The sequence below is a fragment of the Pseudophryne corroboree genome, chromosome 5 (genome assembly GCF_028390025.1).
Source record: "Pseudophryne corroboree isolate aPseCor3 chromosome 5, aPseCor3.hap2, whole genome shotgun sequence".
Taxonomy (NCBI): Eukaryota; Metazoa; Chordata; class Amphibia; order Anura; family Myobatrachidae; genus Pseudophryne; species Pseudophryne corroboree.
Window position 1 is genome coordinate 719209252 of NC_086448.1, and position 288358 is coordinate 719497609.

The 288358-nt window shown below is 47.0% G+C and overlaps 1 protein-coding gene across 1 annotated transcript; it reads left to right on the plus strand.

Annotated features, from left to right (window-relative positions):
* The first annotated feature begins 3173 nt into the window (after nt 1–3173).
* On the plus strand, nt 3174–238687 carry JPH1 (junctophilin 1). The gene is made up of 6 exons (XM_063923975.1): nt 3174–3877; nt 58295–59048; nt 171749–171867; nt 223747–224387; nt 233223–233323; nt 235527–238687. The coding sequence occupies exons 1-5, from the start codon at nt 3499–3501 to the stop codon at nt 233301–233303; spliced, it is 1974 nt and encodes a 657-aa protein (XP_063780045.1). The 5' UTR covers nt 3174–3498; the 3' UTR covers nt 233304–233323; nt 235527–238687.
* Nucleotides 238688–288358: the final 49671 nt, after the last annotated feature.

Here is a 288358-nt window from a genome sequence, read left to right on the forward strand (position 1 = left end):
GCGAGGCGAGGTTGTTTACAACGGCGTTTATTATGGCGTTTAGTGGGGCATTCAGGGTTAGTGAGTTGGTAGCGCAGTCCAAAACAGCAAAGGAAACGGGGCTGCAGCGCAGTAGCGTTACCATAGCGGAGGACACAGTATTGTGTAAAATACGGAGATCAAAGACAGACCAGAACGGAAAGGGAAAATGGGTGCAGCTACGCAGGCACGCCGACGCTACGGTCTGCCCGGTAAGGGCGGTCGAAGCCTTTAGGGTAACAAGGCCGGCGGGAGGGGAGAATTTTCTGGTGCACAAGGACGGGGCCGCGCTCACTAGGTACCAGTTCGCAGCAGTGTTGAAGAGATGCGTAGGATCACTTGGCTGGCAGGCGGAGAGGTTCGGGACACACTCGTTTAGAATAGGGGCGGCCACGTCAGCCGCTAACGAAGGGTGCGCGATGGAAGAGATCAAAGCATTAGGCAGGTGGGGGTCCAACAGCTACAGGCGCTACATTAGACCCCTCAACGACGAAACAGAAAAGATCTAACTATCATATTCCCCCCCCCTCTCCCACACAGCCCCATCCGCAAGAAAAAAGGAGGCGAGGCAGATATGGATCGTCGGTCACTCATACGTCCACTGGGCGGCAGCAAGGGCCGCCGGGAGGTCTTATGGAAGGCAGTTGGGGCTAGCGGAGAAGGAGGGGAATGTACGCTGGTTCGGGGAGAGAGGGATGAGGTGGCACGGCTTGAGGGGCACCTTGTTATCCGGGGAAGATGCGGCAAGCAGCCCCGACACCATAGTATTACACCTGGGGGGTAACGATTTGGGCGACATGAAATCCCTAGACTTGATCAGGACAATACGGGCCGATCTAGAATGGGTAAAAGAGCGATGGCCGGGAGTAGAGCTAATATGGTCTAACATCATTCCCAGGCTAGCTTGGCGCGGAGCACGGAAAGGGGCAGGAGTGGAGAGGGCCAGGAAAAGGGTCAACGCGGCCGTGGGCAAGTGCGTGGCAGCGCTAGGGGGACGGGTCATACGGCATAAGGACATCAGCCAAAAGATCGGGGGCATGTATAGGAGTGACGGGGTCCATTTGTCGGACATTGGGATTGACCTGTTCAATAATGCGCTTCAGGAAGCACTGGAGGCCGGGGGTCAGTAGCTGGTTGCAGGGTGGGGGCTTCGGGTCTCGGGGGGGCAGCCGAGATCCTCGTGTGGCGGGAAGAAGCGGTGCGCAAGGCATGGCGAACGGGGGGAGCCAGCTGAGGTTGGCAGATTCACCCTCGGTGAACGGGCGCACGCTCGGCTCCAGCTTTGGACGGTTGGGCCAGTGAGCTGCGTGCCAGGCGAGCGTGATATGCGCCAGGAGGGCTGGTTCCCCAGGGGCGTTGCCGCGGTGCCTACAGGGTAGGCAGGGCACGCCCCCAGGTAATCAGGAGGGGTCAGGGACCCATTGGCGCCTTGCCCACCACTTCTGTCCGTGCCCTGCAACCTTGTAAGGTAACATGGAATAAGGTAATGGAAATAAACTGTGGCCAGTAATTCGATCCAAAAGAAATGTGTCAGACTCTTATTTAAAGGGGAGCTTATTAGCTTAGGCGAGCGGTAACAAAGGGGGACGCCGTGGGTCGACCTCTCCCCCTTATGGGAACAAAGGCGCCGGATGGCGCCGGAGAGGGGTAAGGGGGAGGGGCGGCAGGTGGCCCGCGGGCCAGCGGCACGAAGGAAAGGGGGGGCGGGCAAGTGTGCCCGTCCCCTCTTTCACACCTGAAGTCACTGGTAGCCAGTAGGAGGTGGGGGGGCCGGCCGGACAGCAGGCGGCTTAAATAGGAAGGCGGGGGGAGGAGGCGGCCACTGAGGGAGAGCAGAGATCAGAGTGGGACCCACCCACCCACCCATTAAAGCGAGCCGCTAGCGGGCAGCACGCTCCCCTCTCTTTTGGGTTTGCAGTAGGTACCCCCTTTTCTGATTGTGTCACTGTAGGTAAAGATACGGGGGCAGGTATACAAATTTTAAAAAAGCGTATATATGTACTTATGCTTACAGTTCAGAGTTTTATTGTATAAATCGTTGCAAGTTATAATATGGTTGTATGTTTAATGTGTTAAGGAATTAAATGCAGGAAATATGTATGTCACAGTCAGCGGGCGGCGGGAAGAAGCGGTGCGCAAGGCATGGCGAACGGGGGGAGCCAGCTGAGGTTGGCAGATTCACCCTCGGTGAACGGGCGCACGCTCGGCTCCAGCTTTGGACGGTTGGGCCAGTGAGCTGCGTGCCAGGCGAGCGTGATATGCGCCAGGAGGGCTGGTTCCCCAGGGGCGTTGCCGCGGTGCCTACAGGGTAGGCAGGGCACGCCCCCAGGTAATCAGGAGGGGTCAGGGACCCATTGGCGCCTTGCCCACCACTTCTGTCGGTGCCCTGCAACCTTGTAAGGTAACATGGAATAAGGTAATGGAAATAAACTGTGGCCAGTAATTCGATCCAAAAGAAATGTGTCAGACTCTTATTTAAAGGGGAGCTTATTAGCTTAGGCGAGCGGTAACAAAGGGGGACGCCGTGGGTCGACCTCTCCCCCTTACAGATATAACATGTGCAGAAAGAGTTAGATTTGGGTGAGGTGTGTTCAAACTTCAAACTGAAATCTAAATTGCAGTGTAAAAATGAAGCAGCCAGTATTTACCCTGCACACAAAAAATATAGCCCACCCAATTCGAACTCTCTCTGCACATGTTATATCTGCCACACCTGCAGTGCACATGGGTTTGGCCAACTGCTAACAAATTTGCTGCTGCGATCAACTCTGAATTGCCCCCTATATTCACAGAAACAGCCAGTCTCTGTCTGAGTCTGCCCAACACTGAACAGATGATGAGATATGGTGGTCACTGCCTGGGTGTGCTGGTAATACTGAATGTTGTATCTCACATTCACAACTGTCTGTAGTAGTGTGTACTACTTCTTATTGCTCGCTTGAGCTGCTGGTATAATGTTCAGTGACGTCACTGTCTCCTCCTTTGAATCCTCCAGAGCGCCTTCTGTCTTTGGCATTTGCTGTGTGAGTGACTGCTGCTGCAGGGTGAGGTCTGTGCTCTGATTGGCTCCCTGAGTCAGTGACAGCCAATCAGAGCTAGCAGTGTGCCCTGTTGCCTAGCAGCAACCTAGAGAGGGGAGGGAGTGAGGGGGACTGAGAAGGCTCATGCTGAAGCAATGAGAGAGAGTGTCAGACAGCCTCCAACGAACCTAGGAAGTTTCCTTGATACAGGCACATCAGCCAGGGAAGGCATAGCTATTGGGAATTAGAAAAAAACAAGCCACCATCAAATGATTACCATTCAATGTTGACAAACATCGGAAGGGCTACCATTGAATGCTAAAAACACTACCATTGAAATAGAAACATCGATGGTTCAGAAACATCGGCCATCGATGTCCATCCCTAGCACACAGGAGCTGCTGTCCCGCTCGGAGAGTCACCTGTGCCGGGAGTGCCAGCCCTGACCCAGCTCCCCTGAATGACGGGCGGACGCTTTGACTTCGACGATGGCGGCACCTACTGCGGCGGTTGGGAGGACGGCAAGGCTCACGGGCACGGCATCTGCACGGGACCCAAGGGGCAGGGAGAGTACTCGGGATCCTGGTCGCATGGCTTCGAGGTAGTCGGGGTATACACCTGGCCCAGCGGCAACACCTACCTGGGCTACTGGGCACAGGGCAAGAGGCATGGGCTGGGCGTGGAGACTAAGGGCAGGTGGATGTACCGGGGAGAGTGGTCCCATGGCTTCAAGGGGCGATATGGGGTCCGCCAGAGTCTGTGTACCCCAGCCAGGTACGAGGGAACGTGGAGTAACGGGCTCCAGGACGGGTATGGCATCGAGACCTATGGAGACGGAGGTGAGTAGCTTGGCAGCACTGTGTGTGACCATGTGGCAGTCACCCAGGCAGTACTGTGTATTATTACCCTGTGCCAGTCACCCAGGCAGTGCTATATATTATTATCCTGTGCCAGTCACCCAGACAGTGCTGTGTATTATTACCCGGTGCCAGTCACCAGGCAGTGCTATATATTATTATCCTGTGCCAGTCACCCAGACAAGTGCTATATATTATTATCCTGTGCCAGTCAGCCAGACAGTGCTATATATTATTATCCTGTGCCAGTCACCCAGACAGTGCTATATATTATTATCCTGTGCCAGTCACCCAGACAGTGCTGTGTATTATTACCCTGTGCCAGTCACCAGTCAGTGCTATATATTACAGGTTGAGTCTCCCTTATCCAAAATGCTTGGGACCAGAGATATTTTGGATATGGGATTTTTCCGTATTTTGGAATAATTGCATACCATAATGAGATATCATGGTGATGGGACCTAAATCTAAGCACAGAATGCATTTATGTTACATATACACCTTATACACACAGCCGGAAGGTAATTTTAGCCAATATTTTTTATAACTTTGTACATTAAACAAAGTGTGTCTACATTCACACAATTCATTTGTTTCATATACACCTTATACACACAGCCTGAAGGTCATTTAATACAATATTTTTAATAACTTTGTGTATTAAACAAAGTTTGTGTACATTGAGCCATCAAAAAGCAAAGGTTTCACTATCTCACTCTCACTCAAAAAAGTCTGTATTTCGGAATATTCCGTATTTCGGAATATCTGGATATGGGATACTCAACCTGTATTACCCTGTGCCAGTCACCAGGCAGTGCTATATATTATTATCCTGTGCCAGTCACCCAGACAGTGCTGTGTATTATTACCCTGTGCCAGTCACCTGGCAGTGCTATATATTATTATCCTGTGCCAGTCACCAGGCAGTGCTATATATTATTACCCTGTGCCAGTCACCAGGCAGTGCTATATATTATTACCCTGTGCCAGTCACCAGGCAGTGCTATATATTATTATCCTGTGCCAGTCACCCAGACAGTGCTGTGTATTATTACCCTGTGCCAGTCACCTGGCAGTGCTATATATTATTATCCTGTGCCAGTCACCAGGCAGTGCTATATATTATTACCCTGTGCCAGTCACCAGGCAGTGCTATATATTATTATCCTGTGCCAGTCACCCAGACAGTGCTGTGTATTATTACCCTGTGCCAGTCACCTGGCAGTGCTATATATTATTATCCTGTGCCAGTCACCCAGACAGTGCTGTGTATTATTACCCTGTGCCAGTCACCTGGCAGTGCTATATATTATTATCCTGTGCCAGTCACACAGATCCAGTCACCCAGACAGTGCTATATATTATTATCCTGTGCCAGTCACCCAGGCAGTACTATGTGTTATTACCCTGTGCCAGTCACCAGGCAGTGCTATATATTATTATCCTGTGCCAGTCACCCAGGCAGTGCTATATATTATTATCCTGTGCCAGTCACCCAGACAGTGCGGTGTATTATTACCCTGTGCCAGTCACCAGGCAGTGCTATATATTATTATCCTGTGCCAGTCACCCAGACAGTGCTGTGTATTATTACCCTGTGCCAGTCACCCAGGCAGTGCTATGTATTATTACCCTGTGCCAGTCACCCAGACAGTGCTGTGTATTATTACCCTGTGCCAGTCACCCAGACAGTGCTAAGTATTTTTACCCTGTGCCAGTCACCCAGACAGTACTATGTGTTATTACCCTGTGCCAGTCACCCAGGCAGTACTATGTGTTATTACCCTGTACCAGTCACCCAGGCAGCGCTATGTGTTATTACCCTGTGCCAGTCACCCAGGCACTGCTATGTGTTATTACCCTGTGCCAGTTACCCAGGCACTGCTATGTGTTATTACCCTGTGCCAGTCACCCAGGCAGTACTGTGTATTATTACCCTGTGCCAGTCACCCAGGCAGCGCTATGTGTTATTACCCTGTGCCAGTCACCCAGGCAGTACTATGTGTTATTACCCTGTGCCAGTCACCCAGGCACTGCTATGTGTTATTACCCTGTGCCAGTCACCCAGGCAGCGCTATGTGTTATTACCCTGTGCCAGTCACCCAGGCAGTGCTATGTATTATTACCCTGTGCCAGTCACCCAGGCAGTACTATGTGTTATTACCCTGTGCCAGTCACCCAGGCACTGCTATGTGTTATTACCCTGTGCCAGTCACCCAGGCAGCGCTATGTGTTATTACCCTGTGCCAGTCACCCAGGCAGTGCTATGTGTTATTACCCTGTGCCAGTCACCCAGGCAGTACTATGTGTTATTACCCTGTGCCAGTCACCCAGGCAGTACTATGTGTTATTACCCTGTGCCAGTCACCCAGGCAGTGCTATGTGTTATTACCCTGTGCCAGTCACCCAGGCACTGCTATGTGTTATTACCCTGTGCCAGTCACCCAGGCAGTACTGTGTATTATTACCCTGTGCCAGTCACCCAGGCAGCACTATGTGTTATTACCCTGTGCCAGTCATCCAGGCAGCGCTATGTATTATTACCATGCGCTAGTCTCCCAGTCAGCACTACAGTGTATGACTCTGTTCCGGACACCCAGGAAGAACTTCTTTGTATGACCCTCTGCCAGGCAAGTCACCCTCGCACTACTTAGTATGACCCTCTGCCAGTCACCCAGGCAGTACTATGTCTGAACCTGTGCCAGCGTCTGCCAGTTTCCCCCCCCTGCCTGGAGTCACTGTAGAACTCAGGGAGTATCAAACACATTGGGGCAGATGTATTAAGCCTGGAGAAGTGATAAAGCAGTGTAAACGCAAGGTAATAACGAACCAGCCAATCAGCTCCTAACTGTCATTTTTTAAATCCGTAATGATTGGCTGGTGCACCTTGATAGGCTGGTCACCTTGCGCTTATCACTGCTTTATCACTTCTTTATCCCTTCTCCTGGCTTAATACATCTGCCCCATTGTATCATCTCCGACTCTTCCCCCGAAGTTTTAGTTAGGGGGTCACAACAATCTGTCTGAGTACTGTACTTGGTAGGGGACAATGTAGCTGTAACACTGAAAAAGCAGCAGAGCAGCCCCTCGTCCATTTGAACTCCCGATATTGTGCATGGCATACACAGATAGCAAACTGCAGGAGACCAGCCTCCCAAGTACAGCTGACACCTGTCACTGTGTTATTTCTTCCCACTCACAGATAAGCAACCTATAGCCTTCCAACTATTTTTAACATTACAAGTGCCAGCATGCTGTTAGCCACTTTCTGGCAGGTCATGCTGAGATAAACAGTGCACAGTGTACAGGAAGGGTTACCTTATTAGAATTTATTACATTAAGTTTATATTTATCCAGTTACTGCAATGTATATGACATTATTATACTGTATATCACTTCTGCCGAGAAACCTCTCTGTGCCTATGATTTTGCTTGTATCAGTCTTTTTCAGGTTATTGTTTCTGTATGAGTCATGTGATAAAAAATGATATATTTATTATATTGTCCTGAATAACTCTATGAAGTCTGTTGAAGTTGGTGGGTTTAGTACATCTGCAGAACTGATCAAACAAGGATTGCATATGAGCACATCTCCCTTATGAAAACTCCCTTCCCTACCGAACCAATACTCCGCTGGTACTTTTACACTATAGCCGAAAAACTGCGCCCTTTTCCCTCAATTTACTGCTGTGGATTTGTGTGTTCTCTACTGGACACTTTTGCCGCCTGGCAGCAAAGTGGTTAATTTCCATAAAAAACTTGAATTCTTTCTGGACATTTTTTTTGGCTAGCAGGTGGCAAGTGATCAGGTTTCTGGAAATCTGACACAGCTGAATGCTTAATCGCACATTTTACGCATTTTCTAACCGTAAATAACCTATTCCTTCTTTACTACGTAAACTATCATTTGTGTAAGTGCAAATAAATATGTTTGACTGCCGGACGGGATTCCAGCGGTCAAAATACCGTCCGCGGAATTCCGACCGTCAGAGTAATGCTGGCATCATAATCCCAACGGTTTTCAGGATCCCGGCGTCAAAATACAGACGCCTGGAATCCTGAACGTTCTATTAGCGGGATTGTGTCCTGCCACAGTGGGTGAGAGGTTAGGTTTAGCCATTAGAAGGGGGGTTATGGTGCAGGAAGGGGATGGTTGGGTACAGGGGAGTGGGGGTGAGGGTTAGGCACTTACAAGGGGAGGTTAGGTTTAGGCAGCAGGGAAGGGAAGGTTAGGGCTAGGCACCACCGTGGAGGGTTAGAGTTAGGCACCCACAAGGGAGGGTTAGGGTAGGGGGCAGGGGAGGGGTAGGGTACTTTCTGGGGTGCTGTCGGGATTTTGATGGTCAGCACGCCGCTGTCTGTATTATGACCGCCGGCAGCCCGACCGCCGGTATATCATATACTGTAGAATCCGTTTGACAGGATCACTGGGAAAATATCACAACGGTGAACTGTGTACTTGTAACTGATTTTATTGTGTGAATTTTTTTTTCTTTATCTGCTGAGAGTCTACATAAGTGTTTATTAAGTGCAGTCGCTGCGCCGGTACTTTATGAGATCATTCTATAAGTGTTAGTTCAGGTGGTTGTTTTTGTATTATTTGTTCGAATGCACATTTATTGAGAGAGTTAATGTTATGCGTGTAAGTCGAGGTGCTTGTCGAATTACTGCTCACTTATTTCATTTTCACTGACCTTCTTCTTCCCCTCAGCAACTGTACTCTAGAGCAGGCATTCCCAACCACGGTCCTCAAGGCACACCAACAGTGCAGGTTTTAGTGATATCCAGACTCCAGCACAGGTGACTTAATTAGTAGCTCAGTTATTTTGATTTAACCATCTGTGCTGCAGCCTGGATATCACTAAAACCTGCATTGTTGGTGTGCCTTGAGGACCGTGGTTGAAAATGCCTGCTCTAGAGGGACATCTATCAAAGCTTGAAGAGAGAGAAAGTACTAGCCAATCAGCTTGTGTCATTTTACAGGCTGTGTATGAAAAATGGCACTTAGGAGCTGATTGGTTGATAATATAACACTCTCCACTTGATCTCGCGCCAAACTTTGATAAATCTCCCCCATAGATTTTCTGGGGTTCCGTCTTTTCTGTCGTACAGTCTATGGGGTGTGACCACGCAAACTAATGAGATTATTGATTGTTCCTATCTCATCAGACACTACAGAATGGGAAATCTTTTCTGTTTCTATGCTATACTAGAAATTCAGAGGTCCCCTGGGACGTACTGTTTCGACCTTTAGTTCAAGGGTCTCCTTAACGAGACCCAGCAGGTCAATGAAAACTGAACGAGTTACTTGGAATACTGCTTTATGAAGGTGGCTGTTGAAATGCACACCCTAGAGTAGTGAGATGTGTGTGTGTGTATGTATGTGTGTATGTATGTGTGTGTGTGTATATATATATATATATATATATATATATATATATATGTCCAGAACGGACGGCACTGGAGGCAATAGTAATGATGAAACATGGAACTTGTATTAACGGGCCCGTTAATACAAGTTCCATGTTTCATCATCCCTATTGCCTCCAGTGCTGTTCCTACTGGACTCTGCATACAAAACCCATACCCAACCCCAATATTCATATGGGGCGATACAATTAATGGCTTGGCCATGATGTGCCATTTTGGAATGACACTTCATTGCCATTTTGCCATTGCCATTTTTTTTTCCTTGCACCCCATAAACTTCATTTCTACAGGAGAAGTAGCGTTGTTGTGCCTACCGCAATAGGTGGATATTTGTGGAACCCAACATTCCACTGTACAACGCTGCTAATTGAATTGGCTGCATAGATGGCCTGATTAAGATGTGGTTGGAGTTGCTATTGCTGCTGCTTACATGGAAGCAGCAGTGATAGCACTATTATGGTACTGCAGCAGGAAGCGTCACACCTCCTGCTGCTTATTGATCCGAGCAGCGTCCTAGTCCTAGCATGATCCTAGTATTGGATCATCTGCTACACCATCCTCGGAAGGAGATTCTGGCCTTCTCCTTCCCCCGCAATGGTGGTGATAGTGATACACCTTCATTTTGAGAAACTGCGGCCGTCGCTGCCCCCAAACGGCATCAGACTGTCAATCACTGACTGCTGTTGTGCAACCGATGTTGCAGACCCGAACTGCACATGCACAATACAGGTTCAGCGCATTCTCACAGTACGAACATTGCTGCTACAACAACTGAACCTGAATCAGGCCCAGAAACTTCCTAAAACTTCCCCTCAGGTGCCTGAGAGGAAAATAAGCTCTGTGCGGGATAATGTAAATAGTGTGTGCTCACGTCTAAAGTGTGCGAGAGCTAAGTCAGTTGTTTGGGGTAAACAGTACCAAGACTGCAGTTATCGTGGATTTCTGCTCACACCCTACAGAGGTGCGAGCAGATAGCCGCAATAAGTAGGGCTTTAGGGCTGGACATGCCTTAACTGCTGCACACCCTGCACTAACCACGGAAGAAGCCGCTCAACGCTGCTACTCCCGCGCATGTGGGAGCGAGAAAGCACCCATTGCAACTAGTACAGGGCTGGTCGATGAAACAATTGAATAGCTCCCAGCCACTTTAGATGGGAACAACAAACAATTGAATTGACCCTGAGTTAATGAATGTCAGTAAAAAGAAATGTGACTAAGTATAACCTAGGATACACGTTAGCTATCGTTTCATATCTTTAACACCACATTAAGATGATTATACCCATTAAAGTTACTTCTCTTAAATTAAATTATTATTAATGTTTTTTTTTCATGTGTTAATGAATGAAAAAGAAGTTAAAGACTGTAATAAGATGATGAGCGCTAAAGGCAGTGATCTGATGTTCTTTGTAACATGCAATGCTGAGAGTTTATTATTGTGTATACACTCTACCAACACGAGGGCAGTTCACATACAGCACATACCCCAGCAATGCGTTGTGTCTGATTTTGGGGTGAGGGGGGGTCTTAGGGTTAGGCACTAGGGAGAGGGCTTAGCCCTAGACGAACTCCCCCCCCCCCCCCCCCCCGAGGGTTAGGGGGGAGAAATACCTACCCCCTCCGAGGTAGGAATCTTCAATGTCGGGATGCCGCGGTCAGTCATGTGACCACCAGCATTCCAACTACCGGGGTGTAGTATGTTTTCCCTGTAGCCAAATGAAAGATTTATATATGTACTGTACATAGAAAGAGTCAGATCCTATACACGTTTAGAACTTTATCATTTTGAAGGGGCGGATTCAATTAGCCGCAGTTAATTACAGCGGACTAATTGATCTGCTGGGGCTATTCAGTTGTAGCCCGCAGCAGCCTGTGATCATTCTGCAGGCTGCTGTTAACACACATTTCTGTTTGAGTCTGAGAAAGCTTGTGCAGAAATCCGCTTTTAATGCCCTGATTGCGGGTGTAGCAAAGCCGTTAACCCATAGCTCCAGAAACTAATCCTGGGATCTGTGGGTTAAGGTGCGGTAGCGAGTACTTTACCGCGCAGGGAAAAGGGGCTGTAATTGAGGCTACCACCCTTTTCCCGGTTCTATAAATTACCGCATCTAATTGAATTCAGCCCAAAGTGTTCTAATAAACCACTGCATAGTAGTATAGGCAAAATACACTTTTATTTAATGAGGATCATTTGTAAGCATTTTTTTTTAAATATTTTTTTTTTTTGTTTGTTTAATTTATTTTAGAAAAGGAAGGAATTCCAAACAGAATTGTAAAATGTAAGCAATTTTTTACTTTGTTAGAATTGTAAATCTCCTGGAATTGTCAGGCACTGCAGTGAGAGATGCAGCTGAGTGTGCAAAGGATGAATGTGGTGTACTTGGTAAATAATTGCAGGGAAATGTTATGCAAGTGTCCAGGTGTAAACACATTGCAACTGGAGATCACCTCCTGAGGTGTGAGCAGAAGTCAGATTGCCTTGGTGCTAGACCCAATGTTACTGCATGTATGTTGTGCCCGACACTATAGTCGGAAAATGCAGTTTGCCATGACTTAGCTCCGGCCATTAGTTGCAGTAAGCTTAATTTCCCAACTTAAGTGATGCGATTGAATACTGTAGCTCCAGGTAGTGTTCATTCTAGTACGCTGCACCTGTCACAGCCAGTGCAATTCCTCTTTACTGCCTTGGGTGTCGCTCTCTACTCTGGTGCTTCTAGCACACTCTGGTTTGTATTCCAGTATCTCAGTGCTGCGATACAGACCAGAGTGTGCTAGAAGCACCAGAGGGCGACACTCCAGGCAGGAAAGAGGAACTGCATGGGTTGTGACAGATGCATGGTTCTAGAATGCATACTAGTTCTGTGCACAATTTAATTAAATTACGACCATGGTGACTTTTTAAATATGATTTTGGGCCTAATTCAGTAAGGATAGCAAATTCTGCTAATTAGCAGAATTTGCTATCCTTTGGAACGCATGCTAGGGGACTGCCCATTGCTGGGCAAGGCCGCCCAGCATGCTGACTGGAGCCTCCCTCCCCTTCAACAAGCAGAAATTGCGATCACATCGCAATTTCTGCTTGTTAGCAGAAATAGAGGACGCCTCTTGCTCGATCGTGGCGGCTGCGTGTGACGTAACGCAGCGGCCGTGATCACGCCCCGTTCGTGCCGCCTCTCCGTTCGTCCGGCTCTGCCCCTGCAATGCTCCGTCTCCTCCTGGGAAATGGGGCGATGCCCGCTCCTCGCCCCGCAACCGCTTCTGCCTGATTGACAGGCAGAGGTGATTGCATTTTCTGCCGCCGGAATTTTGAGAAAAAGATGCGGGCGCATGCGCAGCTCCCATCCTCCACATGCGCCCACATCTTTTTCTCAAAATTCCGGTTGGATCGCACACTGCGATCCAACCTGAATTAGGCCCTTTATGCGTTAAATAATGTGAGATTAATTGGCCAATTGATTCAACAACCTTTCTGTCTCTTTTTTTTTTTTTTTTTTTTTTTAATATATTTTTTATTACCTGCCCAGGATCACCTAATATCTCCTAAATGAGCAAGTAACTTCTACAATTAAAATACAGGTTGAGTATCCCATATCCAAATATTCCGAAATACGGAATTTTTTGAGCTAGTGTGAGATAGTGAAACCTTTGTTTTCTGATGTTTCAATGTACACAAACTTTGTTTAATACACAAAGTTATTAAAAATATTGTATTAAATGACCTTCAGGCTGTGTGTATAAGGTGTATAGGAAACAAATAAATTGTGTGAATGTACACACACATTGTTTAATGTACAAAGTTATTAAAAATATTGGCTAAAATGACCTTCAGGCTGTGTGTATAAGGTGTATATGAAACATAAATGCATTCTGTGCATAGACTTAGGTCCCAAAGCCATGATATCTCATTATGGGATGCAATTATTCCAAAATACGGAAAAATCCGATATCCAAAATATCTCTGGTCCCAAGCATTTTGGATAAGGGAGACTCAACCTGTATAAAAAACTGCTCATTTGCAGAAATCTGTGTTATTGGTTTATACTATTCATTTGAGCTGCTCTGATTATTTTTTTTTCAAGATTGCTTCCTGTACTACTGGAATTCTACTTTGTTAACCATATAAGAATACTTCAGCTGAAGGTATAAAGGTAAATGGTCTCCAGGGAATCTGCATATTTGATAAAAGGAAATTGAACTTATTTTTAGGAACAGATTCTCTAATTTGAATATATATGAAGTCTTTAAATATTGAGTGCCTTAGGTGAAATGTAAGCCTTTTTCATGAAATCTACATTTCGATCTTCTGTCCTAATGATGTCAGTGGCTGAATGTTTAATTTAAGTAAATTTAAGCTGAAATATAAAATGATAATATGGAGTGAGCACCATACCAGTTGGCACAGAGTGGCATGGAGTACCTGTGCGCCATGCACGCTCGGAACACATGTAAATCTGCAAATTCAGAGTGTGGCGCTTTATGGACGCAACAAGTACAGGGAGTTAAAAAAGTCCCTCCACAGTGACTGTGTGCTAAGCAAGTCTCCCCGCAGAGAATGTGTGATAACTGATAAGTAATACAGTGGGGCAAAAAAGTATTTGGACAGCCACCGATTGTGTAAGTTGACCCACTTAAAAAGATGAGAAAGGTCTGTAATTTCCATCCTAGGTACACTTCAACTGTGAGAGACAGAATCTGAAAAAAAAAAACCCAGGAAATCACATTGTATGATTATTAAACAATTTACTTGTATATTCTTGTGGAAAATAAATATTTGGACACCTACCAGCTCCGCATCTGGCCCTATATGTAAAATACCTATATACCAGGGACGTGCAGTGAGCTAAATGGCTCAGGAGACACTGGCTAGCACCAGAGCCAGATTTACATGCAATATATGAGTCAAAGCGTACATGTGGGCATTATACACAAGTGTGGCAGTATAAACTCCTGGAAATTTGGTGAGTTTTGATCAAAGATGTGCAGAAAAGCTAGCCAGGTGAGGCACTGCCTCACCTGCCATAGACTTTTTACTCCAGAGTTTTGGCTATAAAAATGATAAAAATAATGCAAATAGGTTATTTCAAACAAATTCTTTGTATTTTTCATATACTTTATACAGTCAAAACTCCGGCACAAATGTTAGTACGACAGGAAAGGCTCTGCCTCACCTAACTCACCCCACCGCACGTCACCTGCTATATACTACATAGTATTGTAAGTGGGTTCCTCTTATTTTTTCACACTACTGCCTAGAACTTGTTGTTCATTGAACACCTTTGCAATGAGCGCACAGTTCACTTAATTCTTGGATAAGATTGATGTGTGTGGGTTGGTTGTTGCATCGGAATCTTTGTGATCATGTGGAAGGGTTACTATGGTAATGGCTCTTTCCATATTTGGTAAAAATCCAAACACATGAAGAGTCTTGAAGTGTCATTCATTAATGTAACATTTTAGAATTTACTAGCATCTGTTGTATAATGAATCCACGGAATGCATCTGCCCATAAGCAAATGTGATACTAATATTAAACTAAATGATAACGATCTGAAAGGCATTTTCATGCCTTTTTTCCTTTTTAGTGGCGTCATAGTGCTTTAAACACAAGTGTTTTTCCAACATACGGCCTGATTCAGTGTTGTACGGTTATGCATTCACAGCTACGATCCTGTACGCACCGGAAGTGCGAAAATATGTTCATGCCATAGCCGCATGTAAAAGTATTGAGACCCACTCAAGGTGGCATCGCAAATCCAAGCAATTACGTACAAATATACGCAGCGGCATTTGTGGTTCCTTCAATTATTGACTCCCCGAGAAACCCAAAGGTCGTGCAGAATGTCCACGGTGATTGAGACGCTGACGCTATGTCTTGTGCGTACAGGATTGCAGCTGTAGGCTGAGAAATGTCCCGAAAACGGTTGCGACACCCCTGTGTTTTTATTACCGCTTGCTGTTACCACCCCCAAATGGTCCCTTAATGTCAAAACCTTTGCAAATAAATCCTCACTGCGAACGACATCGCTAAGATACTTTGACGTGTGCTTAGGGCAATCCTGATGCATGCTCAGTTATAGTCGCTGACACCGTAAATTTTGGCAGTGCAGATTTCTCTGCATAGATAACAGATAAGAACCACGTGGCCCATCTAGTCTGCCCCTTTTTTTTACCCTTTTTTTACCGTATTTTTATCTCAAACCTTATTTGATCCTTATTTCTTTGTAAGGATATTCTTATGTCTATCCCGTGCATGTTTAAATTGCTCTACTGTCTTAGCCTCTACCACCTCTGATGGGAGGCTATTCCACTTTTCCACTACTCTTTCTGTGTAAGTAATTTTTCCTCAAATTTCCCCTGAACCAGTTTCAGGGCCTAATTCAGACCTGATAGCTAGCAAGCGATTTTTGCACTGCTGCGATCAGATAGTCGCCTACAAGGGGAGTGTATTTTAGCTGCGCAAGTGTGCGATCGCATGTGTAGCAGAGCTGTACAAACTGATTTTGTGCAGTCTCTGTGCAGCCCAGGACTAACTCAGCCTGTCCGGGACCAGAAATTGATGTCAGGAACCCTCTCTGCTAACTTTTGGACTTGCGTTCTCCCATGCGAATGGATCCTTCGCACGAACCAATCGCTGAGCGGCGAACCACTTTGTGGCAGTGCCACACACCTGCGCATTACAGTGCATACGCATGCATAGTTTAGACCTGATTGCCCACTGTGCAAAAGTGCAGCCTAGTGATCAGGTCTGAATTACCCCCTCAGTGCAAGACCTCGTGTCCTATTGCTTCTCTTCATTTGGAGAATGTTTCCCTCTGGACTTTGTTAAAACCCTTGATATATTTGGAAGTTTCAGGCCCTTAATTTATATTTACACTGGAGAATTGAAGCCCTTTCTTGATCTCACAGCTGATAAGTAAACCAGGAGCGGCAGGGCCTGCTGAAATATAATATTTTAATGGATTTTTATTGAGTGCTCTGGATACTTCTCGCATTCTTCTAAAGGGTTTATGCAATTAAAATGCAGCATCTTCTGTGAAATATTGCAGATTACAGTGATTAGACACTGCACTTTGATTGCGGTTTGAAAAAGCCGCTGTGTGTATGAGGCCATAATTTTGACATTTACTTTCTTGACATTCATAATATCGACACCAAAATGTAGACGGCTATGGTGTCAACATGGACAAAGTGTTGACATATCGAAATGTAGTGACTATGGGGTGTATTTACGAAGCCTTGGAGAGAGAGAGAGTGGATGGAGATAAAGTATCAACCAATCAGCTCCTAACTGCCATGTTACAGGCTGTGTTTGAAAAATAACAGTTAGGAGCTGATTGGCTGGTACTTTATCTTTCCCCACTTTATCTCTCTCCAAGGCTTAGTACACAGACCAACATGTCAACAAGGAGAATGGCTGTCTACACCGCTAAGCAGAGCCCCCTACCACTGCATTCCCTTCATGCCCCAGTCCGACACTGCATGTAAGTACAATACATTAGTGAGATTCCATCTATTTGTGGATCTGAGTAATTGGCTTGTGTGGTTAGAACTCCTTTATCTCTGCACATGTCTTCTGATCTAAGTGGTTGACTAATGAGTAGCTTAAAGTAAAAATTCTCTTTTTTTTTAATGGCCGGTAGGCTCCTGAAAATCGTGTGGCGCTCCCGGCCCAACGGAAAAGTGGGCAAGTCTCCCAGCTTGCCGCCACTCACACCCTCCCGCAGCCAAGGGGGGCCAATGACGTGATTCGTGTCATTGTGGCCCCACCCCCTTGGCTCTGAATGCCTGTAATCTCAGCATTGGGTAGTGGGGGCGGGTCTGCGATGACATGAATTTGCGGACATGCCCTACCCAGCAGCACCACCCATGGCCACGCCCTCAGTGTGCTGCACCATACCCCTCGCCTTGCCGAAATGGCTGCCTCCTCCCGGAACGGGCAGCCACAATATTGGCAAGCATGACCTTGTCTTAGTTTTCTACATACATTACCAGATTTTCATGACTTGTCGGAGGGTTTAACTCAATTCTTTCTCGCGCCAACAGCTCCCGTTTAAAGTGACGAACAATGTTCAGTTGTATTGCTGACCTGAGTGCCACGGATGCCCACTACTTATCACGCATGTCACATCCAAATGCACCAGGATTTGCTACGCAAAGCTACTAAATCTGTGCAAACTACTGGGCACGCTGCCCAAAAGTCTGACTTTGGGCTCAGGAGGTTGTGAGCCACCACATGAGGGTGTGAACAAAAATAATGGGTGCCCACAGCACTCGCACCCAGAGGCACAAATAATGAAAAAAATCCAGGTCACTTTAGAGCTGCGGCAGCATGAAACAATTGAAACCCCCCCCCCCCCCCCCCCCCCCCCTTCATACTGCAGGGAATTTGAAACCCACAACATCATATTAGCGACCTTGCAGAGCAATGCAGGTCATTGCAGGCTTTTGATCATCCTTTTATTTCTTTTTTTAAGGATTTATTTTTTACAAAATTAGATCAATATACAGGAGTCAGAGGTGATCAGCAATAGATCACTTTTTCAAATATATGGTTATAGACATCTGCAGAAAGCCAATATTATATACTACAATGTTGACATCAGTATAAGTTATTGGAAAGTCCGAATGCTAGTTTTAATCTTCTCCTGTTCCTCTTTTGCCTACAATTCTTCCCTAACACTAATGCATACTTCCCAACCGGCCCTACTTCAGTGCTCTGTCCAAACACTGATGTGTACCCTGCGGTGGGAAAGCTGAGTGGTAAGTATGCCCCATGCGGCGCACCTTTTGAATGGGTGAGGTGAGAGGATGAGCCATGCTTTCTGTTATCTATACTTCTAATAAAGTTGTAATGGTTTTGTCTGTACATAGAAATGTATGAGCTATGGAGACCAAAAAAAAAAAATGTTGGAATTTCTCTTTGTCTGTCTGTTCCGGCATCACACACAAATTACTGGATGAATTTGTATTGCGCTTTCATTATTGGATTGTCACCTAGAAAGAGACCTGAGGTATGTATTATCTCGATGTGACATCAGGGAGAGGAGCAATAAAGAAAAAAACAGATGTTTGACTGTAGTGTGCAGTGTGCAGGCTCCTCAAGTCCAAAAAGGACTATATGCATATAAATAGAATTTTTTGTGAGAAATATACTTCTAGGGACTGTTTATGAACTATGGAGACAAAGATTGTTTTTAGCATAATTTGCACAGGCTCTTCAAGTCCAAAATGACTGTGTATATAAATATATATACATATATTACACACACTGAACGCGAACAGTTATTTATATATGCACTAGCTGAGTACCCGGCGTTGCCCGAGATTTTAAAAATGTCTGTTTACTAAAATAAATGGAAATATTAAACACACAGCATAAATAACATTGTAGATAGCTGAATACATGTGCTTTGCTACGGGATGAGGATGGTAAACTAGAATGCTAGTTGTTCGTTAATTTACGTTGGTTGGAGATCTAGTATATAGGCATATCTTGCTTCCCTGACGCACTTTGTGTAGTGGCCGGACCCCTTTTAGGTCCCCCAAGGGACCCTGCTCTTCCCACTATACAACTCTCAGTCTGTAGCTTCCTGCTGCCTCCATTCCCCTCCTCACATTATGTCAGTGTCCCTGTGAAATTATGTTTTTTACAATTTCTTATATAGCGCAGCACATTATGTATGTCCTGATATACTCTGTGCTGCTGTCAGTGTGTGGATTTGTGCTACCTGCATTTCCCTCCTTACATCATGTCACTGGCCCTTTCATCACTGACATATAATGCATGTCCTGATATAGTGTGTGCTACTGGCCCACCCCTAGGGGTGCTAGTGGTGTGTTACCCCCACAGTGTTTGTTCCCAGAGTGTAAGTCATATGTGTAGCAAGTTTGGTGTCAATTGCTCCAGGCATTCCAGAGTTATGTTCTCTGCTGAAAAACTCTGTGCTGCTGCCTCGCCCCCAGGGGTGCTAGGGGTGTCTTAACCCCACAGTGTTTGTTCCCAGCTTGTAAATCATATGTGTACCAAGTTTGTTAGAAATAGATCCAGGCATTCGGGAGTTATGCTGTCTCTTGAAATACTCTGTGCTGCTGTCCCTCCCCTAGGGGTGCTAGGTGTGTTACCCCCACAGTGTTTGTTCCCAGAGTGTAAGTCATATGTGTAGCAAGTTTGGTGTAAATTGCTCCAGGCATTTCACAGTTATGCTGTCTGCTGAAAAACTCTGTGCTTCTGCCTCACCCCTAGGGGTGCTAGGAGTGTCTTACCCCCACAGTGTTTGTTCCCAGCTTGTAAGTAGTGATGTGCACCGGACATTTTTCGGGTTTTGTGTTTTGGTTTTGGATTCTGTTCCGCGGCCGTGTTTTGGATTCGGACGCGTTTTGGCAAAACCTCCCTGAAAATTTTTTGTCGGATTCGGGTGTGTTTTGGATTCGTTTTTTTTTTACAAAAAACCCTAAAAAACAGCTTAAATCATAGAATTTGGGGGTAATTTTGATCCCATAGTATTATTAACCTCAATAACCATAATTTACACTCATTTTCAGTCTATTCTGAACACCTCACAATATTATTTTTAGTCCTAAAATTTGCACCGAGGTCGCTGGATGGCTAAGCTAAGCGACACAAGTGGCCGACACAAACACCTGGCCCATCTAGGAGTGGCACTGCAGTGTCAGGCAGGATGGCAGATTAAAAAAATTGTCCCCAAACAGCACATGATGCAAAGAAAAAAAGAGGCGCACCAAGGTCGCTGTGTGACTAAGCTAAGCAACACAAGTGGCCGACACAAACACCTGGCCCATCTAGGAGTGGCACTGCAGTGTCAGACATGATGGCAGATTAAAAAAATTGTCCCCAAACAGCACATGATGCAAAGAAAAAAAGAGGCGCACCAAGGTCGCTGTGTGACTAAGCTAAGCGACACAAGTGGCCGACACAAACACCTGGCCCATCTAGGAGTGGCACTGCAGTGTCAGGCAGGATGGCACTTCAAAAAAATTGTCCCCAAACAGCACATGATGCAAAGAAAAATGAAAGAAAAAAGAGGTGCAAGATGGATTTGTCCTTGGGCCCTCCCACCCACCCTTATGTTGTATAAACAGGACATGCACACTTTAACGAACCCATCATTTCAGCGACAGGGTCTGCCACACGACTGTGACTGAAATGACTGGTTGGTTTGGGACCCCACCAAAAAAAGAAGCAATCAATCTCTCCTTGCACAAACTGGCTCTACAGAGGCAAGATGTCCACCTCATCATCATCCTCCGATTCCTCACCCCTTTCACTGTGTACATCCCCCTCCTCACAGATTATTAATTCGTCCCCACTGGAATCCACCATCTCAGGTCCCTGTGTACTTTCTGGAGGCAATTGCTGCTGGTGAATGTCTCCACGGAGGAATTGATTATAATTCATTTTGATGAACATCATCTTCTCCACATTTTCTGGAAGTAACCTCGTACGCCGATTGCTGACAAGGTGAGCGGCTACACTAAACACTCTTTCGGAGTACACACTGGAGGGAGGGCAACTTAGGTAGAATAAAGCCAGTTTGTGCAAGGGCCTCCAAATTGCCTCTTTTTCCTGCCAGTATACGTACCTACTTGGATGCGGTCATTCATATAATCCTCCACCATTCTTTCAATGGTGAGAGAATCATATGCAGTGACAGTAGACGACATGTCAGTAATCGTTGACAGGTCCTTCAGTCCGGACCAGATGTCAGCACTCGCTCCAGACTGCACTGCATCACCGCCAGCGGGTGGGCTCGGAATTCTTAGCCTTTTCCTCGCACCCCCAGTTGCGGGAGAATGTGAAGGAGGAGATGTTGACGGGTCACGTTCCGCTTGACTTGACAATTTTCTCACCAGCAGGTTTTTGAACCTCTGCAGACTTGTGTCTGCCGGAAAGAGAGATACAACGTAGGTTTTAAATCTAGGATCGAGCACGGTGGCCAAAATGTAGTGCTCTGATTTCAACAGATTGACCACCCGTGAATCCTGGTTAAGCGAATTAAGGGCTCCATCCACAAGTCCCACATGCCTAGCGGAATCGCTCTGTTTTAGCTCCTCCTTCAATGTCTCCAGCTTCTTCTGCAAAAGCCTGATGAGGGGAATGACCTGACTCAGGCTGGCAGTGTCTGAACTGACTTCACGTGTGGCAAGTTCAAAGGGTTGCAGAACCTTGCACAACGTTGAAATCATTCTCCACTGCGCTTGAGTCAGGTGCATTCCCCCTCCTTTGCCTATATCGTGGGCAGATGTATAGGCTTGAATGGCCTTTTGCTGCTCCTCCATCCTCTGAAGCATATAGAGGGTTGAATTCCACCTCGTTACCACCTCTTGCTTCAGATGATGGCAGGGCAGGTTCAGAAATGTTTGGTGGTGCTCCAGTCTTCGGCACGCGGTGGCTGAATGCCGAAAGTGGCCCGCAATTCTTCGGGCCACCGACAGCATCTCTTGCACGCCCCTGTCGTTTTTTAAAGAATTCTGCACCACCAAATTCAATGTATGTGCAAAACATGGGACGTGCTGGAATTTGCCCAGATGTAATGCACGCACAATATTGCTGGCGTTGTCCGATGTCACAAATCCCCAGGAGAGTCCAATTGGGGTAAGTCATTCTGCGATGATCTTCCTCAGTTTCCGTAAGAGGTTGTTAGCTGTGTGCCTCTTCTGGAAAGCGGTGATACAAAGCGTAGCCTGCCTAGGAACGAGTTGGCGTTTGCGAGATGCTGCTACTGGCGCCGCCGCTGTTGTTCTTGCTGCGGGAGGCAATACATCTACCCAGTGGGCTGTCACAGTCATATAGTCCTGAGTCTGCCCTGCTCCACTTGTCCACATGTCCGTGGTTAAGTGGACATTGGGTACAACTGCATTTTTTAGGACACTGGTGACTCTTTTTCTGAGGTCTGTGTACATTTTCGGTATCGCCTGCCTAGAGAAATGGAACCTAGATGGTATTTGGTACCGGGGACACAGTACCTCAATCAAATCTCTAGTTGCCTCTGAATAAACGGTGGATACCGGAACCACGTTTCTCACCGCTCAGGCTGCCAAGGCCTGAGTTATCTGCTTTGCAGCAGGATGACTGCTGTGATATTTCATCTTCCTCGCAAAGGACTGTTGGACAGTCAATTGCTTACTGGAAGTAGTACAAGTGGTCTTCCGACTTCCCCTCTTGGATGACGATTGACTCCCAGCAGCAACAACAGCAGCGCCAGCAGCAGTAGGTGTTACACTCAAGGATGCATCGGAGGAATCCCAGGCAGGAGAGGACTCGTCAGACTTGCCAGTGACATGGCCTGCAGGACTATTGGCTTTCCTGGGTAAGGAGGAAATTGACACTGAGGGAGTTGGTGGTGTGGTTTGCAGGAGCTTGGTTACAAGAGGAAGGGATTTAGTGGTCAGTGGACTGCTTCCGCTGTCATCCAAAGTTTTTGAACTTGTCACTGACTTATGATGAATGCGCTGCAGGTGACGTATAAGGGAGGATGTTCCGAGGTGGTTAACGTCCTTACCCCTACTTATTACAGCTTGACAAAGGCAACACACGGCTTGACACCTGTTGTCCGCATTTGTGTTGAAATAATTCCACACCGAAGAGCTGATTTTTTTTGTATTTTGACCAGGCATGTCAATGGCCATATTCGTCCCACGGACAACAGGTGTCTCCCCGGGTGCCTGACTTAAGCAAACCACCTCACCATCAGAATCCTCCTTGTCAATTTCCTCCCCAGCGCCAGCAACACCCATATCCTCATCCTGGTGTACTTCAACAGGGACATCTTCAATTTGACTATCAGGAACTGGACTGCGGGTGCTCCTTCCAGCACTTGCAGGGGGCGTGCAAATGGTGGAAGGCGTAAGCTCTTCCCGTCCAGTGATGGGAAGGTCAGGCATCGCAACCGACACAATTGGACTCTCCTTGGGGATTTGTGATTTAGAAGAACGCACAGTTCTTTGCTGTGCTTTTGCCAGCTTAAGTCTTTTCATTTTTCTAGCGAGAGGATGAGTGCTTCCATCCTCATGTGAATCTGAACCACTAGCCATGAACATAGGCCAGGGCCTCAGCCGTTCCTTGCCACTCCGTGCCGTAAATGGCATATTGGCAAGTTTACGCTTCTCATCAGACGCTTTCAATTTTGATTTTTGGGTAATTTTACTGAACTTTTGTTTTTTGGATTTTACATGCTCTCTACTATGACATTGGGCATCGGCCTTGGCAGACGACGTTGATGGCATTTCATCGTCTCGGCCATGACTAGTGGCAGCAGCTTCAGCACGAGGTGGAAGTGGATCTTGATCTTTCCCTTTTTTAACCTCCACATTTTTGTTCTCCATTTTTTAATGTGTGGAATTATATGCCAGTATCAATGCAATGGCCTACTACTATATATACTTCGCACAATTGAAATGCACCACAGGTATAGAATGTAGATGGATAGTATACTTGATGACACAGAGGTAGGTACAGCAGTGGCCTACCGTACCGTACTGCTATATATACTGGTGGTCACTGTCAGCAAACTGCAAAACTAAAATGCACCACAGGTATAGAATCTAGATGGATAGTACACTTGACGACACAGAGGTAGGTACAGCAGTGGCCTTCCGTACCGTACTGCTATATATACTGGTGGTCACTGTGTCAGCAAACTGCACAACTGAAATGCACCACAGGTATAGAATCTAGATGGATAGTATACTTGACGACACAGAGGTAGGTACAGCAGTGGCCTACCGTACTGCTATATATACTGGTGGTCACTGTCAGCAAACTGCAAAACTAAAATGCACCACAGGTATAGAATGTAGATGGATAGTATACTTGACGACACAGAGGTAGGTACAGCAGTGGCCTTCCGTACCGTACTGCTATATATACTGGTGGTCACTGTGTCAGCAAACTGCAAAACTAAAATGCACCACAGGTATAGAATCTAGATGGATAGTATACTTGACGACACAGAGGTAGGTACAGCAGTGGCCTACTGTACCGTAATGCTATATATTATATACTGGTGGTCAGCAAACTGTGCAAAACTGAAATGCACCACAGGTATGGATGGATAGTATACTTGACGACACAGAGGTAGGTACAGCAGTGGCCTACTGTACCGTAATGCTATATATTATATACTGGTGGTCAGCAAACTGTGCAAAACTGAAATGCACCACAGGTATGGATGGATAGTATACTTGACGACACAGAGGTAGGTACAGCAGTGGCCTTCTGTACCGTACTCCTATATATTATATACTGGTGGTCAGCAAAATTATGCACTGTACTCCTACTATATACTGTCTACAATGCAGCACAGATATGGAGTGTTTTTCAGGCAGACAACGTTTACTGGTGGTCACTGGTCAGCAAAACTCTGCACTGTACTCCTCCTATATAATATTATACTGGTGGTCCCCAGTCTCCACAATAAAGCAGCACACTGAGCACAGATATGGAGTGTTTTTCAGGCAGACAACGTATACTGGTGGTCACTGTCAGCAAAACTCTGCACTGTACTCCTGCTATATAATACAGCTGCTCCCCAGTCCCCACAATTAAGCAGTGTGAGCACAGATATATGCAGCACACTGAGCACAGATAAGGAGCGTTTTTTTCATGCAGAGAACGGATAAAACTGGTGGTCACTGATCAGCAAAACTCTGCACTGTACTCCTCCCATGTTAATATACAGCTGCTCCCCAGTCCCCACAATTAAGCAATAAGTAAAGAAAGCACAAATATTTGCATCAACAATACACGGAGAGGACGCCAGCCACGTCCTCTCCCTAACATTTCCAATGCACGAGTGAAAATGGCGGCGACGCGCGGCTGCTTATATAGAATCCGAATCTCGCGAGAATCCGACTGCGGGATGATGACGTTCGGGCGCGCTTGGGTTAACCGAGCCATACGGGAGAATCCGAGTATGCCTCGGACCCGTGTAAAAAGGGTGGAGTTCGGGGGGGTTCGGTTTCCGAGAAACCGAACCCGCTCATCACTACTTGCAAGTCAGATGTGCACCAAGTTTGGTGTAATTTGCTCCAGGCCTTCCACAGTTATGCTGTCTGCTGACATACTCTGTGTTGCTGTCCCACCCCTAGGGGTGCTAGGGGTATCTGACCCGCACAGTGTTTGCTTCCAGAGTGTACTGTAAGTCATATGTGTACCAAGTTTGTTGTAAATTGCTGCAGGCATTCCAGAGTTATACTGTCTGCTGACATACTCTGTGCTGCTGTCCCACCCCTAGCGGTGCTAGGGGTGTCTGACCCCCACAGTGTTTGTTCCCAGATTGTAAGGCATATGTGTACCAATTTCAGAGTACACTGCTCCAGCAATTCCGGAGCTATGCTGTCTCCTGATATACTCTGTGCTGCTGTCTCTCCCACTAGGGGTGCTAGGGATTTCTAATTTCTCTGACGTCCTAAGTGGATGCTGGGACTCCGTAAGGACCATGGGGAATAGCGGCTCCGCAGGAGACTGGGCACAACTAAAGAAAGCTTTAGGACTACCTGGTGTGCACTGGCTCCTCCCACTATGACCCTCCTCCAGACCTCAGTTAGAATCTTGTGCCCGGCTGAGCTGGATGCACACTAGGGGCTCTCCTGAGCTCCTAGAAAGAAAGTATATTTTAGGTTTTTTATTTTACAGTGAGATCTGCTGGCAACAGACTCACTGCAGCGAGGGATTAAGGGGAGAAGAAGCGAACCTACCTGACTGGAGATAGTTTGGGCTTCTTAGGCTACTGGACACCATTAGCTCCAGAGGGATCGAACACAGGACCCGACCTCGATCGTTCGGTCCCGGAGCCGCGCCGCCGTCCCCCTTACAGAGCCAGAAGCAAGAAGTGGTCCGGAAAATCGGCGGCAGAAGACCTCGGTCTTCAACAAGGTAGCGCACAGCACTGCAGCTGTGCGCCATTGCTCCTCATGCACACCTCACACTCCGGTCACTGATGGGTGCAGGGCGCTGGGGGGGGGCGGGGCACCCTGAGCAGCAATATAAACACCTTGGCTGGCAAATCATCACAATATATAGTCCCAGGGCTATATATGTGATAAATTACCCCTGCCAGAATCCATGAAAAAAGCGGGAGAAAAGTCCGCCGAAAAAGGGGCGGGGCTATCTCCCTCAGCACACTGGCGCCATTTTTTCTTCACAGTGCAGCTGGAAGACAGCTCCCCAGGCTCTCCCCTGTAGTTTTCAGGCTCAAAGGGTTAAAAAGAGAGGGGGGGCACTAAATTTAGGCGCAATATGTGTATACAAGCAGCTATTGGGGGAAAAATCACTCAGTTATAGTGTTAATCCCTGCATTATATAGCGCTCTGGTGTGTGCTGGCATACTCTCTCTCTGTCTCCCCAAAGGACTTTGTGGGGTCCTGTCCTCAGTCAGAGCATTCCCTGTGTGTGTGCGGTGTGTCGGTACGGCTGTGTCGACATGTTGGATGAGGAAGGTTACGTGGAGGCGGAGCAGAGGCCGATAAATGGGATGTCGCCCCCTGTGGGGCCGACACCAGAGTGGATGGATAGGTGGAAGGTATTAACCGACAATGTCAACTCCTTACATAAAAGGCTGGATGACGTAACAGCTGTGGGACAGCCGGCTTCTCAGCCCGCGCCTGCCCAGGCGTCTCAAAGGCCATCAGGGGCTCAAAAAACGCCCGTTACCTCAGATGGCAGACACAGATGTCGACACGGAGTCTGACTCCAGTGTCGACGAGGTTGAGACATATATACACAATCCACTAGGAACATCCGTTGCATGATCTCGGCAATGAAAAATGTGTTACACATTTCTGACATTAACCCAAGTACCACATAAAAGGGGTTTTATGTTTGGGGAGAAAAAGCAGCCAGTGTTTTGTTCCCCCATCAGATGAGTGAATGAAGTGTGTAAAGAAGCGTGGGTTTCCCCGATAAGAAACTGGTAATTTCTAAAAAGTTACTGCTGGCGTACCCTTTCCCGCCAGAGGATAGGTCACGTTGGGAGATATCCCCTAGGGTGGATAAGGCGCTCACACGTTTGTCAAAAAAGGTGGCACTGCCGTCTTAGGATACGGCCACTTTGAAGGAGCCTGCTGATAAAAAGCAGGAGGCTATCCTGAAGTCTGTATATACACACTCAGGTACTATACTGAGACCTGCAATTGCCTCAGCATGAATAGTGCTGCTGCAGCGTGGTCTGATACCCTGTCAGATAATATTAATACCCTAGACAGGGATAATATTTTGCTAACATAGAGCATATTAAAGACGTCGTCTTATATATGAGGGATGCACAGAGGGATATTTGCCGGCTGGCATCCAGAATTAATGCAATGTCCATTCTGCCAGGAGGGTATTAGAGACCCGGCAGTGGACAGGTGATGCTGACTTTAAAAGGCACATGGAGATTCTGCCTTATAAGGGTGAGGAATTGTTTGGGGATGGTCTCTGGGACCTCGTATCCACAGCAACAGCTGGGAAGAAAATTTTTTACCTCAGGTTTCCTCACAGCCTAAGAAAGCACCGTATTTTCAGGTACAGTCCTTTCGGCTTCAGAAAAGCAAGCGGGTCAAAGGCGCTTCCTTTCTGCACAGAGACAAGGGAAGAAGGAAAAAGCTGCACCAGACAGCCAGTTCCCAGGATCAAAAATCTTCCCCCGCTTCCTCTGAGTCCACCGCATGACGCTGGGGCTCCACAGGTGGAGACAGGTGCGGTGGGGGCGCGTCTCGGGAACTTCAGGGACCAGTGGGCTTGCCCACAGGTGGATCCCTAGGTTCTGCAAGTAGTATCACAGGGATACAAGCTGGAGTTCGAGGCGACTCCCCCTCGCCGTTACCTCACATCAGCCTTGCCTGCTGCCCTCGGAGAAAGGGAGGTAGTACTGGCGGCAATTCACAAGCTGTACTTCCAGCAGGTGAAATCAAGGTACCCCTCCTTCAACAAGGCCGGGGTTACTATTCCAAAATGTTTGTGGTACCGAAACCAGACGGTTCGGTGAGACCCATTCTAAAATTGAAATCCTTGAACACTTATATACGAAGGTTCAAGTTCAAAATGGAATCGCTCAGGGCGATTATTGCAAGCCTGGAGAATTTCATGGTATCACTGGACATCAAGGATGCTTACCTGCATGTCCCTATTTACCCTCCTCACCAGGAGTACCTCAAAATTGTGGTACAGGATTGTCATTACCAATTCCAGACGTTGCCGTTGGTCTGTCCCCGGCACCGAGGGTATTTACCAAGGTAATGGCCGAAATAATTATCCCGTACTTGGACGATCTCCTTATAAAGGCGAGGTCCAGGGAGCAGTTGTTCGTCGGAGTCAGGGCCGGATTAACAATGGGGCGGATGGAGCTGCAGCTCCAGGCCCCCCATCAAAATAGGCCCAAAAGCATCTGCTGTGCTGCTGTAGAGAGGAAAATATCTTTTCCTGCTACAGCTGCTTTTACAAATGCCATCCGAGGAGCCTCATCCCCCGGCCACGACCTCCCCCCTTTACCTCCTCCCGAATCACTGTGTGCACTCGAAGCAGCGCAATGGAAGCGCTCAGTAGCCCTGGCCTCCCTGCAGTGCACCGCGGCGCATACACAGCGATGTCAGGACATTTGACATCACAAAGGCGCCACCCCGGCATCACCACGCGGCGCGCACCCTGAGGAAAACCTTAAATTGTAGGGGAAGCAGCGCTGTGTTATGTCCGGAGCAGGCTGCTCCATGAAGGTGGCCTGGACCCTGGCAGGGTGACTGATCCCCTCCTGTGGTGAGGAGAGTCCTGCTGGCTGCCAGCCTGGCTGATGCACTGATGGTAGCAGGGACTTGCTAGTATGATTTAGGCAGCAACTTTTCCATATGGAGATATATGTATACTGTACACTGTACATATATACAGTACCCAAACACATAGATATATAAAAACATGCCTAGGTGTGTGTGTGTGTGTGTGTGTGTGTGTGTGTGTGTGTGTGTATGTATATATGTGTGTGTGTGTATATATATATATATATATATATATATATATATATATATATATATATATATATATATATACACTGTTTAATGAAAGAAATCAGTGGTCAGCACTCCACTACTGCCCAGATAAATGCTTGCCCATGTGCCTCCAAAAATAAGACAAGGACCATGAATATAGTAAATGGTGACAAGGCAGCAATCTCAGGACTTCACACAAAATGAATCATCAGGCAACCATGTCTTTTGTGTTATAAACAAAAGACATGGGACCTAGGACCTAATTCAGACCTGATCGCTGTTGAGCGAATTTGCACAGTGGCCGAATGACTGCGCATGCGTACAGATCGTAATGCGTAGGCGCAATGCCAAACAGCAAAAAAACCCTGCTTTTTTTCTTATCGCTAGGCGAACGCAGGCTGATTTACAGGAAACCAGCTTTTGGGGTTGGTAACTGGCTGTTTCTTGGAGTGTCAGCGTACCCAAGGGTTTTCAGGGCGGGTGTGTGATGTCAGCTCCGGCCCCAATCAGCCTGTTTGTGTAGCAATGGAAGCGTAATAGCCCCTACACATTTAATGATTTGCCATCGAGGTGCCCAACAGCCGATACAGACAACCGGGGGGTGGGGGGCTGTTGGGGGGAGTGAAGTTTCTTCACTCCCTGACGTCACCCGACCCCATAGCCCTGCATGCAAATATGGACAATATTCTCTATATTAGCTTGCAGGCATAAACGACCCAGGACCAACGATGAACTACCACGGGGCCGCGCATTGTTCATCGTTGTGCCTATACACTGAAAGATATGAACAATTTCTTGTTCATTACTGAACGAGATTGTTCATATCGGCCGCACACATCGGCAAGTGTGTAGGGCCCTTAAGTCCTGGGCTACACACAGACTGCACAGACTGGAAAAATCATTCAATGGTGAGTTGCGATTTGCAGATGTCCACTGTCTGGTGAAGTTTTCGCATGGCGTAAGCTTGCATTCGCACACTTGCATGGGGCAAGTTTTCACTCTCTACCGGCTGCGGCCTTCTGATTGCAAACCTCTGCAAAAACGCAGAGTAGTGATCAGGTCTGAATTAGACCCTTGGTTGTCTGATGATTAGTTTTGTGTGAAGTCCCAAGAGTGTCGCCTTGTCATCATTTTATATATATATATATATATATATATATATATATATATATACATACTTTTAGGTATATGTATATATACATCTATGCGTGTATGTATATATATATATATATATATATATATATATATATATGTGTGTGTGTGTGTGTGTGTTTGTAATTCTAACATGCTCACATTACATTGATTGCTAGTATTGTATGCCTATGTATGTTTTCCCGTTGGAGTAATGCTGACTTGTGATAAAGGGATGTTCAAAAATTTTCCTGTCATTTAGCTAGTCCTTCAAAACTTTGGATAAGTTCAATGGTATGGGGGGTAATTCCAAGTTGATCGCAGCAGGAATTTTGATAGCAGTTGGGCAAAACCATGTGCACTGCAGGGGAGGCAGATGTAACATGTGCAGAGAGAGTTAGATTTGGGTGGGGTGAGTTCAATCTGCAATCTAAATTGCAGTGTAAAAATAAAGCAGCCAGTATTTACCCTGTACAGAAACAAAATAACCCACCCAAATCTAACTCTCTCTGCACATGTTATATCTGCCTCCCCTGCAGTGCACATGGTTTTGCCCAACTGCTAACAAAATTCCTGCTGCGATCAACTCAGAATTACCCCCCTGGTTTTTCCCAACTGCTAACAAAATTCCTGCTGCGATCAACTTGGAATTACCCCCATGGTCCCTACTGGTCCGTGCATGTGCACAGATGTTACTTAGGAGTAAATGTATTATAGCGACACGGATCGTGCCATTATAACACTTCCTGCTTCACCTCATTACTGAGGCAAAGCAGGAAGGGACATCAACAAGATGTATGAACATCTTGTCTGCCGAAGTTGGAGAACGAAAATTCCCCTTTCCAGCAATGTCCCCATGAGCACACAGTGCGTCAGCTTAGTGCTGATTTTCTGGGGGGTATTCAAATTGTTTGAAAAGTTAGTTGAGTTTCTGTTTTTCCTATCTAATAGACAGGAAAAAACAGACACCCAACCGACTTTTCAAACAATTGAATATCCCTCTGTGTCTCCCTGCCTGGCTGACTCCGCTGTGCATGTGCACAGTGGAGTCGCTACTGACGCGATATCTTATGTGTATCTCGCTACTGACGCGATATCTTATGTGTATCCTGGAGCCGCCACCCACCACAGCAAGGAACTGCTTTGTCCCTGTTGTGGAGATAAGACATCGCCACCTGCAGCTGTCGAAATCGATTGTTGCAGGTGTCGAAACAGTCAGTGCTGCTGATCATTCATACATTGCCCTGGATATCAAAGTGTAGTGTTCTTTCTAGGCTGTTTCAGCATGGTGCTGCACCCTGCCCATTTTTCAAATGTGATAAAGCACCTTGCCCTTTTTCAGTGCACCCTGCAGGATCAGAAATCACCCCCTTGTATACAGAATGCAACAGTCAGAGTGCATGTTACAATGCAGTGGTCTACTCCTTGCCCATCTCTAAAATTGGAACACAATTTCTGTCCTCTGCGAATGGGATAGCAGAGGAAGAAATTACATCACTGCTGTGGCTCCTGTATGTTGGGTGTTACAAGGGTCTCCTATATGTATGTATCGGTATATGATACACTAAGAGGAAAATATATGTATAACAACTACAGACATATGCGCTATGCTTTGTACGCAAAGCATCACGCCAAAAATGTGCCCTTCAAAATTAAAATGTGCCCTCCTCAGTGATCAGCACCCTGCCCTAAAAAAATCCTAAAGTGAACACTAAAAGTGCTATCTATTAGACAGCAGCGCCGATAAGGAAAGGGGCGCATAACGCCCCTGTCACTGAGCCGGCTTCACTGCTGTCATACAGTACATGGGGGAGGAGCGGTAGGAGCGGTATCAGTGCACACAATGTGCGCTGATACAACTTCTCCCCCATAATGAAGGATCACATTTACCCCTTAGTAACAGGCAGCTGCATTAGAATTTGTTAGTGTTCCATGGGAGGAGCTAGCTGTGGACATCCAGTTTTGTGTTCCAGTGTGAGACGCACAGTTCGGGCACATCAGCACCACATGATGTTCATGTGGTACCCTGAGGTTACAGGCAGAGCAGTACAACTCTGCCTGACCAATTACATGATTTATGTGTTCGGCGGTGTAAAGGTATGTTTTTTATTGTGCTTGGACCTTTGAGACCTTATGTTAATATTGTTGCTACAGTGTAGGAAGTGATATCACTTCTGGGGAGTCCAGGTGTTCCAAGTTGGACTACATGTAGTTTGGCACCTTTTTATACATTGTTCTGGTATACATTGTTCTGATAGTTTAAATAGAAAGGCCAGTGAGACAGTGCTGTAATCTCTGCCTGATTGCTGAACTTGTGCTTTGCTGCTGCCCTATTTGCAAATGTTCTGATGAATCAAAATGCAGACTCTGACTTTTTGGTTTGAGTTTTGGTCAATAAACATTTGACAGTTGATAAAGTCTGGTGAGTGCCCTCTCCTCCATCTAATGGAATATGGTGGAAATCACTAAAAACTGGTACAGCGAATGTCTTACACTGTGTACACTCATAGGCGCTGATATAGTTGAGATGAATGGCATCAGAAATGTCTTGGAAAAGTGCTGAGCGTTTCTGGGTAGTGATTGGGAGATTGCTATTAATGTGCACAAAAATGGTCTGCCTGACGTGCTTGTTATGGGAGTGTCATAGGTGTGATGCTAAAGTGCTTTCCTACGCAGATACTTCCTCATTCACATAGGAGGCAATACTCAGGTGGGAAATCTGCAACTGCCATAGGGCTGGTGCAAGTTTTCATGGTGTGACTGATGGTGGTTTCTAAAGTCGGGCATACACACTATGATTATCTGGCCAATCAACCTGATATCAGTGGATCGCCTAGATAATTGTAGCATGTACAGTATGCGACTGACGTATCCAAAAATATAGATCAGTCGGGCATGCCGGATTTTCCAGCATGCCCGTCTGATGCAATATTTTCAAAATGTCTAGTTGGCCGCATCGGGCAATGTATGGCTTACCGCAGCTGACCGATGGACATTTTCCCTGTTCCTTCACATGGGAAGAAATAGGGCAATGTCTCCTTTTTGGGGGTGGAGTGCCGATATCATGTGACATACACTGTGAGAGATCTCACAGTGTATGTCCCTGATATCTGCACTTTCCAAGCCTGCCTGATAAAAAGCCTGTCGTATCTGATAGACATTTTGTCTGTATGTGTATGCCCAGCATAAAGACTTTGTGTATAGATGCTGAAAGTAGGAATCTCAGTCCTTCCACATCTGGACGTATACTTGAACACAAGGGAAGGGCATTGTAGCGCCATTTGCATAAAAGGCGCAGATGTGCGACTGTCAAAATACACAGCTGTAACTACTGCTGAATCCGCTTCTAAGTGTGCTCTCCTGTTTTGTTTGTTGTATCATGGAAATATATTTTTTGCATGTGATTTTGTTTGTTTCAATAATTGACTTGTTGGAGATAACTGGGCATTTAAGTGCTGAGAGTTTTCTACTCATACACACACACACACACACACACACACACACACACACACACACACACACACACACACACACTGTATACACAGCACTGATCACACCCCCATATCTGTAGCCACACACCTGCTGTACTGATCTCAGCCCACGCCGTGGCACACAGTAGGCCCTTCAGAAATTTCAGCTCCAGGCCCACGAGGACCTTAATCTGGCACTGGTCGGAGTAGCACTATCTCGGGAAGTGCTACAACAGCACGGCTGGATTCTGAATATTCCAAAGTCGCAGCTGGTTCCTACGACGCGTCTACTGTTCCTGGGTATGGTTCTGGACACAGAACAAGAAAAAAGGGTTTCTCCCGGAGGAGAAGTCCAAGGAGTTGTCGTCTCTAGACAGAGACCTCCTAATACAAATACAGGTGTCGGTGCATCAATGCACGCGAGCCCTGGGAAAGATGGTAGCTTCTTACGAAGAAATTCCATTCGCCAGGTCCCATGCAAGGATCTTCCAGTGGGATCTGTTGGACAAGTGGTCCGGGTCGCATCTTCAGATGCATCGGCGGATAACCCTGTCTCCAAGGGCCAGGGTGTCGCTGTTGTGGTTGCTGCAGAGTGCTCATCTTCTAGAGGGCCGCAGATTCGGCATACAGGACTGGGTCCTGGTGACCACGGATGCCAGCCTTCGAGGCTGGGGGGCAGTCACACAGGGAAGAAACTTCCAAGGACTATGGACAAGTCAGGAGACTTCCCTACACAAAGATATTCTGGAACTAAGGGCCATTTACAATGCCCTAAGTCAGGCTAGACCCCTGCTTCAACACCGGCCGTGCTGATCCAGTCAGACAACATCACGGCAGTCGCTCATGTAAACCGACAGGGTGGCACAAGAAGCAGGATGGCGATGGCAGAAGCCACAAGGATTCTCCGATGGGCGGAAAATCATGTGTTAGCACTGTCAGCAGTGTTCATTCCCGGAGTGGACAACTGGGAAGCAGACTTTCTCAGCAGACACGACCTCCACCCGGGAGAGTGGGGACTTCATCCAGAAGTCTTCCAAATGATTGTACACCGTTGGGAAAGGCCACAGGTGGACATGATGGCGTCCCGCTTCAACAAATAGCTAAAAAGATATTGCGCCAGGTCAAGGGACCCTCAGGCGATAGCTGTGGACGCTCTGGTAACACCGTGGGTGTACCAGTCGGTGTATGTGTTCCCTTCTCTGCCTCTCATACCCAGGGTAATGAGAATAATAAGTAGGAGAGGAGTAAGAACTATACTCATTGTTCCGGATTGGCCAAGAAGAGCTTGGTACCCAGAACTCCAAGAAATGATCTAAGAGGACCCATGGCCTCTGCCGCTCAGACAGGACCTGCTGCAGCAGGGGGCCTGTCTGTTCCAAGACGTACCGCGGCTGCGTTTGACGGCATGGCGGTTGAACGCCGGATCCTGAAGGAAAAGGGCATTCCGGAGGAAGTTATCCCTACGCTAATTAAAGCTAGGAAAGAAGTGAATGCAAACCATTATCACCGCATATGGCGGAAATATGTTGCGTGCTGTGAGGCCAGGAAGGCCCCAGCGGAGGAATTTCAGCTAGGTCGATTTCTGCACTTCCTACAGTCAGGGGTGACTATGGGCCTAAAATTGGGTTCCATTAAGGTCCAGATTTCGGCTCTATCGATTTTCTTCCAAAATAGAACTGACTTCACTGTCTGAAGTTCAGACTTTTGTTAAGGGAGTGCTGCATAGTCAGCCCCCGTTTGTGCCTCCAGTGGCACCGTGGGATCTCAACGTGGTGTTGGATTTCCTGAAGTCGCATTGGGTTGAGTCACTTAAATCCGTGGAGCTAAAATACCTCACGTGGAAAGTGGTCATGCTGTTGGCCTTGGCGTCGGCCAGGCGTGTATCAGAATTAGCGGCTTTATCATGCAAAAGCCCTTATCTAATTTTTTTATATGGATAGGGCGGAATTGAGGACTCGTTCCCAATTCCTTCCTAAGGTGGTATCAGTTTTTCATGTGAACCAACCTATTGTGGTGCCTGCGGCTACTTGGGACTTGGAGGATTCCAAGTTACTGGACGTAGTCAGGGCCCTGAAAAATATATGTTTCCAGGACGGCTGGAGTCAGGAAAACTGACTCGCTATTTATCCTGTATGCACCCAACAAGCTGGGTGCTCCTGCTTCTAAGCAGACTATTGCTCGCTGGATCTGTAGCACGATTCAACTTGCACATTCTGCGGCTGGACTGCCGCACCCTAAATCTGTAAAAGCCCATTCCACGAGGAAAGTGGGCTCTTCTTGGGCGGCTGCCCGAGGGGTCTCGGCTTTACAAATTTGCCGAGCTGTTACTTGGTCGGGTTTAAACACTTTTGCAAGAGTCTACAAGTTTGATACCCTGGCTGAGGAGGACCTAGAGTTTGCTCATTCGGTGCTGCAGAGTCATCCGCACTCTCCCGCCCGTTTGGGAGCTTTGGTATAATCCCCATGGTCCTTACGGAGTCCCAGCATCCACTTAGGACGTCAGAGAAAATAAGATTTTACTCACCGGTAAATCTATTTCTCGTAGTCCGTAGTGGATGCTGGGCGCCCATCCCAAGTGCGGATTGTCTGCAATACTTGTATATAGTTATTGCCTAACTAAAGGGTTATTGTTGAGCCATCTGTTGAGAGGCTCAGTTATATTTCATACTGTTAACTGGGTATAGTATCACGAGTTATACGGTGTGATTGGTGTGGCTGGTATGAGTCTTACCCGGGATTCAAAATCCTTCCTTATTGTGTCAGCTCTTCCGGGCACAGTATCCTAACTGAGGTCTGGAGGAGGGTCATAGTGGGAGGAGCCAGTGCACACCAGGTAGTCCTAAAGCTTTCTTTAGTTGTGCCCAGTCTCCTGCGGAGCCGCTATTCCCCATGGTCCTTACGGAGTCCCAGCATCCACTACGGACTACAAGAAATAGATTTAACGGTGAGTAAAATCTTATTTTTTTTAGTTGCTTCCGCCGTGTTTTAATACGCTTGTATGTCAAATTTCACGATCTTCGCTTGTAAACTGTGGATTTGTATAGAAATACAGACAGAAGGACAAATTTTCACTTTTATATAGTAGATCTACAGCTGTATGGATGAGCTTTATTGTGGATGTTTGTACAAATAGACTCCGTTATCCTCTGCGGTATTCAGGTTTAATAAACAATTGAGTTCTACACTTCCTGTTGCAACTTTACTATGATTTTTTTGATACAGCTCACTGACACCTTAAAAACTACACTGGAAAAGTAAATTTCTCTAACGTCCTAGTGGATGCTGGGAACTCCGTAAGGACCATGGGGAATAGCGGGCTCCGAAGGAGGCTGGGCACTCTAGAAAGATCTTAGACTACCTGGTGTGCACTGGCTCCTCCCACTATGACCCTCCTCCAAGCCTCTGTTAGATTTCGTGCCCGGCCGAGGTTGGATGCACACTAGGGGCTCTCCTGAGCTCTTAGAAAGTTATAGTCTTAGAATTTTTTTTTTTCAGTGAGACCTGCTGGCAACAGGCTCACTGCAGCGAGGGACTAAGGGGAGAAGAAGCGAACTCGCCTGCTTGCAGCCGGATTGGGCTTCTTAGGCTACTGGACACCATTAGCTCCAGAGGGATCGACCGCAGGCCCAGCCTTGATGTTCGGTCCCGGAGCCGCGCCGCCGTCCCCCTTACAGAGCCAGAAGCAGGAAGATGGTCCGGAAAATCGGCGGCATGAAGACATCCTGTCTTCACCAAGGTAGCGCACAGCACTGCAGCTGTGCGCCATTGCTCCTCATACACACTTCACACTCCGGTCACTGAGGGTGCAGAGCGCTGGGGGGGGGCGCTCTGAGGCAGCAATAAAAACACCTTGGCTGGCTAAAATACCTCAATATATAGCCCCTGGGGCTATATATGAGGTAAATACCCCTGCCAGAATCCCAAAATAAGCGGGAGAATAGGCCGCGAAAAAGGGGCGGAGCCTATCTCCTCAGCACACTGGCGCCATTTTTCCCTCACAGCTCGGCTGGAAGGAAGCTCCCTGGCTCTTCCCTGCATTTCTACAATACAGTAAGAGGGAAAAAGAGAGGGGGGGCACTAAATTGGCACTGTATACAGTATAAGCAGCTATTAGGGACATAACTCAGTTAGTCCCTGTATATATATAGCGCTCTGGTGTGTGCTGGCATACTCTTACTCTGTCCCCCCAAAGGGCTTTTGTGGGTCCTGTCCTCTATTTGAGCATTCCCTGTGTGTGTGGAGTGTGTCGGTACGGCTGTGTCGACATGTTTGAGGAGGATAATGATGTGGAGGGGGAGCAGATGCCTTTAGCAGAGATGTCACCCCCTGCGGGGCAGACACCGGAGTGGATGGTATTATGGCAAGAAATGAGTGCACGTATAGACTCCTTACATAAAAAATTTGACGACATGCCGACTGTGGGACAGCCGAGTCTTCAGCTCGTGCCGGTCCAAGGGTCTCAAAAGTCATCAGGGGCTCTAAAACGCCCGTTATCTCAGGTGGCACAAGTAGATGTCGACACGGATACTGACGCCAGTGTCGACGACGATGAGTCAAATTTAATGCCCGTTAAGGCCATTCGCTGCATGATTGAGGCAATGAAAGAGGTGTTAAATATTTCTGATTTACATCCAGGTACCACAAAAAAGGGTATTATGTTTGGGGAGAAAAAACTACCTGTAGTTTTTCCCCCGTCAGATGAATTAAATGAAGTGTGTGAAGAAGCGTGGGCTTCCCCTGATAAGAAATTGGTGATTCCTAAGAAATTACTAATGGCGTTCCCTTTCCCGCCAGAGGATAGGTTACGTTGGGAAACACCCCCGAGGGTGGATAAAGCGCTCACACGTTTGTCAAAAAAGGTGGCACTACCGTCCCAGGATACGGCCGCCCTTAAGGAACCTGCTGATAGAAGGCAGGAGGCGATCCTGAAGTCTGTATATACACACTCAGGCATTATACTCAGACCAGCAATTGCGTCAGCTTGGATGTGCAGTGCTGCCGCTGCATGGTCAGATAACCTGTCAGAAAATATTGACACACTAGACAGAGACACGATCCTGTTAACAATTGACCATATCAAAGACTCAGTCTTATACATGAGAGATGCACAGAGGGAAATCTGCCGGCTGGCATCTAAAGTAAGTGCACTATCTATCTCTGCTAGGAGATGCTTATGGACTCGCCAGTGGACTGGAGATGCAGATTCCAAAAGGCACATGGAAGTTTTGCCTTATAAAGGGGAGGAATTATTTGGGGATGGTCTCTCCGACCTAGTTTCCACAGCAACGTCTGGGAAGTCAGCATTTTTACCCCATGTCCCCTCACAGCCTAAGAAGGCGCCATTTTATCAGGTTCAGTCCTTTCGATCCCAGAAAAATAAGCGGGGAAAAGGAGGGTCTTTTCTGTCTAGAGGCAGAGGCAGGGGAAAAAGGCTGCAGCAAACAGCAGGTTCCCAGGAACAAAAGTCCTCCCCCGCTTCCTCTTCCAAGTCCGCCGCATGACGGTGGGGCTTCACAAGCGGAGCCAGGTACGGTGGGGGCCCGCCTCAGGAATTTCAGCGATCAGTGGGTTCGCTCACAGGTAGATCCCTGGATCCTTCAAATAGTATCTCAGGGATACAGGCTGGAATTCGAGGCGATTCCACCCCGCCGTTTCCTAAAATCCGCCTTGCCGATTGCTCCCTCAGACAGGGAGGCAGTGCTAGCGGCAATTCACAAGCTGTATTCCCAGCAGGTGATAATCAAGGTACCCCTACTTCAACAAGGCCGGGGTTACTATTCCACACTATTTGTGGTACCGAAACCGGACGGTTCGGTGAGACCCATTCTAAATTTGAAGTCCTTGAACACATACATAAAAAAATTCAAGTTCAAGATGGAATCGCTCAGGGCGGTTATTGCAAGCCTGGACGAGGGGGATTACATGGTATCCCTGGACATCAAGGATGCTTACCTGCATGTCCCCATTTACAATTCTCACCAGGAGTACCTCAGATTTGTGGTACAGGATTGCCATTACCAATTCCAGACGCTGCCGTTTGGACTCTCCACGGCACCGAGGGTATTTACCAAGGTTATGGCGGAAATGATGATACTCCTTCGAAAAAAGGGAGTTTTAATTATCCCATACTTGGACGATCTCCTAATAAAGGCACGATCCAAGGAACAGTTGTTAGTGGGAGTAGCACTATCTCAGGAAGTGCTGAGCCAGCACGGTTGGATTCTGAATATCCCAAAGTCACAGCTGGTCCCCACGACACGTCTAATGTTCCTGGGAATGATTCTGGACACGGCCCAGAAAAAAGTGTTTCTCCCGGAGGAGAAAGCCAGGGAGTTGTCTTCTCTAGTCAGAGACCTCCTAAAACCAAAACAGGTATCGGTGCATCACTGCACGCGGGTCCTGGGAAAGATGGTAGCTTCTTACGAAGCAATTCCATTCGGCAGGTTCCATGCCAGAATCTTTCAGTGGAACCTGTTGGACAAGTGGTCCGGATCGCATCTTCAGATGCATCGTTTAATAACCCTGTCTCCACGAACCAGGGTGTCTCTTCTGTGGTGGCTGAACAGTGCTCATCTTCTGGAGGGCCGCAGATTCGGCATACAGGACTGGGTCCTGGTGACCACGGATGCCAGCCTACGGGGCTGGGGGGCAGTCACAAAGGGAAGAAATTTCCAGGGACTATGGTCAAGTCAGGAGACTGCCCTTCACATAAATATTCTGGAACTAAGGGCCATTTACAATGCCCTAAGTCAAGCAAAATCCCTGCTTCTACACCAGCCGGTGCTGATCCAGTCAGACAACATCACAGCAGTCGCCCATGTGAATCGACAAGGCGGCACAAGAAGCAGGACAGCGATGGCAGAAGCCACAAAAATTCTCCGATGGGCGGAGAATCATGTACTAGCACTGTCAGCAGTGTTCATCCCGGGAGTGGACAACTGGGAAGCAGACTTTCTCAGCAGGCACGACCTCCACCCGGGAGAGTGGGGACTTCATCCAGAAGTCTTCAAAATGATTGTAAATCAATGGGGTCGTCCACAGGTGGACATGATGGCGTCCCGCATAAACAAAAAACTAGAGAAGTATTGCGCCAGGTCAAGAGACCCTCAGGCGATAGCGGTGGACGCCCTAGTGACACCGTGGGTGTACCGGTCAGTATATGTGTTCCCTCCTCTACCTCTCATACCAAAGGTACTGAGAATAATAAGAAAGCGAGGAGTAAACACAATTCTCGTGGTTCCGGATTGGCCAAGAAGAGCGTGGTACCCGGAACTTCAAGAGATGATCTCAGAGGACCCTTGGTCCCTGCCGCTCAGACAGGACCTGCTACAGCAGGGCCCCTGCCTGTTCCAAGACTTACCGCGGCTGCGTTTGACGGCATGGCGGTTGAACGCCGGATCCTGAAGGAAAAGGGCATTCCGGAGGAAGTCATTCCTACGCTTATTAAAGCCAGGAAAGATGTTACGGCAAAACATTATCACCGCATATGGCGGAAATATGTTGCATGGTGCGAGGCCAAAAAGGCCCCAACAGAGGAATTTCAACTGGGTCGATTTCTACATTTCCTGCAAGCAGGAGTGAATATGGGCCTAAAACTAGGCTCCATTAAAGTACAGATCTCGGCTCTGTCGATTTTCTTTCAAAAGGAACTAGCTTCAGTACCTGAAGTTCAGACATTTGTGAAAGGAGTGCTGCATATTCAGCCCCCATTTGTGCCTCCTGTGGCACCGTGGGATCTCAACGTGATGTTGAATTTCTTGAAATCACATTGGTTTGAGCCACTAAAAACCGTGGATCTGAAATATCTCACGTGGAAAGTGGTCATGTTATTGGCCTTGGCATCAGCCAGGCGAGTGTCAGAATTGGCGGCTTTATCATGTAAAAGCCCTTATCTGATTTTTCATATGGATAGGGCAGAATTGAGGACTCGTCCCCAGTTTCTCCCTAAGGTGGTGTCAGCGTTTCACCTGAACCAGCCTATTGTGGTGCCTGCGGCTACTAAGGATTTGGAGGACTCCAAGTTGCTAGACGTTGTCAGGGCCCTGCAAATATATGTTTCCAGGACGGCTGGAGTCAGAAAATCTGACTCGCTGTTTATCCTATATGCACCCAACAAGCTGGGTGCTCCTGCTTCTAAGCAGACTATTGCTCGTTGGATTTGTAGTACAATTCAGCTTGCACATACTGTGGCAGGCCTGCCACAGCCTAAATCTGTCAATGCCCATTCCACAAGGAAGGTGGGCTCATCTTGGGCGGCTGCCCGAGGGGTCTCGGCTTTACAACTTTGCCGAGCAGCTACTTGGTCAGGGGCAAACACGTTTGCAAAATTCTATAAATTTGATACCCTGGCTGAGGAGGACCTGGAGTTCTCTCATTCGGTGCTGCAGAGTCATCCGCACTCTCCCGCCCGTTTGGGAGCTTTGGTATAATCCCCATGGTCCTTACGGAGTTCCCAGCATCCACTAGGACGTTAGAGAAAATAAGAATTTACTCACCGGTAATTCTGTTTCTCGTAGTCCGTAGTGGATGCTGGGCGCCCATCCCAAGTGCGGTCTATCTGCAATACTTGTACATAGTTATTGTTAACTAAATCGGGTTATTGTTGAGCCGTCTGTTGAGAGGCTCTATCGTTTCATACTGTTAACTGGGTTTCATATCACGAGTTGTTCGGTGTGATTGGTGTGGCTGGTATGAGTCTTACCCGGGATTCAAAATCCTTCCTTATTGTGTACGCTCGTCCGGGCACAGTACCTAACTGAGGCTTGGAGGAGGGTCATAGTGGGAGGAGCCAGTGCACACCAGGTAGTCTAAGATCTTTCTAGAGTGCCCAGCCTCCTTCGGAGCCCGCTATTCCCCATGGTCCTTACGGAGTTCCCAGCATCCACTACGGACTACGAGAAACAGAATTACCGGTGAGTAAATTCTTATTATTTCAATACTTATGGCATTTTGCATAGCAAAACAATCCAGGCTGTATAGAAATATTTAATTTTCCTCTCTTGTCCCCACATGTTCCATACTGTGTGCCTCTAGTCAGGTAGATGGTTTCCAGCGTTGCTTTCTCAGCGTGAACTGCGACTGTCCTTTTAACTGTTGTCTACAATAAATAGTCATAATATGAATACTAGTAAGTTTTATTTTTTAATCCTATGTATAGCCATATTTTTGTGTTTAGTGCATGACCATTAGTTAGTGTGTTTTGTTTTTTGTTGTTTTGTTACAACCTTACTACTACTTACACTGCCATATCAGATACATATACATATTCACACTTCTCAGTGTGTGAATAACACTTATTTTACTGAATGAGCCTGACATATTTTTGTTTTATAAAAAATTTTTATTATGTACTAGGAATCTGTTTATCAAGCGTGGATCACAAGGGGTTGTTATATTTATTCCTTTGGCCAAATATTGATACAAACGTAACAGTGACTTTAGGCAGCTGGTTTGGAAATGACAAGAACTACAAAGGTGTATTTAAAAAACAAACAAAAATATGACTTGTGTGGCCTCTTATGAGTCTCTTGCTGTGATAAAGTAAAACTGGGATATTACCAATAGTGACATCTTTCTATTTGAAACGTTAGCTGCCCTTTTTCTGACTACAAGTACCATGGAGTTGTAGGTGTGACTGTCTGGGAATTTTCATGCATAAGTGTCAAGTAATGTTAGCTCCCACTTACTGAAATGTAACACAAAACGCTAAACTTTAATTGCCCTGTGCTGATTTTTTATTTTAGTTTTTTTGCTGTTCACTTACTGGAGCATTCATACAGTACTTACATGGATGTAAACATGTCCTGCAGGGAAATAAAATGTTCCTTTTTTTGGTTTATTGTGGATCACTGTGCTGACACCCTGTAGAAGAGTGTGGCCTTACATTTTCCAGTGTGATTGTAATGTGTCAGTGTAAGCCAGTTGGCCACACACAAGTATAAAACCTTGCAAATCCAATTGGATTCCATTTATTTGATAGAATGCAATTTATATTGGCCACGTATGCTTCCTTATCACTTTCAGATTAGTAAATATTATGTACTCTATTGAAAATGTATTTTGAGGGCTGCTAATGCTGCATTCACCGCACAGTGAACACCAGTGCCGTAACTAGACATTTTAGCGCTGTGTGCAAGAAACGGCATTGGTGCCCCCCCCCACCCCCTCATATAAAATAGAGGCAGTGAGCGACCCAGGCACGCGGAAAATATATTGTGGCGTGGCTTCATGGGGAAGGGGTGTGGCCACAAAATAATACCAACTCATATTACGGTGCACAGTAGTCTCCATTATTCAAATTAAACCGCACAGTAGCGCCACTACACCAGTTAGAGCCCCTTTTACACATTATGGCGGACAGATTCCCCTTTTTACACATTACGGCAGACAGCGTCCCCCTTTTTACACATTACGGCAGACAGCGTCCCCCTTTTCTCTGACGTCCTAAGTGGATGCTGGGACTCCGTAAGGACCATGGGGAATAGCGGCTCTGCAGGAGACTGGGCACAACTAAAGAAAGCTTTAGGACTACCTGGTGTGCACTTTCTCCTCCCACTATGACCCTCCTCCAGACCTCAGTTAGAATCTTGTGCCCGGCTGACCTGGATGCACACTAGGGGCTCTCCTGAGCTCCTAGAAAAGAAAGTATACTTTTAGGTTTTTTATTTTCAGTGAGATCTGCTGGCAACAGACTCACTGCTACGAGGGACTAAGGGGAGAAGAAGCGAACCTACCTGCTTGCAGCTAGCTTGGGCTTCTTAGGCTACTGGACACCATTAGCTCCAGAGGGATCGAACACAGGCCCAGCCTCGGTTGTCCGGTCCCGGAGCCGCGCCGCCGTCCCCATTACAGAGCCAGAAGCAAGAAGATGGTCCTGGAAATCGGCGGCAGAAGACTTCGGTCTTCAACAAGGTAGCGCACAGCACTGCAGCTGTGCGCCATTGCTCCTCATGCACACCTCACACTCCGGTCACTGATGGGTGCAGGGCGCTGGGGGGGGGCGCCCTGAGCAGCAATATTAAACACCTTGCTGGCATAAAACTCACATAATATAGTCTTAGAGGCTATATATGTGAAAAATACCCCTGCCAGATATCCATAAAAAAGCGGGAGAAGTCCGCCGAAAAAGGGGCGGAGCTATCTCCCTCAGCACACTGGCGCCATTTTTCCCTCACAGCTCCGTTGGAAGGATCGCTCCCAGGCTCTCCCCTGCAGTTTCAAGACTACAAAGGGTAAAATGTATCTCAGGGGTACAAGCTGGAATTCGAGACATCTCCCGCTCGCCGTTTCCTCAAATCTGCCTTGCCAACAACTCCCTCAGACAGGGAGGCTGTGCTAGAGGCAATTCACAAGCTGTATTCCCAGCAGGTGATAGTCAAGGTGCCCCTCCTTCAACAAGGACGGGGTTACTATTCCACAATTTTTGTGGTACCGAAACCGGACAGTTCGGTGAGACCCATTTTAAATTTGAAATCCTTGAACACTTATATAAAAAAAAAGTTCAAGATGGAATCGCTCAGGGCGGTTATTTCAAGCCTGGACGAGGGGGGTTACATGGTATCACTGGACATCAAGGATGCTTACCTGCATGTCCCCATTTACCATCCTCACCAGGAGTACCTCAGATTTGTGGTACAGGATTGTCATTACCAATTCCAGACGTTGCCGTTTGGTCTGTCCACGGCACCGAGGGTATTTACCAAGGTAATGGCCGAAATGACGATACTCCTTCGAAAAAAGGGAGTTTTAATTATCCCGTACTTGGACGATCTCCTGATAAAGGCGAGGTCCAGGGAGCAGTTGTTGGTTGGGGTAGCACTATCTCGGGAGGTGCTACAACAGCACGGTTGGATTCTAAATATTCCAAAGTCACAGCTGGTCCCTACGACACGTCTACTGTTCCTGGGGATGGTTCTGGACACAGAACAGAAAAAAGTGTTTCTCCCGGAGGAGAAAGCCAAGGAGCTGTCATCTCTAGTCAGAGGCCTCCTGAAACCAAAACAGGTGTCGGTGCATCACTGCACGCGAGTCCTGGGAAAAATAGTAGCTTCCTACGAAGCAATTCCATTCGGCAGGTTCCATGCAAGGACCTTTCAGTGGGACCTGTTGGACAAGTGGTCCGGATCGCATCTTCAGATGCATCGGCTGATAACCCTGTCTCCAAGGACCAGGGTGTCTCTGCTGTGGTGGCTGCAGAGTGCTCATCTTCAAGAGGGCCGCAGATTCGGCATACAGGACTGGGTCCTGGTGACCACGGATGCCAGCCTTCGAGGCTGGGGGGCAGTCACACAGGGAAGAAACTTCCAGTGACTATGGTCAAGTCAGGAGACTTCCCTACACATAAATATTCTGGAACTGAGGGCCATTTACAATGTCCTAAGTCAGGCAAGACCCCTGCTTCAAAACCAGCCGGTACTGATTCAGTCAGACAACATCACGGCAGTCGCCCATGTAAACCGACAGGGCGGCACAAGAAGCAGGATGGCGATGGCAGAAGCCACAAGGATTCTCCGATGGGCGGAAAATCACGTGTTAGCACTGTCAGCAGTGTTCATTCCGGGAGTGGACAACTGGGAAGCAGACTTCCTCAGCAGGCACGACCTCCACCCGGGAGAGTGGGGACTTCATCCAGAAGTCTTCCAGCTGATTGTAAACCGTTGGGAACGGCCACAGGTGGACATGATGGCGTCCCGCCTAAACAAAAAGCTAGAAAGATATTGCGCCAGGTCGAGAGACCCTCAGGCAATAGCTGTGGACGCTCTAGTGACACCGTGGGTGTACCAGTCAGTTTATGTGTTCCCTCCTCTTCCTCTCATACCCAAGGTACTGAGGATAATAAGAAAAAGAGGAGTAAGAACTATACTTATTGTTCCGGATTGGCCAAGAAGAGCTTGGTACCCGGAACTTCAAGAACTGATCTCAGAGGACCCATGGCCTCTGCCGCTCAGACAGGACCTGCTGCAGCAGGGGCCCTGTCTGTTCCAAGACTTACCGCGGCTGCGTTTGACAGCATGGCGGTTGAACGCCGGATCCTGAAGGAAAAGGGCATTCCTGAGGAAGTCATCCCTACGCTGATTAAAGCTAGGAAAGAAGTGACCGCAAACCATTATCACCGCATATGGCGAAAATATGTTGCATGGTGTGAGGCCAGGAAGGCCCCAACGGAGGAATTTCAGCTGGGCCGTTTTCTGCACTTCCTACAGTCAGGGGTGACTATGGGCCTAAAATTGGGTTCCATTAAGGTCCAGATTTTGGCTCTGTCGATTTTCTTCCAGAAAGAACTGGCTTCACTGCCTGAAGTTCAGACATTTGTTAAGGGAGTGCTGCATATTCAGCCCCCTTTTGTGCCTCCAGTGGCACCTTGGGATCTCAACGTGGTGTTGGATTTCCTAAAGTCGCATTGGTTTGAGCCACTTCAAACCGTGGATTTTAAATATCTCACGTGGAAAGTGGTCATGCTGTTGGCCTTGGCTTCGGCCAGGCGTGTGTCAGAATTGGCGGCTTTGTCATGTAAAAGCCCTTATCTGATTCTCCATATGGATAGGGCAGAATTGAGGACTCGTCCCCAGTTTCTCCCTAAGGTGGTTTCAGCTTTTCATTTGAACCAACCTATTGTAGTGCCTGCGGCTACTAAAGACTTGGAGGATTCCAAGTTGTTGGACGTAGTCAGGGCCCTGAAAATTTATGTTTCCAGGACAGCTAGTGTCAGGAAAACTGACTCGCTATTTATCCTGTATGCACCCAACAAGCTGGGTGCTCCTGCTTCAAAGCAGACTATTGCTCGCTGGATCTGTAGTACGATTCAGCTTGCACATTCTGCGGCTGGACTGCCGCATCCTAGATCAGTGAAAGCCCATTCCACGAGGAAGGTGGGCTCTTCTTGGGCGGCTGCCCGAGGGGTCTCGGCTTTACAACTTTGCCGAGCAGCTACTTGGTCGGGGTCAAACACATTTGCAAAATTCTACAAGTTTGATACCCTGGCTGAGGAGGACCTAGAGTTTGCTCATTCGGTGCTGCAGAGTCATCCGCACTCTCCCGCCCGTTTGGGAGCTTTGGTATAATCCCCATGGTCCTTACGGAGTCCCAGCATCCACTTAGGACGTCAGAGAAAATAAGATTTTACTCACCGGTAAATCTATTTCTCGTAGTCCGTAGTGGATGCTGGGCGCCCATCCCAAGTGCGGATTGTCTGCAATACTTGTATATAGTTATTGTTTAACTAAAGGGTTATTGTTGAGCCATCTGTTGAGAGGCTCAGTTATATTTCATACTGTTAACTGGGTATAGTATCACGAGTTATACGGTGTGATTGGTGTGGCTGGTATGAGTCTTACCCGGGATTCAAAATCCTTCCTTATTGTGTCAGCTCTTCCGGGCACAGTATCCTAACTGAGGTCTGGAGGAGGGTCATAGTGGGAGGAGCCAGTGCACACCAGGTAGTCCTAAAGCTTTCTTTAGTTGTGCCCAGTCTCCTGCAGAGCCGCTATTCCCCATGGTCCTTACGGAGTCCCAGCATCCACTACGGACTACGAGAAATAGATTTACCGGTGAGTAAAATCTTATTTTTACACATTATGGCAGACAGCGTCCCCCTTTTTACACATTATGGCAGACAGCGTCCCCCTTTTTACACATTACGGCAGACAGCGTCCCCCTTTTTACACATTACGGCAGACAGCGTCCCCTTTTTACACATTACGGCAGACAGCGTCCCCCTTTTTACACATTACGGCAGACAGCGTCCCCCTTTTTACACATTACGGCAGACAGCGTCCCCCTTTTTACACATTAGGTAGACAGGATAGACAGACAGATAGATAGATAGATAGATGATACTTACCATCTCTCCGCTGACTCAGGCAGTCAGGCGGAGGAGGGAGGGGGACTCGGGAGCTGCAGCAGCGCTATGTAATTGGTAGCGGCAACACATGCAGCTGTCCCTATCCTTCTGCAGTGGCTGGCCGCCGCCGCTGTGAATGCTGGGATGAGGAAAGCGCATCCCAGCATTCACAGTGGTGGTGGCCAGCCTATGTGGAAGGAGAGTGACAGCTGCAGCGGCGCCGCTACCAATTACATAGCGCTGCTGCGCCTCCCCCTCCCTCCTCTTCCTTCTCCGCTGCCTCCGTAGCTGCTCCTCTCCAGTGCACACAGGCGGCTTGGAATGAGTCAATTTGACTTATTACAAGCAGCTGACTTGGAATGTGGGCAGTTGCGCCCTCAGAGCGACTGCGCTTTGTCCCAGGCACACCTGGCGCACACGTAGTTATGGCTCTGGTGAACACATCAAGTCATGTTACTCTACAGACACCAATGAGTATGACACTTTGAGGGAATTCCCCGTTACAGACACTTCCGCGAAGGGGATGCATATGATATCCTGGCAGACGGGATGCCGGCTGTCACTATACCGAAAGCAACATCCCGTTTGCCGAAAACCCGGCGGCGAGGCAGTGAGTCCGCTCACTATGAATCGGGCCCGGCGACTTGCTGCGCTCACCACAGGTTTTATTTTCACTCAGTTGGTGGCGTTCAGTTGGTGGCGTGTACGCACCAACCGAGTGGGTATACTCAGTGGTGTTCGGGATTCTGGCTGTCGGTGTATCACCGGCTGTCTGAATTCCGGCGTCGTTCTCCTGAACACCGGGATCCCGACAGCCAGTAAATTGACTGCACCGCTCCCCCCCCATCCTCCTGAAGATACAGCCCAGCCACAGTAGCAGACAGGTCGGGTCCTTTCCATGCGGAACAGAATTAATCCTTACAAGGGAAACTGGTGATTTTGCATAATTTGTGAGAAGCAGGTATATAGCCTTTCTCCGGCATATTTCACAGAGATTTGACCTTACTCTGCTTGGTAAATAGATCCCTAGGTAACCTATTATTTCAACTCGGGGATGTTGTAGCTATTATACTATTCAAGGATAGTAATTATGAATGAGCTGAGGATAAGTGTAATATCCAAACAGATTGTTAGCTTTACCCTGATTGATAGTGTCCGCTGGTGATTAGCCCTGATGTGTTTCTGTGCACTTATTATTATTATTATTATTAGCCTTTATTTATATGGCGCCACAAGGGATCCGCAGCGCCCATTACACAGTACATAATCAAATGAGCAAACATAAAAACAGCATTTACAGTTCAAGACAATATAGGACAGGTATAGAAAACCCGGGGTTATGTGCCATTAAGGGGAGTTAGGAGTATGAGTGTGTAAGTAAGAAAAGGAAAGGCACATGAGGAAAGAAGCCCCTGCTCTTGCGAGTTTACAATCTAAAAGGTGAGGTGCTAACAGACCAGGGTGACACAGAAGAGGTAGACAGTGAGCATAGGCAAGAGGGTTAGGAGGAGAGTTGGCTGGGTTTGGTGAAGAGGTGGGTCTCGAGAGCCCGTTTGAAGTTTTGTAGAGAGGTGGAGAGTCTGAGGGGGAGAGGTAGAGCATTCCAGAGTAAGGGAGCAGCACGTGAAAAATCTTGTAAGTAGGAGTGGGAGGAAGTAATCAGTTGGCAGGAGAGGCGGCGTGCATTAGCAGAGCGAAGAGGATGGGTGGGAATGTAAAGAGAGATAAGATCAGAGATGTAAGAGGGAGAAGAGTGGATGAGGGCTTTGTAGGTGAGTGTGAGAAGCTTGAATTGGATTCTGAATGGGAAGGGTAGCCAGTGAAGGTCCTTGAGGATAGATTGGAGTGGAGAGAGGCATTTTTGAGTGAGGCCAGATAGGAGGAGATTGCAGTAGTCCAATCTGGAGATGACCAGTGAGTGGATGAGGGTCCTAGTAGCATCCTGGGTGAGAAAGGGTCTGATCTTGGGGATGTTTTTGAGATGGAAACGGCAGGTTTGAGAGGTGCTGAATGTGTGGTTTGAAGGAGAGGGAGGAGTCAAGGATTACTACAAGTCATCGCACTTGGGGGCTAGAGGAGATAGTTGTGCCATCAATGAATAATGAGATTGTGGGAGGTGAGGTTATGCGGGAGGGAGGGAGGGAAGATGATCAGTCTTAGACATGTTAAGTTTAATACAGCGCTGGGACACCAGGAGGAGATAGCAGAAACTTATGAAACGTATGCATTTCATCAGAAGCATTTCAGTTAATAAACATTTTTATGCTTATTTTTACTGCAGTAATAAATGTATTTTTAGGAAAAGTTCTGACTGATTTTATAAACTGTGCAGTCATAGGGGTAAATTTACTAAGGTGGGAGTTTTTTAGAACTGGTGATGTTGCTCATAGCAACCAATCAGATTCTACTTAACATTTGCCTAGCTACTTCTAGAAGATAATAGATAGAATCTGATTGGTTGCTATGGGCAACTTCACCAGTTCTAAAACAAACTTCTACCTTAGTAAATTTACCAACTATAGTCTTTGTTTATCAGTGTATTACTATTTATACACTATAGTGACAGTTTAATTATACTGCAGTTTACATATCGGAGAACATTATTCAGGCAAATCGGCTCCTGACAACCTGAACAGAAACTCATGCACATACAGGAAACATACAAATTCAGTTCACATAGCAGCCTATTAAGTTCCAGTTGTGATGAGTTAGCAATGCTGACCATTGTACCACTTTAGACTTTGGACCTTTGTAGACTTAACCCCTTCAGTGGTCAGTTTTTAATTTAAAAACACACCTTGGGGGGGTGGGGTGGGGGGGTTAAATTTGGCATGGGTGCAGGGAGGGGCGAGTGACGGGGCAGGCAAGGTTATTGCCTGGTGATCGCCGCGGGGATTGCTAGCCCCAGCGCTGATTCCCGGGTGCCTTGCAGCGCCTGGGAATCAGCATAAGCCATTTTACAGCTAAGCCCACCCCCTCGGCCAATAGCATACCTCCCAACTGTCCCGATTTTCGCTGGACAGTCCCGTTTTTTTGTGTGTCTGTCCCGCACAGCGTCTATTCAGTGTCTATTCGCACAGCGTCTATTCAGTGTCTATTCGTGTGACTGTCCCGCACAGCGTCTATTCAGTGTCTATTCGCTAGAGACAGAGAGAGAGGTGCATGCCAGCAGCTCATAGAGTGCTAGCCATGCCCCCTTAGTGACGAAAACACGGGGGCGTGGCTCGCGATCGCGGCACTCCCGTAAAGCTACACCCCTTTCCCGGTGCCCTGTCCCCTTTTTCCGGCGGGGCGCGGCTGCGCCACGCCGATGTCACTCTTTGGCAGGCCCCAAAGTGTGGAGGTATGCAATAGGAGTCCGGGGGCACACTGCACGGCTGTCCCCAGGGAATCAGGAGGTAGTATAAACTGCAGATCTGCACGTGGACAAAGGATGTGGTGATACAACTGATACCAGAAGCTAGGGTTTCCATGCAGGCAAACTACAGGCTATTAATACGGAATGCAGTTAGCTTCCCGACGGATGGGATCTCGGCAGTCAGTATACCGACGGTGGGATCCCGAAGAAGGACGCAATGCCGGCGTCCACATACCGACGCCGCTCGGGATGCCGGCGTCACGTTACCGACAGCAAGCAACCCGATCGTCCTCGCAGCAGGACCTGCTGGTGTCCTGCCGTGGGCGGGGGGAAGGTTAGGCTTAGCCAGGAGAAGGGGGGTTAGGGTTACGGAGCAGGGACGGGAAGGTTAGGGTTAGGTACCGGAGAGGGAGGGTTAGGGTAGGGCACTTAGAAGGGGAGATTAGGGTTAGGCATTAAGTGGGGAGGGTTAGGTTTAGGCAGCGGGGAAGGGCGGGTTAGGATTAGGCACCACTGGGAAGGGTTAGGCACTCAGAAGGGAGGGTTGGGATCCGGTCTCTAGGTCTACAGTAACTAGGTCGACAGTGTCTAGGTCAACCACTGTCGGTCGACAGGGTCTCTATGTCGACATGTTCTAGGTCAAAAGGTCGACATGAGGTTTTTTTTTGCCTTTTCATACTTAATGATCCACGTGGACTACGTTTGGAACGGTAATCTGTGCCGAGCGTAGCGGTAGTGGATCGAGGCACCGTGCCCGAAGCATGGCGAGCCATGCGAGGGGACACGGTGCACTAATTGGGGTTCCCGGTCACTCTACGAAGAAAACGACACCAAAAAAACATAAAAAACTTATGTCGACCATTTGACCTGTCGACCTAAAGACCCTGTCGACCTAGTTACTGTCGACCAATAGTGGTCGACCTAGTTACTATCTACCTTCCATACCACACCCAGGGGGTTAGGGTAGGGAAAAGGTGAGGGTTAGGGGGCTGTATGGGGGGCTGCCGGGATTATGAAAGAAGGGATGCCACTATCGGTATACTGACAGCCAGCATCCCGTCCATTGGCAAATCATACTGAAGCCATTAATGCACGTAACACACAAAGGGCCAGATGCATCATCGCTTGGAAAGTGATAAAATGGAGAGTGAAAATGTACCAGCCAATCAGCTTTTAACAGACAATTTTCAAACACAGCCTGTGAGATGGCAGTTAGGAGCTGATTGGCTGGCACTTTTTCACTCTCCATTTTATCACTTTCCAAGCGATGATGCATCTAGCCCATATACTGTGTAGCTGTACTTTAACTCTGTGATGTAGCATTGAGCTCAGATGCTTCCCATCCCAACTCGCATTTTAAATTCACCCTCCCTGGAGTGCATCATGGTTGTCTTTCTGTAACACTAACGCAAGTCTGTTCTTTCTCTCAACCAAATGGGATTGAACTGCGGCCATAACCATTTTTGCTCCCTGTGCACAATGCCAAGAACTGGCTCTGGGAACTGTCTTGCTTCTAAACCGACTAACTCTGTCACACTGGCCAGCTATCACTGCTGGTCCGGGGTCCCTCTCTCTGACACTCCTTCATTCCTTTTTACACCAATATTGTCAACCTGAGGTACGGAATGGAAACAATAAACAGACGTGGACAAATTTGTTGGAACCCTTCCATAAATAAAGAAGAACTTATGTTATTCACTGAAATAGCTTGAAAGTGACACACAAGTCATTAGCATCCAGCATTGTTTATTCCACTTTTAATAGAAATGGGACTTTGCATTAGATTTTTGATTCAACAGAATAGTTTAAATAATTTAACAAATAAAAATGACATGTACAGAAATGATGGGACTCATAACCTATTATTATTATTATTATTATTATTATTATTATTATTATTACTACTACACAATCCTTAGAGGCAATCACTGCAGTCAACTGATTTCTGTAACTTTGGATGAGACTGCTGTACCTGTCAGCAGATAGTTTGTCCCACTCTTCTTGTGCAAACTGCTCCAGCTGTCTCAGGTTTCAGCTCTTTCCAAACATATTTGTTAGTATTCAGATCAGGGTTCGTAGAAGATCACTACAGATCAGTTCAAAGGGCCTTATTCATGTTTGTTAGCAATTGTGCAAAACCGTGTTGCACTCCAGGTGGGGCAGATGTAACATGTGCAGAGAGAGTTAGATTTGGATGGGGTGTGTTCAAACTGAAATCTAAATCGCAGTGTAAAATTAAAGCAGAAAGTATTTACCACAGAAACAATGTAACTCACCCAAATCTAAATCTCTCTGCACATGTGACATCTGCCCCACCTGCAGTGCAATATGCCAAATTGCTTCCTTTTTTTATTTGCTTACAACCCTGAATAACCCTTAATGTTTTGTTCATAATCCATTCTTGGTTGCTTTTAGCAGTGTGTTTTGTGTCACTATTCTGTTAGAGGTCGCATGACCTGCAACTGTGGCAGAGCTTTCAGACACTGGGCAGTATGTTTTACTCCAAAATTCCTTGATAGTCTTGATAATTCATTGTGGCTGGCACAGATTTAAGATACCCAGTGCAGGTGCAGTAAAGCAGTCCCAAAACATAACTAAGCCTCCTACAATGTGGGTGTTCCTTTCTTTTACAGCTTAATTTTTTATCTTTGAACATGAGGAAATATGTTTTGCCAAAAGCTCTAGTTTTGACTCATCGGTACAAAGTACATTCTCCTAGAAGCATTCTGTCAATATAAATTTTACAAAATTCCAGTATGGATTTTCTATGTTGTTTTTTTTTTCAGAAGTTGAGTTTTTCTGGATCTTCTTCCATGGAACCCTCTGCCACTCAAAATGCATTGGATGGTGCAATCAGACACTGAAATACATTGACTTTGGATTTCAGCTTGTATCTGTCTCTCTTTCTGGTTCATGTTTAGTGTGGTGCACACAATGATACCAAACAGAAGAGTGACTACTTTTCTCCATTTAAATTGGCTAAATGACTGATTAGATTTATAATGCTTTCCAACCTGTGGCTCTCCCATCTGGTGTGAAATTACAAGTCCCAGCATAGCCTCCCACCTATCAGCTGTTAAAGCATGCTCTGACTTGTAGTTTCAGAACAGCTGTAGAGCCACAGGTTGGCCAGGCCTTGATTAGAAGATTGAAGATAAGTGCTAATTCAAGAGAGTAATTAGTTTGAAATATTACTACAGGTTGAGTATCCCATATCCAAATATTCCGAAATACGGAATATTCCAAAATACGGACTTTTTTGAGTGAGAGTGAGATAGTGAAACCTTTGCTTTTTGATGGCTCAATGTACACAAACTTTGTTTAATACACAAAGTTATTAAAAATATTGTATTAAATGACTTTCAGGCTGTGTGTATAAGGTGTATATGAAACATAAATTAATTGTGTGACTGTAGACACACTTTGTTTAATGCACAAAGTTATAAAAAATATTGGCTAAAATTACCTTCAGGCTGTGTGTATAAGGTGTATATGAAACATAAATGCATTCTGTGCTTAGATTTAGGTCCCATCACCATGATATCTCATTATGGTATGCAATTATTCCAAAATACGGAAAAATCCGATATCCAAAATACCTCTGGTCCCAAGCATTTTGGATATGGGAGACTCAACCTGTATAATCAATTGATTATTTCCTTTTCTAAGGGGTTTCAACAGATCTGTCCAGGCCATTTTAGGATATCTTTGGAGAATAAGCAATAATTTATCTGTTTTCAAATTTTCTTTGCTTTTTTTCTATGAAACATTAATGATAAGAAGGTATACGTAAGACAATGAATAGATCATACATTACAAATGGCAATCCAGACGCACTTTAGTAGTGAAATAGCGTGATTGTGGACTGTTCCTACTTGCTCTGTGAATTGTGATCACATTGCTCGCAGGAGATCCATGTATGTAGGGTGAGCCCGCCGAAAGAGGGGAGTCTCTTTGGCCTGTGGCCTGTCTGAGCTTAGTTTCAGAACCGAGAAATCGTACCTAAAGCATGAGTTTAGTAGCAGAGAGGCCGAGTACTTGGGGGTTCAAGATCCATCCTCAGATTTTTCTCTGTGCCTGCATATATTTGTATATGTATATATGTATATAATTTACATTCAGTATCCCAGTTTTATTGTATTATTAGCACACATTTCAACGTACATGACTAAAATTTAGTATAACATGTTTAAAAAAAATGGAGAGAGTATGATTTACAGCTAAAGTAGCTTGGAATCCATTAGTTGATATTATAGAATAGTTAACACTGCACTATTCTACTACAGGTACATCACCGATAATCCAGCACCCTCGGTTCCAGCACTGTGCCGGATTATTGGCTTTGGCTGATTATGGGTAGCATCATTGATAATGGTGTTGGCGGCATCCTAACTCCCACCCGTAGCCTAACTTCCCTAGAGTAATAGAGGTGCCGGACCATCAGGTGCCGGATAATTGGTGGTGTACCTGTAGTAATATTCTAATACTACTATTATACTATATACTGTACTTTTGACACTGTGGACTTCTGCAAATCCTTCACACCCCCTCCTTTTGCAAATCCTTCATTCCCTTGGACTGCATGATACTGCCCTCTCCTTGTTGCCCTCCTACCTCTCTGACCATTCTTTCTCATGACTCCACTCCTCCCCCACTTCCACTAACTGTAGGTGTCCCCCAGGGTTCTGCTGTTGGTCCTCTCCTTTTCTCTCCGTATGCAACCTCTGTAGGTGAGCTCATTAGCTCTTTTGACTTACAATATCATCTACATGCTGATGATACTCAAATCTACCTTTCCTCCCCTGACCTCTTCTCCTGCTCTCCTCACTCGCATCTCCAACTGTCTCTCCGCTATCTCTTCTTGGATGTCCCAGCTATCTCTTAAACTTAACATTCCTAATACTGAGCTGATCATCATCCCACCCTCCTGCACAACCTCACCTTCCACTATTTCCTTATCTATTGGTGGCACCACTATCTCCTCTAGCCCCCAATTGCGCTGTCTTGGAGTAAATCTTGACTCCTCTCTCTCCTTTAAACCACACATTTAGCACCTATCACAAACCTGCCGTTTTCATCTCAAATATATTTCCAGGATCAGGCCCTTTCTCACCCATTATGCTACTTATACCCTTATCCACTCACTGGTCATTTCCAGACTGGACTACTGTACTCTCCTCCTATGTGGCATCATTGACAAATGCCTCTTTCTTTACTTCAGTCTATCCTCAATGCTGCATCCCGACTCCTCTTCCTCGCCAAAACGACCTATGTCCACCTCCCCTCTCTTACAAGCCCTTCACTGGTTCCCTTCCCTTTCAGAATCCAATTCAAGCTTCTCACACTCACTTCAAAGCCCTCCCCCACTCCTCTCCATACATCTCTGACCTTATCTCACTGTACACTCCTACCTGTCCTCTTCGCTCCACCAATGCACGCAGCCTCTCCTGCCCATTGATTACTTCCTCCCACTCTTACCTCCAAGATTTTTCACGTGCTGCTCCCTTACTCTGGAATTCTCTACCTCTCCCCTTCAGACTATCCACCTCGCTGCAAAACTTTAGACGGGCTCTCAAGACCCTCTTCTTCACCAAACCCAGCCAACTCTCATCTTAACCCTCTGTTCCACGCCCACTGTCTACCCCATCTGTGTCTCTCAGTCATTCTGCCCCTCCCCTTTAGAATATAAGCTCTCACAAGCAGGGCCCTCTTCCCTTATGTGCCTTTCCTTATCTTACTTAAACCATCTTTTACTCCATACTCCCTTCGACAACACCAGATCCCACGGTTTTATGCCACCCTAATTCTTATTTCAGTGTCGTCTGCTGATGCAGCGATGTTTATATAAACTGTACTTGTCCTATATTGTCTTGAACTGTAGTCACTGTTTTGTCTTGTTTTGCTGACATGTTTTGAACGTACTTCGTATCTGGGTGCTGCAGATCCCTTGTGGCGCCATATAAATAAAGGATGATGATGATAATAATAATAATAATAATAATAATACTATTATAGCATACTGACAGTTCTTGCTTACCTATTGCACTATAGCTGCAACATAACAAAGCAATCTACAATGTTTTTCAGTTGTGTAAGACAAGAGAAAACCAGTTCAGCCCTTTGGGAATGGGAACTATTATCTGTACATAGTAATCATAGTGTTTATTTTGACAATGTCTCCTTTTATTTTGCAGGTACATACCAAGGCCAGTGGATGGGAGGAATGAGACATGGCTATGGTGTGCGGCAGAGTGTTCCCTACGGCATGGCTACAGTAATCCGTTCTCCTCTTAGAACCTCTCTCTCTTCACTACGCAGTGAGCAAAGCAATGGCACTGTACTGCATGACCTAGGAGCAGACAGTCCTGCCGGGACACGAGGAGGCTTTGTGTTGAATTTTCACAGTGACTCTGAGCTCATGACTGGCAAGAAGAAAGGCTTGTTCAGGAGAGGCTCTCTTTTGGGTAGCATTAAACTGCGGAAATCTGAGTCCAAAATCTCCATATCTAGCAAACGCAGCTCTGTCCGAAGCGATGCGGCTATGAGTAGAATAAGCTCCAGCGATGCCAACTCTACCATTAGCTTTGGGGACGTAGACTCTGATTATTGTCCTGTAGAAGATCACGTTGATGCCACCACCACAGAAACCTACATGGGGGAGTGGAAGAATGATAAGCGCACAGGGTTTGGGGTAAGCGAGCGGTCAAACGGAATGAAATATGAGGGTGAATGGCAGAACAACAGAAGACATGGATATGGATGTACCATTTTTCCGGAAGGCACAAAAGAAGAAGGGAAGTATAAAAACAACGTTTTAGTCCGTGGAATAAGAAAGCAGCTTATACCGATAAAGAACACCAAAACGAAAGAGAAGGTAGACCGTGCCATTGAGGGAGCCCAGAGAGCGGCAGCCGTGGCGAGGACTAAAGTTGAGATAGCTGCTTCCAGGTAAGTCGTTTTGTGATAGTTTATATTTGTGTACTTTGTCCTGTGTAGACATCAACATTCCAGTGTGTGATACCCCCAACTAAGGCCCTCATTCCGAGTTGTTCGCTCGCTAGCAGTTTTTTGCAGCCGTGCAAACGCTAAGCCGCCGCCCTCTGGGAGTGTATCTTAGCTTAGCAGAAGTGCGAACGAAAGGATCGCAGAGCGGCTACAAAATAATTTTGTGCAGCTTCAGAGTATCTCCAGACCTACTCCTAGCTTGCGATCACTACAGACTATTTAGTTCCTGTTTTGATGTCACGAATACGACCTGCGTTCGGCCAGCCATGCCTGCGTTACCCCTGGCACGCCTGCGTTTGTATCTGACACGCCTGCGTTTTTCCACACACTCCCCGAAAGCGGTCAGTTACCTCCCAGAAACACCCACTTCCTGTCAATCACTCTGCGGCCAGCAGTGCGACTGAAAAGCGTCGCTAGACCTTGTGTGAAACTGCATCGGCTGTTGTGAAAGTACGTCATGCGTGCGCATTGCGCCCCATACACATGCGCATAAGTGCCGCTTTATTGCCTGGTCGGTGCGCTGCGAATGAAAGCAGCTAGCGATCAACTCTGAATGACCACCTAAAACTGCAGGAACTGGAGTCCATTAAAAAGCTTTTAGTTATTGTAACAGGTATGATGTTCTCGTCTCCTTTATATAATGACAAGGTAATGGTTGATTAATGGATGCTGGGGTTGTACAGTAGTTCATTAATGCTTGCATTTAATGGAGCTAAAGTTGCTAGTCTCCCTGCTGCTATCTTTATAGTATTCCTCCAGCTTTACAGAAACTGAATATATTCCGCAACACATGGTAGTTGTAGGCATTTGGTATTGTATGGGGTATTATACAGCCGCACTGCAGTTCCAGGTTTAGGTCAGATTTGTGAATTCATAGTTTAGTGCTCAAGTACCATCCAACAATCATGGCATGCAGGCTTCAGAAGGATTCCTTGTGTGCTGGATGTTATTTATGTATTCAGCTGCTGCTACTGTGGCACATTGTATAAGGCCTGAAGGTAAATATGCTTTCACCTTCACCTAGATGTTTAGGAATAACATCCTGGAAACACCTTGAAAGACAGGAAATTTGTGAATGATTCTGTCAAAAATAATCCAGCTAGTCTGTAATATTATAATGCATGCGGTATTCGGTCTTTAGGTCGACAGCACTTAGGTCAACATGTATTAGGTCGACCACTATTGGTCGACACACATACTTTACGATCCATGTGGACTATGATTGGGAATGGTCATCTGTGCCGAGCGCAGCGGTAGCAGAGCGAGGCACCTTGCCCGAAGCATGGCGAGTGAAGCGAGCCTTGCGAGGGGACACGGGGCACTAATTGGGGTTCCCGGTAACTTTAGGAAGAAAATTACACCAAAAAAAACATTAAAAACCCATGCCGACCTATTTCAGTGTTGACCTTGTCCAGGTCGACCTAATGACAATGTTGACTTATTTCAGGTGTCGACCTAGTAACTGTTGACCAACAGTGGTCGACCTAGTGACTGTCAACTCTATGATCCAAACCCAATGCATGCATAGAGGGGCTGGTTTATGGAAGCGTAAATATCTTTGCAGAAAATGAGCCGCACTGTGTACTATGGGGATGCAGCCAATTTGCCGGCTGTTGGAATCTCGGCGGTCAGGATAACGATTCCGGAATCCCGGTGCAGCAGGGCTATTCCCACTTGTGGCTGTGCACAACACCCATAGAGTGGGAATACATCCTGTGGCGAGCGCAGCGACCCACCTAGCCTGCAGCATGGCGAGCGCTGCAAGTGGACTCTTTGTGCTCGCCCCGCTGCCCGCATTCTGGCGGGCGGGATGCCGTTGTCAGGATATGGACAGCCGCCATCCCGTTCACCGGTGAAGCGTACTAATTCCGTACTATGTATGTGATGATGTGCATACTATTCAGGAAGAATGTAGATCCAGCTCTAAAAATAGCTCTCTTACCATGGCCAAATTTAGCATGTATGATAATTGTCTGAGCCTGTGACTTGTATGTGCTCACTGGCCACTGTCGTGTGAGCACATGAAGTGTTCCGACCTCTCTGTATGTTTTATACTGGTCTGCATCAGGTGGATCTGTATCTCATCTGTAGGAACGTGTGTCATCTCTGCTGCTACTGACTGCTAATGAGATGGTAAATGTGCATTTAGGAGATTTGTTTGGTTTATTTGTTAATGTACCGTTCAAGTCCATATGTAGCCATTGTCTGATCTGTGACACATCACAATGAAACCCTTTCTATTGCTATACTTGGATAGCTTATAACACTTCCGTTTTTACCCCAGGCTATCTTAGGTGATAAGTCAGAGCAACAATAGATGCATACAGACTTCTCTCCAAATAAAGTGATATTCACTGTAATGTGATACAATGCATCTCAGAGGTAAATCCAGGCATTAGGAATTGATCCCGCTGTATGTGTCAGGCATTACAGTATGGAGAATTTTATAGACGGCAGTCTTCTGGATTTTCACTCTGAAACCAGTGTTTGTCCAGTCAGCTCCTTTCTAACATCTCCTGCACTGTGACATAGGGGGTAATTCCAAGTTGATCGCAGCAGGATTTTTTATAGCAACTGGGCAAAACCATGTGCACTGCAGGGGAGGCAGATATAACATGTGCAGAAAGAGTTAGATTTGGGTATGGTGTGTTCAATCTGCAATCTAATTTGCAGTGTAAAAATAAAGCAGCCAGTATTTACCCTGCACAGAAACAATATAACCCACCCAAATCTAACTCTTTCTGCACATGTTATATCTGCCTCCCCTGCAGTGCACATGGTTTTGCCCAGTTGCTATCAAAAATCCTGCTGCGATCAACTTGGAATTACCCCCATAGTCTGTAGCCTACGTTCTAGCGGCTGCAATGCCTCAGGAATTGTCTGTTACAGGTGACGGCTGCAAGCAGCTACTGCTGAACAGTGGGATTCCCGGGCAATTCTACTAGTTGGGGGAGAGGGTTTGCTAATTAACGGGAGGGGTGGAGGAGTGTTTTTGGCAGGGAATGGTTGTAAAATTGACGTGATGCTTAAATGCTCCATACAGGTGAAGTGTGATCAGTGCAATTTCTGCATTGTATATAACGTATGTTTGTCTGAGTTGTTGGATTGAATGTGTCACCCCTGCTCACCTGTGTGTTATGGGGTAGTGTGTCTTCCATGTCTCCTACTAGTACGGTCCTTAAATCGGCCACTTGGCTACAGCTCAGTCTCTTCTGTCTCCTGTGGGTTAGAATAGGCAGATACGTTCCTGCACAGGCAGGTGTGATACAGACAGCACATAGATGAGAGATGGTGATGCACAGATTGGTGACAGTACGGAAGCTGCAGAATCTCTGCAATAACTGGGAATGCAGTTGGTGTCCCCATGTCACTTCAGGTGGCTGATTATTGACTCAGTAATAATAGTACTTGTCCTGTATATTAGGGAACCCACACGCTGCCCACTCACACGGCGTCACATAAATGTGCATCCATGCTGTTCCATTCTGGCACTCTCATAGATCAGCCGCTGAATGGGTAGTCACAGCCTTTAGGTGTCGCATGCTCCTACACGCTCAAGGCTAGATTTACTAAAGCTTCCACTTGTGGTGGTGTTGCCCATAGCAACCAATTAGATCCTGTCATTTCTCTATTGTATTCTAGAAAATGATAGAATCTTATTGCTTGTTATGGGCAAACACCACTACTTTTCTGTTTTAGAATCTTTAGTAAATCTACCCCTCAGCATCCGGATCTCTCTCCTTGTCTCGTACTTGGGAACCTCATATGCTCTTATCTCTCCATCCCTCCTCTTCTCTCTGATCTGTCGAATGGGAACGCGGGCCCCTCTTCTCCCTAACTGTGCCCCTTCCTGGGTATCACACACTCATGCCACAAGGGGGATTACAAATCTGTTGGTTGCTTTAACACATATTGATGTAATCAAGTAATAACTAGACAACTTTGTTTGGTATTTTCTTTTCTGCTATGTACTGTACACTCTATAGATATTGGGCCTAATTCAAGGTTCATTACAAAAGCAAAATCTTTCTCTAATGTGCAAAACCATGTGCACTGCAGGGGGGGGCAGATAGACAATGCGCAGAGAGAGTTAGATTTGGGTGGGTTATATTGTTTCTGTGCAGAATAAATAATGTCTGCTATATTTGTACACTGCACTTTAGATTTCAGTTTGAACACACCCCACCCACATCTCAAGGGCCCTACACACTGTGCGATTTGGGCAATTTGAACGACGAACAATGAACGATTTTTCAGTAACGATTTTTTGCATACACACTGAACGATTTTTATGAACAATTTGACATTGCATACATCGATATCGTCCAAATTGGCCTGCAATGATAAACGACGATAGACCAACGATGAACGACTGCGGGGACGCACATCGTTCATCGTCAGTGCCTCCACACTAAACGATATGAACCATATATCGTTCATTTTTTTAACAATATCGTCCATATCATTCTTAAATATCTACCATTATGTAGGGCCTATAACTCTCTCTGTACGGGTTGTCTTCAGTTTGCCGGCTGTCGGGATCCCAGCACACAGTATACCGGCGCCGGCATACCAACACTTTTTCTCCCTCTTTTTGGGGTCCATGACCCCCCTGGAGGGAGAATAACCGTACCTGCAGCACGGTGAGCGCAGCGATCCCGCAAGGGGATAATTTGCGCTCGCCACGCTGTCGGTATGCCGGCTGTGTCGGGATTCCAGCGCCGGTATGCTGGTCGCCAGGAGCCCGGCCGCCGGCATACCATACTACACCCCTCTGTACATGTTATATCTGCCCCACCTGCAGTGCACATGGTTTTGCCCATTAGAGGAAGATTTTGCTTTTGCAATCAACCTTGCATTAGGCCCATAGAGCATAGCAGCAATGGATAGCCTATGCTCGTATTGTCATAGGAGAGCAGCTGCCAATCGAGTCAGTATACCATATAAAAGAGATGAATATTTGTTGTCTCCTCCGTCCTGCTCCACCGCAGACATTGCTCAGCTTACTTGCAGGTGTCCCGTAGACTACACAGCATACAGATTCTTACATGAAGTTTGCCTAGTGACTAATTCAGATTTTTCATTAAAGAAACTGTAGGAGATGTAATTGTGCATGGTGTGTGATCTGCTATTGCTCTGTGACCTGTTTCATGCAGACACACTGTGATTTTTCACTCTTTTGTACTAGGGTATTTAAACAATAAAGCAATTTCAGTAATTGTTTAAATTCGTAAAAAGAAAATTCCACAAGCTTCTGAGTGAGAAATGTTCTGTGATAAGGTAAAACCCTGTGCGCTTGTATTCCTTCAACAGCGTATAATGCATTTGTTAAATGGGTTCTGCAGTAACGTCTCTGTCATGCCTATATAAGGATTATCCTTTTGCAGTGAGTAAGATCTTGGAATGTTTATTCTCCTTTATGAGGAACTATGGAGATAGACCCTTAGGTGGGGGGCAGAATGAGTCACCGACGTATGGGATCCCGGCACTTGATATACTGACGCCGGGATCCCGGTTGTTACGAAGCCGACAGGAGTGAGTAAGAGGGGTTCTCCCCTCTCCCCAACACCCTAACCCTCCTCCCCCCTTGGTGCCTAACCCTAACCACCTGTCCCCGCTGCCTAAACCTAACCATCCCCCCTCGCAGCCTAACCCCCCAGGACGCAGCCTAACCCTAACCCCCCCCCCCCCCCCCCGCAACCTAAACCGGCGCCGGGTGGTGTACCCATTCTGGATGCTGGTGTCGGCATTTAGAATTGGGACGGTATTCCGGCGTCTGTATTCTGACTGCCGGGATACCGACGTCCGGGATCCTGTATGCTTCCCCTTAGGTGGCCATTCTGTATTCCAACTGCGTGTCATTATTTCGGGGGGAACTCCGTAGCAGACAAAGGGTGCAAATTGCCATTGCTGCGGTGTTTAAATGCCGACACTGGGACTGCATCTCGCACCCATCATCCTCCCAGATGAATCCCGAATTCACATAACAGTGCTCACTACCCAATGGGGGTGCAAGCAATTTTTAGGCGAGTTTGGGCTGCCGTAATTCAGCCGGGCAGATGTCTTCCCCACAATTAAATTGGGTGTGGTTCATTAGGTCGACATGCATTAGGTCTACATACATTGGGTCGACCACTGAAGGTCGACATGCATTAGGTCGACATGGTCATTAGGTCGACATGTACAATGCCGACATGGAAAAGGGTCGACATAAGTTTTTTTACTGTTTATGGTGTCGTTTTTTTCGTAAAGTGACGGGGAACCCCAATTGGTAGTGTATGATTGCTATCACCTGTGGTGAGCTAGTTAATTGATAAGAAAGGTGTTTCACCACAGGTGATGGCAATCATACATTACCAGGAAAGTCCAGGAACAGAGCATTTTCTCCCTCATGGAGAGGGTCAGGTAGGCAAGTATGGTTTACAGGGAAGATTCCAGGTGGGCCGGCACACCCCCGGGGCCTGTTTTGTTTGAGGACATGTGGTCCTTTTTATAGACATAATGAATAAGATGCAAAATAATTTGCATATATGAAAATTACTTTGCCACTTAGCCTGTGATTGCAGATGATCTAGTGTATGCTCTGTCTGCCTGCTTGGCTGACATATAAGATTGAGTGAATAGTGATTGGGATACGGTTGGTATAATAAGCAAGAAAATATATCTTTCTAAAGAATTATATAGTTTCCTAAATTCTAAAGGTGTATCATATAATGTGCTGATAACATTTAATTTTATTTTTAACTTCCCCCTTGATGCTGGACATCCCCACTATCTGGAAAGTCTTGGGGGGAGGGTGCTGCTACCATGGCCCATGGCTAGACCTTACACCTCTGGTGCTGCCCATGTGGGGCCACTAGTACAAATTTTTCCAGGGCCGCTTTTTGTTCCCAATCCGCCCCTCCCTGTGGTGAAACACCTTTCTTAATTAACTAGCTCACCACAGGTGATGGCAATCATACATTACCAGGAAAGTCCAGGAACAGAGCATTTTCTCCCTCATGCAGAAGGTCAGGTAGGCAAGTATGATATACCCCCTTGCTGACATGAGAGTATATACATATATTCCATGCACGCAGTTTTGGAGCAATGTAAGCCTGATATACTTCCAGTTGTATATCAGTTCCCCTTGTCTTTACAATTCATTCCTGACTCTGTAAACACAATAACACTCACTGTTCTACTTCCCACCATGTGAACGGCCTCACAGGTGACGTTTGATTGGCAGCCAAGGCAAAGTATGAGGTCAGCAACTGTGATTACTGCACATTTTGTAAATTGATTCTGTTTCCCAAGTGCAGGGAAAGCATTGGCCTGCAGATTGCTAATGTTTAGTGCAATACACTGATGGGAACTGGGAGTGCTGAGTTAGGCTGTGTATATGTAACAGCTGCAGTTTCAGTTGATTATCTGTAAGTTCTACACCAGTCTGTTAAGGGATCAATGACACTGTACTTTAGCAATATCTAATGTAAGCAATTTGACTTTGCAAGCTGTCTGAAATACAATTTCCATTCTGCTGGGTTGCCTAGCTCAAGCCATTCCCAATCATTCATTTTACAGTATATTTGCCTGGTAAGTAGTCTGTCAAAAGATTACATTGTGCTGCTTATTAAGACAACCAAACATAATATAGAAGTTGTTAAACAATCTAAGACGTCTAAGAACTTAAGAACGGTAGATATTTAGTAAAGAGTTGATTGTGCAAACTGTGTTTTTACCAAGCATGTTTTCTTACACAATTAGACCCTTGAATCTGAAATATAAAAATCAAGTTATTTGGGGTCTCCCTGGGATACTTGATGACTAGCAGTATGTTTGGGGTAATGCTGTGACATCAAAAACGCTTAACGCAAACTGAAATTAGTCACTTCATAACCATACCTCCCAACATGACGCTCTCCAGGAGGGACAGAACGCTCTGCTGCTGGACTTCTCTCTTAATTTATGATTGCTGGCACCTGTGCATAAACACCTTTCTTATACCCCTTTCACATCTCCAATGCCGGATCTCACCCGGGAATTGGAAACGGGTCCTTTCCGAGTGAGATCCGGCATTGGAGACTATCTGCTGGCTTTCCCACCTGGCAAATTGCTGGGTCTGTTGCCATAGCGATGGGGGGGGGGGGGGGGGGCAGAGCTGGCAGCGGGGGCGGAGGCGGCGCTGGAAGATGAGCTCACCTCCACGCCGCCTTTCTCTATCTAGTAAACGGGTCCGGATTGCCTTGACCCGGGAATCCGTTTACGCTGCCACTGACCCGGTATTCAACCCGGGAATAACACTGCTTTATTCCCGTTTGAATTACCGGGTCAGGTGACCCGGGAATTCAAACATGACGCTTTCACACCACACACTGACCCGTGTCGACCCGGCAATATGCTTGATAATACCCCTTTCACAGCGCACAAATAACCTGGTATTGCCGAGTGAAAGGGGCAAAGGCGTAACTAGCACGGGGCGAGCAGGGCACGTGCCCTGGGCACCGTGGCAGACCCAGCAGAGGGGGCGCCACCGGCACCTGCACGCCCCACTCGCCCCATGCGACAGGGTTTCCACCTGCGCTCTCCCTGTCTCCCCAGCCCTGGCTGCTGTGCCTGTCACACTGTACAGGCAACGGCAGCTAGGTGCCTCCACCTACTCCCCCCCCCCCCTGTAGTGTCTCTCCATATCGCGTGCACGGCCTAGGAGGTGCGCATGCGCGGCTCGGCGGTGCAGGTGAGCAGGCCGCAGTAGTCTACTGTCGGGGGGGGGGGGGGTGCGGGACAGTGTGAGGGCGTGTGTGTGTTGGGGACAGTGTGAGTGTGTGTCAATTTTTGCAGTCCAGTGTGTGTGGGGGAGGGGAAAGTATGAGGGTTTGTGTGGGGTTTGGGGGTGGCCAGTCTGTGTGTCTATAATCTACAGTCTGACTCTGTGTGTGTGTGTGTGTGTGTGTGTGTGTGTGTGTGTGTGTGTAAGTAAGTAAGTAAGGGGGTGGGGCAGTCTGTGTGTGTGTATTGAATATTGGCTTTACACCTATAGGGCAGGATATACTAATGCTTACCGCCACGGTAAGCATTAGTACCATTTACCACAGAGGCCATTTACTGAAGAGGGATATGTATTAAACCGCGGGCACTGAGATGCCCTTCTCACTCACCATCCAGCTGGGTGGCCGAGCCGGGTGGGTGGAAAGCCAGCAGCAGGGCAGCATGCCGGATATCAGCAGCCGAGGGTGTGGGCTGTAAGGCACGTGCGGAGCCCAAAGCCGGAGATCGGCAGCATGTTGACCGGCAACAAGTGGCTTCTGCTTCCGCGTTCAACATGCTGCTGATCTCCGGCTTTGGGCTACGCAGGGTTCGGGGGATGGGTGTCCTCTGCCGGTGTACTGCAGCTCCGGGGGTGTGGGCTCCAGAGGCTCTCAGCACTGTTGAATATCCAGCTGCCTCAAGTATGTACCCTCGGCTGCTGATATCCGGCATGCTGCTGCTGGCTGTCCCTCTGCCAGGCTCAGTCACACAACGGTACGGTGAGAAGGACCTTAGTAAATGGTCTCTGCAGTAAACGATACTAATACTTACCGTGGCAGTAACAGCGGGGAGGACGGCACACATCGGGATCCTGCAGCAGGAGAGAAGATCCCCCTCCGGAGCGCAGCAGACTACACTGAAAAGGGTGCATCTGCATCCCGGGTAGCGCTGAAGATGTGTCGGAGGTGGCAGAAGCGTCGCAGCTTGGGGTGAGAAACCGCTGCAACCCTTCCGCTGCTAAACTCTGCAATTAGTCAATTAAGGGGGTAGGCTCCCCTAACCACAGTGCCCCACAGGCCTTGTTAATTAAGGGGGTAGGATCCCCTCACTCTATAATGTGAATTTTGGCTCATACAATGTGCTATAATGTGAATTTCGGCTCATACCATGTGGGGTAATGTGAATTTCGGCTCATACCGTGTTCTATAATGTGAATTTTGGCTCATACCGTGTGGGGTAATGTGAATTTCGGCTCATACCATGTGCTTTAATGTGAAAGGGGCACCAGTACTAGATAGTATAAGGGGTCCTACTATACTGAAGGACCCGCCCCTTTTGAGTGACCACGCCCTCTTATTCGGAGCGCGCACATCTTCGGCGCGCATCCTATCTACACTTTTTTATTCCCCGTTCAAAAATTCCACTTCGACCACTGCACCTACATCTATACATACACACCCTGACATCTTTATATACAGTGACACCGATGGCGTGTGCACATACTTTCCTTTTGTATTTTTTTTTGGGGGGGGGCGCCGCCACCGCCGCCATTATTGATCTTGCCCTGGGCTCCAAAAACCCTAGTTACGCCTCTGGAAAGGGGTATTATCAAGTCCAGGAGCAGAGCATTTTGTCCCTCCTGGAGAGGATCATGTTGGGAGGTATGCATAACTGTGAATAGCAGCAGAAAGAGGGCAAGAACATGATGGAACACAGGCCAGCACCTGAAATAAGTGGCTCAATGACAAATAACCACTAAAACTCGTGTTTAAAGTGTAAAATGGGGTGAAAAAGTCTAAAAACACTGCACATAAAAAAAAAAACAAAGCACACAAAAGACGTTTTCCAGTTGTGTGGGTTTTTTTTTTTACATTTATGCCAGCATGTAAAGTGGCCACACCTCGTAAACCATGCATGAAATTCTATTAATAATAAATATGTTAAAATACAAAAAAATTTGACTTAAGTGGGAAAAAAGTAAAATTTTCCCTAATCTGAGCAAATTGTTATATATATATATATATATACTGTAAATGTTTTAGTTTCTTTATTATTATTATTAATTTATTTTTATTTTTTTTACTTTGCTAAAACATAAACTATCTAAAAAAAAAAAAAAGTCTTATTTCTGTTTTTATAGCAATAAAATGGCCAGGGAGAACGGTACTTATGTCTATTAAAAGCAATAAGGCATTTAGTTAAAAAATATTATTGTGCAGAATCTGCCTCTTCATGGGAAGTTATGTAAGCTTAAAAATTTCCTTATGGTGTGCATGTGTGAGTCGATTCACCGGATTTGGGCCTTCAGTTACGATAATGTAGACATTTAAAAGACAGAAAAAAAAGTTAAAATATATTGAAAACATATATGAAAAATATTTCTACATTTGAAGCTTTGTAGAAAGGATAAGGCATTCATTTAAAATGACATTGGTCTGCAATGCCACCTTGTGCTGTTACTTATCGTATACTGATGCTTTTGAACATATAAACGGGCTATGGCTTTTTAGCAGTTCCCAAAACATGTGTAATCTATTAACTGATTATAATATAACTGATTAGGCTACAGCCACACATAGTGGCCAAGCCCGCTTGGCCGGAAGGAGAGTGCACATGTGCCTGCATGGGCTATGTAGGTGCCCACACATGTGCGGCAGTCCCGCCGCCGGGTCCGACTGCAGCATTCTACGGTTGGGCTGGACGGCAGGACAACGGGATTTCAATGTGAATACATTCATTTCAATGTATGTGTTCACACAGTGCGGCTGTGTTACATTGAAATCCTGTATGTCACTGGCCGAATCCTGTTCTGTGGCATCCCGCAGAACAGGATCCGTGTGAACACAGAACCCCCCTCCCGACCAAGCGGGTCCACTTGTCCGCTATGTGTGGCCTTAGCCATATCAGCCTGTCAAAATGACAGAAAAATCTAACACTAATGTCAGCGCCGGCGGCTATGCGCCTCGAACAGAGTTGCTCCATTGCGCGCCATCTAGTGACCGCCGTCACTTTAATTCCCCCCCCATTGAGGTGAGGAGCAGCATTAGCCTTTTATTATATAAGATGTATTAGCAGTTGGAAGGACTGCAACTATAAACTCAAAGGATGAGGCAGGATTTGTGGTGCAGCAAATATATATAATGCTTTATAATGCTCATAGTAAGACCGGTGCGAAACATTGAACGACTAAACATTCTTCTGGTATCTTGATTTTGAAGACTTGTGAGTGCCGCCAATTATTTTGCATATATGACCTATCAAAGAAGAATGCTAAGTTTCTAGAATGAGGAAGCTTCCTGTCACAAGGCGAGGTAAGAATCCATTGTCAAGTGATGGAATGTCAGTGGTAGTAGAGATTAGGGCTTGCACCTCCTGCCCGCAGCATTTCTGCCCTCCCTAGTACCTCCACTATTGCATTCTGTATAGTTATAGCAGTATGGAGCACACAATGAAACTCAAACTAATCCTTGTGCATTTATTCCCTCCTGCATTGACTAGAGGCATGCCAGCAACTGATAAGTCATCACCATCCAGTGACTCTATGAGAAGCACACAGCAGAGGTCTAGCTTGTGGATCACAGATGGGGACAGAAGAGTGCAGCTCAGTCTACTGCAGACCAGGCTGGAATGGCCTAGCCGAGACAGAGAGAGGCAATTAATTTGCCGGCAGTTGGGATCTCGGCAGTTAGGATCCCGACAGTGGAATTCCGCCAGCCGACAAAAAAACGACAACCGGAATACCGGCTCAAAGGGGCAATTCCCGCTCGTGGGTGTCCACAGAGTGGGAATAGATCCTGTGGCGAGCACAGCGAGCCCGCAAAGGAACTTGTAGCACTCGCCCCACTGCCGGCATTCTGGCGGCCGGGATGCCACTGTCGGGATACTGTTAGCCGGTATCCCGCCTGCCAGGATTACATATGTATTCCCTGATGTTGACAAACCGTTTGTATTTAATTCGAAACAGCACAATCTAAATTGATTTGTAGCCACATTTCTTTGTCCTATAGATTGACATGTTTCCATCTTTATGTGTGTACCTTTGCATAAAACATGCAGTCCCCGCCCCACTCATAATGTAGGTTTTGTAGTGTTACTATTAGTGATGTGCACCGGACATTTTTCGGGTTTTGTGTTTTGGTTTTGGATTCGGTTCCGCGGCCGTGTTTTGGATTCGGACACCTTTTGGCAAAACCTCCCTGAAAATTTTATGTGGGATTCGGGTGTGTTTTGGATTCAGGTGTTTTTTTTCAAAACCCCCTCAAAAACAGCTTAAATCATAGAATTTGGGGGTAATTTTGATCCTATAGTATTATTAACCTCAATAACCACAATTTCCACTCATTTCCAGTCTATTCTGAACACCTCACACCTCACAATACTATTTTTAGTCCTAAAATTTGCACCAAGGTTGCTGGATGACTAAGCAAAGCGACCCAAGAGGGCGGCACAAACACCTGGCCCATCTAGGAGTAGCACTGCAGTGTCAGACAGGATGGCACTTAAAAAAATTGGCCCCAAACAGCACATGATGCAAAGAAAAGAGAAAAAGAGGTGCACTGTGGTCGCTGGACAGCTAAGCTAAGCGACACAAACACCTCAATATCACTGGAATTATTCGTTCTGTCTAATCAATGGTATTATTGGTCCAAATCACTGGAAGAAAATGACAAAATCACAGGAATTATTTGTTCTAATCAATGGTATTATTGGTCCAAATCACTGGAAGAAAATGACAAAATCACAGGAATTATTTGTTCTAATCAATGGTATTATTGGTCCAAATCACTGGAAGAAAATGACAAAATCACAGGAATTATTCGTTCTAATCAATGGTATTATTGGTCCAAATCACTGGAAGAAAATGACAAAATCACAGGAATTATTCGTTCTAATCAATGGTATTATTGGTCCAAATCACTAGAAGAAAATGACAAAATCACTGGAATTATTCGTTCTAATCAATGGTATTATTGGTCCAAATCACTGGAAGAAAATGACAAAATCACTGGAATTATTTGTTCTAATCAATGGTATTATTGGTCCAAATCACTGGAAGAAAATGACAAAATCACAGGAATTATTCGTTCTAATCAGTGGTATTATTGGTCCAAATCACTGGAAGAAAATGACAAAATCACTGGAATTATTTGTTCTAATCAATGGTATTATTGGTCCAAATCACTGGAAGAAAATGACAAAATCACAGGAATTATTCGTTCTAATCAGTGGTATTATTGGTCCAAATCACTGGAAGAAGACTGACGTTTTTGGGATTATGGAGACATAATGTTTTTCAATATAAATCCTAAAGCAGGTGATGTATTAGAGCAAAAGAGTGCAAGAGACCAGCCAAGCAGTTTCTGAAATATTATGACAAAATGTTACTGTATTTCATAAGCACTCATTCCTAACTCTGCTAAGTACTGTGGTAGAAGTTATCGATTCTTCCCCCCCTATTTTTAATTTTCTCCTGCATAGCCCAGTAAAATGTTCCAATGTTAAGTATTAACTTGTGCCTTCTGGGGGTCCACTTCTTCACCAAACCCAGCCAAATCTCATCCTGATTCCTAACCCTCTGTTCCACGTTCTCTATGTGAATCTGTGTCACCCATGTCTGTTTACACCTCCACTTTAGATTGTAAACTCTCACGAGCAGGGCCCTCTTCCCTCATGTGCTTATATACTGTTGGTCACCAAAATGCTGCACTGTAATACTATATATACTGCTCACAAAAATGCCGCACAGATATGGAATGGATACTTGCAGTGACACAGAGCTGCAAGATACAGCAATGGCCTACTGTACTGTACAACTATAATTATTATATACTGGTGGTCCCCAGTCCCCACAATGCAGCACACTGATCAGATATTTGCAGCACACTGAGCACAGATATTTGCAGCACACTGAGCACAGATATGGAGCGTTTTCAGGCAGAGAACGTAAATATTTTCAGCATACTGAGCACAGATATTTGCAGCACACTGAGCACAGATTATTTGCAGCACACTGAGCACAGATTACGGAGCTTTTCAGGGAGAGAACGCAGCCACGTCCTCTCCGTTCAATCTCCAATGCACGAGTGAAAATGGCGGCGACGCGCGGCTCCTTATATAGAATACGACAGCAGGATGATGACGTTCGGGCGCGTTCTGGTTAACCGAGCAAGGCGGGAAGATCCGAGGCTGCCTCGGAACAGTGTAAAATAGGTGAAGTTCGGGGGGGTTCGGATCCCGAGGAACTGAACCCGCTCATCTCTAGTTACTATATAGTACAAGTCTTGTTCTAAATGCTTCCTCAGTCATGAAATGATTTGCTCTGACCAGCTCAGAGCTCCATATCGCCTCATAAATAGAGGGGTAGGAGTGGTGCTCAGAAACCGAAGATCCTGTGACCCATTGGAGGAATACAGGTGGGGTTAAGGGGGTATGTGTGCTGTGCACAGCAAGAGGCTACACCTCCTATGTAAGCAGAGTGGTCACACTCTGAGGCAGATGTATTAACCTGGAGAAGGCATAAGGAAGTGATAAACCAGTGATAAATGCAAGGTGATAAACACACCAGCCAATCAGCTCCCATATGTAAATTAACAATTAGGAGCTGATTGGCTGGTGCATTATCACCTTGCACTTAACACTGCTTTATAACTGGTTTATCACTTCCTTATGCCTTCTACAGGTTAATACATCTACCCCTCTGTCAGTTAAAGTATAGGTGGAACAGTTGTGTAGATGAATGGGAGAGAGGCCCCTGGTGCTCCCAGCATTCTGTACACGAGCAGTCATGTTGTCGCACCATGCCTTGCGCCAGTGCCGGATGCCTGCTGCTAATTTGGTTTCTCTCTTACTGCCACCCACAAGGTCAGCACACTTGCTTTAAAATTTATTTTTTTCCCTGTAATTTTTGTAACTTTTTTGTCGATGTCGATGCACTCTGAGATAATCAAAAATTTCCGTTTGAATTTGGAAAGTTTTTCCTCACGTAACCTATTGTGTTGTATGTAATAGGAAAGGCTATAAAAACACAGTATAATGTCACCACTACCACCTCTCTAGCTTAGTTAGGAGAGCTGCGATGGCGGTTTGAAAATATGCTGGTTGTGCGTTTTTAACATATTTTTTAAAACTTTACATAGCCATATTTTGTAAACGGCATGAGATACTTAAATAATATTATCATTTTTCTTAGACTACATCTTTATACTCTCCATATACCAAATTTTATCAAAATCTGAGCTGGTGAGGTAAAATCAGTGTGTTGATTTGACATGGAATGACACTCCCGTCTAAATGGGACTGTTTAGATACCCAAACAAGTGTCAGCATTCAATTGTTTTTGGACGCCCATACTTATTGCGTCCAAACAGACAGGGTTTAGCTGTGTAAAACGGCTAAACCCATCTTAAGCCTTTCTGGGGGCATCCAAACTCCCGTTTGGACGCTCAAAGTGCCGACTTAGCGCACATTTCTTCTCGCTCTCAGGAGGCTGCGAGAAGAAATGTCACCCCACTGCTAACCAGCGTCTACATGGAGCAACAATTGAATTGCTTCATTTTACGCTCCCTAGTGGTAGCCACAGGGGGAAACAATTTAATCAGCCCAGAGACATGACTAGCTAAGATTTTACTGCTCTGTGGGGGAGAGGTGATGTGCAAGCTGGGAACAGTGTCCAACATTAAGAGATTCCTTCCAGGTAGCAGGTGTTGGCTCTGTTTCCTCACAGTGTGTCCCCCACACTATAGTAAGCAGCAGATTAAGCAAAGTTCTCAATACTGGTGGGTGGTATTGGCTGAAATAAGAGGTCTTGGATAGTGTGTCTGCTTTATGTATATTTCTGGCACGTTTCTTCACATTTGCTGTGATTTCATCAGAGGATAAGCAAATGAAGCCCATAGTGGAGGGTGGAGATGATAAATGATGTATGGTTGATCGTGGTTATTGTAGATGATTTTTTATTTATTTTTTAATCAGAAGCTGTCCAGCCTCTTGTTGAGGTCACCATGCAGAGCAGTGCTGGTGTAGGCCAGCATTGGAAATGTAAAGTATAAATGACCCCTAACATAGATAATAATTGAAATTGTTCACTTCAGCTTGGCTGACTAGATTGATTAATCAGGAGCGCTTGCAGTAGGACTGAAGGCAAATCAATGCAACTTTTAATTAATTTATGTAATGAACCTATGGTAGATGCACTTTAATTTTTCAAATGTACTTTATCTGGTCGCCCTTTGTTCTAGAGCATTGGCATATCCTAGGGAAGGCTTGTGTTACTAATTTTTTTTTAGGTGCCAAGATTGTGCATTATCTTAATGGAGTCCTTATTGACCTGTATATGACACAAGAATGTAATCATTGAAAACATACTGGGGTTGATCCTAAGGTGGGAATATGGCAAAAAAGAGCAAGGACAATCCATGTTACAACACAAGTGGTGCAAATACCTTTTTTCTTATATTATGTGCAGAATAAATATAGGGCCAAATGTAATAGAGTGAGAGTTTCAGAAAGTGAGAGATTTGGTAAGGTTTTTCAGTTTTTTTTAAAGTGTCAATCCTTTACACTGCAAAACCAGGTTGATCTTGCTGAGTAAATGACTGCCACTTTAAAAAAAACTGCAAAACCTTACCAAATGTCACACTTTTTGGAACTCTCACTCTATTACATTTGGCCCACTGGCTGTTTCTGCATGTAGCAGTATTATTACACTGCAGTTTAATTTCGGGTTTAGACATGCCCCTCCTAAATGTAAATCTATCTGCACATTTTACATCTGCCTCACGTGTCGTGCAGTGTGGTGTTGACAAGGTGCACAGTTATACCCCTATTACACAGCCACAATACCCCGGGTTATTGCCGGGTTAACCCAGGTCGTGGCTCGGTGTAAAAAGGTTAACCCCGGACCAGTGACCCAGGAATCCAACCCAGGTAGCCAGGGCCGGTTCAGGGGCTTTTTGCGGCTCGGGCGGCAATAGGGGGCGTGGCTTCATACAGGGGGCGTGGTCAGTTACGCCCCCTGTACAGTAGTAGCGCCGCTGAAATGATGTGCGGTGCGCGGTGATGTCATCGCGCACCGCACAGCAAAGGTCCTCTCCGCGAAGGGAAAATAGACGCGTAGCAGCGGGCAGCGGGACACAGCGGGCAGCGGGGGGCACAGCAGCAGCGGATCTTGCCCTGGCGCGGCGCCCTCCGGAAGGCAACGCCCCGGGCAAAAGTCCTGCTTGCCTGTGGCAAGATCCTCTACTGCAGGTAGCTACCCAAGTTTGTCCGGGAAGGACCTGGGTTACTTTCCAAAGTGCCAGCAGAGGTAAGTCTCGGCAATATCCCTGGTCCAGCCAGCGGTGTGAAATGGTTTCAAGCTGCTGTGACATGGCTTGAAACCCGTGTTCAGTGACCCGGGAAAGTGATGTTAGACGAGTATTACTTGCTCCTTTTGCTTCAAATTTGATAATCCTGCCATAAGTAGTGCTTTTTATTTTTTTTACTAGTAGCCTGATTTATTTTTTAATTTAATACAGTTTAAAAAGTATTTTTTTTTAAATATTTCAATATTATAATCATACACATCTGCAACTTGGATCTATTCGTCAAAAAATGGGGGACACAGTGGGGCGGCGCCGTCGCGTGTGATCCGATCATGCCATTTAAGTGGTTAAATAAGGACTCTGTTTAAGATTGTACGAACTTACTCTAAATAAGTTTCATTCTCTTGCTACTCGCTTTATACGTCAGTTACTACCTCCATGATTTCATAGCAAACAAAAGCTCATGCAGAAGTTTAAAAAGAAAACTTTCACTAGGCAATAGTTTAATGATTCCTGCAAGTTAATGGAATTTATGATTTCACTGTTCATATGAATAAACCCTTTAACATGTGGAGTATTGATGTAGAATAAGAACCTTTGGGCTCTGACGCCCTGCGCTGCTTTGGGTATTATGACTGCTGATGCAGAAATGTGTATAAATCTTATACATGTCCTGCAATGTTTTGTATTATAAGTCTCTCTTCTGCTTGTGTGCATTGGGGGGTCATTCCGAGTTCATCGCTCGCTAGCTACTTTAAGCAGCCATGTAAACGCATAGTCGCCACCCACGGGGGAGTGTATTTTCGCTTTGCAAGTGTGCGAACGCTTGTGCAGCCGAGCGGGACAAATTTTATTTTTTTGCAGTTTCTGAGTAGCTCTGGACTTACTCAGCCCTTGCGATCACTTCTGTCTTTTTTGTCCCGGAATTGACGTCAGACACCCGCCCTGCAAACGCTGGGACACGCCTGCGTTTTTCCAAACACTCCCTGAAAACGGTCAGTTGCTACCCACAAATGCCCTCTTCCTGTCAATCTCCTTGCGATCGGCTGTGGGAATGGATTCTTCGTTAAATCCATCGTCCATCAACGATCCGCTTTGTACTCGTACGACGCGCCTGTGCATTGCGGTGCATGCGCAGTAGTAACCTGTTTGCTGCGCTGCGAAAAACGGCAGTGAGCGATCAACTCGGAATGACCCCCATTGTGTCTCCATGTGTGCCATTTGTAAGGCGCTACGAACCCCTTATGGTGCCATATAAATAAAGGATGATAATAATGATTGATAAGCTACTGCACTTCTAAATAGATACGATTGTAAAAGTTTTCATTGATTTCTCTGTAAGTCTAAGTACCCACTGGTGGTGTTTTAGGGTGGGTATTAACTTGGAAAGAGATACAATTCTGAGAGATAAAGTACTAGCCAATCCGCTTCTGCCTTACATTTACAAAGTGTTTTTTAAAAATGACCGTTAGGAGCTAATTGGTCGGTACTTTACCTGTCACAATTTTAACGCTCTCCGCTTTTTGATATATACCTACAGTACTTAGTGCTGTGATACAACTAAAATGTGTCGGATTTAAAGTACCCTGGACTAGTCAAGTTAATTCAAGTGTAAAGCACGATTAATGGATTAAAATGGGAACAGGTGGTTTTATTACATATATAGTGAATCAGAAACACTGGAGATAATCAACCAATAAAATTGTATGTGCATATGGTTCTCATGGGCTAGTTACCAGGCAAGGTATCAGGATGTACTAAATATGTCGTAACAACAGGTTCTAATCAATTTAGTGTATACAGTGATGTTACTAATGGGTAACTGCAGTGTAACAGGTTCATAGCAGCCAAGGTCATGCAGTCCCATTGCTAGAAAGACAGTAGTAATTCTAATAATGGGTTCAAAGCAATAAAAGAAAACTGCAGCATAGAAGTTTCAAAGCCACACAGGTTATGATATTGCTAACCGATAACTGAGCAGTGGTAATAGGTACAAGATCCCGACAGACGGGTTGCCAGCGGTCACTATCCCGGCGGCGAGGCAGCGAGTCCCCTCACGGGCTCGCTCGCCACAGGTTCTATTCCCACTCGGTTGGTGACGTGGACCCACCAACCGAGTGGGAATACCCAGCGGTGGTCAGGATTCTGACTGGCGGGATTCCGGCGTCGGCCTCCTGAGCGCCGGTACCCCGACAGATGGTATATAGACTGCATTTTGATAGGAACTATTAACCAAGCAAGAGAGCTAGCCAGCAGATTTCTATTTAAAGTATAATAATTAGCACAATGAGCTACAGCTGGGAAGAGAACCCACAGCTAATGACGTGGCAAAGGATCGCCACGGCAGCGACAAGTGATGGAAATGCAGAATTCTGTGCAATGCAGAAACCAACATTATCAAATCTGGATCCTGAGAGGTCTGCCTTCCGTCCGCTGACATGTTGGTCCCATGGTGGTAAAATTGGGAGGTATCTCTCATTCACCTGCAGGGCAGCATAGAACTTGTAAAGAGCTAGATATGGGCCTGGGGGCGTATACAAGTCCCTATCTCAAATCATGGATCGGAAGTGTTGGGAGGTATGAGTTGTCATGTTTTTGCTTGGAGCTCTCTATAGGTTTTTTTTCACAGAGTTCTATAGTCCGTTTTTTTCACAGAGTTCTATAGTCCGGATAGGATAGGATAAGATGTGCTCTGCAAATGGAATACTAGCACAACTTTGGTAACAGAGGTAGTGGTCATGGTAACATGTAACATAGTATTTAATAACCTAGTAAATGCATGTAATGATCATCAATAGGTGTGAGCTTGTCAAGCGTTTGTTGCTCCTTCCATTGCTGTTGGAGCTGATACAATTCACTTTCTCCTCCTGGCTTTGAAGGAGTGAAACCATGGATAAATTATGTGTTTTACCTAATTAGTAGAGAAGTCATAACTATCTAGTCAGGTACCTATTTACTACATAACACATACACATTTGTATTTCATTAAGACCAAAATGACATCCTTATTGATTTTGTTTCAGGAGAACAATGTAGTTCTAAGTAGAAATGATGCTACAATGTTGTGGTCTGTTTATTGTAAGGAGCAACAAAGGAAGAGCAGATAATATACATGGTGCAAAAGGCACTCCTCTAAGTAGCAAACATGGAAGATGGAACTGCAGGAGGTAAGGGAAGCCAATCCATGCTGTCCAACTATGCTACTCAGTTAGGTATAGCATTACCAGACAGGTCTTAGATCCCAAAATGCCTGTCATTATAAACTCAAAATACAGGGTGAGTATCCCTTATCCAAAATGCTTGGGACCAGAAGTATTTTGGATATCGGATTTTTCCGTATTTTGGAATAATTGCATACCATAATGAGATATTATGGCAATGGGACCTAAGTCTAAGCACAGAATGCATTTATGTTTCATATACACCTTATACACATAGCAGGAAGGTAACATAGTATCTAAGGTTGAAAAAAGACAATTGTCCATCGGGTTCAACCTATTTGTGGTCTCCTATGCACGATTATTTTGTATAAAATTTTGACTTAAGTTCCTGACTGCCGTTCCGATTAACCCCTCTTTTTTATAATAACCATAGTGCGTGACTATGCCCCGTAACCCTGGATATCCTTATCCATTAGGAATTTATCTAACCCATTCTTAAAGGTGTTGACTGAGTTGGCCATTACAACTCCCTCAGGCAGGGAATTCCAAACACGTATCGTTCTTCCCGTAAAAAAGCCTTTACGCCGTATTGTGTGGAATCTCCTCTCCTCTAACCTGAGCGAGTGTCCACGAGTTCTCTGTGTTGATCTAACCAAAAACAGGACCTGCGCAAGATCTGTATATTGTCCCCTTATATATTTGTAAATGTTGATCATGTCCCCTCTTAATCTCCTCTTTTCCAGTGTAAACATGCCTAGTCTTGCAAGCCTTTCCTCGTATTCCAGCGTCTCCATACCCTTAATTAGTTTGGTCGCCCGCCTTTGAACCTTTTCTAGCTCCAGGATATCCTTTTTGTAGTAAGGTGCCCAGAATTGTACACAGTATTCAAGGTGTGGCCTCACAAGTGATTTATATAACGGGAGTATAATACTCTCGTCCCTAGCATCAATTCCCCGTTTTATGCATGCTAATATCTTATTAGCCTTCTTTGCTGCAGTCCTACTTTGGGTACTACTGCTTAGTTTGCTATCTATGAGGACACCCAAGTCCTTTTCCAGTACAGAATCCCCTAATTTTACCCCATTTAGTAGGTAGGTGTTATTTTTGTTCTTGTTACCACAGTGCATTACCTTACACTTGTCTGTATTGAAGCGCATTCTCCATTTCGCTGCCCAAGCTTCTAATTTAACTAAGTCATTCTGAAGCGACTCAGCATCCCCCTCCGCATTTGGTATCATCTGCAAAAATTGACACCATGCTTTCTAGACCTTCTGTTAGGTCGTTAATGAAAATATTGAACAATAGCGGTCCTAATACTGAGCCTTGCGGCACACCACTTAGCACTTCAGTCCAAGTTGAAAAAGATCCATTAACCACAACGCGCTGCTCCCTATTATCTAACCAGTTTTTGACCCAAGTGCATATTGTGCTTCCTAGCCCTGATTCTTGTAGCTTGTAGATAAAGTCTCATGTGTGGTACAGTATCGAACGCTTTGGCAAAATCTAAAAAGATTACATCCACCTCTTTACTCTGATCTAGGTTTGCGCTTACTGTTTCATAAAAGCCAAGTAAGTTGGTTTGACAGGATCTGTCCTTCATAAACCCATGTTGATTCCTTTTAATGACCTTATTGACTTCAAGGAACTTCTGAATACTATCTCTTAGAATACCTTCCAATACTTTCCCCACTATACATGTAAGACTAACTGGTCTATAATTACCTGGTTCAGCTTTACTTCCCTTTTTGAATATAGGCACTACTTCCGCTATACGCCAGTCTTTGGGAACCATACCTGATATTACTGAATCCTTAAAGATCAAAAATAGCGATTTTGCAAGTTCAGAATGAAGCTCCATTAGAACCCTTGAGTGAATACCATCGGGACCTGGTGACTTATTAATCTTTAAATGTTTTAATCGGTCACAGACTACTTCCTCGCTTAAATAAGTACCTATCAGTGGGATATTCTCATTATTGAGATTATATGTTAGTTCCTGAATTGGGTCCTCTCTAGTAAATACTGTTGAAAAAAACTCATTTAGTGTGTCCGCTATGTCATTATCATTTTTGCTTAAGACTCCCAACTTGTCTTTTAAAGGGCCTATACTCCCCTTCTTTAATCTCTTGCTATTAATGTATTAATTAAGGTAATTTAATACAATATTTTTAATAACTTTTTGAATTAAACAAAGTTTGTGTACATTGAGCCATCAGAAAACAAAGGATTCACTACCTCAGTCTCACTGAAAAAAATCCTGTATTTTGGAATATTCTGTATTTCTGAATATTTGGATATGGGATACTCAACCTGTACTGGGGGTATTATGGGATTCGTAACACGCTGGGTTCTGGGTAGGGCGGCAGTTGAGTGCTAATGTTCCTGTTGGCAGGTTGGTTGTCTGGTCCTCTTCTAGCCATCCACAGTAGAAGAGCAGAAGTCCCTTAGCAGTCAATGTGAGGAAATGGCTCTATCACTGATAGGATGGAAGCACGCCACAAGGTCTCCTCATCACTACACTGATTGCTGCATGCCGGTCAGAGTATGAGCACCACTGCATCATGTAATCCAGCTCTTCTACTGAAACTGGGCCTGGAAGAGGACTGGACAACACCCTCAATTATAAGAGAATCACCAGGAAGACCTCTGACCACTGCTCCTGCTGTGTGATGAAGGAGAGGGCATGGGGGGTGAAGGATAGATAGCGGGAAGAACAGAAACTGAATAGATGATTAATGAGGAGGACATAAGGGAAGGAAATGGATAGTGGAGAGTAGATATGTATCAAGGGGACAGAAGGGAAAGAGAGATAGCAGAGAGAGCAGGAGGGATGGATAGCAAGGAGGAGGAGTAGTATGTAACACCAGTAAAACAGAGTTATGCCTTGTTTTTCCTTAATCTCAATCCTGAGATTAATCTCGAGATTGGATCTGCAAAATTCCAGGTTTCAAAAATGATTCTGGGATTGGATTCCCTATACCCGGCATACCATATTGTTGAAACAAGAGGGAATTTAAAACACTGGTGAGCGGAGGCAATCCAATAACATGGATGTCAGTACTAGTTGGGGATTATAGTTCCACTGGAGTGTCCAGAAAGAGAGTACATCCTTTTGCAGAAGGCTGCTCATAAGAGTCTGACCCATACTTGCCTACCTGACCCTCTCCATGAGGGAGAAAATGCTCTGTTCCTGGACTTTCCTGTTAACGTATGATTGCCATCACCTGTGGCGAGCTAGTTAATTGATAAGAAAGGTGTTTCACCACAGGTGATGGCAATCATACGTTACCAGGAAAGTCCAGGAACAGAGCATTTTCTCCATCATGGAGAGGGTCAGGTAGGCAAGTATGGTCTGACCCTTTATACACAGAATGGAAGTTGTTCAAATCCATCTAAAAAGTGAAACGTGTGCTTGGCAGGGAGGTGTTTTCTAGACAGGAGAACAGAAAACAGTGGTGTAAATTTACTAAGATGGGAGTTCTATTTAAGATGGGATGTTGCCCTTTGCAACCAATCAGATTATATTTCTCATTTATCGAGCACCTTCTAGAAGATAATACCTGGAATCTGATTGGTTGCTAAATAGAACTCCCATCTTAGTAAATTTACCCCTGTATATCTAGCACACTGCCATCAACAAGTAAAACTTTCTATATTTATGTAAATATACGTCTTGATTATACACACTTACTTTAATATGATAAGACGCTCACTCGCCGTTCCACAGCACTCCGCTACTAGTGATTCGCAGCTCTAAATAATGAGAGTCCTTATATTGGGCAATACATTCATATGTTTTTACATTGAGAGTTAACTTACTAGAAAGTTTTTCAAGAGCCTCCAGTATGGTACAACAAGGACCAGCACTCCCTGCCAGCTACTGACCCATACACTCTCAGGCAGAGGTGCACAGAATGGAAGTTACTCAAAAGGGAGGTGTTACACAGACAAGAAAAAATACACACAAAAAAAAATCCCACTGCACACTGCCTTAAACCAGAAAAAAGAGGTAGCATTGTAATTGTATGTAAAAAGCAGAATTCTTTGTTACACATACTTGAAAAGAAATATAATCTCATATGTGATAAACTGCAATTTGTTCGTCTTGGTAATTAGTTTTCAGCAAAAATAATCACATTTTGCATAAGAACTAATTTTGGCTTTTAAATCTACTGGTCATCTCATGGAAATCACGCCGGAACCAGTAAATCATGTGCCTGCTGCAAGGGGAGCCCTATGTCACTGCCTAGCCAACTGCAGTACTACCCAATGCAGCAGGGCTAGATTAAGCCTTGGGGATGCCCAGGGCACTTGAGACAGGAGGGTCCTTATGGAAGGTGGGGGATGTATTTTAAATTGTGCATACCTCCCAACATGTCCCATACCAGGAGGGACAAAATGCTCTCTACCTGGACTTCCCACTTAATGTATGATTGGCGTCACCTGTGCTGAATTATTTAATTGATAAGAAAGGTGTTTCAACACAGGTGATTGCAATCATAACTTAAGAAGGAAGTCCAGGTAGAGAGCATGTTGTTCCTCCTGGAATGGGTCATACTGGGAGATATGGATTGTGTATATTAAATTTAAACCAATGGTGTATATTAGTTTTAACTAATAGTTTTTAATAATGGCTGGATACTGTTTTTATAGCTCCACCTAATTGAAAGACAACTATTTTATAAACTTTTCTTGTAATGGAACAAAGACAACGTAACCTTAAAATACACATAAGATAAATTATTTTTTTTTTCTGTCACATGCATGAATAGCAGCAGCCTCTGTACTACTTACACACTGAGACAGGACTCAGGGGGACTCTGTGTGTGTGTGTGTGTGTGTGTGTGTGTGTGTGTCTCTATCTCTAGTCCCAAATGGTTTAGTTGCATAACAGTTTACACAGGACTCAGACACACATGCGGGGAGGAGGAGAAGCTGGGATCTCTGTGTCACCTACAGCTCTCTCCACCCTCCTATCTCTCCTCTGGTCAGAATGCTCTGTCGATAGCTCACGAAACATGATATTCCTGTGTCTCTGCCTGCACTGCATACTGTCCTCCTCGCATTCTGGCTGCTGGTCCTACTGCTGCTTAAGAGGGAAAGCTAGTGATGTCAGTGTACTTTGGCCGGGGGAACCCCCTGACAAAGAGGGGCCCCGGGGTACTGTTTGCCCGGCATCCCCCCCTAAATCTGGCTATGCAATTCAGCCTATAAGGACACTATCTGAGCACTCCTCTACATTTGGCACGTCTATAGAGAAAGTATGTGCTACGGCAACCATATGTAGACTTGTTGGAAAAGGAAGGGGTTAGGCCGGTGTTTAGGCAATGTAAGGGGTCAGTCCAATTGCGTGCCGCACTTTACGCAAGCTCGGACACACACAATTTTGTTTGCAGCCCCATAGGGATGTATACACAATTGTGTGAATTTGGGGAGAGATCAGGCCGCAGGGGGTACGAGATGCCATTGCCAGTGTGTCCAGAACAGACTGTGGTGTCAAATATCTCTATATGAAAAGAAGTGCATTCATCCAACTTTTATTTATTAACAAGTCATTGCTTCTATGTACCAAACTGTGTTTCATTTTCTTTATATAAGTCAATTGTTATGTAGATTTCTGTTACAATAGGCCCCTATACATTCTGCATATATTTATGAATATTTCTGGAAGATATTTTCTGCTAAAAATATAAAAACATTTGATTTAGAGCTGATATTTGAGTTAAATAAACCACGTCATACTGTCTTGTAACACAGCACCTTGGTTATTTACAGACCGACTGGCACCTCAGATGAACTGTGGTCATAAGGGGGGGATCATTCAGATGTGGTTGGAGTTGCTGCGTCCGTTGCAAAGTACAGATTAATTATGCGCATTTGCAGGACCTGTTCTACGTTTGTGCGAACAGGTCCAGTGACAACGGATCGGTGATTGACTGTCTAAAGCCATTGAGGGGCAGTGTCGGCCGCTATGTCACCAAACGGAGGCGTGTTGCCAATGAGGTTAGGATCTCCGTCAGAGGACGGATATTTCCTGGCCTCTAGGTAGCAGCTGCAGTGGCCGGTTTATACAACCGATGGTGTTACAGGTGATCCGATACTGCATACTTGGACGCTATTTCATTACCATATTGGTGCTATCATTGCTGCTTCTATGTCCTCCAACCACATCTGAATGACCCCCAAGGTGTTATGTGGCTCACATTTAATAATAATGCCAGGTAATCCTCCTGCCAGTATAAAAACTGCTGTGTGGTTACTTGAAAGGCATTTAAGTTTGGCTACTTCAGGCAAAATCACAGGATCACATCTCATAATGAATCAATCACAAACATGTATCATCCCTGAGAAAATTCTGCAGAAGTAACAACCTGCAAACAGAGGTACTAGATGTGATGAGTTGAGCTGTCACCCGGCTACTCCGCACAGGGTGGTGGGAGGTTGGGAACTACTGTATGATGGAAAGAAACAGACAAGAATACTGGATGAATTGATTAAAATGAAAGAATTGTAAAAAGGACACAGGACCATAACTAGGTGTGTGCCAGTGGTGCCTGGCACACAGCGCAGATGCACTGTGGGAGCAGGACCGCTGTTAACACCCGCCTGATGGCGCCTCCGCTGCCACACTGTGGGGTTCACCCAGCCGTCATCACCGGTCAGCTGCAGTGCATTGCCCTGCTACCTCTTCTCACATAGGTAGCCAGGCACTGCTGCAGCTACCCCTCCTCGCCTCCAGGCTCGACTTACCCCCCCCCCTCCATCCCCATTTTCTGGGAGAAATTACGTCACTCTTAGCTCACCCCCAGCCCACCCACAGTGCCCTGAGCTGCGAATAGCACAGCGTAATGTGGGAAGGAAGACAGGAGAGGTCTGATGGCTAGTCACAGGTAAATATAATACTCTCACTGCCATAATGTGTAAAAGGGGACTCTGCCTGCCGTACTGTGTAAAAGGGGACTCTATCTGGCATAAAGTGTGACAGGGGCTCTACCTGGGGTAATGTGTAAAGGGGGCTCTACCTTGTGTAATGTGTGTAAGTTGCTCTACTGTACAGCGTAATATGAATTGGTATTATTGGGTGGCCACGCCCCTTCCCCATGAACAGGGCCGGATTAACAATGGGGCGGATGGAGCTGCAGCTCCAGGCCCCCTATTGAAAATAGGCCCACAGGATCCCCTTCAGCGCAGCCAGTGTTGACAGGGGAAAAAAAATTCCTGTCGCCACCAGCAGCTCACCGCACTCATCTCCCGGTCACTGTAAATAACAGCAGGGCAACAGAAGACCTTCCTGCGCCAGACAAAGGGCATGCAGAAGCAGCGCTCCTGCACCCCACCGAAGAACAACAACGTTAATGACCTGTCGGATGCTCCATCCTGTACTGCCAGAGAGGCTCCGCATCCTGGACCCATCCATAGCTCCGCCTCCCGGACCCGTCGGAAGCCCCGCCTCCCGGATCCATCAGAAGCCCCGCCTCCCAGACATGTTCGAAGCTCAGCCCGCAGGCTGTGAGTACTTTTGCACTGCTTCTTTCTAAGCAGCTTTATCAGCAGCATGGGCTTAGAGCTGGTGGCCAGTGGGAACGGGGGGAGGAATAATTTAGCAGCAGAAATTTTGCAGCAGTTACCACAGGGGTTGCAGATTTTCCCATGCACCCCCTGACCTCATTTCTGCTCCTCCCCGTCTTCTACTGCTTTTCTCCCCACCCGATGCTATCATACAGAGATGCACTGTGACTGGACCGGGTGGTGGGGATTATGTACCACCAGGTTAAGTGTTTCCCTAAATGGCCAGGGGCGTCAGATATGGCTGCAGCAGCCTACAGTATGCCCCTTCCCTGCCTGCATCTCTGGCCCCACCACACCTGTGTCTCTACCCCCTCCCCACCCGTGTCTTTGCCCCTTCCCTTCCTGTGTCTCTGCCCCCACCACACCTGCGTATCTGCCCCCTCTCCTCCTGCGTCTCTGCCCCCTCCTCACCTGTATCTCTGCCCGCTCCCCACCTGCCTCTCTACCCCCTCCCCACCAGTACTTTGCCCCTTCCTCTCTTGTGTCTCTACCCACACCACAGCTGCATCTCTGCCCCCTCTCCACCTGCGTCTTTTACCCCTCTCCACCTGCATCTCTGCCCCCTCCTCACCTGTATATCTGCCCCCGCCCCACCGGTGTCCCTGCCCCTTCCACGACGTGTGCTTCTCCCAGCCTCTCCACCTGTATCTCTACTAACTCCCCACTTGAGTCTCTGCCCCACCACACCTATGTCTCTGCCCTCTCTAAACCTACGTCTCTGCCCCCTCCCCACCTGTATCTTTGCCCCTTCCCCTCCTGTGTCTCTGCCCCACCACACCTGCGTTTCTGCCCGCTCTCCTCCTGTGTCTCTGCCCCCTCCTCACTTGTATCTCTGCCCCCTCCTCACCTGTTTCTCTGCCTACTCCCCACCTGCCTCTCTACCCCCTCCCCACCCTTAGCGTTGCCCCTTCCCCTCCTGTGTCTCTACCCACACCACACCTGCATCTCTGCCTCCTCTCCTCCTGCGTCTCTGCTCTCTCCTCAGCTGTATCTCTGCCCCCTCCTCACCGGCCTCTCTACCCCCTCCCCACCCGTATCTGCCCCTTCCCCTCCTGTGTCTCTGCCCCTTCCCCTCCTGTGTCTCTGCCCCTTCCCCTCCTGTGCCTCTGCCCCCACCACACCTGCATCTCTGTCCTCTCTCCACCTGTGTCTCTGCCCCCTCTCCACCTGCGTCTCTTACCCCTCTCCACCTGCATCTCTGCCCCCTCTCCACCTGCATCTCTGCCCCCGCCCCACCGGTGTGTCTGCCCCTTGCACGACGTGTGCTTCTACCAGCCTCTCCACCTGTATCTCTACTAACTCCCCACTTGAGTCTCTGCCCCCTCCACACCTTTATCTCTGCCCCCTCCCCACCTGCGTCTCTGCCCCCTCCCCACCTGCATCTCTGCCCTCTCCTCACCTGTATCTCTGCCCTCTCCTCACCTGCCTCGCTACCCCCTCCCCACCCGTATCTCTTACCCCTCTCCACCTGCATCTCTAACCCCTCTCCACCTGCGTCTCTGCCCCCTACTCACCTGTATATCTGCCCCCTCTCCACCTGCATCTCTTACCCTCTCCAACTGCGTCTGTGCCCCCTCTCCACCTGCATCTCTGCCCCCTCTCCACCTGCGTCTCTAACCCCTCTCCACCTGCGTCTCTGCCCCCTCCTCACCTGTATATCTGCCCCCAGTCCACCGGTGTCTCTGCCCCTTTCACAACGTGTGCTTCTCCCAGCCTCTCCACCTGTATCTCTAATAACTCCTCACTTGAGTCTCTGCCCCCTCTCCACCTGCGTCTCTGCCCCACCACACCTGTGTCTCTGCCCCCTCTAAACCTACGTCTCTGCCCCCTCCCCACCCGTATCTTTGCCCCTTCCCCTCCTGTGTCATTGCCCCCACACCTGCGTTTCTGCCCCCTCTCCTCCTGCGTCTCTGCCCCCTCCTCACCTGTATCTCTGCCCGCTCCCCACCTGCCTCTCTACCCCCTCCCCATCCGTATCTTTGCCCTTCCCCCTCCTGTGTCTCTACCCACACCACACCTGCATCTCTGTCCCTTCTCCTTCTACATCTCTGCCCCCTCCTCACCTGTATCTATGCCTGCTCCCCGCCTGCCTCTCTACCCCTTCCCCACCTGTATCGTTGCCCCTTCCCCTCCTGCATCTCTACCCACACCACACCTGCATCTCTGCCCCCTCTCCTCTTGTGTCTCTGCCCTCTCCCCAGCTGTATCTCTGCCCCCTCCTCACCTGCCTCTTTACCCCCTCCCCACCCGTACCTCTGCCTTTTCCCCTCCTGTGTCTCTGCCCCACCACACCTGCGTCTCTGCCCCCTCTCCATCTGCATCTCTTACCCCTCTCCACCTGCTTCTCTTACCCCTCCTCACCTGTATATCTGCCCCCACCCCACCGGTGTCTCTGCCCCTTTCACGATGTGTGCTTCTCCCAGCCTCTCCACCTGTATCTCTACTAACTCCCCACTTGAGTCTCTGCCCCCTCTCCACCTGTGTCTCTGCCCCACCACACCTGTTCCTCTGCCCCCTCCACACCTTTATCTCTGCCCCTTCTCCACCTGCATCTCTGCACCCTCTCCACCTGCATCTCTGCCCCCTCCTCACCTATATCTCTGCCCCTTCCCTCCTGTGTTTGTGCCCCCACCACAACTGCGTCTCTTACCCCTCTCCACCTGCATCTCTGACCCCTCTCCACCTGCGTCTCTGCCCTCTCCTCACCTGCATCTCTGCCCCTGCCCCACCGGTGTCTCTGCCCCTTTCACGACATGTGCTTCTCCCAGCCTCTACACCTGTATCTCTACGAACTCCCCACTTGAGTCTCTGCCCCCTCTCCACCTGCGTCTGCCCCACCACACCTGCGTCTCTGCCCCCTCCACACCTTTATCTCTGCCCCTTCTCCTCCTGTATCCCTGCCCCCTCCCCACCTGTATATCTGCCCCCGCCCCACCGGTGTCTCTGCCCCTTTCACGACGTGTGCTTCTCCCAGCCTCTACACCTGTATCTCTATGAACTCCCCACTTGAGACTCTGCCCCCTCTCCACCTGCGTCTGCCCCACCACACCTGCGTCTCTGCCCCCTCCACACCTTTATCTCTGCCCCTTCTCTACCTGTGTTTGTGCCCCCTCCCCACCTGCATTTCTGCCCCCTACCTACCCACATCTCTGTCCCTCCACTCCCGTATCTCTGCCCCCTCCACACCTGCGTCTCTGCCCCCTTCCTACCTGCGTCTCTGCCCCCTTCCTACCTGCATCTCTGCCCCCTCTCCACCAGCTTCTCTTCTCCCTCCCCACCCGGGTCTTTGCCCCTTCCCCTCCTGCATCTCTGCCCCCTCCCCACCTGTGTCTCTGCCCTCTCCTCACCCGTGTCTCTGCCCCCTCCCCACCCGTGTCTCTGCCCCCTCCCCACCCATGTCTCTGCCCCCTTCCCACCCGTGTCTCTGCCCCCTCCCCACTCGTGTCTCTGCCCCTTCCCCTCCTGCATCTCTGCCTCCTCCTCACCTGCGTCCCTGCCCCCTCTGCACCTGCATCTCTGCCCCCTTCCCAATGTGTGCTTCTCACAGCCCCTCCACCTGTATCTCTACCACCTCCCCACTTGAGTCTCTGCCCGTTCACCACCTGTGCTTCCTCCCCTCTCCAACCTGTGTCTCTGCCCCTTTCCAACCTATGTCTCTGCCCCCTCCCCACCTATGTCTCTGCCTTCTCTCTACTTGTGCTTCTGCCTCCCTCTTCACTTGTGTCACCTTCACTACCTGTGTGTCCACCCCTCTTACCACCTGTGTCTCGTTCCCCACTAGTGTCATTGCCCCTTTCACACCTGTGCCTATGCCTCTCTCTCCATGAGTATCCACCCCTCATCACTTGTGTCTCTGGTTATTTTTACGAAAAATACCCTGAGAATTGTGGTAATGATTCGCAGTGACAGAGCTTTCTCGCAAGCTCTGTCCCTGTTGATGGTAATTGATACATCCCTGTGATGTATTCAATTTTCACAATGTGATTTTGGTCACATGTATCACATCTGCATCTCAGATGTGGATTTTGCTAAATATGCCGTATTGTGTGGAGATGTAGTGTAGTAGTGATATAGGGGGTCATTCCGAGTTGATCGTAGCTGTGCTAAATTTAGCACAGCTACGATCAGGCACTCAGACATGCGGGGGGACGCCCCGCACAGGGCTAGTCTGCCCCGCATGTCAGTGCCGCCCCCTTCCCCCGCAGAAATGCAAAAGCATTGCACAGCGGCGATGCTTTTGCATTTGAGGAGTAACTCCTGGCCAGTACAGCTCCTGCGGCTGGCCGGGAGAACCTCTTCGCTGCACGGGTCGCAGCGGCTGCGTGTGATGTCACAAAGCTGCCGCGGCCCGCACCCCCAACAGTCCGGCCACTCCCCCTAAATGGCGGCTTAATGCTGCCGTCCAGCCCCCTCCTGGCCAGCGACCGCCTCTGCCTGTCAATCAGGCAGAGGCTATCGCTAGGCAATGACGGCCTTCGGACGTCTGGCATGTGCCGGCGCACTGCGGCGCCGGTGCACTATTGAGAATGACCCCCATAGTGAAGTGAAGTAGTGTGGGGAGGAAGTGCAGTGATGTAGCATGCCACCGCACCCCCATGCCCACACAGGGAGAAATTATCTGTGGCGCTAATCACACCCACTGCGCGGCAACAATAGGCCCTTCATAAATTTCAGCTCCAGGCCAATGTGGACCTTAATCTGGCACTGCCCATGAAGTCACGCCCCTATATTTTTGCTGCGCGCCTACGGTGCGCACTAGCCCTATTTTGTATATTGGGGGGAGCCGATGCTGTTTCTTGCACACAGCGCTAAAATGTCTAGTTACGGCACTGTAGAAAAGTGCATAAAATCAGTATAATACAATAAAAGCAGATTCAGAATCTACTACTCCTGCATGGATCATTTATTTTGAAACAAAATGTAATGATGCACAGACTTAAAATGGCAATAAAAAATGAATGACAAAAATACAATTATCAGCAGCGATAGATTATTATACACATCATAAAACAGTGCAGGCCTGTTCTGTACAGGTTATCCCTCCACTGTTTCATTTTGTATTCCTCTGTGGAACGGCATATATTTTTTCTTTCTGCCAGTAACTCCCACGTACCTTGAGAAGTGCCAAGATGCTGCAAACAGTTATAGATGCCAGTGCGTGCATTAATGTGATCTCTGGATGAGGAACAGTATATCAAGTTGCAGGCTGTTAATGTACATGTGTTAATTGTTGTAACCTACATAAAATGTCAACTTAATTACATCGAATGCATAATATGTTGACTGTCCCCGTGTCCATGACGCACACCTTACAGATAGTATGCATCTCTGTCCACACAGTACTAGCAGGTGTCTGTACTGATCTGACTTCTGCTGTCCTCCTGTAGCATTCCAGGACAGAGTCCTAGGCAAACGGTTTTTGTAGTTGGGAGACCGGCGACACCCAGCAAAGCCAGCAGTGTCCATGATTATGGCGTTACGGCATTAATGGCTTGGGGCAAAGCTGAGGCTGCCTTCTGCATAAATAAATGCAAATTGGGCCTGAAAAGTGATACAACCCAAAACCTTCAACTTTTTCTTAATTTTTACCGTATTTGTTTTATGCACCAATACAATTGTGATTTACTCTTGGCGTGCAAACAGGCTTCTGACTTTTATTCTCTGCTTTATTATAAACGTGAGAGACCAACTGCCACGTGATGTGGCTTCTGGTGGTATGTGCTCGCCTTCCTTCCTCTTTGTTCTCTGGTAGAACAGGGGAATCAGTTGGTGGGGGGTTTGAGTGGCACGTGGGGCAGTTTCGGTTTACACATGGAATTTGAGGCATTTTGGGACGTGGTATAAGTTTGAAGTAAGTAAGGGGCATATGGGATATTCTGGGATGAGTAATGTGTGACAAAATCGTTTTGGAGCTGTTGTTATGTTTTTTGATGGTCATTATTTTTCTAGGTTGGAGGTCCGCACATGCAGCCCTTGAAGTGTATCTGGTTGCCTATCACTATGACCGCTCCACACAACACATGCCCATTTTCCATCAGCGTGCATACCGTTTGTCATCTGAAAATGTGTGTTAATGGGAGGGATGCCAAGGGATCATACTGTCCTGTTTTTCATTTATTCTTCGTGCCAGCCAGAGTGTGCTAATTACACCAGTGTGTATGCAGCCTAAGGGTTTAATCACAGCGTGCATCAGCTTTCACTTTACAAGTGGTCTAGTGAGAACATACTGAACTCTGTTCTGTCACATACACATTTCATATTGACCCTCCTGGGGCCATGGGTCTGATTCTGACCAGGGCACTATGAGTGAGGTTAATATATTCTCTCCATGCTTGAATGGGTTTCTCTGTGTGTGTTTCGGATACCTTCCACAGTCCAAAAATTATCTTGATGGATAGATTGATTGGGATGTGGTCAGGATACCGGCAGTGGGATCCCGGTGGTCAGAATCCAGACAGATCCCAAAGGTGAGTATAGGGATTAGGGTTAGGCTATATGTGTGTCGGGTGTTAGGGTTAGGCTTCGGGAGGAATGGGGTAGGAGTAGGGTTAAAATACTTATGCGATCTGCCGGGATTTCGTCCCCAACCCATTTGATTGGCTGGGGTGGAGATATATAACACAACAATACTAGTAATACCTACAGATTATTATTACATTTTATTTATAAGGCGCCACAAGTGTTTCGTAGCACCGTACAAAGGACAGCACAGGGAGACAAAACTTAACATTACAGTAAATAAATAACAAAAATAGAGTACAGGTAACAAAGAGCACCACAATTCTCAAAACATAATACAGCTTAGATGTAAGTAGCGAGTGAGTGATCAGCGTACTGCTAGGAGCTGGTGGCCATCGATCAGACATGTCCAAACTGCGGCCCTCCAGCTGTTGAGAAACTACACATCCCAGCAAGCCCTGACACAGCTTTAGCATTCTCTGACAGCAAAACTGTGTCAGGGCATGCTGGGATATGTAGTTTCACAGCAGCTGGAGGGCCGCAGTTTGGACATGCCTGCCATAGATGGAGATGAGCCTTTACCAGCAGGAGAAAAAATGATATTGGTATGGGGTGTTACTCTGGCTGGGGGAAAGATAATGAGTTCAGTTTTGTCCATCTTGAGCTTTACAGAATGCTCAGCCATCCAGGAGGAGATGGCGGAGAGACAGCTGGAAACCTGAGAGAGGACAGAGGGGGCAGATCAGGAGAGGAGAGGTAGAGTTGTGTGTCATCAGCATAGAGGTGGTATTGAAGGCCAAAGGATTTAATGAGCGCACCCAGGGAAGAGATGTACATGGAGAACAGAAGGTGGCCGAGGACAGAACCCTGTGGGACACCAACAGGAAGGATGGAAGGGTGTGAGGGGGTACAGGACGCAGACACAGAGAAGGAGCGGTTAGTGAGGTAAGAGGTAAACCAGTCAAGGACAGTGCTAAAGCGGGCAATGTTTTGGAGTGTGTGGAGGAGGAGAGGGTGATCCACGGTGTCAAAGACAGCAGAGAGGTCCAGAAGGATAATCAGGGAGAAGTGGCCCCTGGATTTGGCCGAAAGCAGGTCATTGGTGACTTTCACCAGGGCAGTCTCAGTGGAGTAAAGTGGGCGAAAGCCAGATTGTAGTGTATCGAGGATGGAGTTGTTAGAGAGGTAACTTGTGAGATGGCTGTAGACCAGAAGTTCAAGTAGTTTGGAGGCGAATGGGAGAAGAGAAATTGGGCGGTAGCTAGAGGGTCCTCATACATCTAGCCTCATTACGCTATGCACCGCTAGATGCTTGGTGAGAGTGAGTTGCCAGTTCCTGGGCAGCTCTGTAACTCTGGATGTCTTTTTTTTTTTTTTTGCCGAAAATGCGTCTTATTCTAAACGCTATGCGAATAAGATGCAAAGGTCGACACATGCCAATACAGCAGGAAATGCACGTAGAATATAGGCATGCTGCATATCATTTTAATAGTCCGAGTCTCCTTGTACACCTTATTGGCAAAGAGATGCAAATATGACACCCAACATTAGAAAAAACGCGCTCACGACTAGGTGCAACTAGAAGGGCTGTTTAATGTGACTCTAGCAACAATGTAGGAGGACACATCATTAGATCACACTACTGCACGCACTGAGGGCCAATGTGCTGGGAACACGTCAAGAAGCTGCAGCTGTCTTAAGCATGGGCTGTAATGTGACAGAGGAGGCACAGTGTATATAGGAATCCATGATTGGTAGGTCAGAGTGTGCATTACAGAGGGCAGACTGCCAGTCGGCGCATCCTGTCAGCAATGCTTGTAAAATCAGATAATAAAACCTTGTGTGTAATAACAATCCTGTCCTGAAACTTGAGGCTAGGAATTGTGCATTTAATATTCAGAAATGCGGGCGAGCCGTGAGACTGGGGAGGGGGTTTCTGCACAAATGTTTATTTTTTATCACATGGACTCTGCTATTCTCACAGACACATGCACCAAATACCAATAAAATAAAATATGCCTATAGCTTGCATAAATAAACATTTGGATAGAAATATATTATCTCCCTTTTCCACTGTGACCCAGGAAATTGGCGGATCTCCGCTCCGTGACCTTGGACTTAGTCCCGGATAGTCTCCTTTTTCACTGACCAAAATCCCTGCTTTTGCGCGTTCACATGCAAAACCCCAGGATTTTTATTAGTTTCCGTATGGTGGAAACAAAATATGGGGCGGGATGCAATGCCACCCAAGTTCGGCGGTCGTGCGGGATGCCGGACAAACTCAGGTGTTTTTTTTAAAGGGGCAATCACTTACAAGGCATCGCGCATGGCCGCCGAACTCGGGCGGCATTACATCCTGCCTATGGTGTTACAATGATGGTAAGACTAAAACACTTTTTTTAAGTTGAGTTTTTCAATGTTTTTGAAACCCCTGAGTGGTCTTCACATTATGCAAACCTTATGTGATCATGATCATTATTACATATTAGCAGTAATGAGGAATGCTCAGCCAGAAACAGAGTAAGGGGGCGAGACGGAATGAGCGGTAATGGACATGCCGCTGTCACCACCACCACCTTAGGCCAGCCCATTTACCACCTTCTCAGGCCCCACATTGCCGAACCTAGATTTGACCGTTTTACTGCGGCAAGTGAAAGACACGTCTGCATGTTCATATACGCCGTCATTGCAGACGTACCGCTTAGGGGACGCAGTTAAATTCCTGAATGACGGGATCCCGGTGGTCGTAATACCAATGCCGGAATCCCGACAGTAGGTGAAATGCCGGCGGTCGGAATCCTGACCAAAGTCCGGTATTCCCACTTGGGAGGTGCTCCATGCCACCAATTGCTCGCCACTGAGTTCAAAGCGTGGCCTGCGCAGTGATCCCGCGAGGGGACTCGCTGTCGGGATTCCGGTGTCGGCCTCCTGAACGCCGGGATTACGTTCATCGGGATTTCATACCGCACCCCCGCTGAGCTGTGGTTTTATGTTTTAATACATTGAGCATGCGTCATGGGACAAGGGTATACTGGATGGCAGAAACTAATTGCGGTCTTAAGGTGGGTACACACTAGGCGGCGTGCTCTATGAGCGACGTCTCCTAGTGTTTCCCCCTCCCGGGCCGGGTGGTCGTAGGCAGCACATACACACTGAGTGATATGACGATCATATCGCTCAGTGACGTCACGCCGCGGCCGGGTCGTGCAGGCAGTTTTTGGATGATAGTCCAAATTGAGCTGCATGCACGGCTGACAGCTAGGGTCGTTAACGACCCGTGGGGCCGTGCATTGCTCGTCGTCACTGGCATACACACTTGCCGAGAAAGTACACAACGTCGCTCAGTAAGGGTGAAAATGAGCGACATCGCTCATTTTCTCGGCAAGTGTGTATGTACCTTTAGCTGAATAAACCCGTTAGAAACAACTTGGAAAAAGCATTCTAGATAACAAGATGGTATTATCCCTGGTAACATCTATCTATCTATAATGCTCAAAACATGTGAAAAGTATTTCTCAGTACCAGTTTACCATGATTCTCAGCATAGTTATTGTAATATACACAGGCTACAGTAACATGAGGGAGTGAAGGAGAAAATGGGAGGAGACAAAAGAGGAGGAGAGCGAATAAACAGGAGTCTAGAGATATGGGGAGGGAGGGGGGGATTAATATTAGTTATTTCATTAACGTATGTACAGGCATATATGATGCTTCATCCCCAATTTCCAAAGCACTACTCCAGATCAGTCTCCTGCGTCTCCATGAACACACGAGCCTGATCATTTTCTTTGCGAAGAAGCCAATAAAGTGTTGTTGCCCAAGACAAAAAATAAACCTCATAGATCAGCACAGCAGTGTTTGCTCTCTATTCTGAAAACAATAAAGTTTTATTCAAACAGGGGAAAAACAGCTGCTAATTTGTTATTACTAATCAATATACATTAATATACATTTGCCATTTCTGAAGTTGTCAGTTGGACAGTAGTAAGACAGAGATGTCTGAATAGATGGTTTGGCGTACCTACTCCACAGCCCTGTGCTTCAGTATACCACAACAGGACAACCGTATCATGAATGGTAGGTTGGAAAGAGACTTGGTTGACCTATAACCTGCATACAGTGCATGTGTCATATTTTTGTTAACCAGTATGTAGGTGGGTGTGGTATGATATATATCGACATTCATTGATGGAATGTCGATATATCATCTCCGGCGGGCCAGCGGTGGCTTACTTGCCCCAATGGTTGCAGCGGCTCCAGCGGTGTCTTCTGTGGCCCGACAGTCATGTGAGCGTGCGTTCTGGTGCGGACATCTGATGGAGCTGCAATTCTGACCTATCCCTAACCTATCCCTAACCCTCCACTAGTGCCTAACCCTCCCGCCCTGCAGCCGAACCCTAGAGTCAACATTCTTGTGTCGACATGCGGTCTGTCAATGTTTAAACAATGTCGACGTCTGTCAACATTGTGGTGTCAGCATCATTAATGTAGACCTAGTGACTACATCCCATACACTGTGAACCAGTAATATTCCTTAAACATTGCCTGACTTTTCTCTTCGAGGATACCTAGGTTAAGTTGTCTTTGCCACAAAATACATACCAGCACCGTGTAGGCGATCTGTGCCCTATAAACAGTTCATTGCTGTTTTACTAGAGTCAGACATGACTGCTGCTCAGGTGCGGTATAAGGACAAATAAATAATACATACAGGATACAATTTTTCTTGTAACACAAATATAATTACATCCATCACGTTATTAGTTATAATTTATCTGCCACAGTATATCCAAGTATAAGTGCATTTATTGTCAATGGGCTGCTAGGTGATTGTACATCATAATATTATTAACAAAGTTCTACTGATTTATTTTAGTAGGACAGATATACTCATTTCTTTTCTTATTTGTGTGTTAAATCCCACTGCGCACACAGCATAAACCTCAAGTGCTGGGAAAGGTTTGGATAATTACAGGCACGTCTACTGTAGAAGTAATCTCGTAAGGTTCTTTTATGTAAAATACTGGAGCTGTCTCAGTAGAGTCAGTCACATTTACGTTTGTTTGTCATGCAGCTTATTCCATGAGTAAATACAGCGTGTATTGTGCATTTCACAGACTGGCAACTGACCTCGTTCAACTATTATTTCAGTGTTGTCTTATGCTTTTCTGTTGCTGAATCATTAAGGTCCCCACTACCTCTAAAACACTTGTTGCATTTTAGAACAATCATAAATGTATTTAAGCCACTACAATTGTGTGACGGAATATGAATAAAGGACCTTAATCCCCCATTTTCTGAATGCGCAAAATCATTCCGAACATCACAATGCAGGTGGAAGAAATATCACACAGATGTGTTCACACACACCTCTCCTTCAGTCATGACAAATAGCCCCAGTAAGCGCCACGGACTTTGCGGCTTGTACGTTATAAGCAAACGAAGACTCAAAATTGAGAAAAACGTACACAATCCAGGGTAAAAAGGCAATAGACAGGTCCAATACAAGTGACGCGCTCCATGCATCGTTATGCTTAATCTGTGACTGTATACCAGTTCCTTTGCTACAAAAGTAGTAATCCTAAAACGTAGTACACTATAAGGAAAGTAAAACACAGAATTGAGGAAAAAGAGGGTAATCCGTGTTAACCACTAACTGACGATTTCCCCCCCCAAAAAAAACGCTCAGAAATTGTCAGGGAATTTTATGAGTGAATTAGGTGAAGAACATGAATTTAACCCTATCCAAAATGATTTTAGTTTAAAAACAACAACATCGGTACATCGATCGAGAACATCACGACCATAGGAACATCAGTAACATCGCGACCATTGCGACTAGCTTTTAGAGCCCGGACAGCTGCTAGGTACACAGTGGGGGTTTGGGGGCGATGATTTACACTTACCAGTGGCTGCTATTGTCTGTAGCCGCTGGGGGTGGGGGATCCTGCCGTGCTGACCAATCAGCAGTGATCGGCAGCACGGCAGACATGGGGAGAGTGCAGGGAGGCAGAGGGACCTTCCGGTCCCTCTGACAGCAGTAGCGGGGGGAAGTTTCTCTTCCCTGCCGCTGCTAACACAGTTTATCTGACTGGTCGCATCCCGTGCGACCGGGTCAGATAAAGCACCTGCAGGTATGGTTGCATCTAATGCGACCATGCCAGGAATGTGGTTAAAAGACAAAGACCGGTCTGATACGAGTTACCTGTGCCATGAATCATTATGCTTTATCTGTGACTTTATACTGATTCCTGTACAACAAAAAAATACCACTTTCACAACGCTAAAGCCGAGTCGCACCCGGAATTTGCACACTAGTCATTCCCAAGTGCGACTCGGCCAGACCCCTTTCAGACAGGCGGCCTGACCTGGCTTATTGCCGGGTTGGTGACATCACGTCATTAGGCGGCGCTTGGATATGAGATGGTCTCCAAGAGCTGCCTCTACCTGTGGTGTGAAGGAGTGCTGGGTCACATTGTCAAGGCTTACCTTACCGCACCGCGACTTGAAATACCGGATCGACCCGGATTCTTTCACCTTGCCCCTTTCAGACTGCGCCTCAACCCGGGTTATTGCTGGCAGTCTGAAAGGGATATTATTAATCCTAAGTACCTTGTACACTATAGGCCTGATTCTGATTTAGAAGTAATGCAAAAAGAAAAAGTAACTGTGCATCTGAGCAAAACGATGTTGCACTGGAGGAGGGCAGACATGAGTGGGTTGGGGTGTGTGTAAAAATAAAGCAAACATTTGTGGTCTACATGCAAAAGCAGCTAGTATTTGCACTGCACAGAATAACTATAAATGTATTTGCTCCCCTTGCATTGCAACATGGTTTGTTCCAAATACAGTTACTTGTTTGTTTGTTTTTGTTTTGTTTTTTGCTTTACTTCCAAATCAGAATCAGACCTTATATGTGCACTAAAGCTGGGTACACACTGCTGCCTTACAGCAGGGCCGACGTGGAATATCGCTAGCGATTTACATTTGCAGAATGCAGTATGTGACGTGTGACCCCCTCCCCCCCCCAGACCCTGCATTGGCAAGTGTGTATGCACTTGCCACATGCCGGGCTCCCGTCTGCAGCGATGTCAGGCTGGGTACACATCGCTAAGTGTGTACCCAGTTTACAACATTGAGGAAAAAGTGCATTGCATTGAAATCGCTTCAGGAGTCTTGCGCCATATGGCGCTGAAAGGATAGGTTTATGGGGACACATCTGTACTTGGTGCTCTGTTTATCAGAACTTTGTTTTCATGGGTAGAATTTGGCATGAACAATTTTTGAAGCTGGACTGGCTACCTCCAGCATTGTGTGTTGTGTTATCTAGCTTGGATTGTTTACTTTTACACTTTCATTTTTACATTCATTTTATGTTACTCTAACGTCCTAGTGGATGCTGGGGACTCCGTAAGGACCATGGGGAATAGACGGGCTCCGCAGGAGACATGGGCACTTTAAGAAAGAATTTAGATTCTGGTGTGCTCTGGCTCCTCCCTCTATGTCCCTCCTCCAGACCTCAGTTTGAGACTGTGCCCGGACGAGCTGGGTGCTGTTCAGTGAGCTCTCCTGAGCTTGCTGTGAGAAAGTATTTTGTTAGGTTTTTTATTTTCAGGGAGCTCTGCTGGCAACAGACTCCCTGCATCGTGGGACGGAGGGGAGAGAAGCAGCCCTACTCAATGAAGCTAGGTCCTGCTTCTTAGGCTACTGGACACCATTAGCTCCAGAGGGATCGTACGCAGGATCTCACCCTCGCCGTCCGATCCCAGAGCCGCGCCGCCGTCCCTCTCGCAGAGCCGGAAGACAGAAGCCGGGTGAGTATATGAAGCAAGAAGACTTCTAAATCGGCGGCAAAAGACTCCGTTCTTCACTGAGGTAACGCACAGCACTGCAGCTGTGCGCCATTGCTCCCACACACCTCACATACTCCGGTCACTGTAAGGGTGCAGGGGGGAGGGGGAGGGGGGGGACGCCCTGGGCAGCATATGGACCTCTTTTGGCAAAAGTACACATATATACAGTTGGGCACTGTATGTATGTATGAGCCCCCGCCAAGAAAATGCATATTTGAGTGGGACAGAAGCCCGCCGTCGAGGGGGCGGGGCTTCTCCCTCAGCACTCACCAGCGCCATGTTTTTTCTCCACAGCTCCGCTGAGAAGAAGCTCCCCAGGCTCTCCCCTGCAGATTCACGGTAGAAGAGGGTAAAAAGAGAGGGGGGGCACATAAATTAGGCGCAAAAAATATATATATATACAGCAGCTACTGGGTTAACATTAAGTTACTGTGTTATTCCTGGGTTATAGCGCTGGGGTGTGTGCTGGCATACTCTCTCTCTGTCTCTCCAAAGGGCCTTGTGGGGGAACTGTCTTCAAAAAGGGCATTCCCTGGGTGTGTGGTGTGTCGGTACGCTTGTGTCGACATGTCTGATGAGGAAGGCTATGTGGAAGCAGAGCGGGAGAAAATGAATGTGGTGTCTCCGCCGACGGCACCAACACCTGATTGGATGGATATGTGGAAGGATTTAAATGATAGTGTGAATTCCTTACATAAAAGGTTAGAAAAAGCTGAAGCCTTAGGACAGTCAGGGTCCCTACCCATGCCTGATCCTATGTCGCAGAGGCCGTCAGGGTCTCAGAAGCGCCCACTATCCCAAATTGTTGACACGGATACCGACATAGATTCTGACTCCAGTGTCGATTACGATGATGCAAAGTTACAGCCAAAATTGGCTAAATCCATCCGTTATATGATTATAGCAATTAAGGATGTGTTGCACATCACAGAGGAAACCCCAGTCCCTGACAGGAGGGTTCATATGTATGGGGAAAAGAAGCCACAGGTAACCTTTCCCCCCTCACATGAGCTAAATGAGTTATGTGAAAAGGCTTGGGAATCTCCAGATAAAAAACTGCAGATTTCCAAAAGGATTCTTATGGTGTATCCTTTCCCGCCAACGGGCAGGTTACGCTGGGAATCCTCCCCTAGAGTGGACAAGGCTTTAACACGCTTGTCCAAGAAGGTAGCCCTGCCGTCACAGGATACGGCTACCCTCAAAGATGCTGCGGATAGAAAACAGGAGGGTACCCTGAAGTCCATTTATACACATTCAGGTACCTTACTGAGGCCGGCAATCGCGTCGGCCTGGGTGTGTAGTGCTGTAGCAGCATGGACGGATACCTTATCTGAGGAACTTGATACCTTAGACAAGGATACTTTATTAATGACCCTGGGGCATATTAAGGACGCTGTCCTATATATGAGAGATGCTCAAAGAGACATTAGTCTGCTGGGTTCTAGAATCAATGCTATGTCGATTTCTGCCAGAAGGGTCCTGTGGACTCGGCAATGGACAGGTGATACCGACTCAAAAAGGCATATGGAGGTTTTACCTTACAAGGGTGAGGAATTGTTTGGGGAGGGTCTCTCGGACCTGGTCTCCACAGCTATTGCTGGAAAGTCAAATTTTTTGCCATATATTTCCTCACAGCTTAAGAAAGCACCGTATTATCAAATGCAGTCCTTTCGATCTCAGAAAAACAAGAAAGTCCGAGGTGCGTCCTTTCTTGCCAGAGGCAGGGGCAGAATAAAGAAGCTGCATAACACAGCTAGATCCCAAGAACAAAAGTCCTCCCCGGCCTCTACAAAATCCACCGCATGTCGCTGGGGCTCCACAGGTGGAGCTAGGCCCGGTGGGGGCGCGTCTTCGAAATTTCAGCCACAAGTGGGTTCACTCCCAGTTGGATCCCTGGGCAATAGAGATTGTGTCTCAGGGATACAAGCTGGAATTCGAAGAGATGCCCCCTCACCGATACCTCAAATCGGCCCTGCCAGCTTCCCCCCACGAGAGGGAATTAGTGTTAACTGCAATTCACAAATTGTATCTTCAACAGGTGGTGGTCAAGGTTCCCCTCCTTCAACAAGGAAGGGGTTATTATTCGACCATGTTTGTAGTCCCGAAACCGGACGGTTCGGTCAGACCCATATTGAATTTAAAATCCCTGAACATGTACCTGAAAAGGTTCCGGTTCAAGATGGAATCGCTGAGAGCGGTTATCGCAAGCCTGGAAGGGGGGGGGGGGGGGGGTTTATGGTGTCTCTGGACATAAAGGATGCATACCTTCATGTCCCCATTTATCCGCCTCATCAGGCGTACCTCAGATTTGTGGTACAGGATTGTCATTACCAATTTCAGACGTTGCCGTTAGGTCTCTCCACGTCACCGAGAATATTTACCAAGGTAATGGCGGAAATGATGGTACTCCTGCGGAAGCAAGGGGTCACCATTATCCCATACTTGGACGATCTCCTCATAAAAGCGAGATCAAGAGAGCAGTTGCTGATCAGCGTAGCACTTTCTCTGGAAGTGTTACGGCAACACTGCTGGATCCTAAATATTCCAAAGTCGCAGTTGGTCCCTACGACTCGTCTGCCTTTCCTGGGCATGATCCTAGACATAGACCAGAAAAGAGTTTATCTCCCGATAGAGAAAGCTCAGGAACTCATGACACTGGTCAGGAACCTATTAAAACCAAAACAGGTGTCTGTGCATCACTGCACGCGAGTCCTGGGAAAGATGGTGGCATCATACGAGGCCATTCCCTTCGGCAGGTTCCATGCGAGGACCTTTCAATGGGACTTACTGGACAAGTGGTCCGGATCACATCTTCAGATGCATCGGTTAATCACCCTATCCCCCAGGGCCAGGGTGTCGCTCCTGTGGTGGCTGCAGAGTGCTCACCTTCACGAGGTCCGCAGGTTCGGCATTCAGGACTGGGTCCTGGTGACCACGGATGCAAGCCTCCGAGGTTGGGGCGCAGTCACACAGGGAAGAAATTTCCAAGGTCTGTGGTCAAGTCAGGAGACTTGCCTTCACATCAACATCCTGGAACTAAGGGCCATATACAACGCCCTACGTCAAGCGGAGACCCTGCTTCGCGACCAACCGGTTCTGATTCAATCAGACAACATCACTGCAGTGGCTCATGTAAACCGACAAGGCGGCACAAGAAGCAGGGTGGCGATGGCGGAAGCCACCAGAATTCTTTGCTGGGCGGAGAATCACGTAAGCGCACTGTCAGCAGTGTTCATCCCAGGAGTGGACAACTGGGAAGCAGACTTTCTCAGCAGACACGACCTCCACCCGGGAGAGTGGAGACTTCATCAGGAAGTCTTCGCACAGATTACAACGCGGTGGGAACTGCCACAGGTGGACATGATGGCATCCCGCCTCAACAAAAAGCTACAGAGGTATTGCGCCAGGTCAAGAGACCCTCAGGCGGTAGCTGTGGACGCCCTGGTGACACCGTGGTTGTTCCAGTCGGTCTATGTGTTTCCTCCTCTTCCTCTCATTCCCAAGGTGCTGAGGATAATAAGAAAAAGAGGAGTGCGAACAATCCTCATTGTTCCAGATTGGCCACGAAGGACTTGGTATCCAGATCTGCAAGAAATGCTCACAGAGGACCCGTGGCCTCTTCCTCTAAGACAGGACCTGTTGCAGCAGGGGCCCTGTCTGTTCCAAGACTTACCGCGGCTGCGTTTGACGGCATGGCAGTTGAACGCCGGATCCTAGCGGAGAAAGGCACTCCGGAGGAGGTCATTCCTACGCTGATAAAGGCTAGGAAGGACGTGACAGCTCAACATTATCACCGTATATGGAGAAAATATGTTTCCTGGTGTGAGGCCAGAAATGCTCCTACGGAGGAATTCCAGCTGGTCCGTTTCCTCCACTTCCTACAGTCCGGAGTGAATTTGGGCCTAAAATTGGGTTCCATTAAGGTCCAGATGTCGTCCCTATCCATTTTCTTTCAAAAAGAGCTGGCTTCTCTACCTGAAGTTCAGACGTTTGTAAAGGGAGTGCTGCATATTCAGCCCCCTTTTGTGCCTCCAGTGGCACCTTGGGATCTTAACGTGGTGTTGAGTTTCCTGAAATCCCATTGGTTTGAACCACTCAAAACGGTGGAATTTAAATATCTCACGTGGAAGGTGGTCATGCTGCTAGCCTTGGCTTCGGCTAGGCGCGTGTCAGAGTTGGCGGCTTTGTCACATAAAAGCCCCTATCTGGTTTTCCATGCGGATAGAGCAGAATTGCGGACCCGTCCACAATTCTTGCCGAAAGTGGTTTCATCCTTTCATATAAACCAACCTATTGTGGTGCCTGTGGCTACTACTGACTTGGAGGATTCCGAGTTGCTTGATGTGGTCAGGGCTTTGAAGGTTTATGTAGCCAGAACGGCTAGGGTCAGGAAAACAGAGTCTTTGTTTATCCTGTATGCTTCCAACAAGCTTGGTGCTCCTGCTTCAAAGCAAACTATTGCTCGCTAGATCTGTAACACGATTCAGCAGGCTCATTCTGCGGCTGGATTGCCGCTGCCAAAATCAGTTAAGGCCCATTCCACTAGGAAGGTGGGTTCTTCTTGGGCGGCTGCCCGAGGGGTCTCGGCATTACGACTTTGCCGAGCGGCTGCTTGGTCAGGTTCAAACACTTTTGCAAAGTTCTACAAGTTTGATACCCTGGCTGAGGAGGACCTTGTGTTTGCTCAATCGGTGCTGCAGAGTCATCCGCACTCTCCCGCCCGTTTGGGAGCTTTGGTATAATCCCCATGGTCCTTACAGGGTCCCCAGCATCCACTAGGATGTTAGAGAAAATAAGATTTTACTTACCGGTAAATCTATTTCTCATAGTCCGTAGTGGATGCTGGGCGCCCGTCCCAAGTGCGGACTTCTTCTGCAATGCTTGTATATATTTATTGCTTAAATAAGGGTTATGTTATGGTTGCATCAGGGTTGACCTGTTGCTCTGTTGTTGTTCATACTGTTGACTGGGTATGTTTATCTCAAGTTATACGGTGTGATTGGTGTGGCTGGTATGAATCTTGCCCTGGATTACCAAAATCCTTTCCTTGTACTGTCAGCTCTTCCGGGCACAGTTTCTCTAACTGAGGTCTGGAGGAGGGACATAGAGGGAGGAGCCAGAGCACACCAGGATCTAAATTCTTTCTTAAAGTGCCCATGTCTCCTGCGGAACCCGTCTATTCCCCATGGTCCTTACGGAGTCCCCAGCATCCACTACGGACTACGAGAAATAGATTTACCGGTAAGTAAAATCTTATTTTTTGATGTGTGTAGTAAAACCTCAACTGGCACCATAATACCACATCTATAAACTGTTCTTATGTGTCAATGAAATGCTGACCTGTGTACATGTGCGTGCTGGCTGCAGGAGAGAACACATGGCTGGTCTATTATCTGTTGTATTCAGCTGCTGGCAAGAAGCTGTTATGCCGTCCTGTGGAGAAGAGGGAGTGTAGGGTGTGCAGTGCACTGTAGTCACCTTACTAAATCTAATACAGTGAAATAATCAAACGACGATGCCAAGAAAATCACGTTTTTCTCCTCATTTGAAAATATTTATCCACATTTTTTTTTCTTTCTATTTTTAACCTTGTTTTCTACATAGTAGAAGATTCCAGCAGGGCATTTAAGGCTGCGTGGCTACACTATAGGCTTGCCAAAGTACAAACATACGCATATAGTTGATTCGGGTTGGGTATGTAAGACTGGCGTTCGGATTCCCGGCAGAATGCTGACAGGGGGGGGGAAGCAAAGGAGACCCTTGAGGGCTCGTGGTTCACTGCGCTCGCCATGGGTGTAGTATGGTATGCCGGTGGTCGGGCTCCCGGCGACCAGCTTACCGGCGCCGGGAGCCCGACCGCCGGCTTACCGACAGTGTGGCGAGCGCAAATGCCCCTTGCGGGCACGGTGGCGCGCTACGCAACGCTATTTTATTCTCCCTCCAGGGGGGACCCCCACGAGGGAGAATAAGTGTCGGTATGCCGGCTGTCGGTATTCCGGCGCCGGTATACTGTGCGCCGGGATCCCGACAGCCGGCATACTGAAGACCACCCCTCGCCACAGGTTCTATTCCCAGTCCATGGGTATCATGGACACCCATGAGTGGGAATAGCCCTCGGGTCCCTGTCAGCATTCTGGTGGTCGGGATCCTGGCGTCGACATGCTGACCGCCGGGATCCCGACCGCTGGTCTCGTACTACATCCCGTTTGATTCTACCCCATCTACTTGAATGCTGGATATTCCATCCTACATGTATCCAGTGATTTTGAAAACCTATTCTAGGCTGACATCAAGCACTTTGTTCTGTAGCATAGCAGATTTAAGTTGTTTTAAGTTATATCCCCTAAACTATACATACAATATATTGGTGGTCATTCTGAGTTGATCGCTCGCTGCAGATTTTCGCAGCACGGCAATCAGGCTAAAATTGGCATTTCTGCGCATGTGCATGGGCCTCAGTGCGCACATGCGAAGTATTTTCACACAAAACTATGCAGTTTTACACAAGGCAGAGCGATGCTTTTCAGTCGCTCTGCTGATCGGTGAGTGATTGACAGGAAGTGGGTGTTTCTGGGTGTTAACTGCCCGTTTTCCGGGAGTGTGCTAAAAAACGCAGATGTGTCAGGTAAAAACACAGGCGTGCCGGGAGAAATGGGGGAGTGGCTGGCCGAACGCAGGGTGTGTTTGTGACGTCAAAGCAGGAACTAAACTGACTGCAGTGATCGCAAGGTAGGAGTAGGTCTGGAGCTACTCAGAAACTGCAGGAAAAAAATATTTAGTAGCAGTTCTGCTAATCTTTCATTCGCACTTCTGCTATGCTAAGATACACTCCCACAGGGCGGAGGCCTAGCGTGTGCATTGCTGCTAAAAGCAGCTAGCAAGTGATCAACTCGGAATGAGGGCCATTGTCTCTGATTAGTTAATTATCAAACTTCTTGGTCCTGTTAGTCATGCGGGAACAGCTGTATCTCAGTAAGTATCAGTAAATGTCTTATTTATCAAGACTATAAGATAGGAGATATTGCAGATGTATCCGGTCTCTAAGTCGACCACACTTAGGTCGACAATGTCTAGGTTGACAACTATTGGTCGACAGTAAATAGGTCGACATGGTTTCTGGGTTGACAGGGACTCTAGGTTGACATGTTGACATGAGTTTTTCACTTTTTTTTCCCATTTTTTGAACTTTTTCATACTTTACGATCCACGTGGACTACAATTGGGAATGGTAACCTGTGCCCAGCACATCGGTAGCGGATCGAGGCACCTTGCCTGAAGGTGCACTAATTGGGGTTCCCGGTCACTGTACGGAGCAAACGACACCAAAAAAAGTGAAAAAACTCATGTCTGCCTTCTGTCATGTAGACCTAGACATTGTCGACCTAAGTGTGGTCGACCTTGCATACCACACCCATTGGCACACTGCTGCCACATACAATGTATGGGGAATGTTGCCACTGTGCTATTTACTAAGCTCCAAAAACAAATAGTTTACTATGCAAAGAGCTTCCAGAGTATGAAGACGGATCAGGTTAGATCCCTCCACTTCTCACAGTTTCCATGCGGGAGACCTAAGGACAGAAGCTGGCAGAGTAACTTTTGTCGCTGCCAGAGTAAAGGTTTTGCTTTCAGTGCCCTCATGCCACAACCATCCAGGATGGATACGGCATGAGAGCACTGATAATTTACGAAAAATACCCCGATGATGCTGTGGAGTGTCATCGCAGGGACAGGTCTTGACCGCAAGCTCTGTTCCTGCATGCGATAATTGATACATTCCTGTGATGTAATCAATTATCGCAGTGCGAGTTTGGGCGATTTTATCACCTGTCATCCGCATCCTGGATGGGGATGGTGATAAATAGGCCCCTAGGGACATTTACTAAACTAGTGTTCATTCTAGCACCCTGCACCTTTCAAAATCCATGCAGTTCCTCTTTCCTGCCTGGGGTGTCGCCCTCTGCTCTGGTGCTTCTCAGCACACACTGGTCTGTATCACAGCACTGAGTTACAGATCAGAGTGTGCGGAGAAGCACCACAGCAGAGAGCGACACCCCAAGCAGGGAAGAGGAACTGCACAGGTTTTGAAAGGTGCAGGGTGCTAGAATGAACACTATAAGCAGTGATAAAAGTGGAGAAGTGAGCCAGTGGAGATGTTGCCCATGGCAACCAATCAGCATTGACGTAACATTTATAATTTGCATACTATAAAATTATACAGGGCAGCTGATTGGTGGCCATGGGCAACTTCTCCACTGGCTCACTTCTGCATTTTTATCACTGCTTAGTAAATGTCCCCCTTAGTCTCTTTGAAATCTGATTACACTGGTTAAATTAGCATTTCTTGCACAGCCTCGCCTAACGAAATAATTCGCATGAACGAGTCTGTAATTGCTAAGTCATTATAGTCAATGGACGTGATCAGTCGCTTGAGGTTCAGGTCGTACGATCAAAGAGCGTGGTAGCTCTATGCAGCGATCTAATAAGCTCCCATATAGGAAACAAGGTATCATAGAAATGGCCAATTGTTGCTAAGTGATTCATTGCCCATAATGCAGTCACTATTAACTATATTTTGGGATTTAGGTGGCAGAAATAATCATATAACAAATTAACCCATAACTTATGTTTAAAGCTACTATGTATTTTTCTGTTTTAAAGGTAAAGGATTTTCAATTCTCGTAATTAAATGTATATTTTGATATTGTAAAATCCATGTTTATCTCTTAATTATATTCTTTCCTACCTTTGTCAGAGCAGATGGGCACAGCATTGTCTGACCACAGTACACCTGTCCAGTCAAGCTTATTAATGCTGAGCATTTGGGACATCTGTACATACAGTATTGTACCTTTGATTTCAATGTCCTGAATACTGTTCTTCCCGCTACACTAGTTTATATCTTGTAATGCATTGTCAGTGGAGCTTTGCTCTTGATGCAGATAATGGCACACAGGGAAGTAGGACAAGAAAAATAAGATGATATTTCTATTCATGTCAATGTTAGATGTAGCTGTCAAAGAGATATTACCAGGACACTGCAGAGATAAGGCGTACAGATCAAAACAATCTTTTGGAACATTTGTTTGAAAATCTGTCTCTGGGGATACAACCCACAGAATAGATGGGAGGCAGCTTCTTCCACATTGAGGACAGAAAATCTGCAGAAATCTGTTCAGTTCCACTTAAAGAGATTTATCTTTTTTTCCCAGAGATTATTGCAATTTAGACACCAAAAGGAATGGCCAACTTTGATGTGAAAGTTTTGCATAATCTTTCCTACTCCCCCTACCGAATACCAATGATAGGTGTCCACTCACCAAAGACAAGTTTCCAAAATGTGCTGGTAGACTTTCCGTTATTCTCCGTTGTAAAACATTGACACCTACGACCTGGAGTTTGCGTGGGCCAAAACAGCTATTCATCTATACTTCATGTAATCCCAACTGATACGGTTTTCCATCAAAATCCTGATGTCACAACTGAGGGCCTGAGCTGACGGGAGGCAGCCTCAGTTGTAGGGGCTGAGATGTACCGGAACCTGGGAGGTTGTATCAGACCCCTGGACATGTAAGTAACATGAATAATAACTGCCCGGAGGCGTGACCACGACAACTTGGATAAAAGTCAATGATGTTTATTATGACAACTCCGCAACACAGCAGCAGTAAAAGAAAACGTAAAAGTCAGCAAATAATAAATACAGTTCCTGGGTACTACAGGATGGCAGGAGCCACAGGGCACTGGTAGTGTGAGATAGTTCTTATGATCTTCTAGATGGAAAGTCCTTACCAGGCCCGACTGTAGCAATGGAGATAACCCAGGATTGTGCCAGCTGGTGTTCCAGGAAAAGCTGGGTTGCTGAAGGTAAAACAGCTGCTGTGGATACTGGCTGGAACCAGACTGTTGTTAGCACGGAGTGGATACTGGCTGGAACCAGTTAAATAATAAATGAACTTGGGAGCGATGAAATATGAACTGAAATGTAGAACTTGAGAGTGGAGAAATAATAATACCGGTGGAGAGTGGTAAAGTGTAGAAAGGACACCGGCCCTTTAAGGGAAGCTGTACTCTGCTGGAAGCTGAGCTGGAAGCAGGTAATGTTGTAGCTGGAAACAGATGAATCCACAATGGATTGGAGAGTCAGGCTACACCGCAGGTGGAATGCTGGTGCGGGTCTCTATGGTGGAAGTCTTGAGACAGGAGCTGGAACCTGGAAGACAATCACAGGAGAGAGACAAACAGGAACTAGGTTTGACAACCAAAGCACTGACGCCTTCCTTGCTCAGGCACAGTGTATTTATACCTGCAGCAAGGAAGGGATTGGCTAGGCAATTATGCAGATTAACAATACTGACAACAGATTGGAGGAAATGATCAGCTGACAGAATCCAAGATGGCTGCGCCCATGCAGACACTTGGAGGGAAGTTTGGTTTGTAATCCATGTGGTAATGAAAACAGTAATGGCGGCGCCGGCCACTGGAGACAGGAGACGCCAGGCTGACAAGTGCACATCCAACCACGCGGACACAGCGGAGGCCGCGGCTGACGTAATCGCCACTCTGACACTCTGCATGCAGAAGCTCAGGGACGGCGGCGGAGGCCGCGGGAGACGCCATGCCAGATGTAATAAGGCGTTACTGTGACAGCGTCTCAGAGAGACAGGAGAGGATGCAGGAATGTGAACATTAGGATAACAGATGGGATCCGGTCCTGGAGCGCTGAGCCAGCCTTAGGAGGCATCTGATGGGTAAGAAATGGCGTCCAGATACCCGGATCGTGACAGCACCCCCCCCTTTAGGAGTGGCCCCAGGACACTTCTTTGGCTTTTGAGGAAACTTGGAATGGAATCTCCGGACCAAGGCAGGAGCATGGACATCAGAAGCATTGGTCCATGAACGTTCCTCAGGACCATAACCCTTCCAGTCAATAAGATATTGTAGTTGACCGTAACGGTGACGTGAGTCCAGGATCTTGGCCACTTCATACTCAACGCCTCGTTGAGTTTGGACTTTCGGAGTTGGAGGAAGTGAGGAATGAAACCGATTCAAGATCAGCGGTTTCAACAGGGAAACACGGAATGTCCTGGGTATTTTTAAGAAGGGAGGCAACTGGAGTCTGTAAGCAACAGGATTGATGACTTGTTCAATCTTGAAAGGACCGATATAGCGAGGTGCAAACTTCATACTGGGAACTCTTAACCTCAAATTCTTCGTGGATGACCATACCCGATCACCCACCTTGAGAGCAGGAACTGCTCGACGCTTCTTATCCGCAAACTTCTTGTACCTGAACGATGCCTTGAGCAGAGCTGATCGTACGCTCTTCCAGATATTGGCAAACTGATGCAAGGTGATATCCACTGCGGGAACAGAAGTTGCTGGAAGCGGTTGGAACTCAGGAACTTTAGGGTGGAATCCAAAGTTAGTGAAGAATGGTGTTGAAGCAGATGAAGAATGATACTGGTTGTTATGACAGAACTCGGCCCAGGGAAGTAATTGAACCCAGTCATCTTGAGAGGAGGACACATAGATGCGGAGGAAGGCCTCCAAGTCCTGATTCACCCTCTCGGTTTGACCATTGGTCTGAGGATGGTAAGCCGTGGAAAACTTTAGCTTGACTTGGAGGACTTGACATAAACTTCGCCAGAATTTGGCTGTGAATTGAACTCCTCGATCTGAGATAATTTCTTCAGGAAGACCGTGGAGTCGGAAGATCTCTTGTATGAATACTTGAGCCAACTTGGAAGCTGACGGAAGACCGGTGAGAGGAATGAAGTGTGCCATCTTGGTGAACCGGTCAACTACCACCCAGATGGTATTGAACTTGTTGCACATGGGTAAGTCTGTAATGAAATCCATCGACAAGTGGGTCCATGGTCGACGGGGAACGGATAGTGGAACCAGTTGCCCCGCAGGCGACTGGCGGGATACTTTATGTTGGGCACACTTTGGGCAAGATGCAATAAACTCCAAGACGTCCTTTTTCAGAGTTGGCCACCAATAGGACCTAGAGATAAACTCCAGGGTTTTTTGGATACCTGTATGTCCGGCAAAACGGGAAGCATGGGCCCAATGCATGAGCTTCTTCCTTAGCATCGGCTTCACAAAACTTTTCCCTGATGGGGGCGTAGAGTCCATCCCTACTGTGGAGAATGCCAACGGATTTATAATAGGATGCTTGTCTGAAGACTCTGACTCATTTTCTTGCTCCCATGAGCGGGAAAGGGCATCGGCCTTGCGATTCTGAGAGCCCGGACAGAACTGGAGTTTAAAGTCGAACCTGGAAAAGAAAAGTGCCCATCTGGCCTGACGAGGGTTGAGACATTGTGCGCCCTTCAGGTATAAAAGGTTCTTGTGGTCTGTAAGTATGGTGATTAAATGAGAAGCTCCCTCCAACAGATACCTCTACTCTTCTAGAGCGAGCTTGATGGCTAGCAACTCCTGGTCGCCAATGGCATAGTTGCGCTCAGCTGGGGAGAACTTCCGGGAGAAGAAACTGCAAGGATGTAAATGGCCATCTTTAGCCCTCTGAGATAACACCGCTCCTACTCCAACGGAGGAGGCATCCACCTCTAGGATGAAAGGAGAGTCGATGTCAGGCTGTTTCAGGACAGGCGCAGAGATGAACCTCTGTTTTAAAAGATGAATAGCTTGCATGGCTTCTTCAGACCACTTGGACGGGTTAGCACCCTTCTTGGTGAAAGCAGTAATAGGCGCCACAATGGTGGAAAAGTCTCGTATAAACTTTCGGTAATAATTGGCGAACCCTAAGAACCTCTGGACCCCTTTGAGGGTTAAGGGTACCGGCCAATTCTGAATTGCTTGTAGTTTCTCAGGATCCATCTCTAGTCCGGAACCGGACACAATGTACCCTAGAAACGGAATGGACTTGACTTCAAAGACGCATTTTTCTAATTTGCAATAGAGATGATTGACACGGAGACGGGACAGAACCTCTTTAACCCAAAAACGATGTTCCTCTAAATCGTTGGCAAAAATGAGGATATCGTCTAGATAGACCACGACATGACGGTATAGAATGTCTCTGAAAATCTCATTGACAAAATGCTGGAAGACAGCTGGAGCATTGCTCAATCCGAAGGGCATGACGAGGTACTCATAATGTCCGTCACGGGTGTTAAAGGCGGTCTTCCACTCGTCACCCTCACGGATCCGGATGAGATTGTATGCACCTCGCAAGTCCAGCTTTGTAAAGATGGTAGCTCCGCTAACTCTGTCAAAGAGCTCAGTAATCAGGGGTAAAGGATAACGGTTCTTGATGGTAATGTCGTTCAAACCTCTGTAGTCGATGCACGGCCGCAGACCACCATCTTTCTTTCTTACAAAAAAGAAGCCTGCGCCGGCTGGGGAAGAAGAAGGTCGAATGAACCCCTTTGCTAGGTTCTCTTTAATGTATTCCTCCATAGAATGCGTCTCAGGCAGAGACAACGGATAAGTTCGGCCTCGAGGTGGAACCTTCCCTGGAACGAGATCAATCGGGCAGTCCCATTCTCTATGAGGAGGAAGGATATCAGCAGAAGCTTTACAGAACACATCCGTGAAATCTTGATATGGAGGAGGTGGAACATCAGACGACCTGGGGGAGGAAGAACAGACAGGCAATACTTTAAACAAACATGTCTCTGCACAGGAGGAACCCCATGCCAGGATTTGCGTAGTCGTCCAATCAATTGTAGGATTGTGAAGACGGAGCCATGGAAGGCCCAGGACCACAGGATGTGTGGCTCTTGGAATCACTAAAAGTGAAATAAGTTCGGAATGAAGAACTCCCACTCTCAGACGAACTGGTAGAGTCCTTAGAGCAATAACAGTATCAAAAATTTTACTGCCATCCACGGCAGTTAAGGAAAAGGAGGAAGGAAGTCTCTCGGTGGGTAGGGACCACCGTTTAACATAGGCTTCAGTAATAAAGTTCCCAGCTGCTCCGGAATCAAGGAGAGCAATGACGTTCCGATAACGTTGAGCAACTTGAAGCGAGACTGGGAGATTACAATCATGAGGAGATGGAGAGGAGATCATTACTCCTAGCCGGCCCTCTCCTGGGCGAGCTAGGGTTTGGAGTTTTCCCGGACGTTCGGGACAGGCATTGATGGTGTGAGACGGAGCTGCACAGTAAAGACAAAGAGACTCAGAGAGACGTCTTCGGCGCTCAGCAGGAGTTAAACGGGAACGGCCAATTTGCATGGGCTCATCTTTAGATGGTGACAGTTGACGAGGAGGAGGAGCAGAAGATTTTGGAGCAGATGATCTTCCACGCTCAGTTGCTCTCTCTCTGAAACGTAAATCAACTTTCGTGCAGAGTGAGATTAGCTCATCTAACTTAGAAGGTAAGTCTCTGGTAGCTAACTCATCTTTAATAAGCTCAGATAAGCCATGCCAGAATGCAGCATACAGGGCCTCGTCGTTCCATGCCAGTTCGGATGCCAGGATCTGGAACTGTATCAGATATTGTCCTACAGTACGTGACCCCTGGCGTAAACGGAGAATCTCGGATGAAGCTGAGGTTACTCGGCCTGGCTCGTCGAAGATGCGCCTGAATGTTGACACGAATGCAGTGTAAGAAGATAGCAGGGTGTCGGACCTCTCCCATAACGGTGATGCCCAGTCAAGGGCGGAGCCACTGAGAAGAGAGATGATGTAGGCAATTTTTGTACGGTCACTGGGAAAATTGCCAGGTTGTAGCTCAAACTGAATCTCACACTGGTTGAGAAATCCCCTGCAGAATCTTGGAGATCCGTCAAATTTTGCTGGCGTTGGAAGATGAAGACGTGGAGCAGAAATGGGTAAGGTGGGTGGGGTTATAGCTGGAGTCACTGTGGTTGACGCACCAGATGCGCCTGATCCACGGAGAGTTGTCTGAATCCCATCCAGCCGAGTAGAGAGATCCTGGAGACAGCGGATGATGTGGCCCTGTGCAGCCTCCTGATGTTCTAGTCGGGCTGCCAGTTCTTGCATCGGCCTGGCCGCTTGATCCTGGTCTCCGGCTGGATTCATTAGGTCAGTGCTTACTGTCACAACTGAGGGCCTGAGCTGACGGGAGGCAGCCTCAGTTGTAGGGGCTGAGATGTACCGGAACCTGGGAGGTTGTATCAGACTCCTGGACATGTAAGTAACATGAATAATAACTGCCCGGAGGCGTGACCACGACAACTTGGATAAAAGTCAATGATGTTTATTATGACAACTCCGCAACACAGCAGCAGTAAAAGAAAACGTAAAAGTCAGCAAATAATAAATACAGTTCCTGGGTACTACAGGATGGCAGGAGCCACAGGGCACTGGTAGTGTGAGATAGTTCTTATGATCTTCTAGATGGAAAGTCCTTACCAGGCCCGACTGTAGCAATGGAGATAACCCAGGATTGTGCCAGCTGGTGTTCCAGGAAAAGCTGGGTTGCTGAAGGTAAAACAGCTGCTGTGGATACTGGCTGGAACCAGACTGTTGTTAGCACGGAGTGGATACTGGCTGGAACCAGTTAAATAATAAATGAACTTGGGAGCGATGAAATATGAACTGAAATGTAGAACTTGAGAGCGGAGAAATAATAATACCGGTGGAGAGTGGTAAAGTGTAGAAAGGACACCGGCCCTTTAAGGGAAGCTGTACTCTGCTGGAAGCTGAGCTGGAAGCAGGTAATGTTGTAGCTGGAAACAGATGAATCCACAATGGATTGGAGAGTCAGGCTACACCGCAGGTGGAATGCTGGTGCGGGTCTCTATGGTGGAAGTCTTGAGACAGGAGCTGGAACCTGGAAGACAATCACAGGAGAGAGACAAACAGGAACTAGGTTTGACAACCAAAGCACTGACGCCTTCCTTGCTCAGGCACAGTGTATTTATACCTGCAGCAAGGAAGGGATTGGCTAGGCAATTATGCAGATTAACAATACTGACAACAGATTGGAGGAAATGATCAGCTGACAGAATCCAAGATGGCTGCGCCCATGCAGACACTTGGAGGGAAGTTTGGTTTGTAATCCATGTGGTAATGAAAACAGTAATGGCGGCGCCGGCCACTGGAGACAGGAGACGCCAGGCTGACAAGTGCACATCCAACCACGCGGACACAGCGGAGGCCGCGGCTGACGTAATCGCCACTCTGACACTCTGCATGCAGAAGCTCAGGGACGGCGGCGGAGGCCGCGGGAGACGCCATGCCAGATGTAATAAGGCGTTACTGTGACAGCGTCTCAGAGAGACAGGAGAGGATGCAGGAATGTGAACATTAGGATAACAGATGGGATCCGGTCCTGGAGCGCTGAGCCAGCCTTAGGAGGCATCTGATGGGTAAGAAATGGCGTCCAGATACCCGGATCGTGACAGCACCCCCCCCTTTAGGAGTGGCCCCAGGACACTTCTTTGGCTTTTGAGGAAACTTGGAATGGAATCTCCGGACCAAGGCAGGAGCATGGACATCAGAAGCATTGGTCCATGAACGTTCCTCAGGACCATAACCCTTCCAGTCAATAAGATATTGTAGTTGACCGTAACGGTGACGTGAGTCCAGGATCTTGGCCACTTCATACTCAACGCCTCGTTGAGTTTGGACTTTCGGAGTTGGAGGAAGTGAGGAATGAAACCGATTCAAGATCAGCGGTTTCAACAGGGAAACACGGAATGTCCTGGGTATTTTTAAGAAGGGAGGCAACTGGAGTCTGTAAGCAACAGGATTGATGACTTGTTCAATCTTGAAAGGACCGATATAGCGAGGTGCAAACTTCATACTGGGAACTCTTAACCTCAAATTCTTCGTGGATGACCATACCCGATCACCCACCTTGAGAGCAGGAACTGCTCGACGCTTCTTATCCGCAAACTTCTTGTACCTGAACGATGCCTTGAGCAGAGCTGATCGTACGCTCTTCCAGATATTGGCAAACTGATGCAAGGTGATATCCACTGCGGGAACAGAAGTTGCTGGAAGCGGTTGGAACTCAGGAACTTTAGGGTGGAATCCAAAGTTAGTGAAGAATGGTGTTGAAGCAGATGAAGAATGATACTGGTTGTTATGACAGAACTCGGCCCAGGGAAGTAATTGAACCCAGTCATCTTGAGAGGAGGACACATAGATGCGGAGGAAGGCCTCCAAGTCCTGATTCACCCTCTCGGTTTGACCATTGGTCTGAGGATGGTAAGCCGTGGAAAACTTTAGCTTGACTTGGAGGACTTGACATAAACTTCGCCAGAATTTGGCTGTGAATTGAACTCCTCGATCTGAGATAATTTCTTCAGGAAGACCGTGGAGTCGGAAGATCTCTTGTATGAATACTTGAGCCAACTTGGAAGCTGACGGAAGACCGGTGAGAGGAATGAAGTGTGCCATCTTGGTGAACCGGTCAACTACCACCCAGATGGTATTGAACTTGTTGCACATGGGTAAGTCTGTAATGAAATCCATCGACAAGTGGGTCCATGGTCGACGGGGAACGGATAGTGGAACCAGTTGCCCCGCAGGCGACTGGCGGGATACTTTATGTTGGGCACACTTTGGGCAAGATGCAATAAACTCCAAGACGTCCTTTTTCAGAGTTGGCCACCAATAGGACCTAGAGATAAACTCCAGGGTTTTTTGGATACCTGTATGTCCGGCAAAACGGGAAGCATGGGCCCAATGCATGAGCTTCTTCCTTAGCATCGGCTTCACAAAACTTTTCCCTGATGGGGGCGTAGAGTCCATCCCTACTGTGGAGAATGCCAACGGATTTATAATAGGATGCTTGTCTGAAGACTCTGACTCATTTTCTTGCTCCCATGAGCGGGAAAGGGCATCGGCCTTGCGATTCTGAGAGCCCGGACAGAACTGGAGTTTAAAGTCGAACCTGGAAAAGAAAAGTGCCCATCTGGCCTGACGAGGGTTGAGACATTGTGCGCCCTTCAGGTATAAAAGGTTCTTGTGGTCTGTAAGTATGGTGATTAAATGAGAAGCTCCCTCCAACAGATACCTCTACTCTTCTAGAGCGAGCTTGATGGCTAGCAACTCCTGGTCGCCAATGGCATAGTTGCGCTCAGCTGGGGAGAACTTCCGGGAGAAGAAACTGCAAGGATGTAAATGGCCATCTTTAGCCCTCTGAGATAACACCGCTCCTACTCCAACGGAGGAGGCATCCACCTCTAGGATGAAAGGAGAGTCGATGTCAGGCTGTTTCAGGACAGGCGCAGAGATGAACCTCTGTTTTAAAAGATGAATAGCTTGCATGGCTTCTTCAGACCACTTGGACGGGTTAGCACCCTTCTTGGTGAAAGCAGTAATAGGCGCCACAATGGTGGAAAAGTCTCGTATAAACTTTCGGTAATAATTGGCGAACCCTAAGAACCTCTGGACCCCTTTGAGGGTTAAGGGTACCGGCCAATTCTGAATTGCTTGTAGTTTCTCAGGATCCATCTCTAGTCCGGAACCGGACACAATGTACCCTAGAAACGGAATGGACTTGACTTCAAAGACGCATTTTTCTAATTTGCAATAGAGATGATTGACACGGAGACGGGACAGAACCTCTTTAACCCAAAAACGATGTTCCTCTAAATCGTTGGCAAAAATGAGGATATCGTCTAGATAGACCACGACATGACGGTATAGAATGTCTCTGAAAATCTCATTGACAAAATGCTGGAAGACAGCTGGAGCATTGCTCAATCCGAAGGGCATGACGAGGTACTCATAATGTCCGTCACGGGTGTTAAAGGCGGTCTTCCACTCGTCACCCTCACGGATCCGGATGAGATTGTATGCACCTCGCAAGTCCAGCTTTGTAAAGATGGTAGCTCCGCTAACTCTGTCAAAGAGCTCAGTAATCAGGGGTAAAGGATAACGGTTCTTGATGGTAATGTCGTTCAAACCTCTGTAGTCGATGCACGGCCGCAGACCACCATCTTTCTTTCTTACAAAAAAGAAGCCTGCGCCGGCTGGGGAAGAAGAAGGTCGAATGAACCCCTTTGCTAGGTTCTCTTTAATGTATTCCTCCATAGAATGCGTCTCAGGCAGAGACAACGGATAAGTTCGGCCTCGAGGTGGAACCTTCCCTGGAACGAGATCAATCGGGCAGTCCCATTCTCTATGAGGAGGAAGGATATCAGCAGAAGCTTTACAGAACACATCCGTGAAATCTTGATATGGAGGAGGTGGAACATCAGACGACCTGGGGGAGGAAGAACAGACAGGCAATACTTTAAACAAACATGTCTCTGCACAGGAGGAACCCCATGCCAGGATTTGCGTAGTCGTCCAATCAATTGTAGGATTGTGAAGACGGAGCCATGGAAGGCCCAGGACCACAGGATGTGTGGCTCTTGGAATCACTAAAAGTGAAATAAGTTCGGAATGAAGAACTCCCACTCTCAGACGAACTGGTAGAGTCCTTAGAGCAATAACAGTATCAAAAATTTTACTGCCATCCACGGCAGTTAAGGAAAAGGAGGAAGGAAGTCTCTCGGTGGGTAGGGACCACCGTTTAACATAGGCTTCAGTAATAAAGTTCCCAGCTGCTCCGGAATCAAGGAGAGCAATGACGTTCCGATAACGTTGAGCAACTTGAAGCGAGACTGGGAGATTACAATCATGAGGAGATGGAGAGGAGATCATTACTCCTAGCCGGCCCTCTCCTGGGCGAGCTAGGGTTTGGAGTTTTCCCGGACGTTCGGGACAGGCATTGATGGTGTGAGACGGAGCTGCACAGTAAAGACAAAGAGACTCAGAGAGACGTCTTCGGCGCTCAGCAGGAGTTAAACGGGAACGGCCAATTTGCATGGGCTCATCTTTAGATGGTGACAGTTGACGAGGAGGAGGAGCAGAAGATTTTGGAGCAGATGATCTTCCACGCTCAGTTGCTCTCTCTCTGAAACGTAAATCAACTTTCGTGCAGAGTGAGATTAGCTCATCTAACTTAGAAGGTAAGTCTCTGGTAGCTAACTCATCTTTAATAAGCTCAGATAAGCCATGCCAGAATGCAGCATACAGGGCCTCGTCGTTCCATGCCAGTTCGGATGCCAGGATCTGGAACTGTATCAGATATTGTCCTACAGTACGTGACCCCTGGCGTAAACGGAGAATCTCGGATGAAGCTGAGGTTACTCGGCCTGGCTCGTCGAAGATGCGCCTGAATGTTGACACGAATGCAGTGTAAGAAGATAGCAGGGTGTCGGACCTCTCCCATAACGGTGATGCCCAGTCAAGGGCGGAGCCACTGAGAAGAGAGATGATGTAGGCAATTTTTGTACGGTCACTGGGAAAATTGCCAGGTTGTAGCTCAAACTGAATCTCACACTGGTTGAGAAATCCCCTGCAGAATCTTGGAGATCCGTCAAATTTTGCTGGCGTTGGAAGATGAAGACGTGGAGCAGAAATGGGTAAGGTGGGTGGGGTTATAGCTGGAGTCACTGTGGTTGACGCACCAGATGCGCCTGATCCACGGAGAGTTGTCTGAATCCCATCCAGCCGAGTAGAGAGATCCTGGAGACAGCGGATGATGTGGCCCTGTGCAGCCTCCTGATGTTCTAGTCGGGCTGCCAGTTCTTGCATCGGCCTGGCCGCTTGATCCTGGTCTCCGGCTGGATTCATTAGGTCAGTGCTTACTGTCACAACTGAGGGCCTGAGCTGACGGGAGGCAGCCTCAGTTGTAGGGGCTGAGATGTACCGGAACCTGGGAGGTTGTATCAGACTCCTGGACATGTAAGTAACATGAATAATAACTGCCCGGAGGCGTGACCACGACAACTTGGATAAAAGTCAATGATGTTTATTATGACAACTCCGCAACACAGCAGCAGTAAAAGAAAACGTAAAAGTCAGCAAATAATAAATACAGTTCCTGGGTACTACAGGATGGCAGGAGCCACAGGGCACTGGTAGTGTGAGATAGTTCTTATGATCTTCTAGATGGAAAGTCCTTACCAGGCCCGACTGTAGCAATGGAGATAACCCAGGATTGTGCCAGCTGGTGTTCCAGGAAAAGCTGGGTTGCTGAAGGTAAAACAGCTGCTGTGGATACTGGCTGGAACCAGACTGTTGTTAGCACGGAGTGGATACTGGCTGGAACCAGTTAAATAATAAATGAACTTGGGAGCGATGAAATATGAACTGAAATGTAGAACTTGAGAGCGGAGAAATAATAATACCGGTGGAGAGTGGTAAAGTGTAGAAAGGACACCGGCCCTTTAAGGGAAGCTGTACTCTGCTGGAAGCTGAGCTGGAAGCAGGTAATGTTGTAGCTGGAAACAGATGAATCCACAATGGATTGGAGAGTCAGGCTACACCGCAGGTGGAATGCTGGTGCGGGTCTCTATGGTGGAAGTCTTGAGACAGGAGCTGGAACCTGGAAGACAATCACAGGAGAGAGACAAACAGGAACTAGGTTTGACAACCAAAGCACTGACGCCTTCCTTGCTCAGGCACAGTGTATTTATACCTGCAGCAAGGAAGGGATTGGCTAGGCAATTATGCAGATTAACAATACTGACAACAGATTGGAGGAAATGATCAGCTGACAGAATCCAAGATGGCTGCGCCCATGCAGACACTTGGAGGGAAGTTTGGTTTGTAATCCATGTGGTAATGAAAACAGTAATGGCGGCGCCGGCCACTGGAGACAGGAGACGCCAGGCTGACAAGTGCACATCCAACCACGCGGACACAGCGGAGGCCGCGGCTGACGTAATCGCCATTCTGACACTCTGCATGCAGAAGCTCAGGGACGGCGGCAGAGGCCGCGGGAGACGCCATGCCAGATGTAATAAGGCGTTACTGTGACAGCGTCTCAGAGAGACAGGAGAGGATGCAGGAATGTGAACATTAGGATAACAGATGGGATCCGGTCCTGGAGCGCTGAGCCAGCCTTAGGAGGCATCTGATGGGTAAGAAATGGCGTCCAGATACCCGGATCGTGACACCTGAGTCTTACCTGGTATTTGGAACATGGTTCCAAACTGAGTCAGACCCAGGATTTAGGGGTACATTTACTAAGCAGTGATAAGAGCGGAGAAGTGAGCCAGTGGAGAAGTTGCCCATGGCAACCAATCAGCACTGAAGTAACATCTATAATTTGCATACTATAAAATTATACAGAGCTGCTGATTGGTTGATGGGGAAGTTTCTCCACTGGCTCACTTCTCCGCTCTTATCACTGCTTAGTAAATGTTCCCCTTAGCCCGTTACCACTGCACCCGGTATTTGGCAGCGCTTGGAGATGACGTGAAACAGTGGGCAATGGCCAGCGGAGGGCGGGCAGAGTCCGGCAGCAGGCGAATTGAGACCAGTGGCAGGAGGAGTGCCAGGATACCAGTGGCGGTGGGCAGGCAGCAGCGGGTGGTATCGAAGAGTTGCAAACAGGGGTTCACTACGATATGCCGGCGGTCGGGCTCCCGGCGACCAGCATACCGGCGCCGGGAGCCCGACCGCCGGCTTACCGACAGTGTGGCGAGCGCAAATGAGCCCCTTGCGGGCTCGCTGCGCTCGCCACGCTATTTTATTCTCCCTCCAGGGGGGTCGTGGACCTCCACGAGGGAAAATAAGTGTCGGTATGCCGGCTGTCGGGCTCCCAAACGCCGGTATGCTGGTCGCCAGGAGCCCGACCGCCGGCATACTGAAGACCACCCGCAAACAGCGGACCAGAGGCTGACGGTGGCCGGTGTGCAGCGGTGGGGTGGGTGCGGTGCGTCTGGAAGGGGTTTTAGATAATCACCAGGCTGTAAACAGGTTATCCGGGTCAGATGACCCGGGTAACCTGTTTCCACTGCAGCTCACCTGGGAATGACCCGCTAAAAACCCTGCTTGTTACCAGGGTAAAAGGACCCTTTACCCTGGATTTTTGCCTTGTAGCCGTTTCCACTCTCAAAAATTCTGGATTGATGCACAATCATATGCAGAATCCGGGATTTTCATGCCAGTGGAAAAGGGGTATGAGGTCAAATAATTGAAACAGGTTGATTGTATAAAAAATAAGCATCATCCATTCAAGAATTTTAATATGGGAAAGCTGAACTGTCCAGGTATATCAAGGAGCCCTAGATAAGTGCAGGAGCAGGGTCGGTTCTAGACCTTGTGGCGCCCAGGGTGAAAGTTTACTTTGGCGCCCCTCCCCCCCATAGTCAAAAAAGGGTTATTGTGCGCTGAAAGGGCGTGGTCACAGTTATGCCCCCTGTAGTTGTGCCCCCTGTAGCTGTGCCTGTACCCCCTGTAGAGCTGTGCCCCCAGTAGTTTTCCCCCCTGTAGCTGTGCCCCCAGTAGTTTTGCCCCAAGTAGCTGTGCCCCCTGTAGCTGTGCCCTCAGTACATGTGCCCCCAGTAGTTTTGCCCCTTGTAGATGTGCCACTAGTAGACGCTTACTTAAAAAAAAAATACTGACCAGCCCGGCTCCTGCTTTCCGACCGCTGCTGCTGCTGCTACTACTGTCCTCCGTCTCCGCCCGCCGCTCCTCGGATCTATGGGAGAAACGTCATGACGTCTCTCCCATAGCGCCGCACACTGCACAGACACTAGAGGTCAATTATGACCTCTATCGTCTGCGCCCACTCCCACAATGCCGTGCGGTGCACGATGACATCAGGCGCAACGCACGGCACCAGTAGCAGATCTTGCAGCGGCGGTGGCACCCTCAGGACAGCGGCGCAAAAAGCCTGCTTGCCCGTGGCAAGAGCTGCTACTGTGCAGGAGCATTCAACATGTGGCCGTCCAGCTGCTGTGGAACTACACATTCTAGCATACCCTGTCAAAGTTTTACTGTTTGGGCATGCTAAAACTGTGACCGGACGTGCTGGGATGTGTAGCTCCACGGCAGCTGTTGGGCCACATGTTGAATACCCCTGCCTTAGATACTCCAATACATCTAGAAGGTTTTTTGTACAGCTTTGAAAAGTCTCTACAAATTGCATCTGGATAATATAATATGTGTGTGTTACACTGTTACACACAGATATTACATTATTGTAGTAATGTCCTTTTCAGGGGATTCATAAACCATATTCTGTCCACTTTGTATTGCACTATGTGGCGTCTTTATAAATGAAAGATAATTATAATAAAATACTTCTATCTATTTTTTTTTAGATTTCTAACAAGGTTATAAGGTTAATCTGGTACAGATGTTTCTGCAAATAAAAGAAACTACTGATCGACTTCAAATACAGTAAACAAATACAGAAGGGCATTTGGCCAACATGGATTTATTAAGGCAATTCTGCACTAACAATAGTCCCTGTGAACCTACCAGGTACTGTGCAACTGGCTGCACATTTCCATTGCATTACCACCAAATTCAGGAAATATTTTACATTTTGCATTTTAAAACTGCTTCTGCAGGAAGCCAATCAGGCCATTCAGAAGCCACAGTCTTGAATCTCACCACTTAGATCACCCCTGCACAGTGTCACACAGCCCCTGGTAAAATCTCTAGTGGATGACGCCATTGGAGTCTTGCTTTAAGTAGAACTGGTAGACCATTGTATTTTTTGTTTGTGTATTTATTTTGAGGGGTAAAGGTGGGTACACAGTAGGCAATGTGCTCTGTGAGTGACGTCGCCTAGCGCTTCCCATCCAGGGCCGGGCACGCCGACGGCAGGCATACACACTGTGCGATATCACTTATGATATTGCACAGTGACGTCACGCCGCGGCCAGCCGGAGCATGCAGTTTTGGACGATGAGTCCAAATTGAGCTGCATGCGCGTCCAACACCGAGGGTCGTTAACGACCCGCGGGACTGCGCATCGCTCGGCGGCATACACACTTTGCGATAAACTAAACGACATCGCTCAGGAAGGGTCAAAATGAGTGACGCCGTTTACGTTATCGCTAAGTGTGTACCCACCATAAGTCTCTAAAGTTATACCCCTTTCACATCGCACAAATAACCCGGTATCGACACGGCATATTGCCGTGTCGAAACGGGTCAGTGTGCGATGTGAAAGCTCCTTTGCTGAATTAGCGGGTCGCCTGACCCAGTAATTCAACCCGGTAAAAAAAGAAGGGTTATTACCGGGTCAGGAGCAGTGTGAATGGGAGCCGTTCCGATGCGACACGGCTCCCATTCACAGCATAGGGAGAGGCGGCGCAGGAAATTAGCTCATCTCCCAGCACCGCCTCCACCCCCGCCCCTGCTGCTGCTGCGCCTCCGCTGCTATGGCAACCGACCCGGTATATTGCCGGGTCGGAAAGCCAGCAAAGGAGCGCAAATGCCGGATCCCACCCGGTAAGGACACGTTTCTCTTACCGGGTGGGATCCAGCATTTGCGATCTGAAAGCAGCATTATTCATATGCAGACAGTAATGTAGTCACATGAGAAAAACAATGTAGATTTTAAGTCACGTCATGATTGACTATAAGGTGCAGCTTCTACTAGAATTTGCGTATTTGTGTTTACTTCACGTTTTTATATAAATCACATGCCAATGTCTGTGTTGGGAACAATTACATTGGTTTAAGATCACAGATAATAGGATATTCAAATGTATTGGTCTGTTAGTACATGGTATAGCTGGCTATGCACACGGTGGTACTAGCCGACACATCTGTTAGTACATGGTATAGCTGGCTATGCACACGGTGGTACTGGCCGACACGTCTGTTATTACATGGTATAGCTGGCTATGCACACGGTGGTACTGGCCGACAGGTCTGTTAGAACATGGTATAGCTGGCCATGCACACGGTGGTACTGGCCAACACGTCTGTTAGTACATGGTATAGCTGGCTATGCACACAGTGGTACTGGCCGACAGGTCTGTTAGTACATGGTGTAGCTGGCTATGCACACGGTGGTACTGGCCGACACATCTGTTAGTACATGGTATAGCTGGCTATACACACGGTGGTACTGGCCGGCAGGTCTGTTAGTACATGGTATAGCTGGCCATGCACACGGTGGTACTAGCCGACAGGCAGGGCCGGATCTAGGGGGGAGCGAAGGGGGCGATCGCCCCCCCTAACACAGTCATAGCCATGCCCACTTTTGAGCAGAAGAGAGCTCTCTGGGGAGAGCCTGAGGCAGAACGATGTGCTGCAGCTTATACCACAGCAGCACAGAGGAGCAAGGAGAGCAAGGGTTACAGAGCATTTGCCCCTCACTTGCTGTTGTGTGGGTACTAGGGCTAATAAATACAATTACACCATAGCACAGTCACATGTACATAGAACAATCACAAAGCTCTATCTCAGTCTCACTCAAAAAGTTCAGTCAGAATTGAGAGGAGGAGGAGTTAGTATTGCAGATGGGAGGAGTTGGGACTGTAGAGGGAGGAGTCAAGATTAAACAGTAAACCGCCCCCCCTAAAGAAAAGTCTAGATCCGTCCCTGCCGACAGGTCTGTTAGTACATGGTATAGCTGGCCATGCACACGGTGGTACTGGCCGACAGGTCTGTTAGTACATGGTATAGCTGGCCATGCACACGGTGGTACTGGCCGACAGGTCTGTTAGTACATGGTATAGCTGGCTTGGCACCGGGTGGTACTGGCCGACACGTCTGTTAGTACATGGTATAGCTGGCTATGCACACGGTGGTACTGGCCGACAGGTTATTTCCCAGTATGACTCTTGCTGGTCACATCATTATTGATTGTGTTGTTATTGGACACCCTCCTTGTTTTATGGGGTCTCTGACATTCCAGGCTATGTGACTGATATTGCTGTAGGGGATCAGCTTTATATATACTGTAGATGATTTGATAAAAGAATGCACTTTTTGTCTCGTGCTTATATACTGTATCACAGTAATGTGTAACTGCCAAGTACTACAAAATAATCCATTATAATACAGTAGCAGTTTTCCAAGTGATCATTCACAGATCATGACGAGTACTAATAAACATCCTACTAGGCAATGCACAGGGTTGGTTTTGTTTTTATATTCTTTTGGCAGCAAACATTTGCATTTCAGAGCACTTGCACCAGTATACAGTACCATTGTGCACACACCTTGCAATATAATTGTGCAACCATTTTTAGTTCCGTCGTAATTGTTTTTCCCACATTGTCATTTTTATCAGGATGAAGAGACGTGTTCAATGCATGCACAAAGCATGAAAGCTGTGGGATCACTACAATACACACACCACAGACTGCGTCAGTAAGATCCTACAGATCTGGGTTGTTTACGATTGATTTTTAACAAAAAACATATAAATGATGGGATTGTTCTATCTTAATTCCTAAATCAGTCTGTTAAGGGGATTTCCACATTATTATGAATGTTGCTAAATCCAATCCCTTTCTTCTAGAGTAGAAATCCCCTTATCTCCGCCTGACGATTTTATCTTTATTGCCCAACTTTCTAGTCTTATCTATTTAGCATGTTCAATGCACGTCTGTGGTTACCCTGTAGTGATGGTATCGGGATCCCGGCGCTTAGGATGCCGGCAGTCACAATACCGATAGCGGCATCCCGACGTGCTATTTTTGTAGAAAAAAATAATTTTATGCCCCGCACACAATAATTCCCCTTACAAATTACGCCCCACAATAAGGCTTCTAATTAGTTTTAAATTACCAGCTCATTGGGGTTTTATGCTCATTGTCAGGGGCTTCATGCTTGTTGCCAAGGATTTTATGTAAGTTGCCAGTGGTTCCATGCTCTGAGTTCCATGCTCATTGCCAGGGGTCTCCTGCTCATTGCCAGGGGTCTCCTGCTCGTTGCCAGGGGTCTCCTGCTCGTTGACAGGGATCTCCTGCTCGTTGACAGGGATCTCCTGCTCGTTGCCGAGGGTTTAATGCTTTTTGCCAGGGGTCTCCTGCTCATTGCCAAGGGTTTAATGCTCGTTGCCAGGGGTCTCCTGCTCATTGCGAAGGGTTCATGCTCATTGCCAGGGGTCTCCTGCTCGTTGTGAAGGGTTTCATGCTCATTCTCAGGGGTTTCACAGGAGAAGATGCATTTCTCTACCTTCTATCGGGATTTTTGCGTCATTGATGTATGACCTCTACCATCTGTGTCATGTGTCGTGGCGGCCATTTTGGGAGGGCCTTTTACACAGTGGGCAGGTGGCCACCCCTGGCACTCCCAAGACACTGCGGGAAAAGTGGGAGCCTCCCCCCGCTGTGTTCCTCGAAAAAAAAATGCGCCGTCGGGAGGTTCCAGAAGGCCATTCTTGATATCAGCATTTTTCAAAGGAGCTTCAGGACCAGGGTTCTGGACTGTTCCATCACAAATATAGCCCTGCCGACACCTACTAGGTAAATAAGCTACCCTAACCTCCCTAACCCTCCTTTTCTGCTGCCTGACCCTAACCCTCTGCCCACTCCTCTAGAATACAATGTTGTCTGTATGCTTTGCATTGTAACCTGCAATTCTTCTGTGTCTGGGTCACTTGTCACCTGTTTTGTATGTTCCTTAGAAATCTACCATTTATGGGTATGTAGGATTTTATACATGTGCTGGCATAGCAATACCCTTGAGCATTATACATATCTGACTTAAAATTGTTTACTGGGGCCTTTAGTAAAAGATGAGCTGCCCATCCCCCGCTATTTTTAAGAGATGCATTGTTGCTATGGTGATCGCTCTTTCCAGCTCATCTGCTGTAACCGGGTTTTCCACTTCAACAGAAATGCTACAAGCATAGTGTGATCTCTATTCAAATTTCATATGTATAATAATGGATGGATATAGATATATATATATATATATATATATATATATATTGAAATAAAACCTTACAACCATTATTAAAGATGGATTATTGTAAGTCCCCCTTTCTATTACTGTATTAGTTTGCATATGTATCATGTACAAATTAAATGTTCATGTTCAGAATGATTTAAGGATCTGCAGAACTAGCAACAGGCAATACTTATTCTCTCTGGTAGTGTATACAGGGTTAAAGAGAATAAGTGTTTAGTGTATCATGCAGATTAACTTTGTGATGTCAGCCGTATACACTGAGGAACGTATATGAACAAAAGAAAGTGTCACAACAGTGTATAAATTAGCCCAAAAAAAAGACTTAAATAGAAGTGTAACAAAGCTATACATAAATAAATAAAAATTGGTGCAAATCTACTCTGTCTTCAAAAAGTGAACAGCTACACACATTGGAGGTCATTGGCTACAATCATTCACACTGACATGCGAGGGGACGCCCAGCACAGGGCTATCCCGCCCCGCATGTCAGTGCCGCCCCCCCCCCCCCCCCCCGCAGAAGTGCAAAGGCATCGCACAGCGGCGATGCCTTTGCACTTTAAGAGTAGCTCCCGACCAGCGCAGCTTTAGCGTGCTGGCCGGGAGCTACTCATTGCTCCCTGGCCCGCAGAGGCTGCGTGTGACGTCACGCAGCCACTGCGGCCCGCCCCCCGTTCAGTCCGGCCACGCCTGCATTGGCTGGACCGCGCCCACAAAACGGCGGCCAAACGCAGCCGTTCCGCCCTCCCCGCCCAGCGACCGCCTCTGTCGGTCAATCAGGCAGAGGCGATCGTAGCGGCCTTCGGCCGTCTGGCATGCGCAGTTCTGACCCGATCGCACCGCTGCGATAAACTGCAGCGTGCGATCGGGTCAGAATGACCCCCATTTTCTGTTTAAAACAAAATCATGAAGAAAACCTACAATAGTAACAGAAGTTGAAAGACAAAAATATATACAAAAAAATATATATATATATATATATATATACACATACTGTATTTACAATTCTGTGCAAAAGTGTTAGGCAGGTGTGGAAAAAATGCTGCAGAGTAAGAAAGCTTTGAAAAATATAAGTGTTGATAGTTTATTTTTTATCAATTAACAAAGTGCAAAGTGAATGAACAGAAGAGAACCCCGGCTTAAACCCAGTTCCCGGTATGGGAAGTTTAGGAATAAAGTTTCTATGGTGACCAACTCTGTAACGATTCCTCATCCAGTGCACACAAATTGTGCAGGTGTTTGTTTCATGAAATGTGTTTGTAATGACAGCAGAATCTGAAAATTGATAGCACTTGGGAGATACGTCTGATTTAGGGCCTAATTCTGACCTGATCGCTGTGCTGCAAATTTGCAGAGGTCTGCGATCAGATAGTCGCCGCCCAGACAGAGTGAAAACCCACCTTGTGCAAGTGGGCGAATGCACTTCACCAGACAGTGGACAGGGCGAATGCACTTCACCAGACAGTGGACAGGGCGAATGCACTTCACCAGACAGTGGACAGGGCGAATGCACTTCACCAGACAGTGGACAGGGCGAATGCACTTCACCAGACAGTGGACAGGGCGAATGCACTTCACCAGACAGTGGACAGGGCGAATGCACTTCAGACAGTGGACAGGGCGAATGCACTACAGTGGACAGGGCGAATGCACTTCACCAGACAGTGGACAGGGCGAATGCACTTCACCAGACAGTGGACAGGGCGAATGCACTTCACCAGACAGCGGACAGGGCGAATGCACTTCACCAGACAGTGGACAGGGCGAATGCACTTCACCAGACAGTGGACAGGGCGAATGCACTTCACCAGACAGTGGACAGGGCGAATGCACTTCACCAGACAGTGGACAGGGCGAATGCACTTCACCAGACAGTGGACAGCTGCAAATCCGTTGGCAACTCACTCACCAACTAATGATTTTTCCAGTCTGTGCAGCCTGTGCGCAGCCCAGGACTTACTCCTACAGTGCAATAGAATCAGGCTATTCCGGGCCGGAACTGACGTCACACACCCGCCCTGAAAACACTTGGGAACGCCTGCGTTTTTCTGATACTCCCAGAAAACGCTACCTGTTAATCACATTGTGTATGCCTAGCGATCTAAATTTTCGCACCATTCTGTCGCTGTTTGGCGCCGTGCCTGCGCATTGCGGTGCATACACGTGCAGTCATTCGATAACAGGCCGCTGTGCGAATTTGCACAGCAGCGATCAGCTCTGAATTAGAGACTTAGGCTGTTCTTAAATAAACAGGTTAAATAAATAATGTGGAAACTGACGTTTTCGGGGTAAATTTGCTCAATAAACAGGTCCCCTCAGTAACCTATAGTAAAGAGGGTTTGTCTGGGTGGCTACTTAATTACATGGGGTTGTGGTTTTTTGCTTTCATTCTTTGAAATCATGCTACAAAAATTGCTGTTATAAACTGGCAGCTACAAATGACATTACAGCTGTCCACATTGATTAAACCCATTAAAACATTTGAAGGTTTATTTAAAACACAACTCGCTTTGGACCTTGTTCATGTTTGTGCACAAATACAATTACGATTTGCTAAGCTACGGAACTGCTAATGTACAGACGCCGACCGGAGTCAGCACAAACTCATTCACAATTGCGTACACATTCACAGCCTATACGCAAGAATGAGGAACAACTAAGTTAAGCATACCTCCCAACTTTACAGTGGCAGCAAGATGGACACCAGGGAAAATGGGGTGTGGCTAAATAAAAAAGGGGTGTCATTTGAGAAGGGGGCGTGGCCTCATGGCAGGTTTCTTGACACTATGAGGTATGGCATGCCCCCAATTTCTCTGCCTCCGTGAATGTCTCCCAACTGCCCCCCTCCCCCCACCGTGGGACACTTCTGCCGGAGGGTGGGACAGCGGGACAGTCCCAAAAACAAGAAAATTGTGACAGTTGGCAGGTATGGTTAAGTGTAGGCCATTGGTTATGCAAGGCACAGCAGTAGCGACACAGGAGCCATGTATTTGTATCAGAGCCGGCCTTAGGCATAGGCAAACTAGGCAAGTGCCTAGGGCATTTGGTTGTCAGGAACCAGCATTCAGTGATGTCTTACTTACCGGTGTGCAGGCCTCCGGAGGTCACGGCCCCAGTCTGCTGCCGTATGAGCATCCTGTCTGCGGTGCGCAGTACCCTCTATTGTGTTGCACCCCTGAAGTCCATTCTGCTCACATGATCCAAGTATCCAATGACTGCCGACCAGGGGGTAGAAGTCCAGAGCACTGTCTCAGTCTCATCACCTTGGACAACGCGTCGCATTGCTGCATAGCATCTCCTGGTTCCCGTTCCAGTTTCCAGTCTACAAACTCCTGTTTCCAGTTTCCAGTCTACAAACTCCTGTTTCCAGTTTCCAGTCTACAAACTTCTGTTTCCAGTCATCTCCAAGTGATCTCCCGTTTCCAGCATTTCTGTGGAACTACAGGTCCCAGCATTACATCAGCTTCTGCTACAGTCAGCTTCCACCATTTGCAGTAGAGACTTCTCTCCAGGTGCTATCCATTGTTTTCACCTGTGAATGATTTACTTACATTGTGCTTTGATATCTGGCACTCAAATACCATCTCTTCATATGCATTTCATACCGTCTCCTGCTTAAACCTTGCTTGGTTATGGACTTGCATTATTATTGACTGTGTGGAGAACTATTGCTGGGTTGTTAATCCAACTGTGGGAGTGATCACCATCAGATTGCTAATTCAGTTTGCATTGCATGTGTTTCTGCACTGGTTCCCAGACCAGTTGAATATCAGTGACTGTTTATATTATTGTTGTCAGCATTCCTGTACCCATCATTTCAAATTCATCTGTTATAATTTGTGAGCATTTATTAAACATCATTGCGCACATGCGCAGGAATCATTTACAGCCTCCTAAGTTTCTCCATTGCACCACCACTGTCCCACTAGTGCCCCCTCTGGTGACAGACAAAACCACAGATCTGACATTGGTATGCTTAGGGGCACCAGCACACAGAATATAGGCATGCTGCATATCATTTTAATCAGCAGAAGCTGCTTATGCATCCTAGACACATAGTAATGCAAATAATATGATGCATTGTCATAAACAAAAGGCGCCCAACGTTAGCAGAGCTGCCAGCTGACTCATGCCAGCCATCTCCTGCAGAACTAGCGGCGGTGCTAGGGGGGACCAGCCAAAATCTTGCCTAGGGCATCATATTGGTTAGGGCCGGCTCTGATTTGTATGTACGACCTTGCAGCTTACAGCAAATACACGGCCATGAAACGCCTGCTTTTTGCCAACCACTCCCCATAAACTCCCTGCTAACACACCCAAACTGTCACTTCCTGTCAATCACTTTTCTATGAAATCCTCCTTGTGAGCAACATCGCAGCGGCACCTATGCACATTGCAATTGCAGCATATGTTCAGTCTTTGATAATCGCATGATTATTGCCCGTTGTGTACAAACATGAATAAGGCCCTTTATCAGTTATTGCTGTTCTTCGCAGCCATTGCAGATGTCTTTTCGAGGCATTGTAACAAAAGCCTCTCACAGTGACCGCTATCCTGGCCAAGAGCAAATAGTAAAGTGACCGTTTAGCGTCACTTTACAACCAGGGCCTTGCCTACCATCGGGCCGCACACATTATAAGCTGTTGGTGAGGTATTTGAAGGGATCCTACAGTAGCATTAATCAGGCTTTAGGATGCTAAGCTTTTTGCTAGCTTAGTAAATTAGACTACATCGCTGTTTCCATAGAGGTCTATAACAACGGCGTAACTCTGCAGGTCCTTCATTGGCTCATGAGATATCTTTTATATCTCCTCCACTACTGCTTTGGTAAATGCTCTTCATAATCATGGAGGAGTTTCTACATGGCTCTGGGAATAAAGAAGATTGATAAATAGTCCCTTTGAGGGTCTATTCATGAAGCAGTGAAAAGAGTGGAGAAGTGAGCCTGTGGAGAAGTTGCCCATGGCAACTAATCAGCTACTCCGTACAATTTTATAGTATGCAAATTATAATTGTTACTTCAATGCTGATCGGTTGCCATGGGCAACTTCTCCACTGGCTCACTTCTCCACACTTTTCACTGATTCATGTATAGACCCTGAGTCTTGTGTGTGAGGCAAGAGCGAGATTTATGTATTGATGAGTATAGACTTTGTGTCTCCTGACTTGTCTGCTATATATTATGTAGGATTAGCAGCAGTGTGGGCACAGTTTGCTTTGTGCTTGACTTAAGTCAATAATTCTCATTATTACTTCACGGTACAAATGGGTGTGTCCTCTCAATCAGAGGCCGGTATGTTTCGTGTCAGCTGCTGTTAAAGTATATAGATCTTTGGAAGCATTAAATCTTCCGCTTTCGTCAGTGTGACCATAGGCGTGCGCAGCACATTTTATTAGGGGGTGCACCGTCGGAGGGATGTGTCTAGCACCGCCTCTTGGGTGTGTCTTGCACCATCTATTGACATCAACGCAATATAAAATATCCACCCTTGTGCCAATCCTAACAAAGCAGATACATTGTCAGATGTTGGGGTGTGCACCAAACAAACACCCCTGATGGCACTCACTGCAATTACACTGCTCCTCCTCAGCCTGGTCTGGCTCCCCCGCTCTTCCCCCTGCAACTGCTGCAGCTTACTTACAAGTCAGTCATTCACTGACACTGACAGTCGCAGACTAGTACTGCTGCTGCTAGAAAAACGAGTGGCATGTCAATGCTGTTGCCGGCCGCCTGCCAGCTTTTAATTTGTTTCGTAAGAGGAACGCTGGCTGCTGATCCTCATCAGTGGCTGGCGGTGGCATAGCATAGAAGGAGAGAGGTGGGCATGTGGCGGGTGTAACGGGTGGGCGGTGGCATCCTTGATTAACCCAGGTGTCCGGTCAGTAATGCAGTCCTGACAGGGTGCAGCACAGAGGGGACAGTAATCAGCCTGCTCGGCGATCGGTGCATCAGGCATGTGAGGTCAGGGTGCCAGACATTAGGGGGTGCCTGTGCGCACCAGGCACCCCCTCTGCGCACACCTATGAGTGTGAGCCAGCTTTGTGCCTGCCAACCACAATCCTGCACCCACATGTTTCTGCTCCTTTTTAATGTGTTAGGTCTGATCTTTGTAAAATGGTGTTCGGAATCGAGCAGATTGCTTCCAGTCCAGGAATCGAGCAGACCTATTTCCCTCTAGAGCCTGCTGATTAGATTTTGGCTGTGTCCCTAGCGTTTCTCAGTCTCTCACAACCACTGCATCACTGTGCCTGGCCATCTGTTCTCTGTCCTTCTTGCTACATGTCCTACCCATTGCCATTTGTTGTAAGGATTTCATTCCGGGCTATTTTTATACTGGACAAGTTGTAGCCTCAGAGTATATACGTAAAATATTTCAGCAATGTTGGCGGTGATGTGTCTCACATTGTGCCTGCTGGAATACGCCTATAATGATCGTACTGAATGTAAGGCTGTTATATGCTGTCCCTAATCTACCGACTTTAAATTAAATGCATTGTTTCCATGTCTGTGACAATAAAGTTGGCACTAATTCTTTCTGTGGATATTTTTCAGGAACGCTTTTAACAAGGAAACAATCCGGCAGCTCCACTGTCTTTTTGTATATGCAAATGTATTGAGAAAGTATTTTCTATGTTCCAACCTGAAAGGAAAAACTAATAATTATACAGAGATGACTAGATAGTCACAATGAAGTTTCTCTCACATTGATTTTCATGATGGCAGTTTCACAAACTTGCAGCGTTCAGGCATTACCGCTGGAGTTATCGTCTGCAATGCGAGCAGCAGCACTCGCTGTATAAATTTGTTGGCTATCCTCAGATGGCGTTATCTCACGTTTGTCAGTGAAATAGCCAGGTCCATCTCTGGTAGGCTGGAACTGGTCACAATGAGCAGCCGTCACTGGACCCTGAGTTAAAGTGATAGGGTCATTTCCAATTAGCCCAGGGCTAATTATTGGCGCGGACCTATTCAGTCAGGTTCTGCATCCTCCACGTGTTGAGCCCCAAGGAAGAACCTTTCCTTGCAGCATCAGGAGCTACGAGGAAAGTCCACATAAAACACACGGGGAAAGCCATAGATTCTGCATTTTATATTTAGGCCCAAAAACGTCCAGGATTCAATCCCGGGATTGGAAGGTCCAATCCTGGGGATTGAGGGATCAGCATTGAGCGTCCTCAGAACGGTCAGACGATGCTCGGCTTCCTCCTTCCGGCTCCCCAGCGCAGCGTGACGTGCAGCGAGAGGTCAGGCTGCGCTGTCAGCCGCCACTGGGGAAGAGAATATGAACCTGACGTCCTGGGAAAGTTGTTTTGTCTACAGACCACTTCTTGGTAGTGGTGTTGTATTGGATAATAGTCACAGTGGAGTCCTGGATCACATCAAATCTATAAGTGGAATGGATAAGAGCTGCCATTTAACAGGAATTGCCCTGTTGGCATTATTAGGATGTTCTATCCACTGGTCACGGCTGGGTTTATACTAGAAGAGCCTGTAACCAAGGACCCTGCCTGTGAGAGCGTACACTCTACATCCAGCTTTCTAGCTTTCATATAACCCCAAACGACTCTTTAATACATTTAAATCACTTCTGAATCCTCCCTCACCTACCCCACCAGCCACTATCAAGGCACAGGATCTTGCTTCCTATTTCAAGGAGAAGATTGATAAGATCCGAGATGAAATGGTATGCTCTTCGGCAGCGGGTTACCTGCTCCGTTCTTTACCTGAACCCTCTGGCACTCTTTCTTCATTTGATCACACAAATGAAGATGAAGTATCATCACTCTTCTCATCCTGCTTCTCTACTACCTCTCCTCTTGATCCTTTACTCTCACAAATAAGTAAAGCTCTGTCTCTGGTGCTCAAACTTACCTTAACTAACATATGTAATCTCTCTCTCTCTCTACTGGTATTTTTCCTTCACTCTTCAAGCATGCAGTGATTACTCCCATTTTAAAAAACAAAATTCTGACTCTAATGCTCTCTCAAACTACCGCCCTATCTCTCAGCTCCCTTGTCTCTCTAAGCTACTTGAGAGACTTGCCTACACTCGACTCACACACTTTCTTAACGCATACACTTTGTTGGACCCACTTCAGTCAGGCTTCCGTTCCCAACATTCTACAGAGACAGCACTGACTAAAGTGGTTAATGATTTGGTCACTACGAAGTCTAAAGGCCATTACTCACTACTTATTCTTCTAGATCTATCTGCTGCATTTGACACTGTAGACCACTCTCTTCTCATACGGACATTACAATCCCTAGGTCTTAAAGACACAGCCCTTTCTTGGTTCCTATCCTATCTATCTAATCGCTCCTTTAGTGTTCGCTTCTCTGAATCTACCTCCTCTTCGCTACCTCTTTCAGTTGGAGTACCGCAAGGCTCAGTCTTGGGTCCTCTGCTTTTCTCTATCTATACCTCATCTCTTGGTAAACTAATCAGCTCTTTTGGTTTTCATTATCATCTGTATGCAGATGATACTCAAATCTACCTATCCTCCCCTGACTTGTCCCTATCTGTACTGGACCATATCACTGAATGCCTTTCTGCCATTTCATCCTGGATGACATCTCACCACCTCAAACTGAATATTTCAAAGACAGAGTTAATTATATTTCCACCGTCCAATAGTAGGTACCAACCTGATAATCTCTATCACTGTTGAAAACTCGACTATCTACCCTACCCCACAAGCTCGCTGCCTAGGTGTCATCCTTGACTCTGATCTGTCCTTTGTTCCCCACATTCAATCTGTCTCAAGATCATGTTACATGCATCTAAAAAACATATCCAAAATACGACCATACCTTACACAAGACACTGCTAAAACTCTAATCCACGCGCTCATTATCTCCCGCATTGATTATTGCAATAGTCTCCTAACTGGTCTTCCCAAAACGAGACTCTCACCACTACAATCCATTCTGAATGCAGCTGTGAGGCTAATCTTCCTTGCTAGATGTTCATCGTCTGCAGATCCACTCTGTTATTCCCTCCATTGGTTACCTGTACTCTACCGCATTCAATATAAAATACTTTTACTCACACACAAGGCCATTAACCAAACTACACCAACGTACATGACTTCGCTTATCACAAAATATCTCCCAACCCGACCTCTTCACTCTTCACAAGACCTGCGTCTCTCATCCACACTCATTACTCACTCCCACTCACGATTGCAGGACTTTCATCGGGCTGCACCCACTCTGTGGAATGCCCTACCACACACAATAAGACTCTCCTCTAGTCTCCAAACCTTCAAGCGTTCCCTGAAAACTCACCTCTTTATGCAAGCATATCAAATTCCAGAACCGCCCACATAACTTTTATAAAGCTTCCTATCAAATTGCATCCACTCTGTACAGTCCACACATATCCTCACATGTCTTCTCATTCTTCACTTTCCCTTCCTCTCAAACCCAGTTCATCATTGCTGTATGACCATATCATACAGCCCTCCAAGAACCTTTGCAATCTGGTGGACAACTATGCAATAGATAGCACCTTTCCTTGTGTACACATGCCTATTTCCCTATAGATTGTAAGCTTGCGAGCAGGGCCTTCCTACCTCTATGACTGTTTGTTATCACCCAGTTTGTTATTGTTATTTGAAATTGTAAAGAGCAACGGAATTTGCTGCGCTATATAAGAAACTGTAAATAAATAAATAAATAAATAAATGTGTCTATATAAAGATAAATAATGTTTTACTGAATTCTGACATACAAATATAAATTGTATGGCTTAGTGTGCTTTCTGTTTTATCACAGAGAACTAATTCTAAGTAATTGCCAATAGAATTTTTCACCAGAAGCACAATAGAAACTCTTTCCTACCTAACATCAGAACATCGCCACTGTGAATGGCATTAAATCATCACTACAAATCATTTTATAAGTGCACCTGTTATGCAGTTTGGAAACATCTAACAATGTTTATCTTTATGTGTTATAGTCAGTGTCCAAAAGACAGCCACATGCTGCAGACACCCCTGAGCGCAAGTGTGAGTGCTAGTAACATAATGCAGTGAGTAACTCGTACTTGGGTACAGTTATTAATATGCACACTATGCTTACTAACTGGTGTTAAGGGCCCCATACACTAGAACGATATAGGGGGTAATTCCAAGTTGATCGCAGCAGGAATTTTGTTAGTAGTTGGGCAAAACCATGTGCACTGCAGGGGAGGCAGATATAACATGTGCAGAGAGAGTTAGATTTGGGTGGGTTATTTTATTTCTGTGCAGGGTAAATACTGGCTGCTTTATTTTTACACTGCAAATTAGATTGCAGATTGAACACACCACACCCAAATCTAACTCTCTCTGCACATGTTATATCTGCCTCCCCTGCAGTGCACATGGTTTTGCCCAATTGCTAACAGAATTCCTGCTGCGATCAACTTGGAATTACCCCCAATGCCCGATTTCATTTCAATTAGGGCCGATATATTGGGTGAAATCGAGCATTTTCGTTGTGCTTTACACCCGATCCGATGCGCGTTCCCGTGAGCATCGGATCGGATCACCCTAGATCCGACATATCACGAGTGCTGCACTCGTGATATGTTGGATCCCGCAGGAATGGCTGGGATAGTAAAAGATACATTGTATCCAAAAGGACCGCATATGATGTATCTTTTACTATCCTGCCGCCCGGGAGGCTGCCGGGAGGTTGAAGGGAAATCCTAGACGACATGATAGACCGTCATGTCGTATAAGTGTATGGGGCCCTTTACACCCTTCTCCTTGTACTCCCTGCAGTAGGGGGAGATGGCTCAAACCTGCCAGTGAAGTGGAGAAGTTGCCCACCAGCTTCTTACTGTCATTTCATAGACTAGATCTGTGGTTCCCAAACTAGGTGCTGATCCAGGACCAAATCAAATTATATACTATATAATGGGCAATGGGTCAAAACCAGTGCTAATAGCTGCCATTTATAAAATATATCGTAAAATATATGGACAGACATGAATAGAAAAGGCTGATATTGTAGGTCCCGGTGATACAATAAAGTTTGGGGGTACACTGGACTAGATAAATGATAGCTAGAAGCTAATTGGCAGCACCCCAATTTTATAATGATGTCTTATCCAGCAGTTTGGAACATGGTATAAGCAGCCAGATCTCCTTCTTACTGTCCCAGCAGCCCCCAGTAATGCCGGCAGGGGTTATACACACAAACACACACTGGCTCACAACTAACACAACGATGTGCCGCCGAGGTGCCCGACGGCCGATACGGCCGACGGGCGACCCGGCGGCTGGGGGGCAGTGACGGGGGGAGTGAAGTTTCTTCACTCCCCCCATCACCCGGCTCCATAGACGTGCAGGCAAATATGGACGATCTCGTCCATATTGGCCTGCATGCACAGCCGTCATGTCACCAGCGATGAACGAGCGCGGGGCCGCGCATCGTTCATCGCTGGTGACTCCACACTGCACGATATGAACGTTATCTCGTTCATTAATGAACGAGATCGTTCATATCGTGCAGTGATATCGGCATGTGTGTAGGGCCTATAACAGCTCACACTACAGTGATGCAATTGATTTTCATCAGGCAGTTGTTTATGGGATCAGATGCTGCAATAGCACATAGGATATCAGTCAAATTTGACTGATATCCTATATGCTATTGCAGTAGTATGTTGTAACTTTAGGGCCTCATCCATAGCATCACGGTGCTGCAATATGCCCCACCACTGTTTTAGGGGTGGAGCAGGGGCATCAACAAGGGACCATTTTACAAACAGACACATGTTGCCCCCATTTTGTAGGCGTGACTCACTCAAACGGGCGATGACTGCGAGCATTACAATCGATTATCGCGATGGTGATCCAATGCTGCATCTTTGGACGCAGCACTCAGATCTACGATGCCAGCAGAAGGCGTTTAACTTTTATCTCTTCAGGCACCTCCTGTAGCATTAGTAAAATGAAGGCGCAGCAGCTGCCACAGCTACTACTGCTTACCGTGATGCTATGAATCAGGCCTGCAGTTTTATGTTAGTGAATCTGTAACATTGATGTCTGCATTCATTGGTATCAGCTTTCCAACAGTTTAGTGTCGCAGAAAGTTCCTCAAGAGCACAGTGAGCTTACTAACCGTAGGTAATTATGTTAAGAGGCCGAGGTCAAAGGGAGGAGGAAGTACATACCTTATAATCCCAGTGACAAATCCTATGTTCTGGACCATAAATAGAGTTTGGACAGGGTATTGCTTTGTTGTAAAACAGGTCAGGTGGGATTTGGCTTGTGTTAGAGTCTCTTTTGATGTTGTCGATTCCGATATCTCTTTGTCAAATGAGCCGATAGGTAACAGGTATTTCTCTTACGTCCTAGAGGATGCTGGGGACTCCGTAAGGACCATGGGGTATAGACGGGCTCGGCAGGAGACATGGGCACTATAAAGAACTTTTAGTATGGGTGTGCACTGGCTCCTCCCTCTATGCCCCTCCTCCAGACCTCAATTAGATTTTGTGCCCAGAGGAGATTGGGTGCATTACAGAGGAGCTCTCCAGAGTTTCTCTGAAAAAGAATTTTGCTAGGTTTTTTATTTTCAGGGAGCACTGCTGGCAACAGGCTCCCTGCATCGTGGGACTGAGGAGAGAGAAGCAGACCTACTTAAATGATAGGCTCTGCTTCTTAGGCTACTGGACACCATTAGCTCCAGAGGGAGTCGGAACGCAGGTCTCACCCCGCCGTTCGTCCCAGAGCCGCGCCGCCGTCCTCGCAGAGCCGGAAGATAGAAGCCGGGTGAGTATAAGAAGAAAAGAAGACTTCAAGGCGGCAGAAGACTTCAGATCTTCACTGAGGTAAGCGCGCAGCGATTGCTCCCACACGCTACACACACAGAACGGGCACTGATGGGTGTAGGGCGCAGGGGGGGGCCCTGGGCAGCAATAAACCTCTGGTCTGGCAAAAAAGGGTACATTAGGCTGCGGAGGCAGTAAATGAAGAGATCCCCCACCATTTTTTGAATATTGAAGCGGGACCGAAGCCCGCCGCTGGAGGGGGCGGAGCTTGATCCCTCAGCACTAACAGCGCAATTTTCTCCACAGAACGCTGCAGAGAAGCTGGCTCCCCGGACTCTCCCCTGCTGAACTCGGTGACAGAGGGCTGAAAAAAGGGGGGGGGGGGGGAGCGGCATGTGTAAGGCGCAGTGAGTGTATAACATTGATTATATATATAAAAAGCGCTATCTGGGTTATTCCAGTGTCCGTTTGGCGCTGGGTGTGTGCTGGCATACTCTCTCTCTGTCTCCCCAAAGGGCCTTGTTGGGGAATTGTCCCCTAATAGATATATCCCTGTGTGTGTGTGGGGGTGTCGGTACGTGCGTGTCGGCATGTCTGAAGCGGAAGGCTCGTCCAAGGAGGAGGTGGAGCAGATGTGTGGTGCGTCTCCGTCGGCAACGCCGACTCATGATTGGATGGACATGTGGCATATGTTAAATGCGAATGTGGCCTCATTAGATAAAATACTGGACAAAGCAGAGTCCAGGGAGAAAGCAGGGAGTCAATCCACGGATTGGACTGGGTCACAGGGCCCTTCTGGGTCTCAAAAACGTCCCCTATCCCAAATAGTGGACACTGGTACCCACACGGATTCTGACTCCAGTGTCGACTACGATGATGCAAAATTACACCCAAGGGTGGCAAAAAGTATTCAGTGTATGATTATTGCAATAAAAGATGTTTTGCATATCACTGATGACCCCTCTGTCCCTGATACGAGGGTGCACATGTGTAAGGAAAAGAAACCTGAGGTAACCTTTCCCCCATCTCATGAGCTTAACGAGTTATTTGAAAAAGCTTGGGAAACTCCAGATAAAAAACTGCAGATTCCCAAAAGGGTTCTTATGGCGTATCCTTTCCCTGCACAGGACAGGGTACGTTGGGAATCCTCTCCCAGGGTGGACAAGGCTTTAACGCGCCTGTCCAAGAAGGTGGCGCTGCCGTCTCCGGACACGGCAGCCCTCAAGGATCCTGCTGATCGCAGACAGGAGACTACTTTAAAGTCTATTTATGCGCATACGGGTGCTTTGCTCTGACCGGCAATAGCATCGGCATGGGTATGTAGCGCAGTTGCAGCATACACAGATACCTTGTCAGCTGACCTTGATACCCTAGACAGGGATACCATTTTATTAACCTTAGCCCACATTAAAGACACAGTCTTATATATGAGGGACGCACAAAGAGACGTTGGGCTGCTGGGTTCCAGAGCCAATGCCATGGCTATTTCTGCGAGACGAGCTCTATGGACCCGCCAATGGACGGGTGATGCAGACTCGAAGAAGCATATGGAGGTTTTACCTTACAAGGGTGAAGTGTTGTTTGGGGAGGGGCTCGCGGACCTGGTTGCCACAGCTACCGCGGGTAAATCTACCTTTTTACCTTTTGTTCCCCAACAGCAAAAGAAAACTCCACAGTATCAGATGCAGTCCTTTCGGTCGCATAAATCCAGAAGAGGTCGGGGCTCCTCTCTCCTTGCCAGAGGTAAGGGTAGAGGAAAGAGAACACCTGCTTCGGCTAGTTCCCAGGAGCAGAAGTCCTCCCCGGCTTCTACAAAATCCACCGCATGACGCTGGGGCTCCCCTAAGGAAGTACGCACCAGTGGGGACGCGCCTTCGACTTTTCAGCCAGATCTGTATTCTTTCAGACTTGGAACCTTGGGTGATGGAAATTGTTTCCCAAGGCTACAAGCTGGAATTCGAAGAGGTGCCCCCTCGCCGATTTTTCAAGTCGGCCTTGCCAGCTTCACCCCCGAAGAGGGAAGTAGTGTTAGCTGCAATTCAAAAGCTGTGTCAACAGCAAGTGGTGGTCAAGGTTCCCCTGGTCCAACAGGGAAAAGGGTATTATTCAACCCTGTTTGTGGTCCCGAAGCCGGATGGTTCGGTCAGACCCATTTTAAATCTAAAATCCCTAAACATGTACTTAAAAAAGTTTACATTCAAGAGGGAATCGCTCCGAGCTGTAATATCCAGCCTGGAAGGGGGGGATTTGATGGTGTCACTGGACATAAAGGATGCATACGTTCATGTCCCCATATACCCCCCTCATCAGGAGTACCTGAGATTCGCTGTACAGGACTGTCATTACCAGTTTCAGACGTTGCCGTTTGGGCTTTCCACGGCCCCGAGGATTTTCACCAAGGTATTGGCAGAGATGATGGTGCTCCTGCGCAGGCAGGGAGTCACAATTATCCCATACTTGGACAATCTCCTGATAAAGGCGAGATCGAGAGACCAGTTGCTGAAGAGCGTGTCGCTCTCCCTAAAAGTGCTGCAACAGCACGGTTGGATTCTGAATTTGCCAAAGTCACAACTGGTTCCAACGACTCGGCTATCATTCCTAGGCATGATTCTGGACACGGAACAAAAGAGGGTTTTTCTCCCATTGGAAAAAGCCCAGGATCTCCAGAACATGGTCAGAGACCTGCTAAAACCAAAAAGAGTGTCTGTTCATCAATGCACTCAAGTTCTGGGGAAAATGGTGGCAGCCTACGAGGCCATCCCCTTCGTCAGGTTTCATGCGAGGACTTTTCAGTGGGACCTTCTGGACAAGTGGTCCGGGTCCCATCTACAAATACATCAGAAAATAACCCTGTCCCCCAGGGCCAGGGTGTCTCTCCTGTGGTGGCTGCAGAGTGCTCGCCTTCTAGAGGGTCGCAGATTCGGCATTCAAGACTGGGTTCTGGTGACCACGGACGCGAGCCTCCGAGGATGGGGAGCAGTCACACAAGGAAGAAATTTTTAGGGACTATGGTCAAGCCAGGAGGCTTGTCTACACATCAACATACTGGAATTGAGGGCCATATACAACGGCCTACGACTAGCGGTGAATCTTCTTCGCAACCTACCGGTTCTGATTCAATCAGACAACGTCACAGCCGTGGCTCATGTAAACCGCCAAGGCGGGACAAGGAGCAGAGTGGCGATGGCGGAAGCCGCCAGGATTCTCCGCTGGGCGGAAAATCACGTAAGCGCTCTGTCAGCTGTCTTTATTCCGTGAGTGGACAACTGGGAAGCAGACTTCCTCAGCAGACACGATCTCCATCCGGGAGAGTGGGGACTTCATCAAGAAGTTTTTGCAGAGATAACAAGTCTTTGGGGAATTCCTCAAATAGACATGATGGCGTCACGCCTCAACAAAAAGCTTCGGAGGTATTGTGCCAGGTCTCGGAACCCTAAGGCAGTAGCAGTAGACGCCCTGGTGACACCATGGGTGTTTCAGTTGGTCTGTGTATTTCCTTCTCTTCCTCTCATCTCAAAAATATTGAGGATCATAAGACAAAGAAGAGTGCAGACAATACTCATTGTCCCAGATTGGCCTCGAAGGGCCTGGTACTCAGATCTTCAGGAAATGCTCACAGAAGATCCGTGGCCTCTTCCTCTCAGGGAGGACCTGTTACAGCAGGGGCCCTGCGTGTTCTAAGACTTACCGCGGTTACGTTTGACGGCATGGCGGTTGAACACCGAATCCTAGCTGGGAAAGGTATTCCGGAGGAAGTTATCCCTACTCTGATAAAGGCTAGGAAGGAGGTGACGGCAAAGCATTATCACCGTATTTGGAGGAAGTATGTATCTTGGTGTGAAGCCAAGAATGCTCCTACGGAAGATTTCCATCTGGGCCGGTTTCTCCACTTTCTTCAGACAGGAATGGATATGGGCCTGAAGTTAGGCTCCATTAAGGTACAGATTTCGGCCCTATCTATATTCTTTAAGAGGGAATTGGCTTCTCTCCCAGAAGTCCAGACGTTTGTGAAGGGAGTGCTGCACATCCAGCCCCCCTTTGTGCCCCCAGTGGCACCGTGGGACCTTAACGTGGTGTTAAGTTTCCTGAAATCTCACTGGTTTGAACCTCTTCAAACAGTGGAATTAAAATTTCTCACGTGGAAGGTGCTCATGTTATTGGCCTTGGCATCTGCAAGGCGGGTGTCCGAATTGGCGGCCTTGTCCCACAAGAGCCCCTATTTGATTTTCCATGTGGATAGAGCAGAGTTGAGGACACGTCCTCAATTTTTGCCTAAGGTGGTTTCTTCATTTCATATTGTGGTGCCTGTGGCTACGGGGGACTGGGAGGACTCCAAGTCCCTGGATGTAGTCAGGGCCTTAAAGATTTATGTAGCCAGGACAGCTAGGGTTAGGAAAACAGAGGCTCTGTTTGTCCTGTATGCAGCCAACAAGGTTGGCGCTCCTGCTTCTAAGCAGACTATTGCTCGCTGGATCTGTAACACGATTCAGCAGGCTCATTCGACGGCTGGATTGCCGTTACCAAATTCGGTAAAGGCCAATTCCACTAGGAAGGTGGGCTCTTCTTGGGCGGCTGCCCGAGGCGTCTCGGCATTACAGCTTTGCCGAGCAGCTACTTGGTCGGGTTCAAACACTTTTGCTAAATTCTACAAGTTTGATACCCTGGCTGATAAGGACCTTGCGTTTGCTCAGTCGGTGCTGCAGAGTCATCCGCACTCTCCCGCCCGGTTGGGAGCTTTGGTATAATCCCCATGGTCCTTACGGAGTCCCCAGCATCCTCTAGGACGTAAGAGAAAATAAGATTTTAAACCTACCGGTAAATCTTTTTCTCCTAGTCCGTAGAGCAGGGGTGGGGATCCTTTTTTCTACCGAGGGCCATTTGGATATTTATAAAATCCTTCGGGGGCCATACAAGTCTGCCCCCGCGCGCGCCAAAAAAATGGGTGTGGCCAGTTAAAATGGGACGTGATACACATATGCCCCCAATAGTGCAGTGCCAGATCCACAATTGCCCCCACAGTGCCAGATATACAAATGCCCCTCACAGTGCCAGGTATACAAATGCCCCCACAGTGCCAGGTATACAAATGCCCCCACAGTGCCAGGTATACAAATGCCCCTCACAGTGCCAGGTATACAGATGTCCCCACACTGCCAGGTATACAAATGCCCATCACAGTGCCAGGTATACAGATGCCCCCCACAGTGCCAGGTATACAGATGCCCCCCACAGTGCCAGGTATACAGATGCCCCCCACAGTGCCAGGTATACAGATGACCCCCACAGTGCCAGGTATACAGATGCCCCCCCCTCCCCGCTTACCGCTCCTTTCGGCGGGGACACGGAGGAGAGCGGGGCTATGTTGGGTGGCGGCGTGTAAGACTTGAAACCAGCCGCCGGTTCGAGAGCCAATCAGAGCTCGCGGACCGGCAGCCGCGGCTCCTGATTGGCTGCCGGTCCGCGAGCTCTGATTGGCTCACGAACCGGCGGCTGGTTTCAAGTCCTTCAAGCCGCCGCCGCCCGACAATAGCCGCGCTCTCCTCCGTGTGGTGACAGCTGAGACACGCTGCCGCCGGACTGTGCGGCGGCGTGTCTCACTGAGAGGAGCGGGTGGGCCGGACCAAACGGCTTCGTGGGCCTTATACGGCCCGCGGGCCGGAGGTTCCCCACCCCTGCCATAGAGGATGCTGGGCGCCCGTCCCAGTGCGGACTGCATCTGCAAGACTTGTATGTAGTTGTTGCTTTCATAAGGGTTATGTTACAGTTGGAATCGGTCTTTGACTGATACTGTTTTTTGTTCATACTGTTAACTGGTTGCATGTATTCCAGGTTATATGGTATGATTGGTGTGGGCTGGTATGAATCTTGCCCTTAGATTAACAAAATCCTTTCCTCATATTGTCCATCTCCTCTGGGCACAGTTCTCTAACTGAGGTCTGGAGGAGGGGCATAGAGGGAGGAGCCAGTGCACACCCATACTAAAAGTTCTTTATAGTGCCCATGTCTCCTGCGGAGCCCGTCTATACCCCATGGTCCTTACGGAGTCCCCAGCATCCTCTACGGACTAGGAGAAAAAGATTTACCGGTAGGTTTAAAATCTTATTTTTTTTTAATTATGTTTCTTTCTTTTTACCTTTAGCTTGTATAAACACTTTATGCGTCATTCCATTTTTGGTATTTAGCGGAGTTGTACACTGTAACATAGCATGTTTAGGTCTTGGGTATGAAATGCACTTTATTTTCAGTATGAAGGTTTGATTTTTGTCGCATATTTATACTGAATTATCAAATAGGATTTATTTTAGTTAGAAAAATTGGAATGATTTAGTGTTTACAAAGTGCAAATTACACATATAAACCTGTATGCCCTATATGTTGTATACACCGGGGTGATAAGCACCAGGTACGTTGGCCTGTGTTTGTAAATGTGTCCACATTTAAGCAACACTGAGTTTTTAGCTATTTATTTTCTTAGACCATTTATTTAAAAGAAGTTGCCAGTGTGCGAGAACCCCACTGAAATGAATGGATATTGATAATAATGAAGAACAAATCATAAGGGGTAATTCAGAGTTGATTGCAGCAGCAAATTTGTTAGCAGTTGGGCAAAACCAGGGCCCTCATTCCGAGTCGTTCGCTCGGTAATTTTCATCGCATCGCAGTGAAATTCCGCTTAGTACGCATGCGCAATAATCGCACTGCGACTGCGCCAAGTAATTTTACAATGAAGATAGTATTTTTACTCACGGCTTTTTCTTCGCTCCGGCGATCGTAGTGTGATTGACAGGAAATGGGTGTTACTGGGCGGAAACACGGCGTTTTATGGGCGTGTGGATAAAAACGCTACCGTTTCCGGAAAAAACGCAGGAGTGGCCGGAGAAACGGGGGAGTGTCTGGGCGAACGCTGGGTGTGTTTATAACGTCAAACCAGGAACGACAAGCACTGAACTGATCGCAGATGCCGAGTAAGTCTGAAGCTACTCTGAAACTGCTAAGTAGTTTGTAATCGCAATATTGCGAATACATCGGTCGCAATTTTAAGAAGCTAAGATACACTCCCAGTAGGCGTAGGCTTAGCCTGAGCAACTCTGCTAAATTCGCCTTGCGAGCGATCAACTCGGAATGAGGGCCCATGTGCACTGCAGGGGGGCAGATATAACATTTGCAGAGAGAGTTAGATTTGGGTGGGTTATTTTGTTTCTGTGCAGGGTAAATACTGGCTGCATTATTTTTACGCTGCAATTTAGATTTCAGTTTGAACACACCCCACCCAAATCTAACTCTCTCTGCACGTGTTATATCTGCAAGGGCCTGGAATGCGGATCTTTTGACGATGCTGCTCAAAGATCCATGGCCTCTACCTCTTCGCGAGGATCTTCTGCAACAGGGTCCACTCGTCTATCAGGACTTACCGTGGCTACGTTTAACGGCATGGAAGATGAACGGCTGATTCTAGCCAGGAGAGGGATTCCTGGCAAGGTCATCCCAACTATGATCCAAACAAGGAAGGAGGTAACATCTAAACATTACCACCGTATTTGAAAGAAATATGTCTCTTGGTGTGAGAGCAGACAATATTCTGTGGTGGAATTTCATCTGGGACGTTTCCTGCTTTTTCTGCGTCGGGAGTGGATGTGGGCCTACGTCTAGGTTCCATAAAAGTACAGATTTCGGCCTTGTCTATTTTCTTTCAGAAACAATAAGCTTCTCTCCCTGAGGTCCAGACGTTCTTCAAAGGTATTCTGCACATCCAACCTCCCTTTGTGCCTCCCACGACACCTTGGGATCTCAATTTGGTGCTGCGGTTCCTCCAATCAGACTGGTTTGAACCGTTACAGGAGGTTGACGTGAAGTACCTTACGTGGAAGACCGTCACACTGTTGGCCTTGGCTTCAGCAGGACGTGTGTCGGAGCTAGGGGCGTTATCTCACAAGATTTCTTCCTAAGGTGGTGTCTGCGTTTCACATCAACCAACCTATTGTGGTTGTTGCGGACACCTCTGCTACTTCAAAGTCTTTGGATGTTGTGAGGGCTTTGAAGGTGTATGTCAAGAGAACAGCTCATCACAGGAAATCGGACTCTCTGTTCGTTCTCTATGATCCCAATAAAATTGGGTGTCCTGCTTCAAAGCAGACAATTGCACGCTTGATTAGGCTCACTATCCAGCATGCTTATTCCACGGCAGGCTTGCCGGTTCCAAAATCAGTTCAGGCCCACTCTACTAGGTCGGTGGGTTCTTCTTGGGCGGCTGCCTGAGGTGTCTTGGCTTTACAGCTCTGCCGAGCAGCTACTTGGTCAGGTTGGAACATGTTTGCTAAGTTTTACAAGTTCGATACTTGGGCCTCTGAGGACCTTCAATTTGGTCAGTCAGTTCTGCAGGAACCTTGGCACTCTCCCACCAGGTTTGGGATCTTTGGTATTTCCCCATGGTACTAAATGGATCCACAGTATCCCCTAGGATGTGAGAGAAAATAGGATTTTTAATTACCTACAGGTAAATCCTTTTCTCATACTCCGTAGGGAATACTGGGCACCCGCCTGGTGCTTCGTTCTTCCTGCACTGTTACTTGGTTAAGTATTCTGGTTTGTTCAGCTGTTGCTTTTCCTGTTTCAAGTTTGGTTAGCTTGGCTTTCCTCTTGTTTTGTGTGTGTTGGTTCGTAATCTCACCACTTTTCTTATCTATCCTTCTCTCAAAGTATGTCCGTCTCCTCGTGCACGGTTCCCTAGACTAAGGGGGTCATTCCGAGTTGATCGCTCGTTAGCAGTTTTTAGCAGCCGTGCAAACGCTATGCCGCCGCCCACTGGGAGTGTATTTTAACTTAGCAGAAGTGCGAACGAAAGGATCGCAGAGCGGCTACAAAGTTTTTTTGTGCAGTTTCTGAGTAGCTCAAAACCTACTCAGCGCTTGCGATCACTTCAGACTGTTCAGTTCCTGTTTTGACGTCACAAACACGCCCTGCGTTCGCCCGGCCACGCCTGCGTTTTTTCAGGCACGCCTGCGTTTTTCCGAACACTCCCTGAAAACGGTCAGTTGACACCCAGAAACGCCCACTTCATGTCAATCACTCTGCGGCCAGCAGTGCGATTGAAAAGCTTCGCTAGACCCTGTGTGAAACTACATCGTTCGTTGTAATAGTACGTCGCACGTGCGCATTGCGACGCATACGCATGCGCAGAAGTGCCTTTTTTGGCCTCATCGCTGCACAGCGAACGAATGCAGCTAGTGATCAACTCGGAATGACCACCTAAGTCTGGTAGGAGGGCATAGAGGGAGGAGCCAGCACACACTATCAATTTCTTAAAGTGCCCATGGCTCCTTGTGGACCCGTCTATACCCCATGGTACTAACTGGATTCCCAGTATCCCCTACGGACTACGAGAAAAGGATTTACCGGTAGATAATTAAAATCCTATTTTTTTAATTGAAACCGACTTCATTTTTACCATTCCAGTGGACCCGGAGGGGGAATATAATAGTGTGCCGAGCGCAGCGAGGCACCGTGCCCAAAGCATGGTGAGCACAGTGGTACATACGGTGTCCACGTCGACCTATGTCGCCATACACACCATAAAACAATGAAAACCTCTTGTCAACTTGTCGGTATTTTAAATGTTGGTATTTTGACCTTGTCAGCATTTTGACCCTCGGTCAATTGTTCTTGGGGACCTTGTCAGCATTTTGACCCTCGGTCAATTGTTCTTGGGATTTTGATTGTAGGTATTTCATGTAGATCACCCTCTTAGTATTTATTTTTTATACTAAAGAAAGTGGTAAGTCCAGAGACTGGGGGGTTATAATGCCCTGATGATCTATCACAGAGGTATCCTTAATTGTTGCGGTAGGTTGTCTGTTTTTCCAAATATTGGGATAAATGTATGAAGGGTCGGTATGGGGGGGAGCATTATCGGCGTACGTTATGTGCGCTGATACCTCTTTACTCCCATGTATGACAGCAGAGGTGTGTGCTCAGTTACAGAAGCGAATGGGTTAAATAAAATAGGATGACCACATCAATTTGTGCATTTATGTAGAATTACTGGCAGAGAGTACATTAGCTTGCCAGTCCCTGTAATTTTTCTAGCTGAGCATGTGGTGGAGTGTACTCTTCCCATTGTGTACTGTCAGCTAGCAGGTTATACATCAGAAAAAGCGTCATGTCAGCTGTTTACTGTCAAAGAAGATTCCAAGAAGCACAGATTGTTTCCAGCTCAAACAGGATAGTTACAATGTACCAAGCAACCAATATGGCAATTTACGTCATAGTAATATTTTACTTGTAGAAGTAATGGTAATTAGGCTCTTAAAAGAAAAAATAAAACCCACAATTTACATCCTGGCAAAGATGAAGTTAAGTTGCTAGAAATACACTGTTCAGGTAATGTTTGCCTAGCGATGTTCTTGTTTACCCCTTGCATTGTACCTGCAGGGATGTGCAGTCAGGGGCGGGAGCGGGGGGTGGGGCAGAGCCTCACCTGTCATACATACACCTATACATGCTAGAGTTTTTTTGACTGAGATTATTAGAATAATACAAAACATATTTATACATTCTATATATCATCTTTGTATTATTGTGATAATTTTTATAGTAAAAAAATCACAAATATATATATATATATATATATATATACACTGCTCAAAAAAATAAAGGGAACACTAAAATAACACATCCTAGATCTGAATGAATGAAATATTCTTATTAAATACTTTGTTCTTTACATAGTTGAATGTGCTGACAACAAAATCACACAAAAATTATCATTATTATTTTGTTGTCAGCACATTCAACTATGTAAAGAACAAAGTATTTAATAAGAATATTTCATTCATTCAGATCTAGGATGTGTTATTTTAGTGTTCCCTTTATTTTTTTGAGCAGTGTATATATATATATATATATATATATATATATTAGGTGCTTCATCGCGCCCTAACGGGCGCTCTTCACACCGTCGAAAGGGGCTACGCCCCCTTAACCCCTGCACGCCTTGCTGCGTTTCAATATTTGTATGAGTGGATAGAGGGGATAGAGAGACGCGGGCCGGTAGGGAGGGGATAGATAGAAGGGGGGCGGTAGGGAGGGGATAGAGAGACGCAGGGCGGCAGGGAGAGGATAGAGAGACGCAGGGCCGTAGGGAGGGGATAGAGAGACGCAGGGCGGTAGGGAGGGGGATATATAGAGACGCGGGGCGTTAGGGAGGGGATAGAAAGACGCGGGGCGGTATGGAGGGGATAGAGAGACGCGGGTTGGCAGGGAGGGGATAGAGAGACGCGGGCGGTAGGGAGGGGATACAGAGACGCGGGGCGGTAGGAGGGGATACAGAGACACGGGGCGGGTAGGGAGGTGATACAGAGACGCAGAGCGGTAGGGAGGGGATACTGAGACGCGGGCGGTAGGGAGGGGATACAGAGGCATAGGGAGGAGGGGATAGAGAGAGGCGGGGCGGGTAGGGAGGGGATATAGAGACGCGGGGCGGTAGGGAGGGGATAGAGAGACGCGGGGCGGCTGGGAGGGGGATTATAGAGACGCAGGGCGGTAGGGAGGGGATAGAGAGACGCGGGGCGGCTGGGAGGGTCCCCAGTGAGGAAGCTGATAAAGAGAGGGGGGAAAGTAGTGGAGGGGGAGGGTACCAGAAGAGGAGACTTGTGTAAAGTGGCGAGCAGACATAGAAACAGTGGGTAGGATGTCCGGAGGGACTCACCGTTGGGGCTGTGGGCGGCTGCTGCAGGCTGGTAAACAGTACAGTGTCCAGAGGCGTCACTGGGTCAGCATTTCAGCATTACTGTTACACACATCCCCCCCCCCCGCGGCCGAAAAGGGGGCGTGGCCTCGCGGGTCTGTTCTCTCTCGCTCCGGGGGTGTTTTCCATCTTGCCTGTAGATGCTGGCAGCCCCCGGAGACTGGAGAGTGTGTGCCGCTGTGTGACAGGAGGAGAGTGCTGCAGGAGATGACGTCACTGCAGCACTCGCCTCCTGTCACAGCAGGAGATCTGACAGCGGGATTTGTGCGGAGGAGGCGGCGGGTCTGTGTACACGGCGCAGGGAGGGCTATGAGAGCCTTCTCCTGCGCCACCCGTCCCTCCTAATGTCTATGCCGGGGGCGGCATCAGCCGTTGTTGTTGGGCCGGCGCCGCGGCCGGGGAATCAGAGCTGCTGATGGGTGAGGGGAGGGGAGAGAGAGAGATGGACAGGCAGCAGGAGCAGAGACTTGCTGACTCCGCCCACCGCTGTGACTCCACCCAGCGTTACGGGCACAGAGTCACAGATTTAGACAAATATATAGGAGATATATATATATATATATATATATATATATATACACATATATATATATATATATTTCTCTGACGTCCTAGTGGATGCTGGGGACTCCGTCACGACCATGGGGATATAGCGGCTCCGCAGGAGACAGGGCACAATAATAAAAGCTTTAGGATCAGGTGGTGTGCACTGGCTCCTCCCCCTATGACCCTCCTCCAAGCCTCAGTTAGATTTTTGTGCCCGACGAGAAGGGTGCAATCTAGGTGGCTCTCCTGAGCTGCTTAGAATAAAAGTTTAAGTTAGGTTTTTTATTTTCAGTGAGTCCTGCTGGCAACAGGCTCACTGCTACGAGGGACTTAGGGGAGAGAAGTAAACTCACCTGCGTGCAGGATGGATTTGCTTCTTAGGCTACTGGACACCATTAGCTCCAGAGGGATCGAACACAGGCCCAGCCATGGAGTCCGGTCCCGGAGCCGTGCCGCCGACCCCCCTTGCAGATGCCGAAGTTGAAGAGGTCCAGAAGTCCAGAAACAGGCGGCAGAAGACTTTCAGTCTTCATAAGGTAGCGCACAGCACTGCAGCTGTGCGCCATTGTTGTCAGCACACTTCACCAACAGTCACCAACTGTCACTGAGGGTGCAGGGCGCTGGGGGGGGCGCCCTGGGCAGCAATGTATAATACCTTTTTATGGCTAAAATACATCACATATAGCCCTTGAGGCTATATGGATGTATTTAACCCCTGCCAGATCTCACAAACTCCGGGAGAAGAGCCCGCCGAAAAGGGGGCGGGGCCTATTCTCCTCAGCACACGGCACCATTTTCCTGCTCAGCTCTGCTGTGAGGAAGGCTCCCAGGCTCTCCCCTGCACTGCACTACAGAAACAGGGTTTAAAACAGAGAGGGGGGGCACTTATTTGGCGATATGATTACATATATAAAAATGCTATAAGGGAAAACACTTGTATAAGGGGTTGTCCCTGTATAATTATAGCGTTTTTGGTGTGTGCTGGCAAAACTCTCCCTCTGTCTCCCCAAAGGGCTAGTGGGGTCCTGTCCTCTGTCAGAGCATTCCCTGTGTGTGTGCTGTGTGTCGGTACGTGTGTGTCGACATGTAGGAGGACGATGTTGGTGAGGAGGCGGAGCAAATTGCCTGTATTGGTGATGTCACTCTCTAGGGAGTCGACACTGGAATGGATGGCTTATTTAGGAATTACGTGATAATGTCAACACGCTGCAAGGTCGGTTGACGACATGAGACGGCCGGCAAAACAAATTAGTACCTGTCCAGGCGTCTCAGACACCGTCAGGGGCTTGTAAAAACGCCCATTTACCTCAGTCGGTCGACACAGACACGGACACTGACTCCAGTGTCGACGGTGAAGAAACAAACGTATTTTCCTTTAGGGCCACACGTTTCATGTTAAGGGCAATGAAGGAGGTGTTACATATTTCTGATACTACAAGTACCACAAATAAGGGTATTATGTAGGGTGTGAATAAACTACTTGTAGTTTTTCCTGAATCAGATAAATTAAATGAAGTGTGTGATGATACGTGGGTTTCCTCCGATAAAAAATTATTGGCGGTATACCCTTTCCCGCCAGAAGTTAGGGCGAGTTGGGAAACACACCTTAGGGTGAATAAGGCGCTCACACGCTTATAAAAACAAGTGGCGTTACCGTCTCCAGATACGGCAGCCCTCAAGGAGCCAGCTGATAGGAAGCTGAAAAATATCCTAAAAGTATATACACATATACTGGTGTTATACTACGACCAGCAATCGCCTCAGCCTGGATGTGCAGCGCTGAGGGGGCTTGGTCGGATTTCCTGACTGAAAATATTGATACCCTTGACAGGGACAAGATTTTATTGACTATAGAGCATTTTAAGGATGCATTTCTATATATGCGAGATGCGCAGAGGGATATTTGCATTCTGGCATCAAGAGTAAATGTGATGTCCATATCTGCCAGACGACAGTGGTCAGGTGATGCAGATTCCAGACGGCACATGGAAGTATTGCCGTATAAAGGGGCGGTCCATCGGACCTGGTGGCCATGGCAACAGCTGAAAAATCCACCTTTTGTTACCCCAAGTCACATCTCAGCAGAAAAGGACACAGTCTTTTCAGTCTCAGTCCTTTCGTCCCCATAAGGGCAGGCGGGCAAAAGGGCCAGTCATATCTGCCCAGGGGTAGAGGAAAGGGAAGAAGACTGCAGCAGGCAGCCCATTCCCAGGAACAGAAGCCCTCCACAGCTTCTGCCAAGTCCGCAGCATGACGCTGGGGCCGTACAAGCGGACTCAGGTGCGGTAGGGGGTCATCTCAAGAGTTTCAGCACGCAGTGGGCTCACTCACAAGTGGACTCCTGGATCCTACACGTAGTATCCCAGGTGTACATTGGAAATTCGAGACGTCTCCCCCTCACAAGTTCCTGAAGTCTGCTTTACCAACGTCTCCCTCCGACAGGGAGGCAGTATTGGGAACAATTCACAGGCTGTATTCCCAGCAGGTGATAATCAAAGTACCCCTTCTACAACAAGGGAAGGGGTATTATTCCACACTATATTGTGGTACTGAAGCCAGACGGCTAGGTGAGATCTGAAATATTTGAACACTTACATACAAGCGTTCAAATCAAGATGGAGTCACTCAGAGCAGTGATAGCGAACCAGGAAGAAGGGGACGATATGGTGTCACTGGATATCAGGGACGCTTACCTACATGTCCAAATTTGCCCTTCTCACCAAGGGTACCTCAGGTTCGTGGTACAGAACTGTCACTATCAGTTCAGACGCTGCCGTTTGGATTGTCCACGGCACCCCGGGTCTTTACCAAGGTAATGGCCGAAATGATGATTCTTCTTAAAAGAAATATGGACGCTTTCCTGATAAGGGCAAGGTCCAGAGAACAGTTGGAGGTCGGAGTAGCACTATCTTAAGTAGTTCTACGACAGCACGAGTGGATTCTAAATATTCCAAAATCGCAGTTTTTTCCGACGACACGTCTACTGTTCCTAGGGATGATTCTGGACACAGTCCAGAAAAGGATGTTTTCTCCCGGAGAAGAAAGCCAGGGAGTTATCCGAGCTAGTCAGGAACCTCCTAAAACCAGGAAAAGTATCAGTGCATCATTGCACAAGGATCCTGTGAAAAATGGTGGTTTCTTACAAAGCGATCCCATTCGGTAGATTTCACGCAAGAACCTTTCCGTGGGATCTGCTGGAAAAATGGTCCGGATCGCATCTTCAGATGCATCAGCGGATAACCCTGTCTCCAAGGACAAGGGTGTTTCTTCTGCGGTGGCTGCAGAGTGCTCATCTATGAAAGGGCCGCAGATTCGGCATTCAGGACTGGGTCCTGGTGACCACGGATGCCAGACTGAGTGGCTGGGGAGCAGTCACACAAGGAAAAAATTTCCAGAGAGTGTGATCGAGTCTGGAGACTTCTCTCCACATAAATATACTGGAGCTAAGGGCAATTTACAATGCTCTAAGCTTAGCAAGACCTCTGCTTCAAGGTCAGCCGGTATTGATCCAGTGGGACAACATCACGGCAGTCGCCCACGTAAACAGACAGGGCGGCACAAGAAGCAGGAGGGAAATGGCAGAAGCTGCAAGGATTCTTCGCTGGGCGAAAAATCATGTGATAACACTCTCAGCAGTGTTCATTCCGGGAGTGGAAAACTGGGAAGCAGACTTCCTCAGCAGGCATGACCTCCACCCGGGAGAGTGGGGACTTCATCGGGAAGTCTTCCACATGATTGTAAACCGTTGTGAAAAACCAAAGGTGGACATGATGGCGTCCCGCCTGAACAAAAAACTAGATATTGCGCCAGGTCAAGGGACCCTCAGGCAATAGCGGTGGACGCTCTGGTAACACTGTGGATGTACCAGTCAGAGTATGTGTTCCCTCCTATGCCTCTCATACAAAAAGTACTGAGAATCATAAGAGGGAGATGAGTAAGAATGATACTCGTGGTTCCGGATTGGCCAAGAAGGACTTGGTACCCGAAACTTCAAGAGATGTTCACGGAAGACCCGTGGCCTCTACCTTTAAGAAAGGACCTGCTCCAGCAGGGGCCTTGTCTGTTCCAAGACTTACCACGGCCGCGTTTGACGGCATGGCGGTTGAACGCCGGATCCTGAAAGGGCATTCCAGATGAAGTCATCCCTACCCTGGTCGAAGACAGGAAGGATGTAACCGCAAAACATTTTCACTGCATTTGGCGAAGATATGTTGCGTGGTGTGAGGCCAAGAAGGCCCCTACAGAGGAATTCCAACTGGGTCGTTTCCTACATTTCCTGAAAACAGGACTGTCTATGGGCCTAAAATTAGGGTCCATTAAGGTTCAAATTTCGGCCCTGTCGAATTTCTTCCAGAAAGAACTGGCTTTAGTGCCTGACGTTCAGATGTTTGTAAAAGGGGTACTGCATATACAGCCTCCTTTTGTGCCCCAGTGGCACCTTGGGATCTCAATGTTGTTTTGAGTTTCCTAAAGTCACATTGGTTTGAACCACTCACCACTGTGGACTTAAAATATCTCACATGGAAGGTGACGATGCTATTAGCCCTGGCTTCAGCCAGGCGTGTGTCAGAATTGGCGGCTTTATCATATATAAAGCCCTTACTTAATTTTTCATTCTGACAGGGCAGAATTGAGGACTCATCCTCAATTTCTCCTTAAGGTGTTTTCTGTTTTTCACATGAACCAACCTATTGTGGTACCTGCGGGTACTAGGGACTTGGAGGACTCCAAGTTACTTGACGTTGTCAGGGCCCTGAAAAATATGTTTCCAGGAAGGCTGGAGTCAGAAAATCTGACTCGCTGTTTAGCCTGTATGCACCCAACAAGATGGGTGCTCCTGCTTCTAAGCAGACGATTGCTCGCTGGATTTGTAATACAATTCAGTTTACACATTCTGTGGCAGGCCTGCCACAGCCAAAATCGGTAAAAGCCCATTCCAAAAGGAAGGGGGCTCATCTTGGGCGACTGCCCGAGGGGTCTCGGCTTTACAACTTTGCCGAGCAGTTACTTGGTCAGGGGCAAACACGTTTGCTAAATTCTACAAATTTGATACCCTGGCTGAGGAGGACATGGAGTTCTCTCATTCGGTGCTGCAGGGTCATCCGCACTCTCCCGCCCGTTTGGGAGCTTTGGTATAATCCCCATGGTCCTGACGGAGTCCCCAGCATCCACTAGGACGTCAGAGAAAATAAGATTTTACTTACCGATAAATCTATTTCTCGTAGTCCGTAGTGGATGCTGGGCGCCCATCCCAAGTGCGGATTGTCTGCAATACTTGTACATAGTTATTGTTACAAAAATCGGGTTATTCTTGTTGTGAGCCATCTTTTCAGAGGCTCCTTCGTTGTTATCATACTGTTAACTGGGTTCAGATCACAGGTTGTACGGTGTGATTGGTGTGGCTGGTATGAGTCTTACCCGGGATTCAATATCCTTCCTTATTATGCACGCTCGTCCGGGCACAGTATCCTAACTGAGGCTTGGAGGAGGGTCATAGGGGGAGGAGCCAGTGCACACCACCTGATCCTAAAGCTTTTATTATTGTGCCCTGTCTCCTGCGGAGCCGCTATATCCCCATGGTCCTGACGGAGTCCCCAGCATCCACTACGGACTACGAGAAATAGATTTATCGGTAAGTAAAATCTTATTTTTTGGCAGGCTCTTCTCAGTCACCAATTATGTAGCGAAGTAGGCAGGGTGAAGATAGGTGGAAAGGGCAGGGTGCACTACATTAACATGACAGACAGCACCCTCTCTAGTGTGTGTGTGTGTGTGTGTGTGTGTGTGTGTGTCTCTCTCCTCTCTCTCTCTATCTATCTATATATATATATATATATATATATATATATATATTTCTCTGACGTCCTAGTGGATGCTGGGAACTCCGTAAGGACCATGGGGAATAGCGGCTCCGCAGGAGACTGGGCACAAAAAAGAAAGCTTTAGGACTACCTGGTGTGCACTGGCTCCTCCCCCTATGACCCTCCTCCAAGCCTCAGTTAGATTTTTGTGCCCGACCGAGCTGGGTGCAATCTAGGGGGCTCTCCTGAGCTTCTTAGAAAAGTTAGTTTTAGGTTTTTTATTTTCAGTGAGACCTGCTGGCAACAGGCTCACTGCATCGAGGGACTAAGGGGAGAAGAAGCGAACCTGCCTGCTTGCAGCCAGCTTGGGCTTCTTAGGCTACTGGACACCATTAGCTCCAGAGGGACCGAACACAGGCCCAGCCTCGGAGTCCGGTCCCAGAGCCGCGCCGCCGGCCCCCTTACAGAGCCAGAAGCAAGAAGAGGTCCGGAAAATCGGCGGCAGAAGACATCAGTCTTCACCAAGGTAGCGCACAGCACTGCAGCTGTGCGCCATTGCTCCTCATGCACACCACACACTCCGGGTGCAGGGCGCTGGGGGGGGGCGCCCTGAGCAGCAATATAAACACCTTGGCTGGCAAAAATACATCACATATAACCCCCAGGGCTATATGGATGTATATTAACCCCTGCCAGATTCCAGAAAAAAGCGGGAGAAAAGTCCGCCGAGAAGGGGGCGGAGCCTATCTCCTCAGCACACTGGTGCCATTTTCCCTCACAGCTCCGTTGGAGGGAAGCTCCCTGGCTCTCCCCTGCAGTTAATACACTACAGAAAGGGTTAAAAAGAGAGGGGGGGCACAATTTAGGCGCAGTATACAAATATATGCAGCTATAAGGGAAAACACTTTTTTATAGGTGCTATCCCTGTGATATATAGCGCCCTGGTATGTGCTGGCATACTCTCCCTCTGTCTCCCCAAAGGGCTTTGTGGGGTCCTGTCCTCTATCAGAGCATTCCCTGTGTGTGTGCTGTGTGTCGGTACGGCTGTGTCGACAGGTATGTGGAGGATAATGAGGTGGAGGCGGAGCGAATGCCTGTAAATATGTTGTCACCCCCTGCGGGGTCGACACCGGGGTGGTTGAACTTATGGAAGGATTACGTGAAAGTGTCAACTCCTTACATAAAAGGTCGACGACACGGAACAGCCGGCTACTCAGCTTGTGCCTGTTCCAGCATCTCAAATGTCATGGGGGGCTTTAAAATGGCCCGCTACCTCAGATAACAGACACAGATGTCGACACGGATACTGACTCCAGTGTCGACATCGATGAGACTGGTGTACCCTCCAAATAGGTCCACCCGTTACAGGATTGAGGCAATGAAAAATGTATTACACATTTATGATTATACCCCAGGTACCACATAAAAGGGTATTGTGTTTGGTGAGAGAAAACTATTAGCAGTTTTTCCTGCATCTGAGAAATTAAATGAGGTGTGTGAGGAAGAGTGGTCTTCCCCCGGTAAGAAATTGATAATTTCTACAACGGTTATTGGCAGCGTACCCTTTCCCGCCAGAGGATAGGTCACGCGGGGAAACACCCCATAGGGTAGATACAGCGCTTACACGCTTATCAGAAAAGGTGGCACTACCGTCTCCGGATACGGCCGCCCTGAAGGAACCTGCTGATAGAAAGCAGGAGGTTACCCTATAAGTTATGGTCACACACTAGGGCATTATATTGCGACCAGCCGTTGCTTCGGCATGGATGTGCTGTGCTCCCGCTGCGTGGTCAGATTCCCTGTCGGAAAATAACTATGGATAGGGACAATATTTTGCTGAAAATAGAGCATATAAAAGACGTGGTCTTCTACATGCGTGATGCTCAGAGGGATATATGCCGGCTGGCATCAAAAATAAGCGCTAGGTCCATTGCCGCCAGACGGGGGTTATGGACTTGACAATGGTCAGGCGATGCCGACTCGAATCGGCACATGGAAGTTGCCCTATAAGGGGGTAAAACTGTTTGGGGATAGTTTTTCAGACCTCGTTTCCACAGCTACTGCTGGGAAATCGATTTTTTTGCCACAGGCTACCCCACAACAAAGGAAAGCACCGTATCATCAAGTACAGTCCTTTCGGCCCCAGAAAAGCAAGAGGGCTAGAGGCTCATCCTTTCTGCCGAGAGGCAAAGGTAGAGGAAAAAAGCTGCAACACACAGCTAGTTCCCAAGAGCAGAAGTCCTCCCTGCGTCCGGTAGGTCCACAGCATGGTGCTGGGGCTGCTCAGGCGGACCCGGGTACGGTGGGGGCCCGTCTCAGATATTTCAGCGGACAGTGGGCTCTCTCACATGGATCCCTGGGTCCTTCAAGCAGGATCTCAGGGGTACAGGCTGGAGTTCGAGACGTTCTTCCCCCCGCCGTTTCCTAAAATCTGCCTTACCGGCACCTCCCTCTGCCAGGGAGACGGTGTTGGTGGATATTCAACACTATAATCACAACAAGTGATTGTCAAGGTGCCCCTCCTTCAGCAAGGAAGGGGTTACTATTCCACAGTGGTTGTGGTACCGAAACGGTTCGGTGAGACCCATCTTGAAATTAAAATACTTAAACTTTTATATCAGAAGATTCAAGTTCAAGATGGAATCGCTCAGGGCGGTTATTACGAGCCTGGACGAGGGGGATTACAGGGTCTCCCTGGACATCAAGGATGCGTACCTGCATGTCCCCATTTACCCCCCTCACCAGGAGTACCTCAGATATGTGGTACAGGACTGTCACTATCAGTTCCAGACGCGGCCGTTGGAGTTGTCCAAGTTGTCCTAGGTAATGGCCGAAGTGACGATACTCCTTCGCAAGAAGAAAGTTTTTATTATCCCGTACTTGGACGATCTCCTGATAAAGGCGAGGTCCAAAGAACAGTTGGTAGTGGGGGTAGCAGAAGTGCTACAACAGCACGACTGGATTCTCAATATTCCAAAGTCACAGCTGGTCCCGACGACACGTCTTCTGTTCCTGGGAATGTTTCTGAACGCAGACCAGAAAAGAGTGTTTCTTCCAGTGGAAAAAGCCGAGGAGTTGTCATCTCTAGTCAGAGACATCCTAAAACCAGGACAGGTGTCGGTACATCAATGCACACGAGTCCTGGGAAAAATGGTAGCTTCGTACGAAGCATAATTCCATTCGGAAGACTCCACGCAAGGACGTTCCAGTGGGACCTGTGGGACTAATGGTCCGGGTCCCATCTACAGATACAACAGCGGATAACCCTGTCAGCAAGAAACAGGGTGTCACTGCTGTGGTGGCTGCAGAGGGCTCATCTACTAGAGGGCCGCAGATTCGGAATACAGGACTGGGTCCTGGTGACCACGGATGCCAGCCTTCGGGGCTGGGGTGCAGTCACACAGGGAAGAAATTTCCAAGGAGATTTCGCTTCACATAAATATTCTGCAGCTAAGGGCCATTTACAATACCCTAAGCCAAGCAAGGCCCCTGCTTCAGAACCAGCCGGTACTGATCCAATCAGACGACATCACGGCGGTCGCCCATGTAAACAGACAGGGCGGCACAAGAAGCAGGATGGCGATGGCAGAAGCCACAAGGATTCTCCGATGGGCGACCTACACCCAGGAGAATGGGGACTTCATCCAGAAGTTTTCCAAATGCGGGTAAACCGTTGGGAATGACCACGGGTGGACATGATGGCGTCCCGCCTCAACAAGAAGTTGAAAAGATATGGCGCCAGGTCAAGGGACCCGCAGGCGATCGCTGGGGACGCTCTAGTGACACCATGGGTGTACCAGTCGGTTTATGTGTCTCCTCCTCTACCTCTCATACCCAAGGTACTGAGAATAATAAGAAGGCGAGGAGTGAAAACCATACTCGGGGTTCCGGATTGGCCATGAAGAGCTTGGTACCCGGAACTTCAAGAGATGCTGGCAGAGGACCCTTGGCCTCTGCCGCTCAGACAAGACCTGCTGCAGCAGGGACCCTGTCTGTTCCAAGACTTACCGCGGCTGCGTTTGACGGCATGGCGGTAGAACACCGGATCCTAAAGGAAAAGGGTATTCCGAAGGAAGTCATCCCTACCCTGATCATAGCCAGGAAGGATGTCACCGCAAGACATTATCGCCGCGTTTGGCGAAGATTTGTTGCTTGGTGGGAGGCCATGAAGGCCCCGACGGAGGAATTTCAACTATGTCGATTCCTGCACTTCCTGCAAGCAGGGGTGACATTTGGGCCTCAAATTGGGGTCCATCAAGGTCCAGATTTCGGCTCTGTCGAATTTCTTCCAGAAAGAACTGGCTTCACTGCCTGAAGTTCAGACTTTGGTTAAAGGAGTACTACATATTCAGCCTCCTTTTTGTGCCTCCTGTGGCACTTTTTGGATCTCAACGTGGTGTTGGATTTCCTAAAGTCGCATGGGTAGAGCCACTTAAAACCATGGAGCTAAAGTATCTCCCGTGGAAAGTGGTCATGCTGTTGGCCTTGGCCTTGGCCAGGCGTGTGTCAGAATTGGCGGCTTTGTCATGTAAAAGGCCTTATCTGATTTTCTATATGGATAGGGCAGAGTTGAGGACTCGTCCTCAGTTTCTCCCGAAGGTGGTCTCAGGTTTTCACTTGAACCAACCTATTGTGGTGCCTGCGGCTACTGGGGACTTGGAGGATTCCAAGTTGCTGGACGTAGTCAGGGCCCTGAAAATTTTATATTTCCAGGACGGCTGGAGTCAGGAAAACTGACTCGCTGTTTATCCTGATGGCACCCAACAAGCTGGGTGCTCCTGCTTCTAAGCAGTCTATTGCGCGCTAGATTTGTAGCACTATTCAGCTGGCGCATTCTGCGGTAGGATTACCGCAGCCTAAATCAATAAAAGCCCATTCCACAAGGACGGTGGGCTCATCTTGGGCGGCTGCCCGAGGGGTCTCGGCTTTACATCTTTGCCGAGCAGCTACTTGGTCAGGGGCAAACACGTTTGCAAAATTCTATGAATTTGATACCCTGGCTGAGGAGGACCTGGAGTTCTCTCATTCGGTGCTGCAGAGTCATCCGCACTCTCCCGCCCGTTTGGGAGCTTTGGTATAATCCCCATGGTCCTTACGGAGTTCCCAGCATCCACTAGGACGTCAGAGAAAATAAGAATTTACTTACCGATAATTCTATTTCTCGTAGTCCGTAGTGGATGCTGGGCGCCCATCCCAAGTGCGGATTGTCTGCAATACTTGTACATAGTTATTGTTAACTAATCGGGTTCTTGTTGTGAGCCATCTATTCAGAGGCTCCTCTGTTATCATGCTGTTAACTGGGTTTCATATCACAAGATGTACGGTGTGATTGGTGTGGCTGGTATGAGTCTTACCCGGGATTCAAAATCCTTCCTTATTGTGTACGCTCGTCCGGGCACAGTATCCTAACTGAGGCTTGGAGGAGGGTCATAGGGGGAGGAGCCAGTGCACACCAGGTAGTCCTAAAGCTTTCTTTTTTGTGCCCAGTCTCCTGCGGAGCCGCTATTCCCCATGGTCCTTACGGAGTTCCCAGCATCCACTACGGACTACGAGAAATAGAATTATCGGTAAGTAAATTCTTATTTTTTTTATATTTTTTTTTGATACTTGGATATATGTGTGCATCTGAATCTGGATACGAAGCACAACAGAACTTAGAAAAAAGCTGCGCCCCCTGCATTGTAGCGCTTCATATACATTTTCAGACTCCGTGGCACACAGAAATACAAGTGTCGCTTATAAAAATATTCATCACAGTCTCCTGGTGCATCCTAGCCACATCGCATTGTGACTACGACACATTTTCAGGTATAAATACACAAAAAAGGTGCCCAACGTTATCACTCGCACGGGACCTGGTGCGCCCAAAAGGGTCTGTTTGGCATAACTGTTGCAATAATTCAGCTTCAACTCAGTGTGGTTAAAGCTTGGGGTCAGCTCTGCATCTCTGTTTGTGCTGGATATGCCCCCTGCAGTGATGAAAAGGGGAGTCCCATAACCACGTCCCTACCAAGAGGCCATGCTCACTTTTTGGAAATATGCGTGCCAGAGGTGCTCTGTCTGTGTTCATCCTAGAGGGAGCACTGTATATACAAATATATACACACACGCACACACACACTTAAAAAGTATGCCAACCACTCGGCTTGGCCTCGCCCTCTGTCTATCTGCTGCACACATATACTCTGTTTGCTACTAGCCACCCCCCCTCACGCATGAAAGCTCCGTCCTGCCTTTCCCGCGCTCCCACTGCACATGCATGTTGGGGACTAGACGGATCTTAGCAAATTATAATATTATATATATATATATATATATATATATATCTCCTATATATTTGTCTAAATCTGTGACTCTGTGCCCGTAACGCTGGGTGGAGTCACAGTGGTGGGCGGAGTCAGCAAGTCTCTGCTCCTGCTGCCTGTCCATCTCTCTCTCTCCCCTCCCCTCACCCATCAGCAGCTCTGATTCCCCGGCCGCGGCGCCGGCCCAACAACAACGGCTGATGCCGCCCCCGGCATAGACATTAGGAGGGACGGGTGGCGCAGGAGAAGGCTCTCATAGCCCTCCCTGCGCCGTGTACACAGACCCGCCGCCTCCTCCGCACAAATCCCGCTGTCAGATCTCCTGCTGTGACAGGAGGCGAGTGCTGCAGTGACGTCATCTCCTGCAGCACTCTCCTCCTGTCACACAGCGGCACACACTCTCCAGTCTCCGGGGGCTGCCAGCATCTACAGGCAAGCTGGAAACACCCCCGGAGCGAGAGAGAACAGACCCGCGAGGCCACGCCCCTTTCCCAGCAGGCCACGCCCCCTTTTCGGCCGCGGGGGGGGGTGATGTGTGTAACAGTAATGCTGAAATGCTGACCCAGTGACGCCTCTGGACACTGTACTGTTTACCAGCCTGCAGCAGCCGCCCACAGCCCCAACGGTGAGTCCCTCCGGACATCCTACCCACTGTTTCTATGTCTGCTCGCCACTTTACACAAGTCTCCTCTTCTGGTGCCCTCCCCCTCCACTACTTTCCCCCTTCTCTTCATCAGCTTCCTCACTGGGGACCCTCCCAGCCGCCCCGCGTCTCTCTATCCCCTCCCTACCGCCCGCGTCTCTATATCCCCTCCCAGCCGCCCCGCGTCTCTATCCCCTCCTTACCGCCCCGCGTCTCTATATCCCCTCCCTACCGCCCCGCCTCTCTCTATCCCCTCCTCCCTATGCCTCTGTATCCCCTCCCTACCGCCCGCGTCTCAGTATCCCCTCCCTACCGCTCTGCGTCTCTGTATCACCTCCCTACCGCCCCGTGTCTCTGTATCCCCTCCTACCGCCCCGCGTCTCTGTATCCCCTCCCTACCGCCCCGCGTCTCTCTATCCCCTCCCAGCCGCCCCGCCTCTCTGTATCCCCTCCCTATCGCCCCGGGTCTCTCTATCCCCTCCCTACCGCCCTGCGTCTCTCTATCCCCTCCCTGCCAACCCGCGTCTACCTATCCCCTCCATACCGCCCCGCGTCTTTCTATCCCCTCCCTAACGCCCCGCGTCTCTATATATCCCCTCCCTACCGCCCTGCGTCTCTCTATCCCCTCCCTACGGCCCTGCGTCTCTCTATCCCCTCCCTGCGTCTCTCTATCCCCTCCCTACCGCCCCCCTTCTATCTATCCCCTCCCTACCGGCCCGCGTCTCTCTATCCCCTCTATCCACTCATACAAATATTGAAACGCAGCAAGGCGTGCAGGGGTTAAGGGGGCGTAGCCCCTTTCAACGGTGTGAAGAGCGCCCGTAGGGCGCGATGAAGCACCTAGTATATATATATATATAGATAGATAGATGGAGAGAGAGAGACACACACACACACACACACACACACACACACACACACACACACACACACACACACACACTAGATAGGGCGCCGTCTGTTATGTTAATGTAGTGCACCCTGCCCTTTCCACCCATCTTCAGCCTGCCTACTTCGCTACATAATTGGTGACTGAGAAGAGCCTGCCAAAAATATATATATATGTGTATATATATACACTGCTCAAAAAAATAAAGGGAAGACTAAAATAACACATCCTAGATCTGAATAAATGAAATATTCTTATTAAATACTTTGTTCTTTACATAGTTGAATGTGCTGACAACAAAATCACACAAAAATTATCAATGGAAATCAAATTTATTAACTCATGGAGGTCTGGATTTGGAGTCACCCTCAAAATTAAAGTGGAAAAACACACTACAGGCTGATCCAACTTTGATGTAAAATGAGGCTCAGTAGTGTCTGTGGCCTCCACGTGCCTGTATGACCTCCCTACAACGCCTGGGCATGCTCCTGATGAGGTGGCGGATGGTCTCCTGAGGGATCTCCTCCCAGACCTTGACTAAAGCATCCGCCAACTCCTGGACAGTCTGTGGTGCAACGTGGCATTGATGGATGGAGCGAGACATGATGTCCCAGATGTGCTCAATTGGATTCAGGTCTGGGGAACGGGCGGGCCAGTCAATAGCATCAATGCCTTCGTCTTGCAGGAACTGCTGACACACTCCAGCCACATGAGGTCTAGCATTGTCTTGCATTAGGAGGAACCCAGGGCCAACCGCACCAGCATATGGTCTCACAAGGGGTCTGAGGATCTCATCTCGGTACCTAATGGCAGTCAGGCTACCTCTGGCGAGCACATGGAGGGCTGTGCGGCCCCCCAAAGAAATACCACCCCACACCATTACTGACCCACTGCCAAACCGGTCATGCTGGAGGATGTTGCAGGCAGCAGAACGTTCTCCTTGGCGTCTCCAGACTCTGTCACGTCTGTCACATGTGCTCAGTGAGAACTTGCTTTCATCTGTGAAGAGCACAGGGCGCCAGTGGCGAATTTGCCAATCTTGGTGTTCTCTGGCAAATGCCAAACGTCCTGCACGGTGTTGGCCTGTAAGCACAACCCCCACCTGTGGACGTCGGGCCCTCATACCACCCTCATGGAGTCTGTTTCTGATCGTTTGAGTAGACACATGCACATTTGTGGCTTGCTGGAGGTCATTTTGCAGGGCTCTGGCAGTGCTCCTCCTGTTCCTCCTTGCACAAAGGCGGATGTAGCGGTCCTGCTGCTGGGTTGTTGCCCTCCTACGGCCTCCTCCATGTCTCCTGATGTACTGGCCTGTCTCCTGGTAGCGCCTCCATGCTCTGGACACTACGCTGACAGACACAGCAAACCTTCTTGCCACAGCTCGCATTGATGTGCCATCCTGGATGAGCTGCACTACCTGAGCCACTTGTGTGGGTTGTAGGGAGGTCATACAGGCACGTGGAGGCCACACACACTACTGAGCCTCATTTTGACTTGGTTTAAGGACATTACATCAACGTTGGATCAGCCTGTGGTGTGTTTTTCCACTTTAATTTTGAGGGTGACTCCAAATCCAGACCTCCATGGGTTAATAAATTTGATTTCCATTGATAATTTTTGTGTGATTTTGTTGTCAGCACGTTCAACTATGTAAAGAACAAAGTATTTAATAAGAATATTTCATTTATTCAGATCTAGGATGTGTTATTTTAGTGTTCCCTTTATTTTTTTGAGCAGTGTATATATATATATATATATATATATATATATATATATATATATAATGTAATATTATAGTGGGGGAGTTTTAATTGGTTTCTTCAATTCCCATGTATTCTGCTAGGTGCAGCGTTTATTTCCCCATAATAGTGCTTGCTGATACATCAATCATTCAGTGCTGTCGCAGGAGTTGGGACATGATGTTTTTCTCATCCCAGTGACAAATATGAGATTTGGGCCCTAGTATTGGAGGCTCACATGTACAGGGGGGAGTGCGCTGTTAAGCTGTCAGTGTTTGTTCTTGCATCACACCGGTGACATCTGTCCTTTGTTTTCTTTCTGAGTAAACAGTTTATCAGTCTCCTGTGGCACCTGACAAGCTGCTGTGAAATGGGGAAAACCGAATAATGGAGCATTGCTTTAACCCTTAGACGACCATGCCTTCTTGCAGACTCTATTTACCACTGAAACCAATGATAAAGATAATATGTCTTGTTTCCGGCAGTAATGTGCATGTTAATGTTTTGTTTCCTTTTGTATAGAACAGCACACTCTCGTGCGAAAGGGGACGCGGCTGACCAGGCGAGCCAGGCTGCGCGCCAGGAGTCCGATATAGCGAGGGCTGTAGCGAGAGAACTCTCCCCAAGCTTCCATCAGCCAGGTCAGTATCCAGATTGTTGCGCTAAGGAGATTGTAGCTCCACATCTCATGTGTCTGTTTCACAGTAAAATCCACTTGTATGAAATTTCTTCCACCCATGTTTATTTACATTTTTTTGTAACTAGTTACTTTGGGGCAGATTTATTAAGCCTGGTGAAGTGATAAAGGGGAAGGTGATAAGGCACCAGCCAATCAGCTCCTAACTGCCATGTCATTGGCTGGGTTTGAAAAATGACAGTTAGGAGATGATTGGCTGGGGCTTTATCACCTTCCACTTTATCACTTCACCAGGCTTAGTAAATCTGCCCCTTTGTGTCCTACTTTTCATTTCTTTCTTTGATAAACAGAAACATTAGGCTGGATGTAATGACGCCCGAGTTTGGCGGCCGTGCGGGATGCCGGCCGAAAGCAGCCATTTTTTTTAAAGGGGTAATAACTTAAAAGTCAAAACCGTGCCCTGTAAGTGATTGCCCCCTCAAAAAACCATCCGAGCATCCCGCACAACCAACAAACTGGGGCGTCATTACATCTGGCCCATTTGATTAGATCGAAAATAATAGTGGGTGCTGCCATGTCACTTACCCATCTTAAATGGACTCTGAGCTCTGTGGTGATTTTCAATCTATGGAATACAATTGTTGTGTTACAGACTACACTACCTGTGTAATACGCAGGCTCTCGCATGAGGAATGGAGCTAAAGTAGAACCGACCCCTTTTGTTGTTGTTGTTGTTGTTGTTGTTATTACCGGTATTTCATTTTTGTCTCTAAAATATTTTGAAAATGTTCTAGTTTCATGGCATTGTAGGCAGCTGCAAGGGGCCCAGCAGTAAAGAGGTACCGGGGATTTTACCTGCACTTGAAGGCATAGCACAGGCCCCAGGTGTCATGTATGGTGCCCCAAGCCTATTGGACAAACACCAGCAACTAAGTGCACAGCAATAAACTAAGCTTGCACCAATGTCCCAAAAACCAACCGATGGTAACAGCCAGGGAAAAATAAACTTGGTAAGAGTTATCGATTTGTAGGTAGAGCAAAGCTGTCTGCATTAATCTATTGCCAGTAGACTTACTCCAAAATCCAAAGCTCAGTGCACAAATGTCATCTCTTCTCCTGGTGCACTTGAGAGAGGTTAATGATGTCTTTTGAGCAACATTACAGACGAGAGGTTCCATGTGAAGCAAGAAACCAGGTGGCACATTTGTCTGAAGGCACGCTTTTCTAAAATGAAAATGATGGATGCATTGGTAGTGGAGTGGGCACAGCGTGCTTATAGACCGGGAAAGGCAAGGAGGAGTAGAGACAAGTTCCAAGAGGTGGAAGAGAGAAAGGATAGACAAAAACTTGGAGGGGAGAGAGGGGGCCCTGACAATAAGCTAGAAGGAGGGAAGTCAAAATACAAGGAGGAGAGTTGCATGATGAAAGGGTATGTACCACAGACCTCACACACGTACTGTAGGAGAAGAAATAGAAAAGTCACAAACCGGTGGTGGTGGTGGTGGTGGGTATTGTCAGTCACGTAGAGATTTTTTTGGTGATGGCCATGCTCTTTGGTCACCATGTACATGTGGGGCACCTATACATTTTTTGTATGGAGCCCGCAGATGTCAAGCTATGCCCCTGATTATATGTGACCTAATTCATTGGTTCTTAAACCTGTCCTCAAGGCATTATAACAGTCCGGGTTTCAACAATATCAATTCTTGAGCACGGGTGACTTAATTTGTACCTTAGTTATTTTTTTTTAGCCTTATGTGCTCAAACAAGGAGATACATAAAATCTGCCATGTTAGTGTGTCTTGGGTGACTTAATCTATTAAGTTGTTCTTTGTTCTCAACCATTTAATGCTGAGAAAGGTTCCCTGCAGTGTCCTTCAATTAGGACTATTGACAGGAAGTCTGAGGGACACAAAGGGCAGATGCCATGATCTTTCTGTAACTGTTATAAATAAATGTTATAGAAATCTTGTCGGTAACTTTTATACAAATCCGCCTGCAACACTTAAGTTGCAAAACAACAATATATTTAGATTCCATTTTGTAGGGTCTCCAGCGTCCTTGTGGCAGTGGCTTGGTCACAGCGCACAAACCTGATCTGAATGCTCTTTGATGGCAGTATTTGTTTACTACATGTTGTGCATATATAAATAAGGCCATTGTTACTATTGTGTCACTTTCAAGTTAAATTAGACTGTTAATTAAGCTTGCCAATGTGGGCACATTGTGATCCTTTATAAATAGCAAGCTTTGGCAGGAATAGAAAGGGAAGCATGAATGGGATATAACAGGTGAAATGTAACAGTGTTAGTGATTTAAAAACACTGTACCATATGCACAAAGATAGAAAATTGCTTATACCTAGTTATAAAATAATTTTTATGTCTGAGCAAAATAGAGAACACATACGGTATCTGGGAAGTGTTTGCAAACACAGAATCTGTCACTATTACCAGAAGCCATTGTAGTCATTGCCCCTATTTGCACCTACCGCAGAAGACAGAAGTATACTCTATGGAGGTCATTCCGAGTTGTTCGCTCGGTAAAAATCTTCGCATCGCAGCGATTTTCCGCTTAATGCGCATGCGCAATTTCCGCACTGCGACTGCGCCAAGTAAATTTGCTATGCAGTTAGGATTTTTACTCACGGCTTTTTCATCGTTCTGGCGATCGTAATGTGATTGACAGGAAATGGGTGTTACTGGGCGGAAACAGGCCGTTTTATGGGCGTGTGGGAAAAAACGCTACCGTTTCCGGAAAAAACGCAGGAGTGGCCGGAGAAACGGGGGAGTGTCTGGGCGAACGCTGGGTGTGTTTGTGACGTCAAACCAGGAACGACAAGCACTGAAATGATCGCAGATGCCGAGTAAGGTTGAAGTTACTCAGAAACTGCTACGAGGTGTGTAATCGCAATATTGCGATTACTTCGTTCGCAATTTTAAGATGCTAAGATTCACTCCCAGTAGGCGGCGGCTTAGCATGAGCAAATCTGCTAAAATCCGCTTGCGAGCGAACAACTCGGAATGACCTCCTATGTGTCTTTTCCCCCGGTCTGTATGTATTTGCAATTGCACAAAACAGCCTTTACTGTACGTGACCTATGTTAGCACGCCATTATCCCACTACGTTCCACCATGTAGGCGCGAGGCAGACAGAAGTTTCAGAATCACATATACCTGGGCACTATTGTGGGCATATGCATCATAGGCAAGCACATGGGGAAGGGGGGGGGGGGGGGTTCCAGTTGCCTGGACCCCCCCAACGCCTGGCCAGCAGCCACTACATGCAGAATGGAGCTGCTGCACATGCCCAGTGGCAGTAGATGTTGCTACCAAATCTGCTGTGTGTGTGTGTGTCTGTGGTTCTGAGTGTTTAGTCATCGCACCAGAGGGAGAATGTGGTAAGGGGCTTACCATGATCTTGTACCTGCATATATGTCTGACGTACTGTGTTACATAAACTGCACTTTGGTGTAGACTAGAGCTTGTTACAAGCAGGGCCAGATTAAGCCTTGAGGGTGCCTGGGGCACTCTAGACAGGGGGGCCCCGATTGGTGGGGGGTGGGGCTGTATATCAGATTGTGCATACCTCCCAACATGACCTATTCCAGGAGGGACAACATGCTCTTTACATGGACTTCCCTCTTAATATATGATTGTAGTCATCTGTGCTGAACTATTTAATTGATAACAAAGGTATTTCTATACAGGTGACTGCATTCATAACTTAAGAAGGAAGTCCAGGTAGAGAGCATTTTGTCCCTCCTTGAAAGGGTATGTTGGGAGGTATGGATTATGTATATTACCTTTAGCCCAATGGTGTATATTACATTTAAACTAATAGTGTAATAATGACTGAGTACTGTTTATAGCTCCATCTAAAAAAAGACAACTATTTTATAAAATGTTCTTGTAGAGGAACAAAGACAACTTAAGCAACCTTAAAATGCACATAGAAACATAAAATCTATAATATATCTTGTCACATGCAAGAATAGCAGCAGCCTCTGTACTACTTACACAGTGGGACAGGACTCAGGAGGACTATGTATGTGTGTGTGTCTTTCTCTAGACCGTCATTACATAACAAGTTACACAGGACTTAGACACCCAGGTGTGGAGAGAGTTGAAAATGACACACTTACAACTCTCTCCACCCTCCTATCTCTCCTGGTTGGGAAGCTCCGTCGATAGTTCATGAAATCTGATACTCCTGTGTTTCTGCCTGCACTGCATACTGTCCTGCTCGCATTCTGGCTGTCTGGTTCTGCTGCTGCATAAAAGGGAAAGCTAGTGATGTCTGTGTGCTCAGGCCGGGGGGGGAGGGGGGGAGGGGGGGGGCCTGACAGAGGGGGACCCGGTGTACAGTATGCCCTGCATCCCCCCCTTAATCTGGCTATGGTTACAAGCTAATTACAGGTGAAACTCAGAAAATTAGATATGTATATATACAGTATGTATGTATATGTGTGTGTGTGTGTGTGTGTGTGTGTGTGTGTGTGTGTGTGTGTGTGTGTATGTGTATATATATATATATATAGGGCCCAAGAGATATCCTTGCACTGGGCCCCAAAGTTTTACTACATGCAAAGTTAGATATTTTAAGCCTTTATTCGTTATAATTTTGATGATTGTGGTTTACAGCTTAAGAAAACCCCAAATCCAAAATCTCAGAAAATTATAATATTACGTAAAATCAATAAAAAAAGTATTTTAAATACAGAAATGTCGGCCCTCTGAAAAGTATAATCATGCATATGTACTCAGTACTTGGTTTGGGCCCCTTTTTCATGAATTACTACCTCAATGCAGCATGGCATGTAGTCTATCAGCCTGTGGCACAGCTGAGGTGTTATGAAAGACAAGGATGCTTCAATAGCGGCCTTCAGCTATTCTGCATTGTTCAGTCTCATGTCTCTCATCTTTCTCTTGGCAATGCCCCATAGATTCTCTATGGGGTTCAGGTCAGGTGAGTTTGCTGGCCAATCCAGCACAGTAATCCCACCGTCATTGAACCAGGTTTTGGTACTTTTGGCAGTGTGGGCAGGTGCCAAGTCCTGCCAAGTCCTGCTGGAAAATGTCAGCATCTCCATAAAGCTTGTCTACTGAAGGAAGCATGAAGTGCTCTAAAATGTCCTGGTAGACGGCTGCGTTGACTCTGGATTTAATAAAGCACAGTGGACCAACACCAGCAGATAAATGGCTACCCAAATCAACACAGACTGTGGAAATTTCACACTGGACTTCAAGCATTTTGGATTGTGTGCCTCTCCATTCTTCCTCCATACTCTGGGACCTTGGTTTCCAAATAAGATGCAAAATTTGCTCTCATCAGAAAAGAGGACTTTGGAACACTGAGCTGCTGCTGCTTTCTCCTCAGTATTCTGGCTGGTGTAGCTCACAGATGGGGTACCGTGACTTTCCGCAGTAATGTAACAATCACATCCCCTGCCCGGAGGTGACAGCTACCCAGCCACGCACAGCAGGGTGCCACTGGATGAACAGGGTTCGGTGCAAAGGTGAGGGGGAGAGAGGGAGATTATACACTCCCAGCCACGCATAACAGGCTGCTGCCGCGGCACAGCAGGCTACCTCCGGAGGGGAGTGAAGGAGCCCGCACTACCAGCCACGCATAGCATGCTGCCACCGGAGGGCAGGAAGGGAGGGAAGGAGCTTGCACAGCAGGCTGCTGCCGGAGATGGTGACAGTGATGCACAAGGAGGCGTCTATTACATGCAAACGCCTCCTGCTGCACTAGTGATCTAACCTGCTTCCTAGGACGCAGCATCGGAAACAAAGCACTCGCCATTAGGCGGCTTGCGCCACCCATGGTGCCCCCGAAGACGCCCATCACAGAGGCTCTGAAGACTAGGCTCGCCCTTTTCTTACCTTCCACCTTGTCACCAGCAATTTTAATTTGCTCCACTCTTCCACGCTACCCTGCCTGTGCCCTCATTCTACCCTGTTAGAGCTCTATAGGACAGAGGAGCTGGAAAGGTATCTAAGAGGATGTTCCTAATGTTAATGAGTAGTGTATTGTAGTGATTTATTGTAGTGTACTGTAATGACTTAGTGCAGCGTTGAAGGAGGGAGTTATAGTGATGTAGTGCAGCACACGGGGGGGGGGGGGGTGATGTCGTGTAGTGATGTAGTTCAGCATATGGGGGGATATAGTGCAGAAATGTAGTGTAGTGATGTAGTGCAGGGTATATACAGTATAGGGTGATGTACTGTAGTGCAGAATATAGGGGGAAGCTGCGGAGTTAGCACAGCCACGGGCATGAACATACTAACGTCTTGCTTATCTTTAGCATGGGTGGGGGGAGGTGTGTGAATGGGGGACCCATAGTTTTGCACCCGGGCCCACCACTGTATACATGTGCAATGTCACTATAGATGGGGATGTCTGAGGGCATGTGGGGGATCTGATGGGAATTTTAGTGGTATGTAGAATGATCTAATTCCATGTGGGGTGGTCTGAGGGATATTAAAGGACACATATAGAGGCTGAAGTCTATTTAAAGGGTACGTGTAGAGGTCTGATGGCCATGTAATAGATTAAATTACAATAAACTATGATGTGACCCAGAAAAAGTAAAGTAGGACCCCAATTTTTTAAATTGAGGGGTCCCTGGGACCCACTTTTTTTTTTTTGCTCAGCGTGATTACTGATAAGTAGAAGGTGCAAAATGCAATCTAGTTATATGTACAAGGTGACACCTGCTTGCCACCTGCCCAAAGCAAAGGACGCAGTTTCTCCGGCCTCGCTCTGCAAGGAAAATATCACATTTGCACTGTTTCCAAAATAACAATCGCACATGTCCACTTATTCCATGCATGCCAAAGAATGCCCCCACTACACCCAACTCCTCCTAAAAGCCAGGGAGAACCCAGGAACATTGGAACACTGGAATTCTAGGCAATATATCACAATTTCAAAAAGCTAATTAGTGTTTACTATACATATATTATATCTGATCCTGGTTTATCAGTTCATCTGTTCAGCAATATGTGGTCCATACTGTACATGTATGGCCCAGTTCCCTGTTCTGACGATTCAATTGGTGATTCGTGGAATTGACACAAACAAAAAAAACAGCATGTTAAAAATCCCAGACCCCCGATCATTTTATGATCGGAATCAGCAGATCGAGGATTTGATTTGCCTGATCCCCTAGCATCGGCAGAACGGGAAATTGCCCATATACCTGCCTGATGTATGGGCCCCTTAAGGGTGCTCAACACAGAGTCTGTAAATACCAGGATCTTGCTGATTGCAAATTCAATAGTTATTTGAATTTAAAATGCAAATGTAAAAATGTAACTCTATTATTGGTTCGCAGGCTTACATTATTTTGGTTTGCTAACTTTTTCAGTGTTTTCAAATCACTTTTACCGCAATTTTGGCTCAATGGTCATTGTCAGGCATTTCAATTGAAGCCCGTTTTTTCATGCAAAAACTGGCACGTTTTCACAGCGGCGATCTAAAAAATTGGTCGGTTAACAGAATTTTTTTTTGTCTACCTCTGAGCAGATGAACTAAATCCCCAATAGTGCTGGCTTTCAGGGCTAATTGAATAGCCCCTGTTGAATCAATCAGCTGCGGTAATTTACCACAGCTAATTGAATTCACCTATTCCCTCCTTATAGGCCCTACACACTGGCCGATTTTCTGAAAGATATGAATGATCTCGTTCATAAATGAACGAGAACTCGTTCATATCTTTCAGTGTGGAGACTCCAGCGATGAACGATGCGCGGCCCCGCGCTCGTTCATCGCTGGTCTCCCGTCGGCTGTGCATGCAGGCCAATATGGACGATCTCGTCCATATTTGCCTGCACTTCAATGCAGCCGCGTGACGGGGGGAGTGAAGAAACTTCACTCCCCCCGTCACTGCCCCCCCGCCGCCGGGTCGCTCGTCGGCCGTTTCGGCCATCGGGCACCTCGGCGGCGCATCGTCACTTCTCCTTTTCGAGAGCTGTTGGCTGACATTAGAGCCATGCGAGTGAATCGTTCTTTTCCATTTCTGGGTTTTTTCAGATTGCAAGGTGTTCAGGCCTTGTGATTGCTCGTACATCTCACATCAGCCAGCTGTGTCCTCACTTGTAATTTCACACTGTCCCGTCTCCCTGTGAGAGGGGGAACAGCAGCATAAATCTGTGAGACGTACAGTGACGGTCTTTGTCAGCCTTCCTTGGCACATGTTTGATTGTTTACTTACATGGTCATGTGCCAGAATTTCTAGCAACCGTCCATTGTCCGCTTGTGCTAATCGCACAACTTCACAAATTCCGTATGGCCTAACCATAAGCCGTATGTCAGTCATTTAGCATATATATATATATATATTTGTCGCATTTTCTTAACCTTTTTGTTAATTAAATTAATATAGACGTATTCGCAGTGTTCTGTGTTTCAGTTGAGTGCTTTAGCAGTACGCAACAAGCAAGGTCATAAAAGAAAAAAAAACAGTGCAACTGTAAAACAGCAGTTTGCTAACCTAACATTATCAATGTACAGTAACGGCAACAATTTTTTTCAATTTAATTTTTATTCTACTACCTGCTATTCATTCCATGAGCTAATAAATCACCCAAGTTGTTTGTTTCTAGCGACTGAGACCAGAACAAACAGATCTTTGTTTTGAACTGAGAACGGCTCCAAAACGTCCGTAAAGGATCTGCCTTATCAATCATAAGCTGAAATCGATACTGCTTAATAGCTTGTGGTTTATTAGCTTCTTAGCTGCTTATTAGCTGCATGAGTGACTTCCCACCTATGACATGACTAAGTTCCCTGTACAAAGATTCCTTGTAGTCCCTTACAGCTACTGTATTCAGATAATACATCTCTTATGGAGAAAATTGCTTTAGTCTGGCCAAGATATAAACCCCTCTTTCACTCTCACACAAGCCTCCAGTGTACTAGGTGTCACTGAAAGGAGCGATGCATACCATAATAGGCTATAGTGCTGCAGAAAAGGCTCAGAGAGTACAGAAGGGTATTGAATACGATATTGTGTGAAGATTTTATTAATAACTGTTAATAGAATGTGACAGCTTGTAAGTCACAAGGAGGAATTCATGTAAGGCTAAGTGGCGTGTAAAATGCTGCTTTTGTAAGGCACAATTTTGCAAAAATGTGAGTGGATACCAGTTCCACAGAGGGTCATTTGCACTGCGGCAAGACTTAACGCAGCTAGCTGAAACCAATGCGGGTTGTATGAAGCCCGGACACCGAATTTGCACTTAGATGTTTTATTTTATTTGTTTTTGGACATTTTTTACTATTAATAAAAAAATGAGGCTATATTGTCAGTACAGATGTACATGATTTTAATACTGTCAAAAGAAAAGGCTCAATGCGCCTGCATCAGGGTTGAAGGCAGGCACAATATTAAGGAGCAGCAGAGTAACTTGCTGTATATACAATAGACAGATATGACCACAATTTATTAAGAAGTCAGGCAGACCCTCATCATGCTATGTATCATAATAAGGAGTCCATATTATCCCAGTTAGAGCAGGATCCACTGTCTGCATGGACTAAAGGGCCCCATACACTTATATGACATGATGGTCCGTCATGTCATATAAGATTTCCTCCAACCTCCCGGCAGCCTCCCCGTTGGCAGGATAGTATTAGATATATTGTATGCAGTTTTTTTGCATACAATGTATCTTTTACTTTCCCATCCATTTACTGTGGGATCCGACATATAACGAGTGCAGCACTCGTGATATGTCGGATCTAGGGGGATCCGATCCGATGCACACGGGAACGCGCATCGGATCGAATCGGGGGAGAAGCACACCGAAAAAGCTTGATTTCACCCAATATATCGGGCCAATTGCCCAAATTGGGCTGAAATCAGGCATTATCGGTCTAGTGTATGGGGCCCTTTAGATAACAAAATTTAACATTCTCTAGAGAAGTCACAGGTTCCCCAGGAACGGTGCTAGTCTTCACATCAGTGGTATTTTGGACGCAAAGGTGTGTTTGCACATAGTGTTAGGTAAGGTATCTATAGAACTGTCCCATATCACAAAGAATCATTTAGTTTACTCTACTCTACTCTTTGGGCGAGATTCAAATGTTATCACCCCCGATCTTCCGTGTAAAGTGAGGGGGGCGATATACAAATGTCCCACGTTTTGCACTGATCGCGCCCATAGCAGTCGGGTTTAGCCGCTTAAAGCAGCTACACCTGACTAAACTATTGGGCACAATGCGACAAGTCCCGTTTGGGCCCCCAAATGGGTCACTTTTCGCCCATTTCAGCTCTTTACCCCCGGGGGTAGCGAGCTGAAATGCTGATGTCATGCACGTCGGCAGCAACATTTGAATAGCTGCCAGCGGGTGTGATCGCGGGTGGGAGGGGGCGATAACATTTGAATCTCGCCCAAAGTGTAGTGATGCCTCCAGCCATTCCATGTGGGACGCAAATAATTGCTTGTCCTTAATTATGTTGATAGCAGGTGGTTGGACCTATATCCTCCTTTAGAGGATACATTTTATAGCCTCTGCTGAGATTAAATCATTTCTTAATGCCAGTGGTTTAGCTTCAGAGACAGGTCAGTAATCCCAAGTATTGCACATTCAGGAGAAAGCGGAGCATAACGCAGTAAAAGATTGGAGGCGAACAGTTTCATTTGTCTCCAGAAATGTTTGTTAATGGGCAATGACCGCTTGCAATGTATAAACGAAGCGTGGACAGCATTTTAGACATACAGTACATTGGAACAGGACAGTATGATGGTAGAGCAACGCTGTGTAAGCAATAATACACTATAAAATATAGAGAGGAATCTCTTCCTGTAAGAAGTGGCAGTGCCTATGGAGCATGAATAAGACAGGGATGTGAACATCTGTTCCAAGGAGACATCAGGAAATAGCTTGAGCCAATAGAATAGGCCAGAGTTCACGTTTTGAAACTCAAAAGAAAACAAAAGAGCAGCAAGCCATTGGAGGTTGGCAGAACCATATATCATGCTCAATAGAACAGTCTGGTAGAGAGTTACAGTGTTGACATAGCTGGGTCAATCCAATTAAATTAGAGTTGCCATTACCGCAGCATTTCAACAACAGCACAACACCTCGCAACCCTTGTGGCCCAATTTCAAAGTTGAGCAAGTTTGGGCTGTCATAAAGGAAAACTTGTAGTCCACATAGTAAATGGATATCAAAGCCGATCCACTTGGGAGTACTCAGCTGGAGCACAAAGAGATTGTAGTTTCTGTTTAGATAATTATTCTTTTGAACAAGAGTGCATAAGATACCACAGACCTATCAGGTAGGAGTGATAGTTCAGGAGGAGTATTTGTATCTCTATATTATCCCTCATAATCAGAACGCTTCATGCAGAATTACAAGATTTGAGGTTGGTACGTTTGTTCCCCCTTCTACACTGTTCTTTTGAAGCTTAACGAGACCATAGAAATGTAGCATTTAGCAAATGTTCGACCTTGAAGGTAAAGGTGATTGGTAACATCTGGACCAGGTTTACATATTTTATGAAATTACCTATCTTGATTACATTTCTTAATTAAACCTGTTTTGCCATGCTACGTAATGCATGTAATTGTCTTAAAGATTTTTTTCATGCTTAAGGAATGTAAACGAGGAATGTTTTTGGGGAGCTGTTCACCAACATAAGAGGGTATGTTTCTACACCAGAGCGGTTTGGACCCATCCCGACGACATGGCTGTGTATTTCGCTTGGTTAATCAGAAAGCCTGAGACCTCATACAGTTGTTTATCTTAGTGGTAGGGAGTGGCAAGGATTAGAGACATATAGCATCAGGTCATCTGTAAGAGCTGGAATTTTGAGGTGAACGGAAAATCATCCCTGTATTGTAGAATGCAGAGAAGGGGATCCAAGGCCAAGTTGAAGAACATGGGATATAATGGATAGGCTTGCTGTGTGCCCCTGGACATGGTAACAGTAGCACCGAGCACAAGGACGGGCGTGTACACACATATATATATATATATATATATATATATATATATAATATATATACAGCCCAGCACTCATGTTCTCTTGAGTAAATTTACACTGGTACCTGACCAATGGGAATTTATTTTTATTACATTTTATTTATAAGGTGCCACAAGTGGTCTGCAGCACCGTACATCTGACAACAGTAGGACAGTACAGGGTACACCAAGCATTACATTGCATTACAGTAAGCAAAACATAAACAGAGCACAATTAGCACCACAATTCCAGTACACAATACAACTGGGGAGCAAGAGAGTAATCAGCGAAGGGTGGAACCTGTGATGGCACAACTAGCAGGAGTAGAGCCGCTGGAACAAACAAATGGCAGTCAAGTACTAGAGAAGAAGGCTGTGAGAACAAAAGGGTTGAGGACCCTGCTGCTAGGTGCTTACAATCTAGGTATCTCTGAGTGCTCCCACCGGCAGTATGTTGTTGATGGACAATATGGTGGTACTTTGCTCGGTCATCCTGACCTGGTCTTTTTCACACCAGCATCATGCTGCATCACTGACAACATGCTGCAATGGAGAACACGCAGGGTTAAACTGAGCTTGGTATAGGTGGACCCTCTTTATAAACTAATCACTGCACACAACTTAAATAATTTTATGGGACCAGGTTTTACATATTTTATGGAATTTCCTTTAAGGAGCATCCCTTTTCTATGCTACCTTTCCCCTGCTGGACATATTGATGACGTGTGCACTGAGAGTGTGTGAGAGCCATAATCTTCTCTGATGTGCTGTAGATCTTTGGGCAAACTGGGAAAAAAAACTCTGCTCTAGTATTTATAGTGGGCCTGTCACCAACAGATACGTTTGTGAAACAGCGTTCATGAGAATGCGGCCATTTCACTAATAATGAATATAATTGGGGTTTTTGTTGTTGTTAAAAAGAAATTGAGCAAAACATGTTAGCTGTAATGTCCCCTCCAAGTTTGTCAGTTCTGCAGTCCTGATCTGTTTTAAGATGAAAAATAAATGTTCAGGTAATTAAATTGGTGAATTGCAGATTTATAATGAATTGTTCCTTCATTCCATCACTGCCATTCTATTTTAGTAGAATAATATATTTCCAATGATGAAAAGCCAGAAAGTAAAGTACCTAATGTAGTTATTTTATATGCTTGAGTACATCTCTTAATGTAATCTATTTATCATGCCCATAATTAATGTAAGTCTTTGTGTATTGCTGGAGATTAGCATCAGTTGTGTCTCATACGGTACGTCTAATTTAGGCTGGTTATGAGTGTTGTCCTCTTTAATTAAGCTCTTTTGTTTAATTTATAATTGTGCAGTTTTAGGCGCCTTGTTGACGCGCTAACCTAATTTACCATAACTATTATGTCTGCAGATCTTCGGAGCTTATTAATGACTGAGCACCGTGTACTTTTTCATTGGTCTTCCCATTTTAAGCAGAACTAATATTCAACTTATGGGGACATTTACTAAGCAGTGATAAGAGCGGAGAAGTGAGCCAGTGGAGAAGTTACCCATGACAACCAATCAGCAGCTCTGTATAATTTTATAGTATGCAAATGATAGATGTTACTTCAGTGCTGATTGGTTGCCATGGGCAACTTCTCCACTGGCTCACTTCTCTGTTCTTATCACTGCTTAGTAAATGTCCCCCTAAGTCTTGAGCAGTATAGCATTTGAGTGGTGTATATGCCCCTGTGCAGACAGCAGGCTCGGACTGGCCCATAGGGGCACAGGGGAAACCCCCGGTGGGCCCTACTGCTTGAGGGACCACCCTCTCAATTATACATTATGCATATGTTACATTATGCTGCATAGGACTATGGTGTATTTTCTACAGTGCATTGCTGTTATTAATCTGGTACATTATCATACATGCACTAGCACTATTTACTATATATATTATTTATCAAGGGGACCATGCACTAATGGTTAGCCAAGCCTCTAAGAATGGGTTCCTACCACTGCATTTCCCCGGTGGGCCCTTCATGCCCCAGTCTGACACTGGCAGACAGTGAAGTCATTCTCTTCATGGGGTAGATTAATTAAAGCTTATAAAAATAGTGGTGGTGTTGCCCATAGCAACCAATCAGATGTCTGTCATTTCTGTATTGCTTCCTAGAAAATGATGGACTGAATCTGATTGGTTGGTATGGATTTTAGTAAATCTACTCCCATATGCACCCCTTGCATGGCAACATGCTTTGTCCATGTGCAAAGGTATTCCTGTTTTTTTTTTTTGCATTTGCTCTAAACTCTGAATCAGCCTCGTCTTCTCTATCAATGTGCGTGTATGATCAAAGCAGAGATCCCGGAATTCCCCTCACCTCCACCCAGTCACCCCTTCAGCTCCTGGTTACAAAACCACTAGAGTATAAAACCACTTGATATTGGCTGAAAGGGTAAAAAAGGTCCCATCATTTCAGCTCATTGACTCTGGGGCACTGAGTAGTTGCTCTTATATGTGTTTTGTTAAGGGGCATACACACGGAGAGATCCATTCTTAAAATCTAAGCAATCTGACTAGATTGCTTAGATTTTAAGCACGGATCTCTCGTGTATACGCATGCGCATCATTCGATAATCGCCCGCTGTGCAAATTCGCACAACAGCGATCAGGTTTGAATTGGGCCCTGTGTACTAAGTGCTACAATGTAGCAGTCGCAGCTTTTTTTCCAATCCAAGTTCTGTTCTGCTCCGTATACAGACTCAGTCACACAGAATACACAAGTGTCATATATCACATTAATCAGCACAGTCTTCTTGTGCGTCCTACTTAGCTTGCATTGCAACTAAGATGCATTTTCGGCAAACCCCCCCGACATTAGCTAATTCCCCTTTCACATCGCACAAATAATACGGTATCGACCCGGTATATTTCCGGGTCAACATGGGTCACTGTGCTGTGTGAAAGGGCCCATGGAGGTTTTCCGAGGCGCCTGACAGGGTAATTCAACCCGGGAATAAAGCAGTGTTATTCCCGGGTTGAATACCGGGTCAGTGGCAGTGAAGAACGGGTTCCCGGGTCGATACGACCCGGGACACGTTCACTATATAGGGAGAGGCGGCGCGGAGATGAGCTCATCTCCCAGCGTCACCTCTGCCCCTGCTGCCGGCTCCGCCCTCCCCCCGCTATGGCAACCTGCTGTTAGGGTCCAATGCCGGATCCCACCCGGGAAGGACCTGTTCCCAATTCCCGGATGGGATCCATCATTGGAGATGTGAAAGGGGAATAAGCTGCACAGGACCTGGCAGCCCACTCATGTCAGACATCTTGCGCTGCGTGGCGTATTGGGGGTAGATGTATGAGGATGCATCTGTAGGTCCCACAGTGTTTTGCCTGGTAATTTTTCACCCGCGCTGGAGTGGACTGTCAGGTTACACTAAATAGTTTATTTTATCTCTATTGCTGCTTTCACATCGCAAATGCCGGATCCTACCTGGTAAGAGAAACGTGTACTTACCGGGTGGGATCCGGCATTTGCGCTCCGTTGCTGGCTTTCCGACCCAGCAATATACCGGGTCGGTTGCCATAGCAGCGGAGGGCGCAGCAGCAGCAGGGGCGGGGGTGGAGGCGGCGCCGGGAGATGAGCTCATCTCCTGCGCCGCCTCTGCCTATACTGTGAATGGGAGCCGTGTAGCATCGGAACGGCTCCCATTCACACTGCGCCTGACCCGGTAATCAACCCGGTAATAACCCTTCTTTTTTACCGGGTTGAATTACCGGGTCAGACGACCCGCTAATTCACCAAAGGGCCTTTCACATCGCACACGGACCCGTTTCGACACGGCAATATGCCGTGTCGATACCGGGTTTTTAGTGCGATGTGAAAGGGGTATGTGATTGCTATTAGAAAACTGTAATTTTCGGGGTTAGTGGTTCTCTTTACTTTTCTAGAAAAGTCTTTCTGCTGCTAGCATCTTACCCGTTGTAGATAAATGATTTTACTTGCTACAGTGTGTTTCTATATAACATAATGATCCTGCAAGATAAATGTTCTCAGAATAGTGCCGGTTGCCAGGTGATTTTTACAGGCATGCAAATGGTGGGGGGGGGGGGGGGGGGGGTGCGGGTTGTAATAAAATGGCATATTAATATATGCAAATCATAAGTATTTTCCTAAATCTGATAGATATTGTGCAAATGCGTATTAAAAAAAATTATCTGGAGTTAAAGTAATTAAGTGCTATTTTATTTCAGCAGTCAGTATGATAAAGCATTGAAAGCACAAACCTGCAATCAGTAATATCCAACTTCCTTTCAGTATTTTGATGGCCAAGGAGTGACACTTAATTATACATAGGGGGCCTAATTCAGACCTGATCGGTGCTGTGCGTTTTCGCACAGCAGGCGATCAGGTCTGAACTGCGCATGCGCCGCAGTGTCCCGGCACATGCCAGACAGCCAACGGCTGTCTCAGCCCTGCGATTGCCTCTGCCTGATTGACGAGCAGAGGTGGTCGCTGGGTGAGGGGGGGGGGGGGCAGGCCGGCGGCGCTTGTCCGCCGTTTAGGGGGCGCGGTCCGGGCAACGCAAGCATGTCCGGACCGTTTGTGGGGTGGGCTGCGGCAAAAGCATAGCCGCTGTGCGATGCTTTTGTACTTGTGTGCGGGGGGATCGGGCCTGACAAGCGGGGCGGACTAGCCCTGTGCTGGGCGTCCCCCGCATGTCTGTGTGACTGATAGTACGATCAGGTCTGAATTAGGCCCATCATACGAACATAACCTTTGTCTATGTCCTAATGTGCTTCTTCTTATTGACTATACACCGGTCAGCTATAACATTAAAACCACTCTCAGGTGAAGTGAATAATGTTTATTATCTTGTTACAATGACATCTGTCAAAGGGGTGGGATATATGAGGCAGCAAGTTCTTGAAGTTAATGTGCTGGAAGCAGGAAAAATGGGCAAGTGTAAAGTGACTTTGGCAAGGAAATAACAAGAAAGGAATTCCAGATGCAAGTGGACTTAAAGATATATTCAAGAAAAAGTAAAATGTGAACATTATTAAGGTGTGATCTCTTAGACAAATAATTACTCATAAAGTAAATGTGTAAGTAATCACAGCAGCATGATCCAATCTGGGACCAGTGAATGAATCCCAAAGGAATACAACAAAGCGAAAAATAACACAGGATGAGAAATGAACTGTTAAAAATCAAAACACCACATCCAATAAGACAGATACAATAATGATATCGGGACACACTTTCTCTCTCTCTCTCTCTCTCTCTCTCTCTCTCTCTCTCTCTCTCTATAAGATAGATAGATAGATAGATAGATAGATAATAAGATTTTACTTACCGGTAAATCTATTTCTCGTAGTCCGTAGTGGATGCTGGGGACTCCGTAAGGACCATGGGGAATAGCGGGCTCCGCAGGAGACTGGGCACTCTAAAGAAAGATTTAGTACTATCTGGTGTGCACTGGCTCCTCCCTCTATGCCCCTCCTCCAGACCTCAGTTAAGGAAACTGTGCCCGGAAGAGCAGACATTATAAGGAAAGGATTTTGGAATCTCGGGTAAGACTCATACCAGCCACACCAGGCATTCCCAACCACGGTCCTCAAGGCACACCAACAGTGCAGGTTTTAGTGATATCCAGGCTTCAGCACAGGTGACTTAATTAGTAGCTCTGTTATTTTGATTTAACCATCTGTGCTGCAGCCTGGATATCACTAAAACCTGCACTGTTGGTGTGCCTTGAGGACCGTGGTTGGGAATGCCTGAGCCACACCAATCACACCGTATAACTTGTGATACACTTATCCAGTCAACAGTATGAACAACAACAGGGCATCAACAATGGATGCCAACATAACATAACCCATTATTAAGCAATAACTATGTACACGTATTGCAGAAAGTCCGCACTTGGGACGGGCGCCCAGCATCCACTACGGACTACGAGAAATAGATTTACCGGTAAGTAAAATCTTAATTTCTCTGACGTCCTAGTGGATGCTGGGGACTCCGTAAGGACCATGGTGATTATACCAAAGCACCCAAACGGGCGGGAGAGTGCGGATGACTCTGCAGCACCGAATGGACAAACTCAAGGTCCTCCTCAGCCAGGGTATCAAACTTGTAGAATTTTGCAAATGTGTTTGAACCCGACCAAGTAGCAGCTCGGCAAAGCTGTAATGCCGAGAGCCCTCAGGCAGCCGCCCAAGAAGAGCCCACCTTCCTTGTTTAATGGGCTTTCACTGATTTTGGATGCGGCAATCCAGCCGCAGAATGAGCCTGCTGAATCGTGTTACAGATCCAGCGGGCAACGGTTTGCTTTGAAGCAGGAGCACCCAACTTGTTGTGGGCATATAGGATAAACAGCGAGTCAGTTTTCCGGACTCCAGACGTTCGAGCTACATAAAGCTTCAAAGCCCTGACTACATCTAGTAACCTGGAATCCTCCAAGTCACGAGTAGCCGCAGGCACTACAATAGGTTGGTTCAAATGAAAAGATGACACTACCTTTGGCAGAAATTGGGGACGAGTCCGCAATTCTGCCCTGTCCATATGAAAAACCAGATAGGGGCTTTTACATGACAAAGCTGCCAATTCTGACACACGCCTAGCCGAAGCTAATGCCAATAGCATGACCACCTTCCACGTGAGATACTTCAGCTCCACGGTCTTAAGTGGTTCAAACCAGTGGGATTTTAGGAAACCCAACACCACGTTGAGATCCCAAGGTGCCACTGGTGGCACAAAAGGGGGCTGAATATGCAGCACTCCCTTAACAAACGTCTGAACTTCAGGAAGAGACGCCAGTTCCTTTTGAAAGAAAATGGATAGGGCCGAAATCTGGACCTTTATGGATCCCAACTTCAAGCCCATAGTCACTCCAGACTGTAGAAATCTGCCCAGTTGGAATTCCTCTGTAGGGGCCTTCCTGGCCTCACACCAAGCAACATATTTTCGCCATATGCGGTGATGTTTTGCTGTCACGTCCTTCCTAGCCTTTATCAGCGTAGGAATAACTTCCTCCGGAATGCCTTTTTCCGCTACGATCCGGCGTTCAACCGCCATGCCGTCAAACGCAGCCGCGGTAAGTCTTGGAACAGGCAGGGCCCCTGTTGCAACAGGTCCTGCCTGAGAGGCAGAGGCCATGGGTCCTCTGTGAGCATTTCTTGCAATTCCGGGTACCAAGGTCTTCTTGGCCAATCCGGAACAATGAGTATTGTTCTCACTCCTCTTCTTCTTACGATTCTCAGTACCCTGGGTATGAGAGGAAGAGGAGGGAACACATAGACCGACTGGAACACCCATGGTGTTACCAGGGCGTCCACAGCTATCGCCTGAGGCTCTCTTGACCTGGCGCAATACCGTTGCAGCTTTTTGTTGAGACGGGACGCCATCATGTCTACCTGTGGCAGTTCCCATCGATTTGTAATCTGAATGAAGACTTCTTGATGAAGTCCCCACTCTCCCGGGTGGAGGTCGTGCCTGCTGAGGAAGTCTGCTTTCCAGTTGTCCACTCTCGGAATGAACACTGCTGATAGTGCTTGTACGTGATTCTCCGCCCATCGAAGAATCCTGGTGGCTTCCGCCATCGCGACTCTGCTTCTTGTGCCGCCCTGGCGGTTTACATGAGCCACCGCGGTGACGTCTGACTGAATCAGCACCGGTTGGTTGCGAAGCAGGGGCTCCGCTTGACTCGGGGCGTTGAATATGGGCCTTAGTTCCAGGATATTTATGTGCAGACAAGTTTCCTGACTTGACCACAACCCTTGGAAGTTTCTTCCCTGAGTGACTGCCCCCCACCCTCGGAGGCTCTCATCCGTGGTCACCAGGACCCAGTCCTGTATGCCGATTCTGCGGCCCTCGAGAAGGTGAGCACTCTGTAGCCACCACAGAAGAGACACCCTGGCCCTGGGGGACAGGGTGATCAGCCGATGCATCTGAAGATGCGATCCGGACCATTTGTCCAACAGATCCCATTGAAAGATCCTCGCATGGAACCTGCCGAAGGGAATGGCTTCGTACGATGCCACCATCTTTCCCAGGACTCGCGTGCAGTGATGCACCGACACCTGTTTCAGTTTTAAGAGGTCTCTGACTAGAGTCACAAGCTCTTGAGCCTTCTCCGTCGGGAGAAACACCTTCTTCTGGTCTGTGTCCAGAATCATGCCCAGAAAGGGCAGACGCGTCATAGGAATCAGCTGCGACTTTGGGATATTCAGAATCCAGCCATGCTGTTGCAACACTTCCTGTGAGTGCGCTACGCTGATCTGCAACTGCTCCCTCGACCTCGCCTTTATGAGGAGATCGTCCAAGTATGGGATAACTGTGACTCCTTGCTTTCTCAGGATCACCATCATTTCTGCCATTACCTTGGTAAATATTCTCGGTGCCGTGGACAGACCAAACGGCAACGTCTGGAATTGGTAATGACAGCCCTGTACCACAAATCTGAGGTACTCCTAATGAGGCGGATAAATGGGGACATGCAAGTAAGCATCCTTGATGTCCAGAGACACCATAAAATCCCCCTCTTCCAGGCTTGCAATGACCGCTCTGAGCGATTCCATTTTGAACTTGAATCTTTTCAGATAAATGTTCAGGGACTTTAAATTTAATATAGGTCTGACCGTACCGTCCGGTTTCGGTACCACAAACATTGTGGAATAGTAACCCTTCCCCTGTTGATGAAGGGGAACCTTTATCACCACCTGCTGGAGAAATAGCTTGTGAATTGCCGCTACCACTACTTCCCTTTCTATGGGGGAAGCTGGCAGGGCCGATTTTAGGTAACGTTGAGGGGGCATCACCTCGAATTCCAGCTTGTATCCCTGAGACACAATCTGTATAGCCCAGGGATCCACCTGTGAGCGAACCCACTGGTGGCTGAAATGTCGGAGATGCGCCCCCACCGCTCCTGGCTCCACCTGTGGAGCCCCAGCCTCATGCGGTGGATTTAGTGGAAGCCGGGGAGGACTTCTGTTCCTGGGAACTAGCTGTAAGGTGCAGCTTTTTTCCTCTGCCCCTGCCTCTAGCAAGAAAGGAAGCACCTCTGACCTTCTTGCTTCTTTGTGCGCGAAAGGACTGCATTTGGTAATACGGTGCTTTCTTCGGTTGTGAGGGAATATATGGCAAAAAGTTTTACTTCCCAGCAGTAGCTGTGGAAACCAGGTCCGAGAGACCGTCCCCAAACAATTCCTCACCCTTGTAAGGTAACACCTCCATGTGTTTTTTGGAGTCGGCATCACCTGTCCACTGCCGAGTCCACAGGACCCTCTTGGCAGAAATTGACATTGCATTAATTCTAGAGCCCAGTAGGCAAATGTCCCTCTGGGCATCCCTCATATATAAAACCACAGGGAACCAGCGCTCAAACCCTATTTGTAGTGGTGAGTGATACGGTTATAAAGTGAAGCTAAAATCAATAATGAAAAAGCAGGTAATATACTTAAGGTTGTTTATTCTAAGATGCTGAGATACTTTCTTTCCCAACAGGTATAAATTCGGTTTAAAAGTCAATCAGTGATTGGGGCACGCTCCTGGTTTGAGCTTAAATTCTGAAGTGCAAGGTTCAATTGAAAGAACAAATGCTGTAATCTTTGTAAAGTCGAAAAAAAGAAAAAGAAAAATGCCACAAAAAAATATTAATGATAATATGTACTAAAGTCCAAACGGTTTACAAGTCTATACAGACAGCGGCGTCCCGCTAATCTGTGCTCTGAAGTGAAGGATTCTCTTGTGAAGTGATGAACAGTTGACAGCGGTAGTGTATGCTTTGGTTAGAGTGGAGAATAAGGACCCTGGACTGGCGCTATTCCTCCTGCAGCACGTCCCACAGTAGAGCGCCCGAATCAGGCCCGCTCTGTGGGGCCGCTTACCTGGGGTGTGCGCCTGTCACAGAGGCGAAGTGGACCCGGCCGGGGCTCTCCGAGCGGCTGGCCGCGCCTCTCCTCCTCCTACAGGGACTTACCTTCTCCCTTCCCCTCCGCCTTCCACTCTCCTCTGTCTCGGGCTTCTTCCGTCGCCTGGCAACCGGTTGCTTCCGGAACTCCGGATCACGTGACCGGATGGTTTGCGGAAAGGATTAGCAGTACTGTCCTTCTTTGTAGTGAATATTCGTCCTCAGTCCAATGTAGTATAGATGGGTAGCTCCAACGCGTTTCGACCTGTTAGGGTCTTCCTCTGGGAAGAGGAAGACCCTAACAGGTCGAAACGCGTTGGAGCTACCCATCTATACTACATTGGACTGAGGACGAATATTCACTACAAAGAAGGACAGTACTGCTAATCCTTTCCGCAAACCATCCGGTCACGTGATCCGGAGTTCCGGAAGCAACCGGTTGCCAGGCGACGGAAGAAGCCCGAGACAGAGGAGAGTGGAAGGCGGAGGGGAAGGGAGAAGGTAAGTCCCTGTAGGAGGAGGAGAGGCGCGGCCAGCCGCTCGGAGAGCCCCGGCCGGGTCCACTTCGCCTCTGTGACAGGCGCACACCCCAGGTAAGCGGCCCCACAGAGCGGGCCTGATTCGGGCGCTCTACTGTGGGACGTGCTGCAGGAGGAATAGCGCCAGTCCAGGGTCCTTATTCTCCACTCTAACCAAAGCATACACTACCGCTGTCAACTGTTCATCACTTCACAAGAGAATCCTTCACTTCAGAGCACAGATTAGCGGGACGCCGCTGTCTGTATAGACTTGTAAACCGTTTGGACTTTAGTACATATTATCATTAATATTTTTTTGTGGCATTTTTCTTTTTCTTTTTTTCGACTTTACAAAGATTACAGCATTTGTTCTTTCAATTGAACCTTGCACTTCAGAATTTAAGCTCAAACCAGGAGCGTGCCCCAATCACTGATTGACTTTTAAACCGAATTTATACCTGTTGGGAAAGAAAGTATCTCAGCATCTTAGAATAAACAACCTTAAGTATATTACCTGCTTTTTCATTATTGATTTTAGCTTCACTTTATAACCGTATCACTCACCACTACAAATAGGGTTTGAGCGCTGGTTCCCTGTGGTTTTATCCACATCTGTATACTTACCATTTAAGGGGGGGTGGGACACCCCTCATTACCAGCAGCACAGCCCGCCTCAGATTAACACCTCAGTGCGCAGAGAACCCATTTCTGTATCCCTCATATATAGGACAGTGTCTTTTATATGCCCCAGGGTCAGCATAATGGTATCCCTGTCTAAGGTATCCATTTCCTCAGACAGATTATCTGTCCACGCTGCTACAGCACTACACATCCACGCCGACGCAATTGCCGGCCCCAGTAGAGTCCCTGAATGTGTATAAACAGATTTCAGGATACTTTCCTGCTTTCTATCTGCAGGATCCTTTAGGGTGGCCGTATCCTGCGACGGCAGGGCCACCTTCTTAGATAAGCGTGTCAGAGCTTTATCTACCCTAGGGGAGGATTCCCAGCGCACCCTGTCCTCTGGCGGTAAAGGGTACGCCATAAGTAACCTTTTGGAAATCAGGACTTTCTTATCTGGGGAATCCCACGCTCTTTCACATAACTCATTTAACTCATGTGAAGGGGGAAAAGTCACCTCTTGCTTTTTCTCCTCATACATATAAACCCTCTTGTCAGGGACAGGGTTTACCTCTGATATGTGTAAAATATCCTTCATCGCTATAATCATGTAACGTATAGCTTTTGTCATTTTTGGTTGCAATTTTGCATCATCGTCGTCGACACTGGAGTCAGAATCCGTGTCGACATCTGTGTCAACCATTTTGGATAGTGGGCACTTTTGAGACCCTGAGGGCCTCTGCGCTGTAGGATCAGGCATGGGTTGAGACCCTGACTGGCCCGAGGTATCAGTTTTATCCAACCTTTTATGTAAGGAGTTTACATTATCATTTAACACCTTCCACATATCCATCCAATCAGGTGTCGGCACCGTCGGCGGCGACACATCAGTCAACTGCAGTTGCTCTGCCTCCACATAGCCCTCTTCGTCAAACATGTCGACACACGCGTACCGACACACCACACACACAGGGGAAGCTCTAAATGAGGACAGGACCCCCACAAGGCCTTTTGGAGAGACAGAGAGAGAGTTTGCCAGCACACACCCCAGCGCTATATAACCCAGGGATTACACAGTAACTTAGTGTTTACCCAGTAGCTGCTGTATTATGATTTTTGCGCCTAAATTTATGTGCCCCCCCTCTCTTTTTTACCCTTCTACCGTGATTCTGCAGGGGAGAGCCTGGGGAGCTTCCTCTCAGCAGAGCTGTGGAAGGAAAATGGCGCTGGTGAGTGCTGAGGAAGAAGGCCCCGCCCCCTCAGCGGCAGGCTTCTGTCCCGCGATTTCTTGTAAAATAAATGGCGGGGGCTCATACATATAACAGTGTGCCACTGTTTATATGCAGCATTCGCCAGGAGGTAACAATTGCTGCCCAGGGCGCCCCCCCCTGCACCCTACAGTGACCGGGAGTGTGTGGGTTAGTGTGGGCGCAATGGCGCACAGCTGCAGTGCTGTGCGCTACCTCATGTGAAGACAGGAGTCTTCTGCCGCCGATTTCGATGTCTTCTCCGCTTCTGCCGGCTTCTGTCTTCTGGCTCTGCGAGGGGGACGGCGGCGCGGCTCCGGTAGCCTAAGAAGCGCAACCTAGCCGCAGTTAGTAGGTTTGCTTCTCTCCCCTCAGTCCCTCGTAGCAGAGAGTCTGTTGCCAGCAGAAGCTCTCTGAAAATAAAAAACCTAACTAAAATACTTTCTTATTAGCAAGCTCAGGAGAGCTCACTAAAAGCACCCAGCTCTGTCCGGGCACAGATTCTAACTGGAGGAGGGGCATAGAGGGAGGAGCCAGTGCACACCAGATAGTACTAAATCTTTCTTTAGAGTGCCCAGTCTCCTGCGGAGCCCGCTATTCCCCATGGTCCTTACGGAGTCCCCAGCATCCACTAGGACGTCAGAGAAAGATAGATAACATCTACATTTATATATTATACAAATCTGTGACTGACTGTGAGGTCAGTGGCTGTGAGGTACTGGTTACAGAGCCAGATTTTCAAACACACACATAAGAACCTGATGGTTCATAAAGGCAGTAGTATTTACTTTGTTATACTCTCTCTCTCCCTCTCTCTTTAAATAATGCCACTCAACAAGACGTTCCACTGAATTTTAGCTGTCCTGATCATTAGCTTCTCCTTCATGTTGGCTGCTCCTGGTTGGGTGCTGGGGAACTTCCTGGATAGGTCACCTGACACTGCATCAAGCCACGCCCCCTGCAGTGAGGTAGATCTACTTGCTGTCTACACACACTGATTAAATGCACATGAGCATCATACCAATACAAAGTGTAAGAATATAACTGTAGTGAATATTAAACACCCCTGCTGCAGACAAAAAGTGATCTTAGGCTTTAAGCTGCAACTCTAATAGATTCAGATAAAATGTAAGCAGAAGGTGTATATAAAAGGTTCACAGTAAATAAGAGGAAGTAATCGGTCCCAATAATAACTGCAGGCAGTGGTAATAAAACAGTTTGTTCCCAGACATAATTAGTGGATGTGTAGTTACCAGGGTGTCCCCTGGCTGAATGACCACTCCTAGGCCCAGCACATACTGTATGTAGTGGTGGCCATAGTGCAACGTGCTCCTGCACCAATATCTAACTCCTACTGCAGCACTCAGATGGAGAGTACTCCGGCGGCAATTTACAGACAGTGATATTCTGCTCTTTGATGAAGCCTCTGTAGGAGGAGGTGTAGCCTGTTAGAGAAACTATTTGGGCACTTTTGCTTATTGATTCCAGATTACTTCTTGCTGTGGTTATTCGGTTTCCCCCTTTTGGACTGAATATTGTTGCTGGAGATCTTTGTACATCATTGCCACAACCTGGGTACCACTGTCTGTGATTACTACTAGAGCCTTTTACTTATTCCTGTTTGTAATCAGCATCATTGCCGGAGTACTTCCTGTGCGAAACGCACGTCAAGCCTCTCCAGACAAGAAGTGACATATCTCCTTAGAATAGTTAAGTTGTGGCCGAGTTAGAACAAACAATAGGCAGTCATAAATGAATTGTTTATTATTTTTATACGGTTGAACTCTCTTTGTACTATTTTGGTTATATTACTGCAGGTTCCCTGGTGCTGAGCGTATTCAGACAGCGGCAAAGTGATAGCTTCATATATGTAGTGAAGGTGTAATTGCCTCTGAACCTTATTAGCTATTATTTGCTTGTGAGAGCCATAGACAAAGCTTCCTTCATCCGAGCATACTGACATGAAAATAGCTTTAATTATAGCTCTACAAACCGTCGCTCTACAAGATGAAATTAAGACTGCCTTATAGTGACAGCTGAACATCAAGTTCAAGTGTATCCACTCCTTTCATGATGACCTGTTAGGTATATGGGATACATCAGAAGCTGACTATGATTACAGGACACAGGATCACTGTAGTGGTTTCATTTAGTGTAAAGGTGCACTGGAAGAGTGATTGGCTCAGCCTATCCCACTAGAAATGCATAGCAACAGGAGTAGCACTGGTATATTGATTTAATGAGTTCTAAAGATTATAAGGACTACGTAGGTCAGTAACGGGTGTGCAGTATTTTGGCACCCATACACTGCCGGCTCCTGGTAATTGCTAGATCTGAGAGAACAGCTGAGCGGCAGGTTCATGTGTAAATTGAGAATGAAAGCGCTGCACTATCTTTTCATAGTCTGCATATTAAGTCAGCTTGCAATAATGATGAGAGTGCAGACATACTAAAACCTGTATATTAGCTACCTACATAAGTGATTGCCTATATGAGAGTCTGGAATTCTCACATTACTGGTCTGTGGGAACCATAGGCATTAATACAGTGATGGAATGGCAGTTCCACATGTCGGCTGAAGGTGTAAGTGCTACACTATTTAGCTAGTCATTGGCAGACAGAGCGACACATGTGATTCTGGATCCCCAGGTAGCCCCTTCTGTCTGACTATTGTTGCTGATTAACTACACAGCACTATAGCTGTTTAGCAGCATTTACCATCTATAAACTGACAGATTTACTGTCTCATTGGGTACAGCAGATGTCAGAGCTATCAGGGGGAACAAGGTACAATTGTCATGTAACAATGTTAGTGTAGCCATATACTGTATGTAAGCACAAACCCATTATTACATAGTTACCGGAACGGCGCCACTGGCATTGACATTTTTATACATAGGATTGAGGTCATAAATAGCAGACTATTTAGGAGATGCGTGATTAGATTAGAGCTTTACAATTATATCACGGCATGCTCCATTTTTAGGAGGGTATTTATCAAAGCAAGTCTCCAAAGCAAGAGAGAAACTACTGCAGAGAAATAAAGCACTAGCCGAACAGCTCTAAACTGTAATTTTTCAAACGGGGGTATCCAATTACCAGCGGGAAATGACTGCAGGTAATTGTCGGGGGCCATCCAGTTAGCCCGGATTATGCCGGTGGGGGGCGCTGTTTATCAGGGATTTTGTTTCACCTGCCTCAGGTAGGCGAAACCAAACTCCCGAAAGCAGCCCCATTTTCCTACAAAAACGGGACTGCGGCCGGCGAAAACATGCAGGTCTCACTGAACTTGTGTGTTGTCGCGAGAATTTTTTTTTTTCCGGGTGATCCCCATAGAGTAGTCTGAAAAAAATATCTAAGAAACATCGGGAAAGATCGAGAAAGACGTCCGTTTTTCCGCTCACAATGTTTCTTCGCAGCTAATTGGATACCCCCCATAGCCTGTAATATGAGAGTTATAAACTGATTGGTTAATGCTTTATATCTCTCCACTTTTTCTCTCTCTCTGCCTTGATAATCCCAACCTTAATATTGAGAGAGATATGTATTACTAACATTCACTCTCATACAGGAATACATATTGTATCCTGGGTTTATGAAGTGATAAATTTATCAATCTACTATATAAAAGCGAAAATTTGTCCTTCTATACAAATCCACAGTTTACAAGCTATGATCGCAAAATTTTACATACGAGCGTATTAAAAGTAAACACGCCCGAGGCAACTAAAACAATTAGAAATCCCTAGCACCCCTTGGGGGGGGGGAGACAGCAGCACAGAGTATATCAGCAGACAGCATAACTCCGGAATTGCTGGAGCAATGTACTCAAGAATTGGTACACATATGCCTTAAAATCTGGGAACAAACACTGTGGGGGTTAGACATCCCTAGCACCCCTAGGGGTGGGACAGCAGCACAGAGTATTTCAGAAGACAGAATAACTCCCGCATGCCTGGACCAATTTACAACAAATTTGCTACACATATGACTTACAAGCTGGGAACAAACACTGTGGGGGTAACACACCACTAGCACCCCTAGGGGTGGGACAGCAGCACAGACTACATCAGGACATACTTGATATTAGAGATGAGCGGGTTCGGTTTCTCTGAATCCGAACCCGCACGAACTTCATGTTTTTTTTCACGGGTCCGAGCGACTCGGATCTTCCCGCCTTGCTCGGTTAACCCGAGCGCGCCCGAACGTCATCATGACGCTGTCGGATTCTCGCGAGGCTCGGATTCTATCGCGAGACTCGGATTCTATATAAGGAGCCGCGCGTCGCCGCCATTTTCACACGTGCATTGAGATTGATAGGGAGAGGACGTGGCTGGCGTCCTCTCCGTTTAGAATAGATTAGAGAGACACTTGATTTACTAATTTTGGGGAGCATTAGGAGTACTCAGTACAGTGCAGAGTTTTGCTGATAGTGACCACCAGTTTTATTTATAATCCGTTCTCTGCCTGAAAAAAGCGATACACAGCACACAGTGACTCAGTCACATACCATATCTGTGTGCACTGCTCAGGCTCAGGCCAGTGTGCTGCATCATCTATTATCTATATATAATATTATATATATCTGATTATCTGTCTGACTGCTCAGCTCACACAGCTTATAATTGTGGGGGAGACTGGGGAGCACTACTGCAGTGCCAGTTATAGGTTATAGCAGGAGCCAGGAGTACATAATATATTATATAGTGAGTGACCACCAGACACACAGTGCAGTTTATTTAATATATCCGTTCTCTGCCTGAAAAAAGCGATACACACAGTGACTCAGTCAGTCACATACCATATCTGTGTGCACTGCTCAGGCTCAGGCCAGTGTGCTGCATCATCTATATATATTATATATCTGTCTGACTGCTCAGCTCACACAGCTTATAATTGTGGGGGAGACTGGGGAGCACTACTGCAGTGCCAGTTATAGGTTATAGCAGGAGCCAGGAGTACATAATATTATATTAAAACAGTGCACACTTTTGCTGCAGGAGTGCCACTGCCAGTGTGACTAGTGACCAGTGACCTGACCACCAGTATATATAATATTAGTAGTATACTATCTCTTTATCAACCAGTCTATATTAGCAGCAGACACAGTACAGTGCGGTAGTTCACGGCTGTGGCTACCTCTGTGTCGGCACTCGGCAGCCCGTCCATAATTGTATATACCACCTAACCGTGGTTTTTTTTTCTTTCTTTATACATACATACTAGTTACGAGTATACTATCTCTTTATCAACCAGTCTATATTAGCAGCAGACACAGTACAGTGCGGTAGTTCACGGCTGTGGCTACCTCTGTGTCGGCACTCGGCAGCCCGTCCATAATTGTATATACCACCTAACCGTGGTTTTTTTTTCTTTCTTTATACATACATACTAGTTACGAGTATACTATCTCTTTATCAACCAGTCTATATATTAGCAGCAGACACAGTACAGTGCGGTAGTTCACGGCTGTGGCTACCTCTGTGTCGGCACTCGGCAGCCCGTCCATAATTGTATATACCACCTAACCGTGGTTTTTTTTTCTTTCTTTATACATACATACTAGTTACGAGTATACTATCTCTTTATCAACCAGTCTATATATTAGCAGCAGACACAGTACAGTGCGGTAGTTCACGGCTGTGGCTACCTCTGTGTCGGCACTCGGCAGCCCATCCATAATTGTATATACCACCTAACCGTGGTTTTTTTTTCTTTCTTTATACATACATACTAGTTACGAGTATACTATCTCTTTATCAACCAGTCTATATATTAGCAGCAGACACAGTACAGTGCGGTAGTTCACGGCTGTGGCTACCTCTGTGACGGCACTCGGCAGCCCGTCCATAATTGTATATACCACCTAACCGTGTTTTTTTTTTCTTTCTTTATACATACATACTAGTTACGAGTATACTATCTCTTTATCAACCAGTCTATATATTAGCAGCAGACACAGTACAGTGCGGTAGTTCACGGCTGTGGCTACCTCTGTGTCGGCACTCGGCAGCCCGTCCATAATTGTATATACCACCTAACCGTGGTTTTTTTTTCTTTCTTTATACATACATACTAGTTACGAGTATACTATCTCTTTATCAACCAGTCTATATATTAGCAGCAGACACAGTACAGTGCGGTAGTTCACGGCTGTGGCTACCTCTGTGTCGGCACTCGGCAGCCCGTCCATAATTGTTTATACCACCAAACCGTGGTTTTTTTTTCTTTCTTTATACATACATACTAGTTACGAGTATACTATCTCTTTATCAACCAGTCTATATATTAGCAGCAGACACAGTACAGTGCGGTAGTTCACGGCTGTGGCTACCTCTGTGTCGGCACTCGGCAGCCCGTCCATAATTGTATATACCACCTAACCGTGGTTTTTTTTTCTTTCTTTATACATACATACTAGTTACGAGTATACTATCTCTTTATCAACCAGTCTATATATTAGCAGCAGACACAGTACAGTGCGGTAGTTCACGGCTGTGGCTACCTCTGTGTCGGCACTCGGCAGCCCGTCCATAATTGTATATACCACCTAACCGTGGTTTTTTTTTCTTTCTTTATACATACATACTAGTTACGAGTATACTATCTCTTTATCAACCAGTCTATATATTAGCAGCAGACACAGTACAGTGCGGTAGTTCACGGCTGTGGCTACCTCTGTGTCGGCACTCGGCAGCCCGTCCATAATTGTATACTAGTATCCAATCCATCCATCTCCATTGTTTACCTGAGGTGCCTTTTAGTTGTGCCTATTAAAATATGGAGAACAAAAATGTTGAGGTTCCAAAATTAGGGAAAGATCAAGATCCACTTCCACCTCGTGCTGAAGCTGCTGCCACTAGTCATGGCCGAGACGATGAAATGCCAGCAACGTCGTCTGCCAAGGCCGATGCCCAATGGCATAGTACAGAGCATGTCAAAACCAAAACACCAAATATCAGTAAAAAAAGGACTCCAAAACCTAAAATAAAATTGTCGGAGGAGAAGCGTAAACTTGCCAATATGCCATTTACCACACGGAGTGGCAAGGAACGGCTGAGGCCCTGGCCTATGTTCATGGCTAGTGGTTCAGCTTCACATGAGGATGGAAGCACTCAGCCTCTCGCTAGAAAACTGAAAAGACTCAAGCTGGCAAAAGCACCGCAAAGAACTGTGCGTTCTTTGAAATCCCAAATCCACAAGGAGAGTCCAATTGTGTCGGTTGCGATGCCTGACCTTCCCAACACTGGACGTGAAGAGCATGCGCCTTCCACCATTTGCACGCCCCCTGCAAGTGCTGGAAGGAGCACCCGCAGTCCAGTTCCTGATAGTCAGATTGAAGATGTCAGTGTTGAAGTACACCAGGATGAGGAGGATATGGGTGTTGCTGGCGCTGGGGAGGAAATTGACCAGGAGGATTCTGATGGTGAGGTGGTTTGTTTAAGTCAGGCACCCGGGGAGACACCTGTTGTCCGTGGGAGGAATATGGCCGTTGACATGCCAGGTGAAAATACCAAAAAAATCAGCTCTTCGGTGTGGAGGTATTTCACCAGAAATGCGGACAACAGGTGTCAAGCCGTGTGTTCCCTTTGTCAAGCTGTAATAAGTAGGGGTAAGGACGTTAACCACCTCGGAACATCCTCCCTTATACGTCACCTGCAGCGCATTCATAATAAGTCAGTGACAAGTTCAAAAACTTTGGGTGACAGCGGAAGCAGTCCACTGACCAGTAAATCCCTTCCTCTTGTAACCAAGCTCACGCAAACCACCCCACCAACTCCCTCAGTGTCAATTTCCTCCTTCCCCAGGAATGCCAATAGTCCTGCAGGCCATGTCACTGGCAATTCTGACGAGTCCTCTCCTGCCTGGGATTCCTCCGATGCATCCTTGCGTGTAACGCCTACTGCTGCTGGCGCTGCTGTTGTTGCCGCTGGGAGTCGATGGTCATCCCAGAGGGGAAGTCGTAAGCCCACTTGTACTACTTCCAGTAAGCAATTGACTGTTCAACAGTCCTTTGCGAGGAAGATGAAATATCACAGCAGTCATCCTGCTGCAAAGCGGATAACTGAGTCCTTGACAACTATGTTGGTGTTAGACGTGCGTCCGGTATCCGCCGTTAGTTCACAGGGAACTAGACAATTTATTGAGGCAGTGTGCCCCCGTTACCAAATACCATCTAGGTTCCACTTCTCTAGGCAGGCGATACCGAGAATGTACACGGACGTCAGAAAAAGACTCACCAGTGTCCTAAAAAATGCAGTTGTACCCAATGTCCACTTAACCACGGACATGTGGACAAGTGGAGCAGGGCAGGGTCAGGACTATATGACTGTGACAGCCCACTGGGTAGATGTATGGACTCCCGCCGCAAGAACAGCAGCGGCGGCACCAGTAGCAGCATCTCGCAAACGCCAACTCTTTCCTAGGCAGGCTACGCTTTGTATCACCGCTTTCCAGAATACGCACACAGCTGAAAACCTCTTACGGCAACTGAGGAAGATCATCGCGGAATGGCTTACCCCAATTGGACTCTCCTGTGGATTTGTGGCATCGGACAACGCCAGCAATATTGTGTGTGCATTAAATATGGGCAAATTCCAGCACGTCCCATGTTTTGCACATACCTTGAATTTGGTGGTGCAGAATTTTTTTAAAAAAACGACAGGGGCGTGCAAGAGATGCTGTCGGTGGCCAGAAAAATTGCGGGACACTTTCGGCGTACAGGCACCACGTACAGAAGACTGGAGCACCACCAAAAACTACTGAACCTGCCCTGCCATCATCTGAAGCAAGAAGTGGTAACGAGGTGGAATTCAACCCTCTATATGCTTCAGAGGTTGGAGGAGCAGCAAAAGGCCATTCAAGCCTATACAATTGAGCACGATATAGTAGGTGGAATGCACCTGTCTCAAGTGCAGTGGAGAATGATTTCAACGTTGTGCAAGGTTCTGATGCCCTTTGAACTTGCCACACGTGAAGTCAGTTCAGACACTGCCAGCCTGAGTCAGGTCATTCCCCTCATCAGGCTTTTGCAGAAGAAGCTGGAGGCATTGAAGAAGGAGCTAAAAGGGAGCGATTCCGCTAGGCATGTGGGACTTGTGGATGCAGCCCTTAATTCGCTTAACAAGGATTCACGGGTGGTCAATCTGTTGAAATCAGAGCACTACATTTTGGCCACCGTGCTCGATCCTAGATTTAAAGCCTACCTTGGATCTCTTTCCGGCAGACACAGGTCTGCTGGGGTTGAAAGACCTGCTGGTGACAAAATTGTCAAGTCAAGCGGAACGCGACCTGTCAACATCTCCTCCTTCACATTCTCCCGCAACTGGGGGTGCGAGGAAAAGGCTCAGAATTCCGAGCCCACCCGCTGGCGGTGATGCAGGGCAGTCTGGAGCGACTGCTGATGCTGACATCTGGTCCGGACTGAAGGACCTGACAACGATTACGGACATGTCGTCTACTGTCACTGCATATGATTCTCTCAACATTGATAGAATGGTGGAGGATTATATGAGTGACCGCATCCAAGTAGGCACGTCACACAGTCCGTACTTATACTGGCAGGAAAAAGAGGCAATTTGGAGGCCCTTGCACAAACTGGCTTTATTCTACCTAAGTTGCCCTCCCACAAGTGTGTACTCCGAAAGAGTGTTTAGTGCCGCCGCTCACCTTGTCAGCAATCGGCGTACGAGGTTACATCCAGAAAATGTGGAGAAGATGATGTTCATTAAAATGAATTATAATCAATTCCTCCGCGGAGACATTGACCAGCAGCAATTGCCTCCACAAAGTACACAGGGAGCTGAGATGGTGGATTCCAGTGGGGACGAATTGATAATCTGTGAGGAGGGGGATGTACACGGTGATATATCGGAGGGTGAAGATGAGGTGGACATCTTGCCTCTGTAGAGCCAGTTTGTGCAAGGAGAGATTAATTGCTTCTTTTTTGGGGGGGGTCCAAACCAACCCGTCATATCAGTCACAGTCGTGTGGCAGACCCTGTCACTGAAATGATGGGTTGGTTAAAGTGTGCATGTCCTGTTTTGTTTATACAACATAAGGGTGGGTGGGAGGGCCCAAGGACAATTCCATCTTGCACCTCTTTTTTCTTTTCTTTTTCTTTGCATCATGTGCTGATTGGGGAGGGTTTTTTGGAAGGGACATCCTGCGTGACACTGCAGTGCCACTCCTAGATGGGCCCGGTGTTTGTGTCGGCCACTAGGGTCGCTAATCTTACTCACACAGTCAGCTACCTCATTGCGCCTCTTTTTTTCTTTGCGTCATGTGCTGTTTGGGGAGGGTTTTTTGGAAGGGACATCCTGCGTGACACTGCAGTGCCACTCCTAGATGGGCCCGGTGTTTGTGTCGGCCACTAGGGTCGCTAATCTTACTCACACAGCTACCTCATTGCGCCTCTTTTTTTCTTTGCGTCATGTGCTGTTTGGGGAGGGTTTTTTGGAAGGGACATCCTGCGTGACACTGCAGTGCCACTCCTAGATGGGCCCGGTGTTTGTGTCGGCCACTAGGGTCGCTAATCTTACTCACACAGCTACCTCATTGCGCCTCTTTTTTTCTTTGCGTCATGTGCTGTTTGGGGAGGGTTTTTTGGAAGGGCCATCCTGCGTGACACTGCAGTGCCACTCCTAGATGGGCCCGGTGTTTGTGTCGGCCACTAGGGTCGCTAATCTTACTCACACAGCTACCTCATTGCGCCTCTTTTTTTCTTTGCGTCATGTGCTGTTTGGGGAGGGTTTTTTGGAAGGGACATCCTGCGTGACACTGCAGTGCCACTCCTAGATGGGCCCGGTGTTTGTGTCGGCCACTAGGGTCGCTTATCTTACTCACACAGCGACCTCGGTGCAAATTTTAGGACTAAAAATAATATTGTGAGGTGTGAGGTATTCAGAATAGACTGAAAATGAGTGTAAATTATGGTTTTTGAGGTTAATAATACTTTGGGATCAAAATGACCCCCAAATTCTATGATTTAAGCTGTTTTTTAGTGTTTTTTGAAAAAAAACACCCGAATCCAAAACACACCCGAATCCGACAAAAAAAATTCGGTGAGGTTTTGCCAAAACGCGTTCGAACCCAAAACACGGCCGCGGAACCGAACCCAAAACCAAAACACAAAACCCGAAAAATTTCAGGCGCTCATCTCTACTTGATATGCCAGTGATGACAGGGCTGCATGTGACAGGGCTATTGACATGATGTGGGAGGGGGGGGGGGGGGGGGTTTAAATAGTGCAAGTAGCACGGCCCCCAGCAGCACAGAGTATATCAGGAGATAGATCATGTGCTGCGCTATATAAGAAACTGTAAATAAATCAATAATTTCACAGGGGCACTGACATGATGTGAGGAAGGGAATGGAGGCAGCAGGAAGCCACAGACTGGGAGTTGTATAGTGGGAAGAGCAGGGTCCCTTGGGGGAACAAAAAGGGGTCCGGCCACTACACAAAGTGCGTCAGGGAAGCAAGATATGCCTATATACTAGATCTCCAACCAACGTAAATTAATGAACAACTATCATTCTAATTTACCATCCTCATCCCGTAGCGAAGCATGGATATTCAGCTATCTACAATGTTATTTATACTGTGTGTTTAATATTTCAATTTATTTTTGTAAACAGACATTCTTAAAATCCCGGGAAACGCCGGGTACTCCAGCTAGTTAAATCAATAAAGGTTGAGTTTTATACATCACTGCATGCATTGAGTGCCCCATTATTGAATACTGTCATTGCTCTCCTTTGATACTAGATGTATATATTCCTAAGGGGGTCACCGCCCATAGCCTATATTTCTACAAATGTGGTTTAAAAATAAATTTTAACATGGGGCAGTGATTAGATTGTCCAAATATAAAACACTTCTGCAGGTTTTACAACAGTATTTCTCTAACGTCCTAGTGGATGCTGGGGACTCCGTAAGGACCATGGGGAATAGACGGGCTCCGCAGGAGACTGGGCACTCCAAAGAAAGATTCAGTACTATCTGGTGTGCACTGGCTCCTCCCTCTATGCCCCTCCTCCAGACCCCAGTTAGAATCTGTGCCCGGCCAGAGCTGGGTGCTCCTAGTGGGCTCTCCTGAGCTTGCTAGAAAAGAAAGTATTTTGTCAGGTTTTTTATTTTCAGAGAGCTTCTGCTGGCAACAGACTCTCTGCTACGAGGGACTGAGGGGAGAGAAGCAAACCTACTCACGGCAGCTAGGTAGCGCTTCTTAGGCTACTGGACACCATTAGCTCCAGAAGGATCGAACACAGGTACCTAACCTTGATCGTCCGTTCCCGGAGCCGCGCCGCCGTCCCCCTCGCAGAGCCAGAAGTACAGAAGCAGCAGAAGCATGAAGACATCGAAATCGGCGGCTGAAGACTCCTGTCTTAACTTAAGGTAGCGCACAGCACTGCAGCTGTGCGCCATTGCTCCCACAGCACACCGCACACTCCGGTCACTGTAGGGTGCAGGGCGCAGGGGGGGGCGCCCTGGGCAGCAATTAATTACCTTTTTGGCAAAAATAGACATATATACAGTCTGGGACTGTATATACGCCCGAGCCCCCGCCATTTTTTACACATTAAAGCGGGACAGAAGCCCGCCGCTGAGGGGGCGGGGCCTTCTTCCTCAGCACACCAGCGCCATTTTCTCTTCACAGCTCCGCTGGAAGGACGCTCCCCAGGCTCTCCCCTGCAGTATACAGGTGCAATAGAGGGTAAAAAAGAGAGGGGGGGCACATAAATTTAGGCGCAGAGATATATTTAACAGCAGCTACGGGGTAAACACTAAGGTACAGTGTAATCCCTGGGTTATATAGCGCTGGGATGTGTGCTGGCATACTCTCTCTCTGTCTCCCCAAAAGCCTTTGTGGGGTCCTGTCCTCAGTCAGAGCATTCCCTGTGTGTGTGCTGTGTGTCGGTACGCCTGTGTCGACATGTTTGATGAGGAAGGATACGTGGAGGCAGAACAAGTGCAGCTGAGTGTGGTGTCGCCGCCGACGGTGCCGACACCTGATTGGATGGATATGTGGAAGGTGTTAAATGATAATGTAAACTCCTTGCATAACAGATTGGATAAAACTGTTACCTTGGGACAGTCAGGGTCTCAACCCATGCCTGATCCTACAGCGCAGAGGCCATCAGGGTCTCAAAAGCGCACACTATCCCAGATAGTTGACACAGATGTCGACACGGAATCTGACTCCAGTGTCGATGACGATGAGGCAAAGTTGCAGCCTAAAATGACTAAAGCCATCCGCTACATTATTGTAGCAATGAAGGATGTATTACACATTTTGAGGAAAATCCTGTCCCTGACAAGAGGATTTATATGTATGGGGAGAAAAAGCATGAAGTGACTTTTCCCCCTTCACATGAATTAAATGAATTATGTGAAAAAGCGTGGGATTCCCCTGACAGGAAGGTGATAATTTCCGAGAGATTACTTATGGCGTATCCTTTCCCGCCAACGGACAGGTTACGCTGGGAATCCTCCCCTAGGGTAGACAAGGCGTTGACACGCTTGTCTAAGAAGGTGGCCCTGCCGTCTCAGGATACGGCCGCCCTAAAGGATCCTGCGGATAGAAAGCAGGAAGCTATCCTGAAGTCTGTTTATACAACCGACTCTAAAAAACACATGCAGGTTTTACCTTATAAGGGTGAGGAATTGTTTGGGGACGGTCTCTCGGACCTAGTTTCCACAGCTACGGCTGGGAAGTCAAATTTCTTGCCTTATGTCCCTCCACAGCCTAAGAAAGCACCGTATTACCAAATGCAATCCTTTCGTTCTCAGAAGAGCAAGAAGGTCAGAGGTGCGTCCTTTCTTGCCAGAAGCAGGGGTAGAGGAAAAAAGCTGCACCATGCAGCTAGTTCCCAGGAACAAAAGTCTTCCCCGGCTTCCACTAAATCCACCGCATGACGCTGGGGCTCCACAGGCGGAGCCAGGAGCCGTGGGGGCGCGTCTCCGTCATTTCAGCCACCAGTGGGTACGCTCACAGGTGGATCCTTGGGCTATACAAATTGTGTCTCAGGGATACAAGCTGGAATTCGAGGTGACGCCCCCTCACCGTTAACTAAAATCGGCCTTACCAACTTCCCCCATGGAAAGGGGGATAGTGTTGGCGGCAATTCACAAACTTTTTCTCCAGCAGGTGGTGGTAGAGGTTCCCCCCCTTCAACGGGGAAGGGGCTTCTATTCCACTATGTTTGTGGTACCGAAACCGGACGGTTCGGTCAGACCCATTTTAAATTTAAAATCCCTGAACATTTATCTGAAGAAATTCAAGTTCAAAATGGAATCGCTCAGAGCGGTCATTGCAAGCCTGGTAGAGGGGGATTTTATGGTGTCTCTGGACATCAAGGATGCTTACTTGCATGTCCCCATTTATCCGCCTCATCAGGAGTACCTCAGGTTTGTGGTACGGGACTGTCATTACCAATTCCAGACGTTGCCGTTTGGCCTGTCCACGGCACCGAGAGTTTTTACCAAGGTGATGGCGGAAATGATGGTGCTCCTTCGGAAGCAAGGGGTTACAATTATCCCATACTTAGACGATCTCCTCATAAAGGCGAGGTCCAGGGAGCAGTTGCTGATCAGCGTAGCACACTCCCAGGAAGTGTTGCGTCAGCACGGCTGGATTCTGAACATTCCAAAGTCGCAGCTGATTCCTGCGACGCGTCTGCCCTTCCTGGGCATGATTCTGGACACAGACCAGAAGAAGGTGTTTCTCCCGGAGGAGAAGGCTCAGGAGCTCGTGACTCTGGTCAGAGACCTCCTAAAGCCAAAACAGGTGTCGGTGCATCACTGCACACGAGTCCTTGGAAAGATGGTGGCGTCATACGAAGCCATTCCCTTCGGCAGGTTCCATGCGAGGATCTTTCAGTGGGATCTGCTGGACAAGTGGTCCGGATCGCATCTTCAGATGCATCGGATGATCACCCTGTCCCCCAGGGCCAGGGTGTCTCTTCTGTGGTGGCTACAAGGTGCTCACCTCCTCGAGGGCCGCAGATTCGGCATACAGGACTGGGTCCTGGTGACCACGGATGCAAGCCTCCGAGGGTGGGGGGCAGTCACTCGAGGAAGAAACTTCCAAGGGCTGTGGTTAAGTCAGGAGACTTGTCTGCACATAAATATCCTGGAGCTACGGGCCATATACAACGCCCTGAGTCAAGCGGAGCCTCTGCTTCGAGACCAACCAGTGCTGATTCAGTCAGACAACATCACGGCAGTAGCTCATGTAAACCGCCAGGGCGGCACAAGAAGCAGGGTGGCAATGGCGGAAGCCACCAGGATTCTTCGTTGGGCAGAGAATCACGTGCAAGCACTGTCAGCAGTGTTCATTCCGGCAGTGGACAACTGGGAAGCAGACTTCCTCAGCAGACACGACCTCCACCCGGGAGAGTAGGGACTTCATCAAGAAGTCTTCACGCAGATTGTAAATCGATGGGAACTGCCACAGGTGGACATGATGGCGTCCCGCCTCAACAAAAAATTAAGGTATTGCGCCAGGTCAAGGGACCCTCAGGCGATAGCTGTGGACGCACTGGTGACACCGTGGGTATTCCAGTCGGGCTATGTGTTTCCTCCTCTTCCTCTCATACCCAGGGTACTGAGAATCGTAAGATAAAGAGGAGTGAGAACAATACTCATTGTTCCGGATTGGCCAAGAAGGACTTGGTACCCGGAACTGCAAGAAATGCTCACAGAGGACCCATGGCCTCTGTCTCTCAGACAGGACCTGTTTCAACAGGGGCCCTGTCTGTTCCAAGACTTACGGCTGTGTTTGACGGCATGGCGGTTGAACGCCGGATCCTAGCAGAAAAGGGCATTCCGGATGCAGTTATTCCTACGCTGATAAAGGCTAGGAAGGACGTGACAGCAAAACATTATCACCGTATATGGCGAAAAGATGTTGCTTGGTGTGAGGCCAGGAAGGCCCCTACAGAGGAATTCCAGCTGGGTCGATTCCTGCACTTCCTTCTGTCAGGTGTGACTATGGGCCTAAAATTAGGGTCCATAAAGGTCCAGATTTCGGCCCTATCCATTTTCTTTCAAAAAGAACTGGCTTCACTGCCTGAGGTTCAGACGTTTGTTAAGGGAGTGCTGCATATTCAGCCTCCTTTTGTGCCACCAGTGGCACCTTGGGATCTTAACGTGGTCTTGGGTTTCCTGAAATCCCACTGGTTTGAGCCACTTAAGACAGTGGAGCTAAAGTATCTCACGTGGAAAGTGGTCATGCTGTTGGCCTTAGCATCAGCTAGGCGTGTGTCAGAATTGGCGGCTTTGTCATGTAAAAGCCCCTATCTGGTTTTCCATATGGATAGGGCAGAATTGCGGACTCGTCCGCAGTTTCTGCCAAAGGCGGTGTCATCTTTTCATTTGAACCAACCCATTGTGGTGCCTGCGGTTACTCGTGACTTGGAGGATTCCAAGATGCTTGATGTAGTCAGGGCTTTGAAGATCTATGTTGCCAGGACGGCAGGAGTCAGGAAAACTGACTCGCTGTTTATCCTGTATGCATCCAACAAGCTGGGTGCTCCTGCTTCAAAGCAAACTATTGCTCGCTGGATCTGTAACACGATTCAGCAGGCTCATTCTGCGGCTGGATTGCTGCATCCAAAATCAGTGAAAGCCCATTCCACAAGGAAGGTGGGCTCTTCTTGGGCGGCTGCCCGAGGGGTCTCGGCATTACAGCTTTGCCGAGCTGCTACTTGGTCGGGTTCAAACACATTTACAAAATTCTACCAGTTTGATACCCTGGCTGAGGAGGACCTGGTGTTTGCCCATTCGGTGCTGCAGAGTCATCCGCACTCTCCCGCCCGTTTGGGAGCTTTGGTATAATCCCCATGGTCCTTACGGAGTCCCCAGCATCCACTAGGACGATAGAGAAAATAAGAATTTACTTACCGGTAATTCTATTTCTCGTAGTCCGTAGTGGATGCTGGGCGCCCGTCCCAAGTGCGGACTTTCTGCAATACGTGTATATAGTTATTGCTTAACAAAGGGTTATGGTTATGTAGCATCGGTTGAGTGATGCTCAGTTGTTGTTCATACTGTTAACTGGGTAAGTTTATCACGAGTTGTACGGTGTGATTGGTGTGGCTGGTATGAGTCTTACCCTGGATTCCAAAATCCTTTCCTTGTAATGTCAGCTCTGCCGGGCACAGTTTCCTTAACTGGGGTCTGGAGGAGGGGCATAGAGGGAGGAGCCAGTGCACACCAGATAGTACTGAATCTTTCTTTGGAGTGCCCAGTCTCCTGCGGAGCCCGTCTATTCCCCATGGTCCTTACGGAGTCCCCAGCATCCACTACGGACTACGAGAAATAGAATTACCGGTGAGTAAATTCTTATTTTTATCCCTAATAATAACCAGTTGTAAAGCACAACAGAATATGCTGGTACTATATAAATAACTTAATGATATCAAAATACAATTTGAGTTGCAAATATTTTAATTTGATTGTATAACCAAGATACTGTATCTTATGCACAAACTGCTCAATCATAGAACTGTTCTCATATTTAGCAAATACCTTCACTTTTTCAAATAATCAAACATCCTGCTCTTAAATCTAGGGGCTTTACTCTAATCATCATCCTGTCCTATCCTGATGGTGTCCAGTAATGTAGCACTGAGCCTATCCAAACAAGTCTCTCTCTCTCAGCTGCACAACTCTTCTTTTCTCTATTTGTCTAGCTTATCAAGAACTTTTTGTGCATTTAGAGCATCATGTAAAAGGTTCTTTTATATTCTCATCTATTATTTGTGCAATAGGATCTCCTATACCTGAATACTTTGTTTTAACCCATACTTACCCACTCTTCGGTGTTATCCAGGAGGCTCCAAAAAATCAGATGGCACTCCCAGACACCCAAAACTGTGGGCAAGTCGACCGCCCTCCCTCCGCTCGCTGCAGTGGACAGTCGCGATAATGGTGCGCTTAATTGCATCATCGTGGCCCCACCCCCTGCTTCACAAAGCCTATAATCCCACTGCCCATTTGACCATGACATGCCCCTCACAGTGTAGACCTGGCTGTCCCCCTTCCCCACCCACTACATCAACACCCTGCCTGAAGGTAGCAGCCCAAGGGTCAGCAGCTATATGTTAACCACATATTTAATTTAGCCAGAACCTCTACAACTGCTTAACATACTGTAATAACTCATACCCCTTTCCACTAGCTGAAAAAACCCAGGTTTTTGCACAGGGGCCCGCATTGACCCATGTTTTTGCACAGGGGCCCGCATTGACCCAGGTTTTTGCACAGGGGCCCGCATTGACCCAGGTTTTTGCACAGAGGCCCGCATTGACTCAGGTTTTTGCACAGGGGCCCGCATTGACCCAGGTTTTTGCACAGGGGCCCGCATTGACCCATGTTTCTCTAACGTCCTAGTGGATGCTGGGAACTCCGTAAGGACCATGGGGAATAGCGGGCTCCGAAGGAGGCTGGGCACTCTAGAAAGATTTATGACTACCTGGTGTGCACTGGCTCCTCCCACTATGACCCTCCTCCAAGCCTCAGTTAGATCTTGTGCCCGGCCGAGGTTGGATGCACACTAGGGGCTCTCCTGAGCCCTTAGAAAGAAAGTATAGGTTTAGGTTTTTTATTTTCAGTGAGACCTGCTGGCAACAGGCTCACTGCAGCGAGGGACTAAGGGGAGAAGAAGCGAACTCGCCTGCTTGCAGCCGGATTGGGCTTCTTAGGCTACTGGACACCATTAGCTCCAGAGGGATCGACCGCAGGCCCAGTCCTTGGTGTTCGGTCCCGGAGCCGCGCCGCCGTCCCCCTTACAGAGCCAGAAGCAAGAAGAGGTCCGGAAAATCGGCGGCAGAAGACATCAGTCTTCACCAAGGTAGCGCACAGCACTGCAGCTGTGCGCCATTGCTCCTCATACACACTTCACACTCCGGTCACTGAGGGTGCAGGGCGCTGGGGGGGGGCGCCCTGAGAAGCAATAATAACACCTTGGCTGGCAAAAATACCACAATATATAGCCCCAGAGGCTATATATGTGGAAAATACCCCTGCCAGAATCCAGAAAAAAGCGGGAGAATAGTCCGCGGAAAAGGGGCGGAGCTATCTCCCACAGCACACTGGCGCCATTTCTCCTTCACACATCCGCTGGAAGGAAGCTCCCTGGCTCTCCCCTGCAGTCTACACTACAGAACAGGGTTAAAACAGAGAGGGGGGGGCACTAAATTTAGGCGCAGTATAAATTATATAAAAGCAGCTATAGGGGACATAACTCAGTTAGTCCCTGCATTATATAGCGCTCTGGTGTGTGCTGGCATACTCTCACTCTGTCCCCCCAAAGGGCTTTTGTGGGTCCTGTCCTCATTGGAGCATTCCTTGTGTGTGTGCGGTGTGTCGGTACGGCTGTGTCGACATGTTTGATGAGGAGACTTATGTGGAGGCGGAGCAGATGCCGATAAATGAGATGTCGCCCCTGTGGGCCGACACCAGAGTGGATGGATAGGTGGAAGGTATTAACCGACAGTGTCAACTCCTTACATAAAAGGCTGGATGACGTAACAGCTATGGGACAGCCGGCTTCTCAGCCCGCGCCTGCCCAGACGTCTCAAAGGCCATCAACGCTCCCTCAGATGGCAGACACAGATGTCGACACGAAGTCTGACTCCAGTGTCGACGAGGTTGAGACATATACACAATCCACTAGGAACATCCGTTACATGATCCCGGCAATATAAAATGTGTTACACATTTCTGACATTAACCCAAGTACCACTAAAAACAAAGGGTTTTATGTGTGGGGAGAAAAAGCAGGCAGTGTTTTGTTCCCCCATCAAATGAGTGAATGAAGTGTGAAAAAGCGTGGGTTTCCCCGATAAGAAACTGGTAATTTCTAACAAGTTACTGATGGCGTACCCTTTCCCGCCAGAGGATAAGTTACGCTGGGAGATATCCCCTAGGGTGGATAAGGCGCTCACACGTTTGTCAAGGTGGCACTGCCGTCTTAGGATACGGCCACTTTGAAGGTACCTGCTGATAAATAGCAGGAGGCTATCCTGAAGTCTGTATTTACACACTCAGGTACTAGACTGAGACCTGCAGACTGCTGCAGCGTGGTCTGTACCCCTTTCAAACAGGGATACTATTTTGCGAACATAAGACGTCGTCTTATATATGAGGGATGCACAGAGGAATATTTTGCCGGCTGGCATCCTGAATTATTGCAATGTCCATTCTGTCAGGAGGGTATTGGAGACCCGACACTGGACAGGTGATGCTGACTTTAAAAGGCACATAGAGCCTTATAAGGGTGAGGAATTGGTTGGGGATGGTCTCTGGGACCTCGTATCCACAGCAACAGCTGGGATGAAAATATTTTACCTCCGGTTTCCTCACAGCCTAAGAAACGCACTGTATTATCAGGTACAGTCCTTTCGGCTTCAAAAAAGCAGGCGGGTCAAACGAGGGAAGAGGGAAAAAGCTGCACCAGCAGCCAGTTCCCAGAATCAAAATTCTTCCCCTGCTTCCTCTGAGTCCACCGCATGACGCGGGGGCTCCACAGGCGTAGCCAGGTACGGTGGGGGGCCGCCTCAAAAATTTCAGCGATCAGTGGGCTCGCTCACAGGTGGATCCCTGGATCCTTCAAGTAGTATCTCAGGGGTACAAGCTGGAAGTCGAGGCGTCTCCCCCCCGCCGTTTACTCAAATCTGCCTTGCCGACAACTCCCTCAGGCAGGGAGGCTGTGCTAGAGGCAATTCACAAGCTGTATTCCCAGCAGGTGATAGTCAAGGTGCCCCTACTTCAACAAGGACGGGGTTACTATTCCACACTGTTTGGGGTACCGAAACCAGCCGGTTCGGTGAGACCCATTTTAAAATGGAAATCCTTGAACACTTACATAACAAAGTTCAAGATGGAATCGCTCAGGGCGGTTATTGCAAGCTTGGACGAGGGGGATTACATGGTATCCCTGGACATCAAGGATGCTTACCTGCATGTCCCTATTTACCTTCCTCACCAGGAGTACCTCAGATTGTGGTACAGGATTGCCATTACCAATTCCAGACACTACCGTTTGGACTGTCCACGGCACCGAGGGTGTTTACCAAGGTAATGGCAAAAATGATGATACTCCTTCAAATAAAGGGAGTTTTTATTTATCCCATACTTGGACGATCTCCTTATAAAGGCAAGGTCCAGGGAGCAGTTACTGGTCGGAGTAGCACTATCTCAGGAGGTGCTAAAACAGCATGGCTGGATTCTGAACATTCCAAAGTCACAGCTGGTTCCTTCCACTCGCTTACTGTTCCTGGGGATGATTTGGGACACAGAACAGAAAAAAGTGTTTCTCCCGCAGGAGAAAGCCAAGGAGCTGTCATCTCTAGTCAGAGACCTCCTAAAACCAAAAAGGGTATCGGTGCATCGTTGCACACGAGTCCTGGGAAAAATGGTGGCTTCATACGAAGCAATTCCATTCGGCAGGTTCCATGCGAGGACCTTCCAGTGGGACCTCTTAGATAAGTGGTCGGGATCGCATCTTCAAATGCATCAAATGATAACCCTGTCTCCAAGGACCAGGGTGTCTCTACTGTGGTGGCTGCAGGGTGCTCATCTTCTAGAGGGCCGCAGTTTCGGCATACAGGACTGGGTCCTGGTGACCACGGATGCCAGCCTTCGAGGCTGGGGAGCAGTCACACAGGGAAGAAACTTCCAGGGCCTATGGTCAAGTCAGGAGACTTCCCTACATATAAATTCTGGAACTGAGGGCCATTTACAATGCCCTAAGTCAGGCAAGACCCCTGCTTCAAAACCAGCCGGTACTGATACAGTCAGACAACATCACGGCAGTCGCCCATGTGACCCGACAGGGCGGCACAAGAAGCAGGATGGCAATGGCAGAAGCCACAAGGATTCTCCGATGGGCGGAAAATCACGCACTAGCACTGTCAGCAGTGTTCATTCCGGGAGTGGACAACTGGGAAGCAGACTTCCTCAGCAGACACGACCTACACCCGGGAGAGTGGGGACTTCATCCAGAAGTCTTCCTGCTGTTGGTAAACCGTTGGGAAAGGCCACAGGTGGACATGATGGTGTCCCGCCTCAACAAAAAGCTAAAGAGATATTGCGCCAGGTCAAGGGACCCTCAGGCGATAGCTGTGGACGCTCTAGTGACACCGTGGGTGTACCAGTCGGTTTATGTGTTCCCTCCTCTGCCTCTCATACCAAAGGTACTGAGAATAATAAGATGGCGAGGAGTAAGAACGATACTCGTGGTTCCGGATTGGCCAAGAAGGGCTTGGTACCCAGAACTTCAGGAAATAATATCAGAGGACCCATGGCCTCTGCCGCTCAGACAGGACCTGCTTCAGCAGGGGCCCTGTCTGTTCCAAGACTTACCGCGGCTGCGTTTGACGGCATGGCGATTGAACGCCGGATCCTGAAGGAAAAGGGTATTCCGGAAGAAGTCATTCCTACGCTTATTAAAGCCAGGAAAGATGTTACGGCAAAGCATTATCACCGCATATGGCGGAAATATGTTGCATGGTGCGAGGCCAAAAAGGCCCCAACAGAGGAATTTCCACTAGGTCGATTTCTACATTTCCTGCAAGCAGGAGTGAATATGGGCCTAAGTCTAGGCTCCATTAAAGTACAGATCTCGGCTCTGTCGATTTTCTTTCAAAAAGAATTAGCTTCGGTACCTGAAGTTCAGACGTTTGTGAAAGGAGTGCTGCATATTCAGCCCCCATTTGTGCCTCCAGTGGCACCTTGGGATCTCAACGTGGTGTTGAGTTTCTTAAAATCACATTGGTTTGAGCCACTTAAAACCGTGGATCTAAAATATCTCACGTGGAAAGTGGTCATGTTACTGGCCTTGGCTTCAGCCAGGCGTGTGTCAGAATTGGCGGCTTTGTCATGTAAAAGCCCTTATCTGATTTTCCATACGGATAGGGCAGAATGGAGGACTCGTCCCCAGTTTCTCCCTAAGGTGGTGTCAGCGTTTCACCTGAACCAGCCTATTGTGGTGCCTGCGGCTACTAAGGATTTGGAGGATTCCAAGTTGCTAGACGTTGTCAGGGCCCTGCAAATATATGTTTCCAGGACGGCTGGAGTCAGAAAATCTGACTCGCTGTTTATCCTGTATGCACCCAACAAGCTGGGTGCTCCTGCTTCTAAGCAGTCTATTGCTCGCTGGATTTGTAGTACAATTCAGCTTGCACATTCTGTGGCAGGCCTGCCACAGCCAAAATCTGTAAATGCCCATTCCACAAGGAAAGTGGGCTCATCTTGGGCGGCTGCCCGAGGGGTCTCGGCTTTACAACTTTGCCGAGCAGCTACTTGGTCAGGGGCAAACACGTTTGCAAAATTCTACAAATTTGATACCCTGGCTGAGGAGGACCTGGAGTTCTCTCATTCGGTGCTACAGAGTCATCCGCACTCTCCCGCCCGTTTGGGAGCTTTGGTATAATCCCCATGGTCCTTACGGAGTTCCCAGCATCCACTAGGACGTTAGAGAAAATAAGAATTTACTCACCGGTAATTCTATTTCTCGTAGTCCGTAGTGGATGCTGGGAGCCCGTCCCAAGTGCGGATTGTCTGCAATACTTGTAAATAGTTATTGTTAACTAAAGGGTTATTATTGAGCCATCTGTTGAGAGGCTCAGTTGTTTTCATACTGTCAAACTGGATATAGTATCACGAGTTGTACGGTGTGATTGGTGTGGCTGGTAAGAGTCTTACCCGGGATTCTAAATCCTTCCTTATTATGTCTGCTCGTCCGGGCACAGTGTCCTAACTGAGGCTTGGAGGAGGGTCATAGTGGGAGGAGCCAGTGCACACCAGGTAGTCATAAATCTTTCTAGAGTGCCCAGCCTCCTTCGGAGCCCGCTATTCCCCATGGTCCTTACGGAGTTCCCAGCATCCACTACGGACTACGAGAAATAGAATTACCGGTGAGTAAATTCTTATTTTTTGCACAGGGGCCCGCATTGACCCAGGTTTTTGCACAGGGGCCCGCATTGACCCAGGTTTTTTGGTAGTGGTAATGGCGCAGAGTAAGGGTGCAGTGTAAATGGGTTGCCTGGGTCATCTGACCCGGGACACGTTTACAGCATGAGTAGAGCACATACCTACCTGACCACAGTGTCCCGCAGGCGTTCGGAAGGTTGGGGAAGACATCTCTGCTGCCTGTCCTGCTATGCAGACAGCAGTGCTGGCCGGGAAAGGTGTATGCCGGAGGCTGGGGGCAGCCCAGCACCTTCCAGAGTGCTATGCTTGCCTCCAGCGTGACAGTGGGCAACTTCAAATTGGGGGTGTGGCCTAACAATCTGCCAGTTTTCCAGGCGCTTGGAGATGATGTCATCTCCAAGCACCATCCAGAAGACACTGCACCCGGTTGCAGTGTAAACGGCGCCGATGCGGGATATTCCAGGGTCACGCCGCAGTGGAAAAGGGGTCATGATGTTTTGGGTCTGACCTGGTTTGGAACCATGTTCCAAATCCCGGGTCAGACCCGCGACTTTAGTGGAAAAGGGGTATCAGTGTATTGTAAGCTTTCGCTTTTCTGATGAGCACCAATGCAGAAGGAGTAAAAACAGGTTTCACCAGAGTATGCTGTAACCGATTATCATATACATGTGCTGGCGAGCGTTTACCAAAAAAAAAAATTAGCAATCTTTTTCCATTCTTATGAAACAAATCAGATCATCAGGTCAGATGTAGCTACACTTGTGAGGAATTCTTTGTTTTTGTCCTTGGAGGATGCTTTTGGGAGATATGTTGCTGCCCCTTTTTTATGTGAGTGATTTGAGCAGTAATTAACTTTGAGCAGTAATTAACTTTTTTCTTTTTGTTGCGTAATGAATCTTTTTTTATTCATCTTGGTCCACTTTAGGAGGCTTGGTTTTAGGGCAATTCTTCCATTACCTGAAAGGGTCTTGTATGTCTGCACCTCACATTTGCACTTCATACCAATGCCTGGACTTTTATTTATCGTTTCTGGGTGTCAACTGACCGTTTTCAGGGAGTGCTTAGAAAAACGCAGGCATGCCAGGGAAAACGCAGGCCTGGCTAGGCGAACGCTGGGCGGGTGTGTGACGTCAAAAGCCAACCCTCCGACGTTAGACTCAACGCACACGAAGAGTAAGTACAGGGCTGGTCTTGTTTTGCACGAAATGTTTTTGCAGGCGCTCTGCTGGACAGGCGTTCGCACTTCTGCAAAGCCAAAATACACTCCCCGGTGGGCGGCGACAATGCATTTGCACGGCTGCTAAAAACTGCTAGCGAGCAATCAACTCGGAATGACCACCCTTCTTCAATATTATATTACGCAAAACCCAAGTTTTCCGCTGCAAGTGTAATATACATGACACACAATTTATTACTATAAAAGTGTGCATTCAGCATACACATAATATCAACAGTATTCTGCAAATAATTGATGATAAAATCCTATATTTGACAGGCTTTGTGTAATCTGATAGAGACTGTTAGCTGTGCATCACAGTGAACCATTAGTCTACGTACAGATGTAGCATGCAGTTTCTGAACATTCAGCTTGGTCAAGCTTACCCTGCTGAAAGTCTGGAAAGCCAACCACGCTCATTGGTAGATTCACTAAAGCTTCTAAAAAGGAAAAGTGGTGGTGTTGACTACTGCAGCCAATCAGATTCTGCCTATCATTTCTTTACTTCATCCTAGAAAATGATAGAATATGATTGGTTGCTATGGGCAACACTGTCACTTTTGACTTTTTAGGAGATTTAGGGGGGTATGCAGTTAACTCCGATCATTTCGGAGCTAATAAATGTATTCAACTAGGGACATTTTTGTCCGTTTTGAAGGCAGTTTCGCCAATGCCTTTTCACCTTTTTGTTTTGTTTTTTAAGTGAAAAGGAATTTGCGAAAAATGCCTCACAATCGGCGAAAATAGCCCGTGTTTTCGACAGAAAACACATGGATTGCCGCATTTTTCACGTAGGTGAAAATCTTGCCCTGCTCTTGCAGGCGAAAAAAACTGAGCTAATTGCATACCCCCCTTAGTAATTTTACTCCTCAGTGTTGTTTAGATGACCAAGATTAAAGTTAGTAGACTTATCATACCCACCATTTTCTTCTACATTAAGAGCTGACCACCAGGTACAGATGTGTCCTCATTCACCTAGAGTTTTTGTGCCCTATGGTGCAAGATGCTTGTTACAAATTAGGCGTTTCTCCACAGTAAAGATTTGTACTTTTTCCTTAATCTTGTATCTCATTTGCACACAAAGCTGCACACAAACTCGCTCACAGTGCAGCAAGCACATTGGGGGGATTCAATTATTTTTATCCTCAGCTGCCACTTGATGGTGCCTGATGAAGAACTTCAGTTGTTGCTCCAGAAATAGGGGCAGGTAGACAAAATACAGCTCGCAGCCTCCTGCGGTGGCGAGCTGAAATGTGCAGCGCTTTTAACGTCGCGCCCATAACTTTAGAGGGGTTTAGTCGCTTTTACGCGGCTAAATCCAGTCTGTTTGGGCGCGACGTGTGTGGAAAAAATATCCCCCAGCAATCTCCTGTCATTTTATGCAGGAGATCGGGCAAGAAAAACAGTTGAATTGCCCCCTAAATTAGTAACAGAATTGGTATAAAGCATAATAATACAAGACACGCGGCATTGCACAGTTGTTCGTGTGGGAACTCTGTAGTTTGTCTTTTATTACCCAGAGCTAGTGTACCCTTACACTGTACTTTTGTCACATTGGTGACATATTTTAAGAAAGCTACTTATGATGCGGATAAGTCGCAAAGACTGTGGTATGCCAAATGCAGCGCAATTTGAACAATAAAGTGTGTAGACACATGTGTATAAAACTTCATTTACAATGATATACAAAATTTATATTATTGTGGGTGTGAAATGCGATGCTGGCAGTCACATGACCGACTGTGGCATCCCGACATTTAGAATGCAGACAAGGGGCGGGTAAGTAATTAATTTACCCCTCCCCTGCCCTCTACCCTAACCCTCCTGGAGAGGCGGCTAGGGCTAAAGACACAGGGAGTGGTGGCTACAGCTAACCCACCTCATTAACCGCATCCCATTATTGTAACCCAGAGGTTCTCAAACTCGGTCCTCAAGGCACCCCAACGGTCCAGGTTTTAGGTATATCCATGGCTCAGCACAGATGGTTAAATCAAATTGACTGAGGTACTAATTAAGTCACCTGTGGCCAAGCATGGATAAACTTAAAACCTGGATCGTTAAGGTGCCTTGAGGACCGCATTTAAGAACCTCTGTTGTAACCATATATATTTCGATTTACAGTGCATCTGGAAAGTATTCACAGCGCTTCACTTTTTCCACATTTTGTTATGTTACAGCCTTATTTGCAAAAATCTAAAAAAAACTTTTTTCACATTGTTATTGTGGGGTATTGTGGGTAGAATTTTGAGGGGGAAAAATAAATGTATTCCATTTTGGAATAAGGCTGTAACATAACAAAATGTGGAAAAAGTGAAGCGCTGTGAATACTTTCCGGATGCACTGTGTATGTAGTGTTTGATGTAAATGGTGGAATCAGGAAACATGGTGAAAATATTGCCCTTTGTTACCCTGACAACCTGACCATTATGGACTTTCGATGTCTTTATATCTTGCCAATTTTTTATTTTGTTCATTGTTTTATTTCTTTTCATTTCAGGGCCAGATTACATTAGGCAAAAGTTTCAAGAGGTTGTGGAGGTTAAAGAGAATATTGAGGAAAAGTTGCCCAACAAACCGCCTTCCCCGAAAGAGTCGCCACATTTTTATAGGAAAGGGACGACACCACCGAGAACTCCAGAGGAAAAGCGAAAGCAACTAAAAAAGACTCCTTCACAGGATTCAAAGAGGCACAGTTCTAACGCGGTGCCCGTGTCTCCTCCCAGTCCCGACAAAAAAAGTCTATCCATTGAGAATCTGCCTGCTTCTTCCAATAAACCCACACCTCCTAAAGCTACTGTGAAAGAGGAGGCTATTGCCAAACCATCGCTAAAAGCATCATTAAGTCACAATCCAAGCAGCACCGGGAATGGTGAACTGCACTCAGACTTCCATAGCTACTATGGAAAAGTTAACCCATTATTGCCTTCAGGTGTAAAAGTTGACTCCAACCCAAAAAAGCAAATAACAACAATAGCAAATGTACCACCGCCCCAGAAGCAGAGTCCCAAGAAGCCCCTAATAAATCCAGTAGCCAAAGAAAGTAAGCCTGAGGCAAACGCTAAGAAGCCCAATCATGTGACACCAAAGAATCAAACCAATAATGATTCACTTCCACCTGTTGTAACTGAAACTAACTCGGTAAGTAGGAACGTACATTTCTTTCGCATTCTCATTAATGAGTTTACATGTTCCCTCCTTAAATACAAGGTTTACATGTACCCTCCTTAAACGAAAGGTTTTCTCTTCGTAACCTGTGGTTATCCCTAAAGGCCAGTTATGTCGAAGAGGTTGAGTATTTTTTGTTGTCTTCTGATACGATGCAGAATGCGTCTGCTCTGGGCAGAACAGTTCTCCGTTGTTTTCAAGTATTCAATGGAAATAAACAGTCCTGCTTGAAGGAGATAAATGTGGGCCACAATGAATTAGTAGTGAGCTGCTGCCAGAGCAGCTTCCGGCGATTTCGCTGGATGTTTTTCTGCGCTGTTTTCTGCCTGCAGCCTATGGAGGTACTGTATAATTACCACATTATTTGGGACCTTTTTTTGTTTTACACACACTTACTTCCATGAGTCTGCATGTGTAATAAGTGTTACACTTTCCAGAATTGTCTCATATTGATGAGAGACTTGGTATCGATAGGACCGATTAATACTTTAAAGGTTGTAATTAGTCTATTTAGCATTTACTGTATATTGTAACATTAAGTTACATGTTTTTATTGTTTGTTTCTATGTTGTTGTTTTTTTATATTAATAGGGGTATCCAATTATCTGCTGTAATTTCCACTTACAATGGATTCGCCAGGGGCTATCCAATTAGCCTTTGATACTGGCACTTATTAGGGATTATGCTACGTGTGCCACACGCACCCGTAGCATAACCCGTGGCAAGCAACCCTCAGTGATGTGACTGAGCCCAGCCGGGGTTATTGAGTCAGCGGTAGTGGGCGGGTTCCCAGGTTGCTAGTTACCTCGGCCACAGGGATCTATCTCTGCATCCCACTTCAGTGGCCAGCCTGCCCCTGTGACTGATATGGAGGAGGACAGCTCAGCCTGCAGAAATGCATTCAGGTACACCAGCACTGCCCCGTCTCCTGCCTCCCTGATACAGTGCCCTGTTGCCCAGCTGTGGCCCCATGTCCCCCTGACCTCTGTCTCACGCCGGTATACTAATATCTGGCACTTATTGGAGATTTTGTTTGGATCCCATGTGTTATTGCACAATAGCGGGACAGTTTTATCCTGAAAATAATGGGCTTTCTCTGACGTCCTAAGTGGATGCTGGGACTCCGTAAGGACCATGGGGAATAGCGGCTCCGCAGGAGACTGGGCACAACTAAAGAAAGCTTTAGGACTACCTGGTGTGCACTGGCTCCTCCCACTATGACCCTCCTCCAGACCTCAGTTAGATTCTTGTGCCCGGCTGAGCTGGATGCACACTAGGGGCTCTCCTGAGCTCCTAGAAAGAAAGTATATTTAGGTTTTTTATTTTACAGTGAGATCTGCTGGCAACAGACTCACTGCAGCGAGGGACTAAGGGGAGAAGAAGCGAACCTACCTAACAGGTGGTAGTTTGGGCTTCTTAGGCTACTGGACACCATTAGCTCCAGAGGGATCGACCGCAGGACCCGACCTTGGTGTTCGTTCCCGGAGCCGCGCCGCCGGCCCCCTTACAGAGCCAGAAGCAAGAAGTGTTCCGGAAAATCGGCGGCAGAAGACTTCTGTCTTCAACAAGGTAGCGCACAGCATTGCTCCTCATGCACACCTCACACTCCGGTCACTGATGGGTCCAGGGCGCTGGGGGGGGGGCGCCCTGAGGGCAATATAAGACACCTTGGCTGGCAAATCATCACAATATATAGTCCCAGGGCTATATATGTGATAAATTACCCCTGCCAGAATCCATAAAAAAGCGGGAGAAAAGTCTGCCGAAAAAGGGGCGGGGCTATCTCCCTCAGCACACTGGCGCCATTTTTTCTTCACAGTGCAGCTGGAAGACAGCTCCCCAGGCTCTCCCCTGTAGTTTTCAGGCTCAAAGGGTTAAAAAGAGAGGGGGGGGCACTAAATTTAGGCGCAATATATGTATACAAGCAGCTATGGGGGAAAAATCACTCAGTTATAATGTTAATCCCTGCATTATATAGCGCTCTGGTGTGTGCTGGCATACTCTCTCTCTGTCTCCCCAAAGGACTTTGTGGGGTCCTGTCCTCAGTCAGAGCATTCCCTGTGTGTGTGCGGTGTGTCGGTACGGCTGTGTCGACATGTTGATGAGGAAGGTTACGTGGAGGCGGAGCAGAGGCCGATAAATGGGATGTCGCCCCCTGTGGGGCCGACACCAGAGTGGATGGATAGGTGGAAGGTATTAACCGACAATGTCAACTCCTTACATAAAAGGCTGAATGACGTAACAGCTGTGGGACAGCCGGCTTCTCAGCCCGCGCCTGCCCAGGCGTCTCAAAGGCCATCAGGGGCTCAAAAAAAAAACGCCCGTTACCTCAGATGGCAGACACAGATGTCGACACGGAGTCTGACTCCAGTGTCGACGAGGTTGAGATATATACACAATCCACTAGGAACATCCGTTACATGATCTCGGCAATGAAAAATGTGTTACACATTTCTGACATGAACCCAAGTACCACATAAAAGGGGTTTTATTTTTGGGGAGAAAAAGCAGCCAGTGTTTTGTTCCCCCATCAGATGAGTGAATGAAGTGTGTAAAGAAGCGTGGGTTCCCACGATAAGAAACTGGTAATTTCTAAAAAGTTACTGATGGCGTACCCTTTCCCGCCAGAGGATAGGTCACGTTGGGAGATATCCCCTAGGGTGGATAAGGCGCTCACACGTTTGTCAAAAAAGGTGGCGCTGCCGTCTTAGGATACGGCCACCTTGAAGGAGCCTGCTGATAAAAAGGAGGCTATCCTGAAGTCTGTATATACACTCAGGTTCTATACTGAGACCTGCAATTGCCTCAGCATAAATAGTGCTGCTGCAGCGTGGTCTGATACCCTGTCAGATAATATTAATACCCTAGACAGGGATAATATTTGGCTAACATAGAGCATATTAAAGACGTCGTCTTATATATGAAGGATGCACAGAGGGATATTTGCCGGCTGGCATCCAGAATTAATGCAATGTCCATTCTGCCAGGAGGGTATTAGAAACCCGGCAGTGGACAGGTGATGCTGCCTGTAAAAGGCACATGGAGATTCTGCCTTATAAGGGTGAGGAATTGTTTGGGGATGGTCTCTGGGACCTCGTATCCACAGCAACAGCTGGGAAGAAAAATTTTTACCTCAGGTTTCCTCACAGCCTAAGAAAGCACCGTATTTTCAGGTACAGTCCTTTCGGCTTCAGAAAAGCAAGCGGGTCAAAGGCGCTTCCTTTCTGCACAGAGACAAGGGAAGAAGGAAAAAGCTGCACCAGCAGCCAGTTCCCAGGATCAAAAATCTTCCCCCGCTTCCTCTGAGTCCACCGCATGACGCTGGGGCTCCACAGGTGGAGACAGGTGCGGTAGGGGCGCGTCTCGGGATTTTCAGGGACCAGTGGGCTTGCCCACAGGTGGATCCCTAGGTTCTGCAAATAGTATCACAGGGATACAGGCTGGAGTTCGAGGCGACTCCCCCTCGCCGTTACCTCACATCAGCCTTGCCTGCTGCCCTCGGAGAAAGGTAGTACTGGCGGCAATTCACAAGCTGTACTTCCAGCAGGTGAAATCAAGGTACCCCTCCTTCAACAAGGCCGTGGTTACTATTCCAAAATGTTGTGGTACCGAAACCAGACGGTTCGGTGAGACCCATTCTAAAATTGAAAGCCTTGAACACTTATATACGAAGGTTCAAGTTCAAAATGGAATCGCTCAGGGCGATTATTGCAAGCCTGGAGAATTTCATGGTATCACTGGACATCAAGGATGCTTACCTGCATGTCCCTATTTACCCTCTTCACCAGGAGTACCTCAAAATTGTGGTACAGGATTGTCATTACCAATTCCAGTCGTTGCCGTTGGTCTGTCCCCGGCACCGAGGTATTTACCAAGGTAATGGCCGAAATAATTATCCCGTACTTGGACGATCTCCTTATAAAGGCGAGGTCAAGGGAGCAGTTGTTCGTCGGAGTAGCACTATCTCGGGAAGTGCTACAACAGCACGGCTGGATTCTGAATATTCCAAAGTCGCAGCTGGTTCCTACGACGCGTCTACTGTTCCTGGGTATGGTTCTGGACACAGAACAGGATAAAAAGGGTTTCTCCCGGAGGAGAAGTCCAAGGAGTTGTCGTCTCTAGACAGAGACCTCCTAATACGAATACAGGTGTCGGTGCATCAATGCACGCAAGCCCTGGGAAAGATGGTAGCTTCTTACGAAGAAATTCCATTTGCCAGGTCCCATGCAAGGATTTTCCAGTGGGATCTGTTGGACAAGTGGTCCGGGTCGCATCTTCAGATGCATCGGCGGATAACCCTGTCTCCAAGGGCCAGGGTGTCGCTGTTGTGGTGGCTGCAGAGTGCTCATCTTCTAGGGGGCCGCAGATTCGGCATACAGGACTGGGTCCTGGTGACCACGGATGCCAGCCTTCGAGGCTGGGGGGCAGTCACACAGGGAAGAAACTTCCATGGCTATGGAAAAGTCAGGAGACTTCCCTACACATAAATATTCTGGAACTAAGGGCCATTTACAATGCCCTAAGTCAGGCTAGACCCCTGCTTCAACACCGGCCGGTGCTGATCCAGTCAGACAACATCACGGCGGTCGCTCATGTAAACCGACAGGGCGGCACAAGAAGCAGGATGGCGATGGCAGAAGCCACAAGGATTCTCCGATGGGCGGAAAATCATGTGTTAGCACTGTCAGCAGTGTTCATTCCCGGAGTGGACAACTGAGAAAGCAGACTTTCTCAGAAGACACGACCTCCACCCGGGAGAGTGGGGACTTCATCCAGAAGTCTTCCAAATGATTGTACACCGTTGGGAAAGGCCACAGGTGGACATGATGGCGTCCCGCCTCAACAAAAAGCTACAAAGATATTGCGCCAGGTCAAGGACCCTCAGGCGATAGCTGTGGACGCTCTGGTAACACCGTGGGTGTACCAGTCGGTGTATGTGTTCCCTTCTCTGCCTCTCTTACCCAGGGTAATGAGAATAATAAGAAGGAGAGGAGTAAGAACTATACTCATTGTTCCGGGTTGGCCAAGAAGAGCTTGGTAACCAGAACTCCAAGAAATGATCTCAGAGGACCCATGGCCTCTGCCGCTCAGACAGGACCTGCTGCAGCAGGGGGCCTGTCTGTTCCAAGACGTACCGCGGCTGCGTTTGACGGCATGGCGGTTGAAAGCCGGATCCTGAAGGAAAAGGGCATTCCAGAGGAAGTTATCCCTATGCTATTTAAAGCTAGGAAAGAAGTGAATGCAAACCATTATCACCGCATATGGCGGAAATATGTTGCGTGCTGTGAGGCCAGGAAGGCCCCAAAGGAGAGATTTCAGCTAGGTCGATTTCTGCACTTCCTACAGTCAGAGGTGACTATGGGCCTAGAATTGGGTTCCATTAAGGTCCAGATTTCGGCTCTATCGATTTTCTTCCAAAATAGAACTGGCTTCACTGCCTGAAGTTCAGACTTTTGTTAATGGAGTGCTGCATAGTCAGCCCCCGTTTGTGCCTCCAGTGGCACCGTGGGATCTCAACGTGGTGTTGGATTTCCTGAAGTCGCATTGGGTTGAGCCACTTAAATCCGTGGAGCTATAATACCTCACATGGAAAGTGGTCATGCTGTGGGCCTTGGCGTCGGCCAGGCGTGTATCAGAATTGACGGCTTTGTCATACAAAAGCCCTTATCTGTATTTTATATGGATAAGGCGGAATTGAGGACTCGTTCCCAATTCCTTCCTAAGGTGGTATCAGTTTTTCATGTGAACCAACCTATTGGGGTGCCTGCGGCTACTTGGGACTTGGAGGATTCCAAGTTACTGGACGTAGTCAGGGCCCTGAAAAGTATATGTTTCCAGGACAGCTGGAGTCAGGAAAACTGACTCGCTATTTCTCCTGTATGCACCCAACAAGCTGGGTGCTCCTGCTTCTAAGCAGACTATTGCTCGCTGGATCTGTAGCACGATTCAACTTGCACATTCTGCGGCTGGACTGCCGCACCCTAAATCTGTAAAAGCCCATTCCACGAGGAAAGTGCGCTCTTCTTGGGCGGCTGCCCGAGGGGTCTCGGCTTTACAACTTTGCCGAGCTGTTACTTGGTCGGGTTAAAACATTTTTGTAAGAGTCTACAAGTTTGATACCCTGGCTGAGGAGGACCTAGAGTTTGCTCATTCGGTGCTGCAGAGTCATCCGCACTCTCCCGCCCGTTTGGGAGCTTTGGTATAATCCCCATGGTCCTTACGGAGTCCCAGCATCCACTTAGGACGTCAGAGAAAATAAGATTTTACTCAATGGTAAATCTATTTCTCGTAGTCCGTAGTGGATGCTGGGCGCCCATCCCAAGTGTGGATTGTCTGCAATACTTGTTTATAGTTATTGCCTAACTAAAGGGTTATTGTTGAGCCATCTGTTGAGAGGCTCAGTTATATTTCATACTGTTAACTGGGTATAGTATCACGAGTTATACGGTGTGATTGGTGTGGCTGGTATGAGTCTTACCCGGGATTCAAAATCCTTCCTTATTGTGTCAGCTCTTCCGGGCACAGTATCCTAACTGAGGTCTGGAGGAGGGTCATAGTGGGAGGAGCCAGTGCACACCAGGTAGTCCTAAAGCTTTCTTTAGTTGTGCCCAGTCTCCTGCGGAGCTGCTATTCCCCATGGTCCTTACGGAGTCCCAGCATCCACTACGGACTACGAGAAATAGATTTACCGGTGAGTAAAATCTTATTTTAATTGAATAGTCTTATAATGACCATGAAATTATCGTGGCTAATGGGATACCGGCCATTATGTTCAAAAGTGACAGATGTGTATCTCTTGTCTTAATGACATGCGTTAGAGTTTTATTTATGATGTTATAATTGCACTATTGCGCAGTGAATATTTTGTATTTATTTGCTATGGAGGTGTGAGCAGAAATCAGCATATCCTAATTAGCGGTTATGCACCAGCTAATTGACTCTGGCCCAATACAAAATGAATAGTTAAACAATGCTGATCGTGTTCTGAAGCTGTAAGATTCGGAATGCAATCAAGAAATTTGCATATCTTGAGAATTTTTCATAAACTAACGATTAATTTATTTATAACTATCTGAATCACTTTGTATCACACGTAACCACGGTGGAATGTTATTCAGAATCCTAAATGGAACGTTGAAACCTTGTTTGGTTTCTTATTCATCTCCAAGAGGCCACAATAGTGATCTGTAGACCATGAATAGAATCCAGGCCGAATACAAACATCCACCTGTTCCTCTTAATATTAACAGTGTAATGTGTAGAATGTGTAGCTTGTGATGCTAAACAGTGTATAGTAAAGTCTTCTAAAGAGACACAGGATAGTGCAGTCAGTACGAATAGCAGGCTGACATGCCGTGCTATACAGTCTTAGACCAGCATCCCAAGATAGAAAGCACTTCACAAGTGAGTAAGGAATCTAACCATATTCCATTTCTGAACAACCCCAGTAGTGATTCACAGACCATAGATGATAGTAAAGTCAAACGTGTAGTCAGCCTGCTTACCCTCATTTAGGCAACCTCAGATCATTAACGTTCACGTGATTTAAAAAATAAAAATGGTATTGTAAGCTGCACTAATAGCACAGTAATGTAGGATGCTATAACAGCAGGAAAACTATGTCATTTTCCTGAGAACGCTGAAAAAGCCCCAATTTCACATGTTATTTAATTTCTTTTGGTATAGAGACTTACACGAAAGTGGACAGAATTCTGACAAAAGTTGATAGATTTGCAGGATTGGGACATGGCTTGTTTCATTCTGATTAAACGTGTAAATGCTGGGTGGTCCAATTTAGGAGTATACATTATCAGCAGTAGTGGATCTTGCCACGGGCAACCAGGACTTTTACCCAGGGCGCCGCCTTCCGGAGCGCGCCGGCACCATCCGGAGGGCGCCGCACCATGGCAAGATCCGCTACTGTGCCCCCCGCTGCCGCTGTGTCCCCCCGCTGTGAAGGGAACTAGACGCTATCCGTCTAGTTTCCCTTCGTGGAGAGGACCTTTGCTGTGCGGTGCGTGATGACGTCATCGCGCACCGCACAGCATTGTGGGACTGGCACATACGCTAGGGGTCATGATTGACCTCTAGTGTCTATGCTGTGCTATGGGAGAGACGTCATGACGTCTCTCCCATAGATCCGAGGAGAGGAGCGGCGCTGGCGGAGGTCTGCAACGGCCGGGACTCAGGAGCGGGGATTGTAAGTATTCATTATTATTTTTTTAAGCCGCGCTACTGGGGGCACAAATGGGGGCACAACCCTACAGGAGGTGTAACTGACCACGCCCCTGTATGAAGCCACGCCCCTATTTTCCGCCCATGGGCGCCACAAGGGCTAGAACCGGCCCTGATTATCAGTTTGTGAAAAGCCCTTCCTCCTGTGAAAACAGCAGAGATAGGGTTTCTCTCTATTTACTAAAAGCTGACTTTCACCGGCAGTAGTCATTGCTAGGGCTCTCCAATGAACACTACTTCATGCACACATATAGGGAAGCCTGTGTAATAAGGACAGTACCAATCACTATCGCCTTGTCTGGATGACAATAGCAGCGCCAGGGCATTACCAATCCGCTGCTTATAGTTCCCAGGGAACTCACTGTACTGAATTCTCACTGCAGACTAGTGCACGGTAGGCATGGCTTGTTGTTTGAGGTTTATAACTAGTTGAAGATGTCAGTTTTTAATTTTACTCTTTTATCTGTTTTATTTAAAATAAAGAACATTCTGTGAAATATGTTAGTTGTATGGTTATTTTATCTTTCATTTAGTATCAGCCTACAAATAATGCTGCTGTATTCTTTCTTGCAGAGACCCAATTCAGTCATGATTGCCCTGGTCATGCTTCTAAATGTTGGGCTTGCCATTCTATTTGTCCATTTCCTCACCTGATTGGAAGGCTGCTAGTACAGGTGAGCATTTCCTCCCTTGTTTTACACTTCCACATGTAACACAATGTCAGATTTTGAAGTACACAGGCTATCTATGTAGGAGTTCAGGCCTGGTCAACCTGTGGCTCTCCAGATGTTGTGAAACTATACATCCCAGCATGCCCTGGCACAGTTTTAGCATTCCGTAATAGCAAAACTGTGGCAAGGCATGATGGGAATTGTAGTTTTACAACAGCTGGAGAGCAACAGGTTGGCCAGGCCTGCCCTAGTTAGCTGCGCCAGGGCTATTCCAACTCATGGGTGTCCACGACACCCATAGAGTGGGAATAGAACCTGCAGCGAGCCACCGAGCCCGCAAGGGGCTTTCTAGCGGTCGCCCTGCTGCCGGAATTCTGATGACCGGTATCCCGGTGTCGGTATACTGACCTCCGGGATCCCGGCCACTGGGATTCCATCCCCAACCCTTACAAATAGTTAGTAAAACGATAACAGTTGTGGGACAAGCTGGGCTGTGTCTGCCCCCTTTATGTTTGCACCTTACATCCCTCTATAAATGCTGAATTGTAGTGGTGGGTAGCCCCTGTCTTCTCCCAGGCTGCTCTGATGCAAAGTAGTTACTCTAGTACCACATGGAAAATCTGCGCTTCTAGAGTCAAAGAAAAATGTAAAGGGGCCGATTCAGAAATGAATGCAAGTCCTTTTAGTGGCTGAATCGTGTATCTTTCACACCACACAGAGCTATGCATGCACATGTATGGGTGACTGTATGCAGCCACGTCGCATGTCCGCTTGTGATTCTGGGTGCTAATGGGTGACATCAGAACTGCAGTCTATGCAAACTGGTGCGTAGGAGTAAACAAATCTGTTTTCAGGATGTCTTGCATCAAGGATAGAGCTGGTGCAGATGTGCCCTGATGATGGCAGCGATGAAACGAAACGTACGGACAATAATTTGGCAACTCTGCATGCAAGTGACAATGTACCAATAGCACTGTACCCACAGTGCAAGCGTAATGGCACATAACTCTGCATGCCCATCAATGGGCCTAATTCAGACCTGATCACACCTCTACAAATTTGCAATCAGCTAGTCGCCACCCAGGCAGAGTGAAAATCTGCTGTGTGCAAGTCTGCAAAAAGCTTTGCAAATGCAGGTCAGCTGCAAATCCGTTCGCAACTCACTCACCATCTAATGATTTTTCCAGTCTGTGCGTAGTCCAGGACCTACTCCTACAGTGCAATACAATCAGGCTGATCGGGGCCGGAGCTGACGTCACACAACCTCCCTGAAAACGATTGGTAATGCCTGCGTTTTTCCTGACACTCCCAGAAAACAGCCAGTTACCTCCCCCAAACGTCCGCTTCCTGTCAATCAATCCGCATACGCCTAGAAATAAAAAAAAAAGACACAGGATTGTTTTGCAGTTTGGCCTCACGTATGCGCAATGCGATCCGTATGCATGCGCAGTCGTTCGATAATCGCCTGCTTTGCGATTTCGCACTACAGCGATCAGGTCTGAATTAGGCCCTTCATTAGTTGGACATCATCATTTATAGGTATCTTTATATTAAAAATTACTTCAGTGTATATTAGCATTTATGTGACAGAACTGATGCCATCCTCTACTCTTCCTTGACTTTGTTTGCCTGCGCCATGCCAACCTTTTTCTCTTGTGCACCTGCTCACTGCCCAGTAGCCTGCAGATCCCATCCACGTCACTGATGATCCCCATTTTTTCCCAATTAATTCCCTAATGCATTCTAACACATCCCTTTCCTGCATTTTAAACCACAGTGGGTGAGATGTATTAACCTGGAGAAGGCATAAGGAAGTGATAAACCAGTGATATGTGCAAGGTGATAAAGGCAGCAGCCAATTAGCTCCAATATGTATTAACAATTAGGATCTGATTGGCTAGTCCCTTTACCACCTTGCACATATCACTGGTTTATCACTTCCTTATGCCTTCTCCAGGTTAATACATCTGCCCCAGTGTAACCGGTTACGATCTTATTGCATTATAGGTATTTTGTGTGTATTGCTGTAAATATCCAGTGCAGGCATTTCTGTGTTAGTAATACAAAATACCTTTCTTTTTAACTAAATAAAAGTTGGTTTCTTTATTTTTAAGATAACATGGTAATAATAGCATGGTGATTTACATGCTGCCCTCTGTGTTTTTTCCTCATCTTAAGTTTGGTTATTTCTATACTGTCTCTGTAGTATCGTCTGAACAACCAGATATGTCGGCACGCAATTCCCGCCACTTGTGTCATAAGCCGTTTTTATGGCACCTACCATATATGGATGCGGGAAAAGAAGGCTTGGACTTAAGTTTGAGAAGCAAGATCGTTGAAACTTCAAAAACAAACAAACAAAAAATAATATTGTATATGTATGTGAGCCTGTGGGCCTCAGGTCTTTTGGTAGTGATTTACTGCTCTTGAGTTCCACAGAAAGGGGGAAGTCGTCGGCCATGATGGAGAAGGCAGAACAAAATGTGCTGAAACCGCCTAGTCAGAGAAAGTGGCCGCTCTGTCTGTCCCAGCAGAGTGTGATTGAACTGGAAATGTACAGACCAGCACTTTCCGTTGACGGAAGCAAACAGCTGCCTTACTATTTTGCCACCTGACGTTTATAGAGTGGAGATAGGGATACGACTGCCAGAGGAATGTGCTCATAGGATTTGCTGTGGATGCGGTTCCAAAGCTTTGCTCCTATCTCAGAAGAAATAGTTAGCAGCATCACTCACCAGTCTTATTCCATTACCTGATGCTTTTAACATCTCCTGCAGCATTCTGGAAGATAGTGTTTCGTGTGCTTGTGCATGTAGGCTAGTTTCTCTCTACCTATAAACCTTACGAATAGCCATAGTCGCTCACCCCAGTGACAGGGGAAACAGGGACAAAGTCTTCAGTTTGACGCACACAATCTGCAAATTACAAACTATTTAGTATTTCTTTTATGCTCTAGTCATACAGTTTGCACCCTTCCTCTACGCACAGTGTAGGTGTCCGTTTTGGGAGTGTGAAAAAGTATGCATTCGGACACTGCCAGGAGCTAGAGGCTTCAATGTGACCTCATGCCTATGCGGTGTTGCTCATCCCGATATAATTCTATTTATCCTGATGTCCATATTGGTTCAGCCCACAGACTGGCTGCCTCCACTGCATAGAGGTAACAGGTGCATGTGACTGTCTTTAAGCTTCATTTTAGTTTCTTCTGTACTCCGTTGACGGCACTGAAGAAATAATCTATTCACAATGGTCTTTTTAGCTTGTCAGGTCCCCTGAGCTGTGTAGTATTCCTGTACTTTCTCAGCAAACAGTATGTACAAGTGTGTACATAACAAGGACTTGACAAATCCCAGGAGCCACAGCTAGCACCTAAAGTTACACTGCCAATATATATTTCACAAAGATCTATTATAAATAGGTGAATTTGCATCTATACTGGGAATTTAGAGAAACTAGGCTGGCTCCTAAATCCTGTTCTTATTTGTACGTCCCTGCAGTGTACAAATAAATATATATCATTTTATATGGATTCATAATTAAACACACAATATTTGGAGATTGATAATTTGATATACACACATATATACGCAGGTGGTGCATGTATGTGCAATAGTTTAGTGTAATAATGTAGTAGAGTTAATTCAATTGGACTATGTCCCATCATATTTTCAAGATTTATGTTAAGTTTAATAGTTTGCTTAGAACTTTATTTTTATGTCTGGAAAGGCAGTTAAGGGAAAAATGTGATGAAAAGAAAATAATGTACATTTATAAAAGGTCTCAGGCCTGTTGATTTTTTCTGTCATCTTTGCTATTGGAAGCCAATTAGCACAATAACTTACATTTATACATTTATTACACATTTTAATGGGACACGAATCATCTATATTGATTATTTTAATTGTACATTTAAAATCTAATATAACCTGTAGAAGTGTATAGTTGCTCGCCAATTTTACTAATTTAGTATAACAAGACTGTCTGCATGACTGAATGGAGCAAGAGCTGAAAGCATGAAATAACCTGGTCATTGGAATTGCACACACAGGGCTTCCAAACCAGTACATCAGGGAGAAAATTTTAACACGTTCTTGTAACATTGACAACAGACAGGGCCCTTTGTTTACAGGCATAATGGGAAACCCATTTTAATGACCGTTTAAAAACCAATCAGTTTGTCACAAAAAAATATAACTATCGACTCTTTATTCAGTGATTAGTAGCGTGCCATAAACACCATCATCGCCCGAGCTGTAGGTGTGGTGTGCCCTCCTTAGTGTCTTAAATGGATCTTTAAACCCGAGCTTCAATTGCTGGTTTAATGTGCAATTGGTTACACAGCACATATAATATTTTTATATTTCAGAGCTTGTTTGTTTACTAGCATAAGTTTTATTTATTTATTTATTTTTGGGGTTTCTTTTACCTTTTGGGTTGTTTTTGTTTTTTAGTGTTTCTTTTTTGTTTATGGGAAGAAGAAAAAACATTTTAACTTGAACCACTGTTCAGAAAAGGGCTTGGATATAAAATATATACAGTAGCTTCTCTATATAGAGAAGTTCTCCTGGTTTGATCTTCGGTTGCTCTGTAACACTTGTAAGTAGTCTGCATGGCTTAATGCAATGCTGAGTATTACTGGTATTAGCTATCCTTTTGAAGTGTCATATTACGCATGGTGTGAACCAAACCATAATACTGTAGCATTGTCTCTTTTTTTTATATTCGTATTTTGAGGGGAGGAAGTTTTTTGTTTGTTTTTTTAGTTTGTTTGGGGGGGGGGGGTTTCAACCCTTTGTGTGAACAGCCTGTAATAAACACTGATAGAAAAATAAAATGTATATTAAAATATTGTTCTATATAGTTTTAGTTAGAGTAATACAAACACTGAATTGTTGTTTAAACATATATATATTTGCCTCCTGTATAGCCCAGATGCCTCTTAGATGGGAAGTCTACATTTCTTACGGAAATATTGTTTCTTATAAATGTTTCCCATATTTTTTTTCCTTAGAGATAATGGGTGATAAACCACTTCTAACAATGTTTATAAATGAAATAAGCATGTTGGTTAAATTTATATGTATGATTTATAGGCTTTTATAATAACAAAGCTGTAACAGAAAATGTTGGTATTTTTCTAAAGATGTGCACAGCTGTATTTTACATAAAAATGTTATTTATAATTGGTTGTTATACTGTACACTACATTTTGGACAGCAAGCAGTCTGCCAATGGTACTATCAATGGAATGTTATTTAATTTCCTTGCTTGATAAGTTTCCCTTATTTATAAACCTGAAACTAAAATGTTTAACTTATGATTTTTAAAACTTCACTTGATCCAATAAAAATGTTATTATCCCCCGAGTGGCTTTGTCATTGTACAGTATGTTCTATCCAACAAGTTGTACGTATGTATTACATATATTAGTGATCAGACGTCCTAAGTGCAAAAGGTGAAGAACATTTTACTAATTTCCTTAACCTAAATTTAAGTCTAACCTTAAGCCTACTTGCCGGAACGCTTATGCTGTATAAACCAGTGTTTGAGGTTTTCTGTATGTGTAAACAGGTGGCATAATAACTAACCAAGCCAAGTATACTAGTACACCCATGCATAATTACTGAAATACGGAAAACTGAGGTTGAGGAAATACAGATTATCCAGGCAAAGAAGGCCCCCTCTGTATGGGCCGGGGAGTGCAGGAGAGGCGTGACATCCGCACAACCCATTCCCCGGTGTACACGCCATAGGAACGTACACCATGACAGGATGTAGTGCTGCTACTCGCAGTAACCGCACCCCCGCCTCAATACTTAGGACCCTTAAATTACTCTGCGACCCAGGGCATATTTTTGGAAACACTGATTTAAGTCAACGTGGTTGTTGGTACATGCCTTGAAATAAACGCACTGGGCCTGAGTCTGAGAATACAGATGTGTCTACATACATCTTTGCTATATCTGGCCATGTATGGCTTTGTTTAACATACTATAGACTCAGAGATTTAGCCATGTCTTGTGATTTTTCTTAACTTGCTTCTTTAATATGTTACTTTATACATATTCTATTATGGCAAACGAAAAAAACATCCACTCATTACTCGTGAAAAACAGATTAGCCGTGTTTTGCATGTTGTGCCAAATTTAGCAAATTAGCAAAGATGTAAGTGGATGCATTTTTGCGCATATCTGGGCAATTCTGATTCCACAACCAAATGGTAGTTCCTGGGTGTCAATAATCAGAATGCATGCAAAAGTACCGTTCTGTGGGTTGTATCATGCAAGAGTCATTGGTGTGTAGCCAGAGTTGTGTGCATGCCACGGGGACGCCTATTTCAGACTGCTATCTTGAACTCAGCATAGGCCCTTCAGTTAACCACTTTTATGAGAAATCAAGTAAACTGGCTAACGCAGACCTAAAGTATGTCCGTTCATTGGGGGTGATTCAGATCGGATCATAGATGTGCCAAATTTAGCACATCTACGATCAGTTACTCAGACTTGCGGGCGGGACGCCTACCACAGGACTAGTCCGCCACACATGTCAAGCCCTCCCCACCCCCGCACAGGTGCGAAAGCATCGCACGGCGACAATGCTTTTGCACTCGACGAGTAGCTCCCTGCCTGCACAACCTAGCTGCACTAGCAGGCGGCTACCTGCCGTGTCCCGGGTCGCAGTGGCTGAGCGTGATGCCCTCCGCAGACCGTCCCTGCAACGGTCCGGACATGCCTGCGTTGTCCGGACCACACCCCACCAACGGCGTTCTAACGGCATTGGTACGCGCCGCGACCGCCTCTGCCTGTCAATTAGGCAGAGGCGATCGCATCCCTGAGATGCTTTTAGCATCTCACTGGGCCTCCCGGGGTGCGCACGCGCACTCTCCAAAGGCCTTCAGACTGCGATCGCTGCAGCAATCCAGTCTGAATTAGGCCCATTGTCTGTTCTTTTGTGACTTTGGGGGAGATGTATCAAAGCTTAGAGAGAGAGAACGCACCAATCAGCTTCTAACGGTCATTTTTCAAACACAGCCTGTAACATGGCAGTTACAAGCTGATTGGTTAGTACTGTATCTCTCTCCAAGATTTGTTAAATCTCCTCCTTGGTGCTAAAAGACATTTCATGATTATTATACATATTACCTGAAGTTAAAACTATTGATCAACTGGTAAAATACTTCCATATATTCAGTATATAACCTTGCTAGAATTTTCTAAAAAACTGTGTCCGCATCCAAGATCAGAAACACGCGATGACCATATGATTTCCTCAGTCATCATATATAACACTGTCTAGTAAGGAAAGTTACAATGACAGATAATTTATCCTTCATTGGGTGGAATTCAAATGTCCGCCCCCGCTCCCGCCCCCTATCACACCTGCTGGCAGCTATTCAAATGTTGCTGCTGACGGGCGTGACATCAGCATTTCAGCTTACTTTCCCCGGGGGTGGCAAGCTGAAATGTGTGAAAAGTGAACCGTTTGGGCGCCCAAACGGGACTTTTCGTGTCGTGCCCAATAGTTTAGGTGGTTTAGCTACTTTACGCGGCTAAACCCGACTGCTATGGGCGCGATCAGTGCGAAAACGAAGGACATTTGTATATCGCCCCCTGCGATCTCCCGTCACTTTAGATGGTAGATAGGGGGCGATAAAATTTTAATCTCACCCATTATGTTTAACCGACATGTACCAACTAAACAGAGACAGTAGAATAAGACGATCAGATGAAAGCTTGTGTATATGAGAAGTGCAACAAACATTATTCATTTACGTAGAATTCCTGTGATTTAAAAATCTAATTTGTGGTTATTATAGAATGAAATGAGAATAAATATAAGGTCAGTACTGGCTGGAAAAAAACATTCAGAGTTCATTTGGGAGCACAAGGACTATTTCCGAGTTGAACTCACTGGATTAAATCCAGTGACCAAATAATGACATTGCTGCTCTATAAAGAGAGAGAGAACATTCTAGCCAATCATTAGTAATCAATAGCAGTGACTGGAGGGCAGAGAGAGTAATCAGCAGATGACGCAGCCAGGATGTGTGATACAATCTGTGACAGGCAGTATCCTTCCTTCTCTTTCAAATGATTGATTTTCAGCAGTAATTTGTAATCATACATATAAAGGTCTACATGGGAAACAGAATTAAATGGGACATATGCTACTTACTCCCAGCAAAGTCAAAAAGGACATACCGATTCCTTTCACATGAAATACATTTCTGCGGTGAATCATGACTGTGTCGTCACAGGTGCCTTGGACAAATGGTTCTGTATAGTCTATAGCAGTCTAATATACTGTACATATAAGGCATAAACATAAGTTGTGTTACAATGTAATACTGTTCAGCGTTCCAATAGAATTCTGAAGCATGCTAGTTTCATTTATGATGGTAATGATGTTGTGATGCTACCGGTCATACAGAGACTGGAAGAGCGAGCACTGCACAGGACTGGAGGGGGCTGCAGGGTATAGGCAGAGTCTAGTAGACAGGACTGGAGGGGTCTGCAGAGTGTAGGCAGAGTCTAGTAGACAGGATTGGAGGGGTCTGCAGAGTGTAGGCAGAGTCTAGTAGACAGGACTGGAGGGGTCTGCAGGGTATAGGCAGAGTCTAGTAGACAGGACTGGAGGGGTCTGCAGAGTGTAGGCAGAGTCTAGTAGACAGGACTGGAGGGGTCTGCAGAGTCTAGTAGACAGGACTGGAGGGTTCTGCAGAGTCTAGTAGACAGGACTGGAGGGGTCTGCAGAGTGTATGCAGAGTCTAGTAGACAGGACTGGAGGGGGCTGCAGAGTGTAGGCAGAGTCTAGTAGACAGGACTGGAGGGGTCTGCAGGGTATAGGCAGAGTCTAGTAGACAGGACTGGAGGGGGCTGCAGAGTGTAGGCAGAGTCTAGTAGACAGGACTGGAGGGGGCTGCAGAGTCTAGTAGACAGGACTGGAGGGGTCTGCATGGTATAGGCAGAGTCTAGTAGACAGGACTGGAGGGGTCTGCAGGGTATAAGCAGAGTCTAGTAAACATGACTGGAGGGGTCTGCAAAGTGTAGGCAGAGTCTAGTAGACAGGACTGTACGGGTTTGCAGAGTATAGGCAGAGTCTAGTAGACAGGACTGGAGGGGTCTGCAGGGTATAGGCAGAGTCTAGTAGACAGGACTGGAGGGGGCTGCAGAGTGTAGGCAGAGTCTAGTAGACAGGACTGGAGGGGGCTGCAGAGTGTAGGCAGAGTCTAGTAGACAGGACTGGAGGGGTCTGCATGGTATAGGCAGAGTCTAGTAGACAGGACTGGAGGGGTCTGCAGGGTATAAGCAGAGTCTAGTAGACATGACTGGAGGGGTCTGCAAAGTGTAGGCAGAGTCTAGTAGACAGGACTGTACGGGTTTGCAGAGTCTAGTAGACAGGGCAGGAGGGGTCTGCAGGGTATAGGCAGAGTCTAGTAGACAGGACTGGAGGGGTCTGCAGAGTATAGGCAGAGTCTAGTAGACAGGACTGGAGGGGTCTGCTGAGTATAGGCAGAGTCTAGTAGACAGGACTGGAGGGGTCTGCAGGGTATAGGCAGAGTCTAGTAGACAGGACTGGAGGGGTCTGCAGGGTATAGGCAGAGTCTAGTAGACAGGACTGTACGGGTTTGCAGAGTATAGGCAGAGTCTAGTAGACAGGACTGGAGGGGTCTGCAGAGTATAGGCAGAGTCTAGTAGACAGGACTGGAGGGGTCTGCTGAGTATAGGCAGAGTCTAGTATACAGGACTGGAGGGGTCTGCAGGGTATAGGCAGAGTCTAGTAGACAGGACTGGAGGGGTCTGCAGGGTATAGGCAGAGTCTAGTAGACAGGACTGGACGGGTCTGCAGAGTGTAGGCAGAGTCTAGTAGACAGGACTGGAGGGGTCTGCAGAGTATAGGCAGAGTCTAGTAGACAGGACTGGAGGGGTCTGCAGGGTATAGGCAGAGTCTAGTAGACAGGACTGGAGGGTCTGCAGAGTATAGGCAGAGTCTAGTAGACAGGACTGGAGGGGTCTGCTGAGTATAGGCAGAGTCTAGTAGACAGGACTGGAGGGGTCTGCAGGATATAGGCAGAGTCTAGTAGACAGGACTGGAGGGGTCTGCAGGGTATAGGCAGAGTCTAGTAGTCAAGACTGGAGGGGTCTGCAGGGTATAGGCAGAGTCTAGTAGACAGGACTGGAGGGGTCTGCAGAGTCTAGTACACAGGACTGGAGAGGCGCGATAGGATGGAATGTATGAGGTTGTTATATGTGTATATGTGTGGGAGGAGGTCGTGTCACATAATATTATATATTGGCCCAAATTTATCATCTTTGTGTGTGTTTAAGTCCTTCCAAGTAGCCCACCTTTATTCCTACCTGATTGAGACCTTCATCTCTGTCAATATCTGTGTGAAACCCTTCAGCTTTTCCAGTCTCCAGCTCTCCCAATATCTCCGTGAGACCCTCATCTCCAATATCAAATGAGAGCACATTACAAGACATAGAGAATGGGCTGGGGAAGAGGAAACCATAGAAACCATGCAGATGGCACAAAAGGGACATGTGGAGGAGACAGGTGGCACCCAAGGGCCATGTGGTTGGTCCGATTGGTCTTATAGGGGTACATAAGCAAAACCTGGGCATGGGGAGCCTATTTTTCCGTGCTCTCTTTCTCTCATGCAAAAAGCTGGACATACCACGGATCATATAGCTGAAATTACCCCTTCTATGATGTGGTACACAGAACTCTATAATAATAATCCTACATACAAATTAGGTTATAACGTACTACACCTCCAAATAACCCAGCTACACCCTGAAATTAAAGGGTCGCTCCCCCATCTAATAGACCACTCCCAGTATGCCACAAGATATATTATTATTATCCTTTATTTATATGGCACCACAAGGGTTCCGCAGCGCCCAATTATAGAGTACATACACAAATAATCAAAACAGGAAAACAACAACTTACAGCTGAAGACAATATAGGAGTACAGTACAAGTACAGGTTAAATAAACATAAGCAGCTGACACTGAAATAAGTATCAGGTGGCAGAAGACTGCTGGATTTGGTGCAGTTGAAGTTTATTAAAGTAAGAAAAAGGATAAGCACATGAGGGAAGACATGATGAATGTTACATAACCATCTAAATTCTGAATGGAGCATCCTCGTGAAACAATTAAACCTTTTGAAGTGTAAAAAGAAGAGATCTAGGGAAGTTGAATTAAAAGCATCTTTTTATGATAATTCCTTAGGTACACACGATACAATTATTGGGCCAATTTGCCAAAAATTGGGTGTTTTAGTGTATAGAGCAGGCATGTCCAAACTGCGGCCCTCCAGCTGTTGAGAAACTACACATCCCAGCATGCCCTGACACAGCTTTAGCATTCTCTGACAGCAAAACTGGGATATGTAGTTTCACAACGGCTGGAGGGCTGCAGTTTGGACATGCCTGGTATAGTGTATGAGTGGCTTCAAACTCCCAATATCAAGCAGTGTGTGGGCATTCACAATTATCTGACCATACCTTATTCACTTCGTCATCCACCCTGTGGGCGGACATATGCAAATTTAGTGTGGTGCAAAATGTTGAATTTCAATAACCGTTACATGGAACCTGTAAGCATTACAAAGTAATGGAATTCTTTGCTCCTTTCTGTGGTAAGAAATATTCAAAAATGTTGCCCTTTTATGTCCAATGAGACAAAATGTGTCCTAATAAAAAATGCTTGCCTTTACTGTAAGTCCTACCTGTGAGTAACTATTTACGTGATAATTATGCTGGCAATATTGTAATGCTATTCCTTTTCTGATGAAATGTTATGAAAATGTTAATAAATAATATTTGATGATGGGGAAAAAAAAGCTACTAACAGTGAAACCATCAGGGATGGAAAAATCTTATTATGGAAAATTCTATGGCAATTTGGAAAATGCACATTATTCTTCAATTGGAACAGTGAACCTAAGCGATGGGCGCTCATCGCAGGAGCACAAGCGGGTTTGTTATTTCTTAAAATAGAATCATTCTAACTTCCTGCTATATATTCCTGCTATATATATATATATATATATATATATATATATATATATAAAATGTATTTATTTATTAACAGTTTCTTATATAGTGCAGCAAATTCCGTTGCACTTTACAACTGGACACAATTAGAAGACAAAACCGGGTAAAAACGAACAGTCATAGAAGTAGGAAGGCTCTGCTCGCAAGCTTACAATCTATGGGGAAATAGGCATGGATACACAAGAATAGGTGCTATCTATTGCATAGTTGTCAACAAGATTGTAAACGTTGTTGGTGGGCTGCATGACATCACATCACAGCAATGATGAACCAGGGTCAGGAGGACAGGAGCGTGAAGAAAGAAAATATGTGAGGTATATGTGTGTACTGTACTATGGGGATATAATTGGATAGGAAAGCTATGAAGGTAATGTGAGCGGTTCTGGAATTTGATAAGCTTGTCTGAATAGGTGAGTTTTCAGGGAACGCTTGAAGGTTTGAAGACTAGAGAGAGTCTTATTGTACATGGTAGGGCATTCCACAGAGTGGGTGCAGCCCGCAGAAAGTCCTGTAATCGTGCATGGGAGCAAGTAATGAGTGTGAATGAGAGACGTAGATCTTGGGAAGAGCGAAGGGGCCTGGTTGGGAGATATTTTTAGATAGATATAGATATACACATTATATATATTTATTTACACATGTAATGGTTAGCATCAGGCCCTCATTCCATTACCTTAGGTGTAACAATCACTAAATCTTTTTTATTCTGCGTACAGACCCAGGGTTAGAAACATGGAAGCTATTGACGAGTACATGTATACTTAATCTATAGAGCTTGATTAAAATGCCATATGAATTTAAAAAAAACGCTGTTTTCATGGAAGTCCAAATCATCTAAAAAAGTGTTAAGTTTATTTAGTAGTCTTTGACGATCTTGCAATTTAAGAATTGCCAGCTCCTCGGGCACAAAGAAACAACAAGCAGACTTTGGGAATACAGACCAAAAAAAAAAGGAATTAAAAGAACCCTTATACACCTCAGAGACAATTCTCCTACCATTAACAGTGGTGTCGAGAGATGGGGGGGGGGGGGGTACAGATTACCTGGGCCCAGGGCTGATAGAGGGGCCCAGGTCCACGCCTCCTTTGATTAGGGCATGCCCCCTGAAAAGTACCTGGGCCCAACCAGGCTGTCTACTGCCCTGGCTGGGAGGCATGCCATGTTCCTGTGAGTGAGTTCTTCTCATGTGCTAGATACGCCACCAAAGAGGAGTGGCCATGCCCTCAGCATGCTGTGGTCACACCCCCTCCAGTAGGGGCAGGAAGTTGTTGTACCGGGGCCCAGGTTTTCTCTTGGCAGCTTTGACCATTAATGGTCAAGATTGGTCGAAAAGAAAGGCATTTTCATCTGCAATTAACTAAGATTTCCAAATGTGAATTTCCATTGGAGACATATAGATCCGACACTTCACCATTCAATTTGCGGGCATTACCAACAGGTTTTTGCCCGTTTTCGACAATGCCGAGCTGACTTTTTTTAAAGTCGAATCGGCATTGTCAAAAACAGGGCATAAACCTATCAGGAATGCCTGCAAATTCGACAAAACAGGTGGATCTGCGGGCGAATTCGCCGATCGACCTGTTTTTTGACATGTCGGAACTTTTGGAAAGTCAAAAAAATTGGCCTTTCATTGAATAGGACGAATCGAAATTCGCCCTAAAACGGCGAAAACATACATTTTTTCGACTTGACGGGCATTCTGACAGGAATTGAATAGACCCCTTAGCAAGAAAACAACAACATAATAATGGATTATAGGCATCCTATTTAGATTTCAAGGAGTACGTTTACTAAAGGTCGATTTTAATTTATTTTAAATTGATCAAAACCAATGTTTTCAGAGGCTAAACAGCACATTTACTAACAGACAATTTTTAAAAAAAAATTTTGAATCTTCGTAAATGTGTGAGTTAGCCCCTGAATCACAACATCGATTTAACCAATTTATATGAACAGTTTTTGTCCGTTTTCCAGTGTTTTGGGAGCAAGTGGTCAATTGTCATTTGCTGACATCCATTACTAGATTTTCATTCCAACCAGCCAGAGCTGGCAGATGATCTGCCACATAATTGTATAGTGTATGCCCAGCTTAAGTAATGACTATACCTGTGCACCAACTAGGAGATCTGGAAAACATATACTGCTAGTGGACCCTGAGGACTGGAGCTGGGAAACACTGACATACGATGTAAGCTTTATTGTAGGGCCAGCTCCCTGTCTTGTAGAAACCAAGGTCCAACAAAGGGTTGTCAAGTTTTTAATTAAAAATTAAAAATAAATCAGGACGAGCTATGGTGGGATGCATTGGGGTGTCTGAGACTGGCTACCACCTCAATTCACTTCCAACAATTCAGTTCTAATAAGTGACCGCTTGAGTAGGTTTGGGGGTGCTCTGATTCAAATTGTCCTAAATGTAATTCCCTGTCGGCCACCTCTTTGTATCTGCTTTTGGAGTGTCCCCTGGCTACATACTGTACTCCGGGTAATCTCCTCTACTGGAGTCCTGCGATCTGTCCTTACCCCTATTGTGTGCACGCTAGGAATTTAGGGGGTCATTCCGTGTTGATCGCTAGCTGCTGTTGTTCGCAGCGCAGCGATCAGGCTAAAATCGGCATTTCTGTGCATGTGTATGCACCGCAATGCGCAGGCGCGACGTATGGGTACAAAGACATTTGTTGTTTTGCACAGGTTCTAGCGAAGTTTTCAGTCGCACTGACGGCCGCAAGAAGATTGATAGGAAGGGGGCGTTTCTGGGTGTCAACTGACCGTTTTCAAGGAGTGTTTGCAAAAACGCAGGCGTGTCTGAAAAAACGCAGACGTGGCTGGGCGTTCGCTGGGCGGGTGTATGACGTCAAATCCAGACACGAATAGGCTGAAGTGATCGCAAGCACTGAGTAGGTTCAGAGCTACTCTGACACTGCACAAACTGTTATTGCAGAGCTCGGCTGCACATGCGTTCGCACTTCTGCTAAGATAAAATACACTCCCCAGTGGGCGGCGGCATAGCGTTTGCATGGCTGCTAAAACTAGCTAGCGAGCGATGAACTAGGAATGACCCCCTATAGACGAGCATTTGCTTGATGAATACACTCTTCAGTATGTACTGAACGTCTGTACGTTGGCCAAAGTGTGCATTGCCTACACTTGGTTAGCCTCCACGGGGCTGGAGTACCATACTTGGCTATCCCTAGTCTTCTCCACAATTGCACATGAAAAATACACCTATTTAGCTAGACACGCTGAAATTAAGATCTAGGTTATATCAGGTGGAGCCCAAACTTACGCTCTATGGATAAAGTGCGCTAATGCTGTAGTAACCAGGATGTAGTTAATATCCCGGCGGTCGGGATCCCGGCCATACCGACACCGGGATCCTGACCACCGAGAATGCCGACAGCTGCGCCAGGGCTATTCCCATTCGTGGGTGTCCGGCATTCTGGCGGCCAGAATCCCGGTGTCGGTATTCTGACCTCCGGGATCCCGCCCGTCAGGATTCCATCCCCAACCTGTAGGAACCCTATCTCTCTGCAAGTATATAATGAACAGATCTGATCTCAGTTATTTGTTAACTAGTATGAGATTAGGAACTACTGTATCTACCCTGAGACATATACTGACGCTGTTCTGTAATCAGATTAAGCAAAGCCCTTCTGTGTGGACTGTGGACAAGCTCTCCTATTTACCTGATATGTGCCATCCATGGATCTAGCTGGTGCTTTTGGGGGGGAAATTTACAGTAGTAGAGCTGTATGACTCTATAGACCCACAAATCTCCAAGGCGCCAAATGAAACATAGGAGTCAATTCAATTAGGTAGTATCACCAGCAACAGCATCTAAACTCACGATCCTTGTGGCTCAATCTTGCCCCATACTCAAATTTGTTGTGTACACAGCGCTGTGGTGCTGTGAATCAGAAAGCTGCGAATTTGGCGTTTCCATAAGTGTGGCACATAGCCACCTCACATCTAATTGAATCAACCCCATACCAAGATATCACTGGTGCACACAAAAGGTTTTTTTTATTTGTACATGTTGATATATGAGCAGTGAAAACGTCCATCTAGTTTCAAGTTTTCGGAGTCAAGATAGCAATAATAGCAACACGGCTGCTAATGCAATTTTCTCTGACGTCCTAGTGGATGCTGGGAACTCCGTAAGGACCATGGGGAATAGACGGCTCCGCAGGAGACTGGGCACATCTAAAGAAAGATTTAGGACTATCTGGTGTGCACTGGCTCCTCCCCCTATGACCCTCCTCCAAGCCTCAGTTAGATTTCTGTGCCCGGCTGAGCTGGATGCACACTAGGGGCTCTCCTGAGCTCCTAGAAAGACAGTATAATTTAGGTTTTTATTTTACAGTGAGACCTGCTGGCAACAGGCTCACTGCACCAAGGGACTAAGGGGAGAAGAAGCGAACCTACCTAAGTGGTGGTAGCTTGGGCTTCTTAGGCTACTGGACACCATTAGCTCCAGAGGGATCGCACACAGGACCCGACCTCGTCGTCCGTTCCCGGAGCCGCGCCGCCGTCCCCCTTACAGAGCCAGAAGCAAGAAGGTCCAGAAAATCGGCGGCTGAAGACTTCTGTCTTCTCCAAGGTAGCGCACAGCACTGCAGCTGTGCGCCATTGCTCCTCATGCACAAAACACACTTCGGTCACTGATGGGTGCAGGGCGCTGGGGGGGGGCACCCTGAGCAGCAATAAATAACACCTTGGCTGGCAAACTGACACCATATATAGCCCCAGAGGCTATATAGGTGTATATTAACCCCTGCCAGAAATATTAAAATAGCGGGAGAAAGCCCGCCGAAAAAGGGGCGGAGCCATCTCCCTCAGCACACTGGCGCCATTTTCCCTCACAGCTTCGCTGGAAGGATCGCTCCCTGGCTCTCCCCTGCAGTCCTGCACTACAGAAAGGGTAAAAAAGAGAGGGGGGGCACAAATTTAGGTGCAGTATAATATATATATGCAGCTATATGGGGAAAACACTCTTCATAGGTGATATCCCTGTGGTATATAGCGCTCTGGTGTGTGCTGGCATACTCTCCCTCTGTCTCCCCAAAGGGCTTTGTGGGGTCCTGTCCTCTGTCAGAGCATTCCCTGTGTGTGTGCTGTGTGTCGGTACCGCTGTGTCGACATGTATGATGAGGAAAATGATGTGGAGGCAGAGCAAATGCCTGTAAATGTTTTGTCACCCCCTGAGGGGTCGACACCTGTGTGGATGGACTTATGGAAGGAATTACGTGACAGTGTCAGCTCCTTACATAAAAGGTTTGACTACATAGGACAGCCGGCTACTCAGCTTGTGACTGTTCCAGCGTCTCAAATGTCATCAGGGGCTTTAAAACGCCCGCTACCTCAGATGACAGACACAGATGTCGACACTGATACCGACTCCAGTGTCGATGACGATGAGACTAGTGTACCCTCCAATAGGTCCACCCGTTACATGATTGAGGCAATGAAAAATGTATTACACATTTCTGATAGTACCCCAGGTACCACAAAAAAGGGTATTATTATGTTCGGTGAGAAAAAACTACCAGTAGTTTTTCCTGCATCTGAGGAATTAAATGAGGTGTGTGAGGAAGCCTGGACTTCCCCCGATAAGAAATTGATAATTTCTAAACGGTTATTGGCAGCGTACCCTTTCCCGCCAGAGGATAGGTCACGTTGGGAAACATCCCCTAGGGTAGATAAAGCGCTTACACGTTTATCAAAACAGGTGGCACTACCGTCTCCGGATACGACCGCCCTAAAGGATCCTGCTGTTAGAAGGCAGGAAGCTACCCTAAAAGCTATATATACACACACGGGCATTATATTACGACCAGCGATTGCATCAGCATGGATGTGCAGTGCTGCTGCTGCGTGGTCAGATTCCCTGTCGGATAATATTGATACCCTGGATAGGGACAATATTTTGCTGAGGGGTGGAACTGTTGGGGATGGTCTTTCAGACCTCGTTTCCACAGCTGCGGCTGGGAAATCGACATTTTGCCACAGGCTACCCCACAGCAAAAGAAAGCACCGTATTATCAAGTACAGTCCTTTCGGACCCATAAACACAAGAGGGCTCGAGGCGCATCCCTTCTGCCGAGAGGCAAAGGTAGAGGGAAAAAGTTGCAGCATACAGCCAGTTCCCAAGAGCAAAAGTCCTCCCCCGCGTCCGGTAAGTCCACAGCATGACGCTGGGGCTTCACAGGCGGACCCGGGTACGGTGGGGGCCCGTCTCAGAAATTTCAGCACACAGTGGGCTCTCTCACAGGTGGATCCCTGGATCCTTCAAGTAGTATCTCAGGGGTACAGGCTGGAATTCGAGACGTCCCCCCCGCCGTTTTCTAAAATCTGCCTTACCAGCAACTCCCTCTGTCAGGGAGGCAGTGTTGGTGGCTATCCAGAAACTGTATTCACGGCAAGTGATTGTCTAGGTACCCCTCCTTCAGCAAGGAAAGGGTTACTATTCCACAATGTTTGTGGTACCGAAACCGGACGGTTCGGTGAGGCCCATCTTAAATTTAAAATCCTTGAACACTTATATCAAAAGGTTCAAGTTCAAGATGGAATCGCTCAGGGCGGTTATTGCGAGCCTGGACGAGGGGGATTACATGGTCTCCCTGGACATCAAGGATGCGTACCTACATGTCCCCATTTACCCCCCTCACCAGGAGTACCTCAGATTTGTGGTACAGGACTGTCACTATCAGTCCAGACGCTGCCGTTTGGGGTATCCACGGCACAGAGGGTCTTTACCAGGGTAATGGCCGAAATGATGATACTCCTTCGCAAGAAGGGAGTTTTAATTATTCCGTACTTGGACGATCTCCTGATAAAGGCGAGGTCCAAGGAACAGTTGGTAGTGGGGGTAGCACTTTCTCGGGAAGTGCTACAACAGCACGGCTGGATTCTCAATATTCCAAAGTCACAGCTGGTCCCGACGACACGTCTTCTGTTCCTGGGAATGATTCTGGACACAGACCAGAAAAAAGTGTTTCTTCCAGTGGAAAAAGCCGAGGAGTTGTCATCTCTAGTCAGAGACCTCCTAAAACCGGGACAGGTGTCGGTACATCAATGCACACGAGTCCTGGGGAAAATGGTAGCTTCGTACGAAGCAATTCCATTCGGAAGGTTCCACGCAAGGACTTTCCAGTGGGACCTGTTGGACAAATGGTCCGGGTCCCTTCTCCAGATGCAACAGCGGATAACCCTGTCGGCAAGGACCAGGGTGTCGCTGCTGTGGTGGCTGCAGAGGGCTCATCTACTAGAGGGCCGCAGATTCAGAATACAGGACTGGGTCCTGGTGACCACGGATGCCAGCCTTCGGGGCTGGGGGGCAGTCACACAGGGAAGAAATTTCCAAGGACTGTGGTCAAATCAGGAGATTTCGCTTCACATAAATATTCTGGAGCTAAGGGCCATTTACAATGCCCTAAGCCAAGCAAGGCCCCTGCTTCAGAACCAGCCGGTACTGATCCAATCAGACAACATCACGGCGGTCGCCCATGTAAACAGACAGGGCGGCACAAGAAGCAGGAGGGCAATGGCAGAAGCCACAAGAATTCTCTGATGGGCGGAAAATCATGTGTTAGCACTGACAGCAGTGTTCATTCCGGGAGTGGACAACTGGGAAGCAGACTTCCTCAGCAGGCACGACCTCCACCCGGGAGAATGGGGACTTTATCCAGAAGTCTTCCAAATACTGGTAAACCGGTGGGAAAGACCACAGGTGGACATGATGGCGTCCCGCCTCAACAAATAGCTAAAAAGATATTGCGCCAGGTCAAGGGACCTTCAGGCGATCGCTGTGGACGCTCTAGTAACACCGTGGGTGTACCAGTCGGTTTATGTGTTTCCTCCTCTGCCTCTCATTCCCAAGGTAATACGAAGGCGAGGAGTGAAAACTATACTCGTGGTTCCGGATTGGCCAAGAAGAGCTTGGTACCCGGAACTTCAAGAGATGCTTTCAGAGGACCCTTGGCCTCTGCCGCTCAGACAGGACCTGCTGCAGCAGGGGCCCTGTCTGTTCCAAGACTTACCACGGCTGCGTTTGACGGCATGGCGGTTGAACACCGGATCCTGAAGGAAAAGGGCATTCCGGAGGAAGTCATCCCTACCCTGATCAAAGCCAGGAAGGATGTCACCGCAAAACATTATCACCGCATTGGCGAAAATATGTTGCTTGGTGTGAGGCCAGGAAGGCCCAACGGAGGAATTTCAACTGGGTCGATTCCTGCATTTCCTACAAACAGGGGTGACGTTGGGCCTCAAATTGGGGTCCATTAAGGTCCAGATTTCGGCCCTGTCGATTTTCTTCCAGAAAGAACTAGCTTCCCTGCCTGAAGTTCAGACTTTTGTCAAGGGAGTTCTGCATATTCAGCCTCCTTTTGTGCCCCCAGTGGCACCTTGGGATCTCAATGTGGTGTTGGAGTTCCTGAAATCACATTGGTTTGAACCACTTAAGACTGTGGATGTGAAATATCTCACGTGGAAAGTGGTCATGCTGTTGGCCCTGGCTTCGGCCAGGCATGTGTCAGAATTGGCGGCTTTGTCCTATAAAAGCCCTTATCTGATTCTCCATATGGATAGGGCAGTATTGAGGACTCGTCCTCAGTTTCTCCCGAAGGTGGTATCAGCGTTTCACTTGAACCAGTCTATTGTGGTGCCTGCGGCTGCTGGGTACTTGGAGGATTCCAAGTTACTGGACGTAGTCAGGGCCCTGAAAATTTATGTTTCCAGGACGGCGGGAGTCAGGAAAACTGACTCGCTGTTTATCCTGTATGCACCCAACAAACTGGGTGCTCCTGCTTCTAAGCAGACTATCGCGCGCTGGATTTGTAGCACTATTCAGCTGGCGCATTCTGCGGTGGGACTACCGCAGCCTAAATCTGTAAAAGCCCATTCCACAAGGAAGGTGGGCTCATCTTGGGCGGCTGCCCGAGGGGTCTCGGCTTTACAACTTTGCCGAGCTGCTACTTGGTCAGGGGCAAACACGTTTGCAAAATTCTACAAATTTGATACCCTGGCTGAGGAGGACCTGGAGTTCTCTCATTCGGTGTTGCAGAGTCGTCCGCACTCTCCCGCCCGTTTGGGAGCTTTGGTATAATCCCCATGGTCCTTACGGAGTTCCCAGCATCCACTAGGACGTCAGAGAAAATAAGAATTTACTCACCGGTAATTCTATTTCTCGTAGTCCGTAGTGGATGCTGGGCGCCCATCCCAAATGCGGATTGTCTGCAATACTTGTAAATAGTTATTGTTACACAAATCGGGTTGTTATTGCGAGCCATCTGTTCAGAGGCTCCTTTTGTTATCATACTGTTAACCGGGGTTCCTATCACGAGTTATACGTGTGATTGGTGTGGCTGGTATGAGTCTTACCCGGGATTCAAAATCCTTCCTTATTGTGTCAGCTCTTCCGGGCACAGTGTCCTAACTGAGGCTTGGAGGAGGGTCATAGGGGGAGGAGCCAGTGCACACCAGATAGTCCTAAATCTTTCTTTAGATGTGCCCAGTCTCCTGCGGAGCCGTCTATTCCCCATGGTCCTTACGGAGTTCCCAGCATCCACTACGGACTACGAGAAATAGAATTACCGGTGAGTAAATTCTTATTTTCCTCTAGAACGTGGGATTGGAATGAAATGTAACCTATTGCTTTATTACACTTTGACATAGAATCCTAATTTCACATTCCTGGAGCTTCATAGCCCACAAATCAGATATGATACATGCAATGTTTTCTGTGTGCAGTGGTCGGTAAAAACCACATGCAGGGATGAAATACACCATCTTATTTTAACATATGGCCACATGTCCAAAAATAGCAAAGCCTGCAAAAAGACACCACGGTTATTTGTGTAACTGCCTGTGCGAGACACAGCAATACAAACCAGCATTTACTACAGTGATGATAAGGGTAGCATGGAATGCTTACCACCAAGGCTGCATTCACGCTAGAATAAGTACTTCATCACAAGTCATAAGGCCAATGATTGTTATATTAAAATAACAGACTGACAGCAAATAAAGATTATTAACAGGTCCACTCCATTATAGGTGGAACTAGAAGTAAATCATATATTTGGTATCCGGTCTCTAGGTCGACAGTGTCTAGGTCGACCATTATTGGTCGACAGGGTTTCTAGGTCGACATATTCTAGGTAGACAGGTCAAAAGGTCGACATGAGTTTTTCAAATTTTTCATACTTTACAATCCACGTGGACTACGATTGGGAACGGTAACCTTTGCTCAGCGCAGCGGTAGCAGAGCGAGGCACCTTGCCAAAAGCTCGCGAGCCATGCAAGGGGACGCGGTGCACTAATTGGGGTTCTCGGTCACTGTACGGTGAAAATGACACCATTTTTTTTAAACTCATGTCGACCTTTTGACCTGTCGACCTAGAGACCCTGCCGACCTAGTTACTGTTGACCAATAGTGGTCAACCTAGACACTGTCGACCTAAGTGCGGTCGATCTTCAGTACCACACCCCATATATTTATAGTATTTATATTGATCACAAATATTGCTCAGCGTTTAACAGAGAATATTTAGTCATTCAGCATCAGCCCCTGCCCCAGTGGAGCTTACAATCTACATTCCCTACCACATGTACCCTAGGGTTTATTTGTTTTTCATATCCAATTAACCTGCCAGTATGGTTTTGGTTTGTGGGTGGAAAGAGGAGTACATGGACAAACCTCACGCAAACACCACAGTGCTGATATCATTTATTATTTTTCTGTTATCGTATGTTTCTGCATTTTAAAGTGGATTATTATATAATATACTGTACTATGCACTTTACAATGTGCATCTCACAGTTTATCAGTTTATCAGCTGACTGCATCATCTTTCAAACACAAGGCAGCAAAATTGGACAAGATCCAACCATTTGACTATTGGTTAGGCAGCTAGATCATTTCCCAGGTTCATTGCAGATAATTGTCTGGTATTAGCGGGGGGATCCGGTCTGAAGATCGACAGTGTCTAGGTCGACAATGTTTAGGTCGACCACTATAGGTCGACAGTCACTAGGTCGACATGGATGGAAGGTCGACAGGGTTTCTAGGTCGACATGTGCTAGGTCGACAGGTCTAAAGGTCGACATGAGTTTTTCACATTTTTTTTCTTTTTTTGAATTTTTTCATACTTAACGATCCACGTGGACTACGATTGGAACGGTAAAGTGTGCCGAGGGAAGCGGTAGCGGAACTAAGGCACCATGCCCGAAGCATGGCGAGCGGACGCGGTGCACTAATTTGCGATCCCGGTCACTCTACGAAGAAAACGACACAAAAAACACACACCTCATGTCGACCTTTAGACCTGTCGACCTAGCACATGTCGACCTAGAAACCCTGTCGACCTTCCATCCATGTCGACCTAGTGACTGTCGACCTATAGTGGTCGACCTAAACATTGTCGACCTAGACACTGTCAATTTGATGAACCACACCCATTAGCGGGCCCCTCATTCTGTAACATCAGACCAATTGCCCAATATCAGCTGTATGTGTGACCATGTTAAGCCCTTATACACATTGCAGAGTCCACTGTGCTCCAGTACATGTGAGTTTATTAAAAACAATGGGTTATATTGTTAGAACCATTTATACAACTTGTAGCAGAAGTGGTAAATTACTTACATTGTCGAGTCACATTATTATAACCACCTCCTACATTTTATGTCAACAGCGCGTAGCCCATGAAGTACGTCACGTGTCATGCGCTGGCTTGATGGGTATATAAGGTGTGCTATAGGCCATCTGCGCACATATCACTCGATGCTGTCATGGGTAAAAGCGGCGATTTATCCGAGTTGCAAAAAGGGATGATTATTGGTTATCGGGCCAAGGGTGGCAGGATTTCTGAAACAGCGCAGTTTGTGAACTGACCACATGCTGCTGTGGTGAAGTTATATGGTGACTGGACAAATGGCACCATTGTGAATAACCGACATGGAAACTGAGGAGCACCACGTGCCATTGACGTGAGAGGTGAACGTTGGCTGCAAAGGTGTGTGAGTGCCGACCGACACGCTACAGTGCAGCAGATCACTGTCAAAATGAACCTGGGGCTACCAGACGTGTGTCTAAAACGACAGTTCAGCCCGTCTAACTGCTGTCCATGCTGCACGCGGCGGTTACTCTGGCTATTAGCTGCTGGTCATAATAATGGGACCTTCCAGTCCCACTAAGAGCAGCAGCGGAGGGAAGTTTCCCTTCCCTGCCACTACTAACACTGTTTATCTGACTGGTCGCATCCTGTGCGACCAGGTCAGATAAAGCACTTGCAGGCATGGTCGCATCTGATGCGACCATGCCAGACAAGTGGTTAAAATTTGTATTTTTGTTTTATTTAGAAAATTATATTAAACAATACTTTCAAATAATAACTTTGAACTGTGAACACTGATGTGTTAGCAAGTTTGAAGTTTACCATAAAATGTTTTCAGTAGTAAATAAATTTAAGCTTAAACTGATCCAAACATGGGTAAGACTGTTTGACTTTCTAATATTGTTTAACGTGTCATCAATTTGAGAAATTCCATCTAATTTTTGTATCAGTTCTTCAACCTGGTGGTTAGAATTAGTGATGTGCACCGGAAATTTTTTGGGTTTTGTGTTTTGGTTTTGGATTCGGTTCCGCTGCCGTGTTTTGGATTCGGATGCATTATGGCAAAACCTCCCTGAAATTTTTTTGTCGGATTCGGGTTTGTTTTGGATTCGGGTGTTTTTTTTATAAAACCCCCCCTCAAAAACAGCTTAAATCATAGAATTTGGGGGTCATTTTGATCCCATAGTATTATTAACCTCAATAACCATAATTTCCACTCATTTTCAGTCTATTCTGAACACCTCACACCTCACAATATTATTTTAAGTCCTAAAATTTGCACCAAGGTCACTGGATGACTAAGCTAAGCGACCCAAGTGGCCGACACAAACACCTGGCCCATCTAGGAGTGGCACTGCAGTGTCAGACAGGATGGCACTTCAAAAAAATAGTCCCCAAACAGCACATGATGCAAAGAAAATAAAGAGGTGCAATGCGGTAGCTGTGTAACTAAGCTAAGCGACCCAAGTGGCCGACACAAACACCTGGCCCATCTAGGAGTGGCACTGCAGTGTCAGACAGGATGGCAGATTTAAAAAATAGTCCCCAAACAGCACATGATGCAAAGAAAAAAAGAGGTGCACCAAGGTCGCTGGATGGCTAAGCTAAGCGACCCAAGTGGCCGACACAAACACCTGGCCCATCTAGGAGTGGCACTGCAGTGTCAGACAGGATGGCAGATTTAAAAAATAGTCCCCAAACAGCACATGATGCAAAGAAAAAAAGAGGTGCACCAAGGTCGCTGGATGGCTAAGCTAAGCATAACAAGTGGCCGACACAAACACCTGGCCCATCTAGGAATGGCACTGCAGTGTCAGGCAGGATGGCACTTCAAAAAAATAGTCCCCAAACAGCACATGATGCAAAGAAAAAAAAGAGGTGCAATGAGGTAGCTGTGTAACTAAGCTAAGCGACCCAAGTGGCCGACACAAACATCTGGCCCATCTAGGAGTGGCACTGCAGTGTCAGACAGGATGGCAGATTTAAAAAATAGTCCCCAAACAGCACATGATGCAAAGAAAAAAAGAGGTGCACCAAGGTCGCTGGATGGCTAAGCTAAGCGACCCAAGTGGCCGACACAAACACCTGGCCCATCTAGGAGTGGCACTGCAGTGTCAGACAGGATGGCAGATTTAAAAAATAGTCCCCAAACAGCACATGATGCAAAGAAAAAAAGAGGTGCACCAAGGTCGCTGGATGGCTAAGCTAAGTGACCCAAGTGGCCGACACAAACACCTGGCCCATCTAGGAGTGGCACTGCAGTGTCAGACAGGAAGGCAGATTTAAAAAATAGTCCCCAAACAGCACATGATGCAAAGAAAAAAAGAGGTGCACCAAGGTCGCTGGATGGCTAAGCTAAGCATCACAAGTGGCCGACACAAACACCTGGCCCATCTAGGAATGGCACTGCAGTGTCAGGCAGGATAACACTTCAAAAAAATAGTCCCCAAACAGCACATGATGCAAAGAAAAAAAAGAGGTGCAATGAGGTAGCTGTGTAACTAAGCTAAGCGACCCAAGTGGCCGACACAAACACCTGGCCCATCTAGGAGTGGCACTGCAGTGTCAGACAGGATGGCAGATTTAAAAAATAGTCCCCAAACAGCACATGATGCAAAGAAAAAAAGAGGTGCACCAAGGTCGCTGGATGGCTAAGCTAAGCGACCCAAGTGGCCGACACAAACACCTGGCCCATCTAGGAGTGGCACTGCAGTGTCAGACAGGATGGCAGATTTAAAAAAATAGTCCCCAAACAGCACATGATGCAAAGAAAAAAAGAGGTGCACCAAGGTCGCTGGATGGCTAAGCTAAGCATCACAAGTGGCCGACACAAACACCTGGCCCATCTAGGAATGGCACTGCAGTGTCAGGCAGGATGGCACTTCAAAAAAATAGTCCCCAAACAGCACATGATGAAAAATGAAAGAAAAAATAGGTGCAAGATGGAATTGTCCTTGGGCCCTCCCACCCACCCTTATGTTGTATAAACAGGACATGCACACTTTAATGAACCCATCATTTCAGCGACAGGGTCTGCCACATGACTGTGACTGAAATGACTGGTTGGTTTGGGCCCCCACCAAAAAAGAAGCAATCAATCTCTCCTTGCACAAACTGGCTCTACAGAGGCAAGATGTCCACCTCCTCCTCATCGTCCGATTCCTCACCCCTTTCACTGTGTACATCCCCCTCCTCACAGATTATTAATTCGTCCCCACTGGAATCCACCATCTCAGGTCCCTGTGTACTTTCTGGAGGCAATTGCTGCTGGTGAATGTCTCCACGGAGGAATTGATTATAATTAATTTTGATGAACATCATCTTCTCCACATTTTCTGGAAGTAACCTCGTACGCCGCTTGCTGACAGGGTGAGCGGCTGCACTAAACACTCTTTCGGAGTACACACTGGAGGGGGGGCAACTTAGGTAAAATAAAGCCAGTTTCTGCAAGGGCCTCCAAATTGCCTCTTTTTCCTGCCAGTATACGTACGGACTGTCTGACGTGCCTACTTGGATGCGGTCACTCATATAATCCTCCACCATTCTTTCAATGGTGACAGAATTATATGCAGTGACAGTAGACGACATGTCAGTAATCGTTGGCAGGTCCTTCAGTCCGGACCAGATATCAGCACTGGCTCCAGATTGCCCTGCATCACCGCCAGCGGGTGGGCTCGGAATTCTTAGCCTTTTCCTCGCACCCCCAGTTGCGGGAGAATGTGAAGGAGGAGCTGTTGACGGGTCACGTTCCGCTTGACTTGACAATTTTTTCACCAGCAGGTCTTTGAACCTCTGCAGACTTGTGTCTGCCGGAAAGAGAGATACAATGTAGGTTTTAAATCTAGGATCGAGCACGGTGGCCAAAATGTAGTGCTCTGATTTCAACAGATTGATCACCCGTGAATCCTGGTTAAGCGAATTAAGGGCTCCATCCACAAGTCCCACATGCCTAGCGGAATTGCTCTGTTTTAGCTCCTCATTCAATGTCTCCAGCTTCTTCTGCAAAAGCCTGATGAGGGGAATGACCTGACTCAGGCTGGCAGTGTCTGAACTGACTTCACGTGTGGCAAGTTCAAAAGGTTGCAGAACCTTGCACAACGTTGAAATCATTCTCCACTGCGCTTGAGTCAGGTGCATTCCCCCTCCTTTGCCTATATCGTGGGCAGATGTATAGGCTTGAATGGCCTTTTGCTGCTCCTCCATCCTCTGAAGCATATAGAGGGTTGAATTCCACCTCGTTACCACCTCTTGCTTCAGATGATGGCAGGGCAGGTTCAGGACTGTTTGCTGGTGCTCCAGTCTTCGGCACGCGGTGGCTGAATGCCGAAAGTGGCCCACAATTCTTCGGGCCACCGACAGCATCTCTTGCACGCCCCTGTCGTTTTTTAAATAATTCTGCACCACCAAATTCAATGTATGTGCAAAACATGGGACGTGCTGGAATTTGCCCAGATGTAATGCACGCACAATATTGGTGGCGTTGTCCGATGTCACAAATCCCCAGGAGAGTCCAATTGGGGTAAGCCATTCTGCGATGATGTTCCTCAGTTTCCGTAAGAGGTTGTCAGCTGTGTGCCTCTAATGGAAAGCGGTGATACAAAGCGTAGCCTGCCTAGGAACGAGTTGGCGTTTGCGAGATGCTGCTACTGGTGCCGCCGCTGCTGTTCTTGCTGCGGGAGGCAATACATCTACCCAGTGGGCTGTCACAGTCATATAATCCTGAGTCTGCCCTGCTCCACTTGTCCACATGTCCGTGGTTAAGTGGACATTGGGTACAACTGCATTTTTTAGGACACTGGTGACTCTTTTTCTGACGTCTGTGTACATTTTCGGTATCGCCTGCCTAGAGAAATGGAACCTAGATGGTATTTGGTACCAGGGACACAGTACCTCAATCAAGTCTCTAGTTGCCTGTGAATTAACGGTGGATACCGGAAACACGTTTCTCACCACCCAGGCTGCCAAGGCCTGAGTTATCCGCTTTGCAGCAGGATGACTGCTGTGATATTTCATCTTCCTCGCAAAGGACTGTTGGACAGTCAATTGCTTACTGGAAGTAGTACAAGTGGTCTTCCGACTTCCCCTCTGGGGTGACGATCGACTCCCAGCAGCAACAACAGCAGCGCCAGCAGCAGTAGGCGTTACTCTCAAGGATGCATCGGAGGAATCCCAGGCAGGAGAGGACTCGTCAGACTTGACAGTGACATGGCCTGCAGGACTATTGGCTTTCCTGTCTAAGGAGGAAATTGACACTAAGGGAGTTGGTGGTGTGGTTTGCAGGAGCTTGGTTACAAGAGGAAGGGATTTAGTGGTCAGTGGACTGCTTCCGCTGTCATCCAAAGTTTTTGAACTTGTCACTGACTTCTGATGAATGCGGTCCAGGTGACGTATAAGGGAGGATGTTCCTAGGTGGTTAACGTCCTTACCCCTACTTATTACAGCTTGACAAAGGCAACACACGGCTTGACACCAGTTGTCCGCATTTCTGTTTAAATAATTCAACACTGAAGAGGTGATTTTTTTTGTATTTTGACCAGGCATGTCAATGGCCATATTCGTCCCAAGGACAACAGGTGTCTCCCCGGGTGCCTGACTTAAACAAACCACCTCACCATCAGAATCCTCCTTGTCAATTTCCTCCCCAGCGCCAGCAACACCCATATCCTCATCCTGGTGTACTTCAACAGTGACATCTTCAATTTGACTATCAGGAACTGGACTGCGGGTGCTCCTTCCAGCACTTGCAGGGGGCGTGCAAATGGTGGAAGGCGCAACCTCTTCCCGTCCAGTGTTGGGAAGGTCAGGCATCGCAACTGACACAATTGGACTCTCCTTGGGGATTTGTGATTTAGAAGAACGCACAGTTCTTTGCTGTGCTTTTGCCATCTTAACTCTTTTAAGTTTTCTAGCAGGAGGATGAGTGCTTCCATCCTCAGGTGAAGCTGAACCACTAGCCTTGAACATAGGCCAGGGCCTCAGCCGTTCCTAGGCCACTCCGTGTCGTAAATGGCACATTGGCAAGTTTACGCTTCTCCTCAGACGATTTAGATTTAGATTTTTGGGTCATTTATTTTTTTGGATTTTACATGCTCTCTACTATGACATTGTGCATCGGCCTTGGCAGACGTCGTTGATGGCATTTCATCGTCTAGGCCATGACTAGTGGCAGCAGCTTCAGCACGAGGTGGAAGTGGATCTTGATCTTTCCCTATTTTACCCTCCACATTTTTGTTCTCCATTTTTTAATGTGTGGAATTATATGCCAGTAATAGATCAAAGTATAATACTGGTGGTCACTGGTCAGCAAAACTCTGCACTGTACTCCTCCTATATAATACTGCTGGTCCCCAGTCCCCACAATAAAGCAGTGTGAGCACAGATATATGCAGCACACTGAGCACAGATATGGAGCATTTTTAAGGCAGACAATGTATACTGGTGGTCACTGGTCAGCAAAACTCTGCATTGTACTCCTCCTATATAATACTGCTGGTCCCCAGTTCCAACAATAAAGCAGTGTGAGCACAGATATATGCAGCACACTGAGCACAGATATAGAGCATTTTTCAGGCAGACAACATACAATACTGGGGGTCACTGGTCAGCAAAACTCTGCACTGTACTCCTCCTATATAATACTGCTGGTCCCCAGTCCCCACAATAAAGCAGTGTGAGCACAGATATATGCAGCACACTGAGCACAGATATGGAGCGTTTTTTTCAGGCAGACAACGTATAATACTGGTGGTCACTGGTCAGCAAAACTCTGCACTGTACTCCTCCTATATAATACTGCTGGTCCCAAGTCCCCACAATAAAGCAGTGTGAGCACAGATATATGCAGCACACTGAGCACAGATATGGAGCGTTTTTCAGGCAGACAACGTATAATACTGGTGGTCACTGGTCAGCAAAACTCTGCACTGTACTCCTATATAATATTGCTGGTCCCCAGTCCCCACAATAAAGCAGTGTGAGCCCAGATATATGCAGCACACTGAGCACAGATATGGAGCGTTATTCAGGCAGACAACGTATACTGGTGTTCACTGGTCAGCAAAACTCTGCACTGTACTCCTCCTATATAATACTGCTGGTCCCCAGTCCCCACAATAAAGCAGTGTGAGCACAGATATATGCAGCACACTGAGCACAGATATAGAGCGTTTTTCAGGCAGACAACGTATACTGGTGGTCACTGGTCAGCAAAACTCTGCACTGTACTCCTCCTATATAATACTGCTGGTCCCCAGTCCCCACAATAAAGCAGTGTGAGCACAGATATATGCAGCACACTGAGCACAGATATGGAGTGTTTTTCAGGCAGACAACGTATAATACTGGTGGTCACTGGTCAGCAAAACTCTGCACTGTACTCCTCCTATATAATACTGCTGGTCCCCAGTCCCCACAATAAAGCAGTGTGAGCACAGATATATGCAGCACACTGAGCACAGATATGGAGCGTTTTTCAGGCAGACAACGTATACTGGTGGTCACTGGTCAGCAAAACTCTGCACTGTACTCCTCCTATATAATACTGCTGGTCCCCAGTCCCCACAATAAAGCAGTGTGAGCACAGATATATGCAGCACACTGAGCACAGATATGGAGCGTTTTTCAGGCAGACAACGTATACTGGTGGTCACTGGTCAGCAAAACTCTGCACTGTACTCCTCCTATATAATACTGCTGGTCCCCAGTACCCACAATAAAGCAGTGTGAGCACAGATATATGCAGTACACTGAGCACAGATATGGAGCGTTTTTCAGGCAGACAACGTATAATACTGGTGGTCACTGGTCAGCAAAACTCTGCACTGTACTCCTCCTATATAATACTGCTGGTCCCCAGTCCCGACAATAAAGCAGTGTGAGCACAGATATATGGAGCACAGTGAGCACAGATATGGAGCGTTTTTCAGGCAGACAACGTATAATACTGGTGGTCACTGGTCAGCAAAACTCTGCACTGTACTCCTCCTATATAATACTGCTGGTCCTCAGTCCCCACAATAAAGCAGTGTGAGCACAGATATATGCAGCACACTGAGCACAGATATGGAGCGTTTTTCAGGCAGACAACGTATAATACTGGGGGTCACTGGTCAGCAAAACTCTGCACTGTACTCCTCCTATATAATACTGCTGGTCCCCAGTCCCCAAAATAAAGCAGTGTGAGCACAGATATATGCAGCACACTGAGCACAGATATGGAGCGTTTTTCAGGCAGACAACGTATAATACTGGTGGTCACTGGTCAGCAAAACTCTGCACTGTACTCCTCCTATATAATATTGCTGGTCCCCAGTCCCCACAATAAAGCAGTGTGAGCCCAGATATATGCAGCACACTGAGCACAGATATGGAGCGTTATTCAGGCAGACAACGTATACTGGTGTTAACTGGTTAGCAAAACTCTGCACTGTACTCCTCCTATATAATACTGCTGGTCCCCAGTCCCCACAATAAAGCAGTGTGAGCACAGATATATGCAGCACACTGAGCACAGATATAGAGCGTTTTTCAGGCAGACAACGTATACTGGGGGTCACTGGACAGCAAAACTCTGCACTGTACTCCTCCTATATAATACTGCTGGTCCCCAGTCCCCACAATAAAGCAGTGTGAGCACAGATATATGCAGCACACTGAGCACAGATATGGAGCGTTTTTCAGGCAGACAACGTATAATACTGGTGGTCACTGGTCAGCAAAACTCTGCACTGTACTCCTCCTATATAATACTGCTGGTCCCCTGTCCCCACAATAAAGCAGTGTGAGCACAGATATATGCAGCACACTGAGCACAGATATGGAGCGTTTTTCAGGCAGACAACGTATACTGGTGGTCACTGGTCAGCAAAACTCTGCACTGTACTCCTCCTATATAATACTGCTGGTCCCCAGTCCCCACAATAAAGCAGTGTGAGCACAGATATATGCAGCACACTGAGCACAGATATGGAGCGTTTTTCAGGCAGACAACGTATACTGGTGGTCACTGGTCAGCAAAACTCTGCACTGTACTCCTCCTATATAATACTGCTAGTCCCCAGTCCCCACAATAAAGCAGTGTGAGCACAGATATATGCAGCACACTGAGCACAGATATGGAGCGTTTTTCAGGCAGACAACGTATAATACTGGTGGTCACTGGTCAGCAAAACTCTGCACTGTACTCCTCCTATATAATACTGCTGGTCCCCAGTCCCCACAATAAAGCAGTGTGAGCACAGATATATGGAGCACACTGAGCACAGATATGGAGCGTTTTTCAGGCAGACAACGTATAATACTGGTGGTCACTGGTCAGCAAAACTCTGCACTGTACTCCTCCTATATAATACTGCTGGTCCTCAGTCCCCACAATAAAGCAGTGTGAGCACAGATATATGCAGCACACTGAGCACAGATATGGAGCATTTTTCAGGCAGACAACGTATAATACTGGGGGTCACTGGTCAGCAAAACTCTGCACTGTACTCCTCCTATATAATACTGCTGGTCCCCAGTCCCCAAAATAAAGCAGTGTGAGCACAGATATATGCAGCACACTGAGCACAGATATGGAGCGTTTTTCAGGCAGACAACGTATAATACTGGTGGTCACTGGTCAGCAAAACTATGCACTGTACTCCTCCTATATAATACTGCTGGTCCCCAGTCCCCACAATAAAGCAGTGTGAGCACAGATATATGCAGCACACTGAGCACAGATATGGAGCGTTTTTCAGGCAGACAACGTATAATACTGGTGGTCACTGGTCAGCAAAACTCTGCACTGTACTCCTCCTATATAATATTGCTGGTCCCCAGTCCCCACAATAAAGCAGTGTGAGCCCAGATATATGCAGCACACTGAGCACAGATATGGAGCGTTATTCAGGCAGACAACGTATACTGGTGTTAACTGGTCAGCAAAACTCTGCACTGTACTCCTCCTATATAATACTGCTGGTCCCCTGTCCCCACAATAAAGCAGTGTGAGCACAGATATATGCAGCACACTGAGCACAGATATGGAGCGTTTTTCAGGCAGACAACGTATACTGGTGGTCACTGGTCAGCAAAACTCTGCACTGTACTCCTCCTATATAATACTGCTGGTCCCCAGTCCCCACAATAAAGCAGTGTGAGCACAGATATATGCAGCACACTGAGCACAGATATGGAGCATTTTTCAGGCAGACAACGTATACTGGTGGTCACTGGTCAGCAAAACTCTGCACTGTACTCCTCCTATATAATACTGCTAGTCCCCAGTCCCCACAATAAAGCAGTGTGAGCACAGATATATGCAGCACACTGAGCACAGATATGGAGCGTTTTTCAGGCAGACAACGTATAATACTGGTGGTCACTGGTCAGCAAAACTCTGCACTGTACTCCTCCTATATAATACTGCTGGTCCCCAGTCCCCACAATAAAGCAGTGTGAGCACAGATATATGGAGCACACTGAGCACAGATATGGAGCGTTTTTCAGGCAGACAACGTATAATACTGGTGGTCACTGGTCAGCAAAACTCTGCACTGTACTCCTCCTATATAATACTGCTGGTCCTCAGTCCCCACAATAAAGCAGTGTGAGCACAGATATATGCAGCACACTGAGCACAGATATGGAGCATTTTTCAGGCAGACAACGTATAATACTGGGGGTCACTGGTCAGCAAAACTCTGCACTGTACTCCTCCTATATAATACTGCTGGTCCCCAGTCCCCAAAATAAAGCAGTGTGAGCACAGATATATGCAGCACACTGAGCACAGATATGGAGCGTTTTTCAGGCAGACAACGTATAATACTGGTGGTCACTGGTCAGCAAAACTATGCACTGTACTCCTCCTATATAATACTGCTGGTCCCCAGTCCCCACAATAAAGCAGTGTGAGCACAGATATATGCAGCACACTGAGCACAGATATGGAGCGTTTTTCAGGCAGACAACGTATAATACTGGTGGTCACTGGTCAGCAAAACTCTGCACTGTACTCCTCCTATATAATATTGCTGGTCCCCAGTCCCCACAATAAAGCAGTGTGAGCCCAGATATATGCAGCACACTGAGCACAGATATGGAGCGTTATTCAGGCAGACAACGTATACTGGTGTTAACTGGTCAGCAAAACTCTGCACTGTACTCCTCCTATATAATACTGCTGGTCCCCAGTCCCCACAATAAAGCAGTGTGAGCACAGATATATGCAGCACACTGAGCACAGATATAGAGCGTTTTTCAGGCAGACAACGTATAATACTGGTGGTCACTGGTCAGCAAAACTATGCACTGTACTCCTCCTATATAATACTGCTGGTCCCCAGTCCCCACAATAAAGCAGTGTGAGCACAGATATATGCAGCACACTGAGCACAGATATGGAGCGTTTTTCAGGCAGACAACGTATAATACTGGTGGTCACTGGTCAGCAAAACTTTGCACTGTACTCCTCCTATATAATATTGCTGGTCCCCAGTCCCCACAATAAAGCAGTGTGAGCCCAGATATATGCAGCACACTGAGCACAGATATGGAGCGTTATTCAGGCAGACAACGTATACTGGTGTTAACTGGTCAGCAAAACTCTGCACTGTACTCCTCCTATATAATACTGCTGGTCCCCAGTCCCCACAATAAAGCAGTGTGAGCACAGATATATGCAGCACACTGAGCACAGATATAGAGCGTTTTTCAGGCAGACAACGTATACTGGTGGTCACTGGACAGCAAAACTCTGCACTGTACTCCTCCTATATAATACTGCTGGTCCCCAGTCCCCACAATAAAGCAGTGTGAGCACAGATATATGCAGCACACTGAGCACAGATATGGAGCGTTTTTCAGGCAGACAACGTATAATACTGGTGGTCACTGGTCAGCAAAACTCTGCACTGTACTCCTCCTATATAATACTGCTGGTCCCCAGTCCCCACAATAAAGCAGTGTGAGCACAGATATATGCAGCACACTGAGCACAGATATGGAGCGTTTTTCAGGCAGACAACGTATACTGGTGGTCACTGGTCAGCAAAACTGTGCACTGTACTCCTCCTATATAATACTGCTGGTCCCCAGTCCCCACAATAAAGCAGTGTGAGCACAGATATATGCAGCACACTGAGCACAGATATGGAGCGTTTTTCAGGCAGACAACGTATAATACTGGTGGTCACTGGTCAGCAAAACTCTGCACTGTACTCCTCCTATATAATACTGCTGGTCCCCAGTCCCCACAATAAAGCAGTGTGAGCACAGATATATGGAGCACACTGAGCACAGATATGGAGCGTTTTTCAGGCAGACAACGTATAATACTGGTGGTCACTGGTCAGCAAAACTCTGCACTGTACTCCTCCTATATAATACTGCTGGTCCTCAGTCCCCACAATAAAGCAGTGTGAGCACAGATATATGCAGCACACTGAGCACAGATATGGAGCGTTTTTCAGGCAGACAACGTATAATACTGGTGGTCACTGGTCAGCAAAACTCTGCACTGTACTCCTCCTATATAATACTGCTGGTCCCCAGTCCCCACAATAAAGCAGTGTGAGCACAGATATATGCAGCACACTGAGCACAGATATGGAGCGTTTTTCAGGCAGACAACGTATAATACTGGTGGTCACTGGTCAGCAAAACTCTGCACTGTACTCCTCCTATATAATACTGCTGGTCCCCAGTCCCCACAATAAACAGTGTGAGCACAGATATATGCAGCACACTGAGCACAGATATGGAGCGTTTTTCAGGCAGACAACGTATAATACTGGTGGTCACTGGTCAGCAAAACTCTGCACTGTACTCCTCCTATATAATACTGCTGGTCCCCAGTCCCCACAATAAAGCAGTGTGAGCACAGATATATGCAGCACACTGAGCACAGATATAGAGCATTTTTCAGGCAGACAACATACAATACTGGGGGTCACTGGTCAGCAAAACTCTGCACTGTACTCCTCCTATATAATACTGCTGGTCCCCAGTCCCCACAATAAAGCAGTGTGAGCACAGATATATGCAGCACACTGAGCACAGATATGGAGCGTTTTTTTCAGGCAGACAACGTATAATACTGGTGGTCACTGGTCAGCAAAACTCTGCACTGTACTCCTCCTATATAATACTGCTGGTCCCAAGTCCCCACAATAAAGCAGTGTGAGCACAGATATATGCAGCACACTGAGCACAGATATGGAGCGTTTTTCAGGCAGACAACGTATAATACTGGTGGTCACTGGTCAGCAAAACTCTGCACTGTACTCCTATATAATATTGCTGGTCCCCAGTCCCCACAATAAAGCAGTGTGAGCCCAGATATATGCAGCACACTGAGCACAGATATGGAGCGTTATTCAGGCAGACAACGTATACTGGTGTTCACTGGTCAGCAAAACTCTGCACTGTACTCCTCCTATATAATACTGCTGGTCCCCAGTCCCCACAATAAAGCAGTGTGAGCACAGATATATGCAGCACACTGAGCACAGATATAGAGCGTTTTTCAGGCAGACAACGTATACTGGTGGTCACTGGTCAGCAAAACTCTGCACTGTACTCCTCCTATATAATACTGCTGGTCCCCAGTCCCCACAATAAAGCAGTGTGAGCACAGATATATGCAGCACACTGAGCACAGATATGGAGTGTTTTTCAGGCAGACAACGTATAATACTGGTGGTCACTGGTCAGCAAAACTCTGCACTGTACTCCTCCTATATAATACTGCTGGTCCCCAGTCCCCACAATAAAGCAGTGTGAGCACAGATATATGCAGCACACTGAGCACAGATATGGAGCGTTTTTCAGGCAGACAACGTATACTGGTGGTCACTGGTCAGCAAAACTCTGCACTGTACTCCTCCTATATAATACTGCTGGTCCCCAGTCCCCACAATAAAGCAGTGTGAGCACAGATATATGCAGCACACTGAGCACAGATATGGAGCGTTTTTCAGGCAGACAACGTATACTGGTGGTCACTGGTCAGCAAAACTCTGCACTGTACTCCTCCTATATAATACTGCTGGTCCCCAGTACCCACAATAAAGCAGTGTGAGCACAGATATATGCAGTACACTGAGCACAGATATGGAGCGTTTTTCAGGCAGACAACGTATAATACTGGTGGTCACTGGTCAGCAAAACTCTGCACTGTACTCCTCCTATATAATACTGCTGGTCCCCAGTCCCGACAATAAAGCAGTGTGAGCACAGATATATGGAGCACAGTGAGCACAGATATGGAGCGTTTTTCAGGCAGACAACGTATAATACTGGTGGTCACTGGTCAGCAAAACTCTGCACTGTACTCCTCCTATATAATACTGCTGGTCCTCAGTCCCCACAATAAAGCAGTGTGAGCACAGATATATGCAGCACACTGAGCACAGATATGGAGCGTTTTTCAGGCAGACAACGTATAATACTGGGGGTCACTGGTCAGCAAAACTCTGCACTGTACTCCTCCTATATAATACTGCTGGTCCCCAGTCCCCAAAATAAAGCAGTGTGAGCACAGATATATGCAGCACACTGAGCACAGATATGGAGCGTTTTTCAGGCAGACAACGTATAATACTGGTGGTCACTGGTCAGCAAAACTCTGCACTGTACTCCTCCTATATAATATTGCTGGTCCCCAGTCCCCACAATAAAGCAGTGTGAGCCCAGATATATGCAGCACACTGAGCACAGATATGGAGCGTTATTCAGGCAGACAACGTATACTGGTGTTAACTGGTTAGCAAAACTCTGCACTGTACTCCTCCTATATAATACTGCTGGTCCCCAGTCCCCACAATAAAGCAGTGTGAGCACAGATATATGCAGCACACTGAGCACAGATATAGAGCGTTTTTCAGGCAGACAACGTATACTGGGGGTCACTGGACAGCAAAACTCTGCACTGTACTCCTCCTATATAATACTGCTGGTCCCCAGTCCCCACAATAAAGCAGTGTGAGCACAGATATATGCAGCACACTGAGCACAGATATGGAGCGTTTTTCAGGCAGACAACGTATAATACTGGTGGTCACTGGTCAGCAAAACTCTGCACTGTACTCCTCCTATATAATACTGCTGGTCCCCTGTCCCCACAATAAAGCAGTGTGAGCACAGATATATGCAGCACACTGAGCACAGATATGGAGCGTTTTTCAGGCAGACAACGTATACTGGTGGTCACTGGTCAGCAAAACTCTGCACTGTACTCCTCCTATATAATACTGCTGGTCCCCAGTCCCCACAATAAAGCAGTGTGAGCACAGATATATGCAGCACACTGAGCACAGATATGGAGCGTTTTTCAGGCAGACAACGTATACTGGTGGTCACTGGTCAGCAAAACTCTGCACTGTACTCCTCCTATATAATACTGCTAGTCCCCAGTCCCCACAATAAAGCAGTGTGAGCACAGATATATGCAGCACACTGAGCACAGATATGGAGCGTTTTTCAGGCAGACAACGTATAATACTGGTGGTCACTGGTCAGCAAAACTCTGCACTGTACTCCTCCTATATAATACTGCTGGTCCCCAGTCCCCACAATAAAGCAGTGTGAGCACAGATATATGGAGCACACTGAGCACAGATATGGAGCGTTTTTCAGGCAGACAACGTATAATACTGGTGGTCACTGGTCAGCAAAACTCTGCACTGTACTCCTCCTATATAATACTGCTGGTCCTCAGTCCCCACAATAAAGCAGTGTGAGCACAGATATATGCAGCACACTGAGCACAGATATGGAGCATTTTTCAGGCAGACAACGTATAATACTGGGGGTCACTGGTCAGCAAAACTCTGCACTGTACTCCTCCTATATAATACTGCTGGTCCCCAGTCCCCAAAATAAAGCAGTGTGAGCACAGATATATGCAGCACACTGAGCACAGATATGGAGCGTTTTTCAGGCAGACAACGTATAATACTGGTGGTCACTGGTCAGCAAAACTATGCACTGTACTCCTCCTATATAATACTGCTGGTCCCCAGTCCCCACAATAAAGCAGTGTGAGCACAGATATATGCAGCACACTGAGCACAGATATGGAGCGTTTTTCAGGCAGACAACGTATAATACTGGTGGTCACTGGTCAGCAAAACTCTGCACTGTACTCCTCCTATATAATATTGCTGGTCCCCAGTCCCCACAATAAAGCAGTGTGAGCCCAGATATATGCAGCACACTGAGCACAGATATGGAGCGTTATTCAGGCAGACAACGTATACTGGTGTTAACTGGTCAGCAAAACTCTGCACTGTACTCCTCCTATATAATACTGCTGGTCCCCAGTCCCCACAATAAAGCAGTGTGAGCACAGATATATGCAGCACACTGAGCACAGATATAGAGCGTTTTTCAGGCAGACAACGTATAATACTGGTGGTCACTGGTCAGCAAAACTATGCACTGTACTCCTCCTATATAATACTGCTGGTCCCCAGTCCCCACAATAAAGCAGTGTGAGCACAGATATATGCAGCACACTGAGCACAGATATGGAGCGTTTTTCAGGCAGACAACGTATAATACTGGTGGTCACTGGTCAGCAAAACTTTGCACTGTACTCCTCCTATATAATATTGCTGGTCCCCAGTCCCCACAATAAAGCAGTGTGAGCCCAGATATATGCAGCACACTGAGCACAGATATGGAGCGTTATTCAGGCAGACAACGTATACTGGTGTTAACTGGTCAGCAAAACTCTGCACTGTACTCCTCCTATATAATACTGCTGGTCCCCAGTCCCCACAATAAAGCAGTGTGAGCACAGATATATGCAGCACACTGAGCACAGATATAGAGCGTTTTTCAGGCAGACAACGTATACTGGTGGCCACTGGACAGCAAAACTCTGCACTGTACTCCTCCTATATAATACTGCTGGTCCCCAGTCCCCACAATAAAGCAGTGTGAGCACAGATATATGCAGCACACTGAGCACAGATATGGAGCGTTTTTCAGGCAGACAACGTATAATACTGGTGGTCACTGGTCAGCAAAACTCTGCACTGTACTCCTCCTATATAATACTGCTGGTCCCCAGTCCCCACAATAAAGCAGTGTGAGCACAGATATATGCAGCACACTGAGCACAGATATGGAGCGTTTTTCAGGCAGACAACGTATACTGGTGGTCACTGGTCAGCAAAACTGTGCACTGTACTCCTCCTATATAATACTGCTGGTCCCCAGTCCCCACAATAAAGCAGTGTGAGCACAGATATATGCAGCACACTGAGCACAGATATGGAGCGTTTTTCAGGCAGACAACGTATAATACTGGTGGTCACTGGTCAGCAAAACTCTGCACTGTACTCCTCCTATATAATACTGCTGGTCCCCAGTCCCCACAATAAAGCAGTGTGAGCACAGATATATGGAGCACACTGAGCACAGATATGGAGCGTTTTTCAGGCAGACAACGTATAATACTGGTGGTCACTGGTCAGCAAAACTCTGCACTGTACTCCTCCTATATAATACTGCTGGTCCTCAGTCCCCACAATAAAGCAGTGTGAGCACAGATATATGCAGCACACTGAGCACAGATATGGAGCGTTTTTCAGGCAGACAACGTATAATACTGGTGGTCACTGGTCAGCAAAACTCTGCACTGTACTCCTCCTATATAATACTGCTGGTCCCCAGTCCCCACAATAAAGCAGTGTGAGCACAGATATATGCAGCACACTGAGCACAGATATGGAGCGTTTTTCAGGCAGACAACGTATAATACTGGTGGTCACTGGTCAGCAAAACTCTGCACTGTACTCCTCCTATATAATACTGCTGGTCCCCAGTCCCCACAATAAAGCAGTGTGAGCACAGATATATGCAGCACACTGAGCACAGATATGGAGCGTTTTTCAGGCAGACAACGTATAATACTGGGGGTCACTGGTCAGCAAAACTCTGCACTGTACTCCTCCTATATAATACTGCTGGTCCCCAGTCCCCACAATAAAGCAGTGTGAGCACAGATATATGCAGCACACTGAGCACAGATATGGAGCGTTTTTCAGGCAGACAACGTATACTGGTGGTCACTGGTCAGGAAAACTGTGCACTGTACTCCTCCTATATAATACTGCTGGTCCCCAGTCCCCACAATAAAGCAGTGTGAGCACAGATATATGCAGCACACTGAGCACAGATATGGAGCGTTTTTCAGGCAGACAACGTATAATACTGGTGGTCACTGGTCAGCAAAACTCTGCACTGTACTCCTCCTATATAATACTGCTGGTCCCCAGTCCCCACAATAAAGCAGTGTGAGCACAGATATATGGAGCACACTGAGCACAGATATGGAGCGTTTTTCAGGCAGACAACGTATAATACTGGTGGTCACTGGTCAGCAAAACTCTGCACTGTACTCCTCCTATATAATACTGCTGGTCCTCAGTCCCCACAATAAAGCAGTGTGAGCACAGATATATGCAGCACACTGAGCACAGATATGGAGCGTTTTTCAGGCAGACAACGTATAATACTGGTGGTCACTGGTCAGCAAAACTCTGCACTGTACTCCTCCTATATAATACTGCTGGTCCCCAGTCCCCACAATAAAGCAGTGTGAGCACAGATATATGCAGCACACTGAGCACAGATATGGAGCGTTTTTCAGGCAGACAACGTATAATACTGGTGGTCACTGGTCAGCAAAACTGTGCACTGTACTCCTCCTATATAATACTGCTGGTCCCCAGTCCCCACAATAAAGCAGTGTGAGCACAGATATATGCAGCACACTGAGCACAGATATGGAGCGTTTTTCAGGCAGACAACGTATAATACTGGGGGTCACTGGTCAGCAAAACTCTGCACTGTACTCCTCCTATATAATACTGCTGGTCCCCAGTCCCCAAAATAAAGCAGTGTGAGCACAGATATATGCAGCACACTGAGCACAGATATGGAGCGTTTTTCAGGCAGACAACGTATAATACTGGTGGTCACTGGTCAGCAAAACTATGCACTGTACTCCTCCTATATAATACTGCTGGTCCCCAGTCCCCACAATAAAGCAGTGTGAGCACAGATATATGCAGCACACTGAGCACAGATATGGAGCGTTTTTCAGGCAGACAACGTATAATACTGGTGGTCACTGGTCAGCAAAACTCTGCACTGTACTCCTCCTATATAATATTGCTGGTCCCCAGTCCCCACAATTAAGCAGTGTGAGCCCAGATATATGCAGCACACTGAGCACAGATATGGAGCGTTATTCAGGCAGACAACGTATACTGGTGTTAACTGGTCAGCAAAACTCTGCACTGTACTCCTCCTTTATAATACTGCTGGTCCCCAGTCCCCACCATAAAGCAGTGTGAGCACAGATATATGCAGCACACTGAGCACAGATATAGAGCGTTTTTCAAGCAGACATCGTATACTGGTGGTCACTGGACAGCAAAACTCTGCACTGTACTCCTCCTATATAATAATGCTGGTCCCCAGTCCCCACAATAAAGCAGTGTGAGCACAGATATATGCAGCACACTGAGCACAGATATGGAGCGTTTTTCAGGCAGACAACGTATACTGGTGGTCACTGGTCAGCAAAACTCTGCACTGTACTCCTCCTATATAATACTGCTGGTCCCCAGTCCCCACAATAAAGCAGTGTGAGCACAGATATATGCAGCACACTGAGCACAGATATGGAGCGTTTTTCAGGCAGACAACGTATAATACTGGTGGTCACTGGTCAGCAAAACTCTGCACTGTACTCCTCCTATATAATACTGCTGGTCCCCAGTCCCCACAATAAAGCAGTGTGAGCACAGATATATGCAGCACACTGAGCACAGATATGGAGCGTTTTTCAGGCAGACAACGTATACTGGTGGTCACTGGTCAGCAAAACTGTGCACTGTACTCCTCCTATATAATACTGCTGGTCCCCAGTCCCCACAATAAAGCAGTGTGAGCACAGATATATGCAGCACACTGAGCACAGATATGGAGCGTTTTTCAGGCAGACAACGTATAATACTGGTGGTCACTGGTCAGCAAAACTCTGCACTGTACTCCTCCTATATAATACTGCTGGTCCCCAGTCCCCACAATAAAGCAGTGTGAGCACAGATATATGGAGCACACTGAGCACAGATATGGAGCGTTTTTCAGGCAGACAACGTATAATACTGGTGGTCACTGGTCAGCAAAACTCTGCACTGTACTCCTCCTATATAATACTGCTGGTCCTCAGTCCCCACAATAAAGCAGTGTGAGCACAGATATATGCAGCACACTGAGCACAGATATGGAGCGTTTTTCAGGCAGACAACGTATAATACTGGTGGTCACTGGTCAGCAAAACTCTGCACTGTACTCCTCCTATATAATACTGCTGGTCCCCAGTCCCCACAATAAAGCAGTGTGAGCACAGATATATGCAGCACACTGAGCACAGATATGGAGCGTTTTTCAGGCAGACAACGTATAATACTGGTGGTCACTGGTCAGCAAAACTCTGCACTGTACTCCTCCTATATAATACTGCTGGTCCCCAGTCCCCACAATAAAGCAGTGTGAGCACAGATATATGCAGCACACTGAGCACAGATATGGAGCGTTTTTCAGGCAGACAACGTATAATACTGGGGGTCACTGGTCAGCAAAACTCTGCACTGTACTCCTCCTATATAATACTGCTGGTCCCCAGTCCCCAAAATAAAGCAGTGTGAGCACAGATATATGCAGCACACTGAGCACAGATATGGAGCGTTTTTCAGGCAGACAACGTATAATACTGGTGGTCACTGGTCAGCAAAACTATGCACTGTACTCCTCCTATATAATACTGCTGGTCCCCAGTCCCCACAATAAAGCAGTGTGAGCACAGATATATGCAGCACACTGAGCACAGATATGGAGCGTTTTTCAGGCAGACAACGTATAATACTGGTGGTCACTGGTCAGCAAAACTCTGCACTGTACTCCTCCTATATAATATTGCTGGTCCCCAGTCCCCACAATAAAGCAGTGTGAGCCCAGATATATGCAGCACACTGAGCACAGATATGGAGCGTTATTCAGGCAGACAACGTATACTGGTGTTAACTGGTCAGCAAAACTCTGCACTGTACTCCTCCTTTATAATACTGCTGGTCCCCAGTCCCCACCATAAAGCAGTGTGAGCACAGATATATGCAGCACACTGAGCACAGATATAGAGCGTTTTTCAAGCAGACATCGTATACTGGTGGTCACTGGACAGCAAAACTCTGCACTGTACTCCTCCTATATAATAATGCTGGTCCCCAGTCCCCACAATAAAGCAGTGTGAGCACAGATATATGCAGCACACTGAGCACAGATATGGAGCGTTTTTCAGGCAGACAACGTATAATACTGGTGGTCACTGGTCAGCAAAACTCTGCACTGTACTCCTCCTATATAATACTGCTGGTCCCCTGTCCCCACAATAAAGCAGTGTGAGCACAGATATATGCAGCACACTGAGCACAGATATGGAGCGTTTTTCAGGCAGACAACGTATACTGGTGGTCACTGGTCAGCAAAACTCTGCACTGTACTCCTCCTATATAATACTGCTGGTCCCCAGTCCCCACAATAAAGCAGTGTGAGCACAGATATATGCAGCACACTGAGCACAGATATGGAGCGTTTTTCAGGCAGACAACGTATAATACTGGTGGTCACTGGTCAGCAAAACTCTGCACTGTACTCCTCCTATATAATACTGCTGGTCCCCAGTCCCCACAATAAAGCAGTGTGAGCACAGATATATGCAGCACACTGAGCACAGATATGGAGCGTTTTTCAGGCAGACAACGTATACTGGTGGTCACTGGTCAGCAAAACTGTGCACTGTACTCCTCCTATATAATACTGCTGGTCCAGAGTCCCCACAATAAAGCAGTGTGAGCACAGATATATGCAGCACACTGAGCACAGATATGGAGCGTTTTTCAGGCAGACAACGTATAATACTGGTGGTCACTGGTCAGCAAAACTCTGCACTGTACTCCTCCTATATAATACTGCTGGTCCCCAGTCCCCACAATAAAGCAGTGTGAGCACAGATATATGGAGCACACTGAGCACAGATATGGAGCGTTTTTCAGGCAGACAACGTATAATACTGGTGGTCACTGGTCAGCAAAACTCTGCACTGTACTCCTCCTATATAATACTGCTGGTCCTCAGTCCCCACAATAAAGCAGTGTGAGCACAGATATATGCAGCACACTGAGCACAGATATGGAGCGTTTTTCAGGCAGACAACGTATAATACTGGTGGTCACTGGTCAGCAAAACTCTGCACTGTACTCCTCCTATATAATACTGCTGGTCCCCAGTCCCCACAATAAAGGAGTGTGAGCACAGATATATGCAGCACACTGAGCACAGATATGGAGCGTTTTTCAGGCAGACAACGTATAATACTGGGGGTCACTGGTCAGCAAAACTCTGCACTGTACTCCTCCTATATAATACTGCTGGTCCCCAGTCCCCAAAATAAAGCAGTGTGAGCACAGATATATGCAGCACACTGAGCACAGATATGGAGCGTTATTCAGGCAGACAACGTATACTGGTGTTAACTGGTCAGCAAAACTCTGCACTGTACTCCTCCTATATAATACTGCTGGTCCCCAGTCCCCACCATAAAGCAGTGTGAGCACAGATATATGCAGCACACTGAGCACAGATATAGAGCGTTTTTCAGGCAGACAACGTATACTGGTGGTCACTGGACAGCAAAACTCTGCACTGTACTCCTCCTATATAATACTGCTGGTCCCCAGTCCCCACAATAAAGCAGTGTGAGCACAGATATATGCAGCACACTGAGCACAGATATGGAGCGTTTTTCAGGCAGACAACGTATAATACTGGTGGTCACTGGTCAGCAAAACTCTGCACTGTACTCCTCCTATATAATACTGCTGGTCCCCAGTCCCCACAATAAAGCAGTGTGAGCACAGATATATGCAGCACACTGAGCACAGATATGGAGCGTTTTTCAGGCAGACAACGTATACTGGTGGTCACTGGTCAGCAAAACTGTGCACTGTACTCCTCCTATATAATACTGCTGGTCCCCAGTCCCCACAATAAAGCAGTGTGAGCACAGATATATGCAGCACACTGAGCACAGATATGGAGCGTTTTTCAGGCAGACAACGTATAATACTGGTGGTCACTGGTCAGCAAAACTCTGCACTGTACTCCTCCTATATAATACTGCTGGTCCCCAGTCCCCACAATAAAGCAGTGTGAGCATAGATATATGGAGCACACTGAGCACAGATATGGAGCGTTTTTCAGGCAGACAACGTATAATACTGGTGGTCACTGGTCAGCAAAACTCTGCACTGTACTCCTCCTATATAATACTGCTGGTCCTCAGTCCCCACAATAAAGCAGTGTGAGCACAGATATATGCAGCACACTGAGCACAGATATGGAGCGTTTTTCAGGCAGACAACGTATAATACTGGTGGTCACTGGTCAGCAAAACTCTGCACTGTACTCCTCCTATATAATACTGCTGGTCCCCAGTCCCCACAATAAAGCAGTGTGAGCACAGATATATGGAGCACACTGAGCACAGATATGGAGCGTTTTTCAGGCAGACAACGTATAATACTGGTGGTCACTGGTCAGCAAAACTCTGCACTGTACTCCTCCTATATAATACTGCTGGTCCTCAGTCCCCACAATAAAGCAGTGTGAGCACAGATATATGCAGCACACTGAGCACAGATATGGAGCGTTTTTCAGGCAGACAACGTATAATACTGGTGGTCACTGGTCAGCAAAACTCTGCACTGTACTCCTCCTATATAATACTGCTGGTCCCCAGTCCCCACAATAAAGCAGTGTGAGCACAGATATATGCAGCACACTGAGCACAGATATGGAGCGTTTTTCAGGCAGACAACGTATAATACTGGTGGTCACTGGTCAGCAAAACTCTGCACTGTACTCCTCCTATATAATACTGCTGGTCCCCAGTCCCCACAATAAAGCAGTGTGAGCACAGATATATGCAGCACACTGAGCACAGATATGGAGCGTTTTTCAGGCAGACAACGTATAATACTGGGGGTCACTGGTCAGCAAAACTCTGCACTGTACTCCTCCTATATAATACTGCTGGTCCCCAGTCCCCAAAATAAAGCAGTGTGAGCACAGATATATGCAGCACACTGAGCACAGATATGGAGCGTTTTTCAGGCAGACAACGTATAATACTGGTGGTCACTGGTCAGCAAAACTATGCACTGTACTCCTCCTATATAATACTGCTGGTCCCCAGTCCCCACAATAAAGCAGTGTGAGCACAGATATATGCAGCACACTGAGCACAGATATGGAGCGTTTTTCAGGCAGACAACGTATAATACTGGTGGTCACTGGTCAGCAAAACTCTGCACTGTACTCCTCCTATATAATATTGCTGGTCCCCAGTCCCCACAATAAAGCAGTGTGAGCCCAGATATATGCAGCACACTGAGCACAGATATGGAGCGTTATTCAGGCAGACAACGTATACTGGTGTTAACTGGTCAGCAAAACTCTGCACTGTACTCCTCCTTTATAATACTGCTGGTCCCCAGTCCCCACCATAAAGCAGTGTGAGCACAGATATATGCAGCACACTGAGCACAGATATAGAGCGTTTTTCAAGCAGACATCGTATACTGGTGGTCACTGGACAGCAAAACTCTGCACTGTACTCCTCCTATATAATAATGCTGGTCCCCAGTCCCCACAATAAAGCAGTGTGAGCACAGATATATGCAGCACACTGAGCACAGATATGGAGCGTTTTTCAGGCAGACAACGTATAATACTGGTGGTCACTGGTCAGCAAAACTCTGCACTGTACTCCTCCTATATAATACTGCTGGTCCCCTGTCCCCACAATAAAGCAGTGTGAGCACAGATATATGCAGCACACTGAGCACAGATATGGAGCGTTTTTCAGGCAGACAACGTATACTGGTGGTCACTGGTCAGCAAAACTCTGCACTGTACTCCTCCTATATAATACTGCTGGTCCCCAGTCCCCACAATAAAGCAGTGTGAGCACAGATATATGCAGCACACTGAGCACAGATATGGAGCGTTTTTCAGGCAGACAACGTATAATACTGGTGGTCACTGGTCAGCAAAACTCTGCACTGTACTCCTCCTATATAATACTGCTGGTCCCCAGTCCCCACAATAAAGCAGTGTGAGCACAGATATATGCAGCACACTGAGCACAGATATGGAGCGTTTTTCAGGCAGACAACGTATACTGGTGGTCACTGGTCAGCAAAACTGTGCACTGTACTCCTCCTATATAATACTGCTGGTCCAGAGTCCCCACAATAAAGCAGTGTGAGCACAGATATATGCAGCACACTGAGCACAGATATGGAGCGTTTTTCAGGCAGACAACGTATAATACTGGTGGTCACTGGTCAGCAAAACTCTGCACTGTACTCCTCCTATATAATACTGCTGGTCCCCAGTCCCCACAATAAAGCAGTGTGAGCACAGATATATGGAGCACACTGAGCACAGATATGGAGCGTTTTTCAGGCAGACAACGTATAATACTGGTGGTCACTGGTCAGCAAAACTCTGCACTGTACTCCTCCTATATAATACTGCTGGTCCTCAGTCCCCACAATAAAGCAGTGTGAGCACAGATATATGCAGCACACTGAGCACAGATATGGAGCGTTTTTCAGGCAGACAACGTATAATACTGGTGGTCACTGGTCAGCAAAACTCTGCACTGTACTCCTCCTATATAATACTGCTGGTCCCCAGTCCCCACAATAAAGGAGTGTGAGCACAGATATATGCAGCACACTGAGCACAGATATGGAGCGTTTTTCAGGCAGACAACGTATAATACTGGGGGTCACTGGTCAGCAAAACTCTGCACTGTACTCCTCCTATATAATACTGCTGGTCCCCAGTCCCCAAAATAAAGCAGTGTGAGCACAGATATATGCAGCACACTGAGCACAGATATGGAGCGTTATTCAGGCAGACAACGTATACTGGTGTTAACTGGTCAGCAAAACTCTGCACTGTACTCCTCCTATATAATACTGCTGGTCCCCAGTCCCCACCATAAAGCAGTGTGAGCACAGATATATGCAGCACACTGAGCACAGATATAGAGCGTTTTTCAGGCAGACAACGTATACTGGTGGTCACTGGACAGCAAAACTCTGCACTGTACTCCTCCTATATAATACTGCTGGTCCCCAGTCCCCACAATAAAGCAGTGTGAGCACAGATATATGCAGCACACTGAGCACAGATATGGAGCGTTTTTCAGGCAGACAACGTATAATACTGGTGGTCACTGGTCAGCAAAACTCTGCACTGTACTCCTCCTATATAATACTGCTGGTCCCCAGTCCCCACAATAAAGCAGTGTGAGCACAGATATATGCAGCACACTGAGCACAGATATGGAGCGTTTTTCAGGCAGACAACGTATACTGGTGGTCACTGGTCAGCAAAACTGTGCACTGTACTCCTCCTATATAATACTGCTGGTCCCCAGTCCCCACAATAAAGCAGTGTGAGCACAGATATATGCAGCACACTGAGCACAGATATGGAGCGTTTTTCAGGCAGACAACGTATAATACTGGTGGTCACTGGTCAGCAAAACTCTGCACTGTACTCCTCCTATATAATACTGCTGGTCCCCAGTCCCCACAATAAAGCAGTGTGAGCATAGATATATGGAGCACACTGAGCACAGATATGGAGCGTTTTTCAGGCAGACAACGTATAATACTGGTGGTCACTGGTCAGCAAAACTCTGCACTGTACTCCTCCTATATAATACTGCTGGTCCTCAGTCCCCACAATAAAGCAGTGTGAGCACAGATATATGCAGCACACTGAGCACAGATATGGAGCGTTTTTCAGGCAGACAACGTATAATACTGGTGGTCACTGGTCAGCAAAACTCTGCACTGTACTCCTCCTATATAATACTGCTGGTCCCCAGTCCCCACAATAAAGCAGTGTGAGCACAGATATATGCAGCACACTGAGCACAGATATGGAGCGTTTTTCAGGCAGACAACGTATAATACTGGTGGTCACTGGTCAGCAAAACTCTGCACTGTACTCCTCCTATATAATACTGCTGGTCCCCAGTCCCCACAATAAAGCAGTGTGAGCACAGATATATGCAGCACACAGAGCACAGATATGGAGCGTTTTTCAGGCAGACAACGTATAATACTGGGGGTCACTGGTCAGCAAAACTCTGCACTGTACTCCTCCTATATAATACTGCTGGTCCCCAGTCCCCAAAATAAAGCAGTGTGAGCACAGATATATGCAGCACACTGAGCACAGATATGGAGCGTTTTTCAGGCAGACAACGTATAATACTGGTGGTCACTGGTCAGCAAAACTATGCACTGTACTCCTCCTATATAATACTGCTGGTCCCCAGTCCCCACAATAAAGCAGTGTGAGCACAGATATATGCAGCACACTGAGCACAGATATGGAGCGTTTTTCAGGCAGACAACGTATACTGGTGGTCACTGGTCAGCAAAACTGTGCACTGTACTCCTCCTATATAATACTGCTGGTCCCCAGTCCCCACAATAAAGCAGTGTGAGCACAGATATATGCAGCACACTGAGCACAGATATGGAGCGTTTTTCAGGCAGACAACGTATAATACTGGTGGTCACTGGTCAGCAAAACTCTGCACTGTACTCCTCCTATATAATACTGCTGGTCCCCAGTCCCCACAATAAAGCAGTGTGAGCACAGATATATGGAGCACACTGAGCACAGATATGGAGCGTTTTTCAGGCAGACAACGTATAATACTGGTGGTCACTGGTCAGCAAAACTCTGCACTGTACTCCTCCTATATAATACTGCTGGTCCTCAGTCCCCACAATAAAGCAGTGTGAGCACAGATATATGCAGCACACTGAGCACAGATATGGAGCGTTTTTCAGGCAGACAACGTATAATACTGGTGGTCACTGGTCAGCAAAACTCTGCACTGTACTCCTCCTATATAATACTGCTGGTCCCCAGTCCCCACAATAAAGCAGTGTGAGCACAGATATATGCAGCACACTGAGCACAGATATGGAGCGTTTTTCAGGCAGACAACGTATAATACTGGTGGTCACTGGTCAGCAAAACTCTGCACTGTACTCCTCCTATATAATACTGCTGGTCCCCAGTCCCCACAATAAAGCAGTGTGAGCACAGATATATGCAGCACACTGAGCACAGATATGGAGCGTTTTTCAGGCAGACAACGTATAATACTGGGGGTCACTGGTCAGCAAAACTCTGCACTGTACTCCTCCTATATAATACTGCTGGTCCCCAGTCCCCACAATAAAGCAGTGTGAGCACAGATATATGCAGCACACTGAGCACAGATATGGAGCGTTTTTCAGGCAGACAACGTATACTGGTGGTCACTGGTCAGCAAAACTGTGCACTGTACTCCTCCTATATAATACTGCTGGTCCCCAGTCCCCACAATAAAGCAGTGTGAGCACAGATATATGCAGCACACTGAGCACAGATATGGAGCGTTTTTCAGGCAGACAACGTATAATACTGGTGGTCACTGGTCAGCAAAACTCTGCACTGTACTCCTCCTATATAATACTGCTGGTCCCCAGTCCCCACAATAAAGCAGTGTGAGCACAGATATATGGAGCACACTGAGCACAGATATGGAGCGTTTTTCAGGCAGACAACGTATAATACTGGTGGTCACTGGTCAGCAAAACTCTGCACTGTACTCCTCCTATATAATACTGCTGGTCCTCAGTCCCCACAATAAAGCAGTGTGAGCACAGATATATGCAGCACACTGAGCACAGATATGGAGCGTTTTTCAGGCAGACAACGTATAATACTGGTGGTCACTGGTCAGCAAAACTCTGCACTGTACTCCTCCTATATAATACTGCTGGTCCCCAGTCCCCACAATAAAGCAGTGTGAGCACAGATATATGCAGCACACTGAGCACAGATATGGAGCGTTTTTCAGGCAGACAACGTATAATACTGGTGGTCACTGGTCAGCAAAACTGTGCACTGTACTCCTCCTATATAATACTGCTGGTCCCCAGTCCCCACAATAAAGCAGTGTGAGCACAGATATATGCAGCACACTGAGCACAGATATGGAGCGTTTTTCAGGCAGACAACGTATAATACTGGGGGTCACTGGTCAGCAAAACTCTGCACTGTACTCCTCCTATATAATACTGCTGGTCCCCAGTCCCCAAAATAAAGCAGTGTGAGCACAGATATATGCAGCACACTGAGCACAGATATGGAGCGTTTTTCAGGCAGACAACGTATAATACTGGTGGTCACTGGTCAGCAAAACTATGCACTGTACTCCTCCTATATAATACTGCTGGTCCCCAGTCCCCACAATAAAGCAGTGTGAGCACAGATATATGCAGCACACTGAGCACAGATATGGAGCGTTTTTCAGGCAGACAACGTATAATACTGGTGGTCACTGGTCAGCAAAACTCTGCACTGTACTCCTCCTATATAATATTGCTGGTCCCCAGTCCCCACAATTAAGCAGTGTGAGCCCAGATATATGCAGCACACTGAGCACAGATATGGAGCGTTTTTCAGGCAGACAACGTATAATACTGGTGGTCACTGGTCAGCAAAACTCTGCACTGTACTCCTCCTATATAATACTGCTGGTCCCCAGTCCCCACAATAAAGCAGTGTGAGTACAGATATATGCAGCACACTGAGCACAGATATGGAGCGTTTTTCAGGCAGACAACGTATAAAACTGGTGGTCACTGGTCAGCAAAACTCTGCACTGTACTCCTCCTATCTAATACTGCTGGTCCCCAGTCCCCACAATAAAGCAGTGTGAGCACAGATATATGCAGCACACTGAGCACAGATATGGAGCGTTTTTCAGGCAGACAACGTATAATACTGGTGGTCACTGGTCAGCAAAACTCTGCACTGTACTCCTCCTATATAATACTGCTGGTCCCCAGTCCCCACAATAAAGCAGTGTGAGCACAGATATATGCAGCACACTGAGCACAGATATGGAGCGTTTTTCAGACAGAGAACGGATAAAACTGGTGGTCACTGATCAGCAAAACTCTGCACTGTACTCCTCCTATATAATACAGCTGCTCCCCAGTCCCCACAATTAAGCAATAATAAGCACAAATATTTGCATCAACAATATAAACGGAGAGGACGCCAGCCACGTCCTCTCCCTAACATTTCCAATGCACGAGTGAAAATGGCGGTGATGCGCGGCTGCTTATATAGAATCCGAATCTCGTGAGAATCCGACAGCGGGATGATGACGTTCGGGCGCGCTCGGGTTAACCGAGCCATACGGAAGAATCAGAGTATGCCTCGGACCCGTGTAAAATGGGTGAAGTTCGGGGGGGTTCGGTTTCCGAGGAACCGAACCCGCTCATCACTATATATATATATATATATATATATATATATATATACACACACACAGTATATACATCTCTCTCTCTCTCTCTCTATATATATATATATATATATATATATATTATTCTGTTAAACCATCAACCATCAGGGAATTATGTGTCATCACTTATGATCAAATGAGAGAGGATAGAAGCATCTACCTCGTGTTGGCTACATATGGTCTGAGCTCAAGTCTTCAGGAAAGAATATCAGAGAGACTTATGCATCTGCTCCCGTTACGAGCAGACATCTGGTGTAGTTCTTGCAATATTCTGGCAGATGAATCTGTTGCATTACTAATATGCAAAACCTGTTTGTGAAAAATCAGAAAATGTTTTGCTTTACATGGTCACTTTTTTATCTCTTATCCTTGAATAACATCGAGAAAATAATATATCACTTTAAATATTAATGAATTTAATTGTTTTTATATACATCTTTATAGAAAATACCAGCTTTTGGGACCATTTTAGATGTATCATTGTCGAACAAGTGCACGTAAGATCATCATTATTTTGGGTTGGGTTCGGGAAACCGGCAGTTAAGATGCCGGCGGTCTCATGCTGGCCATACACTTGTGCGATGCCCCGCGACGTGACATTGACACCGATAGATCGCATGGTAATCACGTGATGGGCACGTCACCGCCGAGTAGGAGCCTCTGGCAGCTCCTGCCGGGTGCCCACCTCACAATGCAGTGCAATATATCTCATGTGAATTTAAAACTACATGCGATCGCACTGCGATGCGAGAAATATCATGTGCAGCTTCATACAATCCTTCGATTTCTCTCACAGATGTGGTCGAAATCGAAGGATAGCACCGATT

Bases quoted from the DNA above. Each gene is read 5' to 3' on its own strand.
- JPH1 (XM_063923975.1), top strand. From the start codon at position 3,499: ATGACGGGCGGACGCTTTGACTTCGACGATGGCGGCACCTACTGCGGC. The intron at 59,049-171,748 runs GTAAGTCGTTTT...CCTTTTGTATAG, and splicing joins GTTGAGATAGCTGCTTCCAG to AACAGCACACTCTCGTGCGA. The intron at 171,868-223,746 runs GTCAGTATCCAG...TTTTCATTTCAG, and splicing joins CCCAAGCTTCCATCAGCCAG to GGCCAGATTACATTAGGCAA.